The sequence below is a fragment of the Trachurus japonicus genome, chromosome 15, assembly GCF_045865225.1.
Source record: "Trachurus japonicus isolate A0001 chromosome 15, Traja_1.0".
Classification (NCBI taxonomy): Eukaryota; Metazoa; Chordata; class Actinopteri; order Carangiformes; family Carangidae; genus Trachurus; species Trachurus japonicus.
Genome location: NC_140921.1, coordinates 24,391,593 through 24,655,845, shown reverse-complemented (window position 1 = coordinate 24,655,845; position 264,253 = coordinate 24,391,593). Strand labels below are relative to the sequence as shown.

The 264,253-nt window shown below is 43.1% G+C and overlaps 11 protein-coding genes and 1 non-coding gene across 27 annotated transcripts; 3 read left to right on the top strand and 9 right to left on the bottom strand.

Annotated features, from left to right (window-relative positions):
- Positions 1-16,271: 16,271 nt before the first annotated feature.
- On the bottom strand, positions 16,272-18,836 carry irf2bp2a (interferon regulatory factor 2 binding protein 2a). Its single transcript, XM_085800706.1, has 2 exons — positions 17,723-18,836; positions 16,272-17,392 (listed from the first exon to the last, which is right to left on the bottom strand). The coding sequence occupies exons 1-2, from the start codon at positions 18,552-18,554 to the stop codon at positions 16,674-16,676; spliced, it is 1,551 nt and encodes a 516-aa protein (XP_085656832.1). The 5' UTR covers positions 18,555-18,836; the 3' UTR covers positions 16,272-16,673.
- A 28,193-nt stretch (positions 18,837-47,029) lies between these two features.
- tomm20a (translocase of outer mitochondrial membrane 20) lies at positions 47,030-49,007 on the bottom strand. The gene is made up of 5 exons (XM_085800705.1): positions 48,808-49,007; positions 48,431-48,477; positions 48,254-48,335; positions 47,922-48,064; positions 47,030-47,650 (listed from the first exon to the last, which is right to left on the bottom strand). The coding sequence occupies exons 1-5, from the start codon at positions 48,929-48,931 to the stop codon at positions 47,606-47,608; spliced, it is 441 nt and encodes a 146-aa protein (XP_085656831.1). The 5' UTR covers positions 48,932-49,007; the 3' UTR covers positions 47,030-47,605.
- LOC146973772 (small nucleolar RNA SNORA14) lies at positions 47,738-47,872 on the bottom strand. Its single transcript, XR_015037813.1, has one exon. It is a non-coding gene; the product is annotated as a small nucleolar RNA SNORA14 (small nucleolar RNA).
- Positions 49,008-49,667: 660 nt separating the features above from the next.
- Positions 49,668-92,372, bottom strand: arid4b (AT-rich interaction domain 4B). 5 transcript variants are annotated; one of them, XM_085800698.1, is made up of 24 exons: positions 92,060-92,372; positions 89,582-89,630; positions 80,211-80,321; positions 76,057-76,122; positions 75,602-75,692; positions 74,029-74,108; positions 73,589-73,680; positions 70,780-70,921; positions 69,327-69,406; positions 66,248-66,324; positions 62,261-62,409; positions 62,100-62,172; positions 61,211-61,305; positions 60,977-61,074; positions 60,513-60,711; positions 59,550-59,752; positions 56,319-56,501; positions 55,193-55,277; positions 54,961-55,096; positions 53,520-54,758; positions 53,248-53,358; positions 52,832-53,056; positions 52,564-52,710; positions 49,668-51,957 (listed from the first exon to the last, which is right to left on the bottom strand). In XM_085800698.1, exons 2-24 carry the CDS (start codon positions 89,585-89,587, stop codon positions 51,806-51,808), a joined length of 3,840 nt encoding a protein of 1,279 aa, XP_085656824.1. In that variant the 5' UTR covers positions 89,588-89,630; positions 92,060-92,372; the 3' UTR covers positions 49,668-51,805. The 5 variants fall into 5 exon arrangements, with proteins under 5 accessions (XP_085656824.1, XP_085656822.1, XP_085656823.1 ...); XM_085800696.1 differs by having other exon boundaries at positions 54,889-55,096; positions 92,060-92,280; XM_085800697.1 differs by having other exon boundaries at positions 54,889-55,096; positions 62,100-62,169; positions 92,060-92,280.
- Positions 92,373-92,429: 57 nt separating this feature from the next.
- Positions 92,430-105,580, top strand: ggps1 (geranylgeranyl diphosphate synthase 1). Of its 4 annotated transcripts, none has more exons than XM_085800701.1 (4): positions 92,430-92,564; positions 95,297-95,394; positions 96,151-96,221; positions 103,875-105,580. In XM_085800701.1, the coding sequence occupies exons 1-4, from the start codon at positions 92,506-92,508 to the stop codon at positions 104,676-104,678; spliced, it is 1,032 nt and encodes a 343-aa protein (XP_085656827.1). In that variant the 5' UTR covers positions 92,430-92,505; the 3' UTR covers positions 104,679-105,580. The 4 variants fall into 4 exon arrangements, with proteins under 4 accessions (XP_085656827.1, XP_085656830.1, XP_085656829.1 ...); XM_085800704.1 differs by having other exon boundaries at positions 92,477-92,564; positions 95,302-95,394; XM_085800703.1 differs by having other exon boundaries at positions 92,522-92,995; positions 95,302-95,394.
- A 6,517-nt stretch (positions 105,581-112,097) lies between these two features.
- On the bottom strand, positions 112,098-120,679 carry b3galnt2 (beta-1,3-N-acetylgalactosaminyltransferase 2). Its single transcript, XM_085800694.1, has 12 exons — positions 120,403-120,679; positions 119,478-119,604; positions 118,976-119,076; positions 116,858-117,057; positions 116,524-116,619; positions 115,586-115,693; positions 115,394-115,472; positions 114,661-114,844; positions 114,188-114,313; positions 113,827-113,986; positions 113,664-113,720; positions 112,098-113,038 (listed from the first exon to the last, which is right to left on the bottom strand). Exons 1-12 carry the CDS (start codon positions 120,509-120,511, stop codon positions 112,901-112,903), a joined length of 1,485 nt encoding a protein of 494 aa, XP_085656820.1. The 5' UTR covers positions 120,512-120,679; the 3' UTR covers positions 112,098-112,900.
- A 3,015-nt stretch (positions 120,680-123,694) lies between these two features.
- On the bottom strand, positions 123,695-138,512 carry gng4 (guanine nucleotide binding protein (G protein), gamma 4). Of its 3 annotated transcripts, none has more exons than XM_085800691.1 (3): positions 137,937-138,512; positions 136,492-136,597; positions 123,695-125,816 (listed from the first exon to the last, which is right to left on the bottom strand). In XM_085800691.1, exons 2-3 carry the CDS (start codon positions 136,588-136,590, stop codon positions 125,688-125,690), a joined length of 228 nt encoding a protein of 75 aa, XP_085656817.1. In that variant the 5' UTR covers positions 136,591-136,597; positions 137,937-138,512; the 3' UTR covers positions 123,695-125,687. The 3 variants fall into 3 exon arrangements, with proteins under 3 accessions (XP_085656817.1, XP_085656818.1, XP_085656819.1); XM_085800692.1 differs by having other exon boundaries at positions 136,492-136,600; positions 137,937-138,478; XM_085800693.1 differs by lacking the exon at positions 137,937-138,512 and adding an exon at positions 137,764-137,913 and having other exon boundaries at positions 125,438-125,816.
- A 287-nt stretch (positions 138,513-138,799) lies between these two features.
- lyst (lysosomal trafficking regulator) lies at positions 138,800-201,902 on the bottom strand. Of its 5 annotated transcripts, XM_085800688.1 has the most exons (55): positions 201,807-201,902; positions 200,447-200,730; positions 188,369-188,460; positions 182,493-182,691; positions 178,688-178,778; positions 175,694-177,803; positions 170,818-171,745; positions 170,545-170,706; positions 168,086-168,233; positions 166,248-166,459; positions 166,046-166,112; positions 165,388-165,497; positions 164,329-164,695; positions 164,083-164,239; positions 163,796-163,969; positions 163,551-163,711; positions 162,665-162,855; positions 161,833-162,078; positions 161,029-161,202; positions 160,037-160,186; positions 159,142-159,279; positions 158,867-159,065; positions 158,646-158,774; positions 157,133-157,745; positions 156,321-156,501; positions 155,504-155,673; positions 155,103-155,333; positions 154,747-154,913; positions 153,595-153,747; positions 153,304-153,465; positions 152,724-152,915; positions 152,384-152,595; positions 151,199-151,408; positions 150,604-150,780; positions 150,349-150,425; positions 150,043-150,231; positions 149,737-149,882; positions 149,559-149,655; positions 149,318-149,379; positions 149,056-149,111; positions 148,789-148,941; positions 147,345-147,589; positions 146,713-146,779; positions 145,365-145,521; positions 144,641-144,781; positions 144,302-144,519; positions 143,975-144,205; positions 143,659-143,848; positions 143,022-143,158; positions 142,531-142,629; positions 141,972-142,111; positions 141,743-141,840; positions 141,474-141,630; positions 141,319-141,390; positions 138,800-141,210 (listed from the first exon to the last, which is right to left on the bottom strand). In XM_085800688.1, the coding sequence occupies exons 2-55, from the start codon at positions 200,525-200,527 to the stop codon at positions 141,072-141,074; spliced, it is 11,625 nt and encodes a 3,874-aa protein (XP_085656814.1). In that variant the 5' UTR covers positions 200,528-200,730; positions 201,807-201,902; the 3' UTR covers positions 138,800-141,071. The 5 variants fall into 5 exon arrangements, with proteins under 5 accessions (XP_085656814.1, XP_085656812.1, XP_085656813.1 ...); XM_085800686.1 differs by lacking the exon at positions 201,807-201,902 and having other exon boundaries at positions 170,515-170,706; positions 200,447-200,936; XM_085800687.1 differs by lacking the exon at positions 201,807-201,902 and having other exon boundaries at positions 170,521-170,706; positions 200,447-200,936.
- A 1,657-nt stretch (positions 201,903-203,559) lies between these two features.
- On the bottom strand, positions 203,560-217,486 carry nid1a (nidogen 1a). Its single transcript, XM_085800685.1, has 20 exons — positions 217,192-217,486; positions 214,976-215,266; positions 214,662-214,888; positions 214,253-214,545; positions 213,987-214,127; positions 213,075-213,326; positions 212,575-212,775; positions 212,197-212,430; positions 211,858-211,995; positions 211,204-211,332; positions 210,464-210,607; positions 208,680-208,799; positions 208,019-208,240; positions 207,750-207,922; positions 206,835-206,961; positions 206,535-206,706; positions 205,838-205,995; positions 205,629-205,752; positions 204,772-204,884; positions 203,560-204,165 (listed from the first exon to the last, which is right to left on the bottom strand). The coding sequence occupies exons 1-20, from the start codon at positions 217,393-217,395 to the stop codon at positions 204,035-204,037; spliced, it is 3,594 nt and encodes a 1,197-aa protein (XP_085656811.1). The 5' UTR covers positions 217,396-217,486; the 3' UTR covers positions 203,560-204,034.
- Positions 217,487-221,856: 4,370 nt separating this feature from the next.
- On the top strand, positions 221,857-227,206 carry gpr137ba (G protein-coupled receptor 137Ba). The gene is made up of 7 exons (XM_085800680.1): positions 221,857-222,617; positions 223,830-223,879; positions 223,988-224,210; positions 224,674-224,820; positions 225,478-225,606; positions 225,932-226,053; positions 226,180-227,206. The coding sequence occupies exons 1-7, from the start codon at positions 222,255-222,257 to the stop codon at positions 226,292-226,294; spliced, it is 1,149 nt and encodes a 382-aa protein (XP_085656806.1). The 5' UTR covers positions 221,857-222,254; the 3' UTR covers positions 226,295-227,206.
- Positions 227,207-228,013: 807 nt separating this feature from the next.
- On the bottom strand, positions 228,014-248,509 carry egln1a (egl-9 family hypoxia-inducible factor 1a). Of its 3 annotated transcripts, none has more exons than XM_085800682.1 (5): positions 247,490-248,509; positions 236,023-236,142; positions 228,851-228,987; positions 228,699-228,766; positions 228,014-228,596 (listed from the first exon to the last, which is right to left on the bottom strand). In XM_085800682.1, the coding sequence occupies exons 1-5, from the start codon at positions 248,204-248,206 to the stop codon at positions 228,541-228,543; spliced, it is 1,098 nt and encodes a 365-aa protein (XP_085656808.1). In that variant the 5' UTR covers positions 248,207-248,509; the 3' UTR covers positions 228,014-228,540. The 3 variants fall into 3 exon arrangements, with proteins under 3 accessions (XP_085656808.1, XP_085656809.1, XP_085656810.1); XM_085800683.1 differs by having other exon boundaries at positions 228,014-228,590; positions 247,490-248,505; XM_085800684.1 differs by lacking the exon at positions 236,023-236,142 and having other exon boundaries at positions 228,311-228,596; positions 247,490-248,492.
- Positions 248,510-250,191: 1,682 nt separating this feature from the next.
- Positions 250,192-258,385, top strand: tsnax (translin-associated factor X). Its single transcript, XM_085800679.1, has 6 exons — positions 250,192-250,529; positions 251,274-251,363; positions 251,477-251,591; positions 251,853-251,983; positions 256,871-256,980; positions 257,674-258,385. The coding sequence occupies exons 1-6, from the start codon at positions 250,514-250,516 to the stop codon at positions 258,049-258,051; spliced, it is 840 nt and encodes a 279-aa protein (XP_085656805.1). The 5' UTR covers positions 250,192-250,513; the 3' UTR covers positions 258,052-258,385.
- The last annotated feature ends 5,868 nt before the right edge of the window (positions 258,386-264,253 follow it).

Sequence of the window (264,253 nt, the reverse complement as noted above, 5' to 3'; positions counted from 1 at the left end):
GCTGTCTCAGAGCATCACTCAGCTCTCTCTACAGCCCACTTGTGCCTTTCACTGCAATATGCCTCAGTAGATATGAGGAGAGACGTAAACATGTTCAGCGGACAGGGGGAAAATCTGAGTTATACAAGCCAGGGAACAGCACTATCAACACGAGGAAGGAAATTCTGGATTTTATTGGGCTTTGTTGAACCTGCATTTGGAGTTTTTATGAGTGGAATGTATTATAATGAACAAATTTGAAAGCAGAAACATTTTTCATGTGTTGATTGGGGAGTCTAATTTGATATTCAACCTCTCCCCTCTGCTGCAGTTATAATCAAGTTTTGTCTCTCCTCTGTCTACCTGTCATACCAAGATCCCCCAGGCTTTCCTGTCTTCGCCTGGCCTCTGAGTACCAGCAGCCCATCTCAATCTGTCACTCCTGTCAGGCCCACAACGCCACCAAAGAACCTGGAAAGTAGGACACCGAGAACTCATCGTGCGCACACACACACACATATACACACATACACCGAGGAAAATTCTTTATGAAACGTGGCAAAAACACACATTTTGTGACAGAGGCCTAAGAGTCTGTCAACGTAATATCTGCTGTTATCTATGGGCAGCCGGTACTAAATGGGGCATTCAGTGACTCTTCAAAGACCCTGTTTCTGCAGGGCGACTCAGGCTGCATTGTTACTGTTTTAATTAGAACTGCTTCTTGCCTGCTCCCTGAGATCCACCCAGCCTCAACATCAAAGCGCTGCTCTGAATAATGATGTACCCCTCCATGCCTCAGGTACAGCCTGAATCTCAGAGCCCCCCGCTCCTCCTCCTTCTCCTCCTCACCTCGCTCCAACTCTCCCTCCACACCTCTTTGTACCTCTCTGCTTCCCAATTTACTGCTATTTCTCTGAGCGCTGACATAACACTATTTTGTCGTGTTCAGGGCAGCAAGATGAAGGCAAGTTTTCTGTGTCTGTGCTTGATGTGGCTGCACCAGCCTCGTGGTCACAAGACTCTCAAAAGGACAAGTTCTTTTCAGTTTTGTCCCGTACGTATATGTGCGAGAGTCTTTAATCACTTTTACTCACATTTAAATACTATAAAATGAATTTCAACATAAAAAATATTAACATAACAGGCAAAATCGATGTCACAGACAAGAACAATATTTATACATATACTATACAGTGGATTATGATTATACAACAGTTGAATCCTCCACGTATCCCAAGTACCAATACATGATCATGCATTTTAATGAGAGCAAACCCAATGTTGCATTAGGCTCACAAAAGTCAAATTCATATGTGTAGGATTATTCTGCAATGTATTCAGAAATGTTGAAAAAGCAATAAATATAACTTACCAAAATATATAAACTATATAACTGGACCTTGACTTTTCATTGTTTTGTAAAAAGAAAATATAAATATGGTCTGCAGTAATATGACAGGATGACATCATTCTCAACTCCCAGGCCAAGAGATTTAACAGTATATTGTGTTTGAAGAAAAATAATGATGCGGAAAAAGAGACGTTTCCTGTTACATGTCAGCTTTATGGTATCAGCCCCATAGTAATAACACAACTGGACTCAGAGTGAACTCATTTATAAGACAGAACAAATGAATGCTGCATAGCTCAGGATTAGTATTACAAGGTGCCTAACCATGTATGGGTAGTAGGCTACATAACAAAGGCCATCAGACGGCTTGTGCTCCCTCAACACTCAGTCATATGACAAATTATTTCTCACTTGCAATTCAGAAATAGCACAGCTTCCTTCACGATAGAGAACACATGTTAAGAGAACATGCTGGAACGATGACGTTAACTCTTTCCTTCAAACATCACCTTGTATAATTCAACCTCTGTCTCATCCTGACTTTCTCTGCCATTCCTCCGTGCTGACTCACAGCTGCATTCCTCATATACTCCTTCTGTAAACACACACAAGAATGAGGCAACACCAAAGATGTCTCATGAAATACAAAGGTTATGCAATCTCTTGAATCATGGTGCACTCAGCTGATTATGCGCTAGCCGTGGCACCCATTACAGCAAATCACATTTTAATGAGTTCAAAGCATAGTATGAATCTAGGAAACAATGCACAATTAAGCCACGTTGCATTGAATTGTACTGTATTCAAAGGAGGTCATGGGCTGTCCTCCAGTCTGGTGGTAGTTCATTGTGGGAGCTAATTTAAAAATCTGATTTACATAAAACTGGAAGGGTTACTTTAAATGGAACAGCCTACTTCAATAAATGTGACTTTTCAAAGTCATGCAATCCTTCAGCTGACGTGACTCGACTTTGCCAGACACGATAAAGCTGGCGAAGATATATTTTAGGAGCTGTCAGATACAGCTGCTGCTGTCACCCATACAGCTCTATTGCCTGGGCGCCATTTCTGGCCAGATAGCATTCGACTGACTGTGTCAGGTAGACATTTTTACAAAAAACATAGCATTTCTGCTTGTCACCTTAACCTTTGAGTTTCAGTCAACCAAGCCTGCTGGCTGACATCATTGTCAAGAGTTTTTTTTTTCCCCCAGAGTATTCAAATTAGACTTTTATCACTTTTTTTGCCACAAATTAGATAGATAGATAGGTAGATAGATAGATAGATAGATAGATAGATAGATAGATAGATAGATAGATAGATAGATAGATAGATAGATAGATAGATAGATAGATAGATAGATAGATAGATAGATAGATAGATAGATAGATAGAATCAACATTCAAGAAATAAACATATTTTCCATCATCTGATTATACTGTGAATGTGATGTTACAACCACCTTTCAGCTAGTTTTCACCCTAAGTGTGTTATAAATGAGAACTGACAAGCATGATAATGAGGTTCAAAAAACATCTTTTCCTGCATAAAAATACAAAAGCTGTGAAGAAGAAGGTGAATATACATATTTTTTCCAACATTCATATTCCACCTCTTCTTTTGTTGCACCAAGCTTAGCAGCGTAATCCCACTTTGATCACGTTGCATTTTAATTTTTAATCTCAGGTAAAGGCGGTGTGCAACCTCACTTATTAGGATAATAACTGCAGAGCTACAGACAAATTAACATCTGGTCCCCACCATCGTCATCAGGCAGTAAAGTGCCTGTTTTGTTTGTCGTTCGGATAAAGGCCTGTCAACTTGTTACAAGGCCGAGATTAATTGCGGCGGTTGGGGTGATCCAGAGCGTTGCTTAGTTGTGTATTGATGGGGTCTGCTTTGGCCCGTTTAGTCTGCAAGGCCTTAGGGGAGTAGAACATTCAGAGCAGCCCAAGGCCAAAGCCTGATGCATCTATCATGAGGATTACATCTCTTACATCATAAAAGGTCGGCTGCATTAGGACTTCGGTGTGAAAAAGCTGTTGCAATCTACAGGCACACTGCGTTGTAAAGAGTTAACTGTAAAATGTCAAAGTACTTTCTTGCAATATAATCAGTTTTATGTCTCTCGGCTTCTCCTCTGCCTCAGATAATGAAAGTGCTTAGACAATACCGCACAGATCATAGAGTTTTGTGCAGCTCCAGCAAGCAGAGAGTCTATGTAGCACAGCCTCCCACTGGGGAGAAAAAGACCAGATTCGGAGAACAGTGAACTCACTGATCTATTTTCGTGATATCAGATGAATGCATGCATGTTTGCGTTTGTGTGTTGTGATAAAGCTATTTGAGAATCGTCGGCCCAGAGGTCACAGAGAGGATGAACCATGACAATGACATCACAGCCCGGAGCGCAACAACAAACGCTGTCTTATTTTGGGGAAGACAAAGGATGTTTGTTTGTGGCCCTTTTTTCTCTTTCAAGGCTCGTCCTGTGAGTTGAAAATGTGACGACACAGTACACTGACCTTTGTTTCTCTGGTAACAGACTCTCTCTGTGCCAGTCTGCAGAGGATTGGAAGTGGGGGGGGTGAGACCGAGAGTGGCCCTTTGGTGTTGGAGTGGTGATCACATGAACGGCTAAAATAACAAAGTGGTCTGATTCGGGCCATTGTCTACATACAGCCACATGATTCAGATCTCCACTGAACTGAACCGATGTTGACACATAATAGAATAGGCAATATTGTAACCAAAGTTGGTCATCTGATTGAAGGAGAAAATTAGGCTTTATGTCCCAGTCCTGAAATCACAATGCATAATATGGATTAAGGCGTCTCTATAAAAAGAAAGAAACTGATTGTTTCAAACCTATTACTGTCCACAGGATTAATTCATGCATTTTATTTGTGCAGAGATTGAATTAAAAAACTGATCAATATGTCCTCTCCAAATCTGCTTTGCAAATAATGTCAAGTGACTCTGTGGGGTTTAGTTAGAGGTAGAAAGAGGAAAAGGTGCATCATGACTTTCATTTTCAATAACTGCCTCTTTAATATCCCAGATGTCAGGGTGAACAGCATCAGTGAGTCAGCACAGTTATCCATCCTTCGAAGGTTACCGTCAAACCCCTCTGAGGATAACATGACAATGAAGCTGTTGCCTTCACAAGTCGACCGTCTTTTCACTGTTATGAAGGGAACAAGATGCAAATTGCAATGTTAGACCAAGCATGAAAATGCAAGGGGAAATGATTTATGGAGCAATCTGTGAGTATCCCTCTTAATTAATATAGTGTCATATTGTACATGGATGAGGCTTTCCTGGTGAAGTACAGAACAAAAAGACACTGGGAATCCTGGACAATTTCCAGTAAGTGGCAACCAAATAAATCAAGTAGTTTTCAAGGTGTGAGCCATGGGGGATGTGTAATTAAGTAAATGACATGGCATCTTTCTCTCACATGCCAAGCCAAACGGGCTGCAAGATTACTCCCACGTGTGAGGGGAATGGAAATGGGGCGCGTAGCGTCTGTGCAAAGATCTATGATAACATTTAGAGGCAGCAGAGAGTGTTAATGGTGGTATGATGTTTGACATTAACATTTCAGGCATGTAGCAGCTGCTTCTAACAGATGCGGAGTAAGTAAGATTGTGCAGAATGAGTTAATGTCCATGTATCACCAACATTACAAGTCAATACAACAGATTGTCACAGTACAGCCTGCACAATAGCCTGTGAAAAGCATTTTTATGTTCCTAAGATGTTTCACACGGATCAGACTGCCCATGAACCTGCCTGAAGACCAACACTGTATAGTTCAATTAATCATTTATTGCTGATATACTGCTACCTTTAAAGTAGCCATTGGTAGATTTTTGCTTTTGCTACATAGCCAATATACTACTATACTTACTTCCAGTGAATTTAGCATGCTAACCAGATAGCCAGCACGTCAACCCATCTCATCACTTTCCGATACTGAGTCAGTGTTGCTGTTGTTGTTCAGATGATAACATTGTAAAGCCACTAATGACTAAAACTACAAGACAGACTGGTAAGTAAACGTCTGCTGATGCTAACATTGGCTAAATAGCCCCATATTTCAATAGGCTATGTGGTGCACAAGGAAGAAAAAAGTCTGCAACTTTTTAAATCAATGTCTAATTAAGTTTCGCACATTACCTATTAGTGTTTCTAGTGTGTATGTTGAACATAATGTGGTCTATATTTTTGTGTTGTTTGCGTATGCACTCTTGCTATTTTCATTTCTCTGAATGACTCAGCAGAAATGCTAATAAAGCTCTAAATGTCTTAAATTGTATATGGTAATCATAATGACAATTATATTAATTAAAACACAGGGCGAGTGTAAAACTGCAGTAATATTGATGGCCTTATTGTACAAGGCTGTAAAAGTTTCTATTGCTGCTCCACGTTCACTTTTCAATATTCAAATTCCATCTGGTGCTGAAGATTATGTCACAAAGGATTACTAAATTCACTTTGAGGTGAATTACTTAAGACTTCAGTGTCAAGAATAAGTTTTCAAACTCAAGATAAAGTGTAGCTAGGATGAAATAATGGGCAAAACCTATCCCCAAAGCATGACAGGCCATCAGCAGCCCTTCCCATCTAGTACAAAGACAGCCAGAAATACCGCCAATCATCAGAGACAGAGAGCACGTCCAATTTTTGTTCTTATGTCTATGCCCATCTCTCAGCCTGGTACTGTCAGCAATTCCACACCCCCTCAGGATTCCCACAGCGCCATGTGGCAATGAGGGTCACATTGCATTCTGGGAGAAACTCTCAGCTAAGACCCCCTCTGGGCACAGCCCCACCCCCCAAACAATCTTGCCCAGTCTCCTCCAGAAATTCCTTGGCCCCCAGGGCACCACACAACCCAAAATAACAGGACACATCAGCACTTTCATCTGCATCCCCGAGCAAGCTCAGACACTGCAGCAGCAGCTGTTCGGACACTCACAGGCACAGATAGAGTTCTGAAAAGTACTAAGGTGCTATAGTTGGCACACCCCCTTTCCCCTCCAGTGATACGAGCACAGACGGAGCCAGGCTTGGATAAGAGTGCCAAGCTAGGTGTGGCTGACAGTTGTCCTTTAGCTGTCCTTCTGCTTCACAGAAATAGGTACTCACTAGAATGAAAAAGGCACTGTAATATATGCCTGTCAGGTAACTATTTGGTTATAGGTGCTATTTGACTGGGAAATATATTAACATTATTAGAGTCTACAACCAAGAGGCACATTTGTACATTCATGTTGTATTTGTAAAGCATGGCCTATTAGGAAAGAGCAACAACACAGACAGAGCTGTGTGCAAATAGCAAGACAAAGGGATTGACATTTCTTACTGCACAAATGAAACAATTAAATACACTGTATATTTTATAACTTTCTTATTCCAACAATGGAAAATTAAACCAATAGTTGTATCTGTACATAAATAGAGCAGGTAGCTTTGATCAAGGTCATTGCTTCAGACATGCTTATGAGGTTGCCGTGTTACTCTGTGGCTCAGCAGACTCCAACACATGACTTATGTTGCAAGTGGTGACTTTGCAACAGAGCCACCGCTCTGCCTGATGTATCTGAGGTCATTCTTTCACAATGCCTGACGGAGGAGTATAGACCTGCCAGCAATAACTCACAGGCAGGATGTTTGCTGCAGGGTACAGTCTCCAACCTGATTACATGTGAGGACGCAGATATTCACACCCTGCAAAGCCCATGAAGGGCATATCTGGATTAATAAGAGACTTGCATTTGAATATGAAAATCATATTTATGACTTCTGTAAAAAAAGAAAAGAAAAAAAGACATTACTGAATTTTCTTTTTAAAACAATAGGCTACATGGGTGGTAAGTCTGCATCATGACTCCTAAGAATAACATTGTGCAAAAATACAATGGGCTACGTTTAAATGGAGATGTTTTCTGGCCGTTACTGACCATAAACTAATTTGTCTGTACTGACACTTATGGTTTGATCTCGTGTTCAAATTGTTCATGATGATGGTGGGAAGCCAGTGAGGGATCATGCCTTTGTCGCTGCACTACTACTAGCGACTCCTACTGGTCGGCTCAGGTCCTTGAATGGGGCGGGGGGGGGGTTAACATGAACTCAATTTGAATTGTGCCCCCCTGATGACACTGTTGGCTGGACAGGAGAAGGATACAATTTTATTGAGCGTTTTAGATTCAAAAGAAAAGGGAAAGAAGTGTAGCGATAAGGTTTTCCATCGGCTGTTGCTGTGTGTGCTCTCCCTGTTTCCCTGGCAACGGGCATATTGACATGCTGCAGTGCTGCTGCTGGAGGTTGGCAGGCGGCCAGGAAGCACCCTGCCTGCACACAATCTCACTTTCTGTCTTTTGCCAGCACTATCACTCCTGCTTCACACAATTCCCATTTCATTTTCTTGGTCTCCATCTTGGTGGGTTTCTGAGACCAGCTGAACACCAATCTGAAGACTAATGACTTGGGTGGATTGTGCGGTGTGTGTGTGTGTGTGTGTGTGTGTGCGTGTTTGTCGGGGGGTGTTAGGCAGAGACAGGGAAAGAAAGGCATCACGATGAGGAAGGAGAGCGAGTAAGAGAGGCAGAGAAAAACATGGAGGAGGGAGGGGCGCAGTCTGTGCCATGCAGCGCTCGCATGTTAAGATGAATAGAGGGAAAGGCGAGCCTCGTGTTATGTTACGAGAACATAGTAGTGGCTGGGGGGTTGGGCTCTACATCAACAGATGGATAAACCCGGGAGAAGAATGCGTGCCAAGCGCCAAATGTATCAGCGGCTTGCTGGGGCATGAAAATGTCAGGTGTCAGCGGCGAGCCATGCGGTCGCTGCTATTTATACAATCCACCATGTGCTGGATGTACACATAAGGCCTTGTGGACGAGCATGATGGGGGTTAAGACTAAGAGTATTGCCAGGCAGAGGAGGAGGAGGAGGATAGATGAGCGGGTGACTCACCTCTTTATCAGCCATGGATACAGACAGCCTGAGAGGAGCCTCAATGGCCCTATGTGTTCAGACAGGTTGGGCAGGGAAATGTCAACACCAGGGAGGGCTGTGCATGGCTAACAACCTCATGGATGGATAAGGGCTAGCATTATCTCATCTGCAGAGCAACACTCATACACTGCTGGTAAGGCTGTACTTAGACCCAGGGAGAGTGTTGACTGATCATGTTAGAAACATACCAGCTAGTATGTGCCTGCTCAAGTGCCGGCTTTGTTCTTCCCGCCGCTGCCTTCATGCGACATAAACGACACACATGTGGCGCGGTAAAAAAGGAAAATGTGCGAAAGCTCGGTGCTGACTGAAAAGAAATTCGGTGGGTTCTTACTCTCCAATTAGTGACTGGCTGGTGAGCAAGTAACCCCATCAAAACACATCAGTTGGCATTTTGTTACACAGCCTTTTCCAAAGCCCTCAGGGTCTGTGTCAACTGCGTCCTTGTCCAGACAAAGCCTTCTAAACCCGGGATTTCATTTCCACATTGTGCCCCGGTGTCCCCTTCATTGTTGACTTTTCCACTATGTGCAAGACCAGGGCATTTGTACCAGTCTGTTGGGCCCACGTCAAAAGAAAAAGTATCCGCTGTTGACGGCTAGGCCATTCTTGTTATTCATGTCATGCCTGGTGGTTTAGTAGGGCAGGGTGCAGAATTTTCCAGAAGCAGCTGTGTGCTAGTGAGGCTGACAGTGTGCCAGCCCAAAAGGGTTTCTATCTCTCTCCTTTCTCTCTCCAAAACCCCTCCCTTCTCTTCCCTTCCATCGGCATGCTTGGCTTGGTGCCCGGACTTACTCAAACTCACACTCAACCAGAAATATCCGCTCCCCCCTCCTCCCTCCCTTTCTTTCTCTCTCTCTCTCTCTCCCTGCTCCCTCCCTCCCCCCCTCCCTCCTCTGAACATATCCCTCTGGCTCAACAGAGAAGCTTCCATCACTCCGGATGACACTGGATCATTTTTCTACCCCTGCACATTCCAGCCAAAGAGGAGGACAAGGGAGGGGAGCGGCTGCTGCTTCTGCTCTGTGATTATATCATTACAGAGCAGCAGACATGTATACAGTATATCAAGCACAACCTGTCATTAGCATACTTTATTTGATGATGGCTAAATACAAGTGTGCTTTTGTTGGATCCAACCAACTGGATCGCCTTTGTGCCCAGTGCCGCAGAATTAAATTGCTTTCTCCGAGCGCTCCAAATTTGTGATCAACCTTGAGCTATAAAAAACCCCCTTCTCTTATTTACTGTACCATTATCCCCCTGACACCTGTTGTGACATGCTCTGCCTGAGTTATCAGATACTCCGAAAGCTCTGCTAGCGGTCTAAATAAACCTGTCCGGGCGACACAGTTGTGTAATACACTCGAAGTCACCGTCTCCAATAATAGCACACACCTGTCAAACACAGTCCCTGCTTGTTCTCTGTGCTGACCTGACCTCCTCTCGCTCCATAACTCCAACTCAAATGTTCCATGGCCGCAAGACAACGTAAACACTTCTCCAGAAAATTATTTCCGAAAGAAAAAAAAAAGAAAAAGAAATTGCAGACACAAAGAGAGGGAGGAACAAGGTGGCGGAGGTAGAAGCTGGAGAAAGGAACATTTTGACTGGCAAGGGAGAGCGAACAAAGGCGATAAAAGCTTTATTCTGCCTCTGTAGAGATTGTGCAGTGGCTGCCACTATAAAGCCTTGATTGACAACAACATTAGCACTCAGAGGAGAAACGGCTCCCACTCACAGTTATGTAACATACAAAGAAACTACAGCAGGGTTTGTGGAAGGGTATTAGTGCGCATTTGCTTATGTGTGTGTGCATGTGGGGCATGTACACACAAACGTATTCCCAGATAAAAACAAAAGTGACAGAATATCTAAGTGTTGTTCTTATCCTCCGACAACTGTATGCCTTCAAGGAGATGAAAGGTGATGTACAACACAATGAGGATCTCTGTGGAATCCTGGATCCATGCGGCACATAAAAGTTGTCTCAGACATTTTTTTTTATTTTTTATTTTGTGGCGCTTTGTTGTTTGGCAGTGTGATGGTGAAAGTTTAATTGTGCGGTTGTGGTGCGGAGGCAGCTGATTTCTTTGCATGCAGACGCCGAGTGTTGTGTCCCAGCTTGAACTGATGATAATTGTCCGTGACTGAGGCCCTACGGAGGAGCGAGTGAAGAACAGACAGGGACAGGAGGAAATGAGCATCCCATAATACATCACCGCAGATTTGCTGACACACCCCAGAAACCGAGCCATTCATCAGCCCACCCGCCCATCCCCTCGTCCGGCCGGCCGGCCTTTTCACAGACGCAGACCAGCAAAAGCAAAGATAGTTTCTGCAGTCAGATGGTCAGCTAAAACATTTTTACTACATTGTTTCACAGTGGCTGTTTTGTTTCTTTTTCATCCTAACATGAGTCCGGACCCACCCATTATTTTAAATGATCTGCTTAACCTCCGTATCGTGACTTCAGGCACATTCGGCGTTTTCCCTACATGGGTTTTGTGTTGTTATTCAGCTTAAAAGGCTGTGTGCAGATGGCCCTCCCGAGCCTTCACATCCATTTGAATCCGGGCTCTCAGCTGACTAAACAGGCACCTCGGGGGTGCAGAGGGACAGACAGTCACCTGCTACCCCAGCGTCCCCCTCCCCACTCCTATGCTTTTACACACACACACGCTACACAAACCACCACAAACCTGACAGCTCAGCCAAAAGCCCATTCAGCAGCCATACAGTGGAGGATAGCATTCCTGAGCAACACACCAGCAGACAGTCAATCAGTGTGATTGCATCAGTGTTTTTGAAAAGGTCTGACCGACTGTCGTTCAGAATACACACGCTACATGTTGATGAGCTGAGCTTCATTTGTGATTTGCCCGTCTACAGCAGAGCAGCTGGCCGAGGATCCTTCCAGAGCAAAGCTGTGCTCGCGTGTTTACTTTTAGCACGGCTCATATTGACAGCTCAGTCTAACTTTAGCTCGGCATGTCAGAGGTGGCAACAAGCTTCTTACTACTGTGACTGGCATGCCCCTCCCAGAGGCCCAAAATATACGTCTGGAGGGAGTTCAGCCAGAGAGAAAGGGAAGTCATGACTATTATTTAATACAATTCAAACTCTCTATATATTTTTAGGTTACAAACTTCACAAAATGTCGAGGCCTTCACGGGCTGTATTCTACACCCATATTGTTATCTACCCAATGCGAATATCCTCGATTGCAGGAGATAACACTCCCCTCTCTCACCTCCTATTTTTCATTTAGCCTAGTAGCAGCACGCCATTTTATCAGCTGATCCTGAGCCAGGAGCTAGGAGTAGTTGCTCAGCAGAAAAAAAAGAGAGATTGTGCTGGGCCCAGCTATAATATGAAAAAAAAAAGCCCAAATGCTCTTGGATCAGTCCCATGCTTTGTCCTCATCTCTCACATTGCCTCTTTCCCTCCTTCATTTTTCATCCCCTCTCCTTTCATCTTTTTGTCCTGCGCCCCCTCTCCTTCCTCTGCATTCTGCTCACTCTCTTCCTCCACCTCTCTCTCTCTCTCTCTCTGCTCCACTTATAAGATTTGGCAGCACTCCAAGATCTGAGAAAAACATTGGAGGCATAGCCTCGTTTTGATGTCTGGAAAGAGAGGGAGGCAGAGAGTGAGAGAGCGAGAGAGTCCTCATTTCCATTTCACAGACTTGATTCACAGCAACACCACAGCAGAGAGGAGAAATACAGGAATATTGAAAGGGTGAGCGTAACCGCCAGTAAGAGAGAAAAGGAAAGGATGGAGAGATAAGGCAGGCAAACATCTCCTATTACACCAGAAAATGGAAAATTAGGTTCCCTGAGTATGATAGTGGTGTATAGAAAGAGATGCAGAGCCAAAAGGGAAACAGTCTGTAACATTCGTGAAAAACACACAGTGAAAACATTCATTTTACTTGTCTGACCTTTTAAGGACAGTGTTTTTGTCTGTTCAATTCTCAACGTAGAAAACAACTGAAGTGCTATATAAAAAAGACTGAAACTCACTGAACTCCAGGAGAGAAAGCATGAAACACTTCATAGGCCTTCTGCAGTAATTGGGTCTCATACCAGTCTGAGAGAAGGCAAATTTGGCACTCAGCATTGTAATCATCTTAACTTTGCAGGCCTTCATGGTAAACAGGCCAGACCAGTCAGATGTAAAACCCCCCTCTCTGGACGGAGCCAAGAATCAGAAGGGAAATTTTACACATCCTGCGGATTCAGCTGTGCTCCTCCTAATTGCTGGTTGGAGCTCCAGCTTCTCCCCCAGCGCTGAGAAGAGAAACCGTCATTACTAGTCTCGCAAGAGCCCGAGCCCAACTCCAAAGGGAAACTTTGATTGATGAAAAGAAAAAGAGGCAGATCCGAGCGTGTCCTCGATACAACATTTGCTGTGACCTTGTTTTCCCTGACAGGTCTAAAATTAACCATGCGGATCAGTTATACTGGGGAGCGGAGAAATGTGGACCAGATTCTCTTTTTGGCGCGTCCCTGTCTCCGCTTGCTTTCAGGGGATTACAGCAGCACGAGCATGCCTTTTGATTTATTGTGCTAAACATAGATTCATTAGTGAAACAGCTGGCTACACTGAGTGCTTCTCTGTCTCCCACACAGGCCTTCCCTCCACCCACCCACCCACCCACTGGACCGTATTCAACATGTTAATGTAAAATAAATGCCTAAGGATTAGAATTTCGAGCGCTCTCTCAGTGTCGATGTTGTCAGCATAAGTGTTACGGTTAGCTGGAGAAATTACCATGTCTTCATGCAATCTTCATTTACAGACAGTGTTTCTTAATATAATCAATACCGGGGCGGTGTGTAACTGAACCAGAAACATCAAACACATGCTTACAGAGTAGGCCAGTGCCAGGAAAAACTAACCTCATGCTCCAAAGACAACAAATATGAACTCTGACCAACCCAATTATGGCCTTACTATCACATCTTTGTGTAACACTGCATACCAGCCCACAGCCCAGTTAACCATTAAACCTCCGTCTTCAGCTATCTCTTTATTGCCTTTCACTTAGCTTGATTAACAGGACTATGTCAAGTAAATCAATCAGCCAGTCAGTCAATGAGGGATTTTATTATGACCATTGATTAGTCAATGTGTGGCTGCTGGCTGATAAAGAAAGTCTGGGCTGGAGAGATATTTCCCAACTGGAGCAACAAATACTTGGATTTAATCCTGCAAACATGTGACTGCACTGTAGCTTTGGACTAAAAACTGTGCTCTCATAAAGCCGAGGAAGGAGGGGCGATCTAAAATTAATCTTTGCCCCGAGGTGATATCAGTTTCACCTGGACTTCACCTGGCTCATCCCCCGGCCGACATCTCTGACAAGGTTTTCTATAAAATTGTTCCAGGGTAAGAGCACATCAAAGTCAAACGATGTTTGTCCCATAAGAAGGAGCTTAACCATTAAAAGTCCCCGAAGCTTCTTATAAGTAAACAAAATGAAAGCCTGTGAGTCATTAACCGCAAATGGCTCTTGCATGATTATACTGAAACCACGAGGAGACGTTTCACTCAAGTAGCAGAATAAACAAAAAAATATATAATCCGAAAAATTTGAGCTGAACTTTGTGCCATCAACTCTGAGTGACCTTGTCGATTGCGAGCCGGTTGTTTACCGAGATCTCTCCATAATGTTATCTCCTGCATATGAATCGACTGGCTGCACCGGAGCATCTGCTGTGCACTGATTTAACTGGTAACTATGCAACACCAGAGCGTTGTGTTATGACAGAGCCACTTCCAGGGACACATTATCGCTGTATTAGATACCGGCAGAGGCTATTTTAGTCGGCACTGAACAAACAGGTATTGGCAGTGCTGTGATGCATCTTTACGAGAAGAGAGAGAAAGGCTTCTTTGTGCCTGAGTGCATCATAACTTCGTGCCAGGTTATGAAAACTCTGGTCTGGCTCTGGTCTCTGACATTTTCAGATGAAGCAATCTCAATTTGGCTCCCAGTACACCGTCATAAGGAACAACTAGGTCAAAGTGCCGACTAATAAAAAAGAAAAAAATCTCTGAGAACAGTATGTAAGATGGAATATGGGGTGGGTGTGTTGTAAAAGATCACACAGCAACAAAGTGTTACCCTTGATCGAACTGGGCTGTGTTTCTAGTTTTAAAGTCCAACTGATAAGATAACTTTCCAGAGAACGGAAAAGCACTATAAACAAACAGCTGTCTTCAAAATGTGCAATCATCAAAAGCAGGTTTCTGTCAGTCAAAGGCCATGAGTCACACAGAAGAAGGCTGTTATTTACTCTAAATGCTTTTATCCGGAATTCATTTGGTCCACGACTCCCTTTTTAGATAAAGTTTTCTCAATTAGGAAACAATACTTATCCATGCCTCTCTGAGTTGGCTAAACAGTGGGGTGCAAAGGTTATGTTTTCATTCAATGCTATGACCCAATCAGTTAATCAGGACACTGCACAGCTCATTAAAGAGTGGCTACTCCCTGTCAGGACTTTGAGATGCCTATTAAAATACATTAAAACACATCTGTCACTGCAGTGAGGTCAATAAATCCGCAGCTGATGAGCAGATTTCAAGGCCACCAAGTGAACCACTATTGGCCTTTCATTACCAACAAAAAAACAAAGAAAAAAAAACACTATGTGCTTTTGGATGCAAGCTCTTGCTGCATTTTGGGGGGCTGCACTGACAGCCTGATAAAACATGAGCAGGAAGCAGATTATGCCTCAAATAATTACGCAACCGCCTACTACACCGAGTCCCCCCTCTTTACTAGATATTATCCTGCACTTGCTACAGGAGAGCGAGAGTTCTTTGTCTGACAGGAGCACAAAAAAAAAAAAACAGTCTCGAGATTGCTTCTCTTTTGCAGACATAGTAACTGCAATTTGTCACTTAACGACCCCATAAGGCGCTCATCGCTTGTGGAGATGAGTCTGGCTCCCTGCTAGCCATTACGGAGACAGAATTGCTGTTTTTATGGCCGTGCTGCCATGAATCTGCAACAATTAAATTTGCATCTGAAGAGATATGGACCGAGGGTTGGCGTTAAGGCGGCAGCATCAGTGTTATTGTTTACTCTAAAGAGGAACACACGTTGCATACCGAGGCAGAAACTCCGCTCTTAGCCATGTGGAAGAATGTCGTAGTTATCAGCGATAGTATCACAAACTGAAAGCAGAGGGGTGTTGCTGCAGTGCTGGTGTACCTAATTCATGCTTAGAGATAGTTTGCAACGCTGATTTTATTCAGAATTTGTGATTTCATCGACTGCTTGGTGAATCAAAAGTATGATTTCGGTTTGCCTGGAATAAAAGATTAAAAAAAAAAGAAAAGAAACTACACACATTTATAACGTCATAACAGTTTGCACAGAAGCTTGAAAATATGTGGCGCCAGTATAAAAACTGAGCATGTTATTCAGAGTGGTTAATTTCACCATAAGTCCTAATTTGTGGTTACACAACATGGTTACACTATGCTATCATGTTGACAATCATGCAGTTTCTCACATTACTGACTCAACAAGATTCCAGCTGACTGAACATGACTTGGCACCTATATCTGTCCGCTGCAAATCAGTTACAGTGATACACAAACTGGAGCAAATTGGGAACAATGTGTTTGGTTATTTCCTCCCCATCCGCCCACCCACCCACCCCCCTTCATCAGCCATGCTTTTCCACGAATCATGAGATCTTGTGTGCAGAGAAGCTGCCGTTCTGCAGCCTGAAACAGTAGCCTACTTATGTTGTGCAGCGTAAATCAAGTCTCCTGAGCCGTCACAACAAGCCTGTGTATCAGAGCAGAGAAGCCCTATCTCTCCTCATCTGTCCACAGTCCTGTGTAACTTAATCACTCAAATGAAGCAAGCTCAGACAATAAGTTCATACAAGATCAGAAATTGTATTTGGCAATTTTTAAACAAGTGCATACAAGTACAGCTAAAAGCATTTCAGTTTTGCCAAGTGCTCGTAGAGTAGCATTAGTCACATTCTACGTTAAACAGGAACTGCCACCAGACCTAGAAGTACATCAAGAGTTTTGTTAAACATCAACAAAGAGGAACGTAGTCCATTATAATGAGTACATACCTTTATCTTCAAAAATATAGAAACACAATGTATTCAAAAATCAAAAATTATACAACCATGTTTACGAAGTATACTCTTCCCTTGGGTCCAATATGTACAAGTCCGTTAGTTTGTTTGAATGGTATGTATGTGATATTTATATATTTATACTCATATTTTTTGCTTCCCCTCCCCAAAGAAGTGTTCAAACAAAATCAAGGGTCCCTCTCCTTTTTTACTTTGACATCTCCTGCAAGGATGGTGGCGATTTCTCCTTGCATGAAAGCCCATGGTACGTTCGAGCCAACCAGGGGACATTTCTCTCCACTGGGACAGTACACTTCACCCGTGGCACCTTGCTGCTTTATGCTTTCCCTCGAGCACGGGAAGCAGAACTTGTGAGAGGGCACAGACGGGCACTGAACAAAGTGTGTGTCCTCCAAACGCTCGTGGCACAGCGTGCAGCACAGGGGTATGCTGCCGGGTACCGAGGAGTCCGGAATGCTTTGGGGGTGCACTTGGTCCATGCCTGGCACGTGGGGGGTACCTGCACCGGACGCGTCTCTCTGCGCCAGCCTCCTCTGATTCATGGAGGACGGCGACAGGGGACTGCTGCTGTTCCTCCTAGTGGTGGAGTGGACTTGGTTGGCGTCCTTGGGGGAGCTGTTCCCACCTGCATTGTCTGCCGCCATGATGAGTGCAGCCATGGGGGACTGGCCGTTCTGGGCTGCCTCAGGTGGGGTGGTGCGGGAGTGGGGGGATATTGTGGAGGGGGGAGAGGCAAAGCTTGGCGGGGGAACTGGAGGCATTTTCAGTCCTTCACTAGGTGGTGGTAACCACTGCTGTACTTCTCCATTGAGCTTGGCAGCTGTCCCCTCTCCCTCTGGTTCAGGAGAAGCTTTTCTCTTCATGCTCCGTGGGTGTTTTCCTCTGTCTGGAGGTGGGAAAGGGTTAAACCAAAGAGTTGAGTTGCACAGCTCAGACAAGGATCAACAATTACACTGGGGGAGCGACGTACATTTTTACTGCTCCCTGCTGCACCACAGGCTACACAACAATAATAACACACAGCAACAACTATGTGAAAATAAACAGTTATGCAAGGTGATTTTTTTTTTTTTTTTTTTTTTTGTGCAGACATGACATTATGTGTGTGTTGGTCATTATTAACCCCTTCCTGGGGCCGAATCGCTACATACAGATGGTGCCAAAATGAGAAAATGCATTGAATACTGTTGAATTTAAACCGTGCTGGCTCGCTTACCTGACTTGGATGCCGTGGCACTGGCCTCGTAGCTCATAACCCTTTGTTGCATGGCCGCATGGTCTTTCTTGAACCTGTTGTCGAAGGGGTGCAGAGCCATCAGGTCCCTCACCGTTTTGCCCTTGCCCATCCAGTCCGGGTCTGCCCTGTTTTTGTGGCTGTCGGAGATCTCCGGCGTGAGACTGTCCGGTCTGTGCTTCTCCTTCACCTCTCTGTCGTGCTCGGTGCTGGAGACCGAGGCGGGTCTCTTGCCCATGTCGGCGGGATTACCGGCCGTCAGTGCGGTGGGAAGCCCCATCTGGCCCGGTCTGCCGTTGACGGCGTGCACCGGGGGCATGTTCCCGTTAACCAAAGGCACTAGGTTCGGGGGCACCGCGCTATTCCTCCGCGGGTTGGGGCTCTGGCGGTTCAGCTCCGGCGGCTCGTCGGGCTTAGGAAATCCATTGGGGACGGGGATGCCGTTCGCCTGCCTGCCAGACTGATACTCAGGACCCAGCCTGGGCGGGCGGTCGGAGGACGGCGGGTAGCGGTCCAGCGGCTGCGGCGGCCGGGAGCCGAGGTCTCCCGTCGCAGCGTTAATCGCCTGGATCTCTTTCCCGGAGAGCTGCGACTTCCCCGGCCCGGGAGACCTGCCCTCCTGAAAGCCGTGAGCCCTCTTGAGCTGCCGGGCCGTCTCGATGACAAACTCAATGCGGTCTGCTCCTTCGTAGTTGACACATCCCCTGCAGACGGGCTCGGTAAAATCCCAGATCATGGCCCACGGCATGCGGGGCAAGTCGCATAAATAACACGACTGCCTCCTGGAAGAAGCAGCGACCGCCGCGGACGACATAGCGCTCGTCGTCGACCCCCCGAAAAGAAACCCAAAATGTTGCCTTCCTTTCTCCTGATTTTTCCTCCTCCGGGCTCCCCTTTTAAAAAAAAAAAAAAAGGGAAAAAAAGAAAGAAAAAATGCGAATAAAGAGCAAGTTCCGTTGGTGGAAGAAAAAAAATACACACGCTCTCTCTCACACACAGAAACTGGTCCTCTCCCGACTTTTTAGTGCAACACGGTTGAAGTTTTAGAGAGGGAAGTTCATGTCAGTGTGTACTTTACTACGGCGCTCCTCTATCTATCTCCACTGACTCTCTACTACTGGCTCAATGTGGAGCAGTGACGTCACCACGGAGCTCTAAACGCCTGCTTCCACTTCAGTTTCTATTGACTTGATTTCTTCGACAGACACCCCCCCTCCTCCTCCTCCTCCCCCCTCCGACACCTCCTCCTCCTCCTCCACCCCAGTTTACTGCAGCCTCTGTCACTCACTTGTTTATTTATTTATTTTAATTTTAATTTAATCACTTGAACCTCTGCCAAAAAAAAAAAAAAAAAAATCGCCCACTTTCAGTCGCTAGTTCCGACCGAACGAGAATAACCTACAGCTCGCCTTACTGTTGTTATTATTTTCATCATCATCATCATCATCATCATACCTGCAACAAAAATGTAGCCTTTATTTATAGGCTGTCGCTCCGGCTCCGTCGACAGCAGCCTGCCTTCGACCACTCAGAGATTTTTATGTAAGAAGGAAAAAAAAGAGAAAACACAGTGGCTGTAGGTTGGCAACAGACCGCCAGGGGAATAATAATAAAGAGAGACTCTCCAGCTCCTCCAGTTGACTGCTGCTTTGTCCTAAATTCAGAGCGGCTCAGGCTGAAAAACGCTCGCTGCAGCTTGTTTTTCTCAATGCACAGCGCCTCGACGCCATGAGCTGCTACTACTACTGCTGCTGTGCAATGAATGAGGTGGGTCGACCCTAGGAGAAATAACTAGGCTACTGTTATGCAAAGGTAATTTGTATGTAGCTTTTTTTTTTTTTTTTAAGTGCAGCACTAGTAGACAACATATTGTTTGACATGAAGGCGTAAAAGAAATTATAGGGAATATTCTGGGATTAACAGAGGGATTTTACTGCCCACATTTTTTCGCTGCTGCTCATTTTATGTGTCAGCTTGCCAGCATGAAGTCATCATGTACTGACCAGGGTTTTTTAGCAGCGGTTAGATAATATTTTCCTTGCAGTGTTAATATAAAAAAAAAGGCAGAAAAAAAAGAAGGCGCCTCCATTAGCCAGTAACCAGGAAGCTCTGTCATGAGGTGGGGATTTCCAGCCAGTGTGTTGTAAACTTGAATGGATGGGGGTAACAGCATGAATATAGCTCTGCCCACATTTTATTCTAGTGCACTGAGCAGTCAGTCACCCACTAAAATGAAATGACACTGGAATGAATCAGCCATTCAGACTCAATTTTTTTTTTTATAGTAAGTTAACAATCAGCTCGAAAATGAAAGCAGCATTAGTCTGAGAGGTGTAGTAAGATTAATGACTGCACTATCATGTTGTGTGTTTTACATGATGGAAAACAGGTCGTGTACCAAAAGCCCAGCCAAAATCCCCTCAAGTAAAAGTGTAGGTTTGAAGTGGAGGAGTGTCCCAGTAGTTCAGATTCCTCCCCTCTCATCTGGTCTCATTCCAACTCATTGCAGCTCAGCCTCGGGCTTTGGGTGAGGCAATGCGTCTGAAACCTGCAGACACAAAGCAGGATATGTTTGTGCAAGTCCATGTGATGTTGGAAAGAGGAAGCAAGATGTTTAGTCACGTACCCTCATCCGCCTCACCCATCTAGGGGACATCAGGCCACTTGGCTCGCTGCCTGCGGTCGTGATCACGCACTGTGGCATGAGGCTTTTCTTAAAAGGCTGTTCCATCAAACTAAGTAAAGCGGCTACGTTGCTCATCTGTTGCACTTATAAATAGCAGTGCAGTTGCCATATGATTTTTTTTTTTTGTACGTGATAGTTGCTGTAATGCAGTCAACATGTGAATGGCCACATTTAAAAATACTACACAATGACAGTCCTTGTAGAAAACATTCACAGACGTCACAAGGTTTTAACGCCCTCGGTGTTTGTCTGACTGTAAACTACTGTATTAACACACCGTTTCCCATCAGCGCTTTCTCTCAGTCTCAGTCCTCGGTGGGTGAACAACAGTAGGAAGTGCTGTTAGGCTTTATGACACAGTTAGGAAGTGACTGTTATGAGGGGCAAAATAAACAGATTCTTTCCTTAAGATTGGTGGGAAACAGTCGCCTAATGCTTTGATCCTTTAGTTTCTACTCAGCTGATGTTTGTGCAAGCAAATAGCTACACACTATTATGCAAGTCGGAGGCATGCTGAGATTCAATTAAATCCTAAATGACCTGATTCTATAATAGGAAGAGCCATTGATTAAAAAAAGAAAAAATGCCGCAGTGGTTTCAAAGCGAAGGCAGAGTCTGCTGTGAGCAGGGGCGACAAAGGTCTGACAGGAAGCCAGACATGCACAGATGGCTCTGATTGGCAATATGAACCATGCATACAGTAAAAACCAGCACGGTGTGACCCGGCCGACGGCCATCTCATCCGAGTCCAGCCGCTAAAGCAGATGGGAGTAGCCGTAACAACGCAGCTCTGAACTTCTTTCTTTCTGTTTTCAAGGGCTATGTAAATTGAGACATGCAGTATAGCTAAATAAAGCCTGAGAGCTAGGTGACGGCCAGGGGAATACCCAGCATGTGACAGCATCACAGACATGATGAGATGACGTTATTTTTGTTCTATCGCTTTCTGAGCCTGTTAAATTTTATATTGGCCATCTTTTATTCATGGAAGGGAACCATTACAAATTCTCTCTGAAGTTTTCTGCCTAAGCGGTGCACATCACTGGATGTTTTCAGAGTCTTTTCTCTCTTTTCTTCTCCCCACCAATATTTATGTTATATAACCTGAAGTGCTGAGGCGAGCACCGAGCTAGACTGTAACATGTTGCACCGACGTAAAAGGAGGTTATAACAGGACAGTGTGAGGATGTATAAGTGAAGTTAAGCATCTGCTGTAGTGACCTACTTTTGAGATTAACAGTGGCAGAAGAGAGTGAATGTAAGGACTAATGTGCACGCGTCAGACAGTTCCTGTATTTAACAGGGAGAGATATCCATGGAGATTAGCGCCGTACCCCAACTACCATATATATCCTGTTTACGGTGCTATTTATAGCCACAGATCTGCTCCGCGTGGATTAGAGCGCAGATAAAATTTGGGGAGCTCAGAAAGATAACGTCAAAGCTTCCATCTGGCATTATTTTAGCTGCTTCCTGTTTTTTAATGAAATGCTAACCTCCATATGATTTATTGATTTTCTGAATGGATTGATTCTACATGTGTTTCTGGCTGCAGTGTGCGCAGCGCAGGGGCAAATCATGAGCAGCGTGTGCAGAGAAAAAAAAGCACAAACAAAAACAAAAACAGGGATTGTAAGGAGTCGGCTTTGATGTAGGTATAAAATGGTGGAATTCAAATAAAATGGAGGGTCGACGGCGAAAGGGAAAAATGTGCTGGGCGGCTGGAATCTGGGGGCTGGAGGCTGCAGAGGTGATGTCATTGGGCCAGAGCAAGAGGCGAGTGAAAAACAAGTCTCTCTCTTTATTCTGATCCTCTTTGCAGTCCCAGCAGGGGGGGTGGGGGGTGGGGGGGAGTGGGGTGGTGGTGGTGGTGGTGTTGGCAGTCGGCCAAGGCAAGGGCTGCTGGGAAATGGCAAAGGATGCCAAGCAGGCCCCACCGCCAACATTAGAAGCTCACATCTTTGTTCTCAGAAACCTGGTGTGCTGCCAAAGGCCTCATTTCGGCTCCATGGCATGATTACACTGGATGTAGGCCAACTACTGAGAGCCTGCTCTCCCTCCCTCCCTCCCCTCGCTCTCTCTCTCCCGCTCTCCCTTTATGTTCCCTCCCTTGGCTCTCTATCTCTCCCTCCTCTTCCCCTCTCTCTCTCTCTCTTTTTCCACTGCCTTCAAAAGCTTTCTGCCAAACATGCAGCAGTTGCCATGGCTGCAGAGAATGGAACATAAAAAAGTGAGTAATGAGTCAGGCTTGGACCCAGATGTGCCACATGTGTATCCATTTAGAAAAAAAACAAAATGGTAACATATCCCCTTAATCTGCCGGGCTTGTCAGGGGACAGACGGCTTAAGTAAATAGCAGAGGGCTGAGTGGGGAAAGTGGAGAGTTAAAAAAATCCCCACTGAAAAAAAAAAAAAATGTAAATGAATTGCAATTGTTTTCATATCCATTTTTAAACAGACGGTAGTTTCAGTGGCTTACAGCACAGATTCAGTGGTGCAACCAGGAACAGAAAGACCTGAACTTTGCCTCTGTAATAGTACATGAGCATGCATACATTCGGAGTTGGTGACGTCATTTCCTGTCCGGTGGAAACCCCCGTCTGCGTAGCCTATATGTACACGTGTATGTGTGTCTGTGAGTGAGTGTGTGTGTGTGTGTGTGTAGCCACAACCAGACTCTGATGTAAACAACCTCTCCGTGGCCTTTTTTGTAGCAATAACAATCCATATAGTGGTCTGACAGCTGTATTTGTTGGTTGGTGGTCCAATTCATGAGCTGTTATTACAAAGAAGAGTATAATTACCTGCACATATATGGCGTCACATTTATTGCCCATAAAAGGCCGTTTAACTCCTGACTCATACTTGTTATGTTTAGCATGCTGAACTTAGCTATGCAGTCATTCCAGCTCTGTGAACGGTTCAGATGAAATTTTCTAAATGTCATTCAGCTGTCTCACACGTATGCACGATTCCCAGGAGGACAGCGTCGTCCGCAGCCACTCCTACAGCGCTGGTTTGTGTACAGCTGTTCTCCTCTTACACCTCGATTGATTCTCATGCAAAGTGCCGAGGGATCTGAGACACCACTTGGCTTTAAGTAGTACATAGCATGAATATGTATGTAGCCTATAGTAAGTGTGAGTGTGTGTTGGAGGGATGTTTATATTTGGACGGTACGCAGTATTTTTCCCCCAACATCTCTATTCAGCAGAGGTTATAAATGTTTTTTTTTTCCCTTTCCTTTTTCTCGTTGAACCAAAAAGAATGAGGAGTATTTTACGTGTTATGTAACCGCTTCCTCTGAGCCAAAATAAAACCTTCCCAAAGTAGGCTTATTTATTGCCGGAGCTCCTGTTTATTTTTGAGCTGCCTCGCTAGAAAATGGACTCTGACATCCCCGGCACAGCAGTTAACACAGCGTTCAGGCTGTTTGCTGGTGCACACGATGCCACGCTATATTCAAGCGCAGGCATTTTTCCATTTTAACATTCCTGCTGTCCTTTTCTGTCAGTGCCCATGTGATTTGTATCACCTCCTGTATATGTTAATTCTCTCAAGCCAAACAGTTGCATAAAACACCGTTAAATAATACATACACAAGTGTGTGTGTGTGTGTATGTGAACATGCATATTTATTACTCCTTCACTTAGAAGATATTTTGGGGTTGCTGTTGGAAGAGGATCAAAGCTGCTCCTTTTCTAGTCACATTTGCCTTGAAAGCAGAAGGATACACAGAGTCGTTTCTGTGAGGTACTGAAGGAAAACCAAGAACGGCAAACAGTGACCCAATTGGAGCCTCATTTACGGGTTCATAGATAGCATATGGCTTCTTCTGATCAGGAAAGTATGGAGGATGGTGGTGGATTAAAGCAGCTGTGATGTTGCGGTTACATTTGGAAAGTGATATTTGTGCAGATTTTCCGCAATTAGACACGAAAATATTTACTTGGAAACAGGCCTTTTTTGGCCGTGGCCACAAAACAGCCGAGGTTCTCGTCACAGATTCCGCAGATGCTTCGCTGCCCTCTCTTTGATTTTCTGGTTTATGGGGGATGTTTCATCGGACACTGCGAGGGTCTGTGCCAGAGATGTCCTTCCTCCCTTCTCCATAAAAGTGCAAGTTGTCACGATGGTGTGGCATTCATTATCTGCCTGTGTTTTTTTTGTTTTTTTTTTGCAGGCCTGGCCCCTGAGCAGCTGGGGAGCATCGGTTGTCACATTCAGCCTCCCACCAAAGAACGGCAAAGCAGACGATGAGGAGCACTGTGCCCCCCCCTCACATCCAAAATCTCTGTGATCAAGTCCTCTTAACCACAGTGTCGGCTCATCTGGGCACACGATGCCTCACCTCCTTCACACACTTCAAAGCCTCCTGTCAGAAAACAGCTCCATGTGAGGAGCTGAAATAGAAAATAGAGCTGCAATCACAAGTACAACTCTGCACATGTGAGCTCAAGGGCGACCAAGGCACCGTAAAGGAGAATCATAGTTTATTGCAACTTGTGTCCATCTTTTCGTGGCGTTCTATCTGCTTTGATAAAAAAAACAAAAAAAGTACGACCGTAGTCTGGAACATGGTGACATTGCTGCAACAAAGTCTTGACAGGGTGAGAAAGCCGAGCAGTAAAACAGGATGAAAACCAGCCAAGATTTTCATATCGAGATCATCTGTGAGATATTATTTGAGTGCAAAATCGAAAGTGAGATTACTGATACTGTCAGAGATGATCTCTTTATTCACCAGCGTGACAAGTACGTTAGCTGAGAGCAGAACCAAAGTGCTGGTTGAGGTGAATGTTGATGAGCAACAGATTTTTTGACGCTTAACATTGTTCCCTCTAAATACATTTAAACAACCTGCCGATGGGTTAAACCTCGATGATGAGGGCCAGAGATAAAAGTGGCCGTTCATACAAACACACTGTCCGTTTGACCCTTGTTGCCCTAAAATGGAGGAAAGGAGCTGTGCTGAAAGTAGAAACAGCGACAAACCATCTGAAAGAAAAGCAGTTTGGATTCAGATAAAAATAAGTTAAGTTTGCTGCCTTTGTAAAATGCATTACCCTCTTTACAGTAATGTTAGCTTGTCACTCGAATGAGCCACAAATAGAGAAGCAACATTACATCTGCAGCTGCATTTGAATTAATTTCAACAATTGTATGTCAGTTCTGCTTTGTTCAAACTACATTGAGTTTGACAGCCCTGTGAGTAAAATAGTATTTTTAGCAACGATAGTAAGAATAAAAATAACACCCATGGAATAATTAAATAATATATCAAACATAATATTGAACATCTTAAATATAACCTGGTTGTTTTGATGTATAAGAGCCCTCTTTTTTTTTATAACAGAAATGAAAGTGATGACTGTTTTTATTTGGGAACCTAAGATCACATTACCTCACACTAGTTTTGCAACAAAGAAAATGATAGATGTTGTCATACATACACTCATTGTGCCCGACAGGCACATTGCAGATAGTTTAGTCATAGTCACCACCACAACAAGCTCTGCTCGAGTGCTACAGTAATACTGTGGGAAGTACACGGGATGAATAGAAGAGCCTTGACGCAACAGCAAAGTCCCAGAGGAATACAAAAGGACGGAGCGGAGGGAGCGTGGTGGGAAAGTTCAGTGCCCTTGAAGAAGCACTGATAAGCGCAAGGTGATATGAACCCGCGTGTTTGTATTGTGCAAATTTGTAACGACTACGAGCGCGCTGCTGATAGGAGGCCGTCTTACGCCATGTGTTTGCAAAAAAAAAACCTGTCTGACCAAAGGGCACGTTGAGCTGGGTGTGGCCTGTGTTATCTGTGCGATGTCAGTTTGTGATGGTAATGTAACACTGGGTGTATATTGGGGTTGTTCTACACAGTCAACAGACAGGTTTGGGCAGAGGCTGCTTTCAAGCTGTTTTACCATATGAAAAGGTTGTGATTACTTCTCCCTCCTCCTCCTCCTCCTCCTCTTCCCCCCCCCCGGTAGGTGATGGGACCCACATTGTTCAGCAGGCACACAGATGTGTAACTTGACCTTGCTCTGTGCTCATTTGAATGCTCTTTCTCTCCACTAAGCGGGATAAAGTTCATCTACCCCGTGTTACCACACAATGGGGAGGGAGGAGCCAGACAGCCTTGAAGCGGAAATGGTTTCACACTGACAGACAACGCAGGCTACACCCAGGGTTGCCCTCAACACACCACCCACCTTCCCCTATTTCCACACTCACATGTACATTATCTACTTTGCTCATCTTAGCCGAGAGCTTATTTCTGTCCCGCTTCCTGCTTCGTGTGACGTGCTCTGTACTCTTGTTTCTCCCCCCACATGATAAAAGTCACTCTGATCAAAAAAAATGCCGTTGCCTAACAACAAGAACAAAGTTCACCTCTCATGTAACTGCAAAAAAAAAAAAAAAAAAAACTCCAGCTCTCACATGATCCTTGCCAAGTTAACCATTTACAGCAAGGAGGAAGGCGGGGAGGCGTACTCTGAGTAAACAGGCTGCTGTGTTTGCTGTTTAAAGTAGTTAACCCGGCTATTCACCGCCTCACCTCTCTCTCCCATTAACACACAAACGCACAACATGCAGGGACGTGAAACTCGTCAGGCCACATGTCATCCCACACTCACACACAAAGCTGCCCCCGCCACAAAACAATGAATGCGGGGCCGTCAGAGCAGTGCTCCCATTATGAAACTGCTCTGTCACAAGATGAGCGCCTCACAGGAATGCTGTTGTGACACATGCGAGCTGTTGACACAAGGGTTAAACATTGAACCGCTCACATACAAACACACACACGCACGCACACACACTTCAGCTGCCAAAAGGGCGGGAGCTTTTAACCGCTCCAGTACCGGTTGGGTCTGTGTTTATCTTTCCACTTTGACTGGCCGCGTCCTCCTCAGCCTCCTCAACAGTCGTCAGGTTTATCAAAGGGAGGCTCTCTGTGGAACTGCAGCCAGGTGCAGTACAATGTAATGATTCACAGCAGACACAATACTCCGCTGCAGGTTGCCTTGCATGTTTGGAGCTTTGCAGAGGTCACTGAGTGCGTGCGTGTGAGTGCGTGCGTGTGTGCGTTGGATGTCATGTGGTGCTGATCTCTGAGCTCGGTGCTGGTGCAGAGGGTTCAGGAGGAGTTCAGCACAGATTCATTATTCATGCATTTCTCCGCTCCAAATGATGATACCAACGAGCCTCGTCTCCATGAAAAGGTCTTCAGTCTTCTTCCCCCTGTTTTCAGTCAGTTTTTTTTATATATTTTTTTTTCTTTCCCCCACTTGAGCAGTAACATCATTTGAAAGGAGGTGCATTTATTCATGTGCTCAGCAGGGCTGCATTTTAAAAAGTGTTCGGCGTTTGTTTCTTGGATTTTGACGTTGCCATGTGCAGATAAGAATAGGAAACATATCTTTGTAATGCTTTACAGAAGGGGTGTCTTCGCTTTAATGTGTGCTGGCAATGCTTTGAAAAATCCCTGCTTAACAATTCTAGGAAAGCCAAGCCACCTGGAAATCTCATGACTTCCTGAATCTAATTTCCAGGCCGAGCTATCAGACTGTCTGACTAGCAGCTTTCATTGAGGGGTGTAAACACTGAATGTCAGGCATGTTTGCCAGAGCCAGTGTTGAATCAGGCATTAGTACTCATGTAATGCCTGCAGTGAACTCGAATGCCCCAGCAAAGCCCTGATTATATTTTCTCCCTGTCTAACAGATTTATAGTGCTCTGTGAACTGCGAGAAAGCTGGCACTGGCTGGACTCATGAGCAGGCCTCTGCACGCTCCACACAGTCTATTCCTGTTGTTTTTCCAATGCAGTCTACACCGCACTCCAACCATATAATAACAGACGTGAGCTAAAGGCTGGCAGTTTTGATAACCTGCAATTGTAGTCTGAAATGTGCATGGAGCAAACAAGGCGAGAGAGAAAACAGAGCAAAGGTATGACACCACCAAGGGAGAATCCAGAACAAAATCCCCTCTCATGTCACAGCGTGCTGTGTTGGCGGACCGTGACCTCATCCAAAGTTTACACGCCGCCGCCTCACGCTGCTTTGTTATCTTCAAAACTTGCAAACCAGCACATTCCAGCCCTGAGCGGCAACAAAAAAGTGTCAGCGTGCAGATCCTGCTGCGCTGTGAGAAACACGATAAGCAAATAGACAAATTCTTCACTGAGTGAGCAGAGGCAGCAGCAGCAGTTGAGAAACACAAAAAACACACACACCGGCACATATGCACACTTTCACAAGCAGAAGGGAAGAAATGTATATAGGTCAGCTGTGGACTCTGATTAGAGCTTTGCGTGTCTGCTTACTCAGCAGCCTGCACCAAGTTTAGCTCGTTTTCAGTCTTTTTTTAAAACAGACCACAGGGTAGTAAATAGCTACGAGGAGGATCACAGCCTTCACAGCTGATTGGCTTGATGCTCGCCTGACATAAACAGGAAGCCGGCTGTGCTAGTGAGAGAGAGAGAGGGGAGCGAACAAAGACGGAAGGACCAGAGACAAGCAGAATGTGGTGGCAAGACAAAGACCGAGTGTGTAAAAAAGCCTGAGGGATTTAGGTTTGAGAGAGGAAGAAAAAGGAAAAAAAAAAAAAAAAGTCTCTCTGTTTGTAGCATGCCATGTGACTCATGGAGGCTTGTGATTCAGTCCTCTGCATTGTCAGCAGGCAGCCTGCAATGATAATGTGTAAACCATGGTGTGTTCAGGGGCTGCAGGAGACCACAGAGTTATGCCACTCATAAAATGTGCTCATAATGATTCCCTATCCCTATTCGTCTGTAGTAGGTCTATATCCTTAGTAGTTTATTTTTTTGCAGTCTTTCTCTTTGCATCTAGTGTGTTTACAGTATTGAATTCGACTTCTGCTGCTGCTGTGAGTTGAAGAACCAGGCTCTTGCATTTATTTACACCTTTCAGCTGCAAACGTCCCAGAGGATGTTTGCACCTCTAATTATACCCCTGTTTAATATGCAAGGCTTCATTTAAATGAGTTTCTGTTTTTATTTTTATCAGCTCACACAGCTTACGTAAGTGAAGGGCACGGTAGCGAAAATGTTTCCGCTTTTTGTAATTCACCATTTTGGGTCACAGCACATAGTATATGAGCTGTCAATCGATTGCGTTAGATTGTGTTATCTGGGCTGATCGCTCAGCACTGTGACGCCTGTGGTAGCCGGCTTGTTGCTTCTCAGAGGGCCATGACAGGGCAAAAGCACACAGTGGAAATAATGAGTGACAGATCAGCGCTGCTGCCCAGAGAGCTTTAAAAAAAAACACCACCCCTCCTCCTCCTCCTCCTCCTCCTCCCCCCGTCAACCTACTGTCCCCATGCCTGGCTTTGAAGGTCAGATGAGAAACAAGAGAGAGCACCGCCACCTCCGACTGACTGGTTCAAACAGGCCCTGAGAGGGAGGGAGGGAGGGAGGGAAAGGGGTTGCTGGTGTGTGTGTATGTGTGTGTGTGGGGCGTGGCCCACTGAGCATGCCCAGTGAGGAGGAATGCCGTGTGATGGCAACACAGTGGGCTCTCCCATCTGCTGATGCAGTGTGCACTTCTCGCCCCGGGCCCTTTTCCATCCAGTCTAGTGAGCAGCCAGATCAATTTACTGTGGAATGAACACAAAGTCAGCGGCTGACACACACACAGAGACACACATGCACACACACACATATTCACACATTCTTTATGTAGAGCAGCGACGCAGAGCCCTCCGCTGCAGCAGGCAGGCAGACACGCATAGGAATTTACTCATGCATGCAAAAAAATAGTAAGACGGAGGTTGAATCCAAGGGTTCGAGTTAGCTGATATATTATTCAGGGAAACTCCCTCACTAGTGCAGCTGAAGTTTTACAACTCCACATCTTCTAACCTCGCTGCACGCAACACTTGAAAAGCAGAAGCACTTATGTTCTGGCTACTTTCCTCCATCCAGATTCCTGTAACGTAGCGCTGACTCATCTGATCCACACGGGCGGAGGTGCCTTGATTTATCGTGATAGCTGCTGATGGCATTTTTTAAAGGATGAATGGTGCTGACTGACATTTTCATTGTCAAACGGTGTGATAGTTCATCAACCGCCGTTTCAGTAAAAAAAAAAAGCCAAAACAAGACGCATCATTTCTGGGGGGGATGATATCATCTGTCTCCTGATAGTCACACACACACATGGAAAGTGAGACCATATATGTGTGTGTGTTTTTTCCCCTCTTATGAATAATTGAGAAGCCTTGCTTTGTGTAGTTGAGCAGGCGCTGACTAGGCACCCAGGGTGGCTGGCTTAACTACTGTGACAAAATGTTGTAGCGTGAAAAGTGACATTTAAGGCATATTGATGCTGAGGCGTGTTGTCGGCCTACCTAATGGTCTGTGTGCCACAAAGCTGGTGAGCACACTTAGCCAATTCCAGCAGCTTTAGTAAAACTTTGAAAATGTACAAAAAAAAGAAGGTCGCCCTGTTCTGCCAAAAGAGCCATTTGCTCGTTGTAACTCTTCAGAATTAAACTTAATTTTTCATCCCATTTCAGTTTCGAATTTATTAATATACACATTTACTCATTCAAAATGAGTACTGGTCTATCTCAGGCTACGTAATTTAATTTATTGCAACTTTCTAAAGTTTATTATCATTGCATTTTTTTCCATGCTGTTACCAAAACTCAAATGCCATTTTAAAACCATGTTTAAAAGAATATGAACCACATATACACGTAGTCTATTTTATTAAGCAATCAGACAACTGATGGAACCAATATGAATGTAAAAATAAAGTGTTGTTTTTTAATTTTTGGAGGAAACTATTTCATAACCGGAAAAACATTTGGTAAGGGACTGTTCGTTATTTATCATCAGTGCCACCGGAGGGATTCACAGGACTTTTTTTTTTTCTTACATGACCCCCCTGTCGGAGTCAGTAAATTTTAACATGACCCTGCATTAAGCCTTATCAAAAGATACATGACCCCCCCCCCCCCCCCAGCCATCGACACGTGACATCGCATCACGTAGCGCGTGACACTACATCATTTCATTTTGACAACCATGTGTGCAACACCTTCTCATCAATCCATGCCATTTATCAGCTGTTATTAAAACCCAACTCATCAATAACATAACCGCGATTTTGGACCAGCTCACATTACACAACAAGCCATTAACAATTAATCCACACTCAAACCGAAGCAACAATAATGTGAACCGTACTCAACAACAACGTATTATTACAAGGTTTACGACAGATATGACAGACAACTGTGTGTGTGTGTGTGTGTGTGTGTGTGTGTGTGTGTGTGTGTGTGTGTGTGTGTGTGTGTGTGTGTGTGTGTGTGTGTGTGTAAGAAAGAGAGGGAAAGAGAGAGAGAGAAAGTACGTAAAACCAGCTAGCTGTTAGCTACCGTAGCTCAGGCGTCGGTCTCCCGTCAGGTAAAAGCTGCCGTTTATTCCTCAAATGTAGTTCATGAAGTTGTCTCCGGTACAGTTATCCATCACTGCAGTTGAATTAGCCGCTAAACTGCTGGACGCGAAAACCGAGGGGGGCGTCTGTTTGTTTACAATTCACAAAAGCAACGTGAACGTACATGCTGCTCAGACTATGTAGAGTTACGCAATGAGGCAGGCAGGCAGCGTAGCCTCTGTATGGTACTGAAGTTTAACTCACTCACCCATAAAAGACGTGCTAAGCCGCGGGCAGAACCCTTATTGAGTTCTTGGCGAAGCGGTTAGCATCGTCGCCTGCGGTGCGGGAGACCCGGGTTCGAAACCAACTCAGGGCAGATCAGGGCAACATAAAATAACGTTGTGATTCGGGGGCCGTTGCTCTCATTGTCATCAGTGCTTGCAGCTTACAAATGTCCCGTTTTTGTTTTGTTTTTGTTTTCTGCGGGCATTGCAGTGTCCTCCAGACAAAATGTTGAATGACCCCCCCTCACTGACCTTTTTTTTTTAGTGGACCCACCCCTCAACAAAGAATATTATGACATGACCCCCCCCCATTTTCCTCCGGTGGCCCATTCCATAAATAACGAACGGTCCCTAACAGGAAAAAAAAGGGTAACAGCAATGAGTAGGCTAGGCTATTGAGTGCGTGGATATGAGTATGAGTAGCCTAACAGCAATGAGAAATGTGCAATCTAGCCAAATAGCAACTATACTAATAGCTTGAGCACACAGAGCACATTCTTAAGATTTAACTGAATATTTTACTTTTGATATCAACAGATACTGTCTTAGAGATAATTTAGGTAACAGGAAAGAGATTTTAGGAGGATTTTATTCATTATGCATTGTGGTAACATAGCCTAGCGTTTGGCTGTGGGGACAGGCAACGAAGGCTATGTTTCAGTGTTTTGGTGGAATATGCAGGAGCTCAAAAAATGTTCATTTTCTCAACTGAAGGCAAATCAAGGTGTGATTCTATCTGCTATCCACTCTTAGATGATATGAATAATTGAAACATATTGGGGGGTTTGGAGGGAGAGTACTAATGTGTTCTTTTATTTGCAGAGTCACGCCTGTGCTTTCTGATATGATAATGAGTCTACCCTTGAGTAATTGAGCTGTGCTTTAGAAAATCAGCCCGGGCCTAATGGCGCATTGTCTGGAGGATGATCAAAAAGCAGCTGAGATGAGGACGAGATGTTCTCCAATGATCCACAGATGACACTGATAATGAGGCACTCGACGGAGTTTTCAGGCGTGACGGGCACCGCCGCCGCCTCAGTCACGAACTCCCGTTTCCGCATTTGTCTCTCGACCCTAAATCAGATGCAGATTTTTTCTTCTTTTTATTTGGAGTGAGATGTCCTCTGCGGCGGCGTCCTTCATCTCCCTCCCCCTCTTTGACCCTTAACCCTGTAACATTACAGCCCACTCCAGACTGAGCAGCGCAGCCTCCCTGCCACCCCGCCCCTCCTCTCCTCATCTCCGCTCCATGCTCGAGGGTGTCTAAATAAGGAACATCAGACATACACTCCACCTACTCATGTGTCTCTCCGCGACGCCCCGTGACCTCGATCCACCCTTTTGCATTTGAATATTGTACGCACTAATCTTCCTGTAATGCTTTATAGCAGCCCCATGTTCAAACACAACCCGTGACCACATGTACACAGAAATATTGCCAACAAAAGACAGACAGCTGCAGTTCAAAGCTGAGCAACAGCTGTGTTCCATTGTCTAACCGGGAGCTGACTGACATTTGAAGCCTGCGATGGCTGCCTTTAAACGCCTCTATTCTTTCTCTTTGCCTTCCCTCTTATTTGCTCCCTCCATCCGTCCCTCTTTGTCCTCCACCGCCAAACACTTCTCATTCCTGTGATGTTTTGGGTATCGCTGAGGTCTGCCTGGATACCGCAGTGTCTCGGATTCTCACACAGTAACCGTGGAAGCGCAGAATATGCTCCTTATTTGCCTCCCACAGAAGGCAGACACTCAATCCAACCTCTCCAGCAGAGATATACTTGGCAAGCTGTGTTTTGTGCCCCCCCCTCCACACACACACACACACTCACACACACCCACAACCACCACCACCACCCCTCCCTTACACCACCACTTCTCCCTTCCCAGTGTGTGTATGTATGTGTCTTTCAAGCCCTTCGTTTCCCAGAAAGGAGCCGAGGATTTATGAGTGCATGAGCCGCCGCAAGCGACATCTCCAGAGAAGGATGAGTGTTTCCTGCAAACAGTTGGGAGGGGAGGGGAAAGAGGCGCTGCTCTGCATGTGTATGTGTGTGTGTGGGTGGACAGCTCACATAGAGACACTATCCAGTAACACTTGAACAGCGTCATCAAGGGGAGGTGTGTTATGTGTGTGTGTGTGTGTGTGTGTGTGTGTGTGTGTGCAACGAGGGGGCGTCTTTCTGAGAAAAAGCCCATGAGGCCTGCAGACCTGTGATTGACAGTTACCTCTGCTGATTACTGCCCCTCAGGGACAGAGTCTCCGCGACAGCTGCTGCTTCAAACTCACTCCAAACTGTTGCTAACTTCAGGTTCACTAAATATGTCCTGTAAACCCGAGTTGTCAACTTTAAGCGTGTAGGTACAGCATCCAAATCCTCCTTTGTGTTGGTTTCGAGGAACGCTTTTGCTTGAAACCCGACACAGGAAGAGCCGGCCGCGTGCTGCTGCTGCCTTCCCAATCCCGCTGAACTGACATGTATTTGCAAAGTAACCGAGCCCCTTCATCTTCATCATCATCATCATCATCATCATCATCATCATCATCACTCTGTCTTTATCCTTCCACCATCGGGTGCGGACGTGAGGAGTAGGAGTGACTTCATGGTGAGTTGTGTAAGAGCTTTGGGGTGAGGCTTGAAAACCAAGCCATGTGAGACAAATGAAAGTGCTGATGCGCCGAAAAGAGAGCCAGTGTTTCTGGAGGCACGCAGATAAAAAAAAAAAAGAGAAAAAAAAAAAAAAAAGCTCTGGCAGGAGTCAGATGTCAGAGAGTCAGAGAGGACAGACAGGGCCCGGACTCATCGGGGGGAGGGGCTGTGTGTGTGTGGACAGTGCGTGGTAAAGGGCCAGATATGGAGGGAGAGGAGGGGGAGTGGGGTGAGCGGGGTGGGGATCTATTCCAGTGGAGAGAGAAAGGTCACAGTGTAAGCTGATAAAGGCAGGAGGCAGAGCTTGGGGCTGCTTCCAGGCCAGCTAGTCAGCTGACGCCTGCAGCTGTGTTTGGAACATCAATATGAGCCTTGTTCAGTCCCCCCCCACCCACCCTTCTTCGAAAAAATCTCTTTCTCCCTCCCTCTCCTGCTCACTCGGCATCTCCTCTCACCACTCCTCCTCCTCCCTCCCTCCCCTCACGCTGTTTCCTTTTTTTTTTTTTTTTTTTTCCAGCTCTGATTTATGAAAGTAGGGCATGTGCCCATAACTGCTGCATCAAGGCACATGGCTGAGCCTCCAGAGGCACTAAGGCTCTGTTTACATCAGCCCAGACAACTGCACCGCATTGCACAATCGCCACAGGCAAAGCGCTGTTATATAAAGCACGAGGCCACGTTGGCTCCATTGTTTTTGTTTTTCTGGTTCATCCAGTTTCCACCTGTAATTCCTCAACTGTACAAATCTGGAAGGACACAATGTCTTCTGATCTGAGATGTCACTTAACGCACCCTTTAGCTGAGGACTGAATGTGTCAGTCATGCACCGAGCATCAGATTTCACATCTCCCTGAGTGATGTGGTGGAAAATTCATCAAGCATATTTGAAGCCAGTAGCGAGGGAACAGTTCCAGGGACTTCAATAGCCGTGTTGTTTGGTAGAGTTTGTTGTTTTCAGCTATTTCACTCACTCTGGTGCAGGATTTCAGGGGCTTTGTGGTTTCGGTTCATTGTGGAGAAGTACTGGAGCATGAGAATATTATAACAAAGACAGCGACAAATGCTGTGATTTCAGCAGGGAGTGTGTGAGGCTGAGAGCATGCGTGTTTTGTTTGAGGATGACAATTAGTCCCAAATGAAGCGCCGGTTGCACTTCATGATCAGTTTCCATGACGACAAATCAGACTGCTCAGCCGGTGGAAGACGGAAAAATGTGTTCTTAATGAGCATGGACAAAATAATATGAGCCAGGAGCCTGAGACAACACTGATACGACAGCAAAACTGCATAATCATGTTGTTGGAGGGAGGAGGGAGCCGGTTTAAGGCCGGGTCCAAATGATTCATGAGAGAAATCTGTGTGAATGAGCAGGTCAGAGAGGGAGATAGTAAGAACAAACTGTCATCCGTTCTTTTTAATCATCCGACACACAGATGGGGTTTCGTGGGTGTCACCTGTCAATCCTCGCGGCCGCTGAAAAACAAGACCAGCTGCCGGTTATCACAAACCATTAACCACTCATTCACCTTAATGAATTACAGGCCAGATTTCTGCAGCGCCGCCATGTAATGAGGCTCGGTGTGAGTGAGTTTTTTTGTAACCTTCCCTGTCTGGATGTAGCCTATGCTAAACCGGTGCTGACTCAACAGCAGGCCACTCTCTGCGGCTCCATGCCCGAGCCTCCTGGACTACAAGGACACATGATCGTTTACAGCTGAGGGCTCTGGAGCTGGATTGTTTCCGATATTTCTGCCCGCTTGTGAGTCATTACAGGCAACGTGCCCTCTGTGTAGTCATGTCAGCGGCAGGGTCAGCACAGCCAGGCCTCTGCGCACACACTGCTGCACTCATTATTCCAATTTTCTGTTCATGAAAGGAAAATCATCAGAGATGCTGCTGCTGCTGTAAAGCATGGAGCACATCACATATGTTCCTGGCACAGCTTAATTTGTCTCTGCGCCTTTTCCAAAGACCTGAGATGCTTTGTGGTTCACCCAAGTATTAATATTCGCTGGCAGGAAGGCAGAGGATGAGATGAAAAACATCTTATTTTTCAATCCAGTGCTCTAACCTAAATAAACGCCTTTTCTTTTTTCTTTTTTCCTTTTTACCCTCAGAGATGTTTCCCTTCTAATGCTTCCAGTCTTTGTTGCTGGCTGCCGTCGTTGGAGAAGTCCTTGTATCCTCCTCGTCGCTCCCTCCCACCCACTGCCTCCCCTCCTTCCCCCCTCCCCTAACAGTGCCCACGCTCCTCTCTTCCACTCTCATAACTCAGCTGTTACTTGGCAACACGGTCCCAGCTGGACCCAGCATCAGCCACGTTGCCACGGCAACAGAACGCACACACGCAGATACGGTAAACATGTTGGTTTTGCAGAAGGCAGCGCTAGATGCACAATGAAAACCCACATGTGTATTCAGCTCCGACTCGGCACTAAGACATCCATCAAAGGAGGAACGCCTCCGGTTCATCAGTGAGGGAGTGATTGCCAATATAATCCTATGCACCTGCGGCATCTTTACATCTGTGTTTGTGGTTAAAAAAATAATAATAATTTTAAAAAAAGAGAGAGAAAAATAGGTTTGGAATTGTACACCATGATGTGACGGATTGCTGATTCTGCACAGTAATTCCTCATGGGAGAAAATCCATCTGGCTGCATTAATTCACTTCTTAATATTTTTTTTCGTCTGTTTTTTGCCCCGTTTATTAATCACATCCTGCTCCACCATACATTTGCAGCCAAGATCCACTCACAGCCTCGAGTGTATGGTTCTGGGAAACAAACCACTTCTCCATGCTCTGGGTAACAGTGCATCTGTCGTCATAGCAACCTGATCCATCATCTGCAGGGGGATCAATTGATTCATTATTGAGTGAGGTGCAGCCCCCTTCTCTGCTTCCAGTTCACGTCTACTTACTCTGCCTTCAAGCATCCATTATTGAAGTCTAAGCCTGCCCACTTACTGGGCTGAAGAATAGAGAGCTGTCAAGTCTCCCTGCTATGAATATAATTCAGATTCTACATTTTCTCCGAAAAACAGCGTGTTTGTTGACCAGTGTGAAAGGCTTGCAGCACGCAGGCAGGTAGGTATCGCAATTTGTACAAGATGTTCTCTTCATTCTGACACACATCTTAAAACTATTAGAATCAGATGGGAGCACACTTTTTAGGGAATAAATACAGATAGCTAACCTTAAAATCACCCAGAGGCCAATCCCACATGTGGTAGGAATTGTAAAAGAGATGGAGGAATGAGCATTGCAGGCGTGAGGGTCTTTGTTGTGCAGACAAGATGAATTAGCATCAGCTGGGGCTTTAAAAAAAAAAAAAAGGGTTGGGATAAATGTAACACGACACAGAGAGCCTGCTCAAAACACTGTTTTGTGGAGCAGGGCATTTACAGCTGCAGGGGAAGACACGGTTTGATGGTTTGATGATATCCCCCCTTATTCCAGTCTGTCCTCCATCGTGTGGCTGCACACCTAAGTAGAGCCTGGAGGCACCGGGATGGGTGGGGAGCTCCAGTTTCGAGGAAGGAAAGCTGAGGGAAGGAAAAAAGGAAGACAAATGTATATTATTGGAAAATGTGTGCTAAATGGATGATGTCAGCCGCGGCACTTTGACATTTTAATGTCATCTCTCAGGGAATTACATCATTAGCCCTCTTTCCTGGCCTGGCTCAATGCTGGGAAACCTCCTAATGGATGTCAACAAGCTGTCCCTCTGGAAGAATGGAGCTGGTGGGGGTGGAGGGGGCGGATGGTAGTGGTGGTGTGTGCTTTCACCGAGCTTTTCACTCAACTATATAAGCGAGAGGCCTCACACTGAGCGTCATCCGCACTAAAAGCCCACAGTGCATTTCTCACTACAAGATTAAACCAATCTGTGTTGCCGCCCCTATCAGACAAAGTGCTATCATCTGCGAGCTGCACTCTCCTCCAGTCCCTCGCTGCCGACCCCAAATGACCCAACGTGTAACAACCACGCCGTGCAGTTGTTTGTTAATTATTTCATGCATTTATAATTACAGGGGCACATTGAGATGGCAGTGGGCGACTCTCCATAACGATTATGCTTCTTTCAATTTGAAAAGCTGTCAGTGTCTCCTGCTGCAACCGCCTAGAGATCAGATGCTGTATCCAATAATTGATTCATTAATCATCTACAAGACCATTAAATTCAAATCAAGTCTAAGAATGCAGGCTTTCTGTGTAAAAACTAAACGGTAAAAGAACTTATCAGTCTGATTGACTCCCCTACCCTGCGAAATAATTTATGGAGAGAAACACCTCAAACTGGATAAGGATATCAAAAAGCCTTTTATATGCTAATGAAAGTAGAACTGTGGTTTGAAAACAAACATAACAAGTCGCTCATATTTTAGGGAATAATATCAAATCATCAGAGGAGCCGCAAATAGACTGCAAACAAACATGGAGGGAGATCAAGGCTTTAGTGTAAAATAGGTCATATGGAGGATATTAGATGTAGCGCCGCTGAATCTCTAAGCAAACTAGGAAACTGTTTCTGTGAGCTCACATGGCACCAAACTGAAACAACAATAACAAAATGCACAGAGATGAAACGGGAGAAAAAATCGGGCAAACAGTCCAATCAATTACGTGTGAGGTGATCAGACAGAGTGAACAGAATAACAACTGGTTTCTTCCTCTCATCTTACATTGATAGTGAATTGAGCTGCTGCACGGTGGATCAGCCAGGCTTCAAGAGGATTTTCTGGCTGGGCCGAAGAATTGGAAAGAGTGGCGTTGCTCGGCAGCTTAGGTTCTCCGAACAATTGCGAGGCCGACCGGTATTTCAGATGGATTGGGGGCAGAGGGAAAATCATATTTCCAGATGGACAGAGAAAGAGCTTCAGTCGTAGCGTGAGAATCAGATGCTGCGTACGACGTGGCTTTATTCCCCACATCATCCTCTTGAGGACTTTCATTTGAGAATCAAAACCCGACTCGCCGTTATTATCTCGCTGACTATGAGTCTGTAATCTCCCTCCCCAGTTCATTGAGAAAAGCAGATTTGATGTGACAAATCCACGGCCCCAGATGACAAATAAGTCAGGAATTTTCTGTGATAAGTACCACTCACTTTATGGTGCGGCTGGAAATGGGGGGATATCTGTTTCACTCTATTTTCTGCATGCTGCTCTCCCTCATGTTGAGGCGTGAATTAACATCAAAGCACGACCCAGAAAGACCCAGAACTGGCCAGACTTGTGATCCGCCTTTTTTTCCCCGCCTCTCTATGACAGCTTTTAACTTTCATGCAGAACATTACAAACTATGGCTTTAATGTATCAAGGGGTCCCTCACTTTTCATGCATCCTACAAAAGCAAGCAGTGCTTCCTGTCCCTCTGTGAAGTAAAAAGTTGCTGCACTGCCTCAGAGCATGCATACACACACACACACATACGCACACGCATCCATACTGCAGACTGAAGTTGGTTACATAAACAACAAAAAAATGTAAAATAGTTCTGCATGCACGGCCTGTCATAAAAATAGTGTGCATGAATGAATAACATTAAACGAGTGGGGCAGATAAGCTACCCCCTTATGTGCTCGCCTCAGATTCAAATTTATCTTTGCGTAGGGAATTGATGAGACACAGAGCTCAAAGCCAAAGTCTTCAAAGACCGTGGTTACACAAGATGCAAGGCGTCAAACCCACTTTGTAGTTCTCGGGTGAACGAGTGGGCTGTAGCTGCCGAGCTGCACAGGGTGATACGGCAACAGAGTTGTGCAAGCCCAGTAAAAGATGATAAAATACAAAAGTTACACCAAGGTTACATTGTGTGTAAAAGGAGAGCAGGAGTGATCTTTTTCTTTCTTTTTTCAGATGATTGTAGTTGTGGGAGTTGTGGGGTTGCTCTATCATGTTTCAAGGTTGAGGTCCCCTTTATCATTCCCATAAAACATAGGTGGTGTGGGAGAAAGACGAAAAAAAGCAGGAGCACCAGGGGAGAGCGAGAAGAGAGGAGCAGGAGGAGATAAGGAGACAAATAAAAGGCTGATGGTATGGTAGCGTAAGTGAACGGTTTCATCACAGGGAGCTAGAGCCTTAAAGGGATTTTTCTACATTTTGGCAAATAAGATTATTTACTCTCTCTTGCTGAGAAATGATGAAATCCTAAGATACTATCATGGCTGCACTCCAAATATGAGGCTATAAGACACAGCTGGTTAGCCTAGCGTGGCGCAAAAACTGGTAGCAGGCAGCTAGCTTGGCTCTGTTCAAAGCTAAATCTGTTTACAACACCGGGGGTTAAAGTTTTGGTTTGGCTTCAGGTTTTGGTGTAGAAATAGACTTCGACACAGCTGCGGTCAAAACATAGACCAGGCATTTTCATCCTTCAGTTTTGGTAAACAAACCGTGCAACATGTTAATTAGCGAGCGAGCTTTGCTTCGAGCTCAGAGTTGAAGGCACAAAGTCAAGGGAAAGAGACAATTTGATGCTGATTTGCCCGGGGCACCGCAAACCAGTGTGTCCTTTGAGGCTGATAATGGTTCAACTTGAGTGAAAAAAAATTATGTGTATAAAACAGCTTCATAAACACACAGGGAAAAAAAAGGAAGAGAAAATGAAAAAGGAGGGAGATTGGAGGGAGGTAAGAGAGCGAACTGGAGTTCAGTCGAGAGCTGAATGCAAAGAAACTGACTCATCAGTGTTGTTGTTACCTAGTAAAGCAGCTGGTTTACAGTCAAACTTCTGCAAATGATTTGATACCAAGGGCGTAGGTTTGTTCTCGACATTGGGACACAACCATAGACTGTAAAAGGACACAACTTTCTTCTTTTTTTTTTTCCAGTGACATCATGTGCTACGAGTCAACCCCATCATACATTAGCCTATGGGCTGGAGGTGCAAACAAACCAAACAGGCAGCCTAGGTTGTGTGTGTCTGTCTGTAAAATAAACTAAACGCTCATGTTTACCAAAATAGGCAACAAGAACAATAACAACAGTAACAACAGTAACAACAGCAGCGACACACACACAAGCAGCGGTGGCTAGCATGCTAAGTTAGCATTGCTAACATCACTCACGATTGGCACTTGTTGAGAAACACTGGTGGAGGAGCAGGTGTGTCTGCGAATGATGATGGCTGAACTTGAGCTAAATTCTCTCCTCCTGGAAATCCACGTCATATATTTGTCGTCCTTCTTAAAGGCTTTGTCTACTTTCACAATCAAAAGCTATGAGCTATGGAAAATGCACAGCGCCGCCATGTTGGAATTTTGTTTTTACAAAGATTGTCAAAGCACAGCGAGATGTATCACTCTTCATCACGGCCGCATGACAGGTTCATCGTATTTACGATGTTTCTTTAGAGCCACAAACGTAGCACTCGTTCTGTCCTCTGGGGCAGTTTAACTGCCAACTCAGCCAATCACAGCCCAGAAGCCCCACCACGCATGTGCAGGTGTATATATCAAACATTTCTCGCTGCATAGAGTTGAGCGATCAGTGTTTCCCCCCCCTCAAATTGTGTGTGCGCAACTGCGCATCCAAATTGCACCAAATTCAACAGAGTCCTGGCAATACACGTGGTAAGTGTCACATACATATGAACAACAGACAAACAGTTGGTTCAATTTATTGGTAGCTAGGGACAAATCTGCTCTCTCAAAATATTGGTATGGACATGTCCATGGTCCATACCGCAAACCTATGCCGATAAATAAATAATAGTTTTGTAACTTTTGGACAGAGCCAGGCTAGCTGTCTCCAGTTTTTATGCTAAGCTAAGCTAACCAATTGTTGTCTAGTTTCACTTTGACTATACAGATTCCCTGATTTCCTGTTTTTGTTGCTCATCCAAAGAAACCATTAAAATACCTACCAGTCCAGCTGAGAAGCAGCATTTCACATTACCACATTATTATTATGAATATTGCATTATTAATGGCAATCTGCAGCAGCAGCAGCAGCAGTAGCAAACTACATGCCTTTGTAAAACTGAGAGAGCAGAGCGGAAGTGGAGGATTGCTTCATTCTTGCGGAGGCTCCACATTCCCCAGAGCACTAGAGCAGGGTTGTTGTAGCTTGTACAGTTCCTCCTCTGCTCCCCCCGTCCCTCATTGCACATAACCACCCCCACCCCCCCAGTTTCCTGTGCAGCAGCATGGCCGCTCAGCCCTTCCTTTCCCTTCCTTGCTCTGAGCTCGGTCAAGCTCCAGCTCCCCGTACCCCGTCGCTCCAGATACATTATTTACACTCTCCTCCCCTCCCTGCAGCTCAGCTCAAAAGAATCAGGGCAAAGGGACATAACACCACTGTATAATACCCCCCCTACCCCCCCACCCCCATCTGCACTGACACACACATTGCACACACAAGCTGAATCCTCCCCTCTGCCGCCACCACCGCCACAACCACCACCACCCCACCTGCTTGTTCTTTTCTCACTCTGCGGGATGAAAATACAGTGCAGGGCTCGGCTGCGTCAATGGGAAACTCTGTGAGGCCCCGGCCCTCCCATTAATCCCCTCTGACATGCCTCCCGAGGGCAGGGATTTGCTACAAGTCAATGCAGGAGACCTACAGTATGCAAAACAAGCCTGTCTGACTCTCTCATGATTTTCAAAGCCACTACACTGCACTGCCTGTGAGACAGGAAGGCAGATCAGAGAGAGAGAGAGAGAGAGAGAGGTGGGGGGAAAAAATAACTGTGCACACAGTCTGCTCGGTTAACCCCTTCTTCGCCCTCCTGTTCCGTGTTTGTGTCACTTCCCTCTTCTAGTTTCACTCCTAGCCTACATTGCACAGATAATGCTGATGACAGATGACAGGATGAGAACTGATGCTGAGTGATATATTTTTTTTTCTCTCTCATTCAGCTCTGCCGCTATTATCCTCTGACTGCGCCCTCCCTCCTCTCGCCTCCCCTCCCCCTCCTGCAGACAGCCTCGTTACCAGACCAAAATATGAAAACCACCCAACGTAAACAGGAATTCACAGGTCATGTGATGCACTTACTTCTCTCAGGCGGAGTGGGGCTATTGAATTTCAGCCTAATCAGGGATCTAGTGATGAGGAGATAGGTGGAGGCTGGGGGGGGCAGGGTGAGTCTGGGGGTGGGGGGGGGGGGGTGGGATGACATTAGAGAGGAGCAGTCAGGGTGGTTGGGAGCAAGAGGGGGAGAGGGGGAGGGGGGGGGGGTCGCTGTCCACACCCTGTAGCTCACACACACAGGGAATGTAAACAACAGAGCTGTGTAGCTTAGCAACAGGCTAGGCTACACATGGGGGAGGGACGAAACCCGCATGGAGGAAGGGCAGCGGTGCAAGTTCAATTACCACGAGGAGAGGGGTGGAAAAACAAAAGACAGTAAGGCATTGCCCCAAAGAGGAAGAGAAAGCCGCCAGGATGTGTAGCCTGCTTTAGATTCACGTGATTGGCTTCACTGCTGCCTCCCTTCTTGCTTCAACAACCCCCCCCCCTCCTCTTCTTGTCCTCCTCCTCCTCCTCCTCTTTTTTTCCACCCATCCACAGACCCTTTGAGATGGAAAAATGGGTCATCTGTGTGGAAGTTAATACTCTGAGCACGTACAGTGCTGCTTTATTTTTAGGACGTGCTTTGGAAATTTTTCTTCTCCTTTCCCCTCGCTGGTGAATGACACAGAGGAGGCGCTGGGTAATTAATATACTGTGTTGCTGCTGTGCACACAAGTGGCAGTGCAGAGGAGAAGCGCAGTCTTTATTATAGCTGTTGGCACGGCCTGGACGTGTCTCATATTTCTCCCCAGCCTTGCCCTCTCCATGACAACATACAGTAGGCTGCAGACTGTGGCACCACAGCCATGACATCAGCACCAGGGCACAGACAGTGCGGGCTGAGCATCGCAAGGAGAAAGAAGTGGGAAGAAAGACATGTTCCAAAACAAGGACAGAGGACACAGGAGGACCCACAGGCCTCTGTGGACGCCTCCGCCTCGTAGTCGGTGATCAGGAAGCCGTACGAGCAGCAAATGCCTCCCTGCAAAGTCGCAGCTCAGAGGCAACACTCAGAGGAGCTCAAATGTAGACCGGTGCAGCAGAGACTCTGCTGCTGTGCGGAGCTACGTGAAGCTGCCATAGCAACCACAACAGAGTTATTTCTGGCTGCTTTGAACTCCCAAACACAGCTGCTCCTACATAACCAGACTTATTCACTGGTCACATATAGAATCAGTGCATATACAGTATACTGCACTACACACAGCAACAATAAAGCTTTGACATTCAAATTCACAAACTGGAATAACACAACAAAGGGTAGTAGTTTTTATTACTGTGGGTCATTTGTTGACACAGGTTCCAGTACTGAGTTGTGAGGCTCGACTGATTACAATAGAGCCAATGCAACATTTGCCATTCACTGAGGATCCATGCAAATAAAATCACCATTGGTCCTGGCTGGTCTCTAACACCTAAATCCTGGGATTTTTTATGTTTTTTCCTCCAGTAACAGGTTATTTCCTGCACCTGTAATAAATTAACGGGGCGCATCTGTCATCTCCACCACATTAGGAAAAACGGATTACAAACTGTTAAAAATCGTCCCTCCCGAGCACATGGTCTCCGTGCTGCAGGCACAGCCATTGTTATTGCTGTCAACTGGAACTGTTAGTCTCTCAGCTCGCTCCATTCAAGTTGCCCTTCAGTGGAAAAGCATGGAAGGGTGCAGAATTAGGGCCTGGAGCAACAGTGCCCCCTACTGCACAAGAGGAGGCAGGTTCTCTATTTCCCCATTTTCTTCCTCTTGCCTGCTTCATCAGATATGAAGAGCTGACTCATAATCCATTCATACAGGCTCAAATAGAGCAGGAATGTAATTAAATGAATGACGCTACGTAAAAAGAAGGAGAGCAAACACCTTGTAGACTACATTAAGATTGCACTGAGCACCGAGCATGCAGATCATGGCTCCGTACTAGACTAAAACAAAAGATTTGCTGTGTCATGCAGGAATGAAGCACGTCATGACCTTATGTCAAAGTCTGTTTCGCTTGGCTTACTGCATTCAGAGCAGGCAGCACTGATCTGGTATCCTTCAGTGACCCCTCAGTTCTCCAGTCTGCAGGGGACAGAGCATGCAGCTAGCAGCTGAGTGTTTATTTACAGGAGAAGCAGGCCAGTGGTGCCCTGTGTTTGTGTGTGTGTGTGTGTGTGTGTGGAGGGGTCAGAACCTGTTCCTGCCTCCAGTGCCAGGAGCAGACCACTGCTCCGGTCTCTGGCCTCCAACAGTCTGTTATTTTTCTCCTCTGCCTCGGCCAAAAGACAGATTAACAACGAGCCACTTCTTCTGTGAGCATGCACGTACACACACACAAGCACCAGCTCCAGGCCAGACCACTCTGCAAACCTCTTGTCAGTCTTCTCCATTTCCAGCAAATGGCAAAATCGCAGCAGTGCCGAGGAAAAGACTGCAGAGAGAGCGCATGAGTTAATGGAAAATGGAACAGTGTCTACCATTTAGTCTTCACTCGACATTTCTGGGCCCCCATTCAATTTTCATTTTTCATTCCTAATGTAGAAAAACTATTTTCCCCCTGCTCTCAATTCCTGGCAACCTCGAGGCCCGGGCTGCTCGGGCCAGAGCCGTTAGAAAAACAGCTGCAGACAGGGATAAAAATAATTACAGCTCTATTTGTCTTCCAAGAGACACACTTTCAAGCAGACCAACTCCCTTCCCCTACGAGCTGCTCCACTTTCACTCTCCTGCAAACACAATAAAGCCATTCACAATAAAGACACAGTGGCTTAGTGCACCCACACAAGCTCATGTGTTTCAGCACACTAGTTGGAAACAGAAATACCATGCTGTCAGGATGGCAATCCAACCTCGTTTTGGCAGTGTGTGTATTTCATTAACCAATGTCAAAGAATCATCAACACATTGAGGGTTTCAAGGACTCGAGGGCTTTTTATTTTTCCTACACCAACCTATTCAACATACCTACATAATCTGTTCATAGCAATTAAATCCCATGACATTGGTTTACATTCCTTTTCTCCATGTTCCCTCACACAACGATGGCACATCTTTTTCTACCTAAAATATAAAAAAATATCCTGAGCTATATTTACCCTTGAAATACGCACATTACACTTCCCATTCAGCAAAACGACTCTCCGAGAAGATAAAAACAGCCCACGCTCCGCATTTCAAAAATGTACATGCCTCATTTTTCTTCTGTGCATTGCTACTGCCATCTACTGGCGAACAGAAAGTCAGAGCCTCCGAGTGTGTTTTCATGTTTTATTGTGGGATTTTAAACACAAAAATGTCCAGATATGAAAGGCTGGAATATAAAAATAACATTTACGTGACATTGCGAGAACAATGTCAGAGAACTTAATGGCAAGAATCCACAAATAAGAGTTCTGTTTAGTGTAGACAGTCTTACACACATTCCACAGGTATATCAACTGCACAGCAATATGTAACAAATCATCTACATACCGTTTTTATTTTGTACATAACATTTCAGCAAACATCCCCCACCTGCACCCCCCCAAACAATTAGTTTTGAGGAAAATAAATAGAACAAAAAAGGGGGCTAGAAAACGTGAGATCTGGTGGGAAGAAGGTAAGAAAGATGGAATGTATTTAACATTTCCCAGAAACATAACCTTGACAAAGGTCTTTAACCTCGGGTCTTTAACCTCGGAGTGCTGCGATAGAGAGGGGGTCCATGTCCACAGAGCTGCGTGACCACTCAGGCTCACAATTCACACACCAGCAGTCACACATACCAAACAGTGCACAGATATCAGTGTCCGAAATCCCTTTGCGGAACGGAAATTGCATCCGCACGCATTCATTCGACGTCATCTTCCGTTAAAGACTGAGAGCTGATGATTCGCTGCAAAACAGAAAGAAGATGTTTAAGAGGCTGCATGTGAGACAGTTTTCACTTCCTCAAACATCACATAACAAGTCATCTATAATGTTCTGTCTTAGAGGTGAAATAGCTAAGAGCTACGGACACAAGGCTCTCAGCTTTGGATAATTCTAAGATTGATCTTGCACCCTTTCTTGTCCCAGAGACCACAAATCGCAACCGGGGGGTTTATTAAGGATGCTCCAGCATTAAACCAGTACACTTGAATTTCTACTAGGAGATGTGGGCTCACCTGGCTGATGGTGGGCAGTTTGGTGAGGAGCATCTGGAAGACTGGAGGTGGCAGTGTCTGCTGGAGCACCTGGAGCAGCTGCTGGGGCTGACCACATACTGCAATCGCATTGGTCAGGTGATCTACACCTTTCTCAAACTCACCTGTGTTGGAGAAAGTTTCAGAAAACAATTTTTGATAAGAGATCTTGGGGACTGGAAATCATGAGAGGGAACTGCAGATTGGTAACATCAAATCAAAACTTAACAGAGCACTTTTCCTGCAAGGATATGCAACACAAAGTGCTTTACACACTAAAATAAATAAATAAATCAAAGAAACATGTTACCAACCTTGTGATAGGAGCTCCTCTCCCAGCTGGATTTCCTCCAAAAAGAATTTCTGAACAGCTTCCGCGTCCTTCAGGTCAGGGAGCTTCAAAGTCAAGAAACCACATGGTCAAAACTTCACATATAGGCCTCACGAAGTTACAAATTATCTGAAAATAATGGTTAGCTATTTATTCTGACCTTTGCCAGCCCAGACCTCTCACTAGAAGTTTTTTGCTTTCGTCTTCCTGCGTGAAAAAGGTGGTTTTTAGATTGCGTTGGTATGTTCAATTAACTCTTGAGCAAAACGACGAACACATGGTCACACGTTAAGCAATTAGCTAAAGCACGTTGCACCCTCGACCAATTTATCCTGCGACACAGCCGAGGAGGATAAACAGAGTTAACATTAACACTCTTACGGCTGTGAGCATTTTAAAGAAGGTAAATAATAGTGAGAATTCTTTTTCTTTTTTTTTGATTAACTGGCTGGTTGCGTCTATCACATGGAGGAAGCTAACTCGTTCCTGCTGAGCTAACTCTTCCCTGCTCCCTCCGGCTCACACACTTTCACTTACGTTCACGTAGCTTTTCCTTGAACTGTGGGTCGCTCCGCCGCTTTCTGTCAAAGTAAACGCAGTAGGCGACGAACAGGGCCCCGCACACCCCGGCCACAATCGCGCTCGTCCTGCCGCTCATCATATCTGAAAGCTACTCATGGGCTCCGTGCACAGCGGAGCACGCTAGCCGTCTAGCAGCTAGGACGCTGCCGAGGAAGAGGAAGTACGTAAATGATGACGCAAGACGTAACATCGACGTACATGCGTCACATCCGTCACATCCAGACGTGGTATGTTTACGAGGAAAATTTTTTTACGATTTAATATTAGTTAAATGCACGTACAAAATAACACAGCATTAGGTTGAAGCATAATGTAAGACGTTTTATGTGAAAAAACTTTTATTTTTATTTTTTTTAAAAATCTTATTCTGACTTACACGGCAAATAAATTAATTTGTTTAATCAAATCTTACCACACAAACCTGTGCGTCTATACTGGTACTACTTTAGTTTATCAAAAGTATGAGTACCAGTTCTAATGCTGAATGTTGTTATTTTAATAAATGATCATTTTTAATAAGTAATTAAAAAAATAATTTTAATGATTTAACGTACTGTGTATGCACAGTTGCACTGATAATCTTTTATCATCACGTTATAAGTTTGTTTTGTTTAGGAAATGGGGGGAAAAAAAACGCATTTCACTATACTGTGAACACATTAGTCAACTAAAACTACAATATTTTATTGCTATAAAAGCTTCAAAAATCAAGTATTAAGTATGAACTATTAATCTCTTTGAGATGTAGAAATGCTGCCGTTATATTGGTACTTGAGTAAAAGTAAGTTTCCACTGATAGCGGCAGACACACTGAGTACTTCACAAACTATGGCATTTATTTCAAACAGAGGCTTCTGCTTTGCTTACATTTTTACAATAAATTACACAATGACCATCATCAGATGAGCCTAATAAATACTATTGAGCATTTTTCAATAAGCTCCATTACTTTCTCTTTATCTATGATCAGACCATTTTCCATATACAGGTTCATACAGCTTTAGCTTCAGGCCATAGTTCAGCCACATCCAAAAAACCTCACCATTCTCCTCTTACAAGCACAAGCTATAGAAAAACAAAACAGAATACGAACTAAAGCAAAACATGAGATAAAAAAAAGAGGGAGAAAGAAAAATAAATGAATATAGAAACTGATGAAAGAGGCAGAACAGAACAACATAAACAAACTCAAAGAAATCTGTTCTTACAAGAGGAAAGAATGAGGACACAGGGGAGAACAAACATGCTGTAACCCTCAGTATTTACACTCAAACTACAGTTAAAACCGTAAAACTGTCTGTACAGAAAAGTACATGTTATTAACAGTGCAAGATATTAAATAGCTTGACTCAAAACACTTCTCAATATACAAATGTATAACAAAAGCATACAATTACATACAAGTGCCAAACAAAACGCAACTTCAGGTTATCATACAATAGGGGGTCTATACAAAGGAAACACTGGAGAAGTCTTCAGAAATGTATACGCATACGTCACTTTATGATATAAATGCACATTTACAATATCTTTACCTTTAATCTGGTCATAGTACAGGTAACAGAACCAAATGTTTTTGGTAGGGAGGAGTATGAGAAGAAGCTGGCATGTCATTATTGATCATGAGGAGAACTACAAAGAGATGTGTTGCTTTACTTAATGGAGCTAAATAACTTCATGTCACATGAAACACTGCAAATGGGGGACTTGAGTTTCATTCGTGTGTCCTGCAGTACTGAGTTGACGCTGTAAATACCTCCTGTGGTGACCTTTAAGTTAACTTGATCCAGTTGCAGATGTGCACCATCAAATCTTCAGTGAAGACGATGGGACTGGGGGGTGGGGGATGGGGGTTATATGGGTGATGAAAACATAATAAAATAAAGCACGTGGGCTTTTAAAAGGCTGATGAACTGAAGTAATGTGACCATTGCATTCACCAGCTCCATCATTGCACATTTTATACTGCCAAACTCAATAGTTGTACCCAGGCTGGATGAGTATTCAGTAGTAGATTACAGGTGTTCCAGTATAGGAGTTCTTGCTTTTACAATTCTTAAATTTTACCATATGCTGATAAAAAACCGTCATTAATCTGTCGGACTCAGCCCTTCACTGCACTGCTCACTCATACAGCATTCTCCAGTCTTTTGTAAGGGACACATTATTCCAGCTGACCCTCTCTCATTTGAGAAGAGGATCAGGTAAAAAAAAGTGCTGTCCTTTCTCAAAGTGCCCCATTGAAAAGAACAAAAAGGCACTACAGTATCATTCCATATTCATCCACTGAGGCCGTCAGTGGACCTATGATGGTCTGAAACCCTCTCTAACGCCACATGTATGAATCAATGGAAACGCGTACGGGACCTCGGCGCCTGTACGTCACCAACCGCTTGAGGTTTTAACCACACAAAGGCCTTGTAATGAGGGTGGACAGAGAAACGTGGCTAAGTTACATTTCACGCGCCCTTAATGCCAATGTGGCAGTGTTCCTCTTAATTCCCCAGGATAGCATGGCCAGCACAGGCTGCACCACGCTGAGCTATGAGGACAGAGCACAGAGGGGTCTTCACTGGAAATTATCCCTTACCAGTACAACTTTATCAAATGGAAACAATTATTGCTTGCAAAAACTATTCTTATAAATGTTCAATTAAGGAGAGCGCAAAAGACAATTTCGAATTTTTTTTTCTGACAAATTTCATCCCCCTACACAATCTTCATAAAAGTGCACTTAAGTGCCATTAGCTTGCCAAGGAAACAGTTGTCAATAGAAAATAGTGCTTGATTCTTGTTTCTTGTTTTTGTTTTTTTTGTCTCTGGTCTGGTTTTTGTGCCCCAGTAGTTACAGTATGTAGGTTGAGTTGTCCGTCCTGTTGGAAGGGAATGGGGGCGGCGACCCCAGGGTGCTGGTTAAGTGCTTGGTGCGGTGGTTCATTGCTGGTTTGTCCTGTCACCTGCACTCCACTGATACCCCAGAGTTCTGAGAAGAGGAGGATGAGGACGACACCGGTGGGTCGGCCAGTGTCAGCATGACTGCTGCAGTCAGTGAGCTGGAGGACGGTGAGGATGAGGAGGAGGAGGAGGAGGATGCAGCCACCGTACCTGTGAGACAGACGGACAGATTTGGTGATGGAGACTTCATAACACAAAAATGGCTACACGATAAGATTTACAAACAGATTTAGTTGTTGCTAAATATTTACACCTAGTACCCATCAGGTGCCACAGTTAAATAGGTTAGAGTCCCCAGAGAACAGAATGAAAAGTCAAATCTGTTGATGTAAACCCTGATGTTTGGAGTTTGGGGAAACGCAATTTCGATCCCCTGTGTAATGACTGTTACATAGTAAGATTGACAATAAAGTTCAAATCAATCAATCAATCTGTTGTCAGCCCAATCATAAGACGAAGAAACATGTATTTTAAATTAGCACAGAAACACCACAACAGACCACATAATACAAAATATTACAGCAATTGCAAACCAACTAATTTAGCATAAACTGGTGTTTGCCAATCATTCTTAATTGATCAACCAACGCACCAAATCCTTATTTTATATTATACAGCATTTACTACCAACTAATGGTGCAGCTAGTATTGAATCAGCTCAGTTGCTAAGAATACTGGAAATGCTTGATACACCAACTTAAAGAGTGGAACCTGGCGCAATAATTTGTAAGGTTAGGAGACAAAGAGCTCACTCACTTTCCCGTTCCTTCTTCTTCATGCGTTTTCGTCGTCTGTCGATAGAGGCGACCTCAGACTTGAGGGAGAGGTAGTGGTTCCTGATGTCCTGCAGCTTCTCCTGAAGAAAGGAAATCCTCTCCAGGCTGCTCATCTTCTCCAGGTCAGCTACACGCAGCACCACATTAGAGTCAGCAGAGCAGATCGATGCACACATCGATACTTAGAATTCAACTTCAATAAAAAGTTGCTTCAAGAATAACTTTTTTTTAAATTTAGATGCACTTACACATCTGGAAGCTCCACTTGTACACACGTGGCGATCTTCCATGGGTGTCTCGGTGCTGGCCGTGGTCGGCGTCGCTCTGCTTGTGGTACTTATGGCTCGAGGGGGGAGATCGTCCGTGACACTTGGGCGAGGTGGCGGCCTTCACGTCCGGCGCGTTGCTCTTGGAGGCAGTTGGTTTGGCAGCGCCCTCGACAACAGACTGGTCCTCGCTGTCACTGCTGTTGGCTGAGAGGAGACAACAGAGTTTGGAAAATAAATAAATAAATAAAACAGGACAGTGATCTGGGAAAATCTAATTTCCTTTCCTCCAGTAGCCGGAAATGAGTAAATATGAAAGAGAAACTCTACAGCTGATAACGCTGCTGCTGAAGCTGGAGGGAGGGGGCGCTGGCCGTGCTTTCTACAGCTCTCCTCACCTGTTTTCCTGTTCTTCTTGGGAGGCACACCTAGGCTCTTGCGGTTTGGCTTGTGTTTCTTTGCGGCTCCACCTGTCTGTGATTCTTTCTGCCGCTTCTGACTCGCAGACGCTACAAAAGAATAAAAGAGACGGTGGTGAGGGAACAGGCAGACTGTGAAATGAGTGAGATGTCAATGTGTATTTCTGTAGTGTTCCACCCTGACAGAAAAAATAATGAATTCCTCTCTTTAGAAAAACACCACGATACAGCGCGTTTGCCGTTATTTGTACCTTTGGACTTCTGCTCGCTCTCCTGCTGGCTGCTGCTGCTCAGCTCGAGGCTGCAGCTGCTGCTGCTGTTGCAGGAGAGGCTGACGTCGAACACCTTGGAGGGGGAACCGGCCCCCTCGTCCTGGGGGAGGTCTTGCAGCTCCCCGCCCAGACTCTCCACTTCCACCGTGCTGCTGTCCGTCTCGCTGCGCCCGCCGGCCACCTCCTCCTGTGCGGGTCCCGGGGGGAGAGCGGCGTCGGCGACCGGCTCCGAAGGCAAGGCGGGGGGCGTGGACGGCGGCGGGGAGGGGGGCTGCGCTTGACCCGAGTCTTCCACGGCGCTGCCCCCTCCCGGCGGGGACTCGGGTGTCGTCGGCGGCGTGTTGAGCACCGAGTTGCTGCCGCTGCTGCTGGGAAACTCCTGCAGCTTCTCATTCTCCAGCTGCTCCTCCGAGGCCTCGTCCTCCGGCCCGGCGTCCTGCTCCGCGCTCGGCTCCTCCAGACACGAGGGCACGGGCGGAGGGGGGGAGTTGGCGGCCTCCGTGTCCGAGTCGGAGAACAACTCTTTGAGAGTTTTCTTTGGCCAATGGGGTTGGATGCTGGACCACACGTCCTTTTGTCCTTTCGCGCGGACCGCCGGCCTTTCCTCGGCGTTCCCGGTTGTTTTGGCCCTTTTTTCTGGAATCTCCCAGAACCCGGCTTGTCTGCCCGTTTTGGTCTTCTCCTTCATCCCGTTGTACTTCTTTGAGGGCGAGCCTTTGTTTTTTGGGCGACTTCGCTGACTCTCCTCAGCCTGGGACTCGGCCGGCGTCGCGGCCTCGTCGTCTGAGCTGCTGTTTGATGAGGCCCCCCTCTCCTCTCCGGGACCGGCCGCTCTTTCCTCCAGCTTCCTGGGAGAGCCTCCGGGTAACCAGTCAGCACTCCTGGTGTTCCTTGTCTTAGCTTTGGCTTGGCCCTTCGGGGGCCTCTCTGCTGCACTGTCGGATTTCCGCTTCCTGGTGCTCACCTCTCCCTCTGACTCAGGTTGACTTCTGCGTTTCGTGACGTCCGTGCTCTCTGCGCTTGCCGTATCCTGGCTTTTTCCTGAGACCGGAGAAGGTTTGGATCCCTCGGGTGGAGGCCCGCTCTCCCAACGCTCTGATGTTTGCGGCGGCTCCGACTGGGCCTTTCGGAGGTTGCCTCTGCAACCGGGGCGATCCTCTTCATTATGCTCTTCCTCCTCATCCTCGTGCTCGCTTTCATCCGTGGACATCTCGGAGGCTGAGGGGAACGAGACACGTCTATTAGTTCCAGCAGGACATCAGCAGACATAAATAAACCAGTCAGAGTCAAACAGTCCTAATCTGCTGTAAGTGTGCATGAGGACTAACAGGCTAATGAGTGTTGCTACCTTGCAGGCCATTGAGGATAGAAGTAATTTCTATAGACTTGACTGGAGACTGCTGAGTCCCTTTGTCCTCACCCTCGTCCATCTTGGAAAAGACATCCTGACTCAGGCCACATTTGGTGCGTGGGACGCGGTTGCCGTTGGACGAAGGGCCGAGGACGTCTCTGTCGTTAAGCCGCTCCAACCTGTCTCTCTCCCGCTCCGCTTTGTTCTGTCGGGATTTCAACACAGTCAGTGATTCGCGTCATGACAACTGAACCGGGGCTTAAGCTGAAAAAAAGTAGCAGCAACTCTCCAAATTTCGTACCTTTATTTTTTTGCGGTGCTTTATTTTTGGTACATTCTTATTGGCGGGGCGCACGATCTTGTCTGCTTTGATCCATTCATCATATCTACAAAAAAAAAGAAATCAAGTACAAAGACAAGAGACAATTTCATCATGCAGGTCTTTGAAAAGGAGCTTCAAATCTCTCACACCACCCACCACACAGACACCTCTACTGTCTGACCCCAACATGTTGCTGTGACACAATAAGCCTCAACAGCAAAAAGGAGGAAATCCCATGGTGTTATGTGGAAAAAGACAAACCTTTACGATGAAGAAAGAAACAATATTAACACCGACCACCACACAAATCATATTCAACAAAGTTCCGACAGTACCAAGGGTGCTACTTGTGTCGTATGAGGAGAAATGAAAAAGTTTTCACGACATCACACACGACAGACACAATGCAGAGAACATCCCACTGTCTTTTATAGAGTGCTAGAGGACCACACAACAACATTGAGACAATGAAATGCTGATTGCACTAGTTAAACCTCTGTGTCATGGTACCCTAACACTCTACGTAACACTGCATTAACCCTGACCCACTGGGGAGGGGGGAGAGGGTTGAGAGGTAGAGGTGAGTGTAGCAGCACTTTGGTTGGCCTTTTTTTTTTTTCAGAGAATTCAGAGAAGGGTAGCTCACATTAAAAGACCGTATTTGCAGGAGGGTCTAAGAAAAAAATGCTTAATCAGAAGAACCAGTGGTTGGTTAATTGGTCAAAAAAGATCAGCCTGTCTGTAGATTTTTGTTTTTGCAGAGAGACAGACAGCTGGGGGACAGACAGACAGGGGATTCAAGTCAAAACTGAGCGAGGGAAGCTGAGGAGTGATCCACACCGACCCAAAACTCAGTTCTGTTTCTGCCACTAGATGGCCCAGTGCTCTCCATAATCAGAGTGCTGACCATGGGACTGGATTAGATGAAGCAGAATTGTGAGGAAAAGGGATGTGTTACTGCTGCGGGGATACCCACGTAGGGGTGATCCCGTGAGCTGATTTTGAAGGTTAAGAGATGTCTTTTTACTTTCTTTATTCTCTTTTTTTTTTTTTTTTTTAGGGTGAATATAGACGTTAGGTGATTTCTCCCCAGGTCCTGTCTTACCTGACGTTCCAGCCACAGTAGTGCACCAGGTAGAGCACCTCTCCCCCCTCCACGTCTGCCTCTTTCACAGTGGCCTCGTACGTCTTCAGATTGCGGCCTCGCCCATACCTCACCTGCACCTTCATCCCCGGGGGGTAACACTCAAACTCCTCCCCCTCCTCCCCCTCCTGACTGCTGTCATCCCTGCAAGAAAAACAGTTCAGCACTTCCTGGCCCTAGGCTGCCACCCATTGAACACCACAGAGCCCCACCCACACCCGCCCGCCCCCATCAGACCCACTGCCTGGCCCGCTGACTTGAAGGCCTGTTTTCTAATTAATTTTTTGCTCCAACCCTTGCCTGTCCTGTCCCGTTACAACACTAGGCCCTGATCTAGACAGAAACTTTAACTTTCCTTGTTTTGTCCTAGACCAATGTAACCCACAGCAACCTGCAGGATAAACAACTGGATCATTTACAGTAAAGCCAGACAGTGCAGAACAGTGCAGTGTTTCAGCAGATAAAAAACATTATTCTTTCATGGCAAAAAATCAGTTGCATGGGAAATAACACTACTGTTATTCTATCTAACCCTGCATCCACACAACAACAACATACTTGGGATTCTCATTCACACAAACACACTGTAAGAAACAAAGCAGCCACAGAGAGGAGCTAGTGGGAAACTGAAGCTGGAGGGTGTACGGGCGGTGCAGTATAGTGCCAGTAAGTGGTTTAGGCGCAGGGGCCACAGGGGAAGATGGGGCGGAGGGGGGGGGGGGTTAGCACGGCAAAGCACAACTTGGCAGGCAGGGCGGCAACTTAAAGCGAGACCACAGCGGTTTTTTTTTTTGAGAGGAAGCGCGGCTGCGAGGTTCCAATTTGGCCGCGGTGTTCCACGCCGGCCCGTTCCCGTCCCTAAAGCGCCCGGTCGGCGGTCGGAGCGCTCGCTCTCTGCCGACGGCTCCTTCTGTCTGAAGGAGACGCGCTCGTTTGTGCTGCAGTTGAAGAGACTGCGACCACCCTACGACCACTGATGTTGAAAACACACCCCACACGTTCGCCTTCATAGACCATCTCCATGAGAACCACATAACCACACACACACACACACACACACACACACACACACACACAGAATCAAATCAGAGCTGCAATATTAGTTAGAAATATATGTTATGTATGTTAATATATTTTTGTAATTATTAACAACTCATGTACGCCAATTTATGTCAGTGTTTAATATTTAGGAGGTTTGGATAAGACAAGAAATCTAATAATGTCTCCTGAGGCTCTCGGAGCTTTTGATCAGCTTTAAAAAAAAAAAAAAAAAAAAAAAAAAAAAGATTTCTGGTCGTTTAATAGATCAAACAATGAACTGATTACTAAAAACATTAAATATCAATAATGAAAATAATCGCCAGTCAAAGCCAGATGGACAGGATCCAAAAGCATCTTTATATCAAGACTCCTAAATTCCTCTGAACCGGAGCATTGCAACTTTAATCCACTCATATTATTATGCACTGAGAAGCCGCAAAGAAAGAAAGGCTGAGAGCCTTTTCAACAGAGCCGAGAACACTTACAGGAGAAGGAAAAAAAAAAAAGGTAAAATGTAAATAGCGCAAAGGAAGTAGCTTTACAATTACTGCAGAACAAGAGTTTCTCTCTATATAATTAATTACCATCATTAATACAAATTAAAACATAATTTTCTCATTTAAGCTCACTGTAAACTAGCTCTTGCCGACTGCACAAAGAGGCTGCTGCTGGAATGAAAATGTGATCCGGAGCACAGGCTCCATCACATCAAACGGGTCTGAAATCATTAGGAAAGCTCGGATCAGACTCACACCAGCCTGTGTGCATCTGAGAAGCCTCACACCACCGCGTTATCTGTGAGGACCACTCATCCCGGAGACGCCAAAAGGATCGGGGGGGAAGCTCTGAAATGTCAGAGAAATATGATGTTGATCGGCATCATACTGCAGCTTCCCCGCAGCTACGAGTGATGACAAAAACCACAGAGGGGATACTAAGAGCAACAGGGTATGGTCAGGACATCCTCCCTAAAGTTGGAGAATTCACAATCCTTCAATTGGACACACACACACACACACACACACACACACAAAAAGAAAGAAACAGCAGAGCATTAAGCAGCAAACCAAGCATGACGTTATCTAGCCGGTCCCCAGTAGCACAAACAACCTCAACACAAGCGTCAAACTGGAGGGTGAACAAACACAAAGGTCTAAACTGGACTGAGAGCACGGGCCTAGAGGCTCCACACAGGAAACCAGCAGAAAACAGACGTCTAACTGAGACCAAACACTTCAACTAGCCACAACAAACACACATCGACACATTAAGTTCCTTTTTTTTTTTACTCTAAAAAAGGTTACTGCCGCTATCTTGCATCTAGTGTGCTAATGCATCAGTGACACCACACACGCATACACACACACACACACACACACATGGAACATTTAATAAAGCTGAACATCAAAAAGCCAAAAAAAATGAGAGAAAGGACAGGAAGAGGGGTCAGAGAGACAGAGATAAAGAGTCCAAGGAAAAAGGGAGAAATCAAGAAGAGCACAGCCATGTTGTGTGCACTGAATGAGCTGAGGCTGGCCACGGTCAAACAGTCCCAGCCAGGGAGAGAGAGACAGAGAGAGAGAGAGACAGACAGAGAGAGAGAGGGAGAGAGAGAGAGAGAGAGCACTGCATGACATGCCAGGTGAAAGGTAGCAGTCAGCCTTTGGTGCTCTAGGATGTCTCTGCCAGCTGATGCCGACTAAGCCGCGAGAAATAATAATAGCACAGAGGGCAGTGGGTAAGAGCTTAGTTAGAAGAGAGAGAGAGAGAGAGAGAGAAAGAGAGAGAGAAAGAGAGAGAGGAGCGCTTGCCTCTCTTTGGTTAGCAGGTACAGGTGGATTGTGGGTATATTGCGTATTAGTATCATTAAGGTCAGAGGGATCGCTGCTTCTCATCTGCTCGTGGTCTTTTAGGTTTTAACTGCCACCAAGGAAAAAAGTGAACGTCTCAGGTCTTTTTGCCTGGAGGAACTTTTGAAATACTGAAGGGGCCAGATTGAGCATGAACACAGCGTCGCCGTGCAGGACCCTGCAGGAGGGGCCCTGCATGGGGCTTGTGTTTGTGCCATTAAGACATATATACGTAGAATAGATATATATATATATTTTTTTACTCCCCTGGTGGAAGGGACCATCCTTTCAGACCACCTACCCAGAGTTGTCCTTGCTCTCCTGCTCCTCGTCACACTCCTGTTTCATGTTCTCGGCTCCGAGGTGGGCCGTCGACGAGCCCTCGTCTGCGTCTCCCTTCTGGCCGGGGCCCTCTTCGTCGTCTTCCTCGTTTGCGACGTCCTTTCCCTCCGGTTTTGATGGTTCTGACTCCGTTTTGTTTCGGGTCAAATCGGGATTCTCCTCCTAATAGAGAGCGATGCTTTTAGTATCAACACATACGGCATGTGGGCGATCTGCATTAAAGGGATAGTTCAACATTTTGGCAAATTGGCCCATTATTATGGCCCATTGGCCCATAATCCCCATAGTCATAGCAGTAGGTGCGTTACCTTTATTTGTCGGTGCAAGCTATTTTTAGAACGGCGGAGCAGAAATACTCTATGGAGGCTAATGGGATTTCTTGGTTTCCCTTATCAAACTCATCAAATACACAATCCAACAACTCCAAAACGCTCTGGTGGACAAGTTGTGACCTGCACATTCACCACGCTATGAGATAATAGCGGAACGTTACGAGACAGAGTTGTTTTTGAGGCAAATGCAGAGACTGCTTGCCGAAAAACTGCCCTCGACAGGAACGTGCATCAGCTGTTTTGCATGAATTTACCTCTAAAACAACTCTGTCTTGTAACGTTCTGTTATTATCTCATAGCGTGGTGAATGTGCAGGTCACAACGTGTCCACGAGAGCGTTTTGGAGTTGTTGGATTGTGTATTTGATGAGTTTGATGAGGGAAACCAAGAAATCCCATGAGCCTCCATGGCATAGCTCATGGCTCTGCTCCGCCGTTCTAAAAAAAGCTTGCACCGACAATGAAAGGTAACAAACCTACTCCTAAACCTATAGGGATTATGGCAATGATGTTGAACTATCCCTTTACATACTTTGGATAAATATCTAATGAAAGAAGCACTAATTGTTAATAAGATTATTCTTCATGTACCTTGCAGACTACGGGCTGTGCGCTGCTAGGCTCTCCGTCCACCTGGGGTTTCTGCTCCTCTGAGCTGGAGGATGTTGGAGCTGCTCCTGCTGCCTCCACCTCAGGCTTCACCTCCGCCTTGGGCGCCTGCTTCAACGGGAGGTCCATTCTGAACGTGATGGCGCAGGAAGTGCAGTATTCCTCGAATCCATACAAGTACCTGTATGATTACACATTCCTCGTCAAGACAGGCAGAGCACCTCCTAGTGTAACTTTAATGCTCCTCTCAAACAAACCTGCACCGCTCAGAGTTAATGCAAAGATAAAAAAAGTCAATTTGATCTTGTAGAGTTTGCTAGAAAAAGGAGGCAATGTATTAAAAATAGACATTAAATAGTAAAGTAAGTCAGTTTAGGAAATAAAAGCTGCATTTGCCAAAACAGGGTAAAATCTTTGCGGAGCTGTGGAGCAGCACCTGTACGTACTTGCGGTAAGCGCACTTGACGTTGTAGCCGGCGGCTGAGTTGAGAACAGGGATCCCCAGGTCCTGATAGACTTGCTTCCAAACGGAGCCGCTCTCAATCTGCTCAAATGTGGACACGGGAGAAGACAGTTGCGCAGTCAGTCAACATCAAACGAGACAAGCTTTGACACTAAGAGACCGTTCATCTTCGCGTGGAGCCACACTAAGAGGAACTGCTGTCAGAAGCGGCACTCACGTTGTCAAAGCCTCCCAGCTTGTTCACCAGCCTGTAGAGCTTGAACAGGTTCAGGTTCCTGTAGCCCAGGACGGGCCGCTTGTTGATGGGGGTTCCTGTGCAGGAGACACACACACACAGAGTTGACATGGTGGACACACAGGTGCAATTAGACGGAGTGAGTGAGGCAGCTCTGGAAAAAAAAACTTTAATTAAGATCCCTGAACTACAGTCTAAGCTGAGTCAAAGCTCTCATAAGAAAAAAAAAAAAGATTTTTCTTCTTTTAAAAATAACCTATTTTACATCCTTTAAATGAAATATCTGTCAACAGTTCATTATACTTTATAGTCTGATCACATGTTTTTGTGTGAAATCCTAATCTGCATAATAACTAATGACTTAAGTTACAAAATAAATGCAGTGGATAAACACAATTTGGGCTACAGATGGAAACCAGCTCTGTGCTATATCTAGTGCACCCATCTTTTCATTTTTTTTCTTTTTAAAAGTGATTAATGGAAGTGCACATTGTCCCTAAATAAAAATCAATCAAATCAAATTCCCCTCTAACTTAAAGTGGATAAATAAAAAAGCATAAAAATGAATAGTCGGGTCAAGCAAAGGTACTTCAGAATTTCTACTTTCCATTATTGCTCTTCAAACATTTAATGAAAAGCAGCAACACAAAAAAAAAAGATTACACTACACACCATACACACACCATTAGACTTAGGTAACTAGACAATGTAAAAGCTGTAGTGTTCAATGAGGTGTAGCTGAAGACTTGGGACAAAAATCAGAAAATAGATATTGTATCTGTCCTATTTTTCATAGCAGAGCCCTGAGCTTCCTGCGTACACGTTTGAGAGGAATAAAATGTGTCTGTCCCCATCTGCAGTGTGGACTCACCTCTGTCCTCCATGAACTTGTAGAGCTGCTGCAGAAAGTTCTCCCGCTCCTCTGGGAACGGCTCCACTTCCTCCTGCAGACAGGAAACAGGACAGTTTGAGGCGCTTTTCTTACTCTGAGGTTGCAGAGATAAGAGCAGACGGCACGGCTCGCACCGCTACCTCCTCCTCCTCGCCGCTGGCGTCCTCCTCCTGCTCCTCCTCCTCGTCTTCATCGTCCTCCTCGCTGCTGGAACTCTCCTCTTTCACTTCTGTCTTCCAGGTGTTGGGAACGACCTGCTGCTGCTGGAAGTCCAAGGCTGCATCCAGCGCTGTCAAACGCCCACAGAATATATACATCACAGTGTGTTCATCACCACACGCAGTAAGCGCTGCCTATCATTTCCTGCCACCGTTATCTGGAAAACTCAGCTCGTAAAGAAGTCAAGCAGTATGATTTTTCAAAGACAGAACTATTTCCAAGCTAAATAAACAGAGATAAGACCCCAACAGATGTTTGAGTCAGATTGCTCTTCACATCTTGTACATTAAGCATAAACAACATGATACTTCAAGTAAAAATAAACTAATCACAGAACTCAATGTTCTAATTTTAAGGCTTTCCTTTTATTTTCTCTCATAACATCTTCTAGCAGTAGTTTAATCAATCAACCAAACACCCAAAATCCCACAATGACACAGCAAAATCAGAACTCTAGCAAAGTGATTATAAAGGTAAAGTCAAAATATCACATTGACAGAAGCTCTCAGAAGCATTGGGACTCTTTACTCAGTACACAGTAGAAGCATGTTTGGCAGCGAGTACTGTCTCTGCTTTTCTTGGATGTGACTCAATGAATGTTGCAGACCTGGATTTGGGGATTTTCTGTCTTTCTTCTCAGCAGATCCTCTCAAGCTCTTGGGTTGGAAACCACTGCTGCTGTCCACCAGTGGTCTCCAACCTGAAGGAGCTTGAGTTTTCTCCGGAGATGTATATAACTGGGCTGAAGCTGGGCCGCTGAAGGACATGCACAGTGGTGTCTTCCTCATGTGTGGGCTTAGACCAGCCTTTCTCAAAGTGGGTGTCGTCTGACTGCGTCAAGGGTGCCGTGAAAAAAATACCTCTTCTGACATTTCATAGAATATATTCTCTTTATATATGCAAAGGGGCCGTGTCCACCGTCTACTTTCCATTCAGATCCTATGGAGCTCGGAAAAAAGCTGTCAGAGTTTCCTTTTTTTGTCGCGGCGCTCAGAGCGCTCAGAGTTGAAATATATATATATGTATATATCAGCTGCAGAATGGCTATCAGGACGACCAGGAGATCTCCCAGTCGGCCGCCCAGCCAATATGCTCCAGCATACCATCGAGCAGGTTGCCCTGCGCGGTTATACCTCAGTGAGGCTAATGTAAGTCATTCATGTTCTCATGATAATCTTCAAGGTTTCCTTGAATTAATTAATGGAAACAGTCCAACCATTATTTATACCACCTCTTGTCTTTTTACATCTCACTCATGGTTGTGATAGTGACGCAGACTCTCATCAATCCAGACTACTAAATGATTTTTGTTTAGCCTCCTGTCTTTATCTAATTCTTTTTGTTCAGATATAACTGAACTTTCATGACCAAACATAAAATAACCAGCAATGTTTGTTCGTTCTTAAATTGTAGAATGGCGCAAAGCCTCATGGGAAATGGGAAACGCGCGAGAGAAAGTTACTGAGAAAGTTACTGAGAAAGTTTATCATTAAACTAGCGGCTACGGCTAAAAATAGAAGGACTCACGGAAGCTAAACAGCAAAGCTTATCAGTCCTGCCCGTGTGTCACGTTATTTATAAGTTATATTCATTTAACAAGACAACACAGTCCGTGCTAAGTGGGCCGGTACGTCGGTACCTGGTCGGTACGCGGTACCGTTACTTCTGGATTTTAACCACTTGAGAGTCGGAACCTATGGGCACCGAAGCATGTTGGTGATAGGACAAGACCCGAAACCGTGGCGTGTGCAGCGCGCTGTCAGTAAAATCCATTGGCAGAGCAGAGTAGGGAGGGGGGAATATACCTGACTGGATGTAATGTTATGGTCAGCAGCGTTGCACTAATTGCAGCTCTTTCACCCCATTCAGCATTTCTGTAGCCTACTTTTAATACAAATCCATGATCTAACTGGTGCCCACTTCTGAAGGAAATAGCTAAATATAGCTACCCATATGTCTTATTTTTCTTATTCTAACCCTGCCCCACTCCACCCCTGATATACAGTATATCATCAAGCGGCGCTGGCGGCTCGTTTCGGCAGCGTTCAGAGAGAGAGAGAGAGAGAGAGAGAGAGAGAGAGGCCGTTGGTCACAGGCACTCAGAGCAGTAGGGTCCGTGTCCACCGGACGCTATGAAAGAAATGCGTCGTACCAGGCTCACTTCTCACATTGATGGTGAGTCACAGCCTCTCTCCTCTTCCACCGGTGGAAACTCTCTGATTGTTCGCAACGGAGTGAGAACGGAGCGGAGACCGCCGGTGGATATTCATGTGAACGCGTGCCTGCGCGCTGTGCGCATGTAGACCTTCTCTCTTCCTCTCACATTGCGGATTATATTGTGTGTGTGTGTGTGTGTGTGTGTGTGTGTGTGTGTGTGTGTGTGTGTGTGTGTGTGTGTGTGTGTGTGTGTATGTATATGTAGGCTATAGGCACCTATGCATAAATACTGTACTGTCCCGTCTAAATAAACAGGACATTTACATTTAGGCTATGCAGTGTCATTTTGAATTATATTTTACACAGGGGTGCCGTGAGATTTTATGCACTTTTGAAAGGTGCCCTGACTGAAAAAAGTTTGAGAAACGCTGGCTTAGAGACACTCTGAATCATGTTCATTGAGGATATTTCTGTACTTTTCTCCATTCGGCTTTGAACCCTGAACTAATCTGTGGAGGGCTGCTGCAGTGATGGTTGTCCTTGGAGAAGTTTCTCCCATCTCCACACAAATCTGGAGCTCAGCCAGAGTGACCACCGGGTTCTTCTTGGTTGCCCACTTACCAAGTTCATTCTTTTCCAATTGCTTAGTGCTGCTGGGTGGCCAGTTCATTGTGAAGTCCTGGCTGGTTTGGTTTATTTCAAACTTTTTCCATTGAAGAATTATTGAGGACATTTTGCCCTTGGATACTTTGCATCTTTTCCACAGATCTGAGCCTCAACACAAACTTGTCTCTGAGCTCTGCAGGCAGCTCCTCTGTTTTTACACTAATATACACAGTCATATGTGAGAACTTATATAAACAGGTGTGTCTTTACAATTCATGTCCGAGCAACTGAATTTACAACAGGTGTAGAAACATCTCAGATGATCAAGAGAAATGGGAGCAACATGAATTTCAAGTTTCATAGCAAAGGGTCTGATTTGCTTTGTCATTATGGGATACTGATAGTAGAGTGACAACAGGAGAAACAATTAAGCAATATTAAAGCAGCTACAGCACAAAGCTGCAACAAAATGTGTGTCGGGGGGAACAGGACATGAGTTTGAATACTTTCTGAATTTGTTGCACTGCAGAGTGAATGAAACCAGACTACCCTCAGGAAAAATACTAAAACTGAATAGCGGTTTAGAAACACTACTTCTACTATAAAAGTTAATACAGCTGTGACTGTTTAACTCTGGGAGTAAAAGACCTGTACACAAAAACAATGGGAGAAAGCAGCATGAAAATCCGTCAAGAGCATTTGCATTGTTGCAGAGCAGCAGGAGCGTTCAGCCACAGTGTCACAGGTGGGCTTAAGTAGCATCTAACCACCTCAGCAGATGCTTGTTTTACGCTTTTGTAATGTGGAAAATATCTGAGTTGTGAGTTAACCACCTGTGAATACCGAGTCTGGGATAATACAAAGCTGTTTCCTAACTGTAATTATGAGAGTGTAAGAGCTCTGCGGCAGAAAAAACAGGGGCACTGTATAAAAAAGCTTGGTGAGGACTTCAAATAAAAATAGACTCGACAGTGACAGCCGCTTCACCACCACTGCATTCCCCAGAACAAAAACAAAACTTCCTTTCTTCCGTCTACTTTGCTGTAACCCATTCTCTGAGCGTTTTCTGCCAAGTGTGTCAACACTTAGTCTGGCTCACAGATGCTGTGACATTCACCGCTTTAAAGCTTTTATTTTAAACTCACCGGGTTTGAGCCCTGCGTCGGCTTTCGGAGGACAATCGCTGCTCATCTCTCGGACGTCCTTTCGCAGCACCGTGTAACTGCAAAAACACAAGACGCTCTGATTAAAATGCGCTCAGAGATGATAGTGTGAATGATAGTGAGCTGAATGTTCCCACACCAAGGTTCAGCTCTGGGATGTGACTGTATGTTAAAGGGGTGAGGTCTCTACAAAAGAATGGGTCCTGAAAGTAAACGTGACAAGCCACCCTAAACTTTTCTTCATTAAAAATACCTGCAGAGACGGAGGTGCCCTTGAACTTTCCAAAGTTGCAACACACAGCACCAACAACAGCCTCAAAATATGAGCAGACATAAACAGTCATAACTGTGTTCACAGCCCATTTTCTTGCAACATCTTCCCAGCAGCTGGGCAAAGTGCTGGTGATTTGGCAGATAGATGGATCAGTGGAGCTTGTAAGCCGAGAGCAGTCGGAGGCTTGGCTACTGAGCCAAGGAGACGATTTTCTGTGGGATCTGTGGGCAGCTGAGCTGATCCAATAACCAGATTTGCCATGGAGTGAATTTAAATAAAACAGTTCATTGTAGCTAATCCAACTGATAGAAAATAAACAGCTTGATCCAACGTCATTCCTATGGAATTTCATTTTTCACATTGTGTTGGTGTGTTATTAGAGTGGCAAAGGCTCACAAATGCACTTGCGTACACAAATGGTGCAAAGATCATTTTCTACTGAGGTTTACTAAAAAGATAAAAACAGGACTATGATGAGTTTGCCTGTGGGGCTGCAGCAGCGTGTTTAGCTAAATGCTAATAAATGCATGTTAGCATTTGCTAATTAGCACTTCACAGCTGGAGCTGTGTGGTCTCAGACCTCTGGACCCCACTCTATGTATGTGTATGTATGTACACACACACACACACACAAATGACTTAACATCCAGTATTGCCATTCCCAAAGTCTGCTAGCACAGATAAGAATTTAATTAATATTCAATCAATTACTCCGCTATTTGTTTCAGCCCTAAACATCACATGGATGTGTAGTTTAGTTTAACTGAAGGTTTGAGTGACAGACCTACACACACAGATCAAGCTGTCTTTTTTCTCTGCACGTCAATGGCACTGACAAGTTTGCCAGCCTGCCAGAAAAAAAAAAGAAAAAGAAAAAATAGCAACAGCGTCTATTTCCATTGTTACTACGGTAACCAGATCTGACTAAATGAGAATAACCACTTCCTGACAACTCCCGTCTCCCCTCTGGATGTGACCTTGTTTTGCCTAAAAACTGTTTTTCCGAACCATTGTTTTTTTGAAAAGGCACCATGAATGGTTATCACTAACAATAGCAGACTCTCCAGAGGAAAGCCAACATGCTGACCCCGGCGTGGTGGCGGGAGGTCACGTGGCTTATGGATGTGACCCCTCTTCAATAAACACACACCTCACACAGGGAGCAGCCAGTTAGAATAACTTGGTAATAATAGACGAGAAGAGGCTGACATAAAATGATAAAAAGTACAATAACAAACAATGACAAGTGGAGTGTGTGTTTGGGGAAAAGAGCTGGAAAACAGCGAGTGCACAGAGGGCTAAAGGGAGTGGAACAGTGAAGTGGCGTACACACAGACTGGAGCTGGTGTTGTACATGTGAAGAACTACACATACTGTATGATAAGCTGCGTTCAAAAGCTTTCTTCTGTCTTAGTGTATACCCGTCTCTGTACTTGCAAGAGCTGCGATAGATCAAACTGTCACCTACCACAAGACGACATGGCTGATGGATCAGACCGATACATCACATCACACAAAGTAAAAGTAATGATCAGCCTCTCTCATCTTTCTTATTCCATCAACACAAAAGCCGAAGAAAAAAACAAAAAACAAACCTGAAAATCTCATTAACAACGATATGGATTTTCCGACATCTTACATTATTATTTCTGGCGTCCACCCGTGGATACACTATGCTGATTTCAGCGAGTGAAATCAAATTGCTACAAAGCAGAAAGGAAGGCTACGGCTACTGTGCGATTCAATTTGCAACAAAAGCCATCGCACAGCGCCGTGTCGAGAGAGGAAATACTCCACTGGTGTACGACTCCCGCTTCTCCAACGATTCATCATTCTTTATCTTATCCGTCTCATCAAACTGTATCCTTCACCTGACTATTAGCCAAAATACAAGAGATAAGACTTCCTGTACTATGAATATGTCTTCAGCTGCAGATTAAGGGTCATGCTGATGAGTTAGACGTATCTACAAAGGAGCGCAGACACAAGGCTGCTCCATCGTCTGTGGAATTCAAACAGACAGTTAGGTAGTCCTTTAGAGCGGCGAGAAAACACCTGATTAATTTGAGTGTGCACTACTACAGCCTGCTTTGTAAACGACCAGCAGAGCACAGACTCCTGACTGGATCTATTTCTCTCTCCGCCACAGACAAAACAATCTGGCTGTGTGGTTCCACGCCGTGGGCAGGCTGCGGGGAAGCTACACTGCCTTACCTCACCAGGAACTAACAGCCTGAGGACAAACGAAATCAACAAAGCCCAACAAGTCTCAAATCTCATTGGGAGATTTATATTTCATAAGAATTTTATCATATACATTTTTATTTACAAACATTTTAGTCAAGTTAGGCAGGAATATGGATAAAGTGGAGAGTTATCAGATGGATCTGCAAATATTATACTTAATGTAGCGCCAGAGGGTGCACACAAGCATTTACGCATTCATGCACTTCATTGTGTTGCAAAGGTTCACTGCACATGTATCCTATTAAACATCACTTATTCAAAAGCTCCTGATGAGCCATGTTTTACATTAAAGGTTGATTAACAGATTTAAACTCAGGTCATTTATCAGTGAAGATGCTAATCATCATCATCATCTGTTTATCAAAGCCTTTCAAAAGATAAAGCAAATAATCCGACTGATACCGATTAAATATTTAACTGGAATCATCTTTTCTTTTCTGAGTTAATGACAAATATTTCAATCCAAAAATCTGCTTTTAATCATGAATCTAGCTCTGCTTCTTTTCTTTTTTTTTTATTAGCACATTAATAATGACTCACAATTTTCCATCCTTGAAAGAGCGGACGAAGATGTTGTCCTTCTTCACAGTCATATCTTCATGACAGTCCGGGGAGATAACCTTGTTGCATGGAAACAAGAGAAAGTTAATAGGTCAGATGGGGTGGTACTGTGTGTGTGTGTGTGTGAGATTGTGTGTGTGATTGTATGTGTGAGGGGGGTGGGGGTCAGAGTATGAGTCAATGACTGAGGTAGTTTCAGCAAAAGGCCACGCTGATGGATTACAAAATATGCTGTCTACGAAAAAAAGAGGCAGGAAAGAGGAGTGGGCACTTGTAGCATGTGCTGCTGCTGTTTACTATGTTGAAGCACAGTTATGTTAAATACTTGACAGTTTGAAACAGTTTTCAATAAAGTAGTGAATTTAAAAGTACATGGATTCTGTTTTTTTTTCCTTTTTTTTATCGTGGTATCGAATTAGAATCAAGAATCGTGGAAATTCACAGGTATTGGTATCGACTACTGAAATTCTGGTATGGTGACAATCCTACAACAGTGAGACTTGTTCCAGTGTCGGGGTCTGACCCAGCAGAGAACCGTTTTGGAGATCTCACACAGACGCACACACTTGCAGGGTGGATGATGCTTTGTCACGTTTGCTCTGTGACATCATTTCCCTTTCTGACGTACGTGTGCTGCAAATGAACGAGCTCACACTTTCCTTTGACTCGTGTTTAACTGGGCCGTTTGAGAGTGTAGCACACTGTTTGTTACTGATGTGAAACATCTACCAGAGTACTGCTCCACCCCTGTGCCATATGGCCACAGAGTAAACAATGACAGGCTACTGTGTGATGCAGTTCTCTGGGCCGTCACAGGGAGGCAGCACGGAGCCCGGTCCACAGCCAGCCAAGAACAACAAACCCTGGAGGCGGGGTCCTGCTGACTACACTGTTAAAGGGACAGCTTTCCCCACCCTCTCCCATTCTCTCACTTGTACTTTTAACACTTACATAAACAAACAACGCCTGTCACCATTTCATTGTGTGCAGACGATGGCTCAGAGTTAAGGCTGGGTGGAGAGAAATGAGTTGGAACAGGCTGAAAACACCAAAGCTGCGCCTGTGCTGCGCTGTCGAACACATCAGGGAAAACAAGACGGATCTTTTTCCTCTAAAATAAGAGTCGGGGCTGCTCTGTGAAATCCTTCAGACTGCAGAAGTCGGGGCGGCTGCTGCAGAGGGGGTTTCACTTATTTATAGAAATCCACTATTCTCACTGCAACAACATGCATATTTCTAGCATTTCATGGTGGATGAAATGCAATGCCATAATCCTGCAGCGTGCCGAGGTTACATAAGCAGGCGTTGGGATGAAACGGCACAACGCTGCTGCGGGTGCACCAGACGGCCGGCAGCAGCGCGCCCTGTTTCTTCACAGTGATGGAGCAGAGAGCAGAGAGCAGAGAGAGGGGAAGGGAGAGCTGGAGCTCACCAGAGCAGGGTACCACGTGGTCTTCTTCTTGTCTCCGGTGACGACCCCCTCCACACAGACCACTTTGCCGAACAGATCCTCATTCTGCCGCTGATCGCTCTCCTCTTCTTCGCTGGAGGATGATGAAAGCTCTTCTTCTTGACTGTGGGAGAAAAAGAGCGTTTACCCAGTGGACTGCGCTTTAGGTGAAGTGAGTACGTAGATGTTCTTAAATACACTGCGCTGAGTTTAGTGCAATTAACTTTCACAGCCCTTAGTTGCAGCGATGCAAATGGGAGAATTAGCAACTTTTCTTTGCCTTAAATGATTTAAGACTGGTTGTTTTTACACTGTGTGGGTCTGTGGTCTCCTTTGGGCTTTATGACATTGTGTAACGGACATTTTAAACTGTTAGATAAAAGATGAATCAGTTAATCATTAATTGTAGCCCTAGTAAGAATATTTGCAAATTTTAAAGATATAGTTTTTTTTGCTTAGCTGCCTCAGTAGCAGTTAGTCTGATGTCACAAAACCTAATCAGTCAAATGTCGACATTTTTGGCATCAAATCCATGTTGTCAGCATATCTCTGTTTTTAAAACAGCAGAATGAAGTTTTGCCTCAGACAGATTTACACTTACATCATCTTTTCATTTAACCGCTGCTCAGCTGGGAATCATCAAAAAGAACCCAAAGCACAACAAAACATCTGCAAAGCTTCTACTCTTATCATCATGTAGCACAGCAACACATAGGTCTGCTCCATTGATGAGCTCACTCATCATTAGGATCAGTGTATTGATGAGCCGGCTCGCTCTCTGCTGCCTGACAGTGACAGAGCCCCGACTACGGCCAGGAGACAGACAGCCAGGGATCATGTGAGCTGCACCAGCAGGCAAACAGATCCTCTGTCCTCTTTTTACGCCTCGCTAGGCCTGCTCTGAGAACAGCTCTATGTGCATATACAGTGTATACACACAGTCACACACACACACAGAATCTGGCAAAACTAAAAAGGCAGTAAATCAGTCAGGCTACCACTAGTACTACTAATACAACAACAACAAAGCTGCGAATCAAAGACATAAACAAAGCTCTGTAGCAACTTAATGAGGAATGATTATTGAAAAGCTTCCCTCACTTTAAGACACTAAATGAAAAGAGCAGTTTGACTTTTTGAGTGATGCATTTTTAACTTTCACTTCAGTATGAAAATCACTCAAAAGAAAGCCAAATAGTTTGATGGGTGCTGCTGAACAAACCCTCGGGGTTCTCTCCGTCTGGCTCACAAGCAGCACCTCACATCCCCTGATAACGGAGCGTGGAGTGTCAGACAGTCAGTTATTTAGCAGGTGTGTTGTTTGGCTGCACCCACAACAAGACAAGTGTGGAGTGAGAAGAATGAGTGTAGCTGGTGAGGAGAAGGACAGGTCAGCAGAGCAGTTTGGTGCTTTTCTTTAAGTCTCATCGAACAGAACAAGATGTCGGAAATCCATCTTGATCATGAACAGAAATACATCAAACTTATATTAATGCCTCAGCTGCTCACACCCTCTGGATTAAGCAGCATCATTCATCATCAGCAGCAGTCACCAACATCTGCTGCATCTTAAAACACAACAGGCGCCCACGGTAAAGAGATACTCAGCTATAATGCCGTATGGTAAAACATCCACTTTTCTCTCAGGATTAAAATACATCATCAAACATAATCAATCATCATATGAAATGGCAATCACACTTGTCCCCCCATTGTCCAGCTGTAGGCCGCAGGTGGTTTGCTTAGCACTAAGACTGGAAACAGTAGGCCCGTTTTATCCACAACAACCAAATGTACATAAATACAACAAAGTTTAAGAGGGTTATCCATTGGGAATATTTTTTTGGCCAGAAGCAGTGACTTCTTGGTCCTCTGCTGGTTGCCTGGCAACCTCACGATGTGTTACCTCCTGGCTGAACCAGGCTACCTGTTTCCCCACTTTCCGATTGTTTACGGTTCAGACATGGCAGCATCAATCTCCACATCCAAGTCTCAGCAAGAAAACAAACTCTTAAAATATTGAACTATTCCTTTAAACAGAAGACGACAGGGAACACATCAATTTTAATCTAAATCTGTGCCGCATTGTCGGTCCTTGTTATTCAACAGTTAAGATTATCAGTGCACAGGAAGACAACTGGTCCAAGGTGCTAATGTGCAGCTGGGAATGCTCCAAGTCAATATTGCATCAATGTTTAGAGTAATATTGACTTTTCCCTGAGTGCCATTAGCAATGGGTGTCAGAGAATGAGATTATGCAGCAGAGTGTCCTCTTTATAACAGAGTGGAGCCACAATTATATCCACAGCCAAAAAGGAAAAAACTCTCAGCAGTTCCTATTCCCTGATGAAAACTCTGCACATCAGAGCATAAAACACCCACTGGAACATTTGAGTCAAAGGAGAAGTAAAAAAAAAAAAAAAGTGATAACATTCAGCAGGACCGTGTCGTGCTCACACTTCACCATCCAGCATGCACAGGTGCACGCACACACACACACACACACACACACAGAGAGGAGCCCGGTGTGATTAAGGAAGTGAAATAAGCGAGTAGGCTGTCCTCTCCCAGGGCCTCGGGGGCTGTTTATGAGGGGATGGAGATGAGAGTAAATCTTTCAGTTCAACTGCTGTCAGCACACTTTGAATTGAGGGGGAGCCTGTTACTGATGACAGTGGATGGGCAGAGAAAATCCCTTCCCGCCGGCCTCGCACGCCTCCGATATATTACGTTTGATACTTCACCCTGCAGGATGAAGAGAGGAGGAGGGCGCGGAGCCGGAGATACTCACATCGGGTTCGATCGTCGGCCACGGTTGCCCTTCTTGCCCATGACAGGTGTGCCGAAGTGCTCGGGGTTGGTGAGGGGGAGTCTGTCGAGCGTCTGTGGAGGGAGACAAACAACAGCACAGAGCCTCAGCGCCACCTTGTCAGACACTAAATTGGAAGACAAAAGATTTATACAGCAGACCTTGAAGAAATTCCTCTCGTGGGATTTCGTCAGAATGGAGGGATATACTCAGCACTTGGCTGTGATATCAGTTTACATTTCCTGGAAATATTTCACAGCTGACTGCTCGAATGCTAATATGGGGACCATTCATGAGCAGCGTTTTAATTTGAGCGCTGCGAGTAGAGATGTGAGACTGATGGTGACTAAATAAAAACTTAGAATAAAATGAGCCGTTTCTCCAGGAAGCCGCGAGAAACGGCGGGACGGCGCAATACTCGCCTCGCTCTCTGCAAAGTGACGCGCTCCTTTCAGGCAGAGAGAGGAACGCCTCAGGGTCTTCTCATCGCCATCGTCAAACACTGCAGAGATGAGAGAGAAACTATTAGGCTGCAGTATGTAGGCCAGGAGTCCACCGACACACACACACACACACACACACTCTCGCTCCGTTACAAAATGTCTGCTCGCTTTATGATACGTTAAAAAACAAATTATGCTCGTCTTTTTAAGGCTTAGACAGATCCTCCAGCAGGCAGTGACAGAGCCGCTGCAGCTCACAGCTCTGTCAGAGCTTCGAGGATCCACTGTGAGACAAACAGTCAAATAAAGACACATGAGAAGAATCTGATGCATTAACTGATATCAAATCTATATAGACTAAGCACCCACATCAAATGATCTTATATAATGATATAGTAATAATAAAAATATATTAAAAAACCCTTTCTTATACTTTAAGCTGTCACACTGATCCCAGAGCCGAGCCCAGATGTGCACATCCATAATTCCATTATTGATTGTACTCGGTGATGAGGAGGAAACACTTGATGTACCTTCAGCGGTGACTTGTGTTTTATGTTTTCCCACTGATGAATGAAAAGATGAGTGTTTTGGAGACAGGGGAAACCCCCATGGGCACTCTCAAGCGACAAACAGCTGCTGAGAGACTGCAGATCTGAGCAGCAGCCTCTACACTGTACACTTTGGATTATCCAGCACAGTAACTGTGTGCGCCTGACAGACTCGCACTGACAAATTGCCAAGAAAGTAGAGCAACAGTTTTAATACTCGATTTTATTTTTTCAAGCACAGCTTCTCGAGTATGAGAATTTTGCTGCTTTAATCTTTTTCATGTGATTGCAAAATGCAACGTCTGAAGGTTGAAATATTGTTGGACAAAACAAGTCATTTAAAGACATCACCTTGAGCTCTGGAGATCAATCAGTTTCGATTTTTTTCTTACAACTTTTAGCCACGCTATGAAATAATAACGTATAATTATGTAACATTAAGACACATGAAGCAAATACTCTGCCCAGCAGCCATGTCTGAAATGTGGTTTCGGCTACATATTTACCTCAAAAACAACTCTGTCTCGTAACATCCCATTATTATTTCATAGCGTGGTGAATGTGCAGGTCACAACTTGTCCAGGAGAGTGTTTTGGAGTTATTGGATTGTGTATTTAGTTTGATGAGGGAAATGTGGAAATACCGTGCACCTATGTCGCTCCCCCGCCGATCTCAAAACAACATTCACCGACTATTAAAGGTTAAAGGTAATTAAAGGGATTATGGCAATAGGCGAATTTGCCAAAATGTTGAAATATCCCTTTAAAAAACAGCACACTATGGATGATGATCCTACTTCACTATAATGCTTCAGTGAAGGAAAAAGCAAAACCTGAAACCATAGGAACTTCCATTGTGCACAAACATGCGTTTTACAAACTGTCTGTGGAGAACAGCACCTGTCTATGAGAGGGAGAGGAAGAGGAGGAAGAGGAGGAGGAGGAGGAGGAGGAGGAGGAGGAGGAGGAGGAGGAGGAGCGGGCAGTTTGTTATTGACTCACCGACAGTGTATATACTGGCATCAGTCAGCTTGTTGATTGTGGCCTCCTGGTAAACTCCATCCTGATTCTTCACCTCGACAACAGCCCCCACCTGTTGACAGACCCAGTGCTGTTATTCAGCAGGCCACTGTACTAATCTCTATTATTTTCTAGTCACATTTTTCCCCCTAATAACAAGCCGACCCTATCCTACATATCGACTGAAATTAAATTGCAGAGTGAATGCTTCATTGACCGATGCTCCTGAGCATTTTCTGCACTCACTCTGTTAGAGAAAAGGGTAATTAGATTTGATACAAAACCAAACGGAGCTAAAAATGTGACATAATTTGAAGCTTAGCCAAAATTACGAAAAAACAATTTAAGTGTAATTGTTGCCAACGTGTGTGTGTGTGTTATGACAACTTTGTCTGGCCGTGGCACAGCATCGATCTCTGCCATCCTTCCTGCCTTACCTTTAAAGGTCCTTTGATGTTTTCATCATGAACCTCAGCTGTGGACAGATCTGGTTTAAAGGTCACCTGCGGGAAAGGGGGGCGGCAACAAGGGGAGGGGAATCAGTAATGAGAATAAACAAACAATTCCCCGTAGGCCTGACCGGGCCACATCAATCTCCCACTTCACAGGGGGGGGGGGCTGTCCCCGACTCCCCGCACACGCTGCTGGACTTTATAACTGTGATACACTGATTATATAGTGATGGACTCCTTTCAGCCGGGCAGGTTTGTTTGTTACAACTAGGGTTGCAAAATACCGGGAATTTTCAAAGTTGGAAACTTTCCATGGGAATTAACGGGAACATATGGGAATAAACGGGAATAAATCCAAAATTTACAAAATTGTAAATATTAATATAATATTTTACTCAACATTCATGTTAAAGTTCTACTCACAAATAAATCTGTTGAAATGTCATGTTTTTAATTGTATTATTTTGCATGGATGTCTGCTTATGACAAAACAAAATATTTACATTTATGTTTGGATATAGTTTGTTTAAATTACCCCCAATTTCCAGTTAATTCCCGTAAATTCCCGTAAATTCCCGTAAATTCCCGTAAATTCCCATTATTCCCATGGAAAGTTTCCAATTTGGAATATTTCCAAAATTCCCCAGCTTAACTTCCCATGGAAAGTTTCTGGAAATTTACCAGAAATTTACTGGAAATTTTCCACCCTTTTGCAACCCTAGTTACAACCCATCACCTACGAGGACAGAGATCTGTGTGTGATGATGAGGCAGCAGCAGAAACTAGGCTTCATTTCTGGCATTGTTTACCGACCGGCCACCGACTGGCAACTGTGCCGCAACTGCTGGCGCCAACTGTGGAGGATTTCTGTTGTGAATGTCAGAGGGGGACACTAACTGACCAGCCCCCCCCCCATCCCCCACCTCCCTCCCTTCTCCGTGCATCTGCAGCACTCCCCTGAGCGAGCCATGGTAGATCATAATCTGATCACGCTGTGGTAATCTCCACATCTGCATGGCGACCTGGCAACGCTGAGTGACAGAGGACACCACAAGGCTGGCTCACACACAAACACACACAGAGACACTTGCTACCATTTACTGTCACAGATTTTCCAAAAGAAGAAATGTGTGAAAAGTGTCAGAGCCGCCAGAAGCACAGGAGCTGTTTAGTATTACAAACGCCCCTCCCTGCCTTCTATATCAAAGTGCTCATGTGCTTCTTTTTCCTCTTTCCTGAGGGAAATTAAAGTAATTTTTGAGAGTGTGCGCTAGTAAAATAGTAACATAATTATCATGGAGAAATGGCTTTACTTTTATTGACTGTGATTTACTCTTGAATTCAACCACTATACGAGGGCAGGAAGAGATGTTAAGCGCCCCCCCATCTCAGAGAACAAGCCTGCAGGTAACGAATCCAGACGACGCTTTACCTCGAGTCGGTTTCAAATATAACAACAGCGGCGACACCAATCAGAGTCTCGCTGTGACGGCGGGATCAAGGCGATGAATGAAAGAAATACATATTGTAAGATGCTGCTGGATTGTCGGGTCATAAAATAAGAGGAGAAGAGAAAGGGTGAAAAAAAAAAAAACATCCCAGAGCAGCACTTCATCTCTTATGGAGATAATGACATTCCTGCCCGGTGGAATAAAGGAATCCCTTTCCTCACAGGGACGACAGTGGGAGGGCGACTCTGGCTGCCCAGCGAGGCGGCATCAACACCTCCCGACTGTGAGCCCGGCATCTGCAGAGGTCTGTGACTGTACGCACACACACAATGCAACCACTATGACTTAACAATAAATACTGGAATAAGATGTGAAACCATATTCCTGATAAAAGAGAGCTGTAGCTAAGCAAATTTGTGTGATGTAAATGGGATTTATTTTCATTATATCACAGATCCCTTGGCCTAAAAGCCTAAAAATATTACCGAGCTGGGGGCTGTTTCACTGGACTAAATTCAAAATGGTTAGTGAGTATTTTTACAATCTGTAAACGCAGAGCTGTTACATTCCTCTTTATTTCATAGAGAGATATAAAGTGAACTGTGATCTTGATTTATTCAAGCGACTTTGACAGCGGAGGTGTACTCCGGCAATAAACAGCGAAAGGACGTGATCCTTGGCTTAACAACAAGCACCGACTGCATTTGTGACAGCTCAGACGGAAATAAAAAGAAACTCCCGCTTTCCTTTCTACCTCACACATAATGAAGCCCTCTCTGATTCCACATGCTGTCTAGTCGAACGTTCAAAACAAACTCGCTTTTCGTTTGCTTTAAAGCGAACGACTGTTTCGAGCACGATAAAAATAAAAAATAAAACGTTAATATTTGGTTTGTGATGATCTGACCCAGTTCAATGTTTTACATCATGCAGAAATGGAGGGAACTAGTGAGCGAGTTCAGCGGATTATAATGACACTAAACCATCTCAGAAATAACATATGGAAGCTTTTGGGATTCGACGCCACAGATGGAAATCTTGTGGATAAAGTTTACTGTCTTTTAGAAAACGTTGAGGACGTTAACATAACCACAACAACGACTCTGAAGTCACCTGCAGAAGACCCTCCAACATTCACATTTAATTCCTTAAATCAGTGTTTTTCAACCTTGGGGTCGGGACCCCACATGGGGTCGCCTGGAATTCAAATGGGGTCGCCTGAAATGTCTAGTAATTATTAAAAAATAAATACAGAGAATTTTCTTTTTTAACTAATTATTATTCCTTTTAAAATTATGATTAAAAACACCACACACCACCTTAAACAACTGTATTCTATACTTTCACTCTCTCAAGTTCAAATAAAATGCAGCATATAAAAATATCTGAGCTGGCACATCTTGATTGACGGCCGTGATCACGTGACTGCACATGATCACAGGGTCGCAAGAAATTTGTGATGTCAAAATGGGGTCACAAGCCAAAAAAGGTCGGGAACCACTGCCTTAAATTGAGTTTCATGTGAGCAGAGATCTGCTGCTGAAAATACAACCTACTTCTTACAGGTTGTCTTGTACAGATCATCGTCATAATTAACAATATCACACAGATCTTTTCACAGAGTCTTATAATCACTCCTAGAACACAAGCGCCATATGTCGCAACCATCAACTTTGTTAAACAAGCAGACAGAGATTAATGAAGCAAAGAGCTAAAGAGGAATTCATTACAGTGGAGGATTCACAACAACAGCAACAACTGAATAATTGCCATGTTTCAACGTTTGTGTAACAGAGCCCACATTCACATTACAGCTATTCAAAAGCAAACCACACACTGAGCCAATTAGTATGGTAATTAATTTATGAGCCAAGAATGTCCTGTTAGCTGCGCTTTAGCCCCGTAATATTTAAACCCAGAGCGTGACACATGGTTTTAATTTGTCGTGTTGTTTGTCCGCGAAGACAAAAAAAACGACACATCATTCGATGATTTCAGCTGATGAGCTAGAATGGCACAACATCGCTGCTCTTTTGTCTCTACAGGGGGAACTATAGTGCACTGACTCAGTGAAAAAAAAAAAAAAGCCAGCATCCAATCTTTGTTCCTCCCACACACTCTAGCAGAACGAGAGACAAGCGATCTGTCTCTATTGTATTATCCAGATGCTCTAGTCCCACTGGGAAATGAGATACTGTACTACGTGCGCCGTGCGATGCCTTCATCGGCGAGGCATAAAGCCAACGGGGGAGATGTGGAAGCTGTGGGCAAGAGGGACGCCTGAGGACATGATGGGCACCTGGTGAGATGAGCCAGACCCTGCATCTGCATCTGTCACAGCTGGAGCCCCCTGATCACTGTTTTAACCGTACGAGCGGCACAAACTAAATCTAAAACCTGTTGGTAGAGCTGCAGCGTGTGAAGGAAACAGCTGGATTTTTTTTTTAAACACCAGAGACAATAAAATAATTCAAAAGCACATACAAAATAATTCTGATATCATCCCAATAACCCGGCCTCTACAGGAATGTTTTGGACAGTGTATTTTAAATCACTGCATTTCCGATCCAAGCTCAGCTGTGATCAAACAAAGACAAGAGCCCCTGGCCCTGCTGCACATCGCCTCATATATAACACAGATAATACATTTTTAATTTTGGATCATGAGCACTTTGAATTGTGACTTACCTTGGCCTTGACTAGCCTCTTGGCAGTCTTAATCTTGGCCTCGCAGAAAGCCCCTCGGTACTTGGCACTCACATCAGTCCCTACCGTCAAGTAGGGGGGCTCCTCCAGAGTCTAGGGAAGTTTAAGTAGAAAAAAAAAAACAGTGAGTTCAAAGCCTTTTTTTAAAATATAAATATATATGTATATATAGCTTGCAGAGACAGGTGTATTCTCGTAGCCAAGGTAGGAGGACACGCATACAAGCTTCACATCGTCTAGGGCCGGCTACGCAAAAACCCACCCGGCTCAGTGATTCATCCATGGAAAACACATACCATCTGCTCTGGGTATTGGAAAACAAGCCTCTGAGGGAGCAAACAAAAAGGCCACTTCACTACTGCTTTGATGACTACAAAGAAGAAGCTATCCGAAACACATAGCACCATCTTGTGTCATCATTGGATGTTTATCAAACTAGCCCCCCTCCCACCTACTCCCTACGAACAGATTTGCAGAGGGTTAGGGTACACAGAGAAAACAGACTTTCAGTGTGTGGGTGAGGGCAGACCATGTTTGAGGTTCGTGTAGTTGTAGAGATGAATTTTTGCTGAGAGTTTTTTGGCCGCGGCTGGAGAAAAAAGGCCTAATCTAACAGTGGGTATATATTTAGACGTGTTTCTAGAATAAGAGCCAAAGTGGGCCACACGCTTCCTGCTGACAGGACACATCAAGACCAGCTGCAATATGTCATGTGTGCACTTGGCCCCAGACGTCTGGCTGCGGGTTTGAACATAAGTGTTGGTCGAGTAAAACATCAGCTCCTCACTCTCAAGTGCTACACCGCAACTTCTTAGCGTTGAACTTTCTGAATGAATGGATGAATGAAGTGTAGCAATGCATTGCATGCACGCAGCTGACTTAAAATATGTCAACTCTGCAATGTTTATTTTACAAATCATAAATCTTAGGACCGGCATCTGCTCACTATTCCCACAAGGAGGGCAGAGAGTGTACAGGTTGCAATCCCAGCTCAACACTACACCAGCGTTTAGCAGCACTCAGATCAGTGAGGAGGAACTAATCACTGACACCAGCTGCTGTCGGCCGCCGTGGCACATACTTATGCCATGACCCAACCGCTTGAAGAACTGAAAAAGTTCACATGTGCGAATGTTGAGACGTGTTTTAACCGTTTGCAGGTTTAACAAATCTGTTGCCACCCAAAAGCAGCAGCCCCCCCCTCCCCCTCTCTCTGTATCTGGTTTTATCGGCTTCAGTACTCCTTATCCCAGTCAGATCCTCCACTCATTGTAACCCAGGGGGTACGCCAGCTGTCAAACATGACCTACTGCTTCCGTGTAAACACTTGAAGACTGTTTCTAATGTTTTACTGCTCATGAGCGAACCCTTAAGTGGCAAGAAGAAAAAACTATAAACAGCAGCCAACAGTTTTATAGAGGAGCTCCACGTTGATGGAGTGTATCAGCGAAAGCAAACGGTGAGGAAAAGGAGAAAAAAAGAAAACCATCTGATTTGCCTTGATTTGATTTTGAAGTTGTTCACTCTATCTCTCTCTCTACTATACTGTACATAATGTAACACTAAATTAACTGCACATGTGGGAGCAAAATGTTGCCCTTCCTGATAAATTGGAGTAATGGCAATGTGATTAGAAACATAAGGCTTTTATATGCCTCATTAATCTGATCTGAGAGACAAATAAAGCGTGATGCACACGCTAAATAATCTGATGATACTTCATTTTGAAACGTGGACAGAGGAGAAGATCATGTGATGGGAAGATGACGACTGCTACATCATCTGTCTGCCAAATCCTAATGCAGGCCGACCGGTCCAGAGTCTGGCTGCTGTGCAGCTAGGATCCTCCGACTCGACTCGTATCAAAAAAGTAGAAGCAGATACAGAGCTCAGGACTAAAAATAAGTATGGTTTCCTCCTGCCAACTGTAATCCAGCCCAGCTCTGTGGAAAAAAGAGCTGTAAGGATGCTCTGTTTTCTTTAAAGTAGTGTTTCACATTGTTCACATTTTATCTAGTGCTGTGAAAAGTCTTTGTACATTTAACTCCTGCTGATGTGGAGCTCTGTGCGCTGCTGTGCAAACAATAATCCATCAAAAAAAAAAACAAATCAAACTGGCCGCAAATACACAAAGTGTACAAATGTGTTTGTTAACAAACAAATTGCATGGTCTGTGTTGAGAGAAACCATGAGCTTGTTGCTGCGGGGCCAGGGCCGAGTGCCTCATCATCTCCAACGTTACCGGGGCCCTGACAGATGGGACTGAGGAGCAGAGTCCAGCGCACTTCAGCCTCCCTACCTCTCAGATAAACACCTCATTAGTGGTTAGTGTAGTCTGGCCTCGGCGCTGGCAGCCCTCGCCAACACCAGGTTTACATGAGGCAGCGGCCATTTCCACCGGCTACCCAGCGCTCTTGGCAGCCGCGGCTGCGACACAAAGCTGGACGGTCACTGTGTAAACCGCTGCTCCGGCTCCTCTTTCATACCGGTCCTCGCCCCCCCCCCTCTACCCTCTACCCTCTACCTCCCCACCTCCCCCGCTCTGAGCCTGTTCGCTTCTTGTTGCTGAAGAGGAGGCACACCAGTGAGTTAGGAAAGGGCAGCTTGGGTTATCTTGACAGCTGTGGCTGCCAAAACCTCGCCAACTTAACAAGGCAGGGGTGATAACTCACTACTGTGGCCAGATTTACATTTGTCACGCTCACATGCCAACACAAATAGAGGAGGGATTGTTGTTTCCACTGGTGACGCCCCGCCTCCCCGCATTCAGCTGAAACTATGAAAGAAGATTCCATTCTTTGGATCGGGCTGCCGTTTTTTTCGCCTACAGCTGTCTGCAGCAAAACATCGGCTACTTCTTTTTTATTTTCATAGCTGCTGCCGACACTGAACGACACACAATGTTCCCCCCCACCCCACTCGGAATTCCTGAGCCTGTGGGACGCGCAACATCCTCTCCACCAACTCCAACTAACGGCATGCGCCTAACAAGAGCTGCTCTCACCTACGACTGTGTCATAAAAAAAGAGCAAAGTGATATTTATCAGAGGCCTCAGGTGCCGACTCTGCTACTGCACGCTTAAGTCAGTGAAATGGTAATAGGAGTAATACAATCATGACCAGCTTTTCTATTCACCTCATGCCAGTGATGTGGAAAATACTCTGCAGGCCCACGTGCTTGATTAAACACATACAAATGTGACTTGGCACGAGGTGACAAAACACACCTGCAGCTTGGCATGGAAAGAAACAAACCTAAACTGTCCGACAAAAACTGCAGCTTGACTTGGCATTTAATGATCACACCTGACAGCAAAAAAAAGGCGTGCATGGTATTTAAAAGATGATCTACTAACATGCACAGCTACCGACTGAGATATCACTGGGATTTATTCAGTGCTATAAAGGTTGTTTTCCCCCCTTCGCCCTCTCCTCCAAAGGAAGCGACTAAAACAAGTGCCAGAGCTGATGGCACAGCAGGTTTGTTGGCCATAAAGTGTGTCTGTCCTGGCTGTTAAATCACACAGACAATTTAAACAGTACTAGCACCTCGCTGATTACAAGTGATCCAAAGCCTACTCAGTATTTAAGCCTTTCTAGTCCGAGGAACAAAAACAGGCGAGGGCTGCCACATTCATTCGCGGCTTTGAAATCATTCCAGCTTTACCAAAAACAAAACATACTGGAGTGACACTGGCAACAGCAGACTGAGATCCGTTTCTGTTCGACAAAGACTCGCAGGTCATGAAAAATTGAACAGCCAAACTCCACAGAGCGCTAGTTGAAAATAAGCTGCTGCTTATAGAGCATTTCTTGGACAGCCTGAGTGACTATAGCATTTTTTATTCCAAAGCTCAGTTAAAAAAGGCATTTTCTGGCAGCTATCGAAAGGTTAAAGCTGCAGGACAAAAAAAAAAAAAAAAAGCACTGATGGCACAGTTGTGTTGTGCTATGTGTAAACCGTAGATTGTAATTCACTATGGTGTATGGCCTCATTTTATAATCTGTCATCGAGGAGGAGTTGAAAGAATCGCTGGTCATTTGCTCAACAGCCTGCAGGCCGTTTTACACTTGCAATAGATTTTTTTACCTCTCACTCACTGCAATGAAAAAACCAATGTGATTGTCACAAAGTCACATTCAATGGTGGGTTTTTTTTCCCAGCACCACCGGCTCCAGTGGATTCACATGTCACAAAGTTCATGCTTGGCAAACTCTGCCCTAAAAATGGTCACGGTCATCCGATAGTAACGATGTAGTCGGGTTGAGTCTGATGTGTGTTCACAGCCTGCAACTGTTTTAGATGGTCATTTCCAGGTGATCCTCCTCACACACGTGTTAAGGTGTGAGATTGGTGTAGCTATGTGGGGAATTACACGATTTTGAACAAGTCTGTGCACTGATAAAAAAAAAAAATCCTGATCTGACAAGAACAACATCATGAAAAGATGGTGAGGGAGATGTCAATCAAGCACATTTAGTACACGCCCACAATGAACTGGGAAGAGGATTATCAGCTGCATGAGTGAAAACCCTGTGTGGGTGGACCTTGAGTGTGCAGGCACTTATGACTTATGTGATCACTTTATATAATGGCGCACTATCATTGATAAAAGTCCTGCATAGCAACGAGTTCTGCATGTACTTAAAATGCTGCTTGTATCTTAATGTGTCTATAATAAGAAATCATCTAAAAATGTGAAAAAATAACACCTGCAAAGATTTACTCTGCATAATGAGTACTTTTGCTTCCAGTACTAATGGTACTTTTGGAATAAAGGACTGCCTTTTTACTGTAGCACTGCTACTTTACAGCTTCTGACAACTTCTTCCACTGTTGCTAATAACTAATAATTAGCATAACGCAGAGATGATGCAGAGATGATGTAAAAGCAGATAAGATTAACAACTGGAACTACAGGCAAAGCTCCCTACTTACACCTTGCTGCTGAGATCACAGTCTCAGTTCACCTCACACTCTCTGACTCCTTCTGTTTTAAAGAAAAATCTGTGTTTCTTGTTTTACTGGTGTCATTACCTGCAGTTTAAACCAGCCTTCTTGAAGCTGAAATGACACATGCAAGGACTATTGCATGTTGGTGTCTGTAGTTATACAACAGTGTCAGAAGATGTTATGAAATTTTCATATATAAGCAGTTTTACTAGGTTAGGTTGGTGGAAAGCATTTATAGTTTCCATTCTCAATTTTAAAAAAATTAATCTAGTGTTAGATTTCCATGTAATATTGTATTTGTCATGAGAGTTACTTTAGTCAGCATAAGAAAATAAAGCTGGACCTTTTTTTTTAAAAAAAAGCAACATTCAGACATTGGCAGCATTACTGAAATATTATAAAACAACCGTTTCTGACCATTATATTGTGCTGTAATGAATAGGCTTGTAGGCCAAACAAAGGAACATGCAAGAGGCATGCAGGAAAGAATTAAGCTCCCTCCCTGCCTGGCTCACATGTACAATAATCCTGCTGTGAATCACCTCTTTGTCCAAACCAGAGTCACCACAATTCCAGTGACTGGTGCTTCAGTAGGAGTTGCCTTGGCAATGCCATGGCAGCTTTAAACTGGAGGGGGAAAAAAACATCTTAACACCTTTTGTTTACACACTTAGTCCCCAGAATTTAGGGCAGTGCAACAAATCCTCTCCCCCTGTAGTATCACTAACTCCTCAACACATCACTAAAGTGTAAGAAAATTTGAATTTTTGGTGATGATCCTGATAATCTCAAACTCACAGCGGCAAACTGTAACTCACCACTAGCCCAAAACAGAGACACCTCTGATGACATCATCATGGTTATTCCTCCGCTGAGGCCACAGATGATATCATACAACTGTTTTTACAGGCTGACTAATGTCCTGATGACAAGTCAACATAACTTTATAGGTTAAATCTATGGCGCACCACGCACTTTTAATTTAACTACAACACAATGTACTGTAGTCACATAAGATGGGTGACACAGAGGAAACTTGAAAAAAACAAGTGGAGAGAGAAACATAATATATGCAGCTTCCACACAGCCAGGTGCACTGCGCGGTACAATTAGGTAGTTAACATCCCATCATGCTCTGTGGCAGGTATAGAAGTGCTGAGCGGGCACAGATCATTCTGATTCTGTATCAAGAGGAAAGGAAAGAGGAAAAGATCTAAGTGACTTTGAAAGTGGGTTCATTGTTGGGGCACAGATGGCAGCAGCCTCGGCCACACAGACAGCTCAGGTGGCCAGTGTTTCAATAGGAACACTGACTATGAAGTGACATCTCTATTCAGATCCACGAGGAAGACGTCACACACAATGAGGACGGAAATTGTGGTTGATGTTCCTCATTTTAGGACGGCGATGCTTGTGCATTAGTGCGATAGGTCGGGGGGGGGGCAGACGCAGCAGCTCTACCTCGGGTGACTGAAAATGTCAATGCAGGACGTGATCAAGCCGAGTCAGCAAGAATAGTCTGTTGACAATTACGTAGAGCAGGAGGATATTATGGTAGGTTTACGACGCACAAACCCCCAATTACAAAAGAGGCATGCACTTTTGAGAGGGGTGTAATATACAAAGACTCTTTTCTACAGAGATGTGGGGGGAGAAAAAAGAAAAAAGTGATATGGTTGGATGAGTCATCCTTCACCATATTCACCACAAGTTGGCGAGTGCATGTGTGGCGTACACCAAGTGAATAGTACAGGCCTGAATGCTTGACCCCTACAGCGAGGGGACCCAGTGGCTCTGTTATGCCACGGAGGCATTTTGCTGGCATGGTTTGGGTCTGATTGTTCCCTTAGAGGGAAACATCACGAGGGGTCGCTGAATGGTTCCATGGGAACGAATCCAACACCAAATCAGAGGATCTCTTTTCAAGGAATTGTGCTCATCTCTCCAGTAGAGTTCAGAGACTCGGAGAATCAATGCCAAGGTGCATTGATTCAAGCATTCAAGCAGCTCTGGTGGTGAGCCAACACCTTATTGAGACATTTTATGTTGAGTATTCCTTTAGTATGTCAACCATCTGTATAGTAAGTCAGAATCCTGGTTGTTGTTATTGTGTATGGTTATATTTTAGATATTTATTGGAAGTGCCGTTGTCTTAGCACACACTGCATGCTCATGAACTTGATCATTGCGTTATTTATGAATGGATGGAATAAATGGATGCCATGGAGATCATGACACTACTTGAATCTGAATTGGTAGAATATTTATTATGGGCTTGAACTGCTGGTTTTGACTCGAGAGGCTTTAATTAAATCTTGTCTGGGTTGCCAAAGTCATGGACAAAGCACAACACTTGTGTGCTTCAATCACCTCTGTTCAAGTCAGAGCTTTATTTCAGCATGGAGAGCACTGACATGACATTTTCTAAATGATCTTTTTGATGAATTATCTCATCTCAAAAGATCAACATGATAGTCCACTTTTATGGTGTCAAGTGTTTTATCAATATATCATAAACACAAATACAATTGATGATTAAAAAAAACAAACTGTGGACCTTAAGCAAAAGAGACATGAAATGCTAAGTGAACATAATGAAAAGCTGTCCTAGTTACAGAACGATTAACAGTTTCAGACATTGAGCAGATGCTCCTATAGTAGGGGTTGTAAAGTGAGTGAGCGCCCCTCAAGCATCAGTGGAGCCCGGCGACTCAGAGCTGCAGAAAACAACAAATGCTACAACATCTAACTGCAAACATCAATGAATGCTTCACCCCTGTCAGCGGTTCTGTGGATAAGCAAATGCAGGCATAATAATCATCTAATATAAGGTTACTGTGATCCATCTGGAGAGAATAATAACTGCTAAAGGGTCATGGGCACTAACAGGAACTATTAAATGAATTTTCATATATTAAGCTTCATTCAAGTAGACACTTGTAGGAAATGAAAGAAGCGAAGCCGGCCTAAGGTGTGAATTAGGAGACATCTGCTAACCTTATGTGTTGCTATATCGTCTGTGCTATGGATGCTGTTCATTGAAATACATTTCTAGCCATGATGATAAGAATGCCATTGCCTTCCCATGGAAGAAACTATTTATTACATAACCACAAATCATCCTGCAGCTCCAAGTCAGCATTACTAGTAGAGCAAATAGAGAAAATGTAATGCTTTGTACCAGATTTCCTCATCTTATTTGGTTCACACCTAATCTATAATGTAGTCAACTTAACAAACAAAAAGGTCGGCAGCTATTTTCACATCACATGATCTGATGAGGTGTAATGTTGCACTGTTTAATTGGGTACTTTAGAAGACTGCTAGCATGTCTACTAATGGGCAGTGGTATAGTTTGATTAACCACAGTAAGTATAACGCCATTAGAGAAAAGGTGACAGACTACAAATCATTACCAAAGCAGCTTTTAATTTGTCCAACACCAACTCTCCCCTCACAAAGCCCATCAAACAACCTCACATCTTCTACTGGCTTTATTCTTTTCCCCAGGATCCTGTTAAACTGCATGTGCTGGGTGCCAAATAAAAATGTGACTGAAAATACACACTCCTGTCTCAACTTCTGTGTGTCACACCAATTAATTCAAAAGTCAAACAACTTTACAAAGTAAATACTCTATGTGCGGCTTATACGGCAACAAATCAAGACACAACAGCCTGCAGGAACAGCAACAGTTACACTATGATCCAATGAAACTAGGAAAAATGAATAAACAGTTTGCATCACAGCCTATTTCCCAAGAAATATGATAGCTGTGACTTTTACAAATTGAATGGGTCTATAGATCTGCGCAAGGGCTTTTGAACCTTTTGTAAATTTTGCTTCTCATTTATACATTACAATAAACCACACTTATACCATGCTAGATGCTCTGAATGAAAGCAGGCAATTTAAGTCACATTTTATATACGGTACATAGCCTATAACGTGTCCAGCGTGTCCACAGCGTATGATTCAATAACACAGAATAAACTAAAAAGCATTACATGAAAATTACAGTTCTCAAACAGGGTCTGCAAATACATCAAAGGCACTGGAAACTCAATATCATGCTTAAGAAATGAACCTATTACTTTGGCTTATGTCCAAGACACTTGCCTCCCTGTGTTTGAACGGATCAAAATTGACATTTAGTACAAGTTCACATTAGCCTTATTCATGAGAACAAAAGGATGAACCCCTGCATGTAAATTATTGATATTACATTCAACATTTATGTTTGATTTGTCAGGATGAGGCGTGTTTATACAGGGGTTAGATGGAAATGAGCTAAGACTGGAAATGCAGATGCAACAGCAGCAACAGCAGAGAAGGAGTGACTGAGTTTCCCGTGGCTTTGAAACACATGCAAGACGGGGAAAAAAATGAATGAACATACCTTCATCTCTCAATGAGTCCTCTAGGTGACCAGTGTAACGAAGCAGAGGCTGAAAACAGAGGTTGAAGAAGCTGTTAGGCATCACAGACAGTGCCAACTTCAGTCTGCCACAACAAAACACGTTTATGTTATGATGACATCACTTCTGCTACACTGCTGGATGCTGTGAAAAAGGCTGGGCGGCAGATGCACTCTTTACTTTGCATTAAAAAAACACACACACACACATGATCAGATCTCCTTTCAAGGATTGCGGGTTTCCTCCACAGCTGCAGCTTCCCCGATTTAAGAAAAGTTTAACGACCATTTACTTAAATGATCACAAACTATTACAAAGGGCTAATGGTATGTGTGCTCGAGCTTTCCGAGCCACATTCCCAACAACATTGCTGATGTAAAGTAACCCGTGGCAGGCTGATCACTCTCATCGCAGAGCCTCTCAAAGCCGTTTATGTAATGCCCAGTCAGAGTACTGTAGTCAGTCAGTCAGACTCAGCAGCCAGACTTGGCTTGTGGCTACGGAGGGCGAGCAAACACAAAGTAACTAGTCGCTGGCCAGAGGGAGACGACTTCCTCTCTCGGGCTGAACAAATGCACGGGTAATGTAGCAGTTGAGCAGGGTGAAGTGTGCTAGACCCCTGTAAAAACCCCACACGGGGCCCGGTTCAGTATAGTAGCTACGGCAGCGTGGTGTGCCTGCTGTCTGCACTGCACTGACTATAGCAACACTACAGCAGAGGATGACGCCATTTCTGTAGCTGACAGTCGGCTAAGGAGAAACACTCCAGCGGACAAACACTGGAAATTGCGGGAACGGTGGTCACAATTCACCTGCCCCTGTAAGAGCCATTCCCCTGTCGGAGACTAAGCTCTTGTTTTTTTTTTGTTCTGCCCTTGTTGTTTCCCTTCCCCTTTTTTTCTTTTTACAGGAAAACTGCTCCGACACTGTTCAATTTCGTTTTCGCTTCTCTCCCTTGTCTCGGTGCGCTGCTCTCTGCGGAGAGTCCTGCACTCGACAGCAGAAAACAGAGCGATAATAAACACAGCTAATGGGGCAGACAGCACAGACACCGAGCCAGGCAGACCTTTAGAGGAATGGCACATCAAAGCCGTGGCGTGGTAACAGCGTTAAGTTGAACCAAGTGAGAAATCGAGTCGTGCAGCAGCAGCAGCAGCAGCCCCACACTGAAAGTCACTTTCTTCCTACACAAAATGTTTCTCTTCATCGACTGGGCTGGCATTTCGCTGACTGTTCACTGAGTAATATCGCTGAGTGAGGTTTCGCCTCTGACAAAGAAACAAGTCGACGGAGCGGTTCGCAACAAGGTCAAGCTTGAGATGAAGACCTGTAACGCAGCGACATCGCATTAATGTCTACAAGGTTTTATTGTTATACGATTAGCCAAGGTCGCAGCCCTCATTTGTGGCTCTTTTTAGTCGCAGCGAAGGAGGATCGCGGAGGATACAATGTCATCCGCCCCAGACAATTTTGCCAGACCAGCCGCTGCAAGTGAGTGACTGACCACAACCACCACGGAACAATAATGCACACAAAACAGCCCGAGCCTCGGACGTCTTTCCTCCGGTGCTAAAGCCTGACACCGCGGTTAACTAAAGCACTGAGTCCATTTAAACATCATCAGTTATGATTCCTGCTCAGCCAGTTCATCATCGAGGGAGGGAGGGAGGGATGGGAGGGGAGGGGGTGATGCCTGTTACGGAAATGTGCAAAATACTGGTCACGCACGCACAACACAGTGAATAACACAAGTCATCTCCAGCAGAGGGAAAATAGTCCACCTCGCATCTGGTTACAATGCCACAACTGATCAAACGGGGTGAGTTCCTTGGCACAAGGTGGCCCATCTGCTCCAGCCTACACTAACGTTACACTGGACAAGTCAACCGAGAGAGGAGCTAATCATACTGGTGGTGGTGGCACAAAAGAAAAGCCTGACAATGCAGTTTACCTGTGATTGAAACTACACCGATTAGTCCTTGCTCGACAAATCACATCCCGCAGCGATGTCAAGCCGTGTATGCACAGGTCGCCAATGGTTGCGTGTAATATCACTTTTGATGGCTATTAGGGAGCACCATGACAGGCGCTGCTCGACGACCACCTCTCGGAGGAGTCCTCCGCTCAACAACACAACACCCCGGTGCTCGTCCAGCAGGCTGCAAACTATTCAGCCCAGGAGTAGCATAACCTTCCACTGTGCTCATCAGCTTAATTTGGCTGGCTACAGCATAACTTTGTTATCGAGCTGACCAAGTTTTCTTCCTATTCTCGGTCGTCTGCTTTTTTTTTGCTGCACACCCGACTAATTCATTCATTTCACTAAATCCTCCTAAACACACCACAGCTTTAGTTAACAAGTTAGCTAACGTCAAGGTTGGCTTGGTAGCAGCAGGGAAGCAAGCTAGTGAAAAAATGTTCAAAATAGCGATGGCTTTGCCGAACAAAAGCAGGCTTACCTATGCTGTCAAGTTGAGAAACACTTCTGTTTTTCGACGAAAGTGTATTAGTAATCCATAGGAACATTTATGTGAGAAATCTGACAGGTTTTAACGTCGTCCGTTAGCCCCCGGTTGATGTTGGATGCGGATGGGTAAAAGTGGTTTTCGCAGAGCGCTGCTGTTTGTCTTGTTGAGTAGCTCCTCTGTAGCCTAGCTCTTTCTGTGATCCTCTCCCCGCCTCCTCAGAATGATTGACGGCCCGAGAAGCCCCGCCCCTCGCAAAGGCGCGCTCTCCCATTGGCTGGCACAGAGCAAGAGCAACATCTTCGCCCTATGTGATTGGCTGACATGGGAGTAAAATATCTATGGATGAAGTGTACGAAGTAATCTTACTGGGTGGTTGTCACAATACCGAGAGAAAAAACTACAACCCCCTAGCTGTGTGACACAAGGGTGTGTTCGATATGTTTCACAGACTGAACCGACAACTCGGAGCCGTGTGTGTTTCCCGTTTCCCAGACAGGTAGGGAGACCTTACCGGGCAGTGATGGCATATATCTGCAACACACAGTGTCCGAGGCACCCATGTTAGATTCCCCACCTCCTCTGCGCCTGCTCTGTAATGAAACTGAAGCATATATATATGCGCCTCATCAAAACTAGCCTGAGCTGAAAAGTGTCCGTACAGTCAACGGCTGAAACCGTTGTAGCCTAGCATAGCATCCGGTGAGTTGGCCATTTATACGGGGACCTAAAAATGATGTGAAAGTGTAGTTATCACAGTAATATCGCGCGCCGCGGTGAACTAGCGTTTATGTGGGAGTTGATATTTTGATAAAGAGAGGAAGAAAAATGGTCCACGGCGGTTTACAAGCGCGTTTTTGTTAGCCTGCGAATGTTAGCTTAGTAGCAGCCTGGCTAACTGGAGCGCAGGACCGACATACCGCGGCAAAGGTGGGTGGAGTTAAGGAAGGAGAGGAAGGAAACTGGCAGCTTGTCACATTACAAGCATTGTGATTTTTCAAAACTTTATTATCTGTGTGTTATAATTTGGGTCAGCTTAAATCAAACTTCATCTCTATTGTCGTCTAGGGCTGTACTTGAAGGGATGCACATTGTCCACACGAGTCATGACGTTCGAAAACTTGAAGCTTCACTCTTCAAAAACTTGTCCCGCCCAGTTTTGTATGCAGTGTAGTTGTGTTTTAGTTCTTAGGGTAATAGCTTTTCAAAGTGTACATGTAGGTGATTGAACTGAGAAATAGGAATGTGTTTTTACACTGTATTTCCTTTTTCTAAGTAGATTTATATTACACACCAAGCTGCCAGTGTGCAAATGCAGGGCTCTGTTGGTTATATGGCTTTTGAAAGCAAGGATGACTCAACAACTTCCTAACAAGGATCAATGTCTCTTAACACTAACTCAAGGAAACGTCATGGCAGTCTGATAGTTTAATGATATATACATGCATGCATACAACATAGCATAAATTAAGTTTGATAGGCATATTTATCAGTTTGCTGGATTTATTGGGCTGATAGTCTTTGTCAAGTCATTGTGGACATTACGGTCATTAACTACCACTTCCCATAGACAACCAAACCTTGTAATGGGTGACGGTTGGCTGTGATTCACTGGTAATGTGACTGTCATTTGATTAATGTGTCATCATGCACAAGCATTCATTGCTCTGCACATGCATTAGGCACCCAGTACACAAGATACACGATTTGTTTGTTTTGTCTTTAAAAAAAAAAAAAATCAACATGTCTAGCAACTCTTTGGGCAAATCTTGGAGGCATAGAAGAGAGTTGCCAATAATGCCCTCTTTTGTGTCTAGTCTGTGAGTGCTAGAGAGGTGGAGCAGCAGTTTCTAATCCAGACAGAGGCTGTGAGACACAAATGGCCTGGAAGTTAATAAGTAGTTTCAGTCACTGTTTCATTGTTGTTTGACAACAAAAACAGAAAAACACATTAAAGAGAACAGTTTTATTGTGAGTTGGCCTCAGATGTACTGTGAGTGCAGAGAATGAGTGTAGAGAATCAAATGGATATCCAGCTGACAGTAGGCGGAGTGCAAATATGACACAATGATGTCAGTTGTTTACAGCAGTTCGACAACAATTTTCAAAGTCACACATTGACCACATGTGGTCCAATCGTGCACCAGGTTATGATCTAGCCTCATTAATGTAAAGCCTTTTTACACACACATTTCCTCTGTCCCAGTTATTTAAAGGACAATCACAAAGAGGGCACATTTTGTCTACAATGCTGCAAAGTGTGTAGTAGCATTTTATATCTGATGTCAGTTACACTGAGCTGGCCTTCAAGTCTGACATTGTTCTTGTCATGTTCACACACTGTTGTCGTCTTTAACAACTCTGCAACACTACGTCCCCCAATCTGTTAAAGACCAGCTTTATGTGTGGACCTGCCAAGTAACAGATACAAGGAGCGTAACATGAACACACCACATGCAGCAATAATTAGAATTACACACTGCTGATTTTATTTTTGTTAATTTTGTACCAAACCTTTTAACATCGGATAGTAATGACCACTATTTATAACAGGCCATAGTGATGACTGGCTACATGAGTTCAGTGAGTCAGCTGTAATCTCATTTGAGGTGAAATTGTAGGTGATACATGATCTGATTTACTTTAGGTGGTGGGGTTGTCATTTTTTTGATGAGAATATAAATAAACCACACACCTCGAAGATGCAACATGGATGCTGACTCTTACCCTTTTAAAACCATCTTTGGTAGCAGAGGAACTTTAAATTGGCTCTTTTAATAGTTTTCTTGCATTTTACATTTCCCACAATTAAATGACAAACAGAACAGAAATTATGTCATGTGGTATTATTACCTCATTCCCACATTGAACTTTCAGGTGCTTGAAACTGATATGCCATTATAGATTTACACTATCTATGAAATGGTCTGTTGCCCCATTTGAATTAAAGTGATTTTAAAATTAAAATAAACACAAAAAACAGGCCAAATGGTATTTGAAAAAAATCAAACATCTTCAAAACAAATAGCCTCCCAGATCTTTATGTTTTGACAATGTAGTCAGCCAGTCAGAAAAGTGTTGTGAATAGTTGTTTTATTTGTTTGGATCCCCATTAGCTGCGCTCCAGAGCACCGCTAGTCTTCCTGGGGTCCACATTTAGTTATTGAGGTTAGAAAACACAGGATGTACACACCCTGACGAACAACACTTTTTGTGTTCCTTGTCGTCCAGTATAGATTTGTGTAAATTTGAAGCCATGGAGGGCGACTCAGAGGCAGCCAGTGAGCGAATTCTGCTGGAGCCTTACAAGTACTTGTTGCAACTTCCAGGTGAGTCTTTGAGAGCAGGAAGAGGTGAAGACATACAGATATGAAACTGAGAGATCATCAAAATCCATGTTGCTCAGTCCCTGTTAGTCAGACCACGTCATGGTGGAATGACGTGATTACTTACTACTTGAATTACTAAAATGATAAAGCTCTGTAATGTAGACATAATACTGAGAAATTAAAGAGCTTGAAATGAAAGTTAATTCAGTGCATCATTTGTAACATGATAATAATAATAAACCTGATAATAATAATACAAATAGAATTATTACATTTAATATGTAGAAAGGAATTTTAATAGCCGCTGTCAGGATACCATCTTTATTTGTTTACTCAGTTCTGACTGGTCACCCTTTGTCAGTGGAAGAGTGACTGACCTGAAAGCACAATTTCATTTGGGTAAATAGGACAAGTCCATAGAGTGTGATAATGTTTCCTCTGTAGCTCTGTAGTTGTGTCATTCAGGCTCATAAAACATGATAATTTTAAAGTCTTACAACAGGTATTTTAGTCATTCATCCAGGATCTTAAATCTGTTTTTGTCATGCTTAAGCAATACTTTTACTTTCCTCTGTAATGTTTACACAGGAAGACCCATGTCTTTAGGCCAGAATAGATTTTTATATTGCAACAATCGTTGCTGTGGAGGATGCAATTCAATTGCAGAATATCTTTTCCCCTTTCATTTGCATATTACAGTATGTATGTCTGTGATTATTAAAATGATTGAGCTTTTGCTTTCCACTCTCCCCTCAGGAAAGCAGGTGAGGACAAAACTCTCCCAGGCGTTTAACCACTGGCTCAATGTTCCAGAGGACAAACTGCAGGTGAGAAATCTGCCATTTCAAGCCTCTAACACTCAGAGTCAGAGCCGTCCAGCGTTTATTGTTGCAGATGGGCACAGCAAGGTGAAATGATTCCATGCTCACCCCAAGCAGGCAATTTATTTTGTAATTTAGCCAGGCTGTTTTGTCAGTATGAGTTGTTCCTAACTGAATGTAAATGTAAAACTTGAGTGTATTAGCTCAGAGCATCCATGATTCATCACTGTGGCTGAGGATCAAATCAAATGAATGAAAAAGGTGGAATAGCAAGTTCAACAGATATGTCGCCTTTTCTATCTTTGTTTCATTTACAATGTATAAAAATGCATCTTTTCTACTGATGATTTCAAACACTGAATTTACTTGCAGTTATGTGTAAATGGTGCTTCGGGGGCTGTTAGACAGTAATTCAATGTGGGTTTGCCAACATTAGTGGTGCCATTTCCTTTAAATCCTGTCAAAAGATAAACAATTTTTAGAAATGATTGTAAGTGATTAAAAAAGCTCTGGTGTTGCTCTGTGAGTGGCTGTTAGAGAACACGCCGGCACATCAGAAGATTTGGGGTTCAGGAGTTTTGTTGAAGTGATGTGTAGCTGTGTCAGATCAGGTCCTCTTCTGTTGTGGCGTTTTTTCAGTATTTCACCATTTTAATGATGCTGTCCCCACCTCCAGAACAGCACACGGAGTACCCATTAAACTGGAATAAGAATAGGGATCAATTTACATAAAATTGCAGCCTCAGACTGAATGAAATGTCAAAATGCTTGTCTTTTTATATTGACAAAAAAGTCACTAATTGTGCCACTAATGCATTTTGTATTTTTAAATCCTAAAGCATTAGTTTTGTGGTTATTCAAAGCATCACAGTGATGACGTCCTGCCCACTGTGGATCTATTCAGAACACTCTATTGTTATTTATTCTCCGTTTTGAAAAGGCCCTTTCTGACAGGGTAGCTTATATCTTCTATTTCATTTCAAGGATGTTGCACATGAATAATAATTTTATTTGACATCATTAAGACTATTTCTTAAGATTATGTTAAAACAAAGTAAAACAATGGGAAAGTTGAAACAGTGCTCTCAGACAATGCAGTCATTGGCTACAATAAAATAAAACTAAGAACTATACAACAGAGCCACAGTAAAGTCAGATTATCAAAGGCTTTCATTACTGTATTGTTTTGTGTAGGAATCTGCCTGACAACAGGTGCAGAAAGATAAATGAGAAGATGAACTAATCTCACTATAAATACATATTGCTGCTACAGTGTGTATGGCTTTAATTACAGTTTTTTCGATTGCTAAGACACATTTCTCGAAAGCTGCTCTCCTTTTCTCTAAACTGTGAACACAAACCCCAATTTTCAAGCTACATTCACAAAACCTCAGACTCTTCTTGCAAAACCAAACTTTCACATCAAAACAGTTCAATCTGTGCCCAAAACTGAACTATGTTGTCAAATCGTGCCCCGAGTCAATCAAAATTAAAAACACTACTGAGCAGTCACTAAACACTACCTAGAAAAATAGAAAACACAACGCTCAGGACATGAAGCTGTAGAAATACATGTTTATTGTTCACTCTAGGCTAAATGCATGTTGCAAAACAAAAAACCTGTGCATTTAGCACTTCTCTCCTTCCCTTTCTTTCACCCTCCTCCCTCCCTCCCCACATCCATTTCATCCCCTTTTCCTTCCTTCTTCTTTTTTCTTCCCAGTTCATCCCTCTTTCCCTCAACCTCTCTTCCTTCACCCTGTCGTCTCTCATCTTCTCCTCTTCCTCTCCTCCTCCTCTCCCTCCATAAATGCATGTTGCAAAACAAAAAACCTGTGCATTTAGCACTTGTACATAGTACTGTGTTAAAAAAAAAGTACAAAAAACAGAAATCCTGTGCATTTTACACGTAGCACTTGTACAGTACAAAAACAAACAGAAATCTTGTGCATTTAGCACTTGTATGCAGTAAACCTACGTAAAAATAAAGTACAAAAATATACAAATGAGAAGTGCATTACTCAGCCACAGCATCATTTCTCCGTACTGGGTCAGACCACAGGACTTCATCCTGAACTGGCTTATATAGTAGGCTATGTTCCCTCACATCATTGGACACAAGTGTGATCAATTTTGAGTTGTTGTGTTCAACCGATGAAACCTGTGCTTTAGTTGTGTTTGACTTTTGCCACCTGTGCTCAGCATTATGCAACACAGGTGCATCACAATGAAAATGTGTTGGTAAGTTGTGTCTAAACAGGTGAAAAGTGCTGATGGTTTTGCCAAAAGAGTGAATTCAATCAGTGGGTTCAAGCAACTGAGAATTTGGTTCAGACAATAGGGTTTAGTGTTTTAGCAATTGAGAAAAACTGTAATCCACTACATTCTTCATTGTCATCAATTTCTATGTCCTGCTTTGGTGCTTTTTCTCCTTTTAAATATTTACCTTTTCCACGTCAAGGACAAGAATCTATTTCAATAGACTCTGCCAATACTCCCATCAGTGCAAAGAAATCTGCTTGTATAAGGTATAGTCTCTGTTAAAATACGTTTCTGGTGAGAGACAGGGGTGTTGTGTTTCTGGAAGGAGTTGAAGCAAGTTAAAGAACTGAATTCAGGTGTCCTTAAAAACTATGTTCAGTTTGATACCAAGTCTTTAAAGCTCTGCGTTATTTTGTGCCATAGTCACAGTATATATTAGTACATCATGGATCCTCTTAGTGAATAATGGTCTTTTTTTGTGATATTGGGATGTCTATAGGCCTCATTTTACACTTTTCTGGTGTTTTATTTAACGATCTGATTGAGCCATATATATTATATTTGTGGTCTCTGAATAATGGCTGTGTGCATTTTCTGTGAACGCTTTGATGCTTACGGTATATAGGAACTTGTAATACATTTTTTTTAAAAGATGAGGAAATCTTGCTTAATACAATATGTGGCTTTTAAAACCAGTTACTTTATGCATTAAAATGAAATGGGTGATGTTAGTTAATGGTCTTACTATACACTATATTCCAGCAGGACCAGAGGAATTGTAGTGACAAGGAAACATTTGAAAGCATTCAGGGGTTATTTATTTTGTATTGAAGATATACTGCACGCACATTAATCTCCAGTGAGGGACTACTGCTTTCTCAGCTTCCTGCGTTCCTGATTAGTATGATTCACCTGATCTACACCTCCACTCATCTATTACCATGGTGTAATATATTCTTGGAGGCTGCCTGACTACATTGTAATAGACACATTGAAGCCCCTATACAGATAACAGGGACAGGGTGAATGAATTTACTGCATTTTCTCAGCCATATTAATTTTAAGTGAACGGTTCAAGACTTATTGGTGTTATTGAACAGGACACTTACCACTGTCCTTTTCTTACATGATTGCATTAGCATTGTAGTGACTTCATAGTAGTGACCTATCCACTGATGAAGATTCCCAGATTTATCTGGACATAACTTTCACAGTGCAGCATGTGAAGTGCAGTGTCTGTCAGGTCTTGGTCGCTGTTCAACAGGTTTCCCTTTGTCCTGAATATTTCAGAGTCCCTTTGCTTTGGTCACTTTCTCTTCTAGAGTGCAGTCAACCCGCCCCCCTGTTGGTTGTATGTATTCAAATAAGCAAATTCAGTTTGCAAAATTAAAAAGGCTTGATATTCAGAGTGGCTTTTTTTTTACATGTAGCTGCATGTCTTCACTCAAGTGCTGACATTTTCAATTCAGGAGTGCATGTGCTCCTTGAGGCTACAACGACGCGTTACTCTGGAGTTTGACTGATCGGTTTTTGATGTCGTTCTGTTGCCTACATTCATATGTAGATTGTTTCCAAATCTACTTTTGTTCTCCTGATAATTCCACCTCAGACAGAATTTCCTTGTTATTGTACAGCAGGTAGTTGAGGTTTAATCTACCTCACATATCAAAGAACTGCCCCCCCTCTCCTCCTCTGCGTAGCAGCTCTGTAAACTCCTGCTGAACCCATCATGCAGACTGAGAGCACTCCTCTCATCATCATTAGCACGCTGCTGCCAAGAAGTCGCCGCCATGGAAACAGCCATGCCTTCAGATAGATGGAGGCAGCGACAGTAGCACACTGTCTCATTCATTTGGCTGTGCATTTTTTATCAAGCCCCATATTGTGCTCCTGACTGTGCTGTGTAGTACGGCGCAGGTGGAGGTTTGGGAAATTCCCCTGTAGACATCAGTTGCCTTGCAACCTTTAGCTGCCCGTCTTCCTCTTGTTCTCTCTGACAATGTGGAAAGGTTAGCTTCTATTTACTGTCTTCTGTCTTTTATTTTAACAACATGTGTCATTCATCTGAATATCTGCTGCCTGGAGCTCAGAGCTTCTTGTAGGCTGTAAAGTGACTGCTGCAGAGTCAGACTATAATGTAGCTGCCTCCATGGGCAAATAACTAGGATGAGGGTGGCAGGCTGGCGAATTAAATATGATGTGTGGCAACTCATAACTGCTGGACAGTGTAATAAGGTCAAATTCCTGCCATCAAATCTGTAAAGTGGTGGAGGATTAGCATCACATGGAGCAGATAAGAAGTTGTGACAGTAGCAGATTGTATTGTAGTAAAGGCTGAATCAAACTAGACAGTACATTTATATGGTATTGGATTTCCCTCAGGAAAATTGTTAAGCTGTTGTAGTGAACCTGATGTCACATTAGTTAGTTCATAATGGTCTAAGCCAGAGGTCTTAAGGGGGGTCCGCGGAGGTGCTGCACGGGGGTCGTGGAATTTTTTTGGTTGAGTAGTAGTATTTCTTTTAGTTTCCACATTTGTTCCAAATAAAAACGTCAATTTGAAAAGCTTGTCTGCATGATAATCATGCAGTTGACAGACAATGTTGATATTGGCATTGGTATCAGTTAACAAGGTTTGTTTATAAATGGCAGAGGGATGGCCCCGCTACTCACTCTACCTGTAGATGTTTAAAATAAAAACATGAATATATGAACCTGTGTATTATTTGAATAGCTTAGTATTTAATGCACAATAACAAGGTATGTTGTTTATACATGGCACTAGGCCCAGTTTAATATAAAACACAATTTTATACAATATAATAGGGGGTCCCTGCTCCATCTCTCCATCAGTTTGGCGGCCCTTTGCCTGAAAAACGTTGAAGACCCCTGGTCTAAGCAGAAAACACACTTGTTAAATGCACGACCCTTGTTGTATGAAATGACTCCTCTGTTTTTTTCCCTCTAAATATTAATATTTTGTTTCCTAAAATGTGTTTTTTTTATGTTGACAGCACAGGTGGTGTTTGTTTTCAGTGAACTGACCTGTCTCCACTACAAAACCCCATAATGTCAGCTAGTCAATTAGGTAGTAGCTCCATCCAGTGTTGGCCAGTACACAACAGTTGACAAGCATAAAGAGGACATCAACAGGGCATCAACTAATGACATTTTTTTTTAAAACACATCCAGAACATAAATCCCAGATTAAGGTTATGATCTGGTTTCCTGAGTGTTTACAAAAAGTGGTGGGACATCTGTCATGTTTAGTTTTATTTGCTCACTGAAGCTGCTCTGTGAGATGAATGAGACAGCAGTTTTGAATGACACAGTCCAGTAGGCGTGCTGTGTGATCACGTGGGAGGACGTATTAAACCCTTGGCCTGACTACAACAGTCTTCCCGCCTGACTCTGGTGTTTGCTTGCGTGTGCGGCGGTTAAACTCTCCTCTGGTCCGTCTAACTGAGACAGGCTTATACACGTACATAACTGACTTGTCTGTTCCAGAGTTGTTTCCCCTCATTATATTGGACTCAGTGCACTCGTTTGTTGTGAAGGAGTCTCTGCATTCTTAATGGATCACTGATTGTAGCTTTGGCAAACAGAGAGAGTTTCTGTGTCAATAACCTCTGGTGATAATCAATGAAGTCTTGCGAAGCAGTGAAGGCACTCGGCACTTAAACAGCAGCATTATACAGCAACAGGCGGACTAATTAGATTCCTTGGAGAAGCCAGACACAAAGTCCAAAAAAAAGCTTGAAAGCTGCCGGAGCCTGTGTTTGGGTTTGATAGGTGTTGCTGTGATCTGAGAGTGTTGTTGATGTGAATTTCAAATCTTGTCTTGATTGTGCCCTTGTTCTTCTTATCCCGGCAGGAAATTGTAATTCACAAGCGTGACTGTTTGTCTCTTTGCAGTAAACCTGTAAACCCCGAGACTGTGTTTTTGTCTACATAATATCCCGCCTTCTCACTACTCATGGTAGCCAACAACCCCCCCACCCCCCCGCCCCCCTTTCTCTTGTGAGTGCCTCACTGAGGTTGCAGGGTGAGCGAGTGTCGGGACCCTGCCGAGGGAAAGGTTGTGTTTGGCGGATGAACTGCTCAACCCAGCCCAGCCTTGGCCATCTGCCTGACCCACTGAGCCTCTCTTTGTGCTCCCCAGCCCCTTTCATTACCAGGCCACACCACTTGTCTTTTAAATCAGCACAGCCACTCCAGCAGGGCCGCGCTGCCAGCCCAGGACAGCAGACACCTGATGGCTGCCCCCGGCTGTTTTGTGTCAAACACGGGCCCGAGACGAAGCCATTTTTGGTTATCAGATTTTAAGATGGCAAACAGCGGCTGTGGGCTCCACTGATGAACGATTACTGCAGTGATCTGACATTAGTTGAGCAAGAAAAGTCTCTATCTCTACCACATGTTTTTTTTGCACAATACCCATGACTCACCACAACAGCACATGTGTGTCATGGTTGATAATAGCTCGTATTGTATGAAAGCTGCTGCAGTCTGTCGGTAGGTTTAGGTTAAGTCCTCACTCAGCCCTCGTCATTCTGTCTTCAGAGGAGGTGAAAGTGCACTCGGCCCTGCGGCATCATGTGACTGCGTTTCCTCTGAACTCATCAAGCCACCGTTGCTCTCTCTCTGGCACAACAGACGGGTTTTAGAGCAAAGCAGATAGAACTGAGCATGTGCTTGGTTTGTTTCTGATGAGGAGCCACTGGTGGAACAAGCGTGTAGACATGGCACCCTCTGCTGTATGCAAGTTGTAATGCATAATTTACACAGAGCTCCTGAGAACCTGTTAGCTTCTCTCTCACTAATTAATGACAATGGGAAGTAAGTTTCTTCCCCCTAGTACTGCTAATCATGGCAGTGATTTGGACATGTTACTTTTAAAAGGTAATTAATTATAGTTACTAGTTACTTTCTCGAAATTGTAAAAGTAACTAATTACCAGGAAAAGTAACTGTTGTGTTTCTTTTTTTATAAAATGCTCAAATATGTCAAATTACTTGGACATGCCCCCCCTAACCAATTGTAACCGTTTATCTGAAACTAACTAACTCACTCAGAATTCTGTGCGGAGGAATACCGAGTGAGTTGGTTAGATCCAGATAAACAGCTTTTTTCCGACAAGTTGATGGACTGAAAAAAAGCGTATATAACATACACTTAAATGGGTGTATTTTATTTTGTGATGGGACTTCTTGAGTGAAGTAACGGCGAAATAGCGGGAGAAACCGTAACTTTTTTTCACTACTCGTTACTGAAAAAAGTAGCACCATATAAGTAACGCCATTAGTCCCATCACTGGCAGTGATAGTAGTAAAGTAAGTAAATGCAGCCTTTAAAGCTTTTTATTAATTGATGTCATTATCATTGTGTCATGTTCAGGTGATCATCGAGGTGACGGAGATGCTGCACAACGCCAGCTTGCTCATAGATGACATTGAGGACAGCTCCAAGCTGCGGCGAGGCTTCCCCGTGGCCCACAGCATCTACGGTATTCCCTCCGTTATCAACTCTGCCAACTATGTTTATTTCTTGGGTTTGGAGAAAATGTTGACCTTGGAGCATCCCGAGGCCGTGAAGGTATTTACCCGGCAGCTGTTGGAGCTGCACCGAGGCCAGGGCTTGGACATTCACTGGAGGGACAACTACGTCTGTCCCACCGAGGAGCAGTACCGCAACATGGTGCTGAAGAAAACCGGCGGGCTCTTTGGCCTGGCCGTGGGCCTGATGCAGCTCTTCTCCGACTGGAAACAGGACCTGAAACCCCTCCTGGACACACTGGGTCTCTTCTTCCAGATCCGAGACGACTACGCCAACCTCTGTTGTCTCGAGTACAACGAGAACAAAAGCTTCTGCGAGGACCTGACTGAAGGCAAGTTCTCGTTTGTCACCATTCACGCCATATGGTCACGACCGGAGAGCACCCAGGTGCAGAGCATCCTGAGGCAGCGCACGGAGAACGTAGACATCAAACGATACTGTGTGGACTATTTGGAGAAGACGGGCTCATTCGCCTACACTCGCCAGACTCTTCGGGATCTAGAGTCGGAGGCCTACCGTCTCATCACGAGCTTGGGGGGAAACCCTCAACTGGAGAACCTGATCAAACTCCTCAGCGAAATGCACATAAAGGCCGAGGCCAAAGCAGAAACAAGCACCGAGCCCCACTCCATCCAAAAACTCTGACCTCATCCACCGCTCACCCAGCTGCACACTCTTACTAACACTGAGGCTTTACACACAACACGTACAGATGTGCACATTCCCTCAAAAGGATAACACGCACACTGCATGTAACTCTCACAAAGCACTTTGAGGCACAATACATCATTAAACGTGAATACTTGAATTGTGGTAGACAGCTTTCAGCGTTCAGCAGCTGTGATGCAGCAAAGCAGCTCCAAACGTCGCCTTTATCTTCTGTGTGCTGGATGGCTTCCTTCAAATGTTGCTTAAACAAAGTACACATCCCTGTATCCAGGTGTATCTGTGCAGTCAGTGGAGGAAATCAATTAAAACAGAGTGGAAAATGTAAATTAGTTCTGGTTTTAGCTTTGCGTTTTCGGAAAAATGAAAAATAACAAGATGGCAAAAAAAACAAAAAAGCTTAAAAGCCTTCCTTTTGATGTGTGATACGGTGCATACAAATTGTTTTTCATGTTTTGCCGCTACGTTGAAATGTATTATTTTATCCAGGGCTGTTATTTCTGAAGTCCCTATTTAAAATAAGATGTGGATGTCTGTCTCGAGTGTGCAATGTGTGATTTGTGGATCCTTAATCATTAAGCTGCCAGAGTGCCAATCCTGCAGAAGAGACCTCTGCAACTCACTCGTCCACTTGTTACGTAACATGCTTGTATTATATGCAAAGCAGAGCTTACGTTGTTTATGTTCACTTGTATCTGAAAAGCTGCGTTGATGCTGCGGCTTGTTGCAGACGGTGTTTCCATCTGGTTCAGAATCAGCCCAGTTCGTCATGTTGACAATATTTCATTTGGCTGAGTCAGTTTTGATATTTGGAGGTGGACGCTGTGCTGCCCTTTTGAACTTTTTGGGAGTTATTGAATAAAAAAAACCTTTACTGATAACCTGTGGGCTTGACTAACTTCTGAAATAAATCTCTACATCTGCCTGTTGCAAAGCTGGCGTGGCTGTCGTTGTTTTGAAATGAACATGTGTAACATTTAGGGAGGGGTGGACTCTCTTCTCCAGGGATGAGCAGCACCATCTACTGAGCACACGGGTGTAACTGACAATCAAAACGTGACTAACACAAAGTTGTTTGTGTGTGAGTTTTTCTGCCTTTTCATTTTTCTTGTTTTGTTTTTTTTTTACTATAGTAACTTGCATCTTCCTGCTATGGACCTCTGGTGTCTTATTGAGGCTCACGCTTCCAAATTTACCCGACGCATGCACGCACGGCTCCACCATCACAAAACATTGAGTCATCATTGTCCACAGTATATGAAAGCATCAGCTCCTATTGCACCAGAGCTGTGTGTGATACTTTTGCAACTGCATTCTGATCAGCACAGGCGGCGAGGCGAGGCGAGGCTGATGCAAGTTATTACAGAATTGCCTGCCATGTGTTTTGTCTTGAAGAACCTTGACTGAATACTCACAGGGTGGTTGCTATGGATGTGGATGGCGTTTTCACAGCGACTTTGGTCTGAAATACAGGGCACCAGTCATCTAAATCCGTTATTATCTTCCGCTTCTGTTAATACCATTGTGAGTTTTTTCCTCAGCTGCTGAAAAGAGGCGCAGCCCTGCGGACAGAGGCTATCTGTCCCAGACAGCCCTGTTGACTCACTGAAGCTCCTGCTCTTGACAGCCTGCAATTCAATTAATTGTGTGTCTGTTGGATTGAATTGTGCTTCCTTTCAAAACACATCTATTCATCAAAATGTCAAATTCTTGAAAATCTACAGGACCGGTTCCTTTACTAATTTTCCATCCAAGCAGCCACAAGTGCAAGGGAAATGCGATGCAAATGCATTTGTGATTTGATAAACAGCGAGAGACGTATGAAGTGGCTTTTGCAGAGCTGACTTAAGTCCATCACAATAATCAAAGCCTCTCACGGTTCTCATTTCTTCTCTCCCACTCTCTAGGTTGACTAGATTGATTTTCTCCACCCACAGTGTCTGAGTTCTGTTTGAGAGCAAAACAGAATAGCTTTTGTGTGAAGAGCGACATGGCTCACTCACTGTCTCCCTCATCCTCTGCAAGCTTTGGATTATTTATCGCTGGGCTGCGCTTTACACATTTGTGTTTCTTGGTAGCACTCCAGTGGATATTTCATAAATATTCTCGTGGCATCAACAAAAATTGCTGTGAATGGAAGTAGACGTGTGTGTTTACACACCTTCACTGATTTCTGTGATGCTGCTGATCAGAAGCGTCACTCTCTAGAGTCGCATACATTTTTTAAAACTGTACTTACTTGGGTAAAGTTTTCTTTGGCTGCTGTTTTTTTTATTTTTTTCCAGGTGCACCTTGTTTGACAGATGTACAGTTTTACACATTTATACCTCAACAGCTGTGAGAAGAAACACAGTCCTTTACTGTAGGGATGCTGAGACGCTCCACTGGAGCAAATGGCAGGACATTTTATTGATCTACAAGAGTCTCTGAAGAAAACCAGCAGCAGAACCCCTCCATGGTTTCACAGTGACTTTAACTGGTCTATGTATTGAACCATGTTCCAGGAAAGACGTATTAAAGGGCAGAATCACCAATTTGCTCTCAGCTACGTCTACAGATACAACCACAGGTTATAGTCCTTGGCTTTGTCCGTTCATTCCTGCTGATGAAATAAGGTCACAACTTTATACACTTAGATGCTCCGAAACAGCTGCACACTTGGCGGGGAGCGTTTTCAGTCCCAGACGTGGTGCACCGGTATGGGTGACATTAGGATGCTCTTGGCTCATCGCTCTCTCTCTGTCTTTTCACAGCGTTTGTTGAAAATCAGAATGTATCATCCTTTAATACGATTTGACGCCCGGGCTTCATGAAAAGCTCCATTCACTTCACAGTATTCGTTGCAGTGTGGTTATCAGATTCATGTCAGTGTTCGCAGAACAACACGTTCTCATGCATAATTCTGCCGACACTCAGGTATCTGTAAAAAACCTCGCTGCGCCCTCTCGTCCCACCGGGGATAAAGAGGAATAACAAAGTACTCACTCGACTCCACCTGCGATCGCCGAGTCCTTCATGTCTTCTGACTGGGAACTGATTAAAGGGACACTCCAGCAATTTTACACTTTTGCACTATTCATCATGTGAGATGCTTTGCTGATATGGTCTGTTTAAAAGTCAGAGTATGGGAAATGTAGGATCCAGTGTTTCTGGAGCCTGACCCATAAAAGCGTCATCCTCTGCTGCGTGTTATTTTAAAAAATACATTTGTCTTCCAACTTTGTGCGAGTATAAGAATAAATTGCTGGAGTGATCCTTGAACGTTGAACTCAGGGCAACTGGATTCACTTCGATGACATCATGACATTTCCTGTATTCATGGCGTTTCATCAGGTTACACCGGATGACTGAGTGGTTTCCAAGATTCTCATCACCAGCCCCGATGAGCTAATTCATGATCCTCTTAAGACAGAATAATTGTCAATAATGGTTCGGTAATGACTGAGCTAATTATCTCTCGCAAATAGTATCATAGTAAATCTGCCACGATGCTGCAGCAGGGGTCAAGTGAGCTTATGAAACTCCATGATTCACTCAGTGGTTGCATCACTTTGTCAAAGACGCGTGTAATTATCTGCACAGCCTAATAGCCGAACCTTCTTCCGAATGCATCTTGTAACCGAGCCACAATGTCACACATTTCGCAGCTGTGTTCTGCAAATGTTTGGAGGAAGAAAAAAAAGAAAGAAAAGAAGTGACAGACACAACCTCACCAGCCCGAGAAAGTGTAGCTGCATAGAAATGAGAGTGAGCGAGCTGTGGGTGCGATTTCAGATTGGGAATGAAAATGTTGCCCCATTAGGGCATAGTTGTTTGTCTAATAATATCCCCTCATTCCTGTGAATCAGAATCAGACAGAAATACTCGTTTTGGATGCTGGGTGTCATGAATAAATGATTTCCTCCTCGTTTTACTGCACACAGGAGGAGGAGGAAGGGGGATGGGGGGGTTGATGGAGATGAGGTGGCTGATTGACAGCAACGTGTAATGCTCAGTGAGGAGAGTTTGTTTGAATGAGTATGCAGATGCACGCCACTCAGCAGACTGTAAGCTCCTCTTTCTAAGATCTCAGACAGCTTTGCCTCAACTCAATCTGCTGCATCTTCACTTTGAAGCCACAGGTACGTTTTAATTTGATCCATAATATACTGTGTGCTGTTGTTGCTCTAAAATAAGATGCTGTTATTACACATGCCCTCATTAGTGGCACATGATCCATGAAGCGACACACTGCACAAACCATTCGGAGTAGAACTAAGCACCCCAGGGGATGGGGGAGAGGTTACATGGTGCTACATTCAGGAAGCTAAATATATCTAGGATGACAAAGTGAGGTGATGCTGATCTTTATTGTATTTACAGTAAGCTGCAGCCCACCAGGAGGCTGCTGGCGCCACAGGATTCAAATGAGAGCGCAGGCCAGTCAGCAAATAAACAAAAGAAGTTGAAATGGCTTGCTGGGAATAAACAGTTGAAAAGTGTAAATGTAAAAATAGTTGGTGACAGTGAAGCTGAAACAGGTGGAATAAGCTGAATTATAGATGAAGAGTTGAAATGAGTCGAGTATTTACAGGAGGCGTTTGAAACAAATGACCTAAATATTCATACACTCTGTCGTTGTGATACTTATAAATGGAATTAAAGTAAAAACAAATGTATCCCCTTTTCACCCCCAAGGACCCTTGGGGGTCCCCGAACCCCACTTTGTGAATCAGAATGTAGGCTTAGGTTATACACTGCCCGTCCAAAAAAAAAGTCACCACTTGGATTTAACTAAGATAATAGGTAAGAGCCTCCCATTGGATAATTACTGCATGGATGATAATGGTTCAGCTGGCAACAACTTATTTTACCCTGACTGAATTATTGGCATGCATAAGGCAAATAAAACATCTAAGGAGATAACTGAGACTACTAAATTGAGTTAAGAACTGGCCAACGCATTATTAAAAACTATAAGGATAGTGGGGAAGCATCGTCTTCAAGGAAGAAATATGGTCCAATGGTCCAGACCTTAACCCCATTGAGAATCTTTGAAAAATTAATGCAACTCTGGACGGAAATAAATGTTGTGACATTGCAGAAGCTTATTGAAACGATGACGCAGCACATGCATGCCGTAATCAAAGATAAAGGCTATTATTTTACCCATGTTATATTATTTTACCCATGTTATATGCCTTTTAGATTCTTTGATTTGTTTTTATATGTAATGTTATGTCTTATGTAAGATTTTGTGTCTTTATTTCTGATGCTTTTATTTATTACCCTGTACAGCACTTTGGTGGATGCTTTAAAGTGCTCAACAAATAAAGTTGGATTGGATTGGATAAAGGCGGCCCGATGAAATGTTAGAGTGTGTGACTCTTTTTTTGGGACAGGCAGTGTATATGTACAAAAGAAACAGGTAATGTACAAACAATGTTTACAACTGAATTTTACATGAGGTGTAAACAAAACCCCAGTTAATAATCAGTTGATATTTGGCACACGGTGAGAGAGTTGTTGATGATAAAGAACCACACACACACACATACATACATTCACTCTTCATCTGGGCTGTGATGAGGTATCAGACAGAAAAAAAAAGACTCCACACACTCAAGTGAAATGAAGTGTCTGTCATGACGAAAAATAGGACTCAAATTTGTAACGTCAACACACAGTCTCGCATTCAATCTGCAAACGCGAGACGATGATGAGTTTGGGGAAGAGGTGAGGCTCGAGATGAAAAGAATTTCATAAATACAATTAACTGGAGCGGCCAACTTCCCTCTCTTTTCTCCGAGCGCTGCTTGTCACAGGTTAAACGGATGATTGCACTTTCGTGGCAAAATATTAATAGAGTGAAAATAAGTCAGTGGTTCAGAGAATTGTAGTCTTGTCGTCTCTTAGAAAAATATTATTACACACTCACACATGCGAGGAGAACACTCGAGGGCACAGACTGTTCAACATGTGTAGGGTCTGTTTACATCACACGTGTGGATGAATCAGATGTTCTGGGTCTGTGTGACACGAGTGGAGGCTTTTCATTTTGTTTAGGCTACTTGTCAACGTTTTCCAGTTCTGCTTCTTTTAGTCTTTTAAGCATCTACGCAAATATTGATCTCAGAGAGAGCAAAGGAATTATTTTCACACTGTCTAACTCTTACTTAGACCAACACAAGGCTTTTCCCTTCAAACATGAAGCAGTTCCTTCTGCAATCAATAAAACACATTAAACAATCTGCACGGTGTTTTACTTTTTAAGTGCATATTGGCAGGAGATTAAATATAAAAGTAATAATAAGTTTCCTATTATAATTAATGGCTGCAGTTTGTAAGTAAACATGTTGCAATTTGTCTCGGAGGTGGATTCAGTGGATGTGATCTGGGTGTGAGAGAGAACAGGCTCCAGTGAAGGAGGCAGATTTGGAGCGTATAAAAAAAAAGCAAATAATTTAAACATTTTACATCAGTGAGTGACAACATCCCTAGAGCGTTTATCAAAGTTTACACAAATCCAATAACTTCATCTCCTAAAGAAGCCACTAGAGCAGAAATGAGAAGCGGGCTTTTCTTCCCCCCCTCATCCGCGTGTTATTTCCACGCTTCTCTCGGCTCACAATGAAGGGCTTGGAGCCAAATCAGCGGGGAAAGGCTGATGGGGTGAAAAACGCCGTGCTTATCTATGTAGGAGAGTGGAACGGTTGCGGATGTGACTTTGTTATCATGCAGCTCACTGAAAGAGAGCAGGCGAAAAGTAGAGGAAGAGGAGGGAGAGAGAGCCACGCTCCAATGTCAGGTTAATTGCAGGAATAGATTTTTTTGGCAGGTAGGATGTTCCCTAAAGGAAATAAACGACTTGTATTATCCCCCATTAGTAAAATATCCAGCTTCATCTTTCATTATTTACATAAAAATAAACAGCGAGGCAATCCAATCCTCCAGACTGGGCATCAATCACATGGCTGTACTTCAATAAACAAACGCATCACTGCAGCGGCTGTGAGCATACGCTCAGAGGAGCTCATCAAAAAAAAAAAAATCCCACACCACATTTGATTCATGTCAACATTTTTTAAAAGTGTCTCATTGGATGTGTTGAGTCAGTATCGATTAACACCGAGCGGCTGATCAATCAGAGGCTAAAAAGCGCTCCACAGGTTTTGCTGTTCATCATTCCAGCGGTGGTCGCCTCGCTGTCTCAGGAAAAACAATCGCTAATAAAGATCAAAGTGGCTCCATCATGCTCTCCAAATTGGAAACAACAGACTTGAGAAACAGTGTGAGTGGAGTCTGTTTGCCGACTGAGTTTGTGGTGACGACTGAGCAGCTTCAGACTAGAGCTCAGATCCAGCAGCACATCAAACCCCCCACCACCAAAAAATAATAAACCACCACAGAGTCAGTCACTCATCTCTCAAGTGTTCTTTATTAACCCGCGAGGAGGGGGTCTGTAAAACCAGTTACACCAGTGAGTCTCTGTCACTCTGGCTTCATCAAAAATCTGTGTTGCAAATACACCGATTGAAATCTCGTGTTAACATACGGACGGTATGACGCCTAACAATTACAGTAAGGCCACATCACTATTTGCACGACGACAGTTACAGTACAAACTGTGTGTGTGTGTGTTTGTGAGAAGGCTCGTCATAAATCTACAAATAGTGAGGAGGACGAAAAGCTTAAGACAATAATTTACAAAATAGAGCAACGTAAAGCAGTCACCTTTAAAATACCATCAAATGTCCCTTTAAACCCAAAAGGCTCAAGTCTGCCCAATATCAGTAATTATAATATTACAAAGTACTCAAATCTTACAGCAATGACTCTGTACAATCACATGTTTCTGTCAGTCACCACATTACTCAAACATCTTCAACCCACATTCTGTCTCTTCAAATTTATGATCAAATACTGACAGTAACATTACAGCTAAATGTGTTTTTAACGTATTCTGAGGCTGTGAATGATTCATTATTATACCGTGTTTTGTTAATATTAAGAATCTGTGATGGAATCTCAAAGTTTTAATTATTTTCCAACAGAGAGAGAGAAAAAAAACACATTTCAAATACCTAAGTGTTTATATTGGAATAATAATAGTGAGAAAACCGTTTGGGGGTTTTAAGGAAACCACAGAAACTGAACTAACAAGCAGTGTTGAGTGGATTTTACCCACAGTGCCACGTTGTGAGTGTGTTGTGCGGCCAGATTCAGTGGCCCCAGGGGCAACCGCAGGGGTCTCCACAGGCCCTCCTCCTGTCCCAGAGGACGTGCAGCTCCTCGGCCGTGTGCTGCGGGGACGACAGCATGTCCAGGTAACACTCCTTCTCACACAGCCAGCCGGGGTCCTGGCGGCGGGACATGCACATCTGGTTGTTAGTCATACACTGGTTCAGGTCTGAGCTGGGTTAAACTGTCAACATGCACCTCTGAGACTGAACTCCACACACCACATTAAACCAGTGAACAAAACCATCCCATGACACTCCGTTTACAGGTTTTACGCGTCACATGTTCACACAACATGTGATGGCGACGGCCGCGGCCTGCTATGCAATTTTGTGCAAAGCGTAAAAAGCACAATAGTTACTTGTCCAGACAGTGAAATGGTGAATTACTAAGAGGAAGAAAATGACAGTCATCTCAATTTTCAGTCCTGCTCGTAAACATCTGTCTGATAGAAATCGACAGTCAGATTTGGGAGGGAGAGGAGGAAGATGTTCATCATTTCACTTCAGGTTTTATTTTATGGTGTATATTTTCATTTTGGGTGTGTGTTGCTAAATAATGAAGCTCTCAGTATTGAATGACTGCCAAGAGACAAAGTTAAAAATAATCCACCATGTGCATTTTTTGTGTGTGTTTATTGTTCAGTCCCATTGTTCAGCTGCTCATCTGTCCTATTCATCTGAATGTAATGGTTCTATTCCTGACAGTGTCTTTAATAAAAAACATACTTCACACTTGTTTTACCTGATATTTCTGTGGTCCTACAGCTGCCATCCATATCCCCATGCTCACATCTTCTCCCTGTTAACGAGACAGAGCGCTCACATTACACTGGTGATCATCGGCCCATTATTTCCCCCACAGTTAGGCGCAGTTAGGCGCCGAGTTGGGCGCTCGGTTACTCCACCTGGTAGGCTTTCAGCTTCTCTGCATTGCTGGCGAGCCACTGGACCAGGTCACGAGAGACCACGTAGCCTGAGCCGCAGGCAAATGCAGGGTAGGCAGGACTAGCGTACTCCAGCTCCTGCCACTTCCCGATGCGATCCACTGCCCAACTCTGCCTGAAACTAGGTCAGGACAGCAGTTATATTATCATCACATCCTGTCTCCCTTTCACCTCACATTTCATGCTTTCCACTGTGCAGAACATTCCTGTTTTTTTCATCCACAGTCCAGCTGACAGTGCAGTACAAGTGGGGTAAAAACACAAGTAAAAAAAACAACAAAACATACATTGTCAACAGGATCAGACACCAAACAGTACTTACTTCCCCCACCAGAAATTGCTGCGCTTGAGACCCTTGTGGTCAATCTTCATTAATACAGAGTCCACATCGATATAACAATCATCATCCGTCTTCAGCAGCAGATTAAAGTCAGCGTTTCCCACAGACCTGCCAAAGAGGGAATTTGCAACCTTAATTAAAGCCGACCTCTGATTTTTTTTTTTTCCAGCCATATCTCAGAGTGGATTTATTTTCAAATACCACCGAGAGTGATCAGCAGGAGGTTTTGCAACTAAATAAAACATTTGCCAAGTCAAAGATTAACACCACTGCGTATATTTTGCTACCTGATGACTCACAACTGTAGTCCCCCCCCCACTGGGTGATTGCAATAGTGATTCTAACAACGAGACGTTCTGAGGCGGCGACACACTTTCATTTCAGGGTGCTGATTTCCTCAGAGGGGCCCAGGCAATTTGCAGACAGAGAATCGAGTCATTAGCACTTGGGCGTACCATTTATAGAACTGAAGCAGTTTGGAAGGTACGTTCCTGTAGGTGTCTACCACGTCGACGAACACCATGTCGCCGTGCCTCAGGCTCTCGCGCTGCAAAGCGGCGTCCTCCCGCCTCAGCCTGGAGGCATGGAGCTCCATCCTGGCTGGGCGGCCCCGCAGGAGCCCCGACAGACCGTCTCCATCTGACACAGAGGTGGCAGGGGTGGGGGTGGGCAGCAGGGCGGTGCATGGTGGGGGGTAATAACAAAGAAAAACTCAATAAATACGGGTAGAATGGTGAAAGTCTTTTAGTTCATTGTGAGATTTGAAGGGAGAAAAAAGTCACATTAACTTTTCATTCACCCAACTTATGAATAAATTATAGCACTTTTGAGGAATAATACCTGAAATCAGCAGCTGGCGAGACAGTGTGATGAAATTCTGAGTTTACAGAACGGATCATTAGTTCTGTTTTCAGAGGCGTATTTCGTTTTCTTTTCACGAAAATGGCTATAAATCCATTCTCAGATAAAGTCAAATGCAAACACATGCAGGAGGTAAAATCAATAATGTAACACAACAGGGTGGAGAGGGGGAAGAACCGTCTTATTTCCCATTTGACATGCAAGCATGAGCCCTACGGCAAAAAAAGCGAAATTAATCTCACAACCTGCCACACATAACAATATATTTTGGAGTGTTTACATAAGGACTCTTTTACTACAGCCTCATCAAACTGTTGCTGAACCAACCGTAGATAGTGAAGGTGAAGCCTCCAGCCAAACCGGGGAACCCGAGAGCACTTCTATGAGGCAATGTGCCCTCTGCAATCTGCAATGCCAAGAATATGTCACATCAATGAATTCGCCTCCTGAACTTTACCTCATTTCAAAACCTGAATGTGCTTTATGTGTCTATTTTTGACACTCCATGTGAACACGTACAGAGGAGATCTTGAGGACACCTCCTCCATCGTTGAGCTGCACAGATGAGTTGACTGTTGTTAATCCAGAGGAGTCCTGACTCTCCCAAACCAGTGTCCCCTCAAAACCCTGGATGAAAGACAAAACATTTAATTTGTTGCACATGTAACAAGGTGTAATTCTGCATTAACATCTACATTAAAGGGATAGTTCAACATTTTGGCAAATTGGCCCATTGCCATAATCCCTATAATTTTAGGAGTAGGTTCGTTACCTTTAATTGTTGGTGCAAGCTATTTTTAGAACGGCGGAGCAGAGCCGCGAGCTGCTCAGAGCTACGCTACAGAGGCTCATGGGATTTCTTGGTTTCCCTCATCAAACTCATCAAATCCACAATCCAACAACTCCAAAACGCTCTCGTGGACAAGTTGAGACCTGCACATTCACCACGTTATGAGATAATAACGGAACGTTACGAGACAGAATTGCTTTCGAGGCAAATGAGAAGAACTGCTGGCTGAAAAATTGACCCTGACGGGAACGAGCATCAGCGGTTTTGCAAAAATTTACCTCGAAAACAACTCTGTTCCGTTATTATCTCATAGCGTGTTGAATGTGCAGGTCACAACTTGTTGAACTATCACTTTAACATTAGGTCCTTGGGTTGGTTTGAACAACCTTTAAAAATTTAAGATTATTTAACTTGAAATCACATTTAGTTTTTCATTCCTGTTGAGAAATTATTAATTTCCAAGGACGCTCCCTGAAAGACTTGTGCATAATAAAATGCATTAATATCATAATAAAATGCATTAATATGATGATAATGAAAAATAATTTACAACTTGTTGGCTGCCTTGACTTTGGAGGGGAGGATGTCAGTTGAGTTACACTGACTCTCGCTGACCTCAGTGTCTCTACAGTCCTGCTTTACGACCCGAGTTCATGTGAGAACTGACCTTAGGCAAGATGAACTGCTCCACAGGTTTGTACCACACCCCGTTCACCATGGTCCCGGTGCTGATGCCACTGAAGCGAGCAGTAACCACAGCCTCCTGCAACCAAGGTTTCCACACATAAGGAATTCACTTTACTTTTCAAACACTTGTGTAGATTTATTTTTACCCAACCCACAGACTGAAATCTCAGTGGCAGTAATCCAACAGGGATTTCAGTGTGTGTGAAACTGAGGCAGTAAACAGTCGCAGCACCCGGCTACATATCCCCCAGGCTGTGCATCAGACAACCAGCATTACAGGATCTATCACGCTGAGAGGGTGGAGGCCCCGTTACCTCCTGGTCCAGCTGGAGGAGCTTCACCGTTACGTTGCTCTGCAGCTCGGGCCTGCTCCCGCTGGGAAACACCCCCAGCCTGGTGATGACCACCGGATGGAGGACCTTGAAATCCAGAGCGATGGCCGACACATCGGCTGGGGTGAGCACCGAGGGGTCAGACGCCGTCACGATCTCTATCTCCGCATCCTGCCCTGTCACTGGGACGAACAGAGGGCAGAGCGTTACCGCACTGACACACAGGTGAGATTTATTACAGTCTCGACATGCTGACCGCCTCTGTGAAGTGATGAGGAACAGGTGATTCAGAGACAGAGAGAGAGGGGGAGCAGCTCCGGAGAGGAAGACAGACAGACTCTGGGAAAAGCTTCACCATCAGCAGTTTGAGGGGGCTGGTTCTTGGGACCGCTGTCTTCAAAGTGAGCCTCCGCTCGTCGTCAGTGTGGTTTCTTAATTACAAAAGAGCAGTTTATTACCCTGGAGATCAATGAAAAGATCAAGGCTGTTAAAGGGAGGCAGACTTTTTACTTTATATACGTTCTACACAAGTTCTGCTGCCTGCTCTAGAATAAAAGACAATTAGGGGGCAAGGAATCGCAGACAAAGAGAGAGCGGCTGTTTATCAAAGCACACGTCTCTCACTCTGACGGGGAAGAATCGAGCTGCAGGATTTTACCAGTGCATGAGGATATGTTTAATATTGCTATGCTGACTAAATATAAATGCTTAGTTTGTGCCAACTTGTCAAAACAAACAACAACAGTGCTTCTCCTGGCACTGGCCAGTGGGAGCTTGCCAGTTTATTCATTGGGAAAATGAATAAAACTTGGCATAAATCATTTATTATCAATAGCAAATGTCATGTTGTTCAACATTTTGGTGATATTTTTCCAAATTAATCAACAATAATCTATAGTGTGTTGCACTGTTTATATTATAGCTTGATTTCTGAAATAATTGGATAAACAAATGTCAAGAAATATTGAAAAATGCCAATCACATCGTCCCAATTTCAAAAAAGACTTCTTAAATTTTCACTCCAAAAGCAGGACTGATTAAGCAGCAAATATTCACATTTAACATGCTGCACCCAGTGATTTTATTAGCATTTTTGCAACAAAAAAGGACATAGAAGATTAATTGTTTATCAAAGTCTCAGCACGAGTTGAACACGTCAGTCAAACCAAAAGAAAATTCAGCCCTCGCATCTCATCATCTCTGCATATCATTAAGAATTAGACTCTTTTTCTTCACTACAAAAACCTCCTGCACCTTGTGTTGGAAGAAGGATTAGTAAAATAAAGTCTGAGATACTAATTAGTATTCACCTTATTGTGGTCCCCAAGTAAAATCCCTGCGATGAAAGCAGCGCAAACAAACAAACACATTTCAGAAACAATTAATTGTCCACTTAGTGCATGCTTTGACTTGCATCCTGAGTCAGGTACTCAACCGTGTTTTTAAAAGCAGCCATTGTCTCTTTCTCTTCCACTCACGCCGAGCATCTCGCACCACAGCTTCCTCCACCCGCCTGGGATTCTGAAGCAAATCACGTCAACACTTACATCCATTAACACGCTGGAGAGCAGAGAATGGGCTGGACAAATAAAACATTGCCGTGACCCCAACGCCCGTTGCCTATTCTGATGAGCAGTAATTATGTTTTCATGGAGGCAACAAACGCTGAACCAACCAGAGCAAAGTAGTGAAACGAGCTGAATTGGACCGTCTCTGTGAAGGTGAGAGAGAGACGTGGACAATTTGCTGCAGACATTCAGCCAGTCCGTTCAATTATTTCATACAGTGTGTTTCAGTGCTTCATATAGCTTTACTTTTCAAGTGTTAGTGCGCAGCTCTGGTTACAGCTGCAACAGCTGCATTGACTGTGAGACATTTCTGCTTCGGCCTTGGGTGTGGAAAGGAAAAGAACGGTTGTCCTTGAGCCGTGGGTGAACACGGATAAAGGGTTTTCTTTTTTTCACTTCTTTTCTGAAGGTGCATTCTTTTAATTCTTTCAGCTCGTCTATCGCTATTCTCCTCTGTTCTCGCCTCAGCCGCCATTAACAGCTGCACATGCCAGCAACAGAACATCTCTCCATATGCCGTGTGCTCAGTTACCTGGCTCGGTGAAGTTCAGGATGGAGCAAGAGTACGGGTCCTCTCTGTCCTCCTCTGGGATGGGACACCCATGTTTGCCCACGATAAACTTCACCCCCACTCTGCAAAAAAAAAAAAAGAACAAACACCACTGAGTTGCGTTCATCTTTTTTTTTATTTTTTTTGTGCATTATTAGGCAACAAGATTTCAAAAGCTTGTCCATCTATCCAACACCCCCGTTGCCATGGTTACTGAGGGTTGCTTAAAGGCCATCACACCTTATCTGTGCTTAGATAGCTGAATGAGAAGGAGATGGACAAAAAAAAGGAGGAATGGCAGAGAGAACAGTAGTGGCCTCTGGTCAGGTGAAGATAAAAGGGTTGATGGGGAGGTCAGTTATTAGCTGAGAGCTGCAGGTTTTACCTCCACTACATGAGTGTGATCAGGGAGGGAGGGAGAGAGAGAGAGAGAAGAGGAGGAGGAGGAACAGGTGGTGAAGTTAGACATCCACCCAGTACAGACCTGTGCTGGAAGTGGGGGTGGTCTCGGAGGTAGCCCAGCCAGGTCTCCCTTATCGCTTGTCGCAGTTCATAATGGTGTCTCGCTGACAGCACTCCCACCAAAACTTCATAGAAAGGTAATGCTTCATCTGCATGGAAAAACATGAAGCATGCTGATTTTCTATTCTTTCTTTCTTTCTTTCTTTCTTATTAATCTTGATTGACAACAGCAAGAAGTCAACAGTGATGAAATAAAATGTAAGCATGTGGTAAAATATGACCTACAGGTAGTGACAATGACAAGGCAACAAGCAGAGATATAAAGAATGATATTCACACTTTGAGGCAATGCCTGATTTATGATTCTCGTCCCTGATCCTGACGGCTGCTTCCTCTGCTACTTACTTTGCGCTTATACTTACTCTGGTAGGCTGCTATTGCACCTCATGGAAATTAATGTCCTCATGCATCAAAAAGGTGGTTCAACTATAATCCTGTGTTAAAACAAGCGGCTCCAGCCTCCAGTGCAGCCCTGATAATAAGTGATAATCCGTGTGAAGGCAGCAGCAGCAGTAGTTGCCCTGTAATGAGGCGGAGATGCTCGGCTCGCTCTGTTTCCAGACGTGTGACTATCCCAGCTACGCCCAGCACTAGTCAACTGTTACACGCACATTATTTCACACTAAAACACAACGCACACGTAGGCTACATACATAAACATAAACACACACAGACTCTGCGGGCGCCGACACACGGTCAAGCGAACAAGCGTGAACTACCTGTTCCCACACAAACTACCAGCCGCCAAACACACACTACTCCGGGGCGGCGGAGGTAAAGTTAACCCCGCCGCTCCGCTGTGGGGGAAAAAAAGTTGCGGAGGTTTGAGAAGCTGAACCCCCGGTGTGTTGGTGTTGGGGCTGGAAGAAGAAGAAGGAAAAAAGTACCCGAGTGTGTGTTGTTGTCCAGCGGGGTGGAGGAGGGTCGTTGTGCCAACCACAAGTGCACCAGGACGGCAACAGCACAGGGCAGCAGAATGAGCGCTAGCCTCCGCATGGACGGAGCCCTTCACTTCGGCCGGAGCAGCTTCAGCGGTGGCGGCGCGGAGCCTCTTCCTGAGCCGTGTGAGCCGCTCCGTGTGTGCGCTTCATTTCAGCTCCGCAGCTCTCCGCCGGGCTCTCAGCACTGCCTCATGTCTGCCTCCGCTGCTCGGAGAGCTGGGCCAATGGGAGCGCAGGATGGCCGTCGCTGTGCACTCTGGGAAATGAAGTTCATTACTCCACAGCCAAACAAACACAGTTAGAGCCTAAATAACAGTATGTGGCTGTCTTGTACTATGGCAGGTAGATCTGCAGAAGTAAAAAAAAAAAAAAAAAAATTGGATAATAGCTACCACTATTTATATAATAATAACAATATCATTATTTTACATGTAGGCTAACACTGATATTGACAAAGTGTTGCACAGAAATCATCATTACTGATTCATTAATCTAATTTTTCCTATACCGCTGTTTCAAATGTCTATCAAATGTCTAGCAAATAAAAAAGATGGATGTTTGCATCACAGTGGGTGTAGACAATACACTTCAGCATTTACTATGTCTGCATGTAAAATAAAGCAGCCAGATGTAGTTATAATCTCTATCCAAGTCACATTAAAGTGAAAAGAACGGTATAGTAAGCAGAAAAAAATGGCTCCCTCTGTGTTTCTATAAGTAAATGGAAACACTAAAACACTGATAAAAGCTTCAAACAGTTCAGCCGTGGTGGATCATTGTGTTTATCACATAAAGAAGTGTCTCTTCGCTTGTTTTTCTGCAAACCATTGCAAATTTCTAGTGAAGCGAGAAAAACCATCTAAGCAGACAGAGTAGAAAATTAACATATGGATCACTCTAAAACCGAGGTGACATGTTTTGGTTTAGGATTAGGACATATTAAACCCGTTACTCTGTGCTGCTCATGAAGTATTTAAAGAGGATCTATTGTGCATGGAGAGGGATGTTTGACGACAATTTCTTCTGACTCTGAGAGCACCGGTGTTTCTCCCAGAGAGGAAGGGAGGGCCACACCACCAGCGGCGCCTGCTGCCATGCTTGTAAACATTTCATTTGTATTGATTTTAATGGAGTTCCAGTGTTGCATAAATGTTATTTTAGAGACCTTTCCACCCATACTGGGGAAAAATAATAATGTAATGGAAAACACTGGCGTGCAACTCACTGTTGTGAGTAAAAATCATTGAGAATTCACTGCAAAACAGCCTGCTGTGACTGTAGATAAAGAATCTTATCAAAAATTAGTTTTCTCGTGTGTTTTGAGTTGACTTTGGGGGCTCACTGCTCAATTTGGCAAATTGCTCCAGCCCAGATTCTTGGTATTAGATAACCTACTGCCCTAGGGATAATTACTTTCCTGTGCATTATATAATTCTTTTTGGAGTCATATTCATAGATATACTCATTACAATGATTTAGTTCTCTCTTTGCAACACATTATTCATTTGAAAGGAAAAGGCTATTCATAGCATGGGCAGGGTTTCTTGAAGCACAATGCTACATCCTGCTCCGCTGCGGACAGACGACCTTCATCTCTCCCAGTTTGTTGTTTATGTGTCTAACTCTTCTTTAACTTTTCATTTTTACGTTGAAATCAATGACTTATTATTTATGCTATTTCAAGACTGTGTATGCAATTATTTTCAGTTTTCTCTTCTTGCTTCACAGTCTTCAAAACACTCAGCACTCAGTGCACTTCTCTTTCTATATAGATTTCTTTTTATCCACTCCAGTCCCAGCTGAGAACCATGTGCATACCAAATAATTTTGAGACCTACTTCTTGAATTTTCTAATTTTAGTTTTTGGTACATAAAACTCGTATTTCACTCCATAAATTCTGCCTCCATAAAAAACTTGTTTTATCTGAGCTGAGGGTCTCAGGTGACATTGTGCTGTGTGTGGCACTGCTTGTAAAGCCTGCTGGAGTATAGATTTGTGATCATGGGGTTATTTAATACTGTAAATAAATTTGACATACCACCCTTTAAAAGAGTGAGCATTACAACAACAATAAGCCGACATTTGAAGTTAGGAAAATAAACATCTTTAGATATTATCATGTTAAACACTGAAAAACTCAGCTAATCTGCCTCATCAGGGCTGAAGGGGTGTGGACAGATTCAAAGTGACCTAACAACCCATTTACGTTGACCACATCCTGATGAAAATGTTGCTAGATCCCGACAGAAGTTTTTAACATCACTTTGTTCCAAGGAAGCTCCACCCATTTCATACCACTGAGAGGAGCTCAGTAGAAAAAGAAAAGCAGAAAAACAAAATAAGTCAAAAAAAACCCTGTTATGCTGGAGTCAATCATTCATAGTAAGAAGCTGAATTTTTCACTTGAACTTGAAATAAATGTAGATAAATAAATAATCTACACAACAACTGTGCTGAGGCTTTGAATAATCCACCTCTGTTACTCTGCCTGTTGTTAATCACACAATCAGTGACCAGCACCTGACTCGCCTTATCAATGCCATTCATCAGCACTCTCTGTACTATTTTGTGCAATCTGTTCAGTTTTTCATAACTTCAATGTGACCCATGATAACAAATCACCAGCTCAATCTCCTTGTGTGACTTATTTGACCAAAAAAAAAAGCAATTTTGACACTGATATCATCGGCAGAGCTTTAAGTTTTGAGAAATAGTGTCTGAGAAAAAAAGAACACTCTCAGGCAAAGTTGGTAGGAAGTGGTAATTTCAGTCTTCTCCCAGGTGAGGCTGTAAATTCATGCACGGATGAACACATGAAATAGCAACGACAGATCATTTGAATCTTGATGTTAGCAATTCATACCGTGAATTATTATTTTTGCAATATTATTCATGCGACCTGCAGCGTTGATGCATGAATTGCTTTTTTTTTCTTTCTTTCTTCAAGCTGCACTGTGGAAGGCCAACTGGCTGAGGGTGAATTGAATCATAATCCTTAAGAAGAAGAAAAAATAAAAAATAAAAAAAAGATGCCACGGCACAGGAACAGTGCATCCAGATGGCCTGTGGTTCAGCTCAGCCACAGGGGGTCTCCACTACACACCAGAATATCATGTTCCTCTGTGAGACCCACAACGATTTGCAGTGGCTTTTTGTGTTATCAGTGTGATCTGGCGGACTGCATCTCAAAACATCACGGAGAGACACGGAGCAGAAAGAGTGAAGACACGGCACATCTGGGTTGCCCTTTTCCTTTAATTCATTTGATCCATCAAAGGTTTTACAAAGCCTGCTATTTAAATGCTTTTTTCCCCCCAAAACAATAATACCATTCATGTATACAGCTGCACATTGTCAACATATCCGGACTCCAATGAGATTATCATGTGCAGAGTAGCACCCAGAAAGTCAATGAAGAGGCATTATTTCATCTTATAATAGTTCTCTCTGTTATAGATAGAAATAAATCCATGCAATATTCATCTCTAGCCGTTATATTTCTTGTTTCAGATTTGGCACCGTCCTTAAGATGAGGTCAGTGAGAGAGCGCCCTGAGATCAGTCTCAGGTTTTCAGATATGATAACAATAATAATCCTGAAAACAATTTGAGTCCAATACTTAGTGTTTGTACCAGTCTAGCATCAGTGTTCGATTCCTAATTCAATGGCTATTCAAGTACCAAGAGGAAATTTCTTTTAGATTTTACAGAAATGATGCTGCAAAAAAGCCTGAACCATCGAAGGGATCATATTATGTAAACCGACCCTTATTATATTTCTAAAAAATACTCAGATAGTATCAATAATTGCATGATTTATAAATGTCTTTTTTTTCCTAAGTATCATACAAGCTTAGTAGCACTACACGTCATGTAGCTGTCAGTGCTATGCAACAAATATTCAATAATACTACTGATAATAACAATATTAATAACGATCATAACAATTCATCGTAAAAATTAGCAAATGCTATTCAACTACCATGTAAAGGAAAGGTTTTCGACAGTGTGCTTTTTCTTCCAAAACCAAACAGAACAGAAAAAAAAGGCTGTGGGACCACAGTGTGAGGATCACACTGCGCTCACAGAAATTGGCACTGTAACATACTGTACACTCTAAAAGACTGACGGCCCCTCGGAAACAGAGGAGGCTGTCAAAAAGGAGCAGAGAAACATGCAGGCCTCTGGTCTGGCATTAATGTCAAAGGCCGTGCCATTCACTCGAGGACAGGCAAAAAGAATCAGGCTCAGGAAACATGCCCAGCAAACAAATGAGACCCGTTAAGGAAATAACAGGGAGCGATCCCCTGCAGCTCGTGAAAATATCCCAGTCGTGGAGCCGCAGGATTAAATGATAGTGTGTCTGATTTGAAGTGGATGAAGTATATGAGGAGTAAATCAAACAGGGCAGTAAAGGTAGAATGCATCAGAGCAGGCATGAGAAGGAGGCCGCGGATTCATAAATAATTTTTGACTTAAGGGTTGTTTGCACGGTGATAACCCTGAAGAACTCATCTCGCCGTTGAAACATTAGCTCTGCACCTTTCAATAAACAGAGTCTATTTATTTATTCACAGCAGAACTGATGTGCAGCCCCCTGCCTCTTATTACAGACAAAAAAAAATCACTATGTAAGATAAAGTTTGTGTTTTGTGGGCTCTAATCTGAATCGGACTGTGCTGCTGCTGCAGCAGGTCAACTGTTAGTGACTCTGCAGGCAAATTGAAACAGAAACCACTAGTGAAGGAATTGTCAGATTTCAATGGTGCTTTCAGTAAGTGTTGCTACAAATAGTCAAACCTGTGCACTGAAAGCACATCAAATTATGTTCAAGATAATACGAAGATGAATGTTTTTCACTCGGTTTTAAAAAAGGTGGTATAGACACTGGGCAAATTTCTGTTTCCTGAGGCATGTTAAGATCTAGCACAATAAAAGAAAAAAGAAAGAAAGAAAAACATCTCTCATCTCATTAAGCACTGAGCAAGGCTGTTCTCTAATAACAAAGCAATAACAAACCTATTTAACAAGACATGATACGCTCACTGGGTTGCCAGTTTGGTGGCTGACTCCCCCAAAACCCTCAGCCACCAGGACAGAGCTGACCAACAACAGAGTGTCCTCCTGGCAAAACTCAACTCAACGCCTACGGCCAGTAGCTTCAGGTGTGGTGAAGACAGAGAAGCCAGGCAACGCCATGCCTGCACCTGTACAGCTCTACCAGCAGCTCATCAGAGGATGGTGCAGAAGAACTTCTTCTCCCGGAAAGGGTTCTCGGAGGCTGGGACGGGCACGATGAGAGGGTCCTCGCGTATGTGGGCGTCGCAGTACGCCATCAGGTCTGCAGCTGCTTTGGAGACCTGAAATGTTGAGGACAAGGAGAAGGACACGCACGTATATGTGATCAGATGTTCTCTCTTACCATCACGTTTGGCAGAATTGTCTTTAAAAAAAAGAGAAAAAAAAGATGCTTGGGATGTTTATGGAGCCAAATTAAAAATGAGCTGCCCTCTTTTTTCAGCGTGCCATGCTTCATTTACAACATTTTACAGCTGTCTTGCCTCCTCAGGTGGTGTCTCAGCTTGTTGCTGTTTTTTCTACACACGGCCACAGGACTTAAAAAAGTTCAAAGGCAGACAGGGACTTTTTGTTGCTTCTCTCTTGCATCATTTTCTGTCATTTCGCCAGTGTCACTGTCAAATAAAGGCGTAAAATGATCACTTTAAAAAAGCAGCCTGCAAATGCAATGAAGAGAGAGATTTAAAGAAATTGTTGATTCAGATGGAGCCAATTTGGATTGCCAAAGTACTTTTTCTCTTGAACATTTCTTCATGATTTTGGAGTGAAACCTGTCCTTTATATATATATATATATATATATATATATACACACACACATATATATATAAACATATATTAATTTGTGTTTTCCTTGATGATGGTTACCATCATTGCTGCCTGTATAAGAGAAGTGTATACGACAGATTTGACCCTGCTAAAGGTAGGACAGCCAAAACCATTTGGCGAGGTGAATAAAGCACAGTGTACCGGAGAGTTGTGTGACGTTTTCATTTTGATAGACTTCCACTGAAGCCCATAATGCACTGCAACTCGCTCTGTGTTCGTTCTGGAAGTTGAGTATTTTAAACCTGATGCGGATGAGACCTGTCCTGAATCTGGATGAACATTACGTGGCTCCTTTTTCTATAAAATTGCATATTGACAGAGTTTGCAATTTGCCAGTGCCTGTGGCGACCGTACTGATGCCTGTAACCGCAGCCTGAGGCAAGAGGAGGACACAGCTTGTCAGGATGACTGACAGGTGTTAAAGGCGGGACCTTGACCAGTTGAGGAGGATGGGACTGACAACTCACTTCCTGCCTCTGGGCGAGAAGTTGCATATGTCATGAATGTAATTTTCAAAGTCAAACTGAGAGTGTGAATCCTACAGTAGAGTCAGACTGTATGTGAATGCAGGTTTCCACTCGGGAGCTGAGTGGGAGGTAATGGGAGGGGAGGCTGCAAATGGAGAGCAGAGGAGCAGCTGCATCAGAGTGACGGTGAGGGCTCAGGGATCTGCATGGAGGACAGAGCCATCTGATCTCCTGCCTGCCACTTCACCTCACCCACTGCCGCTCTCACAAGAGAGTACAATGCACTGAATCCATCCCGCAGCCTATCACTTTTAGCCTTAAAGAGGGATTATTACAGTATAATCACCGCAGCATAAAATTATCCCGTCTAAAGGGCTGCGGATCGATATCAGGGCTGATTTTAAAGGAACAACGGGGCTGGTTTTATGCTATATTTTTCTTGATGTCAATAAATCCCATTAAAAGACCAAGAACAACAATGAATTATTCAGTCTCTGAGACTTTCTGACTTCCCCACCCTGTGGCCCTCAGCTGTAAGCCCATTCATTCCCACAGAAGACATCTATATATCTATTACTGCAGCTTTCTGCAGTTTCACCTTAAAAAACATCCATGGATTTCCTCAAACATCTGCACACTGTAGTTTTTAACATTACAAAAAAGGAGTGAACAGTGCGTTTGTTAGGGACTATTTTCACTCATGGATTAATACACAGAGGAATAAGCCGTATTGGGCTTTAGCTGGCTGCACATGTAATAGATCAATTCAATATTGGTTTGGTCTTCTCATGGGATTAGTTGATAGTAATAAAAATCAAAACATCACCAGCTTTATCCCTTAACATTCTAGACAACTTCCTATGCACATACAACATTTATACAATTTGTATAATTTGTATTTGTATTCCTTCAGGTTTATTCACTCATCTTTACATCAGTCACCTACGCAGGGAGCAGGATTCTCTGAAGAAGCCCCAAGACAAATATGTGATGATTACAAGAATGAAATATCTCAAATGATATTTCTAATCTCTGCCTTATCCTTGTGAGATACTGGACACTTTCACCTGTTCAGAGCGGATAGAAATGAATCAGTCTTACAGGGGAAAATGACTCTGTTCAGAGTTCACGCCCACACTGAGGCCACCACCTGTGATGGTGGACCTGTGAGGTCCTGCTTCATTTTAAGGGGTCACGCAGAGCTGACCTCACTGTTAAACACAGATGTTCCACCCTGAGTCATCCACTAGACAACCAAGATTCAACACAAGTCTGTGTTTAGTTATAAGAAAAATCATTAAGTTCCCAAAGAGAAAAAAAAGGAAAACACAAAAATGACAGAGCGGTCTCATCACACGCGGGCTCCTCTCTGCATGAGGCTGTCGGCTTGTTGCTCTAACTACTGTAACCACCTTGTTCCAGCTAATACGTCTTTATTATTTTTGTCAGCCTCACACACCACCTGTGCTGTGGCCCTGTTTGTGTTTTTGCAATTCCTCTGTGGCTAATAAAAGCTGATAAGTCTCAGATTGCTTAATACACCTCCCAATGAGATTAAAGGAAACAGAGGGGACATTTTCTATTTTCTTTTCTAAATCTGACAGGACCTGCTCTCACAACGTCACTGGCATCGAGACAACTCTGAACAAAACCGGAATGTGTGTTTGTTCACATTCCTTCAAACATGAGAGAGAGGAAATCAATAGAGCAACGCAATGTAAAATCATAGGAAATATACCCACACATGTATATCTGAGAGCATGTTATGTGACTTAAACTGAACACTTATTCTGATCTGACTCCATTTGATTAAGGTCAAAGTCAAAGCACAAGATGAGCGTCATATCAAAAGTTACTCAAAAGGGCCACATTCAGAGTAAATAGCTGATTATTTCAGCTGTATATAAAATAAATGTAATTATTTAATATAAATATATTTTTTTTTGTTAAACTAAACACAGCCTGCAAGTAGCACAGACAACGACCGAAGAGTTTCAGGACACATCAGGTGATAAAAACACTTTTCAATTAATTAATTAATAATACCTGAATGTGCATTTCTTCTTCTTCAATGCTTTTAATTTCCAAAGTCACAAAGCATTCAACAACAATATTGTCTCAAATTGAAAACAAAGTCCAATGAAGCGCTTATGTGGGAAATACATAACCAGGAAGGTGAAAAACAAGGAAACAAACAGGGACCAGGACTACTCTTCCACTGGAAACACTAAAAAGCCTTTATTTTGAAGGCTAGTTTATGTAAAAAAAAATAAAAAAATAAAAAACATGTTTCAACCAGTGTGGCCTTTATCAGGGTATCAGGCATGAGCACTCACAGGGGATCTAAATGAGGTCTAACTCAGAGCTGGGCGGAGCTCAGCCTGCACACTTCAGGTAAGTGCTCAGTTCTCTATTCAGAAAGTCAGTGGACAAGTGCAGAGAGCAAAAAACATAAACATAATCTAACAACAGAAACAGATAAAAACACTAAATCCATATTATTTTCAACTTTTCACCATTAGCCAATCACTCACTCAGGTTCATCGTTTTTTTGGGTCCCATGGAAACACGACCACTGTTGCCTGCGCTCCTTGCACTTGCGAGCTTCTGTATTTGGTTGTGTTGTGAGTATCTGGTGCACATTGTCTTGTCAAATTCTTGAAGATTATTTGTTTTAGCATTTTCATGTGTTTGTACATTTTTTTGTTGGTTGTTTTTTTTAAGTTGCACAGTTACACAAACAGATTTTTCTTGCAAAGCAAATGAACAACTTCTTCTTGTAATCAAATGTAAATGCAGTAATTACATAATGATGCGCGTGTAGCCAGGGTTCCTGCAGAAAACGGGATCCCCACAGGACAAAGAGTGGTATTGCACGGTGTGTGTGTGTCATTAAGCCCAGACTGACTGTAATTACACTGCAGCCCCATGATGGAAGTAGAGTCCTTCTAATTAGCACAGATCACATTCCTTTGGCTGATTGAGCAATTAATGAGAGAGTGGTGATCCCTCAATCAGCAGCACAGAGACCACTCCTGTCACCGATACACTCGCTCCCTCATCAGATCCCTTAATTAAATTTAAAAGATCGTCAGACGCGCCAAATATCTGCTTCATCCTCTTTCTCTCTGCACTTTTCTCTGCTTTCAGTCGCAGCCACATTCGACTTCGCCGGCTCTTTTCTGCAGCTGCTAATGAAGAATTACTTGGATCCCCACATCTGACGTGTCAAGTGGTTACAAAGCACAAACAGCTGCATGCCTATCAATCATCCAACCACTGCTGAGGAAATAATACAGATGTGCTGTTATGCCAATACTAGAACTGCTACTTTTTCTTTTTTTAATTTTTTTTTGGAGGAGCTGCCTCTCTGTCTTTCTGAGCTAAAAGGTTTTCACGTAAGAGTAAAAATGCAGCACTCTGCAGCCGAACCTGACTGCAGAAGTCAACTATTCAGCGCTCTCAGATTTTTGTCAGAGCAGCTTTGGAGGCAGAGTGAAAACCTCTCAGATAAAGATCAACTCTGACATTTAGGATTCATTTACATTCAAGACTGATGCGTCTTTTTCAATAAAATGCTAAGGTGACAGTAGAACTGACAAGTCAGATCTATTCACACACTGTGATCTAAACACTCCTGTTAGATAACAACATCATTTTACACCCTTTACCATTTACCTTCACCTTCAGCACTGCTATAAATGAGCCGGTTTACCTTGCACACTATTTCAGGTTAGGACAGCAGCTTATCATGTGCACTCTCGTTTTATATTCTAGCTATTAACAGTTGACAACCTCAAGTGCGGTTCAACCGCAGCTCTCCCATCCTTCTCACTTCATAGTCCACGCTGAGACAGTCTTGTTTTGTGTTTTCATTTGTCACTCGCAGCAGCTATCAGCACTAAATCTAACAGGACGTTTGCTCTCTCCAATCCAAACAGACTGGAAATGGAAAACGCTTTACAAAATTATTTTTTCAGATGTGTTGCTGTCCTTTTTGCACCAGCATATGAATCCACTCCTGAATCTGGCTGCAGGCCTGAACCTGCTGAGTAAATGTTTAACAACTGACTGAGAAACAGGGAAACAGCTCAGACAAAGAGAAAGCATCCAAATCCATTAATGCACTTTCGCACATCAGCCAGAAAACCCCCATTATTTTTGACTGATATTTAGCCACATTGCTAACCTCAATTTCAAAGTCAACTCATAGAATCAAGTATATTAATGTTACAGTAATAATTGATTTGCTTCACATGTGACTGCAGCGATGAAGTCTTTGCAGCCTGTTGCCTACAGTTTGTTGATGCTTGTGCTGTTTTTGTCACCACCTCTGACACTGAATTCCATCTGATGAGAGTTTTCCACTCAGCTGTTGTGGTATGATGTGACATGAATGTGGCATTAGTGCAAATCTTAAATCAAACACTCTAGGTTGAGAGCACACAACACAGAAACCATCCTGCACAAACAGCTGAAGTTGCTTCATCTAAAAACTTGTAAAGATTTTGTGCAATCAACTAAAAAGACTTCACATGCTGAATCTTTACTATTGTGTTCTGATTAATGCCACAGACAATAATTATTAACTTGAGCACACATGATTCATATTCATGTTTTTAAGTTATAAGCAACATAATATGTAATGATAATAATGTTTCATGTGAATGTGCTTCATTAACTTTATTTTCTAGATGATATTATACAAAAAGTTGGTTGTCATGTTTCTTGTTTGTGGTTGTTTCTGTATATGCTGAAAATGAATTTGGTATTTTGTAATAAAAATTGACAAGAGATTTAAAAAGGTGGTGGTCATGTGTGGCCTTGTACATCTTTGCTGATAATGTTGCATGACTTAAGAAGATAAGAAATAGTTTGGAGATGGTCAGTCTGTTCTCAGTGAATGGAAAAACATAACTCTGTGATTGACGTAATGTCAAACCAAAAGACCCGTGAGTGTCTGAACCATAATCATTCAAAAATGAAAATCCGATGTTGTGTCAAAAAGTCAATGTGTAGGTTAAATCAGGGCTCTTCTATATACATCTTCCCAACCCTGATTCCAAGTTGCTGTAATAATCACTTTGTTTTTTATGAAGAGGAAGTTTCCTTGTAAGCAGCCTTTGTTGTGCTTAGTAGGGATGATGGTGTATGGCAGATTTCCAGGCCGGGCTATAATGCTGAGCGAACAGCCTCGGGGCTGTGGGGCAATCATTCCCCAAGCACATGAGGAGCATACCCAATGAGATGATGACACTGCCTTTTAAGTTGCACAAGAAGTCGTTGATGAAAAGTATGGAGAAGAGCCGTCCCTTCACACTCCAGGAACATGTTGATGGAAATCACGTGAACATACAATCACGTAAAAAACAAAAACAAAGACTTCTATGAATGGCTGCATGTGTTGGAAAATATATTGAAATATAAAGTGTGACTGATCTCAGCCATAAAGTGCATATCAGGCGCAAAAGTCAATATTTAACCAGGTGTTGTTTGATGGAGACTCTTTATGAGACCTGTGCTGCTGCTGCTGTGGCTTCACAATAAAAGTCTGGTGGTGTTGCAGCAGGTTTTAGGGTTGAGGGATGTACAGAGGGTATTAGCACATTCAACATCTATCCAACATCTTCCTTTGCTGAGTCTAGGAATTTGAACCAGTGACCTTAAGATCACTATCCTGCAGAAATCAAACACCAACTGTGTAAGATGAGTAGAAACCCTGCGCGAGGGACCGCTCTGCGAACATGCTCAGAAAAGATGAGTCAAACTGGTAGAAAAATCATGTCAGGTGCAGTCGACAATCACCGTCACCCATCATGCCTCTGGGTTCATCCCTCACAGTCACTACGTGCACTCTTTCAAGGTGAACTTATAGTCTCCGTGTGACTCCTGTTAGGCGCTGTCGCACTAAACTACACTGGGAAACATGAATTTAATCGTCCTGCAGTCGCCTGCTGGAGTAAATTATGGGAACTCATTACAGTCGATGATGAGATTTTATTTATGTGAAGAAAGTTGTATAAAGCTGTTTGTGGCCCCACAGGAAGCTGCATGAAATCTGATGTGGAGAGATGTTAGGGGAAAAGAAGAAGGAGGAGGAAGAATGAAAGAAATAAAAAAGGGTTATAGGCCTTTTTTGAACTGTGACAATGTTGCAGAGGAGCAATGTTAAATCAGTGTCACACTGTTTAAAAGAGGAGAGAAACCATGAAGGACGGAGGCATGATGATGGGGATGGTTTACTGCCACTGTCTCAGTCCATCCACTATTATCATAACGCACCGACATGACAGATAGTGTAGGCTAACTGTGGCCAAAGACAACAACCTTTTAAATCAGATATTATTTATATTTATATATATTATATTATTTATATTATTTAGTATTTATTCTTTTCAAGATGGCAGCTCCTAGTGTGTCACTAAAGAGCCGACGGCCATGTCAACAAATGACAGTCTAACCAGCCATGTGCTAGTCAGTCTGTCTGTGACTCTGAGCCACCAAATACCATTTACCCCCACTGAAGAAGTTAATAATATAAAGCTTCATCAAAGGTTTCCCTAAAACAGCAGCAGGTTTTTAAAAAACCCACTGGCCTGCAGCACGCTTTAGAGGTAATACGTCCCACAGGTCAGTGGGTGTTGGGGTTGAATCCAACGAAGGACCCCCTCGAAAATGAGATGATTCATCTCAAGGGGCTATCCTGAATAAATAAATTCAAATAAATTCAAATTCAAATTCAAACCTGACTCAAACACTGTTGTATTAATAGGGGATTCATTTGAGCTGTGGATTAATACATGTTTGGTGCACTGACGAGTTCTCAGCTGTGGGACACTGTGTGTGGGACTGACTCAAACTCACTGACTTTAAAGGTGTTCAGAAAATAAAATTTAATTTGATTCCACTATGGGTCATAAAATTAGTGTAATAACTCATCTATCAGACGATGTAGCCCAAACTTTGTGCAAAATTCTATTTTCGAGTAAATCCAGGATGAAAGTGGGGTAGGCTTAGTTCTTTTTCGCACTGGATAATGCAGGCACACAAATTATGCTCACGATTCATCAGCCAATGCTATTGGATCCGTCATCCGTCAATCAAACGTCTGAGACACACACACACACACACACTGAGCTCGGTCTCCCCCCAAAACATTGAATATCCCGCCTGCTTGATAACGACCAATCAAATTTGTTTTCCTTACTCGAGTAAACTCGTGGAAACTAGTAGAAGGAGGCGCGACAAACAGGACAAATGGCCATTTCTTAACACCTTTAACAAACTACGGCTCTGTGATGAGTTTTGATCATTGTCATTTAACTGCATATCAAGCAGTGACACAAATCTTTTAAAAATATTTTTTGTGCTTTGTTCATAAAGTAGATCAGCCTTTCTCAAAATGGGTGCCGCGGCACACTGGGGTGCCTTCTGACTGCGTCAAGGGTGCCGTGAAAAAAATACCTCTTCTGACATTTCATAGAATACATTCTCTTTATATATGCAAAGGGGCCGTGTCCACCGTCTACTTTCCATTCAGATCCTATGGAGCTCGGAAAAAAGCTGTCGGAGTTTCCTTTTTTTGTCGCGGCGCTCAGAGCTGAAATATATATATATGTATATACCAGCTGTGGAATGGCTATCAGGACGACCAGGAGATCTCCCGGTCGGCCGCCCAGCCAATATGCTCCAGTGAACCATCGAGCAGGTTGCCCTGCGCGGTTATACGGCCTCTATGACCAGCCTCAGTGAGTTAAGGCTAATGTAAGTCAATCATGTTCTCATGATAATCTTCAAGGTTTCCTTGAATTAATTAATGGAAACAGTCCAACCATTATTTATACCACTTCTTATCTTTTTACATCTCACTCATGGTTGCGATAGTGACGCAGACTCTCATCAATCCAGACTACTAAATGATTTTTGTTTAGCCTCCTGTCTTTATCTAATTCTTTTTGTTCAGATATAACTGAACTTTCATGACCAAACATATAAAATAACCAGCAATGTTTGTTCGTTCTTAAATTGTAGAATGGCGCAAAGCCTCATGGGAAATGGGAAACGCGCTAGAGAAAAGTCACTGAGAAAGTTATCATTAAACTAGCGGCTACGGCTAAAAATAGAAGGACTCACGGAAGCTAAACAGCAAAGCTTATCAGTCCTGCCCGTGTGTCACGTTATTTTTAAGTTATTTAAGCAATATCACACGAGAGGGAGTGCTGTTGTACTATATATCAGCACGGCTGTGATTCGGTCGTAGGCACGAGGCCGCAAGACGGACCAGGTCAGGTCCAGGTTTTAATGTTCAGGTCCGTTTCTAACTGTAGTAGCAGCAGAGAGATGGGGCAGCTCCTGTATGGGGAGCGTGGCTCTGACTTAGCTCCTGTCCACTGCTGAACAGCGGAGTGATAACGTCCGTAAAAAGTCGCAGTGCTGTTATACTGTATATCAACACTCATGGAATGTCTCTTGTCCAATCAAATTGCTCGGTTGGGACTGGTCGGAACATCGAAACTGTTGTATAAATTAATTTAACAAGACAACACAGTCCGTGCTAAGTGGGCCGGTACGTCGGTACCTGGTCGGTACGCGGTACCGTTACTTCTGGATTTGAACCACTTGAGAGTCGGAACCTATGGGCACCGAAGCATGTTGGTGATAGGACAAGACCCCAAACCGTGGCGTGTGCAGCGCTGTCAGTAAAATCCATTGGCAGAGCAGAGTAGGGAGGGGGAAATATACCTGACTGGATGTAATGTTCTGGTCAGCAGCGTTAATGCTTGAGTGGCACTAATTGCAGCTCTTTCACCCCATTCAGCATTTCTGTAGCCTACTTTTAATACAAATCCATGATCTAACTGGTGCCCACTTCTGAAGGAAATAGCTAAATATAGCTACCCATATGTCTTATTTTTCTTATTCTACAGTAACCCTGCCCTCACACTGATGGTGAGTCACAGCCTCTCTCCTCTTCCACCGGTGGAAACTCTCTGATTGTTCGCAACGGAGTGAGAACGGAGCGGAGACGCCGGTGGATATGCATGTGAACGCGTGCCTGCGCGCATGTAGACCTTCTCTCTTCCTCTCACATTGCGGATTATTGTGTGCGTGTGTGTGCATATGTAGGCTATAGGCACCTATGCATAAATACTGTAATACTGTCCCGTCTAAATAAACAGGACATTTACATTTAGGCTATGCAGTGTCATTTTGAATTATATTTTACACAGGGGTGCCGTGAGATTTTATGCACTTTTGAAAGGTGCCCTGACTGAAAAAAGTTTGAGAAACGCTGAAGTAGATAAAATAACTACATGTGATCTAACTGGAAGTTGAATTCATGGATGTTTCACCCTGTAGATTTCGCAATTATTTTACACATTTTACAACCATCACCGTAAACACATGACACTCATTAGCTGTCACACAACTAAAGTTTACAAAGATCCATAGCTCCACCATTTTAAGTTTTCACTTCAGTCCAGTTTTGTATATTACATCAGGTCAAGCTATGATTTTTTAAAGATGAGTTTTTGACAGTTTTGTTTTGGAGTTTTTAGAGTGTTATGTCCCGTGTTATGTTCAACTTGTTTTGTGTAAATACGCTGAAACAGTAGCAAACATTTTCTCACATCAGGCAGGTAAAAATCAAAGCCCTGTACCTTTATCCTATCCATGCAGGCCTCCATCTTCAGCTGCTCCACAGCTTTCCTGGCTTGGGAGATGCTGGCCGTGCTGTTGTTGGCGATACCGTCCTTCATGGTGCTGCTGCTGCCACGCCAAACAGAGGCACAAAGGGGGAAACATAGAGTCAATGAACATCACATTAAATCCAAAAAGGAGCAGCACCCCCCAGGTCATGTCCCTCAGAGTAACCACTTTAGACCCAAACCATTCCCCCCCACACCCCTTTCTTAATTCAAAGGGTCCATTTTGTCTGGAGGGGTCTTTTCTTTTTCTTTTTTTTTTTTTTTTTTTACAGCAGTTAAGCTCCATTTTATCTGAAGAAAGAGCAGCAGCTGGACAGTTTGTCATTTTTCAGTCAGCGTTCATGCATGATTAGTTTTCCTTTCTTTCTTGTTGAAGTTATTCTCTCTTGTACCGGGCTGGAGGGGGAAGTTAAAACACACCTCATGGAGCGTTCAGGGTTCATCACGTGCTTTGCTCAGAGACACTTCAGCAGACACCTGGAGCTTCATGTAGTCTCATAGTGATCTCATCTTTGGAGAATCAAAACTACAGCTTGTCCACTCCTGGCCTTCATGCTTTTTAACTTTCTGCACAGTGGAGCTACATCAATGCATCTGCAGCGTGTTTAATATGATCCAAGGTCTTGCTCTCATTTTAGGCCCCTTGACCCCCCTCACTCCTGAAGTGTCCCAGTTTGACAGCAGGAGCACAGAGAGCTGACACCTGACCACAGATGGCTTTTAGAACAATCTGCATGAAAACATGAAGCGTTTTGCTGAGGAGGGGAGCAGCTCTGTCTATTCACACTCACTGAGGAGCTTTTTTTTATTATTTATTTTTGCATCGATGTGTTTATTTTATTCTCATCGCATCAAGTCGAATTGAACTGTACTGATACAGATGTTATGAGGCAGATGTTTGGTAATAGATGTAGACGGTGAATGCATCCTCCAGTCCCACCCTATACGCGCATCAAAAGCCAATTTATAGCTTTTAATCACACCCTCGTATATGGGGGAAGCTATCAGGCCTTTTCCATTCAAGTCCCCCCTTCGCCCCCCCACCTTCCCTCTCCACTCCCTCGATTCGTCCATCCTAAAGCTCACACGGCTGCATCTGCATCTGGGGCTGGATCAGGGTCTATGCCGCTTTACCCAGATGTAACGATGCTAATTGTTGATGCATTATCTGTCAAACATGGGCGAGTCTTTATTTCTAAGGGGGATTAAATAGTGGACAGAGACCGTGCGAGCTGCGGCCCTGGTTAGAGCAGAAAACAGCAAACCACACATCATGAGGGAAACACAATTTGCATGAAGGAATAATGTAAAAAAAAAAAAAAAAAAAAAAAATCTTGATGCTTCGCTGCAATGCGCGGCTATGATCTGATTAATGTAGGCTACAACCGCCGACCTACCTCAAAATGTGCCAATGGATTTCCAATTTGGAGAATTCCGGGTTGACTCCACCCAACACACACACGCACACGCACACACGCACACACACACGCACACACACCGAAAAAAAAGAAAAAGAAACAGAGGATCTGTCAAATATCAAATGATAAGAGGAAATCCCAGCCTCGTTTCGCTGTGGACTGAACCCGAGGAGGTAAATCCTGGCGTTTAGATTTCGCCTCAGCGGCTCGCTCACTCAGAGTCGTGCGTATTCCGTGTAGGAAGATGAGATCCAAGCGGCGAGGTCTTGGTGAGCACCACGGCTGGACTTGGAGAGATGTTACGCATGCAGCAGGGGGGGAAACCTCCGTATGACGATCAGATACAGGCTGTGGGGCAGGGAGCACTCGATCACTGGACCAGGAGCTGCGGCGAGCAACAAGCCGGGGATGCGCCTCTACTGTACAAACTGGCCCTGAACGCACCGGCGATGCTTATTAGTCAAATTAGGATCTGCTGCTTTGCTAATTTGCTTTATTGCAGCAGAAGGTAGCAGAGATCTGCAGGCTTCCCCATTTCAATTTTACATCAGCTTTGACATCACCGGGTCCCCCCCTATCCCCCCACCCACTCCCACCCCTCACCATCAGCACCATAGCAACCGATATGGGCCTCATCCTTAACAACACCGCTGCTTTTTGGGGTAATTTGCATCTAGAGCAAAAAACACAATTCACCCTACTTCATTCTTCATCAATACATTTTTTTTCAGTGTATATTCCTGATATATACAGTCATTTATACATCATCACCTAGGTTTCCTCTTGCCCCTGAACGCACCTCCTTCCACACCACGTAAGAAATAGACACGTAAGACAAGATGTAGTAATATTTCTTCAAATATTTATATATATTTATATATTTATAATATACTCATCACTTGGTTTGTCCATACATACACACACGCACGTATATACAATCAAAAAGAAACATAAAACGTGACCTTTCAGAGGCTCAGTCCATGATGCCAAACTGCAAAACCAGCCCAGAAAGATCCATTAAACAACACAATTTAAGCAACCTAAGACAAAGATCTTAAATTATGCATAGCTTAAGTTATCAACTGAAAAATATTTCCATCTGTAAAGCACAAAAAAACACTGTCCATTATCACGTCTTCCTTGCAGTTTTTTTTTTTCCATTTCCTCAAAAAAAAAAAAAAAAAGGAGTAGAAGATAAAACATTCATACAATCTCACATGTGGATGTTAAAGAGAAAAACAGACAAACACGTTTATAAATTTCAAGGAGGAAACGTATGTACACATGCAAGCATGAAACCCAGTAAACAAACGCAGGAACATCATGTCTGGTACAGGCCTGCTGCTGCACACAGCCAGAGTCCAGGTGGGCTGAGGAGGAGGAAAAACAAACAACACCACAAAAGGAATGACATCATGATATAAGAAATATTCCCTTTCTTGTAAACAAGTCAAACACAACGTGTAAAATGTAAGACATCATTACAGAAGGCTCGCTGCAGTCAAAACACCTTGTTTCACAGCTGTGTTAGAACAAACTCCTGGTTTCTCCCCATTTGATACATGATTTAAAAAATGTCCTATTGCATGTTCATGTCTGATATTGCTTTCTGGGTTTGATTTATTAGCGGAGTTAAACCAATGCTCAGTTCATATTAAGACTGAAGATCACTGGTTCCCCATTGAATTTAATGGTAGTTTAGTAATAAAAAAAAGAAAAGAAAAGAAAAGTGCTTCGACTACCACTTAACACATAATAGCTGATCAATTAAAAAGTGCGGTAAGTTGAGTGGGAATGTAAAGAATAGCTGCATGGATCCACGGGTGGGTTTAGGAAAGAAACGTTTGGTCGACTGGTTCCCGGACTGATCAGTGTAGTGTATAAGAATCAGAGGTGAACCTCATCAGTGCAGGGAATCGCCCACTGCTCTGACCTCAGCCTGCTGGACACGATGCTCCTCACCGCACCACACCCTCCCACCTACTACGACCTTTTAAAATGCTGCACAGGTAGTAGATCAGAGAGGATGATGGGCCGTTCATCAGGAGATTCCTCTCCGCTTCTTCTCCGGCTGCGGGCGGCTCGTCGTGCTGTTTGTCAATTTGCTCTCTCAGAAACTCAGCCGACTCTGTGAAGTGGTGGAGGGTTTTAGTGCAGCTGAGAGGAACAGTGAAACGCAAGAGGAGGGAAGAGGGATGGTGTTTCTAATAAATAAATGAACGTCAACATTTCTCAACGCTAAAGGATAGGTTCAACAAAAGGAAGGCATTAATAAAGGAGCAGAGCGGCAGCAAGTGTCACACAGTTGAGGTCAGCATTATCCTTGCATGCAAAAAGTAAGACAGAACAGCCAACACAGGGAACAATTCATTCCAACACCGCCACCACCCATCACCCCCCTCCACTGAGCTCAGATACAAAGTGATGCAGGTCTGTGACACCAGTGTTCAGACTTGAGTGGAGCAGACAGCCCAGCAGAGCAGCGTCTCACTCCCACAGAGTGGGACGTCTCCCGGTGACAGACGCGAGGAGGGGCTCCGTCCTACCCAGCTACTGCAGAGTCAGCGGGACACGCTCGCCGTGCTCCGGCAACAATCTGTCAGACGACGCACTGCGGGACATCTGAGGGAGACGGGGGTCTTAACACTTTAGATCTGGCTTCGGCCAGACGATAGCAGCTTACCAGGAAACAGCAAAAAAAAATCTACATCACACACGAGGATGTTTGCACAATGAAAACGCAACAGCAGGAAAACAAAAGAAAAGACTTAACAAACCAACACACTCAGAAATGCATTTCGTGTAAAGTGTCTGTTGCAGCCTCGGCCAAATATTCATCCACCCCCCCACAACATTCCACTTCAGTATGTTTATAAATATATATTTATATACATATAATACTATTTTTATAATCAATTCTTGATGCTGGGAGTGGCTGTGGTAGAGTTTGCTCAGCTGGAGATGGCTTTAGTTAAAAGTCAAGGAGGTTTCAGGGAGGTTGAAGCCATGCTGACAAGTCCTCCCCCAGGGAGGAGGAGGAGGGGGAGGGGGAAGAGGAGAAGGGGGGAGCTCCTCTTGCTAAGATCTGGACAGTAGTAAACGTCAGACACACAGTCAGCCTGCAGCATAGCTGCTCAGGAACGAGTAGAACATGGGCAGCTTCATGCGCTGCTGGTCCCGCCGACACCACGCCATCACCGTGCCCTCGCTGTTGGCGGTGTAGAGGTGGTGGCCGTCGCACGAGTACGTCAGGCTGAGGCAGACACACAGGAGACCATGTGATTAGAGCATCTCTCACAGAATTACACTCAATATTTACAATGAATGACATGTACAGTGGCAGTGCCAACAGTGATGATACCTGATGATGGGTTTGCTGGACTTGGGGAAGGTGATTTCTCTCACTGGTTTTAGATCCCAGGTGCTCCACAACCTGAACACAGAGAAACCATCAGTGTGAATAATTCAGTCCGTTGACGAGGCAACAAGCACTTAGTGAGGAATGTTTCTCCTCACCTGACGACGCCGTTCTCTAGCCCCCCGGCGATGACGTTGACGGACACGCCCTCCGGCTGGTTGGAGAACGCCACGGAGCAGATGATCTCTCTGCAGTGGACGTGACCAATCAGGTCGCCGTTCACCGTCCACAGACGCAGGTCGCTGCCTCCGCCGACTGGAGACAAAGAAACATGAGTCACGACTCGCGTCGAGGACAAACGCACACTTCAATAATCCAGAGATTTGATATAATAAACTCTGGAGCTCCAGACGGAGACGGTCCTCACCCGAGTCACAAACTGTTGCGATGTCTCCTGTGGTTTCGCTGGCAGACACTGAAGTCACGGGGCTTTTGTGGCCTGTGAGGCTTTGTACATAACAGAGCCTGGAGAAACACAGAGGAGCTCAAACACCTCACAAAACTGTTTGCTGCAAACATCTTCGCTTTATCTTTGCTTTCTCATCACACCCACACACACACAAACTCCTCTTTCCACATCTCATACACACACTGACCTGTTGAGGTCCCAGAGGATACAAGTGCCGTCTTTGCTAACACTGATGAGGATGCTGTAGGGTTTGCAGACAAACAAGCTGGTGACTTCACCCGTGTGTCCATACAAGTGAACCTGAGATTCCACCTCCATCTCCGACGGCTACGTAACGACATATTGGAACACAAGACCCATATTAGAGATACACACACACGCCTTTGACTCATTGTTAGCATATATCAATCTTCAACAGTATTTTCCAAACAGCATGAATCAATTGCCACTGAAACGCCCTTCAGGAACAGAGAAACAGGAAATATAACTGCCTGTTGGTGGGAACTGATGAAGGTCTGAAAGCCTCTCTGATGACTGAACTCCCAGACCCATAATCCCACTCGTAGGCCTGGTGGAAATGTGTTTCAAGGGCAACTGTGATGTGACTAATGAAGCTGAGCGTTTGAGCATGGTGAGGCTGTCTAAAGAGGGGGAGAGGAGGGTGGGGGTAATGGGAGGTGAGTGGGCGGATTGGGCGTTGATGTGGAGGCGGAAGGTTAGAGGGGGACGTCGCCATGGAAACCCACCGTGGTGCTGGTGAAGCGGTTGCTGTAGGCGGTGATGACTCCACACTTGCTACCTGTAAATAGCTGGCAGCCATCAGGCACCCAAGCGCAGCTGGTCACCTGGAGGAGAGGGAGAGACGCTCGATTGGACGGACGCAACGAGAGAGCCGAAAGCTCATTGGTTTCATTTTCAGTGCAGGTTTATGTAACACAAACAACCAGAATTTTTCCTCCACTAGTTTAGTTTTTAGTTTAGTTGATTTCGGTCTTGACATGTCACCTCATTTTACATACATCAGCTAGGCAAGGTCTTTAAAGGCAACAAAAAACACAAAAAACAAAACAAAACGGACATTAAGACCGAAAAGGTGTAGGCTGAAGCTTAGCTTATTTTGCCTACCCTGTTTATAAATCAAGTTGTATTTAAATTATACAAATATCAGCAAATAACAGAGTCAAAAAAGAGAAGATATGTATGTCCAGATGCCCTGGATTTTTTCTGAGCTGTTTACCTGGTGAAGTTGTGAACACTGAATGAAGTTGATGGGTGGTTCGCTCTGTTTGCTCTTTAGCCTCAATATGTTGTCTGCGTAGCCCCAGCTCAAGATGGCCGACCACTGGATGTCTGTGCTGTGCATACTCCGAACACCTGCAGAGCAGAGAGCGCAAAATTAATGGAGTCAGCGGGACGTTGTGCAGAACATCCTGTACATCCACTCTGACTTGTGGATGAGTGACATGCAGTGAAGGGAATAATGCAGTTATAAAATAACAACGTTACTAACGGCACTACTGTTTTCAATAACAAGTAATCACAAAAGTCACTGTTTCTCCAGTTATAACACTGTTACCGTTACAGACAATAAAATACGCCGTTACTCAACTCAAGAAGTCCGGTCACAAAATAATACAACCATTATATACACATTTTTTTCAGTTCATCAACTAGTTTAAAAAAGCCAACTCACTCAGTATTGAGTTGGTTAGTTCCAGATAAACAGTTGGTTAGGGCTATTTGAGCATTTTATAAAAAAGTAACCCAATTGCTACTTTTCCTGGTAATGAGTTACATTTATAATGTAGTAATTCAGTTCAGTTAACTCAACAACACCCAACCCAACAGCCCAACACTGGTGACAGGCTTCCTACCCTGCTCCTTGCTGTAAATCATCATGAGGCAGAACTTGCGCGACAGTCCGCAGATGGCCCGTGTCGGCAGAGCCAGCAGGGATCCGAACCTCTCCCCGTGCGGCTGGCTGAAGCACACCACTGGGTCCGGAGCGGAGGGCGAGCCCACGTACTCGCCCCACTTCAGACCTTTGATCCACGGCAGTGGGCTCTGTGGGGGAGGAAAGAGGAAATTACCAGGTGAGCAGCAACATCATTTCATGGACGATGCACTGAGTCATGTCTTTCTCAGCTCGCAGCAGGCTGCCACAGACACAGCCACCGCGCGGCAGATTACCGGGCAGGCTATTTCCTTGGTCTGTTCCCTGGTTTCTCTGAAGGCCAGCTGAACCAGGAGTCCCATGGCTGCAGGCAGCTCCCCTTCCATTGTGAGTTTTGGGCCGGCCCTGTTGACATGAGAAGCGTTGAAGAGCTGCCTGGGCGTCTGTCCGTAGGTCTTGATCATTGTCTCCAGGGCCCGTCGCTGCACTGGATCTTCTACAGCCGAAACATCCATGCCAAAGTAGGTCTGTGGAATTTCACATGAAACCGATGTAAGCAGCGACACCAATTTTTTTTTTTTAACCATAATGCTTAGTGAATGTGGTAATTAGCAGCTTCTTACAGCTGGGTGGAAAACATTGATGGCCTGAACAGCAGCTTTGCCTTTCTGCTTGAGCCCAAACACCAGGTCGATCCACTGGCACAGAGTCTGGGAGACCTGGTCCGACTCTAGCGCCTGTCGGTGGATCAGGATGAACAGACGTGGGTCGTTGCGAGCCCAGGGAGGCAAATTCACATGATTTACCCTTTCGCCGTTCTGACGAACCCCAAAATCAAAACCTGTTCAAGCAGGAAAAAAGGTTACTTGTGAATTGAAGAGAAGCTATGAAAAATGTATGCAGGACTAACAGATATGTACACAGGGTGAGGAGGACCAAAAGAAGAGTCATAAAATAATTACCCTCTCTGTTGACCAAGAACTCCGGGAGGTAGAAAAACTCTGGGATGAGCTCTTTCACGTCAGTCATGGACTCATAGGAGGACAGGCGCCACGTGGTGTTCATGGAGTGAAACGTCCGGTCCGGAATATCAAAGCTCTGGTCTGATTAAGGCCAAAGACAATCTAATTAAAGATTCAACTCAGTGATTGAAAAGATCCCCTTTTATGACCTGAGACACCACGTTTCATGAATACATTTGCGATCACACAAAAAGAGGATCAGAGGGGGGACACGAATGAATGAAAAAACAATTAACATAAATGGAAGAAACAGAAAAGAGAAGGGGAAGGGACGCGGAGTTGATCAGAGCACGGTATTGAGATGAGGTAACCTTTCATGGCTAATACATGTGACGCAACACAGCTACTGCAACACGCTGCTCAGTTCCAGCATCTCGGTACTAAAAGCCTCAGAATCAATTAAGATGGAGCTGTCAATGTAACGCAGACAGGTGGGACTTGACGGTTGGCGCTGCTAAAAGCTTTTTGGAGCTAGATGATAATGATCAGCTGTTAAAGAGACACACAGTCAGGACTGTCACTCACTTTACATTTACAGTGCTTTTACACAGCGCTTCAGCAGTGTTGCAAAAGGTAATGCAGCTGGAGACGCCAATTTGTTTGTTTTCCTCCAGGCTTAAGACCTCTTCTCTTGACTTGTAGTAAACATCACTGTGCCACTCACCCTGGTACGCCAGGAACATCTTGGTGAACGGAGGCATTCGCACCAGGAAGTGCAGCACGGTGCCGCTGTTGGAGTAGTGTGAGCCGTAGTGGTAAGGCTGGACAGGAGGCATGGGGTCGTCCTCACGAATACCCTTCTTGTACTCCTCTTCCAGGTACTGCATAACAAACACACCAGTGATTTTTCTGACTGAACCACTCTGGGGTGGACTGAAACAACAATCCAGGCAATTAATTTTCACCAGTTGTCAAACCACTTGAGCGTTAAAGGGATAGTTCAACATTTTGCCATAATCCCTATAGTTTTAGGAGTAGGTTTGTTACCTTTAATTTTTGGTGCAAGCTATTTTAGAACGGCGGAGCAGAGCTGCGAGCTGCTCAGAGCTACGCTACGGAGGCTAATGGGATTTCTTGGTTTCCCTCATCACGTTCCGAGACGGAGTTGTTTTCGAGGCAAATGCAGAGACTGCTTGCTGAAAAACTGCCCCCTGAAGGGAATGCGCATCAGCGGTTTTGCATGAATTTGCCTCGAAAACAACTCTGTCTTGTAACGTTCCGCTAATATCTCATAGTGTGGTGAATGTGCAAGTCACAACTTGTCCATGAGAGTGTTTTGGAGTTGTTGGATTGTTTATTTGATGAGTTTGATGAGGGAAACCAAGAAATCCCATTAGCCTCCGTAGCGTGTAACCTAAAAATAGCTTACACCGACAATCAAAGGTAATCTACTCCTAAAACTATAGGGATTATGGCTATGGGCCAGTTTGCCAAAATGTTGAACTATCCCTTTAATGTTAAAATATTATACAGGAGATAAGATGAGATAATGTTTATTTTATTTATCCCCAAGGGGAAATCCATTTGTCTGTCTACTCATCTACCATTTGCAGAAGAATTAAAAAGCCTGATGGCTCTAGGTACAAAGGATCTCCTATATTTCTCGGCCCGTTTTTGGTCCATCAAGGTGTTATGAATAATATAACGGTTATAGAATAATAGGCTATAAATCTGCCTGATGTAACAGGTAGTGGACTAGTTCTAAGTTAATAGATCATGTCTTCCTCTCTACACTTTTCTATCATTGTTGGCCATTATCAAAGTCAATATATAACAGTAGTGCTAGAGCTAACAGCACCACTGTAGACACACATGTGGGAGTGGCAGCGGTTCAGTGAAGTAACATGTCACACACAGTTGAAACAAGCAAGTGCAGCTCAAGTGTGACAAATGCCTCTTATCGCTGGTCAAGTAGACTGTTCAAGGCAGGCTAAAATGTCCCGCTGCTCCTGACGGGAGGTCTGCTGCTGAAAACATCCAATAACATGGTAAAAAGGTGCAACAGGCCTTACCCTGTAATTATCCACATAACGATCCTCTTTTTCTTTTGACTGGACTGCAATGGGTTTGCTCAAATTCCTGCACAATGACAAAAGGAAAACAAAGCAAAAATGAACTGACTGTGATTCCTTCTTCTTCTGAACTGGAAAGGCCTCATTACCATCGACCGGGTACTTTATCAAAGAATAATATAATATATCAATTAAAAAATAATATATCAATGTCTGAAATTATATATCATGAGTTTTGCGTAATTAGCACATGTATGAAAAACACAAATATAACATATTACATTTAAGAGCAATACATTTTGAAAATATGTAGCATCTAATGCATTAGTAAAAGAAGAAACACATGTGTGCAATATGACTGGCCCTCATATAACATGGTGGAGCAGTGCATCATATAACTGCTATATAAATATTTTGCATTCTTCTTTTACTTGTTTTTTTTTCTTTTTAGTATTTCTATCAGAATGTATGAAGCAGCTTACAGATGAATTTCCTTTCCTTAATAAAGTATCTATCTATCTATCTATCTATCTATCTATCTATCTATCTATCTATCTATCTATCTATCTATCTATCTATCTATCTATCTATCTATCTATCGTATACAAGGTAACAGGGGGACCACCACCGACCTGTAGATGTTTGGATCTTGCAGGTCGAGTGTTTCACTGGTGTAATCTCGCAGGATAAAGGGGAACACAGGATACTGCATGAGGTCATTAAAGGAGCGACCCGCATGCTTGTTGAGATGAGTGAGGTACTCAAAGTTTGTGATCTGACCCGAGCCCCACAGCTGTGTGAGTGCAGTGATATTTCCATGCTCCAGCAGGTTGGGCAGATCAGAGGTCAGGATGTTGTGGTAGACGTCGTCACGAAACTTGAGGCGAGAACAGAGAGAAGCAAATATTATTTCCAACACTACATCGGGAGACATGGAAACAGAACTAACTTGCTAATATAATCAGATTAAATGTTTGACTAATAAAACCTGTTGTGTTTCTTGGTTTCCTGTGCCAGGGACAAAATGAGCCAGGTGCCTTAAGAGAGTGGCTATTTCACATAGAATAACTATTACATTTTAATTTCATTCATCTAATTCTGAAATGTATCCACAAAGCCAAGGATAATAAATGTACAAGATGCCCTAAAACATGGCAGAGAGCCAACATGCTAATGTTGAGCAAATATAATGTTCACCCTCTTAGTTTAGCATTTTAACACGCTCACACTTACCAATTCAGAATCTACAAAAACTTCAACTGAAGGTAAAAACCTAATGAATAAATTAAACCCTCGGCCTGATGATGGCTATAGTTGAGAAATCAGAGAATCCCAAAGTGATTACAATTCATCCTGAAGGGGATATGAATGTTTGCGCAAAAAAAAAAAAAAATCATCTTAACTTGAATTAAACACACAGTGAAAATGGAAAAAGGAAAAACATGTTTTGCCTGTTTATCCAGGTGCAGTTTGTCAAGTCAATCTGTGGACATTTTCAAAAGCCTGCTGGAAAACCCCCATTTGCCAAAAAGACCAGATTATAACATTCGTTCAGCATTTAAATGAAAGTACAGTAATAACAGCGTTCCCTTACAGACTGTGATGTGTCTATCTTATGACTTGTAATTAATTCCTGGCAGAGAAGAGCACAGAGCCCAAAATGCATCAGGGGCAGAACAACAAAAAGCCAATTCAACAATTAACTCTCGCAGCAGTTATTTTTTTTTTAAAGCAGCATGATTTTGTCTACTCATACATATTTTTCTTTGAGCATCAGTGGCCTCTTTCATCTTGTCATTTTTAATCACAGTCCGTCCTCTATGGCTGCATTTTAATATTCAAATGTAACATAGATTGGATTTTCCTCTTATGAGCTGCTGGGTGGTCTAGTTATGGATGATAAAGATAGTTCTTTGCGATAATTAATTGAAATAGTTTAAGTAAACAAGCTGGAAGATCGACTGTGTGCCAGTCACGAACAATGTCAACATTGATATCAATATTTCTCTATTAAATTCCCCAACGTTCCACTGGTTTCCTTCATTTTTTATTCCACGTGACTCGTGTGTTTCTCACCTTGGTGTTATCAAAGGCTAACAGCAGGGTTCTGCCGTTGGTGAGGAATATCTCCACAGCGTTGTCTCTTAGCTGCCACCAGCGCTTGTGCACCTCCTTGATCTCCTCGTACGTCCAGGAGAAGGAAGGTGCCTCCGTCTCCCCGTGAAGACTCTGTCCAAACGCATAAACACACTCAATGCTGAGTTGCCGGGCAGACACACACACATAAGGCAGTGCCATTCTTCTGGCAGAGAATAAAGCCTGGACAGTAAAGCCTAGCTTTACCTGGTTGTCATGAGCATCAGCAGCGTTGTCCTCCACAAAGTACATCCCTGACTTTCCTGTGAGACAGCGCAGAGTGAGAGAGATTTGGTGTACTAAGAGCAAGACAAACAAAAGCTTCCCCCACTGAATACCTAACAAACACTTGTGTGTGAGGGCTGAGCAATATTCTCTAGTGCCTCAGAGAGCACATTACTCTTTGTGCCCTGTAACTGGATGAGTATATTATGCATGGAACAGCTGCGAGGGACGGTCAGTGACTTACCCAGAAGTAGCTCCCCTGCTGTCTCTCTGGAGGGGGCCACGCTGATGCAACGACGAGTGAACCTAAGGACAAAAAGACATTTCTCATTCAAGAAATACGCCGTATGAATAAAGCATAGAGGTTTCTTGATGCAGCACCAGTCTATTAGACATTTATGTATCGTCTTTAGAGCATCATAGCTTTCTGACACAGATATGATGCTTATTAAAAGTTTACAGAGAGGCAGAGGAGGCAGTTATACCTGATGGGCTCACTGGTGGCCTTGTCTTTGACAGTAGAGGAGAAGGAGGAGTGAGTCTTATCCTCAAACAGGAAAGACAGGGGTGGCTTCATGGTGTCTAAATAAGACATGAAGGTCAGATTAAAGGAGACAAACACACTAGTACTGCAAAGAACTTTGCCAAAAAGGGTGCAACCACCTTCAGCCTTGCGTCTGTCTTTGAGCAGATATTTGTTGGGGATGGTGAGGTAGCATCTCTGAAGCCGCCGCCGCTCTCGATTGGGACCTTCAGTGGGATCCAGCTGCCAGGACGTTGGGTAGGATGTCTGGTCGTACCAAACCGCACTGAAACAGACCATCGCAGCCGTCTTTAACACATCGTCTACTCACATCAATAAAAAAAGACACCTGACGACCGCAGAGCCGCAGCTGCATTTGAAATGTCATGTCTTCATATTCTCTAGTTCGCATAAATTGAAAGTGAGAAATGCATTTCCGTGCCCACCGGTCATGTGTGAGTTGTTGCACCAGCTCCTGCCAGTGGCGGCTGGCGCTGAGGTCAGTCTTATAGAGTCCTCTGATGTGCTGGATGACTTTCTTTCTCTCCATGCCTTGCCGCAGAGACACATTCTGAGTGATATCTGCTGCAATCTTGGAAATGTCCTTGGACTTTCCATCAAGCCTCTGGATGAGGCTGCGAAGGAGTAAGAAAGAATGGAGTGAATAGAAAAGTGGAACAAAGACATGATTCTTACTGTTATTTTCTTGTACTGAACATCAATTTCACATCACAGAAAACACCCAGACTCACTTCCTCTGAGTGTTGGCCATTTTCTTTTCCCACGCCACTTTGCTTGTTTTTTCTTCGGCTTCATACTTGAATTTTTCCTGTGAGAATAAAGATACGGGTAAACAAGTTACTCACATGTATTTTTCTGGCTAAGAAGAAAAGCTGACAGGCTTTATGGACCCACCTGCACAAAACAGTTGGCATTTCATGTTTTATTAAAAAGCCTTAGAAGCTGCTTTGCTTCCCTTTGACAATGGCGGTCTTTATAGGACTTACCTCTTTTATCGCCCTGAGCAAGTCCTGTTTGTGTGGCGTGTTGGGTGGGATGCAGCGATGGCCACAAAGCTTGAGAGAGGTCATGAACACTCCCACGGCATTTTGCTCGTCTTTGGTGAGGTTGTCCTTGTGATCGTGGAGCATCTCATATAGGTAGAGCGACAGCTTCGGTCCGTGCTGAGTGACACAGAGACGGGCGGATTAAAATGTCTTTCATGGTTGAAGCGAGTCACATGCACACACACACGCATGGACAGGAAACAAGTCTTATACAGCTGGCTGACCTTCAGTGAAGTCTGAGAGGAGGATGCAGAGTGAATACGACAATGCAAGCGAGCAGATGAAGAGCATTAAATGTCTGTTATTTTTGAGTCATGGCCTGACAACTCCTGAAAAACTGAAAGAGTGAATATGACAAAGCCAATATACTGTACACTCACTCAAACTTTCCAACAAAGATTTGGATCAATACTGTGTGGATAAGAATGACCAGAATAATAATGTTTTACAGTATAATACCTGATAGTGAACAATAGCCGAGTTGTGGTGTGAGGTGTGGGCTGAATTATAATGAGGCATTTTTTGTCTCACTCACCTCTAGACCGGGACTGAGGCTCTCCTTGAGGATATCCAGATGTCTGGGATCAAACACAAACTCCAGCGCCTCCTTCCTGTCAGACAGGGGAAGCGCAGGGCTGAGCGTGTGCACCAGCAGGCGTCCAATCTGGACCCGGAAAGTGTCTCGACACGACCACAGGATCCTTCGCCACTGCTGATGTGGGGCTCCTCCACGACCCGTGCTGCCCTGTGACATCACAAACATCAACGTTAAAGACCCCTAAACCAAAAATGCCCCTTTTGAAATTATTAACATGTCAATTTAGTGTGTGGGCTCTGCCAAAAGACATTTCAGGAGCAGAATTGCTAATCCACGCCATAACTGAGCATTTTAGACTTGAAAATGCAGTTTCAAAACCAGAGTCTGAAATAACTGGATTCAATTTTTCAAATTGGAGTCAGTTTTCATACGTCACGAAACTAGCAACCAATCCCGTTGATTTTGTTTGCATCTCATTTTAGTCGCCGCCTTCAATGCAGCAGACCAGGGTTCGAACCCCAGTGCAAACCTCGTGTTTTGACTTCGCTCCTCCGTTTCCCCTGCCCTGTTAACGCGCACCGCCATTACTTAGCAACACGGTGGCGGTGGGCGGGCGCGAGTCATGATGCATTTGCGTACTCATGAATATTCATAGAATCTGGATTTTTCAATGAGGGAGAAATAGTAGACCAGTTTTTAGCCTATTTGGGGAGCTTTTTTAAAAAACTTTTTTGTGGGAAAGCAATTTAATCAAAAAATAGTCATAGCAGAGCAACTTCCACGAGTTGCCGCACGAGTTTACCCGAGTAAGGAAAACAAATTTGATTGGTCGTTATCGAGCGGGCGGGATATTCAGTGTTTGGGGCGAGACCAAGCTCGGTGTGTGTGTGTGTGTGTGTGTGTGTGTCTCAGACGTTTGATTGATGGATGACGGATCCAATAGCATTGGCTGATGAATCGTGAGCAGAGTGACTCATAATTCGTGCGCCTGCATTATCCAATGTGAAAAAAAAAAAGTTTGGGCTACATCGTCTGATAGATGAGTTATTACACTAATTTTATGACCCAGAGTGGAATCAAATTCATTTTTCTTTTCTGTACAGCTTTAAGTTTCACAGCATGGCAATCGCACCAGTTCTTTTACAGCTGAAGAAACGCTTCACAAGGACTTTTTAAACCTACCAGGCTAATTTTGATCCCATCCATCATGAGCTTGAGGATGTCCTTCTGAAAGCTCTTCTTGCTGGCAGGTGGCAGGGTGAAGGGAGTCGGAGAGTGTGGGACCGAGGCCGAGCCGCTGTCATCCTGTGTTTGATCACCTGGATCTGGTGTGAAAAGCTGCTGGTCTGGGGAGTCTGGAATATTCAGCAGGTCAAACAAGTCCTGACTCACATCTGAAATGAGAGACACATTCAAACAGAAGCAGGATTAGACGGAAAGTTTGGTTTGTGTCCCTAATGAGGTGAAGAAGAAAATTGAGGAGATTACAATGGATATGTGGGAGAAGATTTTTTTTCTTTACCATGATAGATGAGTCTGTTGACAGCAAGAACCACAAGCCTCTGCAGCCGTTGGACGAACTCAGTTTCGCTGGCACGAATGGGGTTTTCCTGGCTCATCCTCCTCTGCATCATCTGGTTGAGCTCATCGCTGGCTACAGAGCGCATACGCATCAGGAGAGAGTCAGTCTGGGCCAGAGAGAAACGGCGACGACCTACAACAACAACAACAACAACATTGATACAACTTCAGCTGAGAGAAGACAGACGGGGCGTTTGTGATGGTATGCCATTTGTAAGTAAAAGTATGCACGCTTTTTCTCCTCTCAAGTTCAAAGTAAAGTTATGCATATGACTCATTTATTATTGAGCACGTAGAAGATTATAAAGATTCGCTGATCAAAATGCCATCTGTGCTGAAATGCTTAACAGTGATTTAGTTAAGCATTTAAATGTGAACACACAAACGCACCAGTAACGCACAAGGGTACTGGGCACATTAATTCCCATTTGGGGGTGGAAAGGGTGAGTTCAGTGCAGAAATGGGAGACATGCCCCATGACAGTGAGGATGTTCTCCGCTGTGGACCGCAGTCCCAGCTACCTGCATCACAGTGGAGCATGTAGGACGGAGCTCCTGAGGGGGAGGGGAGGGGGGAGTCCTGGGACAGGAAGCTGAAGGGAGGGGACAGGGGGATCTGGCCATAGGAGCAGAAGTGCTGTCTGGGGATACGAGGGATAATGGAGTCTTTCATGGCAATGGAACCTTCAGATCGGGATGAGGAGAGGATCAATAAACAGACAGGTGAGCGTGGAGCAGGGAAACACTTGAAAACACATGGTGGCTACGTTTACCTCCACACAAGATCATGTTGGATTAACTTGAGACACTCACCTGCGATGCTCTTGCGCTTCTGATAAATGGCATGATGTGGAGAGCTTTGTGCATTGACAGAGCTGCTCAGCCTCTGAGGCTCCTGATTGGCCGTGGTCTTGATAAACTCGATGGCTGACTGAAGGACACGAAACTGCAATGCCACCGACATCTCTGAAGGAAAAAAAAAACAAATGAATTTTTTTCATGTTAGAGGTCAAACGGATGTTCTTCTGTTTGTGAGAATATACTCCATGGAGGAGCCACTTGGCACAAACATATCTGTTGTTGAGTCACATGTATGAGAATTTGTCACATTCACTGATTTTCTTGCACGTATCTCTTGACAGTCTGTTCATCACATTAGTGTTATGTGCATCTTGGTCTGGAAAATTCAACAATTTCTACTTTGAATCAACACGGACAGTTAAAGTACTATCTTCTCATTTTTACAACTGGCACAGATCCTGTTAAATATAATGTGTTTTCATCTGCTGAATCTAAATTCCTCTTACTAATATTGGGTAACATTTTTATCAATCAAACCTGTCTACTTAGAAAAGGCAGTCTTAAATAGCAATTTGGTATTGCAGACTATGCTAATGATCATATCTTACAAACACACACCTTTCATGAACAAGCCACATTCATTAAGTTAAAATGAGAAGCTAACTGCATGTTTGTTCAGCCGGGAGACTTTGCCAAACCAGAATTAGGTAATTCAAGAGAGAGAAAAAGGAAGGTGCTCTGGCATGAGGTTCACTGAGGGCAATAACACAGTTAAGCATAATTACTAAAATGACAAATAACCAAAAATAAAAGGTTCCATGTACGGAGTCATAATGCTTTTGTAATGTGTTTGTGACCACAAAATGATTATATCAGATCAAAAAACACTGTAAAGAAATAAGCTCTAATGGGGAAGAGATGGGAGAGATATTCTTCAGAAAGCAAATTTAGGGACAGATGAGAGAAAGCCATTTAGTGGCAAGATGAGTGAGAGATATTTCTCAAATGAGTTTCCACTCTGCAGTTGAAGATAATGAAGTGACAGCCTGCTTTCTTTCTGCAGCGGAGCATGACAGCTTGATATCACCAGAACTGCAGAGCATAGTAGATGACAACATTGATATATTCTGCATGTGTATTCAATATCAGAAATTCTGTCCTCACCCTGCGTGCGACGCATCTTGCTGGTCTGCATGAAACCCAACAAGGTAATGAGGTCTTCGATGATGCGGAAGTACTGGGACCCCGAGGAGCTGCAGGAGTGGATAGTCACAGCTACTAACAGCTGCTGGATGTCACACACCAGGAGCTTGTAGTCATTCAGGGGAATACTGCAGAGGGAGGACAATGAAGACGAGGAAAAACAATGAAACACGAGGCAGAGGAAGTTGAGTTTACCACTCACATATGCCAGATCAATGAACAGTGAGAGGATTAATGATTTAATTCATGGCTCAAAGGTTCAAGACAAAACCCATGGTGGTGTTTGAATGAATCATTCTCTGTTCTGGCGGTCTCACCCATTCTCCATGCCGTTGAGGGTGGAGAGGGTGTTAAAGAGCACGTAGAGCAGCCCGTGGTCTAGAAGGATGTCTGCCAGCTTGGGGCAGGCGTTGAGGAGCTGCAGCAGCATACACAGTATGTTGTGCACCAAGGAGTTCTCGTACAAGGAGTTCTCGATAAGACCCAACACTGGGATAATACAGCGCTTTCTGAAAGGTGAGATATTTTCCATTTCCTCAAGGTCCAGACTGAAAAGGAAGACAGAAAAGAAAGATAATGGTATGGAATGTACACAATTATACGCTCACCGAACACATTGATTCATATACTGTAGCAGACAATCCTATGCATAATATTAGATCTTGTCCCTCAAAGCACGGGGCACTACAGCCTGATAATGTGTTGTTCCTGGACTCACTCTTCCTCAAGGCCCACCGGCCTCCCAAAGAGCATCTCCAGGAAGCATTCGAGGAGGCCCTGGCTGCCCTGGTGGATATACAGCTGATTGGCCAGCAGCGAGAAACCGTGGTTCTTCAGGAACTTCTCCTTCTGATCCTTGACTGCTCGGCTGAAATAAGCATCCAACAGCTGGGAGAGAGGGGCGAGAACACCAGAATACAACAGAATAAAACAGTATAGTTCAGATCCTCTTGCTTTAATAGCCCAACACATATTTTACAACCATCTCTGTTGAAATCAACTGTATTTTCTTTTTTACAATCTTCAACAGACAGTTAATTACCCTTATTGGGACACTTATTTCCCAAGGCTAGCTTAGGGTGAAAACTAGCCTGCTGGTTATGTTCCAAGACATCAAATTTGCCTTCTAGCACCTCTGAAGCGTCTGGATTAATATTCATATCTTATTTATTTAAACTGTACAAAAAACACAGTGTAACAAGATCTGTGGTCTCCTTCTTTCTGGATGTTAAGCCACTGCAAGTTTTAGTGGTTATTGGACTTGATGCACTTGGGTTCACACGGTTTCTTCTGAACTGTTTACAAAACCCTGACATTAATGTTGCATGACAGTTTCACTCTCTGTGGGCGGTTTGAGAGAAATGTGTTTGCTAAAAGCATAAAATGTACAACAATGGTGTGAATGTGACTTTAAGGAATGGTAATGAGCAACGCTACCCCACACTGGGTTATACAGTACCATGGTAACCTGATCTACAATAGAATTCTGGTGCTGAAACGGATCAACATGCTTCACAGGACGGGACTGAACCAACCTTCATGACTCCTTGCTGGATCAGAGGTGATGAGTGGTTGACTAGGACTATGAGGGCCTCTGGCTGAATGAGTTTGTCCATCACTTCCTCAAGCATGAGATCAGGCAACAGCAACAAGACCCCCCTCAGAAGATCATAGAGTCCACAGCAGATCAGCACCAGGCAGTCCTCAGTACTGGACCTGAGAAACACACAGCTTAGACTTAAATGTTGAATTACTTCACCTGAATAGCTGGCCAAAGTCCTTTTGTTGGTGTTACTGAAATAGCATGTTAAGAAACAATACAACATTTATTTCCATATAATTCTAGTTCATACAAAACTTTACATTTTGTATATAAATGCCACTCAGTGTTGTTAAACATCAGCATGTAAATCAAATACAAAGGTGACTTTTGCGGGAACAGGATTACAATGTACAAATCTCTTTTTTTAATTTCCAATCAGCTTAAGCCAGCAGCTGGCGAGCAGAAATAAAGTGAAACTGTCACTAGAGTGCAAATCATTTTCAGAGTTAAGGATGCTGAAGATTATGCAAATCCCTAAACAACCCACTTCATCAAAGACAAGCCGTGGTCCAGGTATTTACCTATTCTGAAGTTATGTAAAACAACAGGACCCACATATTAATACAACTGAATGAAATGTTCAAAGAAGCCGTTAGTGCTCACTGATACTAATTTCAAGCTCGATTTGACTTCATTAATGTTGACATTAAATCAGCAGTCACTGAAAATATCCTCAGAGTTCTTTCTTGATACATCAGAAGCTCAAAGAACCATGTCATGTTAAACATTACTGCGGCAGTGTACCTGTCATTGGACTCAGTCTTGCTGTGGGCCCTCTCATAGCCCGGTGAGTAAGTGTAGCTCTCCCAGTCCTCGGGCATGGAGCCGCGGTCCGCCGTACTGGGCCATCGGCCGATTGCCAGCGAGCCGTTGGGAGCAGGGAAGGCCAGGCCGAGGCTGGCCAGGTTGCTGTGGCTCCTCTGGAAGGACTGGATACCTTTCAGACTGTCGGGGCGCCGCGGTGCCTCATCGCTCGCCCAGTCGAACCTGTCCTCGGACTCCGCCACCCCCACGCTTCCCTCTGCCAGGCTGTCCACCTCCGCCGCCTCGTCCCGCTCCTCCTCCACGCTGATGGAGGGAGTGCGTAGGGCTCCCCCCTCGCCTATGTCCTTAGAGTCACAGATCGTCTTGGCTGACTCACAGCTGCTCAGGAGCTGCTCGTCACCTCCGCCCTTCTTGAGAGTTTCCGTGCTGCCCCGGGTGGCGAGGGACGCCCCGTCACCTTCACCTGCCTCGTGTGAGCTCCCGTGTCCGAGTCGAGGTGTCAACAGTGGGGAGGAGTACGGAGAAGGTGCCAGACTGGGTGGGCGTAACAACTGATCATCACCTCCGTGTTCAGGGGAAGAGGCGTGATGACCTGGAAAAACAACAAAATGATTCAGCATTTATAAATGATTCAACTTTAGAACGGATCGCTGCGAGGGCCTATTTGTATGCAGGTACATTGTACAACACTTGCCGTGCAAATAGCAATATTGATGAAGGTGATGAATAACATGATGTGGCAGAGCAGAGGGATAGCTGTTCACTGAAAAAACTGTGCATTTCATTACAGCGAGACAGAAAAACAAGTATCTTGTGTCAACAGGGTTTACTGTATGCTGGAAATGCTACTTGTTTTTATATTTTTTGGATTTAATCTCATGGCACTGCTACAAGTAATCACCGCCAACTCTGTTGTCATATATACTGTTAAACCTTTTTTCAAAGTTATAAAGTGTTTTCCAAGAAATAAAAAGGAATTAAATCCAAAAAGGGAGATAAAGATGACAAAAGAGGCTTACATTACAACACTGAATGGAACAGTAAAAGATAAAAGAGTAAAAAAAAAAAAAAGGCATAGCTAGGAAAATATATTGGATATATAAAAATTAAGGTTCTGTGAAAGCTACTGTTACGAGCAGCAGTTTTTCAAGTAAAAAGTGGAGGAGGATGGGATGGAGTTTCACAAACATATAATGACCTAATGCTCATACATAAGCATTTTCCCAGAAATAATGGTGTTTACATTAGGTGCTTAAAATAAAACTGTGGTGACTGTAATTCATCATGGAGAGAAAACTGGGCTGATACAGCAGTAAACACGTTAAACAGATTTTCGTTGTTTGAGGCACATGCACTTATAAAAGTGCTGCAGATCTCTCCATCTATAATGTCACTCTGAGCACCACCGTGAAGGTTTGTATTTAATTATCTCCACTGTGTTTGGAACAGAAAGCCCTTCAAGGTCAGTATAATGTAGTTAAAGCAACTGTACCGTCGTGGGGAGTGTCCGTGAAGACAGTTGGGGACAGTGAAACCACAGAGCTGCTGGCAGACTTCCCGCCACTGTTGGAGTGTCTCAGGTACATAATGGACTGCACCTTCTCCTGGTACAGCTTCCCATCTGACAAACACGGACATCAAACGACCTCAGCGCAATCGAATTAATGGCACTTTAATACAGAGGTGCTACTTTCAACTGCGCCGCTTTCTCACCTATGTGTAGTGAGAAGTAGAAGCTGGACGGAGTGTGGCAGACATAGGTGTTGGTGGGTGGGTGGACCGCCAGCAGGAAGTTGTAGATGAGTTTGAGCAGGTCCATGTCCGGAGGCGACCCAAGCACCTCCTGGATTATCTTGACGAACGACAAACAGACCTCCTGCGGGATGGCAGTCAGATGCTCGTCCCGATGCTCCTTGAGACAAACAAAATGCAGTAAGTAACAATCCCCGAAAACAAAGGGGGTATCGAGGTTTTTGACAGATACCTACCTGTAACACCTGGCAGGTGAGCAGGAAGCGATGCACTACTTCGGCTTTGAGGAACTGACGGATGTTGAAGACCTGATAAGGATGGTGCACCCTGATGAGGATCTCTAGGGCGGCGAGCAGCGTTTCCCACACTCCACACTGACAGAAACAACACAGAGTAAATGAACAGAGATACAGATCATCTAATGGTGGGGTAGAGCAACTATTAGAGAGGGGTATCATCCATCATCAAAGCCAAACAATGCTGAACAGACTGCTAAACTTAGGGGACTGGTTGTTTGCTTTGATTTTCTAAGCCTTTATTTTCCCAATATATTAACATCTGGAGGACATGAAAAACCCAATTTAGAGTGCAAACACTTCAGTCTAACTAGACTGCATAATTTTTGGTGCTTCCTCCACAAACATAAGGGAGATAAAATACAAGTTTAAATTAGTTTAAACCAAATTAGTGCCCCATGTATTCTGGGTATTCTTTGAAGAATCATGATAAAAAAGTAAAATCAAAAGAGACTGCAACTCAAAGTTGCTAGCTCATCATTGGTGGTGATGATTTGAACTTTCTGCACTTCACTGGGAATTAGTTGACCTTGTGTTAAACAAAAACACCAGACATCACACATCTCTGCATTTACTGCAAGGCATAAGACTGGTTGTAAAACTGCAGTTTAAGTATTTTCTTGCTTTGGTGTATAACTTTATTTTCATTTCTCATTAACAGATCTTGGAAAAACAGCACTTGACAGTGAGGATAGGCATAGGTTTAATTTCAAATAATGTTTTACCAGTTCATAGTTTCAGTATGTATTTAGTTTTATATTATTTAACACTGTATTTATTGTGTTCATTTTAGTTTATAACAACCAACCACCTGAGCTGAGAGATATGTGTTTACCTCTGCCTTGGCCCAGATTTTCCAGTCAAGCAGGACGTCTGAGAGGAGTCTGATATCCTGCACTACAGCGATGGACTCTGTGTCCAAACGAAACTGCCCATCATCCCCAAGGACGAGGATAGATCCACTGCAACACCCGTCCAGCAGAGTCTAGAGAGACGCAATATGGCAACCAAGTCAGAAATACAGCATTTCTATAATATCTTCCAGACTACTGTTAACTCTAATCAGACACATACCTCAACATATCAATAATCACTATCTCTCCAGAATCACCCTTACAGTGCAGAACCCCAGACAGGAGGAAAATCAATACATTTTCCATGAAATTTTTTGGAGCGCTTATCACTCTGTCAAAACCAATGCCATTTACTCCCAGAGCAGCACCGTTTGTATTGATCAAAGTCTATCATTTGTGACCAGCTTCACTGCAGTGGTCATAAATCTTGCAGTCCTTTGGGTCTCTGGTATTCTGAGGTAAGATAGAAGCTTTGCAGTCTTACCCACGGTTAGTTACATTATTTATTGTCTGACAAGTGAATTCAGTTATAGTCCAGAAAAGGAAAATTACATTCATTTAATGAATTTTAGTTCTGAATAGCATAAATAGAAAGGTGAAGTGTACACAGCAAGGTTATTTTTATATGGTTCAAAGTATAGGTTTGATACACTACACTACCTTAGACATGCCATACAATGCGGCATGTGGATGCCTAAAGTGCCAAAAACAATCAGGACTGCTGTGTGACTCTGCAAGAGCTCAGTGTTTCATCAAGTCAGACAGAATCCATTTCAGCACACAGCCATCACACAGCTCAATTACAGACACAGCTAGAGGGTCAAGTAACAGCAGGGTCACCAACATCGGCTCTGAGAAACACCGGAGTGCTGGGCTGGATCAGATTCACGGTGAAAACAAGTGCTGGTGAATATGTTTTACCCAACACATCAGCAGAGGTCGTGGGGACGGCAGGGTTCGAGGTGTGACTCACTTTCAGCATATGGTATCCCACGATGCATTTGGACTTTATAAGGACCTGGTGGATCATCGAGTAACCATGGTAACAGTCCATCTCGTGGATGCGGTGTTGGTTAAACTTGGACAGAGACAGCAGCACCTGCAGGGCCAGAGCCTGCGTCTTCTCACAGTCACTCAGCTCCACCGTCTGGATGCCAAGAGCCCAAGATGAGAGATGAAAGGGAGAAAAAAAAATTAACAACAAAAGAGCCTAATGTGTGAACATTAACACGTTAATATTAACAATGTAGGTCTGAACTAGCATTTATGTGTGATTATTACACCCAGGTCCAGCTACATTAATCATGTTCTCACCCAAGCGCACGAGAGACTGTTATCAAAATTAGTTTTTAAGGTGACACTGGACTATGATCTCAACTGACAGGTACAACAATATTAATGTGACCTTACAGAAACTGACATTTATTTTGGTCACATAATGAGAAGTGTTTCCAGACTGTAAACTGGGACTGAATCTATGCACTTTAAAATCAATTTGTACTCACTAACTTATTTCTATCTTGTTTATCGTCTATTTTATTAATTTATGCTTTATTCCTGGATGTCTCTATTTTGCTTTTAATGATGATGATGCCATGCTGGAGCTGCTAAACAGCGTTTCATTGTTTTAAACAGTGACAAATAAATTCTATTGTATTCTAAAGTATTCAACATGTTACTTTTCCCACATGTGTCCACAATCCATAAATACCACAACAACTAGGAACTCTGACCTTTAACTCTACAGTGTTGTTATTAAAGATATAAATCATCCCACCTGTGCAAAGAGGAAGACAAAATTTCCTGTTCCTCCAATCTTGTGCAGGACGCTCTGCAGACCTTGGGTTTCAGTGGGGAGCAGAGCCCTGAGGGCATTGGGCTCCAGGGAAACACTCTGTACCTCTTTGGAGCTGAATGGCCGCTGGGTAACCACCGTCTTGGCCTGACCCTTCAGTCGGATTACAGGCTCATAGATAGTGTAGACTCTGGGGCTGCTGGGGGCATACACTACTGCCAAGCTCTCCTGCACACAAACACAACGCAGGCAATCAACTGTCATCTTGTAACTTCAAATAAGGAAGATATTTTTGGAATTAGTAACCCAACTAGTCCCTAGCATGCATTAAAAGACGTGGGCTACATTTCCTCATAGTAACAGAGACGTTATAAAGATGCAGAGAGGAAGTCATTCATTCTAATTGTCTCACTTCCTTTTTCCTTTTTCAATCAGCTGAGGTTTTATCAACATAGATATTAGCTTTTAATGGGAGAAAAACTATTTTCAGTCTCACTGAAATAGCTGCAGCTTAACTGTAATAGCTTTTTCCATTGGGGAAAAATTACTTCCTACTGCGCTGTATCATTAATGACAACTAATTGGAACAGCACATTACTCATGCACCATGAAATGAAACAATAAATGAGACATAGGAGGGATTTGCTATGCCTACAGAGCACTTGAATCGCACAGTACAATTACAGGGTTTAACAGGAGTATCAATCTGCAATTTAACAGAAACGTGCTAAAAAGATTAAACAAAACTAATAATAAAATATTATTTTGTGTATTTCATATTTTAATGAAGTGTTTGTTGTGTGTTGTGACTTACAACCAAAGCTGTCGTGTCCACATCCTTGCTCTTCATCAGAATCTCTCGTACATGCTCACACTTGAGTCCTTCCTGAGTGACAAACTTAGAAAATGTCCCACTGGGCTTTCCATATTTGCAAGGCATGATAGAGGTGAGGTCCGGTCCACTGGTGTACAGGTAGAAGGCCTCCTCAGATCCGATTCTAGACCCTAAAATACACAGAGAAGCATGTAGTCAGAATGAAAAACATCACAACCTGCGTTGCGCCACAAAATTAGAGCCCTGTATGTTACTGTATATGTGCCTTTTTCCCCAGTGGCGAGACATTCAAGAGTCCTGCTCTAAGAAACATTCTATTATACAGCCAGAGAAATGAGGTGTGAGATATTCAAATGGGCAGCGTGGTGCCCCTTGATGTTTTATTTCTTGTTTCTATTAATCTTGCACTTTCTTTTCTGCTACCCCACACTGAACTCCTGTGACAGCTGAGAGGCTAAAGCTTGTATAAAGATATCGTTTGGGTTCACAGGTTGGGATCGCCCAGACACAAGCCATTCACGGCCAATTACAGGCAACAAGAGAAGTATTCAGTCAGCTTCCCGAGGGAATGCTGAGTATCTGCAGAATGCCACACATCACACCAGCCACAGCCTTTTACAGCTCCCAGACTGGATACACTTTGAAAATATAACCCCACCACAAACTATTTATGTAACACAGGCCATGTATGTACTTAGAAGAAGTCATCGATGTACCACAGAGGAGCAGCACATTATACAGATACATTTTATAAATCTATGTAAATAATTGCATATGTATGTAGGGTAACATGCTAAGTGCATGACTGAGGTTAAACGTCTCGAGTTTTTCAGATGATCAAGATGGGAGTTAACAGGAATCCTACCATTGAAGAGAAGCACGGTGCCCATGCTCCAGCACTCGCCCTGCTTCAACAGCTCCTCACAGGATGGTATACAGTGGCCAAACATGCAGAAGGTTTTGTTGCTGTCGGAGGATAAACTTGACTTTCTGGGTAGGGTGTAGTCCAGAGAAACCTCACATTTCCTACAGAAGAGAGCAGTTATGAGATGAAATGGTTGGTATAAGTTTCAGCCAGTTCTTACTCTTGCCATCACAAGTTTTTCTCACCTGATTCCACAAACCCAAACAACCACACGGCCATGGATGTTTTTCTTGCCCTCCGGCTGCTGGGTGTAGGTGAGGCCCAGGTGCTGCCACTGGCCCGGCCTCAGCAGCCCCTCCCCCGAGTCTGCCTGCGCCAACAGTCCTGCTTTTATCTCGTCGTTCGGGTCTATACAAACTCTACAGGGAGAACACACCACAATACTTGAGCTTGGATAAAAAATGAATACTTAAAAACCAGTAACCCATTCTTCCCTCACGTCTTTGAGGCTGCAGTCTACAATGGAGCGCACCTAAATGTGAGAGAGCCTGTAGAGAAGTCTGCCCACACTTGAAGCATCAGTGCCTTGGAGCCCATGGACAGAATATGAATGAGGTCTTCTTCTACTAATCTTGTCTCAGCCTGAGAGGAGCCCTGGTGCGACTCAGCTGCAGGAGGGTTACCATCTTCTGGAAAACAACGAGAAGAAAACCTCAGAACTGATTCATGTTTGTGAAATCAGGTATAAAAAGATGTTGGTGAAGGATCCGTTTCTCACCCTTGTCTTTGTCCTTTTCCTTCTCCTGCTCTGCCACCCTTAACCACATAGAGGCACTGAAGCCGCTGGCCATGTGGGGCCAGCAGTTTTGCCCTACCAGGGGCAAGTGGAGAGGAGCAATGTGCCAGGGGGAGGAACGGAGGTGGCATGGTCTGTACTCGGCATCCCCCTCTCTGCGCCCAGGTGAGAGTTTGCCCTTCCAGAGCAAACCAACACTTTTCCCCCCAACAGCACCGTTCTGTCTGGAGCCAGGGGACAACACTCCTGGTGTCGAAGCCCCGAGGATTATTGGAAAGGTCAGGAAGTGGAGAGGTTCAATATTCACATTGGCTTCAACAACTTGTAGTATGCCCTTCAGTAAGACCTCCTGACAGACAAGAGATGAGAACAGTTTTAGTTTTCAAGAGGTAAAACACCAGATAGATGTGTGTTGACTTGCACAGTATAACCTTTTCCTGATTGTTAAAAAACCTTTACATTGAGAAGATTTAGCTGCTGTAACTGTGTGATTGATCTAAGATAACTCAATAAGTCAGAGTCTTGAAAAATAAGCAATAAACTATCTATAAACAATCCAGCAGAATGAAGCAAAACACACTGCTTCTAAAACTGAAGGTAGGTGGTAACGCAAAAACAGCACCACAACCATATGTGACCAATGATGTGTCATATCTTTAAAAGATGGAAAACACAAATCACATGTCATTACATTCACATAGTTAAAAATACTTCTCTTCTCCGCTTTAGAAACCTCTTCCTGGGACACAGATTATTGATGATGTCTGCTGCAGATTGCAATCGTACACAGACTGTGGTAACAGGTTGAAGCATCACATCTGTTCTACACTCACTGGTGTTAATTGTATACAGAGTAAAAAGGACCCAAGTGAGCTTTATGTCGCATTATGAAAGAACCAGGAGGTAAGAAGTGGAGAGGACAGTGACAGAAACAGAAAGGGTGTGTGTGCGCTGCACTGTGAACATAAGCTATCAGTGTCAACACCCTGCATGTAAGCCAACAGTGCATCGTTGAGCGACCGAGAGGGGTTTGCTATTTACAGTAGGTGGGGTCTTCTCCAGGAAGAGACGAATCAATAGAGCCAGTTCCTCCGCTGTGATTCGCTGGCTCACCATGGCAACCACCAGCTCCACTAGCACAGTCTGGCAATCTGCATGTAGATCAATGAAGAGCGTATTATGTAAGTGGTTTTCATTCACTTGGGCATGCACCAGAACGTCATCATCACTAACTGCTCTGCCTCACAAAAACGTTGCCACATTATATGCTTCAGATACAAGTGCTTCCAGTTCACAAAAATCCTAAATATAGAGTTTGATTGATGGATTGTGTATGAATTGTTCCAAAAAACACTAATATTGGCCATTTTATGTTTCGTCCAGTCAAAATATGAGAAGCAGGAAAGCTTACCAACACTGCAAACAATACAACCAATTTTACTTTCCTTCGATTTTTCAAATGAAAATATCTTACAGTGCCAAATGAGGCCACATAAAATTTGATAGACCCATTCCAAAATAAAATGAACCTTTAGGCCCCGAGGACCCAGTTGAAATGTCAGAAGCGACAAAAAAGTCTAGCTGAGGAACAAAATAAACTGAGTGTAACCTCCCCCCCCTTTTTTTTTCTAGATGTCACACATGAACAATATCCTACAGTGTCAGATGAGCTAAAAATAAGAGAGGAGGAATAACAAACCTGTAAAGGAGGGGTCTGTCTGGCTGAGGATGTTGTGGAAGCCAGACAGAATGGTTCTGACTCCTCCCTGAGAGGACCAGAGAAGGTCTTAGTCATTTTCACCACAGCACAGTTGAGGAGAGAAAAAAAAAGAAGACAAATATAGAGAGGGAGGGAGACAGTTAAGAGTAGTACAAAGAAAAAGGAGGTGGGTCAATCTGACCTGGTCATAGAGCAAGGCAGCGTTGCGGGGATTGGCGTGTACTGCATCCAGCAAACTGTGAAACACATGACTCAGAACCTCCAGGTCTGGGGAGCCGGTGGCGAGAAGCTGCAGCTCCATTGTACAGATCTCTGGGAACAGCAGCAGACCCCGCCCGGGCCCGTCCGCCACTGCCACAAGCTCACGCAGCGCCGCAGACTCCGCCTTCACTCCTAAGAGAGCAACGCAAGATCAGAGATACAACAACAGACTGACACATGGAGAGAGATGCCGAATGTCTCAGGCACGACACACGCGCTAATGCAGAAACACACACACACAGACACACTGAGAGGTTTTGGGTGATGTTGCTTAAACAGCTTCATGATCCACAGACATTCCCCGCTTCAGCTCCGACCTGGCAGCTCATAAAAAAGAATTAGCCTCAGTCTTGTGCTCAGCCTCAGAGCAGCATGGGAGCCCCCTCATGATTTACAGGAGAGCAGCCCAGCAGGCTCTCATGCAGCTACTGGGACCTCCTTTGATTAATGAAGCCTGCTCTCTCTCCCTGTACACAACTACACAGCTTTTCCCTCATCCAACGCACTCACGCATCCAAATACATACAGCTTAGGGTAAAAACTAAACTAAAAAGCATATACCATCGTGATACCAGTAAGGTAAAGGTTGATTTCAACTTTTGTAAAGTCCTCTTTTGCTGTGTTTTCAGTGAAAAGAATTAAAGCTTAGTTAAAAAATTATTTAAATTAACATCATCTCAGATTGTATAACTAAAGACAAGATTTTGGTGAAGTCTTTACATAAGAGGCTATGAAATTCAGGCTTCATAAAACATCACCATAATATGAATAATGCCATGCACATGAGTTTGAGGGGAAGGCATCAGAAAAGCCTGAGGACAATTATACTTCCTGTTGGACCAGGACGTTCAGCATAAGGAGAGAAAAGCTGCTTGGTTTGAGAATAACAACAGAGAGGTGTAACTGCCAAAAAAAAAAAAAATGTAACTCTTAATTCATTCCTTTGCCTTGCATGAGGTCAGTGTTTAAGATTGACTGTTTAACCAGGCAGATGGTTTTTCAGCTGAAGCTGAAGTCTCCATTTGATGGGCACTTTAAGTCACAAGATTCAGCTCATGAGGCCACAGACTGTAGTTGCCTGCAGTTGTAAAACGTAAAACAATGACTCCATTCTGAGGGGATGAAAAAGTAAAAAGAATATAATCAGGCCACGTTCTTAACCTGCGAAAAACCAGAGCGGGGAGGCAGTGCTGATACAAGAGGCTGTTGTGAGGGGGAGAAAACATGCAGGCTTGTTTCTGCCATGTCATTTGTACGCAGTAAAAATTAGTTTGTCATTGCTAAAATATGCTCCGCAGCCCATCAAAGGAGGATGTGGTTATTATTACATGACACTAACAGCCCTTATCTGCACTTACACTGAAAATTGGTGAGAAAAATGATGACACTATTTAATATAAAACCTTACTACCTGGATACAATCATTGAATTAGTGCATTGAATTATCAGTTCAACAGTCAACAAACGAGCTTTCCCAAGGCGAAAAACCAGCAGGTTTAGAGGTCGAGACCAATACATGACCTCCCAATTCATCAAGATTAATCCATCGCCAACAAAAACAAATGGTAGACGAGTCAGACTACGAGTGATTTACAGCGTTCTTAAAAATAACCCCAGGGAAGTAAAATGGTGAAAAATTAATCTGCAGTGGAAAGTTACAAGACTTAAGCTACTGTTATTTGGAGCAGCGAGGGGCGTGTAGTAGTGGGTTAATTGGACTAATAGAGAGAGTGCGTGTGTGAATAACTGTGGACCTACCCTCTTCCTGCTTGGCCATGTCCTCGGGATTGCTTTCGCTGTCAGCGTCGTAGCCCTCCTCCTCCCCTGGGGGCTTGACACCGCAGCTCTGCACTTCATCCACCTCCTCAGACAGATAGTCTGCTGGAGCCACCCCCTCCACCAACACCTGGAGACAGAAGGAGAGGCAGAGAGACAGAGTGAGACGGAGACAGAGAGAGAGAGAGACAGAGAGAGAGAGCGCAATAGAGGAAGAGAGGAGGAAAAAAAAAGTCAGTCCCATACAGTAAAAAAAAAACGCAGCCGAACAAAGATCACTGCCTGGTCAACTGTCAAGCCGGTTAGTAAGATAAGAATCATTTCACAAGCTTACCCAATCTTGTTAAAAAAACACCCCTTAACTGAGAATGTAATGCTAACACATACTAGGCATGAAAAGCAGCGGTCTTACCACTAATGCGGCGAATAAATTGCCAACAAAATGTTTTCGAGTTATGTGGAAAAGAAAAAGAAAGTACTAGATTTTGGTCATAAGACGAATATCAGCTGACTTCTGGGGCACTCACACAGCCCAGTTCCTTGACGTGAACAGTCAGTCATCATATGTACACACACGCGCATGTGCACACAGTCACGCACACACACTCACACGGTCTAAACCCTTCACTGTTCAAAGAGCAGGCTTACTGTAAGTCACTCCTCTATTCCTTTCAACATAAAACTTCAGGTGTCAAGTGTAATATTCAATTGCAAGTGAAGTAAACATTTCAAAGAGTAGTCCTTCAGTGGACAAATTTGGTGGTGGGAGACTAATCTTGGCTTCATAGCACACTGTTGCAATGGTTAAGTGAACATCACACTCTACTGGGCTCACTGAGAAAGAACTAAGCTCTTAGGAAATAGGTAAATCTATTATATAAAACGCTAAATCCTCCTATGTTGGAACAAGCTTAGTCAGATAGGCATTTTAAGACTTGTGGAAAACATATCCAAGGCTGTGAGATAGCAGGCACCCACTACCAGGCAGCAAGTCATTTTTCTTTGAAGACAGCCAGGTAAAAATGATAATCTTTCTGCAATATATTTTTTAAAATTCTGTATTCATCTCTCTTCCTGGAACAATAAAGGCAGTGTCATTTCTGGTCATGACCATATACGGTGCTGAAAACCTTTCATTCATGTAGCCTACAGTGATAGGGCCACTGTTGAGGAGACACAAGTTGCTGGGAGGATTTTTTTTCTTCCTATCCAGCTTGTCATTGTTGTGAGAAATTGTCGACATGCAAATCGAACAACTGATTTCTTTTCTATGCCTTCGTACTGATTTTGAAAAAGCAGCACAAACTCAAAAACGTTCAAAAACAAAAGTCAACTCTGCGGATGTCAGAATGAGGTCGTGCTTGCGTCCACTTCATTCTCTAAACAAGTGCTATCATTATTTTGTCTGCTGTTTTGTTGCACATCAGGGAGATAACAGCTGCTTAGCAACGTAATGTGAGTGGCCATACACAGCAGCCCTGAGGCTTGACGGTGCTTGGCTGGAAGAGGGTTTTCCTTTCATTGTACGCTTGCCTTGTGAATAAAGGCCACTGTTCTTTATATTTTGTCATGGTGCTCGGCCAACGAAGCAGCAGGTAATACAGTGCAGTTACTGAACAATCTGCCTCATTATAAAAGGAAAAAAGCAATAAAAACTGTGTTTTCTATCTTTTGTGTTCAAATTCCCAAATTAACTCCTGTGCTGGTCAGTCATCCTGACTACATTTGTCTTCCTTGGTAGCAGTTTATAGGGCAGACTGGAAGGCAAGGCAATGTCACTGAGTAGCGAACAGCAAAATGCAGTTTATTTCTGCTCATGTGCTCCTTTAAAAAATGTGCAATCTCACAGTCTCTAGTTCTCACCCCTTTCTGACAGCTTTAGACACATTGGCCCATTTTTACTATCCGTTTGAAATTAGAGGGGGGAATTTATTTTTAAAAATTAAAAAAGCAAGGGACAGGCAGAGCATAATGTTATACTTATTTCATTGCAATTGCTGAGTATTTCTTTTGGGGCACTTTTTGGATATCCAACGCCATTACTTAATAGGAGAGACATGAAGTAATGAGAATGGTACACAACAACATTTTCTGTCGGGCTGCAAATCTGGGATACAGAAGTTCATGATCAAAGCCTTAAATCCCCAGGTCAAGAGGTATTTGTAGATAAGATGTAAACATTGATGGTTTCAATTTTAACTTGGCTTTATTGAATTAAGTCCACCACTCGGCAGAACAGATAATGATTAGCAGAGAAAACATTTTTGCCAAGAGCTTTATGCTGTGATGAATACTGATGGCACCACGCTGCAGAGGAATCAAGTGTCGTGATGTCTGACTGGCTATAACCTGAACTGGCTTCTTGATACACGAGTAGCTCAAATAACTTAATATAAAAAGGTGCGTGTAACACTCACAGGTTCTCCAAAGGCAGGACTCACCCTGTCTGGCTTCTCCTCGGGGGGCTCAGGACAGGATGACACCTCAGCTAAGGCCACTCTCAGGAGAGAGTCGAAGAGCGGTACGGCAAGGTCAGAGTTCACCACCCCTGAGCGAGAAAGCTGGTCTCGAACCTCAAAGAGGGTTTCTTCCACTGACTGGAGCTGGAGATGAGAGGAGACACAACAGTTTTAATGAGACCAGGGTGAACGTGCTTACTTTGTAGTTGGTGTGGTTAGGGATTAGCTGATCGGTGTGATATAGAGTGACATTACCTGAGAAAGTTCAGGCTCTATCCTCTGCAGAGCCGAGTTAGCACTGTGTAGACAAATAGCCAGGAGTGCCTCGAGCAGACGAATACTTTGAAGTTGCCACTCTTCCTCCAGCTTCTTCGCAGGATCTTTGGTCTTTCCCTCGGCTGGACCGGTGCTGAGGGTGTCGGCTGGATCGTGACTTATCTCCTCGAGTAGCACTGAAGTGGCTGGTGCCGTGGACTCAGGACTGCCTTTGCCCTTAGTGTCCCTCTTCTTCTTTGCTTTGCCATCCTTGGTCTTACAGGAAAGTTTCTGAATTACCATGGCCATGAGGCGCAAGCAGACATCCAGTCCCCCTAGCCTGAAGAACTGCCTCTGAAACAAGGGGCTGGCCAGGTAGATCCACCGACACACTGACCACACGTCTGCAGCACGCCGTACCTGCTCTTTGGAGGGCAGGGCCACGCTGTCTGGGGACAAGTACGGCAGCCGCCCTCCAAGCGGCTCGCTGGCTGTACTGTCATAACCCGATGTGTCCTCAGAGTCATTGGCCGAGTCCCGGTCGGAGTCAGCCTCTTTGCTGACGCAGAGGAACGCCACGCACAGGAAGAGGTTGATAACGTGGAGGTGGGTTTCTGCTCGGCTGCGCCCGCTCCGGCTCTTATGACGCGGATAGGCCTCCTTCAGGCCTTCGTAGAACTTGCTGAGGCTTTGCGGACCTTCTCCCGCCCCTCGGGACCCCAGTTCCTCAGCCAGACCCAAGACGGCCTCTCTCTCTTCAACATCAGCGTTCTCCAGCTCCTGGAGCACCCCGTAAGCCTGCTGGTGTCCAGGGCCAATGATCAGAGTCTCAAACACCTTCAAAGCCAGAGAGCGGGTCTGGTCCAGGTAGACGAGCTCTGTCACCTGATTGAGTCCGTTGCAACTGACGAAAAGGTCTCTTATCACCCTGTAACATAATAAAATACATTAGAAACAAAGCAAATTAAAACATACAACACTCCTATTAGCCGCGTTCAGGATTCACTTTTCACACTTTAAAGAGGAACTATGCAAGTCCGGTCGCTTTTCCGCTGTGTTACTAGCCCTCCTCCCGGTCATGTGCATTTGTTTACAACAAAGCCGGTGAGAGAGCAATCTATGGAGCGATAGATAACGTTATATACAGTATACGGTGTGTATATCTGTGTAGTCTTATCTGTCATAAACATGAGATTACGGGTTACGGGGTGCGTTTGTGTCGTGGTGCCGCAGAGACGAGAGCTGGGACACCGGGTTGGAGGCTCTGATCTTACAAGGTTGGTTTTCAGCCAAGAGACGCTAGGTGGAAGGCAGAAAGCCTCCATTCTCCCTGGAACAAGTTACATGTAATTTATTTAACCATTACAATTACTCTTAAGATGTTTAATTAAGGTAAATTGTTACAAAGGAGAATGGAGGTTCTCTGCCTTCAGCGCAGCTTCTCTTGGCTGAAAAACAACGCTGCAAGATCAGGACCGCCGCCCCAACTCTTGTCTCTGCAGCACCGCAACACAAACGCGCCCTGTAAGCCATAATCTCTTGTTTGTGACAGATAAAACTACACAAATATACACATTGTAACATCGTATATGATATATAACATTATGTACTCCCCTATCGATTGATTTCTCGGCAGCTTTGTTGTAAAAAATGCACATGGCCAGTAGGAAGGTTAGCGAAACAGAGGAAAACCGACCGGACTTGCATAGTTCCCCTTTAATGCCATTCATCTAGATAACATTATGCCCAGGATGAATATAGCCATGGATGTGCCTCTTAGGAGAGAGGCCAGGAAAGGACAACCAAAAGAAGGACATGTGAACTCAATCTAACAAATGATCACAAAGTCAGTCAGTCCAGGGGAAAGCCATTGGCAGCACACAGTCCCCTTCACAGTCTGTCCATCATTTATTTCACTTATTCTTATCAGGTTGCAGATATTGTTTGCTCCAGAGAACTGCGAGAAATGTAATAAGTCAACTTCGATCAACATGACAAATTAGCCTACTTCATATATCGCGTTTGCTTTGTGATTATTGTCGTGTGTCTTCTTTGACATAATGGGACAGAAATTATTTTTTGACGTTGCTCGGTCAAAGTTATCTGAATGTGAATCATTCGTTTAGTCAGCGAAACAAAGCCGAAGCTACCCTTTTTAAATTTGTTTACTGCTGAGATACAAATGCCATTGAGGCAGTGGTAAATAATAAATTGTGTCACCTCCAAGTCAAGGTTAAATCTGCATTTGGTGACACAAACAACACCCTCTAGGGATGTGCTGCTCTTACACATGACTAAAATAAAAACACATTAATCTCACCATGGCCCTGTATACCCGCTACGATAAGGACTTGAAACAGATGTTCATTTGAAGCTTTGAGCTCGGTGCATGAAATAGATAAATTTAATAGATTATTAACTTGCTGATTTTTTTCTCTAATTCAAACCCTTTCTATGGCCTTTCTCCAAATTAATGTAGAGATGATTGATTTTGCTTTTTCAGAACATTTCCTCTTTTCATTAGTGGTGTGCAAGTCCATCAGAATGACAATTCATTAGCCTGCATGTTTAATGCTCTCATCTGAAAAATTTGCAGTTCTGTTATGCAGAAAGCAGCAGGGGCAGTGCAAATGATGACAAGGCTGGTAAGATGTTCAAATGAAGAGCAGCTCTGAAAAGATGTCTTGTCTTTTAGATTATCTTGCAACAACAAGTTTTCCAGTTGGCATGCTTTTAAATCAATGTGTACACTATAAAAAAGGGACATAGAGTTCTGTAGTATTAGCTGACCCATTCTGATTAAGATTCAAAAATAAAAGGTTATCAAGTTAACCACAGTAATTCAATACACTTCTTGAGTTTGTGACACCACTTAACAACGACCAAATGATTGTTTGGTCGTTTTCTCCCTCACATGGCAGCCTCGGCAAAGCTTAAAATGACCATTACATTCGAGCTTACGTAACTGTTCCTTGCTCTGTGAGTATACCATGCATGTAGGTCATAAATTACCTGGTCCTCTAAACAATTTGACCAACAACATGACAACTAGATGTTCATTTAGACCAGTATAGAATGTGCATATGGCCAACTATACGACATATACATGAATATACAAGCTACTTCTGGACCTTAGGCAGAAAATAAACTGTTTGAAAATGTTACATCTGCTGCATGGAGAAACTTTGAAGTTGATGAAAGCTGACTTTTAATTTGACAGTTTGGAAGAAGCCTGAGATGGAAGAGGGGGGAAAAGAGTGAGATTTATTTCACTCTGGAGATTCTTTAGAACTAAAATATCCATCCATACTTCAGTAATAAATGTGCACATCAAATACAACCTAAGGGAGCACATAATTGATGGATGCATTTTTCTTCTTTATTCACTTCTATGCTAAATAACCCTTTTAACCAGAAAAATAATAATTTCATTTCAGGTTATTCAATCTGCCCATATATTTGGAAGAAAAAAAAAAAAACACAAAACCTAACAAAAAGAACAAAACAAAAAACTTCAAAATGTAAATAGCCCAGCAGATGGAGCTGTATGGTTTAGGCCAATGAGAGTGATCATATGCAAGAATCAACCTTAACTTTTTGACCTTGCCATTCAACAGTGCGATCCGGTTGCCACTGTCCCTGGCTGAAAATGTGTCTGTTGAACATTCACAGTAGCAATGCAGTGTACACATCTGAGCTACCACTGTTTACCATAATGAGTTTTTTTTAAGGTGTTAAACAATGAAAAGCTGCAAATGTAATTCTTAGAGCCGGAACAAGACATTACTCTTCTACAGCTACTAGATAGCTGTACATGTAGATACTGCTGCTACCAATACCTTATTTGTATGCTATAATAGAATTAACAGTCTTGTCATCAGTAATAAATGAAACAAAGGGGGTATTCAAATGTGTATCACTGGTACAACCACTTTGTCATCATCTCAAAAAATGTTGCCTTATACATAAACATTAGGACCTAAAATTGTTTCCAAAAGAGCCTTTTGAAAAGGCAGAGATGAAAAACATCCTGGCTATAAAGACTGAATGCCAATCAAACCCACAGAGAGCAGAAAAGCATACTCTGAATTTTAATAAGGAAACCTATCAGCCCGCTGCTGACAGAACGCCTCAAAGAATCCAATTCGCCATATTTCTATACCCAGAGATCCTGCTCGTGGTGGCAGGGGGAAACTATCACAGCAGGCATTGGGCTGGAGCAGAGACACAGGCCACCAGTTTTACCATTTGGACAGACAAACACACACGAAGAGTAGACACGGACAATGTCTGGATTGCCTCAAAGCAGACAAGTCCATAATCGTCTGATCATGATCTGATTTCATCATGAGCAAAGCAAAAAGTAAAACTTTATCAATAAAGTATTATAGTATTATATGAATTGACTTGTGTCAGCATTTGTTAAATGTATCCAGACGGTCACTACCACAAGCGCACCTGTGTTTGCCAGGCTACTGTACTCATCACAGCGTTACATAAAGAGTCAGCTCACAAAGCTGTGATAAATTATTGATTAGCATCAATTAGCAATGACCTGGAGAGAAAAGATCTAATGACAAACAACATCCAAGCAGATTGGGTTTCTTTCTTTGTGCTGGCTGATTATATTTGCTGTGAGGGAGAAATCTGCTACAACACCTGGACTGAGAGATTAGCATAAACACTACATTTTGATAATGATGTATACTTGACTAAAGAACTTTGGTATTTGTGGACAGTTTTGGACACATCTTTCTACCTAAAATGTTACATGTAAACACAATGGCACAATCATAAGACAACCACTGAAAAAGGACAGATAATTAGGGATGAAGAAAAACATACAGTATCTGAAACAGAGGTAAAAACAGCTCACCTTGATTTGAGGAGGGCAGGTAATGTTTGCAGATATATCAGTAGTATCTCCACAGGCAGGCACTGTGTGTGATAGCTGCAGACCTGAGCGCAGACAGTGGAAACCCCCAGCTGCTGGGCATGGTGGGCCAGCTCCACCCCTCTCTGCAGCACAGGGTTGAAGATGTGTGTGTAGAGTTGCCACTGCACTATAGCGTTGCCCCGCAGGGTCAGGTGGCACACATGGCCAGCTATCTGCTGGCTCAGCTGCCAGTCCTCACCGAACACCAGCTCTTGATAGGCCTCCAGAGCGTTCCACTTCCACAACATGTCCTCTGCCCCCCCTCCGCTCGGCAGAATCCCCTGGGAGCGGTAGCACAGACTGGTGGAGACGGCTGAAGGCTCCCCTTGCTGCAGGGTTTCCTCCAGGCCTGGCAGCTGACTGCTGTCCAGAGTGCAGATGTTACAGGAGGCCAGTTTGGCTTTCTCTGAGGGCTGGCCGCCACCGAGCTGGTCTAAGATCAGTCTCCCCAGGACACTGAGAACATGAGACTGATAACTACGCAGCCCGGGAGCTTGGAAGGCATGCAGCAGGGGTCCTACAACCGAGCGAGGGTCCATACAACAGCAGATTCCGACGGCCTGAACCCCGGCAAGTACCTGCAGGACGGCCGGTCCGCTGGGGGAGAGGCGCTGCAAAAGGCGCAGACATTGGTGAGAACAGGCAGCCAGGCAGCAGCAGCGCTCGGGGTAACGCACCGCATCACCCTCCATCCCTTCCTTGCCGTCTCCATCCTCTTCAAAGGGGTTGCGTCTAGCTGCCTGCTTGAAAGCAGAGACGGGCAAACCCGACAGGTCTCTGTGGTGATGCAGGAAGTGTGAATACTCGCAGCGGCGGTGGCGGCGTCGGGCGCACACGGACTGATGCAGCTGCTCTGACTTGGCCTTCTTGACAGCGCTGATGATCTTGAAGACGCCTGCGATGAGACCTCGTAGCCTCTCCGAAGCCTCTCCGCCCACTTCCGAATCCCTCGTCCTGCCGAGCCCCTCCAGACGCAGCACCGTGGCCTCGAACAGCTCCAGACCGCGATGCTGGACGAATTCGTGGATGAGCTCTAGCGCCTGGCTAAAGAAAAAGGGGTTGGGCGTGGAAGCCTGCAGGCAACCCAGCAGCACTTGCAGTACTCCCTCTAAAAGCTCTGGTAGCAGGAGCGCCCTGTGGCGGTAGCGGGAAAATGAAAAGTCCTCCTGGACTTCCTGTAGGGTCTTCTTGGGCCGGGGGGCAAAAGGGTTAGTCTGTCTGTCCAAGCAGCTGCGGATCTTCAGCGTGGCTCGCAGCAGGTCTGTCAGGCTGCGTCTAAGGCTGTCGGGAAGGGTTTCGCTCTGACTCACATCCACCGACATCAGATGCAAGATGGTGCGTAGCAGCATCCTCTGGACCAGCGCGATGGGCTCTTCGGTCCAGCCTCCAGCGAGCTCTTCTGCCCCCGTCCCACCTCCGCCTCCTCCCCCTGGACCGCAGCAGTCTCCAAACTCAGTCAGGATCTCAGTGAGAGTTGGAACGACGCTGACCGCCAAGCCCGGGTTGTGGTTGATGCTCATGTCAAACTTACACACCTTCTCCAGTAGGGAAAGCAACACATGGCAGAGATCAAAGGGGGAGTTTTCCATGCGGTTGAATATTGATATTGCAGCTGGGTCGGTCAGGGTTTCTGTGTCTGCCATCTGGGATCCGGGGGCTCGGGGATGCGGGTATGGTGCGCTCATGATGTCTGCGGTGGCGGTGATGGCGGTGGATGTCAGCTGCGAGGCCTCTGAACGGTGATGCTGACAGCTCACCCTGATGGTGGAGCCGTGTGATCTTCGAGTCCTTGCGCCGCCCGGGCCTGTGACGGCTTTGTCTTCAGAATTGGCTTCTGAATCTGAGGTAGAAACCTGCGACTTGCGAGCATCCTTCACAGAGTACCTCTGCGCCGTTCTGCGCGACCGCCGCGACTTCCAGGTGCCGCTGCCGACACGGGACCTCTTTCCAGAGTTCTGTTCATCTGCGGCAGCTTTCTGTCCTGCTTTGAGAGGGATGGCCTTCACCTCCCGGCTAAGAAATACTTCCAGTAGGGACGGCAGGGTGAAATCTGTCCACGCACAGAAGCATATGTCAGTCTTATTCTGGATGCACATATAAACTTCTGGACATACAGACAAACCAAAAATACACAGTTTAATCACTATAGGTCTATAACCATTTATGTCACTTTTTTAGCCTAAAAAACACTGGATTCTTTATTTCAAAGAGAGTCATATTTTAGCGTATGAGACAGAACATAAAGCTCAGTCGCATGTCAAGTTGCTATGGGCTGTTTGTAAAGCATCTTCAGTGATGAATTAATTAAAGTAAAAATGTCTAGGGTCCATGTTAGAGGGGATCAGCAGCACTGTACCAAATGCCAGTGTCATCATGAGGTCACAGGCCTCTGCAACCACATGTTTACTCCTACTGTAACTCTTTACTTCTTATCTTTGTAAGACTGGAAGATTGATCTTACTAGAGACGCTTGTTATGGTTAAAACTGATTTGTCCATCTCCAAATGAGAACAATACACAGTTTACGGTGTTAAGCAAATAAAACAAAAACTATAAATAAAAAATAAGTAACTTGACGAGCAAACAAATTACCATTTACAGTCAACAATCACAAATGTTCACACATTCCATTGCTTTCATATAAAGCCACCAAACCTAGTGCCGGCAGACTGCCAACAGCCTTCAGAAATAATGAAGCAAATATGTAAAAAAATAAATAAAAGAAATGTCTGACCCATGAAACACGTTTGCATTTCACTTCAGTTCCAAGAAACTACTGTCTGCACATCACAGAGAGCTGTAATGCATAGCTACTTTTATACGCATTAAATGAAGTATATAAATTGAAATCATTAGCTACAGATAAGGAGTAAGAAGTGTAGTCACATGCCATCGCAGCAGGGCATAGTGAAGTACGTATTTGCTGGTACTGACCTGGGGCTTTTTCCTCTTGCACAGGAATCTTCCAGACCAGCGGCAGCAGAGACAGCAACAGAGTGAGCAGCTCCTCTCGACAGGTCAACTCCTGAAAGGACAAAAAAAAAACACAGAGAGAGGTTACCTGGAAATCCTCCCTGCCCCTCTCCCTTTGGTCACACTCTGATGTCACATCAGGACACTCCCACCAACACACAACACAATCCTTTGGGATTTTACCATTTTCAACAAAAAGAGAAATCATACACCAAGATCTACTTTTTACCTCAATTAAATTAATGTGAAAAAAATGTCTTTTGAGCACCGGGAGCTAGTAGTCAGTAATTTTATTTCTGTGCATTTAGTTAGTTGGTCTTCTGCGCAAGTGGGACAGAGCAATGTTGCACCTACATGGTAAGTTTACTTCCAAGACCTGGGGGATCTCATGTCTAAGCAGGGCATTCCTCACCGCAGAGAGAACCAACTCCTCCATGTGTTAATTAAAACAATCAACCTGCTGCTTCATGTGTGAATTAAAACAATTATCAATTTACTGGCTGTGAAAGTGACCATCTAAACACACAGTATATTTTTTCCACTGTATAATAAGCTGTATATTGACAGAGTGCATATAATTAGATATAATCACTACCTAGATGTCCAAAGTATTATCATCAGCTGCTTATATTTATGCATTTATTCATTGTGTTGCTCTGTTAATCATGGATTGATCACCTCTGATACAGAGTGTGAATGAGAAGGTAAATGGCTCTGTCACCTTTTCTGTTTATGAACAACCAATGGCTGCTGGAAATAACAACACTGATGTTTTACTTATAAAAGTAGGTCACCAGTCATGTCGTCTTTTCACCAGATACTTTCTGGTTATTTTACTGAATACTTTTACTTCTATTTAATAATAATAGTTTTAAACATTAGGTTTTAGTATTTGCCGTATGAATTATTCAGTTGCTGATGTTCCCAGAGATGACAGCTGTCTGACATTTAACGCTTGGCCAGTAAAAAAAACAAAAACAAAAAAAAAGAGAAAGAGAAAGAAACATTTTAAAAACATTTTAAAAGTGCTTGGTGGCACAGGAAAGTATTTAACACCACGATGGAACAAAACCAGCACCAAAGTCAAACACGTTTTGTGCGGCACGTGCTTTTTCTATACTGCAAATAAACAAATATTCATGAAGTGCCTGACCCCGATTGTCACTACAAGCCTGACTCCATTCAGGCCACAGCTGACGCACACAACCGACACACACAACTGGAGCTTGTGATAACGCACATGCACATGAATGCATTAAAGTTCTGGAGTGAAAGCTGCAATTAAAAAGAAAAATGATACCAAGTTTGTGTATATGTGTGTGTCAGTGTCCCAATGGCCTCATACTGCTAATTTCAGAGTCACAATGTTATAATATTTCATCCCTTAATGCATTTGTTACTCCATGTCTGAGCATTATGACTACTACGTCCTTAAAGGACACCGTTGGGCATGATAATGACTGAGCTCAGGATCACATCTGGAGCCTTTTGAAAACAGATTGTTAATTGCTTTTTATCAAAAGCTAAACCATGACCGATTAGTTTCTTGCTCAAATTGCATTCTTATGATATCAGTCTACCTTGATGACCTTGACATACTGTGACACTTTTAATTTAGTGGATATTTAGTTTGTTTATTGACTTATGTTGCACTTACTCTAAAGCTCATTTCACATTATTAGTAACAAACCACTTAACACCTCATGAATTTATTACATTGTGCTATGCTATGCAGCTTGCCTCCTGATGACCCAGGGAAAACAAAGAATGAGGCCAAGCCCTGCCTCTCAGAGGTCATTGTTTTCTACTTTGTGCTGGTTTCAAATTGACCTTTTATGTGCAGCACTCGACTGACTTGTCATGTGAAAGCTTCATCCATCACTCTAGATAAGAGCATCTCTGAACTTGTTACTTGACCCCAAAACAGGCACAGATCAGATCAATAAAAAAGCATAGTGGGTGTGCTGCAGCCTGGGCTTTACTTGTAAAGTCTTCAGACCAGTACAATAGAGTGTAGGCAGAGGAGACAGTGGGTTCAGTCAGAGCCCAACAGAATACTTTGCCCCTCATGGTACAAAACTGTCTACGCCATATGTGTAATATCCACTTTAAAAGAGAGTAACACTGACATACAGTAGTTTGTTCATTGGATGATATAATTCATAATTCGTTCAAACATTGAAAACTGTAGTACATAAACGGTTGAAATGGGTGTGCTTATCGGCAACAACATCTTGCACGCAGCAGCAGCAACAACTGAATTTTCGGCAATCAGTCGGGCAATCAAACAACATGTGGGCACTGCAGAGCTCATTTCCTGCTCTGTTCAGCCACCCTGTAAACTGTAGTAACACCAACCACAAAGACAACATTGGCCATGTGGTGGTATAATAAAATGGGTCAAAAGCTTAGGAGTGTCTGGAAACAAAAACGGCGATTCAGTTTCTCTTGTTCAAGTTGGGATTGAAATGTAAGCATCTCCTCGTGAGAAAAAAGTGAATAAAGATCATTAAATTCAGTGGAAATTCAAAATGTAAAATAAACAGAATCCTCTAGTGAATGATGTCTTGTTTGTAGATAATTATTAAGTATCTCTTCATTGCATAACCTATTTTTACTACTGAGTTTTACTGCTCTGTGGTCATTTAATATCCCTTTAATCTTACCAGCTGACGTCTGTCTGGTGTTTGCATAATTTCTGTTGCTTTTAGTTGTGTTCATTATACTGTATCTGTACAAACTCTGTAATTTCCTTCTGATAAGCAAAGATCAGTTGAAACAGAGGCCACTGTGGCCTCTGTGCAGAAATTTGAATTTGTCATGCCGATATTAAACGGCAGCATGAAAAAGTTAAAGGCATTTAATACAGCAAAAGCAGCTGGCTACAACTCATTGTGAATATTTCTGAATTCAGCTACTGTATCGGCATTTGTAATTTCAGTTCTGTGTTGTGTTACTTCTTCCTTGTGCGACAATGATCCTTTTGTGACCAAACATGAATTGAAATCACAAGAGCTGTAGCTTCTCTCTGTAGTTCATGATATGTTCTAGAGGTTAAAAAACAGGAAAGTTCTTCGACCTGGTACCACAACTTAAAGGACAATTCCAGGGCAAATTCAACTCGGGCTGTATTTTCCTAACATTTTAAGAAGAAGTTGATGCGCTCGGTGTGTTTACGTGCAGCCAGAAGCTCCCGTTTGTGTCATAAACACAGGAATAACTCTTGACTGGCTTGAAGTGTACATTTCTTTTCCACAGACAGCGTCAGATGGCTACTCAAACATGCACCGAGAAGTTTCGCGTCAACTTGGGTCTAGCGCGAGACTCCGGGAGACTCTGAATTAGATCTAGTTTTACAAACATGTCGGCTTGCTTGAAGTAAATTCTCGGTGTATGTTTGAGTAGCCATCTGACGCTGTCTGTGGAAAAAAAAAAGCGGATTTGAGGGATGTAAACAGCCTAAGCAGCGGAACTTCCATCCGCTCCCATTCACCGCTGCCGTGGCGATGCGGGGACAGACACAACTACCGCAAAACAGGAGCAATTAAACTGAAAATCTTCAGATTCCTTCTTTTAGACCTAAAATGATAGGAAAATACATCCCCGAGTTGAATTTGCCCGGAATTGTCCTTTAAGTGCACATAATCAAAATTGGATTCACAGCCCTAACCCTAACCCTAGTGCAAAATCACAATATAAATTCTCTCTCACACACACACGCGATTTGGCCTCAAGAGACAGGATGAATGAAGCCAGCTCGTCCTACCTGGTCAATGATGGAGTCCAGGGTGCTGAGTAAGAGGAAGCCCCGTCCACGGACCAGGTACTCGCCCAGTGCCACCATGTGACTCTCCTCTTCATCTTCCTCCCGTGCCTCCGCTCTCTGGGCCACTGCGCTGCATAGTTGATGTACATCAGTCAGGAACTCCCTCGCCAGTGTGTTACTGGCCCCACTCATGTCTGAGCTATAACAGAAGAACATTGAACACAGTGTGTATCAATACACACACACACTCAAAATACTTTGTAGGGTTAGGAGTATCCCACATAAGCAGAAATCAAATGGGCTCATTTTTGCATCCCTATATGTTTTGTTTTTTTTAATTTATAGTGTAAATGAAAATGTCAAGTTGAGAGACCATTTTCATAGACCTAAAAAGACAAATTGCCCCTTTAAAAATACAAGGAAAACAACACACTTAGCAGCGTCTTCCTGTTTAAACTTTAACAGAGACATTCCCTGCCAGTTAAAGTAAGCTAAACAGATTTATGTAAGGTATGCTGGTGTTAATGAATCCTAAGGAGTTCCAGTGAATTCAATCTCTTGGGAGATAAAATCTGTTTAAAAAAAAAAAAGCATTATCAAAAAGAAAAAAAAAACAGTAAGACGCAGATACAGATATAGCACATCTCTTGGTTTCTCTAAATAGTTTTAGTACTCACTTGGTTTGCACAAACAACACATTTGGCCAAAGTTATGCTGAGGTGGTAGTGTGATTGTCTAATGCGAGTTATTTCCAAAAAAGTAAAGAAAAAGAAGTTGAGAGAAAAATACACTGAAATTTGTGTGGGATTATCTGTAATAATGGGCAGCGCAAGAAAACAGCGGATTAACCATTCTCTTAGGATCACGTCACTGAAAATAGCTGAATACTGACGTAATGTGAGGTGGGTGAAGCCTAAGACACTGTGAACCAGGTCGTTCTAGCAAAGTCCATCTTAATAAGCAAAGACCAGAGCATTTATTGATCTGATACAGGTTAGCATCAATCCTTACGATCTACACTCATGTAGCTTGAGGGGGACTAAGAAAACTGACCTCTGCTGCCAAGAGCATTCACACACGACTCCAAGCTAGCGTGCTTGTGCCTGCCACTACCACATGTTGCTCTAAGAGTCCCCCACTGTAAGTGTAGCTCTCACCAGGAGACACACCTCGCACGTCTGTCCTGCGACCCCTGAAGACACACTCTCCGTTTACAGGACAATCCCAAGAACACAGCTTGACGTGAATTTGTCAGTATTCATGCCATAAAGTCGGAGCCGTAACTCATTCCATCAGACCGTAACCAAATTATTTAGTGTTCACTTTTACATGTTTACAGTTCTGTGGTTGAGGTGCTGCTGTGGTCCAGACCAACTCTGGACGTAGTGAGGCACTGGAGAACTGAGATAACAAGGTCTACATCAGGAATCTCATTTCAAAAGAACAAACATTAATTTCAGAAACCCGTCTCTATAGCATAGGATGATTATCATCTTACCAAATGTTACTGGGCCAAACAGTCTCATTCCAATCATCTTGTGTTTGCTCCAAGCCTGACTGCAGCTCCACTGCCTGTATCTGCATACCTCCTCACACGACTGCTGACTGAATTTTCTGTTCTGCAGCACAAATTCCATTAAATTGGAATTTCAAATGGAAGCTTTCCAGTTTCGCAGGCAGATCAGCGTATCACATGAAAGCATGTGATGTCACATGGCAAGGGGACTGGCCTTGGGAACACTGGCAAGCCCCCAGGGCCCAGTGCGAGACCTCCACAATCAACCATCATTCACAGAAACCGCCTTTGTACTCTCCACTACAACAACCGTTTTGGGAATTTTTTTTTTTTAAATTAACTTGTATCGCCATGAATTCCAAACCCACAATAGTTGATTTAAACTCTATTATTTTATAATTCCTAATTCTATTCTTGTCGTTCATTAACATCGCAAGGTTTCCAAAACCAGTAAATCTGTCAAAACTAATTCTATAAAAATGTGTATAAAACGATTCACAAACCATGTCATTTTTTGCATTTGATGTTACCTCTTTTATTTATTGCAGTTCTATTCTTAGTTCTAATTGTGACCAAAAGGTTTCCAAAAAATAATTGGCTAAAACGTTATTATAAATGGTATTTTCCAAGACATTTTCACTACACTAAGATCTGAATTTTACTTTTGTAACGCAGTCCCTGAGGAGTTTCTACCACATAGATACATACGAAGCGAGTTTAAGTACTATTACTATTACTATTGAAACAGTGCAGTGAGATACACACTGAAAATGGCCATGCTTAACTGTGACATGGCACTACGAAGTTAGACCATATACTTTGCAAACAAACCTCAGGAATAGTTGAAAAGAGAGACATTTAATTTAATCTAATTTAATGCACAATATAACAACTTTTTTTCAATCATAAAATGGGCCATTTGTTTCACACTGATAAAAATTAAAAAGAACAATGTAACGTCCCACAGGTCTGATTTTGTTTTCACAAAAAAAATGAGGTGCATCTGCCACATTATGTTAAAAGATTTCTCTCTATCTCTATGCCTTTTCTTCTCTGTATTGATTTACCTTCGACAAGTACTATTGAGACTTAAATCAAACATGAACGCAAAATATATTCACACAGTATCTGGAATACATCTGATGATACCGAATGTCAATGAAAAACAAATCAAAAGAAGAGCTGCCGTTCTCCAGCAGTAATGAAAAGAATATGGTTACATAAGCAGCAAGCAAAGGTACAATATGGAAGAGGAAGACGGCCTTTGAAGTTGATGGAAGGAGGAGACAGGCGCATCTTAAACAAACCAATTGCAGTACTTCATCATCTTAGCCCTTGAAGCCCATATATTATAAAGGCTCATATACACATCTCATATTCTTCAGACATCTCTGAGAACCCTCCAAAGGCCCCTAACAACCTGCACCACAACACTTCAGCACCGAATTTAACTTAAGGTATAAAAAAGTAATGATTCCAAGAAAATTGGTTGTTATAGTTTTTGTTTTATGTGCGTGAAGAACTTTGTCTCACGTAATACGACTTCATACTCAGTTCATACTGATCACCAAAGTTATAGAGACATTTCCAACCCAGGTTATATTGAATCTTCTTCCTTTTCCTGAAACGACTAGTATTTGGTGATACTCTGTAACCCCAGTGAAAATTCAGGTTCACTGTGATAATTCAGCTTTAGTCAGGGTGATAATATGGCTGCCTACTGAATGGAGTCTATTTAGGTCACAGGTCACTGTCAAACAGGTCAGATGCATATCTAAAAGGCTTGGACATGCTATCAAGGAGTCTGTCCACATCCCTGCAAAACTAGCACATGATCACAATTGTTTTCAACTCTTTAATAAAGCATGTTGAACTGTGGTGAAATGAGGGTTAGGATTAGATATATTAATACAAGGATAGGAACACTACATTCTGTTAAAATTACAGAAATATTGCGCAGAAGGGAAAGTCAACTGTCTTTTATCAGTGAATAAGGCACAGTGGGACTTCACCATACCTGAATCATTTCATCATGGTGCTCTTTAATCAGGTTTGACTAGTTAACAATTAGCCAAGACACAGTTAGGATGAACCTGGACTGAGAGATAAGCTTGGATCAAACTAACCATATTGCACCATAAACATATCAAAGAAGACATAACATTTTCCCTAACAGTAATTAACTCATGACATCAGTGGGTCAATATAGATTAGAAGTCAGTATTTCCCATACATGGACATGTTGATTTTCTATATACCGTTTTAACTATTTCAAATGGTTCAAAACTGATTTCAGTTCAGTGTAAACTTTCCCTTATCAGATTGATTGTCCTGGCTCCCGAGATATTTGTTCGACACCACATTAAGCAATCGAGCTATTCATACCTTATATACAGCGTTATCAAATAACAACAAAAGCCACCTGGCCAGCTTCAAAGAAAATTGAATTTTGTGGGAAAGACTGCAAGTGTTACCGCCAGCTGCCAGCTTCATCAGACAAAACAAACAAATCACCTCATTAATATTATCACCAGGTTCCCTGTGGTATAAATGTGAAATATTAACAAATAGATCCTTTGCTTTACAAGGAGATAAGACTTTCTTTATAAAAAACAAACAAAAGAAACATGTGCAGGAGGAGGAAAACATCCATTTTAAGAAACACTCATGTACATGTGGAGAAGCCTAACTAAACAGTGATTGTGCTTTCCATAATATACTCTTGCAAAAAGGCCTCTCTTTCCAGCAGAACTCAAACTCCTTTTCCCCTCCGGCCAATTATTATGATGCTCTTCACTCCAACTGAGTTATGTATTCAGTAGAGGCTCTACTGAGCTCAGTGCCTTTTGGTGAGGGACAAAAGCTTCCATTAGAAAGTAAAGGACACTTTCAGCAAGGGAAACATTCAAATATTGCCTGGGTGAGCATGGCCCCTGCTCTTATAAGGGTTCAACTGCGGTGTCTATCAGTGGGGTTCCTGTGTATCCAAGAGCTATAATGGTACCAAGGCAAACATGGTTGATCCACATGATTAACTGCATCAATATACTATGTTTGTTTCTACTGCAAACAATACAGGATTAAGGGTGTGCACACACCAGTTGTATATTTGGAGTGATATTATTCAGTGTGGAGAGGAGTGCCGTGCTGCAGGGCTGCTCGTTCCATTTGTCTAATCAATTTAAATCTGTCACTCAGAACTCCAATGAGCTGTGATGGACATTTGCAAATGGCACCTGGATACGTACATTAATATATCAATATATTATTTTGATTGAAACATTTTTCTGAGATTGATGGATGTTCTGTCCAGATGAGATCAGTAAATCAACACTGTTTTTAAAGGTTTTACACAACCGTGGAATTCATAAGCAATGTTAGGTTTAACTTGTATTCATGTTGCTCAATCATTACCATCACTCACACAGTCTTCATGAAATTAAAAGGAAGCTCTAAACAAACACATTTACAAACTGGTAATTTAAAACAAACTAATTGCAAATATGTTTGCAAATCTACAATTTAAAATTACAAATTGTGTGTTGTGCCGAAGGATAGGAGAGTTTGTGGAAAATGACAAAGATTATGTTAAAAAACCCATTGCGATCCAACTCCTTCTACATGTTTGCTTAGGGTTTAATTAATGCAGATAAAAGCAGACATTTTAACCAAAACCTCATTGAAACTAATCACTTTTCAGCTGAGGGAACACATAGCTCATGAATGCAAATGCACTCACTTGATGGTAGGTTGTGTGTGTGTGTGTGTGTGTGTGTGTGTGTGTGTGTGTGTGTGTGTGTGTGTGTGTGTGTGTATGTGAGTGACTTATTTACTCTGAACAGAACACAAACAAGAGGTACTTGAGGTGCCTAATGTTCCACGATTTTCCTCATCAGTATGTAAATCTATGCAGCAAGGTATACCAAAAGCTAATGCACCATGATTACATAATGTCTGCAACCCCCATAATAATGGTGGGACATAAAAATGATGAACATAAATCTCCCACTTACCTTTCTTTGGTTAAGACTAAAACAGCTGTGGTTACTAACTAGCTCATGTCACGACTGGCATTAATCTCATTTATCCACTCAGGCTTATGTCACCTCTGTTTGTCCTATAAAAGGTTTAAAAATTGATCAATATTCTTTGATTATGTAAGACAGCAACACACTTGAGATGGAACATTATTCATTGTACTCTTTACCAACTATACCTCCCATAATGTTCTGTTTCGTAATTAAGGTGCTGAGTGAACATAGTTTTTTGGGCTGGAGTTCATAATAGTTTTCCCCACCCTAAGTGAGACAAAACATCCATTGCAGTACATTTGAGAAGCTGAAATAATAATGAGACCTACCAGAATTTCAGTGCATCTTTGGTGGTGTTGTTTGGATGATGCTGCACATAGTGGAAGAGACAGAGGAAGTTCTCCAGACTCTGAAGGCTGACCTGATAAAAGAGACACACAGGAGGAGCAACATAAATCAAACACAGATTATTACTTACAATTACATGAAGATGAATTGAAATGAATATGCACTACAGAGAAGCATTAGCCTTTCATGTGACGACCCATTATAACATTACTGTCAATGATTTTATGTTTTATAATGTTATACTTGACAGTTAGTCAATTAGAATGTGATGTAACCGCCACTAATGTTATTACATGAAACTATTGCTCCAATATTGATTCATCTGATATAGTGCTAGAAGTCTTTATGCTATCCCTCCTGTCTAGACTACTGATACAAAAAGCACTGTGACCTGGCCAAAAAGATGGCCCAATAAAGGTCTTTTGCAGCAGACACTGATCATCTACAAGTGAAATTGGCCGATCCACAGCCAATATTGATCATTTTTTGCCATGCATTGTAGATGGCCTATGTCACACACTCTGTGAAGGTTCCACATGGCTGACATCTTGTTTTGTTATGGTGGCCTGTCACACATGAGTGCAGTAAACAAGGTGGGAGTTGAGGCTAAACTAGACGAGTCGCAGTGCTTCTCTCAGCTGCAGACACAAGAATATCAAGTATACAGTAGGTGTTTGGTTTTAAGTATCATCAATAATCATGTATTATTAATGAGAAGAAGCTGATAATAATCGGTGGCCCATCAAGTGGGGCATCCCTATTTCAAACATCTCAGAAATTAAAATGACAAAATAATTCAGTCCCCAGACCACAAGTCATTTATATTTTATCTTTGAACAAACTCCTCAAGCTCATTTTTTAAAATCAGGCCTCATTACTTCCGATAGCCTGGTGGAGAGCATACTGTATTAAATTTTAGGATCACAATCGGCAATGAAAGTAATTAAGAGTCTCTGAATCTGGGGAAGACCATATAAATGAAACCAGCTTTGTCACAGTGCTGTCACAGGCCTGACCACAGACCAAAGCCTCTCTCACCACCAGAGCTGCTGAGACAATCAGCACTTTCTAAACAGTAGCAAGACAGGCCAACTGACCGCTTTTAACGCCATTACTGCTTCCAGGGTAGTGTGTTAATTCTTCCCGGCAGAGGTGTGTGATCTTCTAACAGTCTGACTCCTGCCATCCCTTTCATCCACAGCACAGCTACCGTTACGTCTCTGCTATTCTGACATCACCGACTGGATTTATTCATGCAACACTGATCCCAGATTGATGTGGCTGTGCTGTGTGTCTGGGTCACAAAGCCAAAGAGTAGACATCTTGCAGTGCCAATCACATTACACACGGGCTGACCCGCAAAGGCAGGTCCTGATGGACAGGATACTGACAGGACAGCAGAAAACGATCAATACATAAAGTTCACTGAATTTGGAGGGTAGGGGAAGAATATAAAGGGAAACTTTCCAGCCTGTAGGTTCACTGTACAACTGAAAATGTATAAATCTTTGAAGCAAAGGCAAATTCATTTCAGGTGTCCATACCTGAATAACTACAAGCTTTCAGTCCAGAATCTTAAGGCAAAGATTATCTTAGCCTGTCCTTAAAAAATGTATCAATCACAGCTCTTTATACAATTTATTCTATAAAGACCCTTGTATTTATTCAAGAGCTGGTATATGCCTGACCCACAATGTTGGCTACTTGCGTTCTGCCTAATGTGAGCCGGTTTCAGCTCTTCCTTGATGTTGTTCTCTCTGTGCTCGCATACTGTATACAGAACTTTAATTCAGCCAAATTCCCAACAAAGCTGCTCTTATCTTCCCTTTTCTGTTTCTGTTGTCAGGCAACTGAACAAGCATAAAACCCGGCCCATTACGACTAACTGTTACCAGCAGTTTATTCATGCCATCTACAAGCTGCTGCAAACAGTCCTGTTTTTATACATGCAGTGTCATTCGACATACACACAGACCGTATACATTTGCTTTATGAGCTTATTCATGTATGAAGAAGTTCATTCACATCAACTGTCAGTCAGCAAGAAGGGGCATACCCCCGCAGACCTCTAGCTGATCAAATTTGTCCCAAAATTTGCTACATTTGTTGCTACATAAAGTTACTATGTAGCTTTCATCTCAATCTTGCAATCAAACTGCTTTCAAAAACCTAAATATACACTTTCATCCCACCACTAGGACCACACTGTCAGTCCATCTTTAATCTTAGCATCCACTTTCTCTTGCACCATTTTCATTGTTCTTCATATTTTCTGCACGAAATCAGGATGACAACACTGTTTGCTTGAGATCATTTCAAAAGAGCAATGACCGATGAGGAAGCTCCAACACTACCTGCTGACCAATGGTGTAACTGTATCACTCAGTCACATGGCATTCAACTGACCAGTGGTGAAACACATTTATAGGGCCGGCCCTGCGGTTGTGGTTCAGCCAATGAAGAAAACTAATAAAATACCCCCCCCCTCCTTCACATGAGATGCTACCAAAAAGTGATCTAACACACCCTTAGAAAGTTAGATTTGTTAGAATAAGATGACATTTGGCAGATATGCGTTTTACTTACACCTTTAAAAATACATGTGTTATCCATCTCACCATGTGACTGTTCCACGCTGTTCTACTAATTAAGAGTTGGTGGCTGCAATGCCAAAACAAGTGTTGAAAAGGCTGTCAAGAAGAAGACTCCTAACAAACTTAAAATATTCAAAACATTGTCTTTACAGATGTTTTATGAGGAGGGCAATGCATTCAACATAGATGTCAAGGAAACAGAAAATCCAGTTTGGTGAGTGAACAGAACACTGCATGGAGACATAAACTTTGTTTACAAAAAAAGAATAGAAAAAAAGAAAACACAGACTCGGTTACCACTAGGGCTTTGACATCGAACTTCGTTATTCGAATATAATTCAAATAATTAAAAAAAAAAGTGATATTCGAACGAATATTAGGGCAGCTCTAAATATTCGAATCTGTAATAAGCATTATTTTTGGTAAATGTGTGAAAATTAAATTTTCAATCCAGATTCAAGGCTTTTCTCAGCCTGTTGAAGTTGTGAAACGCAGCTCATGAGCATTGATCACCTGGGGCTCCTGTACTGATGACGTTATCAAGTCATTAGCGCCTGACGCCTGTTCACACTTCTACACTGATAAACAATGGCGGAGTAAAGGCTGCGAGTGCGACCATAGATAGCCTATATACAAACCACAGAGGGAGAAGCTGAAATATACACAGTGTTTCCTCTACATTCATTTAGGAGTGGCGGGCCGGTTTTTTTTTTTTAATTGTCGCAAATACACCACCGCTGCATGTCATCCGTTCATTCATCTCATTGGCATTCACACACACACACACAGAGAAGAGCACATGCATGACAACAGTGAAAGCGGAACTTATACAGTCCGATCGCGCGGGGGGGGGGGGGGGTCAAAATATTTATCATTATTAAAGCAGATATCAGTGGAATGTTTTTGTTAATATAAGTCCTAAATAGTCCTATTTTCCGTCAGCAATCACTTACATGAAGTATTTCAGCCTAAACACGAGTCTCTCCGTCACTCTGCTCTGCTGTAACCCGAGGAGAAAATTTTCCTTGTGGGATACAAGTGTTATCCAATGAGGGGAGAGAACGGCATGAAGGGCTGTGTGTGCAGCCAAGGGATGCGCGTGAATGTGGTGACGTAGCACGAGGACCAATTGATGCCTGACAAGGGCGGGGGCTGCTAACTCATGGTGCGTTCAAGGAAACTCGTACTTTGTGTTTTTCCTTCCTGTGAAGTCATACCAGTTCGATCTGGTACGAGTTCACGGGTCGGAAGTTACGAGTGGCCGTTATAGGGAACTTTCACAGACAACAGGACGGTAAAAAACACGAGCTACGGGTTACCTGGAACGCTACCAAGTCGTAGTTGTGACTTGAAGCTGTAACTTACGGTTTCAAAAGCCTGCCTTGAACACAGCATTAGCCGAAACGGCCGTGCCACTGATATCTGCTTTAAATATTCGATTATATTCGAATGTTAATATTAATAAACAAACGAAGTTCGAATATAATTTTTGGGGGCAAATGTCAAAGCCCTAGTTACCACCCAGGTTTACAGGCAACCTGGATCATAGTCACCAAAGATCACAATGTTTTAATACACATGTGCTATTTGCATCCCAGTATTAGTTTGCACGATTGAATTCCCCACAAAAAGCAGTGGTAGAATAACTTCATAGAAATTTAATTTGGATACAGTAAAATCTTTGTGCAACAGACAGAGTTATGTCAGAGTGACACGACACCACAGCGAATCATTCAGCAGCACTGACACACACTCCGACAAAGATTCAGCTATGGAATCTATTAGCATAACATACACAGAATCAGAGAGTGACAAAAATAGAAACAGAGTTATATAAATCAACACTTTAAGAGTAAATGTGGCTTCATTTAATTAACATGTGTTTACCATTTCCTGTTCATAGCTTACATGCACTAAAACAGCAAAGACCACTATGTAGGTTTGTGAAACTGATTTTCTCACTCCCCCGTGAGTGAAACTTTCAAATCAGTTATTCAGGTGTCTGAGCCTCTGGTGCTAACTGTCATGGTAGGACAGGCAAACCCAAGACTGATGAGTCAACTTCCTTCCTCCCTTCCTTTCCGAGACATAACACTCAACACAAGCTTTGTTTTTATGTTTCTTGTTATCACTATGAATGGTCTTGAAAATGAGATGTAACTAGTGATTATGCATTCCTGGTTTGTCATGGGGCTACGAGATGCTGTCAAGCTTCCTGATAATGTTATGCTCCAGGTGATGAAGATGCAGAGTTGACCACACTCACCGGGGTCAAAGAGGGGCAGAGAGGATGACACTTCAACAGCTGAGGCAAAAACTCACCAAAGCAGAGAGGGGATGGGTGGGTGGGAGTCACTGCATACCAGGGGGCTGGACAACATCACACACAGGAGACGGGGAAAAGGAAGAAAAAGAAATGCATGGCTTATGAGAGACAGGAGAGGACAGGGGTAAAACATGAAAGCTGACAATAACATAAAGGTGAAAGAAACAAGTGCAGCAACAGTTGAGAGCAAAGATAAATAGGAGGAAGTTACTGGCAGGAAATCAAAGCCTCAAGATTGCCAAACCCGTTATTAGCTTAATAAATAAGCCCTAGAGCTGTGGTCGAGCTGTGCACTCAGTTTATTAAAATTAATCTACCAAAATTAGTATCTAGAAGAACAAAAAAACTTGGGTTGTCCTTGTGTTATCAGTGTACCTGTTGTGGCTGGATTTCTCATATGGGACAGAGAAACGAGTGGTTCACGATAACACTAATTTCCCGGCAACGGGGTTGTTTTTTCCTCCGAGGCTTTAATCCAATATTACAATGCACTCGGCACAAACCAGCTGGGGTGATTTGATAATGGAGAGACTGCCAATACTGATTAATGCAGCTTAGGAGGGAAATCAAGAGTTCACAAAGCTCAGAGAACACAGTTCTGTAAACAAAAAGAAAGCTTTGACCTCTCCTCTGCATTGATGAACTTCTCTGTTTGTTCAGTTGTCATGTGGATGTACAAAGGCAATCTGGGTGGTTTGCACATGCAGTAGCAGATTTCACTTTTTGACACTCATATGTTGAGTCGTATGTTACAATTTGTTGACAGTAGTGTTGTTCATAATTAGACGGCGCAAAATGAATTTTGACCAATTAATTCCTACAGACTGTTAAAATATCCCGGGACATCGGTAACCTCTCTGAGTCGAAGCCGGTAGACAAGCTCTGCTGTGTTGAGGACTGAGGTAGGCCTGACCTGTTTTACTTTGGGGTCTGAAAACCGTGACAGTGATCACCAGGGCCGTTGTATAGGAGAGAAAGGTGATGCTAATTCTAAGGGCCCAGCGCCCAGTAGGGCCCACAAAAACCCCAGTGGTCTAATCTTTGTATGACTGAATTATTCTGCATAAGACCCTGACCAATGCTGCATTAGCATCAAAACAAAGTAGGCTAAATAAAAAAAATACGTCTAAAAAAAAAAGTGGAAAAGTCAGGGTCCCACTTTAGTATTCTTTCAGGGGCCCCAGAATTCCTAGCAACGGCCCTGCTGATCACTATCATCACTGATGGTCAGCTCAGAGCAGAGGAGGAGGTTTACACTGCTCATGGTCATATAGAACAACGCTTTAGGATTCAATTTGTTCTGTTATTCAATTTCTGCCTTTACATTAGAAAGCCTGGCTGTTTATTAAAATATGAATATATGAGAGAGACTGTTATTATATACACAGCACACTGAAATGGGGGGTAGCCTGCTCTATACGTTTTCAAATTGTACATTTTCATCTTGTCAGCTAATGGTTAAGAGTTGGTCAACCAATGGAGAACTATCCGAGACATTTAAGGGAAACAGAAACAGCACAACTTTTTTCAAAAGCACGTTTGAATTCAATAATATTCAGTGAATACTCAATGTTCTTTATCTTTCCTGATCCGGGAATGCACGCTCTCAGGTTCAGCTACAAACAGCACATCTGACAATTGCATTTGGTCACGGGGATCTCAGAAGAAAATCACATTCGCTCACATTTGTTTGTATGAGAAGAACGCATCCTAGAATACCAAAAGTCTGGATTTCCCATAATTGCACGAACACAGTGGCTGTGACCTGTGTCTTTATCCACCACGATCATGGGAGGCCTAGTCATGGGAGTCTGATGGCTGAGTCACCCATGCTGGTACAGACTTTCCTCTCAAGCTCTCTTTGGATAATTGGGTAGAATACAACTTGGCAGAGGCAGTGAAAGCGATGTGATCCTCTCCTCGTGAGAGAGGACATGGGGCGTTGGTTATGCAATGTTTTTTTCCGGTTTGAGATCCCTACTGATCTAATTTGACATTTGAGTGATGAGCATCATGAGGAGCCCCTAACGTCCCGCATTTCCTCACCAACTATAAGTCAGGGAGCAGAGCTGCTTTGCACAACACTACAAATAACTTTTTTTTTTTTTTTCCATTAACACTCACGGCAAAATGTCAAGAGGCTACCTTCAAAAAGCATGTTTGTGTTTCTCTCTGTGTCAGATCCATACTGTCACACGCACTGACCTTTATCCAAGCACAGCCACTGGGCAGGAAATGAAAATGTGTTGCTCTCCGCTTCATTGTTTTCATTACAGAGAGATAGCGTGCCAGCTAGTGCTGGTCAAAATTACAATCCAAAAAGCCTGCCCTGGCCTTTGTCTTCCCTAGTGGCCTGAGAGATTTTTGAGGGAGAGAGCTGACTTAATAACATGGCACTGGGTGGAAAAAAGCTGAGACAGAGCTGACTCAGTTCAGAACTGGAGAGATGAATTATTCATCCATTCAGCCAATGGTTTGTAATGGGTCTGCACACCACAGCCAGTAGGAGTTAGGTAGAAATTAAGAGCGGAACAATGAATGCAGATATGAAACACCAGTGTGGCCAAACAGCATGACTGCGAAAGCCAACTCTTGTAAAGGTAAACAATGTCAGACAGCAGGAGTCATTAAACTCATACTACTTGGAAATAAAATAGTCAAAGTAGTGTGTTGATCACAAGACATCATGGTCAGAGCTGGACAGTGTGCTTTTTTGGACCATAGCACTTAAATTTCACGTAAAGCGCAAAGACATTATTCATGATAAATTCATTAAAAAAAGTGTAGACTCTAGAGTATTAATGACAAACTACTGTGGGATTAATAAACAAACTGATCACACTACTGTGATGGCAGAGCAGCCCTGTAACCTCCACAGTCTGTCTTCCTCCGACTGAAACCTGTTAGTGGTAAATGTGATTTTGACATAGTAGGTGGACCGTGATTGGTTTGCGTTAACAAGTTATGAAAGAGGAGCTTTGACGCAAACCTCCCGCTTCACTTGAGGTTAGGCATTACCAACCGTGGAAACATGACTGCTGAGAAAACATCCAGTCCAAATATGGGCTGGATTTTCAGTTTCATTTTGAGTTAGCTGGAAGATTATTAGTCCAGTGATTCTTCAAAAATAATGAATCACAGGTAAAGCATGGTACTGCATGGCTGAGAAACATTGCTGCCTTTAGATTACCAACACTGTTCACATATTGGAACAAACATGCAATAAACAACAAATAAACTAGGGCTGCATTAATGCACATGTAGGCATTTTAATAAATCCTTGGATAAATAATAATAATTTTATTTATAGAGCACTTTCCATCAAAGTGCTGTACTTGATGTCGCCCATGCACAAAATGAAATGGAAATAATACAATGAATATTTTTTCATTTTTAACGAGACTGCTGTATGAGCTTTACAAGAGAGACCAATTATCAAAACAAATTTCCCACTTTACTATGCTCTTAGGTGAGTAAGATCTAAACACATTATCATTAATTGCTTCAGATAACCACAGCAGTAATACATACTTCAGCTGATCTGAATTCTAGACTAACTACACAGGATATTGTCTGTGATAATAAATTGGAGGTAATAATGTGCACAGTGCAGCTTTTACCAAAATTAGTTGGTAAAAAGTAGGATGCACCTCACATTGTTCAGTTCAAATAATAAACCAAAGGGATGAAAGTGAACTGCTACTGCCATCTTCCTCCTTTGTATTCACTACATTTTGCCTTATACTTTGCTCGACAAGTTTAATCTTCTTTAGACAAGGATTCAGGGTTTTACCACAGAAGGAATGTAAAGCACAGAGCTGAGCTTTGAAAGCTAATGACAAGTAATGTGAGTGCAATATATAAACCAGGGTTGTCCCATGTCAGACAATCACTGATATTTATTTAAGTATCTGTTGCTAAAGATTAAGTGACAGCCGATCAATGGACACTTACAATACAGCCTGTCACGATTATAAACTGTCAAAAACATGACTGCTGTCAGAGTAGATACAGAATGATACTTACAAGATGAGTCAGATCGCCCTGCAGGAAAACCACGTGTCATCCAATTTTATGCGAAAAGCTGAATCCAACCAGAGTTGACATTAGTCCAATATGAAGGCTGCCTAATTTTAACATAATATAAGAAGAAGCAGAACCAGCAAAGACCATTGAGCTGAAGCCCCGACGTACCGCAGGACCAAAACAGAGAAGTCCTCCTAACATCTCACTTTTTGACACATCCTGTGTTCTCATAACGAAACTAAACAACCCAGCAATAAAACCTGGTCTCTTGCTTGGCTCCTGGCCAGGTAACCGCTCTGTGAAGTGACTCTGCTCATTAAGATACAAAAACACTGGGCCGCATGGAAAGTGTCACTACAGGTTCTTTGAGCCAATGGCACATTTCCTTTGTTGCAGAACATATAAAACTGTCATTTTGGCTCCTCATAAAAGGAAGTCGTTCTGAAGAATGGAAAGACAGGCTTAATGCCAATAATCCTATTACACTGAAACTACAATACCAATAAGCTGTCTTAAAATGCTACACAAGTTATATGAAAAGTAATTTGGATTATAGTGGACTCCATACAGGTAATGCTGTTATCTATTAATGTACAGCGAATATATGGCTACTAGAAGGATGAATGCAATAAATGAGAAACTGACCCATAACCTCTCGCGTAACCATGCTCTCCTTTACACACAGAGCCAGCCAGGTAGCACACAATGATAGTGATGATGTGGGTAATGAGTTCACTTACTGGCCTTGGTCATTGTGCTCTGGATAAGTGACGGAAATACCAGCAACTGATGAATCCTTACAGAGATGCAGAGGAAAAGATGAGAAATAAGACGAGAATGCAGATAATAAAAATGGGAGGTAGAGAAAAGGGAGAGGCTGCAGCACCAGTATTCCCACACTTTTTTTGCAGTACTTTATCGATTACTGCAGGAGAGGGGGGTTGCACCCTATAAATTTCATTGTACAGTGTGATAACACACAGCCGAGCAGAGTCTTCCTGTCTGATGGGCCTAAAACAGGGATCTTTCAGTCTCTGGACAGCTTCTACCGTCTCTTTGTCATGTTCATGTGTGTTCTGACTGCAATGACCAGGGGATGCCACTTTAGGTCAGATTAGGCCCAGTGATAGCACTGACAAAACTGAACTGTGGTAATATCATATACAGGCAGTGCAACAGTTTACATGCAGACATGACAGCCCGTCACAGTGTCCCCTTCAGATTCAATCAGAAGGGAGAGCTACAGCATCAGCAAACTGGGGGGGGACAGATGGGCTCACTTCCACATCCATCTTTCTGCATCACTCTCTCTCTCTCTCACACATATACACACACACACACACACAGTATTCTGATGAATGCAAAGGTGACAAGTGGAGGAGAAAACACAGTCGTCCCGAGGGAGTTGTCGCAACAAAAAGTGACGTAAAAAGTTACCATTAATAGAAAGGCAGAGCTTGTTTGCTGCAGTCCCAGCGTTGTTATTTCCATGGAAACTGAGAGCAAGCCGGGCACCATTTCTACAGTTGACATCCTAATGCACACCAACATGATTAACAAAGCAACAGAGCGTGATACACCACCACAGACGTGAAGACAATTGAGGAAAGGAGCCATTATTTCAGAGTAAGAAAAGACCTTTCAGGCTTCCTCAGCACTCATTAGCTTTCAAACGATCGGAGGTGTGTCTTTAAAGGACAAGATGCACATGATAAATCAAAAATAATGGACCGCCATGATGGATAAATCAGCTCATCCTTGTGTGCATGTGTGTGTGTGTGTGTGAGTGTGTGTGTGAGTGTGCGGGGCAGATCACTCTGAGGCCTGCAGTCCGATCCTAATCCAAGTCTCGTGATCCGGCTGCTGTTGGTTCTCTGACAGCGGGAGGGGAGTGAAAAGATCTGCAGTGGCCTGACAGATTTGAGAACCACTGCCACTCACTCCTGCGATAAGCCGGCGCAAGAACGAAAGTGCTCTTGCGCAACACTAATGATGAACAATCTGTGGTTTACACCTGCCTCCACCTCTGTGCAGTGACTCACTGCTGGTGCTGCTAGTGTGTTTGTGCTGCTGTCGATCAGTTCTCCAGCATTTCAAGCTCAAAAATGGCGCTTGGGGACCGGAGAAGAGGCGAGATTCAAAGCATTTCCCAAGCAGCATGTGGGGAAAAAAATTACCTCAGGATCATGTCTACTGCTCAGTTGTCCAACAACAGAATGACATGTTTGCCATGACTCTCAGCTCTGTGGTTACTCCCCCTACAATTATCTGTCTGTCGACAATTTTCTCCATTTCTATGGAGAAAGTCTTTTTAAAACATGCCGGTGAAGGTTGGTTAATGCTAAACAATTGAAGGCAACTGGACTTCGATTTGTAAGTCTTATTAAAACAAGCTAATGCAAACCCCCTGTATGTTTCTTTAAAATGTTTTCTTTTTACTTTTTTGAAGGATCTAAAGTGGTGTAATAATATGAACACTGTACACTATGTCAACATTCGTTATTCTGTACCTCTCCAATACTGAAGCGCATTTTGAAATACGCTCTCCTCACTCTAACTCCCTGTGGAACAGCCGAGGCAAAGACAGGAAAGTAATTTAGACAGCTTGAATGAAAAGGAGCATAGTAAAAGAATGCATCCGAACAACGTTTGCCATTGTTGGATGATATGAGCTAAGAGAACATTTTATTTAGCTTGGAAACGAAGAAAACTAATCCCAACTCCAGCACCCTGTTCAGATGGCCTGAGGACGACCAAATACTATGCTATATAAAAATGTTTAAATGTACAATAAGCCATCATTACATCCTAGTGAGGAATAATAAAGTTGTATGAAATATTATTCTTTGTTTTGTGAACCCTTATGAGTTAAATACTGAATATCACCAGTTTTGCAACTGAGAAATAAGTACATTTTCCTCCATCAAATTAACAAGATAACTATGTCCAAGCCTTTCCAAATTAAATGTCAGCTATCTCCAGGCTTTATCCAGGACCACAGCCTTGTAGCCATATAACTGAGGAGTAAGCATCACCACCAACACACACAGAGACCCCCCAAGTAAAGGATGACCCTGGCTCCTGCCATGTGAGTGTCTGCCAGCAGCACCTACCTGCAGATCCGCTCCTTGCAGTCTACAGTCCATGTACTTTTCCCACGCATATGACAGGTCAGTCTGTTGTAGACTGGCCATATCGTCCTCAGCTCCAGGTCCAACACAAGTCAGGGCGATGAGGAAGTCAGGAATGACAATTTTCTTCCTTTGGTTTCCTTGCTTATCCTCCTGGTGACTGGAAATGACCCGGACAGCACCGAAACAAGCCCCAGTTGTTCTCCTGAGTCTTTCATAGCAGATTCATGATTCACTGCGCTGCTTTGCCACTTTTAAATTGGGCTCTGCAGAAAAATACAATGCAGTGTCAAGAGTTAGCAAAGCAGAATCAGCCGGCATAGCCACTCTGGCTCTTGTCCGCTTACACAGATGCTGACAGGTGAACGAGACGCGTCTGGACCGGACTTGAACCGAAACTTCGGCCAGGTGAACTTGACACACTGTAGCATTTCCAAAACAAAACGGACTCAAGTAACACACTCAGCTAGCTAGCGAGGTATCTGACAGGACCTGCGTCAACGGCACGGCCACTTTTAAGCAACTCATTTCCGGTATTGGATTTTGTTTTCAAATTAAAAGTACCTAAAAAGGTTTGGCGTATGTAATTCAATGGTTATTCTACTCTAACAATGTCCTCCAACGCTGTTTACAATGTTAACGTAAGCGATATTTATAGTTATAGCAAGCATTACCAAACCATCAAACAGACTCAAATCTGAAATGAACAATTCATCTTACAGCGCTGCAAAACTATTTTTGTATAACAATTTTTATCACGTGAGTTAACTTAAATTAATCTTCTTAAAAAGATTAACGATAGTTTTGAAATTCGAGCCATGAGTTATATGATTGATAATGAATACAGACCATCAGTCACTAATTAAAAGTTTGCTGTCGCATAGTATATGTTCAGTTTAAAACCGAATTAGCTATCCAGAAAATATTGTAAAGTTTTATTTTGAAAGTCGAGCTCGATGAGCGGGTTTGCCGTTTTAGCTAGCTTGACTACGTTAGATGTAGGCGAGAAAGATCGATGATTTTAACAAATAATTTCTCCATAAATGCAAGATTGGCCTAATTTCCACGATAACTAATGAGGTCTACAACCTATTTAAATAAACAAAATGCATTTTTGCAATTTTATTTTTTTTTATCCTTCGCTAACAAACACAGTGTTAGCTGTTATGGTAGTAGCATCATATCGCACTGTGTACGGCAGCTGTCAAAAACTGGAGCAGAGAGAGACCAACACGTCGTTTACGGTGTTTATCAAAATACCAACACGGCCCGACTTCATGCGCATCACCCTGAAATCCCTTAAATCAAGTTCCGAGTGAGAAGTATAAATTTTCATACATACCTTCGTTTCCTATAAATTAAAGGCAGCTAACGCTAGCCTTCGTCAGGCAGACTGCTGTGTGTTAATTAGCCCTCAGCGCTGACTGCAAGACACACACGCACACACATTAACACCCATTTGCTTGCCTGCTTAACATTAGACCCGCTCAGCACGTCCACGGCTGAATAACGAACCTGGGAAATGTTTTAATCACAGTGAGATTTCATTTTAATGTGGTGACAGACATTTTGGATTTGTGCTCGCTCAGTGGGAGATAACACTGAAATTTCTGGTTTCTGTTTCTGTTTTGTTTTTGTTTTGTTTTTTCAATAATAAATTGATGTAAAGTTGATACAGAGCTAAAACCACCAAGATATGTTGAGTGATTTCAATGGCCTAAACTAGTAATGTGGATCTGATATGAACATGCAGAAAACATGATGGCAACAGAGCATTATGTGTAAAGTTATTTCTCTTGAATAGTAAATTATGTATCTTTTGTGGTGATGACCAGGGGAAATGTGTTCCTTGCAGACAAATGTGAGGGTCGGGTCACCATAAGCTCTAATAAGCGCTCTCAGCCGGTGACATGCCCACAGACCCCTGTTTTGCTTCTCATTGGATAATACACAGCTGATTCCCCAATCAATCAAAGCCTTTAGTTCTGGGAATGGTGGTGCGTTTGAAATCTCCGTAAATCCGCCAAAAGACGCAAGTGAAACCACAATGAATAAACTGAGCCATTGTCAACTCAGTCCTGAACCAAGATCTAAATCAGTAATCAGAAGTTTGTATTCTTTTTTTGTAGTACATGAGTAGTTTGTCTACTCTTGGCAATCACTGGGCATGTTCTAACTTTTAGTACAAAATTCATAACACACAACATAGGCCTAATTAATTATACACAAATCACACATGCACTAGGTACTAACTGTACTATCCCTACCCTACCTCTGTCTTTTAAATAGCGAAGTTTACTCGCTTGCTGTCATCCGTTTAGCTATGTAAATGTCAGGCTTATTTTGAATGTGTTAGCCATCACTTTAACCAGACATCAACCAGATTTTTTTGTAGGATTTATAGGCAAGTTACATGTGTTGCACGTAAAATTAGCTGATTAATCACGTAGTTTTCTAGATTTGTATTTACTCTTCAGTAGGACTATTCATATCATTTTCACATTTAGAGCGTTATTCAGACAAAACATGCAATTTAATGACATTTCATTTCATTCTTTCTCTTTTGTTTGTATATTTACTTTCTTTTTTATATGTGTTAATCATATGCCCATTAATTGATAACCAAAACATATTAAATAGGAATATTATTGTTTCAAAACTGAGGCACACGAATTTACAAAGAGCACCTTAATGCACCATGACGTAGTCAAGTGTCTCCCTTTCCGCGGTTACAGATTATAGTGTCGGTGGCGGCGTTTTGATTCGTTTAGGGCAAAGACGTCAATAGCAAACCATCTATGCTCCTCATAGGTCACAGTGTTACTAGTTCATACGCTCGTTAGCCTGCTGGAGTCATTCAGGTAAACATGTAGCTATTTAATGAATTAGAAAAAAAAATCATATTGTGGAAAATTCATGCAAAAAAAGCTGAAAATGCTTGTCAGAAATATAAAGGCAAGCATACATTTAATCTGCGATGAACAGGTCATTAATTCAACCATATCAGATCCTTTTCAGTTTTATATTTGTAATACACACAACTGAACACAGGATGTCGCTGTTAAACTGAAGCCACAAAACGCAGCAGACCAACATGTTAGAAAAAAAGGTTTATTCTTTTGTTGCCCAGCATGTAAACTCATCCCTCCAGCTTGTACAGACACCTTTAGTCCTATTCCACATTAATACTTACATGAGATAACCTATACGGGATGAACCACACATGCCACAGTGTAACACAACTGACATGAGATGATGTCATGCATTGCTGTGATGAATTTCACATTAAATTATATATCCCTTGAGCTTTACTCTCAGTTTATGTGCACTCAGGAAAGACTTTGACATAATAGTGTTTATATTTACAATTATGAGAGGCAAACGTGATATTTATAAAGGCGATGGAAAATGTAAAAAAAAAAAAAAAAAAAATGTAGATAAGCATAACACTGAGCAATAAAAGGCACAGTAAGTTCACCTCTGGTTTACAGTGGCATTTTCAGCAGCTCTAGTTTAGTAACGCTGGGTGGCTCCTAATTTGCGGTCAAACATCCACACAACATTCTTATTTCAGTACCCGCTGTCTCTCTCCACACAGCCCACACCCACTGCATTGCTGGGACACTTGCAGGAGCGGCCAGTCGGTGTTGCTAAACAGAGGTGAGTGCAGCCCCCGTTGTTCACAGCACAGTAGTTTTGTCCTGGCGGAAGGGGAAAATAAACAAACTCTTATCAATGCAGAACATCCTAGGATATCGCTATAAATCACAACCAACCACGTCAAGAAAACAGCAGGAAAAAGCCTCTTCACAATTTGTTAAACAGATATATACATACTTGAAAGTAAAACATAGCAACATAGCAAACTCCAGATGTTGGAGGCCCCGCTCCCTTGGCTCCACATTCCCTGGCTTTACGCATGCAGCCTTATCGAGAAGGGAGGATGAGGCCTTACGCTGCAGAGGAACATTAGTCATCCATCCCCTCACTAAATGATTAACACTAGCTGCAGAATTCCTCCTGTTGAGTTCAGGTCGAGGAATGAACCTGGGATTTTTCTGGTCCGCAAACTGCTCTCAAAATACTTCATAGAGGGCACAGAGGTCACGAGCCTGGTACTGAGGAGTGGAGTGAATGGACAATAAGCCTGACTCAAAGGTAGCCATGTTTCTAAAACGGTTCTTTACTTATGCTGCACTTATAAAACAAAGATGACTGCAGACGTGAAACGTGTTTTTCGAGGTGATTAATATTATAGGCCTTAAAGGGTTAATTATCCCATTGAAACCTCATAATTGGCGTTATACCTGAAGGACACTGGGCATAGGCTGTGGTGATCCCATATAGCTTGGTCCGTTTCTGAGGCTGGAAGACGTCTGCCTCCCTCCCAGTGTAGCGATCTACTGCAACCACGCCGTCCCTGTTGTAAACACAATCAGCACAAGAGTTAAGACATCCGGGACGGGCCCAGCCTGAGAAATGTTAGCATCTCGACCCCCCCTGTATTTTGTATAAAGTCTGTCAAGAATGAGTAAGGGTTAGGGTGGGTTTCTTAGCCATAACTAACAGAGTTTGTTGTAAACTGTTGAAGTGCGTGCCTCCCCCACCACCACCGCCGCCACCACCTCTCAACCTTCTCCAGCCCTGGTGAGATCACAGGGAGGCCCTGGCTAGGTCACTCACAGACGCTATGGCTGAGAAATTGCAAGCAGCTGCCACTTCTTAGATGCCTCCTCACCCCACGTACACACACACCCGCAAACACGCACATACACACACACACAAATACCCAGCCCCCGCTTTTTTTGTAGTGGCTAACATACAAAATCAGCCACATAGGAAGAGAGTGGGAGTGTCCGAGTCTTGGAGAACTTCAAGGGCCCATGTTTGAATTGTGGGGAGCTGTTTGACCTCTGACCCGCCCTCCACTTCCTCTGTCTTGACAGACTGGATTCTTACATTACACAGTGGGTTATTGAATTTTGAGTCTTTGATGCTACAATACCTTTAGGTTTTGTATCTAGTATGGTCCAGTATCTAATAATTGGTCTTCATCCAGGTTGTATTGAATAACATGAGACATCTGACTGAATAACTACTGCAGTAATGGTGCGTAATACCCCTTTATGCTATTTTAAGTGATAGATAATACAATAAGTCAGACCTCCGCCAGTCAGTGTAGTAGATGTTCTTCCCAAAGGACGTGATTCCAAACGGGTACTGGACCCCTTCCACGATCTGTCTGCGATCGCCCCGGTGAGGATGCATGCACTCCATTTTATGCGTGCCTACAGGCAAGAGATTACACTTTAATGCTGATCACAAGGCAGACATCATTTCACAGATGAGTCATCTGTCTGAAATCTACTGTACCTGCGTCTGCCCAACAAAGCATGGAGCTCTGAGAGTCGTAAGTCAAACCGTTGGGTAAGCCGAGATCTTCCCTCACCAGCACCCTTCTGTTGGACCCATCCATGTAAGAGGTCTCAATCTTGGGCGCGTCGCGGTTCCAGTCAGACCAGTATAGATTTCTGCCACAGGAACAGGTCATCATGAGTTAAATAAGCAGATCAATATCACTCTCATATCTGTCCATTCAGTATAAGGCAGCAGCTAGTTAGCTTAGCATAGTATAGAACTGGGAATGATCCAGAAAACAGTGTCTACAGGTCACTAATTAACATGACCTTTTTGTATGAAGCATAATCTCAGCGTTTTAATTTTTGCTAAGATAATTTTACCTTATGTGTTTTTTGTACAAACTGGATTAAGTGTTTTAATTACTGAGCTTTACAGGTGGATTTTATTAAGGTTTGTTTGGACAGTCAGGCTCGACGTGTTCCCATCAAACCTTTATGCTAAGCTAAGCAAACCAACTGCTGGTTCATATTTAACATAAACACAAGACTAGAAGCAATCTTTTCCTCAAATTCTCTGCAAGAAATTGAGAAAGTGTATTTATGTCCTTTGAAATTGCCTAATCGTAACAAAAAAAATCAATGGATTTATGTTTCAGTATCTTGCTGTATATTAAAGAAACAAGTAGGCAAGGTGTTAAAGTTTTACACACCCATTGGGAGGGTCAGCGATAATAGCACGGGGGTTGACGAGATCAGAGTCTACAATGACCCGACGCTGAGACCCATCCAGAGAGGCCACCTCAATGCGATCCTTCACAGAGTCTGTCCAGAACATAGTCCGTCCCAAGTGGTCGATGGCGATGCCCTCTGGGCTATCCAAATCTGTTGAGAGGCCACATTTAGTTCATGGGTTTCTTTGTTTCACGTAAACTGGCTTCTGTTTCATAGAAGGGTGAAAATAAAAGAGAACCATTGGAGGGTAAGAGTTAGAGAGTTAACAGAAGGCCTACCTGATGTAATCACGGCAGCTGCTTCTCCCCCCTGGATGCTGGCCTTGCTGATTGAAGGAGATGTGATTTCTGTCCAGTAGACCATTTTCTCCACGCAGTCATAGGCCACTCCAATGATTACCTTTTCCTGTGAAGGGGTCAACAGCCAATTTTTGAAGTGCACTTTGTTCAAACAAATGTGGTCATGGATGAAAGACACTGAGCTGATGTTTTTTTGTTTTTTTTTGACATCATCGTCTAGACATGAAGCCAAACAAACAGCCACATACCCAACATGAGAGACCAGACTTAAGACCAGCTGGTTTGAAAATCAGTGTAACAAGAAATGGAGATTGCAATTCCAAAGATGTAGGACGGATGTTAGTAATTAGTGTGAATGTCTCCATGTGCCTCCAATAAAGCGCAAGCCTAGAATGCATGAAGCAGATGGGGAAATCACAGAGCTCCTATGCAAGCATTAGTACCAGCAAGGGAGCGAACTGTCGGGTAAGAGGCTAAGCCGATGCTGTATACACCTAGGAGAAATCCTGTATGCCTGGATTTCACCTACAACATCGCAGATTTTGTTTTGATTTTTTTCTCTGGTTTTAATCAGCGTGATCACACATACCAAAAACTCCTGACTCAACACTGCTATGAATGAATTGCTATCTCCTTAAACTTAAAGCTGCATTAGTCAGAAGTGCTAGGATGTACATGTACAGACATGAAACCAGTAAAATAATGTCTTTTATGATATTCCATTACATTTTCATTTAATTTTAAATGTTCTCAGGAAATGTAGGTATGAAGAGGAAATAAGGTTAGTGGAATAAAATCAAATTAAATAAAAATGGATCACACAAAACTATTAAACTGTTTGTAGAGCCTCCTTTTTAACAGATAAGATTAAGATTAAGATTAAGAGGAACTTACAGGAAGATGGAGGACAGTCTTGGCATCATCCTTTTTCATGTCGTAACCTTCCAGCGGGACGTGCTCTATCCTGCCGCTCTGGGCATACAACAGGTGTGTTCCTGGAGGCAGGGGGTGGACATCGGGTCGAGGGGTGGGTCCGACAGGTGGCGGCGTAACCTCATGGTCAATACCTACCAAAGACAAGCGTCGCAAAAATCAGAAGGTCTCCTGGAGGAGAAATCCAGCGCTCTTCTTCAAGATGTGTGTGCCATCTGTGATTTACTCACACATGGGTCTGCTGCCAGGTCCAGAGCGAGTCCCGGGGATCTCTTGTCCGTTTCGGTCCACGCACCAGCAGTGTCCCGTGCTGCCGTGACACTGCATGGGCTCATAGGCACCGTTATCATCACATCTGGGGATGAACTGTCCAACTGGTGGCCGGGGCCCTCGTGGACCTGTTGCACCCAGGAGGCTGTCTCTGTGGGTCTCGCATTGTGTCTTTGTCCTCTCTGGAAAGAAAAATGACAAACAATTAACCACAATACCCCGAGTCAGTGGCCAAAACCCGTTCATGAGCTCATTTATATTTCCCTTTGTCTTCTTCTTTAGTTCAGCTGAACAAAAATTCCCACATTCCTTATAAGGTATGACAAATTCCTCTTGCTATCCACATGAAAATGAGAAACAGGTTCCAGCTGGCACCAATATACTGAAGAGAGGAGCTCATGTCCCAGTAGAATGAATAATGCTGTGAACAAGACTGAATGAAAATAATATGTTCTCTTTTTTTTATATAATCAAGAAAACAACTATTACTACACTGTCTGAGCAACCACAGCGGACACCTAGAATACATTTGTAGCAGCTCAGACAAGACTGAATAGAAAACAGTGATGCACTGTTTAGGTAAGATGCTGTCAGAAAGTGATAGGATATCAAAAGTCATACCTGGAGAGCAGTAGAAGCCGTCGCCATAGTGACCTGACTTGCACTGGCAGGTAAATGATCCCTGGGTATTATAGCACACAGCGTCCTGATGGCACCTGTTTGACTGGCACTCATCTATGTCTTCAGACAGAATAAAAGAGGGGGAGTTAGGACGGAGAAGAGCTGGACATTACATACACATTTACTGTCTGTATGTCCAGTTTGTTGTGTCCTTTTATGGTCAGTGGGCCACAGCACGATCTGGGTCCTTGCAGTGCAGAACAGCGAGCAGAGGTGCGGAAAGAATGGAAACTATGAATGAGTTAGATAAGGACCGGCCAAAGAAACTACACACACCGACTCGGAACCTCCACGTAAGAAAGACCCATCTGCTTTTCCAGTCTCACTGTTGGACCACTGCAGATGTTATACATGTATGCAACCAGCCTCACCTCCCCCAGTCCTGAGCAGATGGTTTCACAATTACAGCCTTAAATTCCATGTAAAGGATCTTGAATATGTTTGTTAAAGGACTGTACTGTTCATTCCCCATTTAGCCTGTTAGATAGACATACTTCACGGTGCATTTTCAAAGCGTGTCATTTCAGCTTAATCTTTATCACATGATATGTCCATTTCAAGGCAGGTCTTATTTGAAATTTAAAAGTGTAACAAAGGACGCTCTGACACTAAAATACATCTGAGGATCAATGTCCATCCACAACATTTTCATGAGCTGAAGCTTCTAATATCAAGTCATTTTCACAATCCCCTTGTAAGCAAAATGTGTTTTCTTGTCTTTTGCCATCCACTACAATGATTTATGACAAAGCTGTGTGACTGCCAACACTCAAATCTCAGATTTCACATTCTCTTATTTACACACAACAACACGAGTAAAGCGCCAGGTATGTGGTGCGAGAATAATTACAGGTTTTACAATTTTTCATTCAAATCAATCAGCCGTCTGATATTTATTAATTAAAAAACTTTTTAAATTAATTTCCTTTTGAATAATTCATTTAGTGCTAAAACTATGTTATCATTCTGTTGTTTTTATTCAGTCATCTGTCTCATATACTCAATCTGTCTGTTTGCTTTATTATTCTCCCTCTGAACTATTGTGCTCTTTAATTTTACCTAAAAATAAAATGACTTTTGATCCACAAAGTAGCAACAGGAGCTGTGGAGCACTGGTATGTGTGAGTTGAATATTATGACATTTCCAGGCGCCCTGCTTATATTAATAAGTTAGCGACCTTTAAACAAAAGTGCACACAAAATGGACCCTGGAAATGTTACACAAAGAGACAAATGAATTGAATTGTCTGTATTGCTTTTGTGATTATTAAAAAAAAAAGTTATCATAGGGGCTACAATTGAAAAAAAACACACAACACATTTGTTTCTGAAAGCTAACCTAAATGTATCAGTGTATTAACTGTAAGTTAGAATGCCTATATAAAAAGCCTATAAACACACTAGTCTCCATCAATTGAATTATTACATGGTACATTTTCACATGTCACTGCAATGAGTGGAGGCCAGTGATTAACAAAAATGTAATGGTTCAGACTTAAAATATGCATATAGTTTAGATAGGTAGCTTGAATCCAGTGTGAACAGATGTTAAGCTATGTGACTATAATAATAAACTCTGAGCACTACATTTGAATTAGACACAGTATCTACTGTAGCCTAAATGTTTATTTGTGGTGACCTTTAAATGTCTGTAACCTACGAACTAAAAGCAGTTTATTCACCTGACCCTTCTTCAGTGTAACTATATATTTAGCGCTCAGTACCTTCACAGTTTCTTCCATCTCCAACGAACCCTCGTAGGCAGGAGCAGATGTAGGACGAGCCGCCAGTGTAGCTGCACTGAGCGCGCTCAGGAATATCACAGCTATGTGTGCCTTCCTCACAGGGATCCACAGGTCGGTCAACCTCTGTGGAGGAGGAGAAAAGTGTGAAAATTGTCAAAATCCTGTAATTCTTTGTGGCTTTTCCCAGATTGCCAATTGCCCGGTGTGAATTATTTCACACAGGTCTGATAAACACGTACAATTGCCTCAGCTGTGCTTGTGCACTCATTATTAAAGCAGAAGTAAGCGGAATGTTTGTGTTAATATAAGTCTTAAATAGTTAGGGCCTATATCTTCCGACGGCAATCACTTATATAGAGTGTTTGGTCCGAAACACGGGTCTGTCCGTCACTCTGCTGTAAGCCGAGGAGAAAACTTTCCTTGTATCCTACAACCGTTATCCAATGAGGAGAGAGAACGGCATAAAGGGGCGGTCCTTGCAGCCAAGGGATGCACGTGAATGTGGTGACGTAGGGATGAGGGCGGGGACTGCTAACTCCATCGGCTAACAAGAAGTTAGCCAAAACGACCGGATCGCTTACTTCTGCTTTTAGTATGCATGTGGTTTGTCTTGCTCTTTATATTTTAATGCATTTTATTGCAGTTTATGTACATCCCAAACATCAAGTCCGGTTTCTGAAATATGTCATTTCACTTGGCAGCGTACAGCTCCCACTTACCAATGCAGTTCACCCCATCAGTGTCAAACAGATATCCATCTTCACATTCACAGCGGAAGGTCCCAGGCTGGTTGTTGCAGATAGCATGGGAGCCACAGATCTGAGGATTCTCTCCGCACTCATCAATGTCTGATAAAAGAAGAGTCGATGTTAATAACTGCCACATTAGGGCCACGTTTGGGTTTGAAGCTCTGAAGTCTGGATGTGACCAAATAGTGTCCTTTACTATCAGATGTACAGAGATCAGAGGAGAGAACTTAATTAGATTTCTTAATTACAACTGTTTAACGATACCATCTGTCTGAAATACTTCCTTCCTTTTACTACTGTATGTGCCGAGGAGCTTCCTGTCTGGTCCCGAATACAAAAGACCTTTGGTTCTCTATAGTATGTGGCCTGGGACTGAGGACACCGGTGGACATGTTAACCTGGCCTGGGAGTATGGGACACTGTGTTTACAATATGGGAGTCCCTCTGCTAATTGGGAAGATTACACAGTTCCTCAGGAAGGAAGACTTTTGAGAGTCTTAATTAAAAGATGGCTCAACACAGATGTGGGAATAGTATGATCAGAAAGGCTACTACACCCTATTTATCGCCACAAACACTGGGATGAAAGTCCTTTTTTAATATCTTGTCATATGTGATTCTTACCATAACAAGTGCGGCCATCACCATTGAAGCCAGTAGCACACTGGCAGGTGAACTGGTTTTCTTCTCCAGGTCGGCAAACAGCGTTGGTGTCACAGCCATGTCTTCCAGTGAAACATGGGTTTTCCTCTGGCTTCCCTCCTGAGAATTAAAGATGTAGGACAGTGTTGTTTCTACAAACGTTAAAATCTTTGATTTCATGACAAAGACTTATCTTATATTCAACAACCGCTCTAACTTTTAATAACAGCATCTCTTCGTCAGGATGTTATATGTTGCACTCCAGGAAGGAAGGGAGCACAGACCAAACAGGAAGAACAGGAATAATGTCTATGACCTCACCATTGACATCCCCAATTTTGTTGCTCATGGCAAACCGGATGAGTTCATTATTAGCATCGTACATGACAAAGATCTGGTCCACGCTGAGCATCTGAGTGGGTTTCATTTCCCTTGAAGACTCGTCATGCTGGCAGCTTTGGAAGGTGATGGTCTGACGCCACTGATACGTCCTGGTCTCAGTGGAGCCGTCAGGAAAGCTGACTACGTAGTCCCGGGTGGAGGATGAGGTGATCACTGGGAGGTACGATAGACAGGTAGAAAACATGTAGATGATGGTTTGTCAGTGTTCACTATATTAGTTATGATGAAAGAAGAAAGGTGCAAATAAGCGGAGAAACAACCAAGTGATGTGATGTTTCTGTTCATGCTGTATCTTACAGTTGTTGCTGTACTGGTAGATCTCAGAGTAAGGGTCGATTTGGACAGTGGATCCACCGGTAACCTCAGGGACCCGGCCTTCCAGGGTGGTGCTCACTGCCAGGTGGTCGTGCTCATCAATGCCTTTGAACTCCTGCCTGATGGTCAGCTTCTCATTCCCCGGCAGAAAGGTCACCTCAGCCTGCCGTGTGAACTCCCCCCCTTCAGAGCACAGAGGAGAGCTTGACTTTAAGACCCTGGCCTCGGATGAACTTTGGCTCACTGCTGTCTATCTGAGCTGAGGCAATGTGAGGGGAATTCGGCTGGACTGGATTCAGCAGTGAGTAAAACTGCAGCTGTATGGAAATATGTGCTCGTAGCAGCTCTGACATTTGTTGACAGAGATTTGCTTCCTAAATCTTCATTTGTGTCATTTTACAACCAAGTACATTGTGAGAAAAATGTCACAGATGTCACATTAGGAAGTGTTAATAGTGCAGTAGTAAAACTTTCCTCCTTACCAATAATACTGAAGCCGTTCTTGAAGCCTGGCTGCTCTAGAGCAAAGGCCCATCCAATCACACCACCCATAGCCGACAGGGGCTGCAGTGAAGGCCCAAGAGTGTAAGGGATGTCACTAATGGCAACATAGGATCGGCCATCATTTACCACAACATATGAGTGGAGATCGTTGCTGGTAAACTCCACTGGAGAGGGAGAGTTGCCCACATACACTTTTCCATACACTTTACCATTCATCCTCTGTGGCTTTCCTGCAAAAACAAACCAAAACTGTTATTGAGTTAAAGTCTCAGAGAACAGCAACCAAACCTTATGGCTGTGCCCCGAGACCTGCCCCGTTGCTCAATCTCATTTCAGGAGTTGTGCAAGGACGCTCGTGGAACAAGCGAAACTGCAAAGACAGATGCTTAAAGACTTTTCCAACATCCACAGCTGCCAGATATTAAAAAGAATTAACACATTACATAATGAAAATATTCAGCTGTGGGTGTTGTTATTTTTCAGATACTAAACTGGCAGTTAGAGATATCATGTGAGTTTCTTGTTGAACTGTGACGCCGGCAATATCCTGTGTTTACCTTTAACACGCCAGCAAAGGCAGTGCCAAGAGCATAAAGCTTTAAAGAACTGTTATAAATGTAGCTTTTTAACATTTATATTGGTAGATAAGTAGCTAGCAGGAACAGAACAAATATTTCTGTGACATTTTTGCTACTTTTGCTAGTCATTGTTTACCTATTAATCATCAAGTAGTGGGTTGAGACAATAAAGCCAGCTAATGGCTAATTTTTTGTCAACTGTTTAAATAAAAAACAACAAATCATAGAGATTTTAGGAAATTGTGTACAGCTTGCCACAGACACATCTTAACTACCATTTTGTTTTAGTGATCACTTCAAGTAGACACATACCTTCTGCCACACACTCTATCCCATTCCCATAGAAGCCAGGCCTGCAATGGCAGCAGTAACCACTGGAGTAGTCCTTGCAGTCAGCGAACTGGGAACACTTATTCCTGTTGTTTGAACATGTCCCAAGGTTGTATGAAAACACTGAAATGATAAAAAACACAGTAAGAACAACAGGAACGAGAACAAGTCGCTGATAAAAACGACTATAATATCCAGCAATAGTAAGAGCAGCTTTTTTAAATTGGTGTGTCAAAATATCAACTCACCGTCCACATTTATATCTGTGTCGTCCACCACCACCACTTCTGGATTATCAGGCTGAAGATGCGTGTACTGAACTGGGTGCACTTCAATCTGCCCTCCATCTGTCTCATAAGGAGGGTACTCTACTTGCTGTCCATCAGTATAAACGGGTCCCCTTGTGTCGGCGGCATCATTGTGGACATGTGAAGGGACCTCAGTGGGCAGGTCGGGGACCTCACCTTCCACCACGTTGGTGAAGTAGGGAGAGGTTCCAATCTCATAGACCCATACACCACGCAGGCCGGAGTTGGTCCCCCTGTAAGAGTTAAGTTTGTGGTATGAAAACATTGTTCACAGTCACTGTTCTTCATCAAGCCTGTAACACTGGCCAGGAAACCAAGTTCCTGTGCTTAGAGATACTGATTGACCTACTCGGCTAAAGCCCTGACGGACACTTCATCGTCAGTGGTGGTGCGGTAGTACGGCCCCTGACTGGAATACAGGAAACCCTTGACAAGACCCTTACTGAAGCCAGCATGCATAGGCACACTGCGGTCTTTTGTAGGGGTGGAGGTAAACTGCATCCCATCCCTTGTATACAGGACAATAGCATACGTGATGCTCTCCAGGGATGCAAAAACCAACTGGAAGGTGTTTCTCTGTGTGATAAAAAAACACAAACATTTAGCAAGGATGTCGATGTCCAGTTTCTCCCTAGATAACTTAAACAACCATGTGAAGCTCACCTTCTTGTTGGTACTTTCAGGTTGACGGGAGGCGACATCAACCCAGGTGACCACCACAACATGCATGGGATCGGCTTCATCATCTTGAGGGAAGGCCCTGCTGATGTGCTCGGCTGCCTGACGCAGGACTTGAGGACTGGAGTCTTGACGGAAGAAAACTTTACCCACACCATCACTTGTGTCCAGGTCTCCTTGCAGAGCCGCGATCATGCCAAACTTTGCAGGCATTTGGCCAAGATATGTCGACTCGCTTGTTGGCTCTGCTGTGGCAACAAAACCATTGGTGTTGATCTGAAATGAAAAGCTAAAGTTGGTCACGGGCATAACAAGAAATAGATGATTGCAGCGCTGTATGCCTTTCTTTATGACACAACCAGAACTGTTTCTCTGCAGAGGCAAAGCCAGTCGAGTCTGACCCACTTTGATCTTTATTTCAAACTCATTAGGCTAATGGTCCGAGTCAGCTGCCATGTCCTACAAAAGTGCACAAACGAACAAACAAGATGCCCTTTAATGCAGATTTTTAATGTTAAGGTTGTTAAGGTTTAATGTGAGCACATGTGAGGCTTGTAAAAAAAAAAAAAAAAAAAAGAGAGAGACAGAGGCTGGGCTCATGTCAAAAACACACACATTCAAGACATGGGGCTCCTCCACTTCCTGACCAGGAGAAAACAAGAGCACTATTCCTGGCCCAGGCCACACTGTTTCCTGTCCTTGCCCCTGACGACCAGCCCCAGAGAGCCCACAGATTACACACTAATTTTCATTACAGAAACTTCCTGCCAAAATGGAAGATAGAGCTGGGAAAATGATCAGCGATCTTGATCTAGCTGAGATAGTGCAGAGAGATCATTACAGTTTGAGAGTATCCCAACATACCAGAGGTCGGTGGAATATGAATCACACTCGGGAGGAGACGCTAAAAGCTAGTGATGATGATCAGAGAAAATGTTTTTTCTATTACCATGTCTGGTGTGAAAAGCATTACTGTTCCCCCCACAGGGCACAGACAGTTCACAGTAGGCTGTCTCGTGAGTAAAAACAAAAAAATCTTGTGGCTATCTTGACTGACCGCATTGATGTTTGGGCAACTTGGAGGTCGTCAGCAAGGCAGAAAAAAATCCCCTCAGACTGACAATCACAACAACGAATTAAATATTTATGCTAAACCTCAGAATTATGTGTTAACCACGACTTCTTGCCCCGGCTCGTCTCCTCTCGGGAGATGAGCACATTGGCTCAGACTGTGCATGTCACTGCAAATGACAAATACATTGATTAAACAGAGTTATCATTAAATATATGACTAGTGACATCTTAAAAAACTGGAGCTTTCATTCATTGTAAAAAAAAATATATGGTTAGAGGTTATCGACATGACCTAGTGTAAGCAAAATTACCTTTTTTTTTTAGACTAAACATGTGCAAGACAAATGTTGAGTTCCTGCCTTTCAATGGAAATGCCTCTTGTAGCCTACATAATTACTCTCTGATAGCATGTTATCCACATGCAGCACAATTAAAACTGGGATGCAGCATTTTCCTTTGGAAAGGAGAATCACAGGGAATAAAGGGCTGTTTGTCTGTCCAACACAATGGTGCAGCTTTCTGCTAAATGTTCCTATTGGCTTTTTCCAAGTAATGTTAAAGTTCCTCTTGGCAACCGCAACCACCAAATAAACACATGAATGCTTTAATAAAGTGATTACATATTAATCTCGGGTTTGTAGATTGTATAACATGTTCAGCATGTTCTTTACATACTGCAGTAAGTTATTGCTTTGAACATTTAATTCAAACGAGAATCCCTCAGTAACTACTCTGTTATGTGACATGGATGTTTTGGGAGGAATTGCAAAATAAGATTCCTCCAGTACTTTGGTCTTTGTGTCAACAGTAAAATGATAACCTCGGGGGAAGCTCTAAGAATGTGTGGACACATACATTCAACAAGATAAAGCAGCCTCTACGATAGGTAAATCAATATTTACCAATACTCCAGATCAACAGAAAGGTCGTACCCTGCCCCAGATATGTTTTGCAACTTCCAGTCATTGTTTAAGTTTGAGACTACTGACCTCTTTTCATGTACATCTGTCTGCCTGGGGTTTCTAGCAATGCGCAATTGCGCAAGATCGCTGGACTGTCCACCCTGAGCAGTAAACCCCACGCGTTTGTGTTAAAATACTACGATAGTGTGTGATTGGTTAACTTACGAAGATGCTGTCGAAAGTGCCATCATAAAACAACACTGGCTTCTGCAGTTCCAGTCGGTGCGTCTGGTCATTCCCCGGTTCTAGTAACTGGTCTCTTGCGCTCGGGCCGTAAGCGAAAAGCTCTCCCCGCGTTATGGTCTGAACCGAGGCCACAAACCCGAGAAAACTCGCACAGACGAACCATCCGCGCTGCTGCCAGCCCATTGTTCGAGTTTCAGAGTCAGCCGAGCAGCTACGGTTTGTTCAAGTCAGGTTAGAGGAGAGTGACGCACAGACTCCACTAAAGAAAGTTCAGGCAGAGTTGGAGACCGTGGGGCGGAGTTGAGAGGGGCTGAAATCCGCCAACACTAGAGAGAGAGAGAAATGTGAGGTCGCACTCTCCTCTGTTCATGTTCCTAAAACTAATTCCTGAAGTGATGTGGTCACTTTGACTGTAGGCTGGAATGCTGAGGGTCATTTTGGCACACTTAACCAGACATTAGCGGTGATGGCGCTTGGCCCACAGACAGTGAAAAACAAAAACATGACATGACAGGAGACACTGGGTCCAGCTGAGGACAGAATCAACCAGAAGTCAGTTCCACCTCATATCCGTTTATTGAAATTCTTCAAGCTCATTGTTTCCTATGTTGCCAACACAGTAGAGAATAGTCATCTCTGTTTATATGATAAGTTATTAGAGTGCAGGGGGCACTGTGTGTGAGGTCTACAACACTAGAGCTGTATTGGTGGGTTTGGACACAAGCCAAGGGGCCATCAGAGCATAGACATCACAGCATGGACCAGTTATCGGCAACAGAGCCCCATGGCCGGTTTGATTGAAACATTATGTAAAGGACAATATCACAGAGCACTGTACCATACACTAATCATTTGAGGCATGCCGCCGTGGCTATCAGACTCCACTCCAGCAGGGATAATGAGGGGTGCATGCTGTTAATACAGTTCAACTGAGCTGTTTGTGCCCTGCTAATGGATGGCCAGTCATCTGTCCAAAACTGTGGTTATCTAAAACAAGTGTTGGTCACGTTGCCAAGACATAATACGATTTTCTGTTGACCTGCGACCTCCTTTGTGTATTGCTAGCTTTAGCCTAAAATGTCCTCTTGACCACCACTTTGGTTCATACTAGAGTGTTTTGAAAATAAAATCAGTGACCTCTAAACTTAAGGCCCACATTTACACTTTGTTTTGTGTCACAATGTTGATCCCCAGATGATGAGCCACAATGTTTATACTGACCCCCCGACCCTTTCCCATGTCCACCACGGGAACATGATTTCACTCCACCAGAAAAATCAAAACTGAAAGCACAGACTGTCATGGATCCTGCAGCCACATAACAGTATTTGATATGGGGAATAAACTATCTGAGCATTTGTTTCACATATGAAATAGGTTCTGTGTTATGTCTTTACAGGTATTTTTCTTTTATGGATGTATCCTTTCTCTCAGCTTTAAAAGCTTTGAATTTAATAATATAAGTGGGGAAATCAAAGCCATCTCTGGTCAAACTGCTCACAGCTCAAGTCACAGCTGAAGGTCCTAAGTAGACACTGATTGGGTTTAAGAGGTCATAAAGCAAATGGGTTGGGAAACACTTCCCCAGAGGATGAGTCTTTTCCACTGTGTCCAGTCTTAGCGCTGCCCTCTTGCACCACCCTCAGGCCAAAACTTTGACATGTAACAGGCAGAGTGCCGTGAAATTTACAGAGCACATTTATGCTTCCAAGGGGGATAAATCCTTGTGATTGTAGTCATTCCACGGCCTTTTCTTTAGCATCACCCTCGGGGCACACTTTCCATTTTCGGCCCCTCTGCTGGTAGGATGAGATTTTCTCCAACAGTAGTCGAGTGTAATGCACATTTCAGCATCCACTCAGGCTTTAGTTTGCTGCTACACATTCTCATGCATAACTTAAGCAGCTACACATACGTATGTATGTATACCACCTCCCTCACATACCTCACAGACTGAACCTAGAGTCCTCTTGAGGCAATTATTAATGAACTATCTTATTTTCTTTTCCATAGGAGACTCTTTTAAAACAATGTTAGACATTTTTATAGCATAATCAGATTTTAAAAGTTTTAAGTTGATGCCATGGTGTTTCAGAGAGAGGCCAGTATTGCATCAGCATCCCTCCCACCCAGCCTCTCCTCCACATATACGATTCAAGGGTGCCATCTTCTGGTCATTCTGTGATATTTGGCTACTCCTTATAGAGCCCAAAGGTTTTCATAAGGGGATGTGCATGGTGTGTACATTGATATAATTTATGTATTTGGTTATTGTATTATTTTTTTGAAAAATAGAGATATTTTTAAGAATAATTAAGTCACAATGAGTAAAGTTTAACCAAATCAGAATTCAGAAAACATAGGTTTTTATAGCACTGTTTCCTATTAACATACAGTACTAAGGCCTTGTTAGATATTTTCGTGGCTGATGGGATATCTACCCTGGGGCAGTGATGTCATTAGCTGTGACTTGCTGGTGTCTGTCTGAGTTTCTGTTTCCAGCTGTGTTGCCTGGGAACCAGTGGATTGTGATCTGTGCGTGTGTGTGTGGGGCGCAGGAAACTGCATCCTGATCATCAGACTGAAGTGTTATTTCACCACTCCTCTGTTATTATTCTTCTTTATTCACTGACACGGCCATAGATGTGGGAGACTTAAAGGGACAGGTGAAAGGAACTCTGGGTACTCACAGGGCTTTACATAATTTGTGACGTATTTGTTCTTCCATTCATTCATTCATTAACTAAATTTAAATCCAAAGCTTCCTAAGATGTAAAATGTGATTAATTGGTTCACTGCCTGTAAGTTCAGTCTAATTTACAGTGCCTATATTTGAAATAGCTACGCACAACATTGATTTTTAAACCTAACACTTCCAAGGGGCAGACACATTTTTATATCTGTGATCATACAAGCTATGGTTTCACAGCAAAAAGGGAAGTCTTGTGACTGACAGCTTCCTGTTTGGTGTGGTGGTGTCTGGGTGTCAGTGTCACTGAGTGAGAAAAGATTAATGTATCACTGTGGTCAGAGTTGAGCTGCTGTGACCTCCAACCTTGGCCTTCCTCATATTCACATGCCCTGTGAAACAAAAAACACACCAACACAACAATAACAAACTTCACTGAGGTTGTGTGCAGTTAGTTTCTGTTCTGTTTTGTAAACCAGATTCTACTATTGTGACCTGAGAAACCCTTGGATGGAATTAAAGGGAAACTCCAGTGATTTTACACAGGATGATCAGTTCATCAAACAACTGTACAATGTCCTCTTTGGCCTCTGGAGGAGCTTTTTAAAGCCTGAGAAAATAAACCTGAAAAAATATCAGGTCATTTTCACTCAAATGGATTGTCAGGATAACAGAATGTGTCTCTGACAGCAATATGAAAGACATGTGCATTTCTCAGGCAGAAAGAATCTCATGAAACACTGATTTATATGGTGAAAACTGCAGGTTTTTGTACTTGTACAAGTAAAACTGCTGGCCTATCTTCATCCGTTTGAACATTCATGATCCCTTTTCTTTTGTCTAAAGTCAAATAAAGCAAAAGAGCATCACCATGTTTGCCTTCAAGCTCCAGAGGCCAGACCTGCAGATTCACTGTAATGACGCTGTGTGTGATAATTTGATTAAATGATCCTCAGCACTGAAATAGTCAGAGCCTCAAGGCCTTGAGGCTCATGCATTTATATCTGATTCTGTAGCCCCATCTTTACAGAGACCATGCATCAAAAGCAAAATGTAATATATGAAAATTCATTTTCAAGACATAAAAAAATCAATTTCAATACAATTCTAAAAGAATGATAGCATTGAAGAAATTTATGAATAACCTTAATCCAAGTTTAAAGCTGCCGATGTAAACGTGTTTAGGCTATATTTTATGGCCATGTCTCCTTTTTAAAACAGATTTCTTTGAGCTTGATGCTTTTATTTGATAGATAACACTGTAGCAAGGCCACAAGAAGCAAGAAAATCTCTGTTTTGATAGCAAATTTTAGTTGAAGATGCATGTGACTAATACAGATGGCAAATTAACCATAAATGTAAATACATTTCATTGCTTTTGGTGTGAAATAGAGGGTTAAATAAATAGCATGAAGTTGAACAAAAAGCATTATGCTACAGGACACACTATAGTAGCTTAGTGACAAGTACATTGTCAATATTTCTAGTTTAGTGTCTCAGTTTATAGGCTATCCAGGATGATCTGGTCAATCTTCTCAAATACTTTTTCTTTCAAGCAATGAAGCACTAATTAAAATTAAATGTAGTACTAAGGGGAAGATATAGGCTATCTCAAATGCATCATAGCCTATAGTCTGTGAATTGTATTAGCGAGCTTACATTGGTAGCTATAGTTTATTTTTATGCGGCCTCATTATAGCCAGCTCAGCTCTGGGTGGTGATGATGAATTTGAATGTGATTTTAAATAAACATAGTGAACAGCTCAGAGTTTCTCTCCTGGGAACAGCTCGGCGGTGGGAAGCCCCATCACAGGGTTAAACCATAATACATCCAAGGGTTAAAGGTACAGTAGCGTGCGTCAGCTGATGCGTAGCGTCACGTAATGAGCACTAGGGGGAGGGAGAGAGGGAGAGGGGGAGAGAGTGGGGGCTGGTCCTGTCTCTGTCTCCTCTCTCCTGGCTGCAGCTCTCTGCAGCAGCAGCTTCCTGCCGCTGCTGGCCCTGACAAACGCCTCTTTCTCATCACTGATCATGTGCCTCTCTCTCCGGCTGTCTCCGGCTCTGCTGCAGGAAGTTCCTCTCCTCTCCTCTCCTCTCCTCTCCTCTCCTCTCCTCTCCCTGACAGCCCTCTCTCACCAGCTTTAGCTACTTCTCTACCGCTACTCGCTTCTCCTCCGCCGCTGCCCCGGCCGTACGGGACCGACAGGCTGGATCTGTGAGGCCGGACACCGGCGGCGAACACCGGTACAGGCGCTCACCTCTCTCCTCCTCCTCCTCCTCCTCCTCCTCCTCCTCCTCCTCCTCCTCCTCCCCTCTGCTCCTGCTCCTGCTCCCGGACCAGGGAGAGCAGGTCATGGAGGCCGCGGTGGAGGAGAAGGAGCCGCTGCCTCTCCCCACTCTGAGCCCGGCCGTGCCTCCCTACGTCACCCTGGGCCTGACGGTGGTCTACACCGTCTTCTACTCCCTCCTCTTCATCTTCATCTACGTGCAGCTGTGGCTGGTGCTGCGGTACCGACACAAGCGCTTCAGCTACCAGACGGTGTTCCTGTTCCTGTGTCTGCTGTGGTCGGCCCTGCGCACCGTGCTCTTCTCCTTTTACTTCAGAAACTTTGTGACGGCCAACACTCTGGGGCCTTTTCCCTTCTGGCTGCTCTACTGCTTCCCCGTCTGCCTGCAGTTCTTCACCCTCAGCCTCATGAACCTTTACTTCGCACAGGTGAGTTAACGGTTTGGTGCTGCGGCTTTTACAGCTGCTGCTGACAGCTACAGTGTCCTGTAGCTAGGATACTCTACACTTGCTTCTGTAATGTAATGTGAGGGAAAGCGTTAGGGGTTGAGTCTGAGGATAACTGAATTAAAAGTCCCACTACACTGCATACAGCTTCTTTATGCTGGTTTTAATAATAATAATAATAAAATGATAAGAGTTGTGTTGCTTCGCTGTGACTGAAGAGCCATGAATCTAGCTCTGGACATAGGCTAAGGCTGGATTAATTTGATTGTTTATTGATGATTTTTTTTTATATGTTTCTTGTAATAGTAAAGTCTAAAAACGATTATTAAATAGGGGGAAATATCTAAGGTAGTTTACTCCAGAGCGATTAAAAAAAAATAGCAGTAGGCTATTTGTAACAAAGAAGGTGACCAAGGCACTCTTGAAGTTAAAAAGCCTTTATTAGAAGTGGCTACATAAGTAGTTATACTGTATGTAGCCACTTCTAATAAAGGCTTTTTCTGGTCATCTTCTTTTTTGTTGACAGATTGTGACGTGATTACACCTTTAAATATTAATAATTATCCAACACACAGCCTACATATCACAGTCTTGACCTACATAAAACCATAACAATGATGTTCAATGCAACAAATAGTGTTTGAGTCATTTCAGTCATCTAGATTATGGTTAATACAATATGGTAATAGATGATACAGTAGCACTGATTCCTCTGCTGATCCTCTCAGTCACTGTGATTACAGGTGAGATAACTCTCAGTCACTAATAATAACATCATCTGATAGCAGGGGCTGTCAGAGCCGTTCAGTAAATATGACCTGTTGCTATCAGTGTGATTCTCATTCACACCAGCTACACAGTGTGATACACTGAATCACTTCCTCATCTCCTTACATAATCCAAATATCAAATAATAGCTTCCCTGGCATCTACTTAAAGCTTATTTTTAGCATAATCCTCCAGTGCTGATTTGAGTCACAGTTGACGTGCGTGTTTCAGATGTGGGCCTGCACTGTGAGACTGCTGTGAGTCTCAAGTTTAAAACTTGTTTCTTTTCTACCGTGAGGTTCCCGTTTCAAAATAATATCTGCGTGTGGTTTCTGAGAAGGACAAGAACACAGAAGTGAGAAGTGGTGACTGAAACAGCACGATGCATTTGCATGATGCAGGATTTTTTTCTTTTCTGTTTCACAGGTTGTTTTCAAGGCAAAGTCCAAATATGCACCAGAGCTTTTAAGATACAGGTAAGACCGGGCTGTGACCTTTCTGCTGAAATATATGTTCTTACTCTTTTGGGATAAAAGCAAAACAATGTGAATGATGTGTCTCTCTGTTTGTGTGGTGACCCACAGGCTGCCGCTGTACCTGTTCTTCCTCTTCATCAGCCTGGTGTTTTTAGTGGTGAACTTGGTGTGTGCCCTGCTGGTGAGGATATCCTCCACAGAGACCCACACCGTCGTGCTCGTGAGGGTCGCCATCAATGACTCGCTGTTTGTCCTGTGCGCCATCTCACTCTCGCTCTGTCTTTACAAGATCGCTAAGATGTCACTGGCCAACATCTACCTGGAATCCAAGGTGAGAGATCTATTCTACGTTGTCTACCATCTACATCCCGTGAGGCGCTGAGAGAGACAGACAAAGACAGAGAGAGAGATAATAAAGAGATTGCTTAAGACATAAAATAGGAACTGTGTAGTAATTTTGTAATTGGCATCAGAAGTGTTAGTGCTGAATATAGCACCCCCGTGTGAAGATGCACTTCTTCCAATCACCTCTGCTTTGTACATAGTGATTGTTCCCTAGCAACAGTGTTGCTCTGTGTGCATGACTGGGTGTACCGTCGTGCGTTTACACGTGTAAAACACAGTTGAGTTGGGTCCCACCTGAAACGGAAGATTCCCTGCTTTCAGATATGTTTTTGATTTTCATGTCATTTTCATATCATCGCACAAATATCAAATTTCTTCTTGAAGATGGATGTTAAGTTAATGCTCTTTATATAATATATTTCTTTTTTTTCTAATTTAACTGTGTACAGGGGACATCAGTGTGCCAGGTGACGGTCATCGGAGCGATTGTCATCCTCCTGTACTCATCCAGGGCCTGCTACAACCTGGTTGTCCTGGGGCTCTCCAACAAGAGCATCAACTCCTTCGACTACGACTGGTACAACGTTTCAGACCAGGTGAGTCCCCGATGAGGTCAGCACACATCAAAGCAGCAGTTTGATGGTTTCATCCAGAATGAGATGAGAAAATACATTAGGACATATTAAGTTAGATCCAGCAGCTAATTATCTTGTAGTATTAAAAAATGGAAACCACCCCAGTGTAGCTCAGTTTAAAGGCATAGTTCAACATTTTGGTAAAATTCACCTACTCTCTGCCCCGCGGATCTCAAAACAACATGCATTGATAATTAAAGGTAATGAACCACCCCTATGATTATAGGAATTATGGCAATAGGCGAATTTGCAAAAAATGTTGAACCATCCCTTTAACAACACTGGTAAAAAAAAAAGAGTGGAATCAATTTTCTCATCAAACTCTATGTAAATTTTAGTTTTCTTTTCTTTTTCTTTTTTTTAACCTTTTATCCAAAAAGTCCAACTATTAATAAGTATGTTGATGATTAATATGAAAAGCAGTAGTTGATGCATTAGACCTTATCCACCCAACTGCGCATTTGATCACATTTGAGGTCAATGCATCTATTTATGTGAGTTGTGGTTTATATGGAGGAAAATATTACAGTCTCTTCCATATCAGGGTAAAATAGTTGGTTGTTGAGCCACTGCACTGCACAGTCATGTGAATGACTAATGTGTCATGTTTTCTTTCAGGCAGATTTACAGTCGACTCTCGGCGACACAGGCTACATCGTCTTTGGAGTGATCTTGTTTGTGTGGGAGCTGCTACCCACCTCTCTGGTCGTTTTCTTCTTCAGAGTCCGGCAGCCCAACCTAGACAGGGTGAGCCAGCAATTAGCCTGAGCCCGAGCGGTTCCCCAAACCAGGGTCCACTTGGTCACACAATCCTGTCAGGGGTCACGGGATAAATCTGAGGGGTTGTGAGATGATTTAAAAGAAAGCAGTTAAGTTACGTTAAAACACAGTTTTGCCATTTCAACAATCTAAAGTAAAAATCAGCATACAGGTTAGGAACCACTGCCACTCAGCTGTAAACATGTTTGTTTGTTTGTTTTATGCAAGCTGTCTCTATTATTTATCACAGTGATGTGTAATGTTTGCTGTGGTGTGTGTGTGTGTGTGTGTGTGTGTGTGCCTCGTCCTGCAGAGCGGCTCTGGGCTTCCTGGTCATGTCTTCTCCTCCAGAGCTTATTTTTTTGATAACCCACGACGTTACGACAGCGATGACGATCTAGCGTGGAGCGTCATGCCTCAGAATATCCAAGCCAGGTAAAAAAAGAAAAAAAAGAAAAGCCAAACAAAGTTTCTGTTGCCCGTAGACTGTTACCAGAGAAAAAAGGTCAAGAGGTCAAATCACATATGTTATAACAGGATGTTTGTTCTGTGTTTGTCCAGTCTGGCTGCTGACAGTTATGAGTGGGGGAGCCAAAGCAGTGGCATCGGTGCCTACATTGGAGGAGACGACAGCTACCACCTCCCCCTTCCTCCAGAGGAGCTCAGCCATTACTGACCAGAGATCAGTGACTTCTGATGACCTTTGTTTTTTTATTTGTATATTTTTTGCACAGACTGTCTTACTGACCGAGGCACGGAGAGTGGCCCTAAACTTCACACATTCAACTTTTGTACTTTGCCTAGAGAAGAAGAACTAACAGACTTTCCTCTCTGTCGTCATATGAAGGTCCGCTGATGGGACATTAATTTTGCACACTCCTTGTACAAAGTATGATCTAATTTTGACTGTTCTTAAAACAACTTTCATTGTATAGTTTATATTGAATACTGCTTAATATATTTCCTGACCTTTTGTAATATGTACTGTATTACTATTTTAAGTCTAGAAGCATCATAGAGATTGTTTATATAGAGGAGCTATTCATTTAATTCATATTAAAATGTTTAAACGCTGTGAAAAATGCACTTTATCTATAATATCAGACCCATACTGTAACAATACACAGCCAGTAGCTCGTTCATGTTTTAGAAACCGCTGCACATGGATCCATAAAGGGTAGACAGTTTCACCATTTTTTAAATATATATAAATATATTTTTAAATTGCTCTGCATATACCTCATCAGCACGTGTTCTGTGCAGTGAGTCAAAGATCAGCACATTTGACCATCAACATTTTTGTATTGTTCATTTTTTTTATACAAAACTGTGTCGTTTGGGAGAGAAACATAGTAAAAAAAAAAATGTTAATGCCAAAGCTCAGAGGTGTTTACTCTGACGTAGAGCATTGTTCCTTGACAAGATTCCCAAAGTTGTTCCGATCTTTATTTTTCACTCCTTTCAGCCCAACCTTGTAAAAATGTCACAATGCAGGATAGGTTTACACAAAACTATTTTCTACAAAATGATTACTCTGTAATAAATTGCTAACTGACCAGTAATAAAGACTACTGTATAATAAACACACTTTGCGGTGCTTTGTCTTTGAACACAAGAGTTAGACAGAGGAACATTTACGAGAACAAAAAGAGCAGCAGGCCACATACATTTATCACTTCTCCCCATTTTATTGATGAGCTGTTTTCAGAGACGGTTGCACTCTAAAAGCACTAGATACATGATGATATTATGTGCCACGGAAATTTACAGCATGTTTTCACGTTTGGCAAGTTAACTGGTTGTTCATTTACAAAACAGGAAAACTACTCATTGTGTACTTCTGAGACCGAGGTTGAGATTGTGTCTTGAAAGTGTCTGTATAGGTTGTAAAATAATTTGATTTTATTGGAGCGTCAATTTGTTTCTCTGAAGGTAGAAATATAAATTAAGTCAAAGGTTGAAAACAAACTGGAAACAAATCAACTTTAGGTCACTTAAATGTCCTTTACTGGTGGATAGCATCAATTTATCATGATGTGATCATTGCACATGATAATGGTCAAGAAAAAAAAAGGTCTATTGATGGTTGTTCGTGAGCTAAATATGTTTCTCCTTTTCATGATATGGACATGCCTTTTTCCATAGATCCACAAAATACTAGGTGCACTACACAGTAGCTTTCCTACAGGGGGCAGCATGGAGCTACAAATAGAGCAAATGGGAAAAAGGCAAGGCAGCAGAAAAACGGTGTGCCACAACTCTTGTCAACTTGTTCCTAATTCAAAAAGTTGATGTGTAACTGTGAGAGGGGGTCAGGGGAACAGCAAGACCACAAATGACACAGGAAGCATCTACTGTGCTGCAAATGAATGAACTCAAACTAAGACCAATGAGGTTCTGTCAGAAAAAGGGTGTTTTTAATTCAGATTATTCCTCATATTATTGCAAACTGAAGCACATTTTGCCATACAGTAGCTTATAACAGCTGATTCCATGTGAAGAGCATAACACATACGCATAATGCAGAACACTGTACCTTGAAGGAATTAACTGCAAAAACCTATATGCAAAAAGATGCAGATTCTGTCTGAGCTTAATTCCTGTTTGAAGTGATGTTCTGAAAATGTCAGCTATTACATAAATGTTTTCCACCAAAGAGGTGAAAAGACAAAAAAAAAAAACACAATCCCTTTCAGTACAATGTCATGACATTCAAGGTCAGCTGGGTTGCCCAGGTTTGCTGAAAATGAAGAGAAAGCACTGTGTATTTGCTTGTTTTGTCTCCTTGAGTACAGACCTTCCACCCACTTAAGCAAGTCTGCTATTTTGCCTTGTAAAACACACACACACACGCTCTCTATAGGCCACTTTCTTAGGACAGAGCACTTAATGGCTGTTTGACGGGAACACGGGGGTTCCCCACTAGCTGGGATCTGATGGTTTCTCGAGTTCAACCTTTACTCCTTTTTCTCCTGCACCTGCACAGGAAACACAAACACACGAGAGATAATGTAACAGAGCACAGAAGGGCTTGCAAAAACAGAAAACAAGGATTGTGTAGCTCGTCCATCAAATCCTACCTGTTAAGTACTTTTCTTTAGCTCTGGCTCGCTCGTCTGCGTCAAAATACCACACTGTGATGGCATACCTGCAAAGACAGGATGAGAGCGGTGAGTTGATACACGACAGAGCATCACCGGAGGGTGGGCAGAGGACGGGCGTGGATACTGACCTGGTGGCGAAGGCGGGCTGAACCTCGTGAGGATTTCGTCTGTCTGACCAGAAAAGCAGCAGACGGTCAAATTTGGGCTCTATGTCAGCAAACTGGGCCTTTCCTTCTGGGAAGATACGAAGAAGGCCACCATGTTCCTGGAAGAGCAACACAAGAAGAAACAACCCCGTTATGTACACAAATCAGGACAAAGCAATAGCAGGAAGTAAAGAGTGACCGGAGGAAGCAAACACCAAGTGAAGCCTCAGCAGTGATCATGTTTCTGGATTTGATTTCTATCATGTACATCCACATTTTTAAAAAAAAGAAAAGAAAAAAAAGGTAAACATTTAGGAAAAGGAGACCCTGAAAACTGCAGATATTACTCATATTTAAAAGACACGAATGTAACCGATATGCGAAGCTTGTTAAATGATCAAAATAGGACGACAATGTTAAAGGAAAAGGGTTGTCCAACTCCAAGGGCTAGGAGGAAAGCTCAGGATAGGAAGCAGCAGTGGGGGACGGCTTTCCTGTGGAGGGATAGGAAGAATAACCCACAGGAAAACTGCTCTGGCTGGATAAAGGACCTGGAGAGTGAAAAAGCAGATTGCTGCAAGCGTGCCGCTTTAACTCTCACACAGCTGATATGATAGGCCCCTCTCTTCACACGCAATCTAGTAGTGCAAAAAGGTTCACACCCTTTGTCAGAGATATAATGCTATTCCCATTTATACTACTTTGAATGAGGGGGAATGCCGGTGGTGTGACTGGACTAAAAAAAGCACAATAGGGTCAAAGAAGACAGGAGGAATGGGCTTTTTTCCCTCTCCTGCAGCACATTAGCACCTCAAGAGCCACTGACGTGCGCTGCTTCTAACATTAAGTCAGCAGGCCGACAACTATCTTGTACAAATTAAAGTGAACACATGTCGACTCTCACCTGCAGGTCATGACCTTCTGAACTAAAGTGAAGTCCAAATGTCTGAGACCAAACGGGAAAGCGGTCACACATTTATTCAATAACAAAGTAAAACGCTTCGGATGACAGAAACTCTTCTAATCTGTAGTGTGGTTGGTCAGTGTAGCCGTTTGTGCTGCATGCACACATAAATGGAATTATTAAAAAGGTAGGGTGTGGAGGTTTTTGCTCAAAAATAAACACTAGACGCATATAAATGAAATCCGGCTTAATCATCCCCTATGGGTTTCTAGTCCTGTGTGGTGGTGACTGTCAGTATGTTTACATGACACTTGAAAAAACGAATTATTGCCTTGATCCGACTATAACTGGACAACTGAAGTGCATGTAAACACGTTAGTCCGACTAATATCAGAGTTCTCCAACTCCAATTAAGACACCCAGATGATGCGATTGGAAATCTATTTTTTTCCCAGCATGTATACGCCTTAATCAGACTGAATCTGGACAATGCATGTGTGCATGGTCCACAACAGTAGAGACGGCACAAAGTGGAGCAGAGAAGCTGCCTGAACCCGGCCAAGTAAGGAAAAAAAAAAAAAGGCGTCTTTTGTGGATTTCACACAGTGCAACCAGCGAGAGGATATGTTTTATAAAAAAAAAAAAAAAAAGGAAGCCTATGGACCGTCATTTGTATCCTATTCTAAGCCTGAACCCGGCCCAGACGCAGCCTAAGGAGGCGGGCACCATCAGTTATTAGGTTTTATACAACAGTTAGTTCTGACACTCCATGAGTGCTGATATAGACTAACGAATAGATATAGTGTTACACCAGTTGTTAACTGCTTGCGGCAAACTTTGCACCGCAAAGATGGACATATTTCCACAAATAACATTTGATCTACATTATGATGGTCATCAGACTCAGATGAAGGGAAGGAAAGAGGCCTGGATACTTCAGCGCAAACCAGGTGTGCTGATATGACATCAGCCGACCTTGACAAATTAGAGAAGAGCAAAAATGAAGCTAATAGCATACTGTCAGGCAGACAACCTGGGCTCTGAACTGCCTTCAGACGTGGCTGAATCTCGGTCAACTTTTAGTTCGTTAAGAAGACCGAGCTGAACACAGTGTTGAGGCAGTTTTATGGATCAATCCGAACAACTAAAGGGGAGCTCTACAGCATCAGCAGCTACCTTGGACTTCGAGCTGGATTAAATCGTTATATCAACGAACCTCTGGTTAGTCGTTCATGGAATTTAATGCAGGACCCAGAGTTTATACCAGCTAATAATGTTTTCAAAGGAGTCGTGAAAGAGATCAGAAGGGCAGGGAAGGACAAAAACAACACACCGCCCCCCGATCTCACCTGAAGACCAGCACATCTTAAAATATTCTGCAGCGCTGAGTCCAGACAATCCAAAAGCTTACTGAACAAGGTCCGGTATTATATTCAGTTGCACTTTGGACGCAGGGGCAAAGAGGGGACTCTGCATCTCAAACCCGACTCATTCATCCTTAAGTGTGACGACAATGGAGCAAAATATTTCACCATGACGTTCAACTTCAACGAAGAAACAAAAAATCATAAAGACCCACTGGAGAGAGACCGAGAAAACCAGAGGGGCGCTATGTATGAGGAGCGAGGAAATGCTGCCTGTGCAAGGAGACACGTCTTCCACCAACCACAGCCTGAGAGCCACTGCCATACAGAAACTGTCTGATGCGGGACTCGAGGTGAGGGAGATCAGGAAGTGGGCAAAGGTGAGATGCTTTATATAAACAGAAACAAACTACAATGTCAATTTTGATTCATAGATGTCGCAGAACATAAAATACATATCTAAACAAAAACTTGTTTTGTAGATCAGAAAGCTCACTAAAAAGTTACTGGAGTGGAGACTATGGAAAGCAGGAAACAATGGAGCAACGTGTTGTGTGATTGAGTTGTTAACTCAGCAGAAACACACATCATGCCACCAAAGTGTCTGTCAACAGACTCTTATTTCAGTGGTTGCACAATAAATGGAAACATTCAGATAAATGTAAATGATACAAGTAGTGGTAATTTGCAGACAGAGTAGCAAGCTTGTGCGTATGAAATGTTTATGTGTTGCTATAAGCATAGCTTGATTAAGTGCGCACTCACACTAGGCGTTTAAACATATGTACATCCGAAAGAGGAACAATACATTTTTCTCATATCTGACACCCTATCACACTAAATAAAATCTCACCAAACCTGACACCTCCATGCCCATTGCCCATTGAAAGCACTTTCATAGAAGGAAGTTACATGTATAGCCACAGCACCAGAATCAATATCATTATTAAAGTTGGTTGTGAATCGGTCTTCACACTTTGCGTAGCTTTTGCTGAAAGGAGTAATGACACTCACAAATCACAAGCTTTAAAGCAGAAGTAAGCGATCCGGTCGTTTTGGCTAATGCTGCGTTCCAGGCAGGCTTTTGAAACCGTAAATTACAGTCTCACGTCACAACTTAGTAACGTTCCAGGCAACCCGCAACTCGCGTTTCTCCGACCTGTTGCCTGTGAAAGTGCACTATAACGGCCACTCGTAACTTCCGACCCGTGAACTCGCACCAGATCGAACTGGTACGACTTCACAGGTCGGGGGGGGGGGGGGGGGGGGGCGTGCCGCATTAAGTTTCGCTTTCAACACGTGCTGCTGTTATGCATGCGCGCTTCTCTGTGGTGTGTATGTATGTGAGAGGATGCGGCCATCGTCCGACGGGGGGGGCGGCGGCGAATATCGCTACTTTTTTTTTTTTTTAAGACGTTAGTTTAGGCGGCAGCTCTTTGTTGTTAAGGCAGCCGCCTTAACAGAAAGCGCTGCGGGAAACCCTGGATCTATATTGGTCCTCGTCCCTACGTCACCACATTCACACGCATCCCTTGGCTGCACACACAGCCCTGCATGCCGTTCTCTCTCCTCATTGGATAAAAATTGTAGGATACAAGAAAAGTTTTCTCCTCGGCTCAGAGCAGAGCAGAGTGACTGACAGACCCGTGTTTCGGTCCAAACACTCTATGTAAGTGATTGCTGTCGGAAGATATAACTATTTAAGACTTATATTAACACAAAAATATCGCTTACTTCTGCTTTAAACTCGTGAAGATAAAGAGTGCTGTGTGTGTACTGTATGTGTCTGTATGTCTCTGCAGAATGTGTCAGCTGTGATAGACTGGTGACCTCTCCTTGCCTCTTCCCCATTGCATGCTGGGATGCATTTCCACCCTCTGCAGTGCTGAATACGATAAGCAGTTTAGAAAATGGATGGATACATACTGGTGAGGAAGAAAAGGTAACTTACTGCCCTGCACCAACTTAACATACAGGATTTTAATCCACTTTTACTTAGTGCAGAGCGTCTAAAAACACCTGCACTAGAGTCACTCCCTCACCATGGTCCATATTTATTTTTCTTGTTGAAGCATCTCAATGTAAAGCACAAAGCACACTTTGCACAGCATCTCTACAAGTTCAGATTATCTGCAAACCTACAAATTCTTGTGCAAGTTTATATTTCCAGAGGCTGACTCATTTCCTTCCACTTAGATTTTTGCTTGCCTATACATTTTTCTCTCTGCCGATGTGGCTTTCATCTTTTCTAGATGTCACATGGGTGCACAGGAAACATTTAGAACTAGTGAGTGGTCATGCATGCATAACCCAAGTACACGATGTACCAAATGTATGGATGTGTAGGAGGGAAGCAGTGGAAGAGGGATGGTGGTGCTGAAGACCGGGAATAAATAACTGGAACAACTGAACCTCAACATTCCAAAGCCATTTCATTCTCTCATGGAACCCTGGTATCCAGGCAACCGCATTCTACAACTGACAACTCAATGACACGCCTAATAAAACAGCCAATCATAGAACAGACTGTAATTATCCACATGCCCAAACCACTTCCAGAACAGAGCTCATTTACATAATTGGAGCCTAAACATAAAATAAATCATGTAACAGATGGTGTGAGCTAATTAACCCAAGTGCAACCACCGGATCGTCTGTACATTGTCCAAAGTTTCACCTGGATGAGATAAAGTAAATAAGCAAGAAGAAGAGCGATGGTGTAGAGTAGGTGGTAGGACACACACACTACAGGATACCTAAAACACCGCTACACAACTGGGTCACAGCTCAGGCTCAACCTAATTATCACAATCAGCTGGCTCTAGAAAGGTGTGGTGACAATCCATGTTTTTGACTGCAACATAAGATGCCCAATATATCCCATAAGGGCCAAATTATTTGTGCCCAATATCACTCACAAATGAAACCTACTGTGTGGTCATGAAAGCCATGGTCTCTGCTAATGTAGGAGGATGAAACTAGTCAACAAAGCACATAAGGAACGTTTGGACAACTGGGTATTTGCACACACATGATAGAGACAGGTACTCAATGCCTTTACACTGTGGGGTGGAGTATATTTTGTCATTTTTATTTTATTCTATTATTGAAATGTTCTACCTATTTGTATATCTTTGTACTCTGTCATTTTCATTAATTTTTCTATCTCAGGATCTTCAGGGATCAAAGCCTCTGATTTCTGATTCTGTGCATTCGTCATACCTTATTGTTTGCTTGATGACAGCTGGAAACAGTCATCCTCTGTTAAGTGGTGCTTATTGCTAGAGGTCGGTCTCATGCGTGGCCTGCATTCGACTACAGACTAGCATCCAGAGGCAAAAGAGTTTCCTGTAATTACGTAATTTTCATATACAGGTCTGGAGGTCAAGTATGTGAGGAAGTCTGGAAGACAATCTCCTGTCTACTTTATGTGTCTTGTCATGTCACCAGCTCCGCAGAGAAGCATCAGAGCCATTCTTCTGCCAGACAGTGGCTGCTTTCTGTTAGGAAGAGTGTTACTGTTACTTCCTGGTGTGCAGCATCCTGTTTATCTGTCTCTATTAGACGTGAGTTCCTTAACCACTTATCTGATGACATTGACTGCTCACCGTGCATGGCGGTGTAGCCAGCTTTTCCCCTATCCGTGCATGTTGTGACCAAACCTGGAGTCTGGCAGGTGTCATCTATGTATAAATAAATTACAGTAGTGGATTTATGTTGTTGTGGCTACTGCAGGTGGTCAGGAATACAAGCTGAATCTTGTGTAGCGTCACATGAACGTTCAAAATGAGGAGAATGCTGCCCATGTATGAACAGTGTCTGATTTAATGAGATGCTTGGATTTGTGACAGTGAATTATTTTTTGTAGGCGTTATCAAAGTGAATATATTTGATATTTATGAATATTCCTGCAGTAAAATAAAACCAAATCCAGTATAAAAAGTGTGTCAAGTTACCAAAATAATTTGAAATCTGTGTGATCCGTGCAGCAATTGTTCAAAGATTTGCGTAATTGATCCCCAGAAACATTTTAATCTTATTCTTCTGACACCTCATAAATCAACTTTTATGCGGGAGGAACAATGGATGTGTGGAGGGTAGCATGGGGGTGCTCTTTCTCTCCCCTGATCGGGTGTGGCTGGATTAGCACGATCTCTGTGTTTTAATGGGATTATAAATGGGGAGAGTGGCTGAGCGGCACGTACTGACACGTAACCTCTACTACTGACTGCACGGGAGGTTGCGTGTGAAATACAGCAGGATGGAGGAGGCCTCCACCGTGGAGACAAGAGCCAGGTTGACTTATCATATGGAGTATGAAGCCCAGACACACGGACTATTGTTCATTTTGTTCTGATGGCAATCAGTGAGAATTTCAAATTAGGGGACAAAAAGGCTATGTAGGAACAAGAGAAAAAAATAAAGTAGTAATCAGGATGAATTGTAATGAAATATACTGATTCTCAATATCAAATTTCAATTTGTATATTTGTTTAGGACCTCACAGCATAAACACACTGACAACTTGGACAAATTCTGTGGACAGATCCAGGTACGTTTGAAGAGTTTCCTCCATTTCAAAGAACTTGTCACTTCAAATACAGTTTTTTTCCACCCACAAGATGCAGCAGATCTGTTACTGTAACTGCACCCTCACTTGCTGCTGACATTCTACGTGTTGTTATCGTTAACGCTTGTACTGCGCTTCTAAGTCCTGGAAGAATCACATCTCCAGTATTTATGAGATCAACAGTTCCTTCAGTAATGTTCAAAGACAAGAACAAGCAGCAATTTCGCATCAATTTGGCACTGAAGTGTGACATCCCCTGACTCATGGTCTGTCATTTTACAGTTAGCATTATTGCCTCCACACATCACTCACATACCTTGGCATTCCAATCTTTATTAAGGTAATAAATGCACGTGACACATCGCCCATCGCCGTTAGGGTTATCCACATGGCGCACATATCCCGTCCCATTTCCAGGGTAACATGCCACCATTGCCTGGAGACGAGAAGAAGATGAAAAAGCATGATTAGTAAAAAAAAAAAAAAAAAAAAGATATGTGGTGACGAAAGCCTCATATGTGTCAATGAACAACAGAGAACACAAAGAAGGAAGAGTCATGGTTGCATTAAAGTTGTGTATCAAAATGGCTCACCTATGTGTTAACTGTAAGACCTGATTTTGTCAAAGTGAGTCAAACCCTTTGATAGAAAATTATCTTCCCTATCCCCTATGTATGATAATTTACTTAAGTTGACTCTGTTGTCCATATTATATCATTTTAGGATATTTATTGCTCTGTATGTGTGTTTTTGTCTATTTTGTCTTGTAAGCTGCTGGACGACTTGAATTTCCCTCCAGGGGGATGAATAAAGTATTTTTCTATTCTATTCTATTCAAATCCTCTCCCTGTTATATTATGTTATGTGTCTTGTGCCCAGTTGGTGCATGCGTTACTAAGAGAAAATGAAATAAAAAAAAGAAAAGTTGTGTGTGTCAGTGCGAATGCCCATGCTGGTGCAGATCACTCAGTCAGAACTGGGACCGGCAGCTCAGCTTGCCTTTGTTGGCTTGTGACGCGGACGCATCAGACTTGGCACAGCCGCATCGTATTGTCTTTACCTCACCTGCACCAAGACTGACACAAGCACTGACTGCTTACAACCCAGCTGCCTCATTATAAACTTTAAACTAGCGAGAAAATAAACCGGAGATATCGTGCTGCACATCAACTTCCCCTTGCCTTTTCCTGCTCTATTAAGACTTGCATGATCTGCTTGGGTGTTGGCAGTGAACCCCTATGAGCTCTTGTAAACGTCTTGGTGTAAACAGCGAGCAAACGCAGTCATACAACACAGAAAGTCCCTCAGGAATAAGGCACACAAGCACGCACACAGACGCACACACGCACGTGTGACAGAAACATTAGACTTTTCCTCAGAAACGAGACCTCCATGGAAAACTCCATGGTGTAAATATTGAAGGGGAAAAACATCCCTCTGTCTTCATCGTCTTAAAACGGAGTTCTTACACTGCCTGCAATATCACGTTGCATGCAGAGGAGCAGAGGTGAGTGGTGAACGTGCGCAAACACAGAGGGCAGATTGAGCCCTCATGCACCGTGTCTAAGCAGTGATATGACAAACAAAAGGCAAGTTCCTCCACATTCTTTCATGCACTTGGATCAACATAAACCATAGCAACATTATTATAAACAATCAGAGCAGACTAAACTTCTTCACTTGGTCCAGCGCCAAGCGAAATAATGTCACTTTCAATGTTTGAATCATGGAATATGATCTTGTTTGCAGAGGAGCAACACAACATGTTGTATATCAAAATATTTGGATTTTAATAATTTGAACATAAGAGTAAGGAAGCCTTTCTGCTACTGCTGTTCAGAGAAGGAGGAGGGGAAAAAACAAAAAAACATGCGCACGCACACACGTATGAACCTTATTTTCCTGCGCATCTGACCGTAGTTGCTTGCGTCAAGCCACATTGTGCTCACATCTTTTGAGTGATGCAGGCTCCCACTGGAATGCACAGTATCAGGGCCTTCAAAGCCAAAAGACAACAAAACTCCAACATAAAGATGAGGGGGTGGGGAGTGGGGCTGCACCAACTGACGCAACTACTTTATCGATTTCACACAAAAAAAAAAAAAGAAAAAAGAAAGAAAGAAAGAAAAACAAAAAGAAGAAAGGCTACTGGGAATCAAGGTGGCGTGCGGTGGTGAGTGGTGTGCAAAGTGACAAAAGACTTCCTGTCAGTAAGGTGCTATACAGTAAGCTTTTGTGTGTGTGTGCGTGTGTAAAAAGAGACGGAGAGAGAGAGAAAGAGGGAGAGGGGCACAGACAGAGAAAGCAGAGGGGTGGGCTGGAGCGGAGGAGAAGAGTGAACTGCTGTAAACTTTGACTCCTGGCCTCCCTCCAGAGGGAGCAGTATTTTAATGGTTGTGCTACGTGCAGAGCGTGAGCCTTATCCTCGGCTGTGTCACCCCTCCCACCCTCGACTGCTCTGCTCACGCTGCAAGGCTGGGGATGGGTAAACAGGCGCTGCTAGGAAAAGTGTGCGTTTGCGTGGATTCGGATGTGTGAGGGTGGGGCGTGTGCGGAGGCTCGCTGAAGGTGTGAGAGCTTCGGCGCTTGGGCAAAAAGCCCAGACGCAGCAGTTTTTTTTGCCTTTCGCTTCCTTCAACTGGACAGCTGTGGAAACTTTATGAGGCGCAATCCACTGTGAGAAAGGTTCAGGTTTTTTATACCTGAGCGCGTCGTGCAAGGTAGAGTTGTTAAAGGGATAGTTCAACATTTTGGCAAATTGGCCCATTGCCATAATCGCTATAGTCATAGCAGTAGGTTCATTACCATTAATTGTAGGTGTAAGCTATTTTCAGTACGGCGGAGCGCAGCAGCTGGCTGCTCAGAGCTACGCTATGGAGGCTAAGGGAATTTCTTGGTTTCCCTCATTAAACTCATCAAATTCAACATCCCAAAACTCCACAGTGCTTTTGTAGACAAGTTGTGAGCTGCACAACCACCACGCTATGAGATAATGACGGAACGATACGAAACGGAGCCGTTTTCGAGGTAAATACAGGGTAAATACGGAGACTGCTTGCTGAAAAACTGTCCCTGAACGCAACGCGCATCAGCGGTTTTGTATGAATTTACCTCGAAAACGGCTCCGTTTCGTATCGTTCCGTCATTATCTCATAGCGTGGTGGTTGTGCAGCTCACAACTTGTCTACAAAAGTGCTGTGGAGTTTTGGGATTTTGTATTTGATGAGTTTAATGAGGGAAACCAAGAAATTCCCTTAGCCTCCATAGCGTAGCTCTGAGCAGCCAGCTGCTGCGCTCCGCTGTACTAAAAATAGCTTACACCTACAATTAAAGGTAACGAACCTACTGCTATGACTATAGCAATTATGGCAATGGGCCAATTTGCCAAAATGTTGAACTATCCCTTTAAAGTTAAGAAAAGTCGGCTTGAATGACTGTGAATGTCATTTTATCAGCTAGCACTTCTCAGAAACTCAACAGAATGGATTAAATTAGTAATATTAAAATGCAGGATTTCACAAATAATTACTTTGTTGGAAACAAATGAGCTGTAAAATCCAGAATAAAGCAGGCATTTAACATACGTCACTGACAACGCACAGAAAACAGGGAGCACACTGCTCACTCATTATCCATGAAACACATGGAACTGAAGTGCAGATCATTTGGTGTCTGTAAATGCCAACCTTGTATGAAGAGCTGTTAAACTCCTGTTTGCCTTTCATGTGATCTGGTCCTGAGAACACAAGCGAGCTGAAGCACGGCAGAAGAGACAGGACTTTAAATCACATCCTCAGCCAGAGAAACATGGACGGCATGAGGCAAAAATCGTGATGAAAAGTGCAGCATGCAGCAGTGACAGTGACCCCATCAGAGTGCAGCAGTTCATGTCTGAAACTCTCTGATTTTCTTCAATAAAGAAACATAACTACTCAGTATCCACATATTCATGTTTATCCCCTGTATTATCTCCCTCTCACAGCGACTCTACAACCTAAATGCATGGCATCATGATATAGTTGACAAAACTTGACGTTGTAAAGTTACAACCTCAACAAACTACCAGCATCAAGGAACCTCATTCATTCTCCTCCATACCACGGAGGAGGGTTTTATTCCTGGCTATCTTCACCTCTGACCTTTATCCCTAATTGAGCTTCCTTTCTTCTCCGCCAGTTATTCTTCCGCGTTCCTTGGTGGCCCTCATTAGGAGGCTGACCTCGTTCGCCATGTCGTTTGTTTACATTCCACCGGCACGCCGTCAGAGGCTGACTGGCATTTAGACAACAAGTGAACAAGAGAAAAGTAGAGGTCACTGAAACAGCTTTCAGAGGCCTTCAATAAGGCCGAATGAAAGGAGAACCACTAAAACTAATTAACACAGACACCAACGATCTGCATCTATGTGCGAGCCGCTGCATCAGTGATCAAACAATATCTGGAGCGCTGTGTTGATTTCCACAGCTGACTCTGCCAACGCAACAGCAAAAACCCGTTTCAACTGAGGAAGTTTTAAAAAAATATTCCTCAGATTTAAAACATTGAAGCTGGTTGTGCATGAACCATTTCAGTTTCATTAATATTTGTACTAATTTTATAAAAAATATTAATATTTTGACATCACTGCTGATGTAAGTTACAACTAAATTCATTATAATATAATATTCTTGGACAAAATCAGTTATTGTTCTAAATCTATAATAATTCAATATATTACTAATTCAATAAAGCATTTTACTTAATACTAAGAGTTATTGTACTAGGAGACCGTATGCAGCCTGTATGGTCTGGTCTGCACAGAGGATTCCTCTGTGTGGAACAGAGTGATCTGCTCCATACAGGCCGCGTGCTGCTGTTTATTTTTTTTCCTCAGTCTCAATTTGTCCCAGACATCTGCAAATAAAACCAAATAAATCAAGCTTGAACTAGATGGGATGTGACCTGGAGAGACAAGCCAACATTGTTTATGAATTACACTACTACTGATTTATTGTAGACTAATGTGCCTCTAAACTCTGTATTTGTAGTTCACTTCAAAGATATGACTGTTCAGTTGTTTCCACTGTAATATTACTGTAAGCCAAATACTGAAGTAAATCCAAATGGAAAACGAGCGCTTCAATTTAATTCCTTAAAAAAGTTTCTTGAGGGGTTATTAACTTACTTTAGAGACGTTAAAGTGATTTCTCTATATATTCAGCGTTGGCATTGTAAATGCAAATTCAGTGGAGCTAATGGCAGAGAATATTTAATCTAAAAATTGAAACTGAAACTAATTTAAATTGCAAATATGTTTGTCATGCAATGTCTATTTAACAACTTCTATGGAAAGAAAAAATGGAAAAGCATGAACTGACACTTCAGTGGAAGAAGTGGCAGGAGAAAATGCAGGCAACAGCAGGCAACAGCATGGAGTAGTGACGCCTTCACACAGCTTGTGTTTTAAATGCTAACTGAGACTGGCACTTAAGGATTTCTATCCTGTGCCCAAAATGCAAAACTCTACCATATGTTTACAGTTTTATGGGGAAGAAAAATGCGTGTGAATGATTGTGAAGAGTCGAGAGAGCGGCGCGGTGTTTTGGCTTCACGGCAGCATTTGTGGTACACTTGAGGTTTTATGCAACTGCCACAGAATCATAAATAATGAAAAATCAAACGGACAAATAAAGCTCTGCCAAGGCACGTACAAGTAAAGAACAGCACTGTTGTTGTTCATGTGGGCGAAGAGGAATTTGATCAGCCAGAAAGGGCAAAGCTTCAAAACCTTTTTTTTTTTTTAAAGCCACGCTTTTCAACACCTATTGGGAATAATATTTCTGCAGGAAGAGAGAAATGAAATGTGAGAATTCATTCATTGTAAGTGGAAAGAAATAAGAAATGCAGTACGGTACTTGCCATTTGTACTTTGCTTCCTACTCTTTTGATTTTTGTTATTTGATACAATATGTATAGTATAGACTGTATATAGATATTTTGAACATCATGTCTGAGCACAGAGATCTCCCTGCTCTCTATTCAACCTGGCACTTCACCACCTGAAGCCGCCAGTCAAACAATAAGTGGTAAATGGATCAAATTTCTACATAAGCTTTTAACCTATATAGCACTTTGTCTCACAATAACCCCTACACACACTGACAGCAGTGCAAGGCTGTGCTATGCAAGGCTGCTGTCATCGGGACGAGTGTCTGCAGGAACAATAAAACACAGACGGGAAGGATCAAACCAGCAAACAGCAGCTCCGACTCACTCCAGCTCTCAGTTGTTTCTGAGGAATCTGAATCAATGTCATACAAAAAAAGTTGTTGAGTGGACCTTTGTGAATCATAAAGAATTTAGTGGGGACACATTATAAATATTTTACAGCCTAGCTATAAAGAACATTTATCTAGAAAAAAAAATCACTTGAAAGGTCCCTTACTTTTAAATTGGCTGGTACTTTATTTGAAGTACTGATTTGGATTTATAGATATATTTATGTTTTGAAGTACTTAAACCATCACATTGTAGATTTACATGTCTTCTCTCAGGCGTCTTTCTAAAACACTGGTCACGACAGATGAGTGGGCCTGAGTGGGTTTGAGTACAGACTGCTCTGTTGTGACATCGCAAAGTCCAGTGGTTTTAAGGCTCAGTGTCTGAATACAGGCTGTGTGCATTTCTCTGTGGATCGAGCACTTTGATACTTTCACTCTATCAATATAAAACCTGCACATGGAGATGTCACTGTATACAATATGGGGCCTTTGAGAAACAAGTCACCTTTGTCGAGGCGGCCAGGCGACTGAGATACAGTATACTCAGCTATAAGCTATACCGCTCATCTTTTGAGGGGCACAGGGAAGCAGCAACCAGGACAATTTATCCACGGATAGTGTTTTTTTTTCCAATATAAATTTTTAAGTAATACATGCTTTATTTTATTATAATGATATAAAACATAAATAATATATAAATTAAACATAAATGCCAGCCATTAGTTATTGAAACACATTTTGCCGACTTTAAATTGTTTTGACTAACTGTTCAGTCTACAATAAACATAAAAAAAAAAGATGGTAAAGTTAACTTTGGAATTTTTAGTTTTATCTGTAAATCAGTGGATCACTGTTTTTCAAAATTGTTAATTCATTTTCTGATGCTCAACTAAGTGATTAGTCCCACTACATATCTGACGGAGGATTCCCCACAAATTGTTCACCACAGCTGGTTTCGGGGTATGAAAGAGTAGGGATGGTCAAAAGAGACGTGTGAAACGACTTCCACCCTGCTCATCAGTTAGAAGGCTGATTGCACTGATCACTGTCAGGATATCGGTTCATCGGCGCATCGGTCCACGCATGAACTCGGGTGGAGCGAGAAAGAAAAAGCTGTGAGGGGTCTGCTCACTTCACAGAACAGATACTTATCCAAACACAAGTACAAACAGTTAGGATGGAGACCTTGTAGCACAGGGGAGTGTGGGAACCAAGACAGTTTGGTCGCTGGCCCAGGATAGCTCAGTGTTTTATCTGTCAGACTGTGGTCCTGCCTGCAGAGGAAATCCCTGTTTAAAGTAATGGCCTAGTTTACTCTTTTCTTCTTTACTCTAGGCTGTGAACAATAGAGGGACATATACAGCAGGGGGGCAGCCCTTCACTCTCAACATGTTGCAGCGGAAACACAAGAACAGTTTCTCTTATCATTACGCAAATGCTCTAAGGGGGATGTGTACAGGGGTCGCGCCATGCAGATCTCAGCGCACGCTCTCGTTGACAAAGGATACACACTGCTCGACGCTTCATTTGGATAAACTTTCTGCGCAGATATGCCTACATGATTCTACAGACATATGTACCCCAGAGAGTCAGAATTAGAGAGTATCAGCTCATCTTTCAAACCGTCATGCCATCAGTCAGGAGGTGTTATATCCAGAGATAACAAGCAGATATCGGGAGTGCCCTGTCGGCTCTGTGCAGTAACTTCTTAGCGACTGCTCGGCCTGACTGACTGGATCTATCTGTGTCCGGGTGAGAGCCAAGTGAGCTCACTCTGTAATTGGATCAGTCACTGATACTTTCTTGTTGCCAGAGGTGGAAGATTGAGCACAGCGAGAAATATTAGGTGAAAAAAAGTCAAACTCTTATCAAATTCTATCATTGAAGGTTCTCAAATGATTCTAAAAGAAAACGTATTACTTATATGCTCTGTGATTTATAAATTTAAATTGAATACATCAATTATACTGGGGAATTATTTTTAAAATATTTCAGTTTGGCAGATGAATGAATGAATACATAATTAACAGACATTAAAGTTCAATGTCAACCTTGATGTTTTTGGACAAAACACTTATTCGGGAAAGGATACTATCTGTGGCAGTACTAGATAATGCAGTCTGTCTGAAAGTACATTCACAGTAACTTTGGCAAAGAGAGGAAAAACTTAATTATATTAACCACAATGGTAGTATTGACAAAATAAAACGGTTGATTTAGTACAGAGAAGTATATTACACATTTTGACACACAGACTGGTTGCTTAATGGCCTTTTGGAACGACCAGCATGATAAAAATTATTAACTCAATTTTTCCACACCAGAAAGCTGTTGTGCGGCCTGGATTGCATTATATTGTTATCAGTCCTGTGCGTATAGAGTTATCAGAGTGGCTTCACGTACGGCAACATAACGGCATAAATGCTGGTACAGTGTGAAATGCAGCCGTGGTTTAGTAAATTACTGCAGAAAATATGCGGGTCTAACTAACGCTGGGAGGAGAGAACAAGACAACTGTGTTGCTTTTTACATGTGCTCTGACAAAACTCTACTGACATCAGAGAGCATTCAACATGCTGGAGCTGCAGAGAAACAAACACGTCCTGCTGCCTGCGACGTCTCACAATGTTATCAAGTGAAAAAGGGGAAATGGGAACAATGACATTAAATAACTATTTGGGCAAAATCTTTTTCCTCTATCTTTCTCAATGTGAATTGTGCTTACATTGTGTTGTATCCCTTTGAGCCAGTGATACTGGCAGCCTTCCATATATGCAAGTCATGCTGATTTTCGCTGGTCACAGTCCAGACGTGTGTTTGCCAAGGCAACTAGGGCAGTAGGTGAGGAAGTCAAGTTCTGAACAGTGTTTGACTCAGTGGCCAGCTGCGTGGATTAACAGCACAACCAGAAATAATGTGCCTTCAAAAAAAATTATACATGTCCTTTAAGAGTAAACTGAACAGGACGAGCAGCCTGAATTAACGGCACACAGCAATCACAGCCATGTGCCAGCATGGAAAATCAAGTATCAGAATAAAGCAAAGAGCACAGAAATCAGTCCAGTGTGAACTCCTTCACTGATAGATCCCTTAAATGTCAAGTACTGTGATAGTAGAATAGTTACAGTGGCAAATATAACACAGTGAGGACCTTAAGTGGGCTTATTGTAGTGTTCAGTTCAGGAGTATCCCTTTTTCAGATAATCCTAATCTGTTAGTCTTTGATTTAACTCTGTTCTGTGAGCATGTCCCACAGTCAAAGATCTGTCTACTCCATATCCCATTTCTAACATTTTTAACATCAAGTAAATAAAAAAGAGAAAAGCGAAAACAAAAACTGTAAATAAATTAACATTAGACAAATAAAATATCTATTTTAAATTTCTCAAAATCCTTGTTAGGCGATGTATTTGTTTTATTGGACAAGGTAAAATTCAGATGGATGTAGCTAATAAAGTGGGTTGCACTTCAAAAAGAGTCCTGAAAAGTGACTAAGCAGAACACACTTTAGAGTATTTTTCCCAGGAGAGGAAGAAGAGGGGGGAGGCTGGAAGGAGATCATCTCCTCCAGGGTCAGTCTAATGCCACAAGGTCATAATGACCAGATCTGGTTAAAAGAAGAGTTGTAGGTCACACGCAATCCCAAACAGCTGAGCTGGAACAAGTTTGACATTGTTTTTGGATGACATAGTCTGCTTTTTCTTTTTCTTTTTTATCGTGCACAGCACTTACAAAAAAAAAAGAGACGGTTAGAGATGACTAAAAAGATGATCGGACGACTTTTTAAATGACTGCTGTTCATTGACAACTAAGAACTTGCCTGTAAGCATGACTCCTCATTAAAAGTAATTTTCTTATGAAACACACCTCCGTGGAACAGAAGCTGCCCACAGTTTCTTCGGCTCCACAACAATAACCCTGAAACACCCACGACTTCTCCTCAACACAGGAGTGCTCTAACTAACTGTGTCTTTTTGAGTTGCTGAACCGAATTTATCACTGTTGCTAAATACTTTTACCCTGCCACCACACGACAGCCAGGTCAAAAATCACAGTCAGCCACAGAACAGCTCTTTCCTGTAGATGATTCAGCAGCGCAGTTGGACTTCATCCTGCCAGAGTTTGGTTACGTTTATCCCACTGTTTGCCATCTGGTTGAAAACATCCCGTATTACTATTGCAAGGATAAATGCATTGATGTGTCGTGTTGTGCATTTTTTTTGACAAGATATCCTCCATGTTTTTGTTAATGATTTAAGCAGCAGCACGTCTACTGGAGCTGCATGTTACGGAGGAGAACATGCGGTGTGTCTCACCGTCTTGTCTGTGCGTGCTGCAAGTATATCGGGTGAAAGTTTACTGGACCCTACTGTACAATATGTCGATCAATCAGTCAGTCAATATTGACTAAAATTATTCTAATTAATGAAACTGTTTTGATAATTGAATAATCAAGTTTTTCTAAGTGAAAATGCTGAAGAGCTGCCGAGCTACCGAGCTGCAGTTTCTCTGTTGTGAGGATTTGGTATCCTTGTGATCCTTGGACTGTACAGTTTTTTGGACAAAAACAATCTGAAGAAATCAATTTGAGGATTCAGAGAAATGTTACATTTTCTTCCACAGTTTCTAACATTTTATAGATGAAAACTTTATAGACCAATTGCATGAGAAAATTATTGGTGACAGTTGCCCAAAAGTACAGCAATAAACTTGATGAATATTACAATGCTCGGATTTTGTTCAGAGATATGCTGACTCAACTTTATGGTCATGTTGGAGATCGTACTATCGGTTACAGGCTGCACAGGATTATATTGAGAAATGACTTCAGTGAGTTGTCCACCTCTGGTTTAAATCAAGGATGGATTAATATTAGAAAACATTTCTCAAACTACAACCCTTTAAATGACCAAACATCTGAACTGACACTGACATGAAGAGTGGCTTCAAAATGTGAAAATTAAAAAAAAAAAGTATTTTGTAACAGTCTCTTGGTGGAGGGTCTAGTTCCTGTTTTAGTCTTGTCTGAATATGATGAGTGTGTTACGGAAAATAATTTACTTTCACATTAGAATTGAGAAACGCAGACAGAAAAAGCTATGCATTGAGAAAATAATCTACCTTTCTGACTCAGGGCATTAACCACACTTTAACCTGGAGTTAGGGGGGGACTTACAGCCTCTTACACTTAAAGCAGGGTATTATTAGAAAACACATGAGCAGATATTGAAAGAAAGGTGCAGTGAAGACACAGAGCATGTGTCTGAAAGCACCGGTTATGACCAGCCTGGTTGCGACTTCTGCAGCATGCTGTAAGGGGGCAGAGATACATGCAAACACTGTTTATGTGGTCCCACTGCTGACCCCAGGTCTGGCCTTTTTCTTAAGATCTACCTAGTTGTGTGACAGGTGTAAACCAGCAGACCAATGGGGCTCCGGCTCCTCAGGGACACCACGAAAAACAATAATAAACAACGTTTCTCAGACTCGTGTTTGTGTGTCTCTACCTGCCGTGATACTTACTTTTGTCCTTCCATTTATTGTGTAGTTTCCCAGTTTGCCGTTACAATGTCTGATCAGGTCGTCCATGCGACTCATTAGAAAGCGGATCTTCTCGCAGCCGGCTTCCATCCCCTCTATCCACGTGATTTTGTCGCCGCGGATGTCTTTGGTCGAGTCGCTTTTTTGACTGACCAACTGACCGTCTGTGAACCTGCCCGTTTTGTGAAGGGCCTTGACATTGTCCAAAACACCCAGCCCAGTCTCTACTCCTAGAAAGTTGTCCACCACACAGATGCCATGCTTGTTCATACACGAGGCTATGTACTCCGTGGTAAGTTTCTGTGGCGGAGAGCCGGTCTGTCCGTTAGGTGTGGCGGTGTTGTTTGGACCGTCGTCCCCCGGTCCACCCACTGCTGTTTCTGTGTCTGTGGTGGTTTTTGGTAGAGATTCACTATCCGGCTGCCCGGGGCTTTTCTTCTCTTGGTTTTTCTCCGGTGCCTTGTCGTCCCGCTCCGTCGACGGAGCCCGCTCGGGCTTCTGTTTGGGAAGCTGCGCCTTGTCCGACTCCTTACAGATCAGCTTGTGTTTCTTCCAGTCCTGTTTCTGGTGCTCCTTGCTGCAGTAGAAGGAGTTCCGGCACCTACCGCACTTCAGCAGGTTCTCCATTTTCCCACAAAGTTCACAGTATTGTCGGTCTCGGTCCAGGTCGCCCTGGTCTTTCTCCATGTTTGTGGCCATCACCGGGTGCACTGCGCCTTTAAGTCCGATCCTTCACACGCGTACTGCTAACCGACAACTTTGGAAACGAGCCGCTGCCTCTGCCACGCTACACCGAGCCAAACGGAGAAGTAACACTCAAAACCTCGCCATTTTCTCGCAGCTAGTCCCTCGTCACATCTTGTATCAGTGGAATAGTACGACAGCGGGAACCCTGGGCCGGACATTTCGGGCTGGGTCGAGGTCTTCAGGAGGCATTTCTGCTGGCTAACGGTTAGTCCGAGGGTCGTGCATGGCGCCGCTCAGTGTGTGTTCAGCCTATCTGTGACCCAGCCCACTCTGACGTCAGACCACAAGCACCGCCCCCCGCCGGCGCTGCGTTCGCGGACCGTAGGGCAGAGGAGAATCGGGGGAGGAAAAAAAGTACCGACACACGTGCAACTATTTAATCAATGTCACAACAACGGACCGGCTCCTCTGGTCAGTTTATTAGCTGAGCTCATAAACTCAGCAGTAAATAAATTGTTCGGAGGAGTGATTAAATTCAAAAAGACATCTGACCTGACCCAGTCTTGCACCCACAACAATTATTCCCTATGGTTAGTCTACTCAGACGTAATGTAATGTATTATGTATAATGTATTATGTAATAATATTTACATAAGCATGACTATTCCATGCTGCCTTGCACTTCTATCAATTCTGAGTCATTGCATTAGATTTAAGCATACAATAGCATTGAATAGCCTAGATGAAATTAGTCATTGACTAGCCTAACCAATATTATAAAATCATGCAAAACCATAAAATGGAGGCCACAAATTGTGAACTCAATGCCTATACCATATCATTCAGATTTAGAGATAGAAGCATATCTCAAATATTTTTTTCCACATTGTTTTAAGAAATAGGTTGATCTTCCTAGTTCCTACATATCAAATTTAGTTGTGCTAGTTTGTCGATTACAAACAGTTATCTCAAGGCATCTCTGGTACGTGTTGTGCACAGTTTAATCCTGTGCCACTGCCAGCATAAATTACTTTATTTAAGAAATAAAACAACTGCTACAACTCTAAATCTGAGGCGTAGAAAACCATGTAGATAGAACAATGGGATGTGGGAGCTTGAAGGGAGCACCTGAAGGCATCATCAGTCAACGTCAACGTCAGTGTTTTGCCCCCATTCCTTGCTTGCATATGTGAAATTCCTTTCACACAACAAAAGAATATTTTGCATAAACATATTGCCGCTGTTTTAATACACTGATTTGTTATTCAGTGGCCTGTTTATGATGCACACGGTTGCGCTTAAGTGGGACTTTGATCGACTATCGGAATGCATATTGTTGCACATTTGAATCGTATTTTCATGAAGGATAAACTCAGGTTTAGATGAATATGTCACTGTGTACATTAGCGGGGCCCGTCACTCATCACGATGATAAGTGAAACGGCACTGTGAATGTCAGGGAGGGTGCTGTGCAGAGGCAAAGCGCAAGCTCAAGTTGGCACCAGTCATATGGCACGTACACAGTCTGCAGGAGTCCCTGGAGGAGGGGTTACTGGAGAGAAGCGAGTAATCAGATCAAGAAAGGTTGGATAAAAACATACTTTAATAGCAACAAATGACACTGCCAATCTAGTATGGCAGTCTGGGAGTGACTGGCTGCCCGGTCTACTGAGATGTTACTGAAAATAGAAAGTATTTTGGCTGAAAGGGCGGACCGGTGTCTCTCCTGAGTCCTCACAGAATGAGTTGAACTCATAAATTATCAGCACAGTATCACATGCATGACACTGTAAAAATACAATTATGTTATATTTAAATAAAAGTTAAATATTGGCCTATAGAATACATAGTAATTGTCTCATAGTTAAATTGGTTCCTTTCTGTTTTTATTATGTTTTATCCATCTGATTTCAATAGATCGGGGAAACGGGTGACACAAAAACATTATGCCACGTTCTGCTGTGTTACTACAACTCCCAGGATGCACCGCGCTCCAGTTCTTGCTACGCGTGTAAACAGCGCTGAAGCCCCGATATGAATGAGGTCCACAGGAGTGCCTGTTATTAAAGAAAAAAACACGTTTCTTTTCTAGTTGAAGGACGCTGCTTGGGAGTCGAAAGTGTAGTCAGTGTATTTATTCTAACTGAGGGATGGTCTCACCTCTGATGAAGTGAAGCTGCTTGGACCTGGATCACCTCAGATAGGTGTGAAGCAGGCTGCTACTCTTTGGACGAAACAAACTAAAACAGCTCAACTACAACACGAATAGAGCCCGAAACTGTTCAATTTATTAAAAGGATAAAGGACAACACAGGCAGCATGAGTAAGAGAGACGGTAAGTCCGACTTTTAAGACATAATTTAACATTTTTAGCACAAGGTTTATTGTTGGTAACAGCATGGGATAGCTTTACAGCGCACTAGCTAACAGTGCTACTGGCTGTGTGGCTGAACTGGAGCGAGATTGTGATTGTGAATGACCATAATATTTAACCTGTCGGTTTGTTCTCACTATTGTCACCACATTTTCTTTATTTGTTAGTTATAAAAGTGACCATGTCCCCATGTTGCTCCATGTCTCTGAGCATCTCTTCCAAATTAAACTGTAGCCTACTCATTTTGTTCTCAGAGAATAAACTATTAAAATAATAAGTAAGAAAATGAAAGCTGTGAAACTGTGTCCCTTTCTTAAAATGGATTACAATCATTAGAATCCACCCACATGTGCCAATTTGTGGGTTCTAGTCATATTAACTTGTAATGAACCTGCAGTTTAATTGTTTCGGCTTTAGGTGTAAATTCTGCAGTAATTCTTTAAAAAAAACAGTAGTCGAAATCAACCTCACAAAACCTGAGGTATCCCACGGTTTAGTTGCCACAGTGGGTTTCAGTACCAATAGGCCTACCTGTTTGACTATTTTTAGTCAGAAGTCCAACTGATGAGATCAGAGTAAACTGATCTTCAAAACTGGTGGTGTGGTGCTTTAATTTGTCATGGTCAGTCTAGAGAGAATGACAGCGACTGGAGACATTTAGTTATTAAATGCAAACTGCAGCATCATTGAATTTCTCTGTGTCAGGTGAAGGATGTCCACGGAAAAATGCTGATACAGCACATGACCGTGATGCAAGCGTCAACCCATCCTCCCCTGTCATCGCTGCGTTCAAAGGTAACTGCATCCTCAGCATCTTGATCACGTTTCCCACCTGTGTATCTGCTGTATGTCATGAGTGTTTTGAATATAGTATACATATTAACTAAAGCTTCTTTTCTTTTTAAAAGTTTTTCAGCAGGAGCTTGACACCAAACACGACAAGTACGAGCGTCTCGTTAAGATCTCTCGAGACGTTACCATTGAAAGCAAGAGGACAATTTTTCTTCTGCACAGAGTGACCAGGTATGTACTGTCATAGAAAGGCGTGTTAGTTGGTGCAGTTTAGTGTCAAGTCATATTAAATGAGTAAATTCTGCTCAGTTTGACGATTTATAGTTGACTTACAAAACAGTTTAAAGCTGAAATAAAGCTGTTGCTTTTACTTTAATCTCAGCTACATGTGTATACAATTATATATCTTTCTCATTTGGCTCAATCTACATCTGCCTTTAGATATTGCTTTAGACCTTGTGTTTATTCTGTTCTGTGGGGTTTCTCTTCAAGCGTACCAGATACAGAGGACATTTTGAATGAAGCAGATGGAAAACTGGATGCAGTCAGGCAGAAAATCGGTCAAATTGCCGAGGAGCTGAGGGGAGAGGACATCCATCAGTTTCACAGAGCCTTCACTCCAGGTGGGTTCCTTCACTCAGGTCCAGTATCTCTCATCCTAACCACTGCAGTGTCCTTCTAGTGGGACTCGCCCCATGCGCAGTGAAACCGCTACACTTAGTCCAGAATGTGGCAGCACACATGTGGTCTTGGATCAGCCCAAAGGGCAAATGTCACTCCAGTGCTTATTTACCTCCACTGGCTACTCCATGGCTTCCTGAAATTAATTAAGTCTCTAGTGCCTGCCTCCAGAGCGACTTTAGGTCCCATTCTTTTAAATTCAATCATACTGCCTTGTACATTTTGTCCATTGCAATGAAGAAGCCAGCCATTGTATTTCCACCAAATGTGATGTTGGAACAAGCTCCTAAATAATTTTAGCGCTGGGGCGTCTTCTCTGTCTTCAGGAATCTCCTTAACACTTTGAGAAGAGCACTCATCCTCTCACACTAACATACTGGATCTCTCTGCACCTATTGAATAGATGTAACACTAAACTCAAGCTTTAGTTATATGCCTCACTCATAAATCACATTGGATAGAACTATTTGGCTAAATAACTCTTTTTTTTCCTTTTTTAAAATTGTTTCCTTTTAAAGCAATGATTAATCAAATGATAATGACAAGCTTTGTGTGCATCTGATATAATAACAAAAGATTACCAAAAAATGTTATGGAATAGATATTGAACACATGGGTAAGGTTAAATAACTCTTAAAGAAACATTGTTTCGGTCCTTATAATATTACAGTGTATTGTGGCCATAAGAGTGCACGAAAAAATGTTGAAGGCAAGGTTGTCAGATAAAAAGATACCTTCCTGTTCCACAGATAAAAAGCAAACAAAGGCTGTAAGCTTCAGATAGCCTGAGTATAGTAACCCCTTGTTCATGAAAAGAAGAATTTAGGATAAGTTGGGCAATTCTTAAATTTATATTCCGGTATATACACATAGAAATATGCGGGTGTATTTTAAAGAGCAAATGACAAACACAGCACTGTGGCTTAAGAAAGAAACAGACACATAAACGACTTTAACTAAAGCCACATATTTCTCCACTCATTCATCATAATATTTCAAGATGGACACACTGATTTAAGAGCTGTGAGCTGTTTTTCCACTTCAACTTTTACCTGTAAACTTTGATACTACTGAGCTGTTTTCACTCTTATGTATGACAACCATGTTTCATATAATACACAATATCTTTGCAGCAAGATTCAAGCAAATGTTGGTTGCAGGCTGATTTATTTCTCAGAAGTCTTGTGATATTGGGTTAAAGTCGTGGTCCAGACTGGATCACTTTAATCAGTATATGACTTGATTGAATGTAACCAGTCAGCTGATCCATTTGATATGTAATATTTTTATTTGACAAACCAATGGCAATGGCTTTTAAATAGGCAGAATTAATGATTGAATGAAGTATTTAAAACGACAGCTTGCAGTCTGTTACTGTATTTCTTTAACACAACAATACATTTCTGAATTGACAAATCATGTGAGTTAAAAAGTTAATTACATGGGAGCTTTCTCTTTGCTTGGCTGTTGTCACGCCGATCTCCACTTTTTGCTTCCAATTTATTGTAAAAGTCGCTGATAGTGTGAGAGCATGACCTTGATGCAGGCCTGGATATGATAGACACACCCTCTGATAAAGTTGTTTTCCCACTAGCATCAATATCAGTTTTTGTTAGCGTAGCCAAAATGTCTGCACAGTTTGGAGAAAAACATCAGTCGGAGCGAGGGTTAGCTGTTATCTAGCAGCTGGGGAAGTCATTTTTAGATTGTGGTCACTCAGGAATCACCGCTGCATCCTCTGCGACGTGACCAGTGGCAGTTCCCACCAATTAGACCTTTCTTTTTTTCCCCCATTTTTATCGTCTTTATTAGATTGAGACTAGGCTCGCTGCATGGGCTCTCCAGATAATCTTGGCTGGATGAGAAGTCTCCAGGCGTGTGTAATGGCTTTGCTTTTTTAAAAATATAAAGACCATTAAAGATATTATGGACTAAATCTGAACCCAATTACCACACTGATAACAAGGCAGTGTGGTGCTTTGATAAGCTCTTTAGCTTGACCCAGCTAGCAGCTATAGCACAGTGCAAACACTAGCGCGCTGGTGGGGCTATTCTCTCTGTGGTAAAACATTCAGCTCAAAAAAACTTTAAATCAACTGTGGACATTCATGCATTTGTTTAAGACACTATACTCAGCTTTCCCAGTACAGGAACGTGTCGTAGCATTTCTGCAACCCTTCAAAACAATGAGTATTTAAGCTGTTTTTAAGCCCTCAACTTTTCCAACCACTGTGCCAGTAATACCGTTGTATTTTCCCTGAGTCATTGTTAGACATTATCTGCAGCAACGGTTTTTTCTTGTATGTTTTTTTCTGGGTCTCACTGACCAAAGGTAACTGCTGCTTCAGAGCAAATAACATCAGCAGCTCCTGGCAGTAAATTCAGGAACTGAACTCCGCCTGCTCGCCTCAAGGCCTGTGTAACCTTTTCATGTCATATCCTGTCCGCCTCAGATTGTCGGGTTGTATTCTCTCTAAGCCAGTGTCACAGCTGTGGAGCTACTGGCACTGTTTCAATGTTTGTTGCAGCTTTTTTTTGTTGTTGAGAAAGGTTGTAAAAAATTCTCCAAATAAAGCCCTGGGGCTGGACATAAAGTGTAAGTGATGTATACTATATTCCACACTTACATAGGATTTAGTTTCTGTTCATTTAAAATCCCTGATTCATACTACATTTACCATGAGCCTCTGCGCGCACGGTGAAATTCTTGGACCGGCGCAAGACGGACGTCTTGCCAAGAATGTTTTCATTCATCAAGAGTGAAAGTCAGAGGTTCGAAGACGATCAGATACCGTTGTAGTTCCGACCATAAACGGCGATTCAGCAGCGTTGTTATCATGACCCACTGGGCAGCGTCTGCAAAACCGAAAGTAAGGAAACGCTGGTCGGCTCGCCCAGCGTTTCCACCATTAATTATAACAATAAAATAACGATGGAGACAAAACGATATATTAATCGAAAATGGAGCCATTAACAAATGCGGGTAACGTAGATTCATCCACATTAACATGAGACGTTTTCATAACCAAATACAAACTCCCCGTTGTCCCTTTAAGTTTTTTCTCTATGATGAAATAATCATGACAAAATTAGCAAAAAGTGAATTTCAAGTCAAACTGAGTTCATGCTGCCGGTGCCAGTCTGATGAGTCAAAAGTCATCAGACTTTGACTCACATGTTGCAACTGGTGCAGCAGAGGTACGTCCAGCCTCTAATGGACTCAATCATCTTCTTCCTCCGGCATCATGATGAGCAGCATCACATCAAGCATGTGGAGAAAAAATACACAAAATACACAAAAGAATGTTTGCTTGTTATTATTATCCTAAAAGCCTTTATTCTGCTCTATAAATAATTGATTAATGACTCAAGGCTGTTCAAGTGGGGCCTTGACAAATGGGAGTGTAACATTGGGGCCAAGGTATTACTTATTATTACTTGTACACAGAAGCAAATAGATGCGATGCTTTACTCTACTCACCACGGCCAGAAAACTTGGGAGAACTATCCAGACTCTAGGTGCAGTGCTGGTGCCTTGATAAACAGATTTCTCTCTGTGAACTAAAAATAGACGTGAGATGTGACAAACTTAAAACAGAGTGAGCTGGTAAGAATGTAAACAAACCTCTAGGCAGCACTGAATCCCAATCACAGAAATCTTTCACTTGATATCAAATGAGAAAATATAGTTTTCAGGGCTTAAAAGGCTAAAAGGACAAAGGTTAGATAAATAATACAAAGGGAGCTTGGAGGTTCAGTCAATAATCAACTCCAAAATATACACACACACACACACACACACACACACACACACACACACACACACACACACAAAGGAGTCTATGACCAAGTAATACTTAAAAACAATAAGACAATAATAACAGGAACTGAGGAAATGCTCATAAATTTGCACTAAGGAAACACTGAAGCCTAGAGAGCAACAATAAAGATAGGATGATAATAAATAAAAAAAACTTCAATAGAGGAGTAGAGCGGTAATAAAAACAGTAAAACCTGAAATAAGAGGAAGAAATTTAAAATGAAGACATACTAAAAGAGATATTATTTGAAAGTAAATTAAATAAAAGAGTAAAATAAATACCCCAAAATTAAATTCAGGAAATAACAAAAGGGAAAACTAGTGGAACGGCTTAAAATAAGATAAGATAAGAATTATTTTAAAAATCCCCAAAGGGCAATTCAAAAAAGTAAAGTAGTTAAATAAATTGCGAGAAAATAAATAGATATTAGTACAGATTTAATGTTAAAAAAGTAGGCTGTGAGTTAGCTCATAAATGTTAAACATGGTGGCTTTGGCCCATGTGAAAAATGCTTCTGCAATTGGACTAAAATCCTAATAAGAGCAGTGAAAGTCATTGTGAGTGAAGTGGAGATGAAGCGGATCCTCCTCCCGGCGCTCTGCAGTGCACTGTGGTTAGCTGCAGGGAGATAGGGAGTCCCTTTGAAGTTCAATTGCCGCTCCAAAAGTAAACTTCAGACACAAAGTCTTCCGTCCTGTGATTATTTGATTGTTGTTGACACAGGGCCAGAAAACAAATGAGGGGTCATCTCAACCCACCACAAGAAATGGCCACTGTTGTTCAATCAAAAGACCGCCACAGGAAACAGGTTTTATTTGAATCGTTATCTCCATCTGTGATCTATACCGCACATATACCATGTAGTGTTTACACACGCTCTACGTGCTGCGCTCACTGGATACATAGCCGACCTTGTTTTCATTCATAGTTGTGGTTTTACATTAGTACCTATGGATTCAGCAGCCAGTGGCTTGTGTTAATCAATGTAAATGTGATTTCATGCATTAGGTATCCAGGAGTATGTGGAGGCCGTCTCCTTCCTGCACTACATCCGTCATCGCAGCCTCATCAGCCTGGAGGAGATCAATGCCAGACTGGTGTTCATGAGGGCAGAGAAGGTGCAGTAAAGATGCATACCTTGTTTAGTTTTTAAGCTCACTTTAATTATTCTGCTTTTATTTCTTAGTTGTGGTGTGAAATTTTTAAGAAGTTAACGATTTAAGGAATAGTTTATAATTTTGGGATATATCCTTTTTTGCATTATTCCTCTGTGTTGGATGTCTACACGTTACATAAGAAGCTACAGCCTGCAGGCACAAGGTTCTGTAGTTTTATATTGAGCGCGAAGACTTGGGAGTGGTGTTGATCTTTTCTTCTAACTCTCAGCATGAAAGCAAGTACTGTTAAACGGTCAAGTAATTTGTATCTTCATTTTACTACTCTGTTTTACATTTCCTTTGAAAGCAGTGGCGATGGCAGAATTGGGTGGTGCTATGTACTGCATAAGCATTATGTGTCATTATGTGATTTTATCCAGTCTGGCAGTTATTTTCAGAGACGACGGGTCCCTGCTGATGCACAAAATTGACAAAGAGGCAAAATTGAGTGAACATCAGTATTTCGGAGTAAAAGCATCATCATGTTTGAGAAAAACTGCACTATGTTTGGTTGTTGTTGTTGTCAGAGCTTTTTCCTGTAAGCACAGCTGCACAAAGCGACAATTGCATCTTGGAAATATTTTTGTAGTGTTAGAAAAACAGACTATTTTTGTTGGGATTCACGTGTTTTTTTTTTTTTGCATTTCATCTCAGGGCGCCGCTGAAGCCCAGCCAGCGGGAGCTCAGGTCCTGACCTTCCAGGTCACGCCCTCAGACTACCTGCTGGGCGTGGCCGACCTCACCGGCGAGCTGATGCGAATGTGCATCAGCAGCGTTGGCAACGGCGACATTGACACGCCCTTCCAGCTGAGCCAGTTCCTGCGGCAGATCCACGACGGTTTCTCCTTCATAGGGAACACGGGGCCGTACGAGGTGTCCAAGAAGCTGCACACACTGCGGCAGAGCCTGGGGAAGGTGGAGGACGCCTGCTACACCCTGCGTGTGCGCGGCTCAGAGATCCCCAAACACATGCTGGCCGACGTGTTCTCCAGTAGGACCACACTCATCGACACAGAGGAGGGAGTGGTTTAGTCGTCCGCAGCTTCAACACAATTGTTTATGTTCTTTGCGGTGTCATTGTCCCTCTGAGTTTTGTTCCAGTTTTACTGTTTGTATGTATTTTTAATGGGATTTGCCAGATGTGTCATATGTTACCTAACACGCCCGCTGATTTTGTTTTTATCATTACAATTTAAAAAAAAAACAGTTGTTTTTGTGTTGCAATAGACAATAGATTTTTTTTTCTTGATAGAAATCTGATGACTTCACTTGTTTTGCATGAATAAAAGTTCTTTGCCAAATAAGCCATGATCTCCCAGTCAGTGAGCTGCTTTGATAATGTGCATGTTTATTTTTATTTTTCTCTTTCTGCCCTCCTCTCTCTATCGCACAGATAATCTGTGTGGAGGAGGCACATTTGACAATTACATGTATTGTACGTGCCTATTCTCTGGCAGGCCCACTGGCAAACACACACACACACACACACAACACACACACAGCAACCCCTTGCCTCCTCATTCTATCCTCTTTAAACAATCCTCACCATGCTGCAATGACGTAAATGCAGAATTAGGTTTGGAGCATGCTGAGGAATATTCCTGGCAGAGAACTGATACCTTCCTGCTCGTTCCTCCTCACCTGATGGTGTCAGTTATCTACACCCAGATGGATGCAGAGCAGCAGTCCTCCTGCATAATCTCTTGTCAGCAGCAACAACAGCTCTTATTCATGTTTGCAATAACAGAAATTTTACAGTCAAACCTCAGACAAAGTGTGAGTTTATGAGCCTGGTCATTCAAACCACAACAGTGCTGCCGCTGCAGATCATATCCTGGACAGCAGCTGTGGTGCTTCCTGGGCTGGCACTGCTCATCTATGAAAATCTGTCTTTGACTAATGTCTTTTGACTTAATGGAAGGTTTTCAGTTTTATGTTGGCTCATAGATTTTTATTTTCTCATACCCAGACTAAGGATACTGTATTGTTTTAATGCAGAGGTATTCCATATACTTCCATAGTTTTTCAATGTTATGTAATTGTGCCACCTGGTGGCAAATATTAGTACTGTATTCTTGGGAGGGAATGTACTGCTATAAAAACTAAAAGCCAATATTCTATTAACTGAATTTAATGAAGCACAGCAAATCATTATACTTTACTGCTGTGAAAACATGCCCTATTATTTCATGGAGTTTTGAACATGAGACAGGGAGAGGGAGAAAGGTAGTTGGGTCTTGCTGTTTGTTTTCTTTTTTTATATGAACATCATTAAGTGGGCCAATCAAATTACATATGATGTGTGGGGAGCTGTATGTACTGTATATATCATAGTTTTTAATTGAAAATGAAATCAAATTACAGTCCAACTATGAATAACAATGTTTATTGTGTGGAAGTATAGAGAGCTGCAAGTGTCAGAGACTGTGCAACGGCAAATGAGAAATTCTCCTGAGCTAAGTTTTTAATTGTTGCAGTTGAGTTGTAATTATTGGAGACAGAGAGCTAGCAGTCACATTATTACTATATTGTGGATATGTATGCAAAAACGTTGCTGTTTTAAATAGATACTTGCATTATACAACATTTTCTAAAGGTAAACAACATGCAGATACCAGGGAGCATGTAAAGGAGGAACATTTTAACTATTACTATACTATAATAAATGAAAATACTTGACAAAGGGAGCATGTGGAAACAAAGCCAATATCTACACCTGAGCAAAGTCTGACATCTTCTGGTGAAAGCAGCCACTCTCACTGGTGTAGGCTACAGCTATGGATGAATTAAACAACAGAAGAGTAGAAACATGGTGGAGCACAACACAGACATTTAGAAAATGTCACAGTTGAAAAAAAAAAATCAGCTTGAATTTCATCCTAACTTCTTTTCTGATCAAGTGATTTAGTTGTGACAAAAGCTCCAATGGGCTCTATGCACAGCTCCACTACTTCCTGAACTTAATGCTGCTCCTTTGTTTCCTGTCTTACATTATTGGACAAACTGATTAATCCAGGTGTGTCTGTGCAGTCACAATGGCCAGACACACCTGGATTAATCAGTTTGTCCAATAATGTAAGACAGGAAACAAAGGAGCAGCATTAAGTTCAGGAAGTAGTGGAGCTGTGCATAGAGCCCATTACTCCACAGACCCTGACAAACACACTCACTTTCTGACTCCATGCAGGGCTGTTGCTAGAAATTTTGGGCCCCCTTAAAGAATAATAAAGTGGGCCCCTACCCCCTAACTTTTTTCTTAGACTACGTATGTATTATTATTTTTTATTTACCCTACTTTGTTTTGATGCTAATGCAGCATTACTATGAGTATTAGTCAGGGTCTTATGCAGAATAAATCAGTCATACAAAGATTAGACCAGCGTTTCTCAAACTTTTTTCAGTCAGGGCACCTTTCAAAAGTGCATAAAATCTCACGGCACCCCTGTGTAAAATATAATTCAAAATGACACTGCATAGCCTAAATGTAAATGTCCTGTTTATTTAGACGGGACAGTATTACAGTATTTATGCATAGGTGCCTCTGTAGCCTACATATGCACACACACGCACACAATAATCCGCAATGTGAGAGGAAGAGAGAAGGTCTACATGCGCGCAGGCACGCGTTCACATGAATATCCATTTTTAGCCGTAGCTGCTAGTTTAATGATAACTTTCTCAGTGACTTTTCTCTAGCGCGTTTCCCATTTCCCATGAGGCTTTGCGCCATTCTACAATTTAAGAACGAACAAACATTGCTGGTTATTTTATATGTTTGGTCATGAATGTTCAGTTATATCTGAACAAAAAGAATTAGATAAAGACAGGAGGCTAAACAAAAATCATTTAGTAGTCTGGATTGATGAGAGTCTGCGTCACTATCGCAACCATGAGTGAGATGTAAAAAGATAAGAAGTGGTATAAATAATGGTTGGACTGTTTCCATTAATTAATTCAAGGAAACCTTGAAGATTATCATGAGAACATGATTGACTTACATTAGCCTTAATTCTCTGAGGCTGGTCATAGAGGCCGCATAACCGCGCAGGGCAACCTGTTCACTGGAGCATATTGGCTGGGCGGCCGACTGGGAGATCTCCTGGTCGTCCTGATAGCCATTCCACAGCTGGTATATACATATATATATACATTTCAACTCTAAGCGCTCTGAGCGCAGCAACAAAAAAAGGAAACTCCGACAGCTTTTTTCCGAGCTCCATAGGATCTGAATGGAAAGTAGACGGTGGACACGGCCCCTTTGCACATATAAAGAGAATGTATTCTATGAAATGTCAGAAGAGGTAGCCTATTTTTTTCACGGCACCCTTGACGCAGTCAGAAGGCACCCCAGTGTGCCGCGGCACCCACTTTGAGAAAGGCTGGATTAGACTATACTGGGGTTTTTTGTGGCCCTACTGGGCGCTGGGCCCCTAGAATTATTATCACCTTTCTCCCCTATGCAACGACCCTGCTCCATGCCCACATTTCCTACATAGTCTGGTCACTGTCTGTTTTTTAATTAAAGTCTGAAAGCTAAAATGTGATAGGAGTAAAATGACAGATAATAGTTGCAAAGTCTCAGAGGTAATCTGAAGATTTGGGGCATCACCATCTTCATTTTATGCATCAGAGAATGAGATAAAGTCTGTAGACTAAAGAACTAAATGAAGTAAAACAAACTATTTTCTTTTGAGAAAAGTAATCTTCTGGGGAAAAAATTCTCCTTGAGGCCACTGTTGTGAAATATGAAGCATGAGTAAACATGCTGCGCCCAGAGTTGTTGTCCAGTCACAGGCATTTGGCTGACCAGTTTGCCAAAGGACATTAAGAGCTTCTAATCTTTAATACTGTGCAGGTGATCTCATTCTGCTGTGCATGTGAGGCAGTGGATTTCATCCTGCCACTCAGCCCTTTCATCCTCCGTGGTGCAGCCTGAGCAAGTAGGGTCTGCACTCTGTTATGTCGGCTGAACGGAGCTTTTCATCGCTAAATCTTGTCCATCAGTCTCAGCTCAGCCAAGCTGAATCAATGGGGCATTCGGGAGAAGCATGAAAGGACTCAGCTCTATGTGGGGTCTCTTCTCATGCACCCCCTCACTGCTTAAACAAAGAACACAAGGATGTGTTAGAGGGCTCTAACACTGCAAAATACCACGCACACAAACAACTATTTGACCTGCATATCTACATAGTCTGGGCCTGTCAACATACTGTATGGCGTTGACAGTAAAGGGGACGTACGTGTTTAATTTGATATTTTATGTGCAATGTTGATTTCATTCAAGCATTAAAGGCCCCTGAAAGTATCTTTACAACGTACAACTCTAAATGTCCCATATGGGTCATTCCAGAATTGGAGGACATTTCATGTCCCACCCATTCATTTTCAATAAATCATGCATGAAATTCCAAAACTTGCATTTGTGGTGAAAATTATAATTACTCTGAGACAAAATATAAATATAGTTATACAAAAACTGGTTCCAAAATATTATTTAAAATACAAAATAACTCTAAGCACCCCCTAAAATGGCCTTTTTCTCTTGTCCCACCCTCTTAATGGCCAACATGCATGTCAAATAAACCGGTTAAAATAAGTTTAAAATTTTAATTTTTTTGTATGATTTTGTTGATTTATGTCTTTTGTAAGTGTAAAAACACTTAGTTTAATCATAAACATATTTTAAATAAAAGTAATTTTGCACTAAAGTTGTGTCCCACAACATCCATGCAACCCTGTTACCAAAACCTTTTTAGCAGAGAAGAAGAAGAAAAAGAAGTATGAGACACATGACACAAAATAATTTGTATTATCAAACTGTTAGATAATAGCATGGGTAGACACAAAGTAAGTCCTCTCTTCTATTTTTCATATTTTTCATATTTCGTCTGCCCTGATTGAGTGCGTCACTCTAACCAGTGCAACCCTGTTACTCATATTACCAGAATAAGGCAAAATATTTTCAAAGTTTTCTTTGTTCCTTTAAATAACTAAGTTTGTTCTCAACCTTACAGTAACATTACATTCCATAGCTAGCATCTTTCTTCTGCTAAACAGCTGACATAAGCATTGATTTGCAACCCTGTTACTTGCAACCCTGTTACTCCAGAGTAACAGGGTTGCGATTTATGTCATAATCTACAATCAAAAGTAATGAATCTATTCAACCCTGTTACTTTGTTCAACCCTGTTACTCTAATTTCAACCCTGTTACTGTGTAATTTATCTTAAAATTATCTTAAATGACTGTATCAGCTCATGAGGGTTTATCCTATTGTCATTTTGGTAGTGTGTATGATTATATTTATTATGTATTTTGGCAAATATTTATAGATAAATACTTATATAATACCTTTACAGGTTCCTGAGTATTGGTAACAGGGTTGCACCAAGCAGCACACACAATATATAAAATATCTAATAAAAAGTGTCACTTTGAGTCCTGAGCTGGCCAAACATAATTATTTGATGATTAATTACCTGTATTTCTTAAATATATAGCAGAAAATGATCAAATAAATAGTAAAATTTTGAGGTGTTTCAGTCCTTAAATGTCCTCCAATTCTGGAATGACCCATATGTGTTATGTGTTATGTGTTATGTGTATGTTGATTATAAACCTGCTACATATCTTTAGTGTGAAAGTCTCACAGCACTTACGCCACAAAGAGGTGCACACAGTCTTTCCTTCAAAACTGTGTCTTCAATCAAGCCATCAGGACTTCCTTAACTTTGTGACATCATAACTACAGTCATGCCCCATGCCTGGCCTGTCCAGACCCACCAAGCTTTCAGGATTTCAGGATTTATTTTGAGTGTTTACCTGAAATACCATCACTCTCAAGACAATGAGCTTCTTCTGATTGGCTCATCTAAGTATTTTTCCTATGATTCCAAGCCTAGTAAAATATGGGACCTTTAAAAAGTTACAACAATAACTGCATATATTGCTAGATCCAACTGTGCATTTATAGATTTTTTTTTTAACATGGCTTGAACTGCCAGACACTTTTTTCCTGCGTATAATTCCTGTTTCTCTTGTACCAACAACACTAAAATCACAATAGTCCTAAAATACAACGTGCATACACAAACAGCAGCAGTGTAATCCGGTGATGTGTCCTGCAGCCGGCTCAGACAGCCTGCTGTGGTTATGAGGCGGGCTGAAGGAGTCTGGAGTCAAATTCCTGAACACGTAGGAGCTGCTCACGTTGCTCCAACACGACGCACGACG

Coding starts and splice junctions, on each gene's coding strand:
- lyst (XM_085800686.1), bottom strand. CDS start 200,527: ATGGCCAGTCTACAACAGACTGACCTGTCATATGCGTGGGAAAAGTAC. Junction 178,779..182,492: donor TGGACTCCATCATTGACCAG/GTAGGACGAGCT, acceptor TTGTCCTTTCAG/GAGTTGACCTGTCGAGAGGA. Junction 157,746..158,645: donor CACGGACACTCCCCACGACG/GTACAGTTGCTT, acceptor TTGTTTTTCCAG/GTCATCACGCCTCTTCCCCT.
- nid1a (XM_085800685.1), bottom strand. CDS start 217,395: ATGGGCTGGCAGCAGCGCGGATGGTTCGTCTGTGCGAGTTTTCTCGGG. Junction 215,267..217,191: donor GCACTTTCGACAGCATCTTC/GTAAGTTAACCA, acceptor TTTTCATTTCAG/ATCAACACCAATGGTTTTGT. Junction 211,996..212,196: donor CAAAATTGGGGATGTCAATG/GTGAGGTCATAG, acceptor TTTAATTCTCAG/GAGGGAAGCCAGAGGAAAAC.
- tsnax (XM_085800679.1), top strand. Junction 251,364..251,476: donor TGTCATCGCTGCGTTCAAAG/GTAACTGCATCC, acceptor TCTTTTTAAAAG/TTTTTCAGCAGGAGCTTGAC. Junction 251,984..256,870: donor TCACAGAGCCTTCACTCCAG/GTGGGTTCCTTC, acceptor TTCATGCATTAG/GTATCCAGGAGTATGTGGAG.
- irf2bp2a (XM_085800706.1), bottom strand. CDS start 18,554: ATGTCGTCCGCGGCGGTCGCTGCTTCTTCCAGGAGGCAGTCGTGTTAT. Junction 17,393..17,722: donor TGCCACGGCATCCAAGTCAG/GTAAGCGAGCCA, acceptor TCCCACCTCCAG/ACAGAGGAAAACACCCACGG.
- gng4 (XM_085800691.1), bottom strand. CDS start 136,590: ATGAAGGACGGTATCGCCAACAACAGCACGGCCAGCATCTCCCAAGCC. Junction 125,817..136,491: donor CCTGCATGGATAGGATAAAG/GTACAGGGCTTT, acceptor TCAACATTTCAG/GTCTCCAAAGCAGCTGCAGA.
- arid4b (XM_085800696.1), bottom strand. Junction 66,325..69,326: donor TCTTTCAAGGATGGAAAATT/GTGAGTCATTAT, acceptor GTGTTTTTGCAG/TTACACGGTGCTGCGAAAGG. Junction 56,502..59,549: donor GAGAGCAAGGACAACTCTGG/GTAGGTGGTCTG, acceptor TTTTTCTTGCAG/GGATGACAGCAGTCAGGAGG.
- gpr137ba (XM_085800680.1), top strand. CDS start 222,255: ATGGAGGCCGCGGTGGAGGAGAAGGAGCCGCTGCCTCTCCCCACTCTG. Junction 222,618..223,829: donor TGAACCTTTACTTCGCACAG/GTGAGTTAACGG, acceptor TCTGTTTCACAG/GTTGTTTTCAAGGCAAAGTC. Junction 225,607..225,931: donor GGCAGCCCAACCTAGACAGG/GTGAGCCAGCAA, acceptor CTCGTCCTGCAG/AGCGGCTCTGGGCTTCCTGG.
- tomm20a (XM_085800705.1), bottom strand. CDS start 48,931: ATGATGAGCGGCAGGACGAGCGCGATTGTGGCCGGGGTGTGCGGGGCC. Junction 48,065..48,253: donor AGAGGAGCTCCTATCACAAG/GTTGGTAACATG, acceptor TCTCCAACACAG/GTGAGTTTGAGAAAGGTGTA. Junction 47,651..47,921: donor AACTGCCCACCATCAGCCAG/GTGAGCCCACAT, acceptor TCTGTTTTGCAG/CGAATCATCAGCTCTCAGTC.
- egln1a (XM_085800682.1), bottom strand. CDS start 248,206: ATGGCCACAAACATGGAGAAAGACCAGGGCGACCTGGACCGAGACCGA. Junction 228,988..236,022: donor ATAAAGATTGGAATGCCAAG/GTATGTGAGTGA, acceptor TTGCTCTTCCAG/GAACATGGTGGCCTTCTTCG. Junction 228,597..228,698: donor TAAAGAAAAGTACTTAACAG/GTAGGATTTGAT, acceptor TTTCCTGTGCAG/GTGCAGGAGAAAAAGGAGTA.
- b3galnt2 (XM_085800694.1), bottom strand. CDS start 120,511: ATGCGGAGGCTAGCGCTCATTCTGCTGCCCTGTGCTGTTGCCGTCCTG. Junction 115,473..115,585: donor GTGTCCTCAAGATCTCCTCT/GTACGTGTTCAC, acceptor TTGGCATTGCAG/ATTGCAGAGGGCACATTGCC. Junction 113,721..113,826: donor AGAAGCTGAAAGCCTACCAG/GTGGAGTAACCG, acceptor TCTCGTTAACAG/GGAGAAGATGTGAGCATGGG.
- ggps1 (XM_085800701.1), top strand. CDS start 92,506: ATGTTTCACAGACTGAACCGACAACTCGGAGCCGTGTGTGTTTCCCGT. Junction 95,395..96,150: donor GTACTTGTTGCAACTTCCAG/GTGAGTCTTTGA, acceptor CTCTCCCCTCAG/GAAAGCAGGTGAGGACAAAA. Junction 96,222..103,874: donor TTCCAGAGGACAAACTGCAG/GTGAGAAATCTG, acceptor TGTCATGTTCAG/GTGATCATCGAGGTGACGGA.